The sequence below is a fragment of the Podarcis pityusensis genome (assembly GCF_964106645.2).
Source record: "Podarcis pityusensis genome assembly, chromosome: 16".
Lineage (NCBI taxonomy): Eukaryota > Metazoa > Chordata > Lepidosauria > Squamata > Lacertidae > Podarcis > Podarcis pityusensis.
Genome location: NC_138041.1, coordinates 10409920 through 10692665, shown reverse-complemented (window position 1 = coordinate 10692665; position 282746 = coordinate 10409920). Strand labels below are relative to the sequence as shown.

Below are 282746 nucleotides of genomic sequence, written 5' to 3'. Positions count from 1 at the left end.
TCCTTACTCTTCCGCCACACATGCCAGGTTGCAGCTGCAGCTTAAAACCTTCACCAGGAAATAAGGCAGCTCCATTTATAGTGTTTACAGGTCTTAACGTGATTTTTAATAAGGTCACACGATAGAGTGAGGGGTTGGGCTAATATTTTCCAGCACTGATTTATGGGGATTATTACAAGGAAGAACTTTAATTTCCACCGTCCATCACCCATATCTTCATGCTCCCAATGCCATACTCCTCCCAGCAGACGGGAAATGCCTGGAATCCAAAGTCCCCTACACTGCACTCCCGTGCATCGGTCTGATAGAAACAGAGACAAATATTCCAGGAAAATTTGTTGTCCAGTGTAGAATGACCCAGAAAGTGCAACGTCCAGCGCTGAAGGCCAGCCATTCCTGCTTCACAATGCCTTGCTATTGCTCAGTTCAGAAGGAAGGGGAAACAGCAAATGCCATGTGGTCAAGTTTTGTTGATAGAAGAGAGTGGGTGGTAGTTTTGCTAGCGTGACAGCACCAGCATCCATGACACAGGAAACTGTGGAGCTAGATTCCACAGCTGCCTTCTTCCCCTGGCCCTAAACTATTTTAGGGGGATTGGAGAGGGAAAGGGCAAAACTGGCAACAGCTGTTCTGTGCACAAATGACACAGCCCCAACCCGGCAAAACAGCTATGGAAAGTCAAAGAATTCTTAAGAGGCTGCTGTACATAGGCAGAGTAGAGACTGGGGAGGTTGGGTGGAGAAGAAGAGAAAAAATGGGGGAGAAGAAGTGCATAAGGGGGGGTTGGGACTTTGAAAAGGAACAGCGATTCCCTGAGGCCGAAACAAGAATGCAAAGCAAAGAGATGGGGAGAAGACCATAGCGGGAAAAGAAAAGAGAGACTTCACATGGCAAAGGGTAACTGTAGATGCCCTGGGAACTGCAATTCTTCCTCTTCTGGGGACAAACAAATCAAACTGAATTGTTAGGTAATTCAGCCCAGGCACAGTTCTCTCAGAGGTTTGCTACAGTAGGGCGTAGCATTGCTTATTTAGGAGCACTGTAAGAAGCCTCTCTCTGCCCACTCATATTTTTTTTTGGGGGGGGGGTTCTGAAAGACACAGATTCCTCCTCCCCACCAAAAGAGATACATTCTTAGCATTCACAGGAAGGGGGCACTTGAAAAAACATATAGTGCATACATTATATGCATGAGGAGTGCAGCCTAGGGGTTCCTTGGCGCAGGTGGGATCACCTTATCTTTTACAAGAAGCTAAACTGCTGGCAGAGGAGATGGACAGATGGCAGAGTTAAGAGCCACACTCACCCTAGCAAACTACAGTTTCTTTTCCAGTAGCAAAGTACAACAACGAGGGTGACAGCAGCATGCTGCAGTGGAGAGGAAGACATAGGCTGTGTGTGTGTGCATGCGTGAGTGCATGCACATGTGTGAGAAAGTGTGCGAGAAAGTGCACACTGCTCCACACAGGGCAAATTGTGACTGGACATCCCTGTAATAAGGGGGTGGGCGATTCTGCTGCTGCTAGACATGGGGGCAAGTGGTCACAGGCAGAGCAGCACAGAGAGAGAGAGAGAGAGAGAGAGAGAGAGAGAGAGAGAGAGAGAGAGAGAGAAGGCAGAAGGTCGGATGTGGCCCAGGTCTTCAACAATGCAACGTAGGTGCAGGCCAAGCTGATCCTCATGCCAGGAGAGAGTTCCGCCGAGAGAGGTCTACGTTGCTGGCGCTAAGGCCACGGCTGTCAGATAGACTACTGGATGCCTGGAAAAGAGAAAGGGAGACAATGGTCAACATGTCAGAGCAGGGGTGGGGGACCTTTTTCAGCCAGAGGGCTGCACTGCCTTGTGGGCAACCATTCATGGGGACAACAACACATGCCAGTGGGTGGAGCTATGGGTGCAAGGCATACTTTTGTAGAATAGGCCAGCCACTCAAAAGCCAGGGCTTTATAAACATCATCCCTGGCCCTTGGCTATGTTGACTGAGGCTGATGGGAGTTGTATTCCCACATCTGGAGAACACTGCATTGGCTACCTCTGCCTTGAAGGCTCCCAAAGATTTAAAACAGGGCTCAGCAAACTTTTTCAGCAGGGGGCCAGTCCACTGTCCCTCAGACCTTGTGGGGAAACGGACTATATTTTGAAGGGGGGGCGGAATGAACAAATTCCTATGCCCCACAAATAACCCAGAGATGCATTTTAAATAAAAGGGCACATTCTACTCATATAAAAACATACTGATTCCCGGACCGTCTGCAGGCTGGATTTAGAAGGCGACTGGGCCGGATCCAGCTCCTGGGCCTTAGTTTGCCTACCCATGATCTAAAGCACCCAGTTTTGGGTGGATGAGTCTGTTTGCTGTGCCTCTGCATGATCTTTTGATCTGAATGTGCCTTCTCCCAATCAGCCTCTGCTAGAGGTGGACAATTCTGTGGCGCATCTGCACTGGATTTCATTACAGAGATGCAACATAAATTACTATCCCTTGTATATGAGGTTGCCTGGTGTGCTTCTGGATGGGTCCCTGCTCTGCCCTTTCAATCAGGGCTTTGGAAGTGGTTGGGAAAGAACATCCTGTGATGTCTCAGTAACCACACTTCCTTCCCCTACCCAACAGAGAAACAACTCAGAAGGGAGAGAGAGGCGGGCTGTGATTTGCAGTCTGTGTGTATACCTGGCTTGCCTCCTCTTCCACGCTCTTGTTGAGGAAGTTGAGAGAACTGGCCCGCTTCATCCTGCAGGGAGACAAAATATAAGTGCCAAAGGAGTTAGGCCTTTTGGTCACTGATCTATGGCCTTCTCTAGGGTTTCAGGCATGTGATATTCCCAGGCCTGCCTGAAGATACCAGGGATTGAACCTGGGACCTTCTGCATGCAAGGCAGTTGACACACAGCCCCTTTTGATATTCACTAAGGGTGTTGCCTTCACACCCTGGTTGTGGGTTTCTCCAGAGAAAAGCAGCTAGCTATATACTGCTGAAACAATAATAAAAAATATTGGGCTGGCTAGACCTTGGGTCTGCAGCACATCCTGCCCACCCCAGGTCCCAAAGCAGAGCCACTAGATGGAAGACTTACCCTGGGTTCCGGGGCTCCTGCGGGCTGCTCCCCTGCAGCTTCTTCACCAGCATCTCGCTGCTTCGTCGCAGGGCGTCACGCAGCTTCCCAAAGGAGCCGCTGCGTCGCAAGGCTCCGGAGCCAGCCTGGGAAGGCAGGGAGAAAAGAAGACAAGGGATCAGCACCAAATGTCTAAATCAGCATCCTGTTCCCAGAGAGGCCAACCACATTCCTTGAAGGGAAGCCTAAACACAGGGCCCATGGGCCAAAGACTCCCCACACCTTGTTGGATAGGATTGCACTGAAGTGTCCTTCATTTTAGGATTAATTTGTAAAGTTTTGCTGCTTCTTACCCCGGACCACTCAGCCGCTCTGTCTTCTGGGTCAATCCCATTTTCACACTTGTTGGAGCTGAGGACCCCCTCGCAGTTTGATCGGTGCTCGGAGCGGTTCCCATCCTTCAGTAGTTCTACAACCTTGCTCTGGTTAATAGCGTCCATGCCCTAGTTGGAATACAGAAATTATCTACTGGGGCATCCAAGAGCTAGATGGCCTATTTAAGCCAGCATGGGGGAGCAGAATTTTTTTAATATCCCCCAGCACACATTTCCGTCCCACTGCTGGAACAACACTGCCTATCCTCAGGGGCAGTGTGTGTGAAACGGTAAGTGCTGTTTTGCCTTGCTTCTGCTGCCACTGCCTGCTCTGTCGCCACTGCACACCCTGCCGCATCAAAATAGCACCACCATCAGTGCTGATTTGGGGAGAGATCTCACCCAAAATCACTCGAGATCTTGCGGAGCACACAAGATCTTGAATGAGTTTGGGTGAGATCTCATTCCAAATGGCTGCGATCTTGCCCCAAATCAGTACTGATGGCGGCAGGACACCCGTGAGCGTTCCACCTGGGGGTTTTCTTCTGTCTGAGGCAGCGGCCTCACCCTGCCTAACACCTGGGCGAGCTCTGCCTATCCTTTTACCGCCAACCACCATGATGCACTTGCCTGCTTGCGGGTTTTCTGGGCACACTCCTCCAGCGTCTCTGCAGCCTCCAATTTTCCCTGGCGCCGGTAGAGAGCACCCAAGCTTTTCAGAGTCGTGTTGACTGTGGGGCTGTGGGTGGAAAGGAGAATGCGAAGACAGATAGGTCAAGAGCGTTCTTTGTACCCCTTGCACTTTTGCTGTCCTCTTAAGGAACTTTTCACATAATAAAGTTTCCATTAAATGGTCAACTTTGTGTCTTTGAAAAAAATTAATTTCAATCAATTGTCATTTATGCATCTTATAACTGTTCTAATATAATTACAGTTAAATTAGTTAAAGCTACTGTGTTAAGACAGACACACTGGGCTAAAATATGGTCTCAGTTTAAACCACTGGATTGCTTTGCCCAGCAATAGGTCACCAATGCTGTTCCTACACTTTGCTCCAGCCTTTTCTCTGCATTACTGTTGCCAATACTGTTGTACTTGCGTTGGTTCTTTTATGCAGAAACTATCTTAAATGATAAGTTGTAAAAGCCACCTGTTAGATCACACAGTTAAGTACCAGTTGCTGGAAACCACAGGAACAGCGAGGGCTCTTGTGCTTGGATCCTGCTTACGGGTTTCCCATGGGCATTTCATTGGCCACTGTGAAAGCAGAATACTGGACTAGATGGGCCACTGACCTAATCCAGCAGAGCTCCTCTTATGTACTTAAGTTCACTCGTCTTATCAAGACAGTCAATGAATCCTAACCATTGTGAAATAAGGAAACTACGTCAGCCTTAACTTGCAGCAGCAGCAATTTCACTCTTCTTCTTCTTCTTAAGCCTCTGGCTTCTCTTTCATTTCAAGCTCCTAGCCCCAACTCAAAGTCAGGAGCAACCTTTTTAAAACCTTTAAAAAAAGAAAAGGGGGGCTACCCCTTACCTGTCCACCTTGCAGGCTTTGTACCAGCTGCCATACTCCCCATAGGGAGCGCTGTCTTTCTCCTTGTGCTTCTCCTAAGCGGGAGGCAAGGTTAAAGGTTAAAGGGCAGGGAGTGTGTCAGATAGCTTGGATCCACCCCCAGGGGAAAGTCGGGTTCCCTTCTCCCTCCCAATGCAGAGGTACCTTGCTTTCCTCTCGCTCTTCTGCATGCATCCAGATCGGCTTATTCTCTCCTACAAAGAACGGTGGTTGGGGGAAGAACAGAAAAGAACTTACAGCAGTGAAGAACCTGCCTTGAACCAGGGCAGACCATCAGTCCACCTTGTGGGACTCCTCAGGACATTAAAAATATTTCTTGTACATTTGCATAATTATAAATAAAAGTTTGACATAAATTTGTTATAAATAAAACTCAGGGGGGGAGGGTTATGAAATATCCACATTTCAACGCACCAACCAATTTGCCAGTCACGCTCTCTCAGCCTAACCCACCTCACAGGGTTGCTGTGAGGAAAAAGGGGGAGAAAGGGGAGAACTGTGTCTGCCAGGTTGAGCTCCTTAGAGGAAAGATGGGATAGAAATGTAATAACAAAAAAAATCATTAAAACCACGTGGGCAAAGGCACAGTGATTTGCCAGCCCTGCCAATCAGCTGATGGTCAGTGCTAGCAAAGGGTATGCTTTTAGAGGTGCCCCTGATCAGTTGATTGATAGCAGCCACAACCCCCATTTTGTCCCAGCTGTGTCTTTTCCTGCCCCGCACCTGAAATGCATAAAATAAAAGGAAGCAACCCTTCTCTGTACACATGAGGTCCCACCACCTGTTTCTGCACTCACCATTGACTGAGCCGAACTCTCTCTCGTGTGCTCGGGTCAGGATCTCCTTGTAGAGGGCCTCAGCGTCCTTGTATTTGCCTTGTTTGAGGTAGCAGGAGGCCTGTGGGGGCATATTCTGAGGTCAGAGGAACAGGCTGTGGCAACAGGGATCAGGAAGCATCGATGCCTAGCAAAAGCTGGATGTTACATACACCAGGATTCTCTACTAGCAGCATAACTCTATGAAGTGCTGTCCTTTCTCTTGCAGAGAGAAGAGGCGGACTGCACAGACCATTATTCAACCCAGGTGGTCAGTCAGGGGATTAACCTGTCTTCCAGTGGCATGGCCAATGATTGCAAAGTAAAACAGCAGAAAGGCACCAATCAGGGGTAGGCAGGGGAGGAGGATGGAAGGGCTCCAGGGGCACCTGGAAGTTGCCTTCCTGCCTCCCTTCTTCCCCCCGGCACAAAGGCACTGATGTAACTGATGAGCACTGTGCAAATCAGGGGCTACAGAAGCTGCCATTGTCTAGAAGACATTGAACTAAAACTCCCATCACTCCCTGCTGGCTGGGATTGCTGGGAGTTGTAGTCCAACAACATCCGGAGGGCTGGTGTACCCCAAGCCCTACAGTAAACATCATACTGTTAAATGTCACAAAGTTAATACGGACTTTAAAGCATTTAATACAAACTTTATAGCATGCTATCCGTGTTCTTCAGCCTTGGGCCCCCTGTTGCTGGGACTAAAGCTCCCATCATCCCTAAACATTGGCTAAGGTGTCGGGGGATGATGGGAGTTGTAGTCCAACCAAAATCTGGCATGGAAGAAAACTGCTTAGAATAGATTCCACCCCCCGCTTAAACCATCCCCACACCCCCAAAGGTTTCTCTTGGACTTTTCCAATCAGCCCCTCTCACCAGGTTGTTTTTAGTTTTGGCCACATTGGGGTCGTCTGGCCCGAGGCGAGACTCGTAGATCTCCAGGGCGCGGCGGTAGTAGTACTGAACCTCCTCGTACTTGCCCTGGTTCTGGCAAAGGAGAGCCAAGTTGTTGAGCTGCTTGGCCACATCTGGGTGGTACTTCCCCAGCACCTGGGAGGTTGGGAAGAGGAGACACTGATCACTTAAAAAGAAAGAAAGCAAAGTTTGTCCATGCTACTGCCAAATCCCAGTTCCCAGTGCCGATCGCCCAAACCATCAATTTCACATAGGAAATTACTTTAAACCAGATCAGGCTATTCATCCCATCTGACTGGCAGCAGGGGTCATTCCCTGAAAATGCCACTGAGGATTGAACCTGGGACCTTCTGCATGCAAAGCAGATGCTCTGCCACTGAGATATGGCCACTCTTCCAAACAAGATTCTAGTCCTCAGTGTTCTGAATAAAGGAGGACAGCAGACAATGAAGAGCAGGGTGGGGGTGGGGAAACAGACAGCCTGGAAGAGACGGGGTTAAATAGAAGCAACTTGTTTAACAAGCGCAGTGCATGTATTGCAATTTTTGTCAAGGGAATATGACTTTGAGCAAAAGGGTGGGGATGAAGATCCCTGACAAGAGAACAGCAACAAAGGTGTGTGGAGTGGGGAGGGTGAAGCCATAGCCCACAGGCAATGGCTCTGCAGGCCAGGGACTTATCAGATCTTCCAGCATTTTGTTTTGTTTAATAGTATTGTTTTGTTTCATATTTTATTTGTTTATATCCTGAACATTTTCCCCACGCAGATCAGGGTAACTTGCATCAGAAAATTTTCAGTTTGCATTGGGAAACCATTATGATATCCTAGAAAGTGATCTAATTTACCATGTTAATTTCACTTGAACAAGCTAAAAACTTGATCACTGAGAAGCTTGCCTTATATTGTGTTCATAGTTAGCATCCATGCATTGTAACAGATGAACTTTGGAAACTGCAAATTTTCTGCAGAAAAAGAAAGAACGGGGGGCGGGGCGGGGATATGCCCCAAGTATTGCTGCCTGTAGCGGCCTTCTTTAAGTACCTTCTCTCGGATCTCCAGAGCCCTCTTGCACAGCGGTTCCGCCTCCTTATACTTGCCCCGCTTACCGTACAGCACGGCCAGATTGTTGAGGGTAGCAGCCACCTAAGGATGAAAAGGTACATTGTACAACTCAAAACTCTGGGATATGATTGCTGTGTGAACCTCAGAACTCTACTTCAAAACAGGTTATCACAGCAGGCTAGCAGATTCAGAATCAAAGGTGATCCATTAAAGAAAAAGGAGGCGAAGAGAAGATCTAAGGTGCTAGTCCTCATCGTTATCGAGGGGGAGGGGGAACCTCAAGCATCCAAATGGTTTCTGCTAGAGGCGCTGAAATGATTTATTTATTTAATAAAATTTATACACTGCTTGATTGTCTTAAAAAAAGACCTCAAAGTGGTTTGCAAAAAATCAGGGTGCTTACAGCAGGGTGGTCCTTTCCCAAGGTCTTCTCCCGGATGGCCAAGGCATCATTGAGAAGATGAGCAGCCTCCTTGTACTTATTTTGGTCCCTAGCAGGAAGAAAAATAAGTTATTATTTTGGCCAGAGAGAATTCCAAAGCAAGGAGTGCCTATTACCAGTTTAGGCTGGTGCACCAACTATGTCCTTTCCTGGACAGAGGTAGCTTAGCCACTGTGATTCAATGCGTTAGGAACCTCATGACTGGACTACTGTAATGAGCTCTATGCAGGGCGTCCCATGCGATTGGTCCGGAAGCTGCAGTTGGTGCAGAAGGTTGTGGCCAGGGAGCTGAGTGGCTTTCCCTGACCCATAAGACTGGGCCCATTTTTATGTAACTGAATGCTCTGAATTTTTGTTTCATTTGTTTTTAATATGCTTTTACAAGTCTTTAGACTGTTGTTTTATTGGTTTCAGGTTGTACATTTGTTCTGATTATATTTTTCATTTTTATACTGTACAAATTAAAAATATATACAGTATATGAAGCTATTTATAAATGCTATTAAGAACATAAAATAAATTATAAAAGCCCACATCTGAATGTACAGTACACAAAAGGCATGGGGTACAGTCCTTTCTAGACTGCACATTGTCAGGCTAGGGGGTGGCTTCTGATCACGTCTGAATACTGTTCTCCAAGGAACTTGGAAAGCTAGTCATCTTCCTGGCAAGCTAACTTTCCAAATACACGGAGCTTTTCTGAGTTTCTATTCTTTCAGCATAAGAGAGCCTGCAAATAAGCAATTCAGTAACGGCAGCCTAAAGTGATACAGTCTCAGCAGGGCAGCTCCACACGCTTTCTCTGCATGTCCAAGTTAGATCTAAGGTCAAAAAGCAGTCCCCTGGCCCAAGTCAGCCAAGCCTCACACCTGTAAACCAGAGCAAGAATATTCAGCATGGTAGCCACATCGGGGTGGTCATGTCCTGAGGTCTTCTCAAGATCCTCCAGTGCTTGCTTGCAGAGCGGTACAGCCACCTCGTAGCGCCCCTGGGAAGCATATTGGATCACCAGGTTGTGGAGTGTCCGCAGCCGTGCCGGAATCTCATAGCCACCATGTTGGGCTGCTGCGTCTCCACTACCATGCGTCTGCCCTGCAGAAATACATTGGCATCATCAAAGGGGGTGGGATCTGCTGCCCACACCCTCCACAAAGCAGTTCTTCAGTATGCTATACATACACACTCAAAGCAGGTGTATATACACCTGCAAACACAAACACCTACACACACTTAAAATGAATAGGCGGCAGGCTTAGGACAGAGAGCTAGCAGACTTCTCCACATAATGCACCATCATCCTATGGAATTTATATAATCACAGTGTTTCATGGCTGGAATTAAGAGCTATGTGAGGGAAGAGAAGTCAGCCTAAGAATTTGGTAAATGCACGGGACAAGGGGCCTGAGTTTGTATATTCTCCTCTCCTCTCCCTTCCCTCCCCCTTTTCACTTTGTGTTGGGTCTTTTAATGCTGTACACATGAGGCACAGGGATTGTCTTGTTTGCTACTGATACTGTTATGTAGTGTAGTTTCACCCTGGGCCAACAGGGGGATACTGTATATAGTTTTCACTCAGGTCTGTAGATAGTTTTCACTCAGGTCCGCGTCTGTTATTTTAGGCGGGAACTCTGGGCTGTTGTGGTTACAATGTTGACAGCCGGCTGCCTATAAATACAGGCCGGCTGAGCTGTTCGCAGTCAGTTCTATTCCAGCTTACCATAATAAAGAGCTACTTGAAGAAATCGCTGTGCCGGCTGCTATGTCAACCCACGACTTAACTGATACGTAAACTGCTCTAGCAGCCTTTTCAGACGAAGAGCAGGGCAAAACTGCTTTCAAATAAATAAATGATCATTCCTTTCTTCTGTCAGAGTATATTAACCAACCTATTTGTGGTTGAGATATTGAAAAGTATTTATGTTTGCTAGACATGGGGTGATGCCCAACTAAGTTTTACTCAGAGTAGACCCACTGGAATTAACAGGCCTAAGTTAGTCATGTCTATTAATTTCAATGGGTCTACCCCAAGGAGGACTAGCACTGCCTACAACCCTGAACATTTTTAGTTTCCTCAAATTTTGGTGGAATTCTAACAACTTTAGGGTTTGTCCATGTCTTGTACTTTTTACTCCTGTACCTGTGATCATCTAACTTGAGGGTGGGGGGACTCCTGACCTTCTAGATGTTCCCTCCCTTCTAGTCCTCATGCAGTTATTGACAGCTTAGACTAAAATGCTGCAATCTGAAGGCCACTATCTCTAGTATTCTGACTCCTTGCCGTACAAACTGACTTGCTGGATCAGAATGGTCTACTTAACCCAAGGTAGCTCACCTTGTCCCTGGTCATCATCGTTCGGGAACAGATCATCTAAGGAGTCTTTGCCCGTCTCCCCATTCTTCTCATCCTGGGCAGAAAGAAAAAAGACAATCAGGGATTGAAACTCTCCTACCATTTCGAAGGCAAAAGGAAATGGTAAGAATGCCCAGCACCATCCTAATCACCAAAGCTGACACCTCTGATTCAGTCCTTGGGGATTGCCAAACCTGCAGTGTTCCACTCCCAATTTGCTGACGTTCATGTATAGCAAGGATGGGGGAACCTTTGGCCCTCTAGATATTACCGGACTACAACTCCCATAATCCTTAATCATTGTCCATGCTGGCTGGGGCTGATGGGAGTCTGACAACATCCAGACAGCCACAGGTTCCTTGACCCCTGATTTAAGGTAGATGCTACTGTTGAGAGGGCTGGAGCGGGACTTCTCTTTACCCATTTTCTCCACTCCATGCCTAATTTTATATACTTCTATTATGTCTTCTCCTACTCGCCTTTTCTCTAAACTTAAAAAGCCCCGAACGTTGTAGCCTTTTCTCACAGGAGAGTTGCTCCAACCTGTTGATCATTTCTGTTGCCATTTTTCTGCACCTTTTCCAGCTCTACAATATTCTTGGTGAGGTGAGCAGAACTGTACACAGATACCAGGCTCTCTCAGGTACAAGGACAGTGGAGGAAGAACACAGCCACTGTGAGGTTTATTTTATTTATTAATTACATTTTTATACCACCCTTCATCCAAGGATCACAGGGTGGTTTACAATATAAAAACACAACAGCAGTACAGAACATAGTAAATAAAAGCAATACTCCCCCCCCCCCCCAGTTTAAAAGCCAAAGGCCTGGGAGAAGAGGTATGGTTTTGCCTGGTAACCTTATCGTTCACAAATCTGTCTGCCTGTGTTTGTTTCTCCATCCAATTCAAGGTGCTCATATTAATATTTAAAGCCCTACATGACTTAGGCCCCAAATACCTGTAATAATGTAATACTCCTGTAATACTCCTTCCCTACAGATCTCTCTCGGCTGCTGAGAATGGCAAAGGAGGCCACCTTGGCAATTCTTCTGCCCTCAGAGGTTTAGGGGCCTTTGACACTTGAGTTCTGTGCTTTTAAGACATACCTTATTTGTATAATGTTAAGTTGTTTTAAAGGGACACGGGTGGCGCTGTGGGTAAAACCTCAGTGCCTAGGTCTTGCCGATCGTATGGTCGGCGGTTCGAATCCCTGCGGCGGGGTGATCTCCCGTCGTTCAGTCCCAGCTCCTGCCCACCTAGCAGTTCGAAAGCACCCCTAAGTGCAAGTAGATAAATAGGTACCGCTTTATAGCGGGAAGGTAAACGGCATTTCCGTGTGCTGCGCTGGTGCTGGCTCGCCAGAGCAGCTTCGTCACGCTGGCCACGTGACTCGGAAGTGTCTCCGGACAGCGCTGGCTCCCGGCCTCTTAAGTTAGATGAGCGCACAACCCTAGAGTCGGGCACGACTGGCCCGTACGGGCAGCGGTACCTTTACCTTTACCTTTAAGTTGTTTTAAATTGCTCTTGTGTTTTAGTGCTGCAACCTGCCTTGGGACCTTCGGGCAAAGGGCAGGAAACAAGCAACCGATCACCTGCTTTTAAAGCCATCTAGGTTGGTGGACATCATAAGTGCAGCTCATTCTCTAAATATGGAGGGTCATGAGTAGGAGAGCGTAGGGTTGAGAGAAATCAGAAGAAGAAAAAGAGAAGGCTCACCGATGGCGAAACATCATCATCAAATTTCTTAATCTGGTTCATGAACTCCAGGTGCTTCTTCTCCTCCTCCAGCTGGGCCACGGACTGCTCGCTCCGCTGCAACTTCTGCTGGGTCCCAGCCAGCTCATCGCGCAGCCACTGGTTCTCCTGCACCAGGCGCCGCACCTGAGCCCGCAGCTTCTGCTTCTCCGACTCCACCGCGCTCAGGTGACTGGAGAGGGCAATGATCACCTGTAACCGGAGACTTAGTGTGAACACAGGCCTGTGAAATTCCAACTAGGAAAGGGAATACAGGTGTCAAAGCCCCAGGAACCCTTGCGTTAGCGACACTCTGGCCCTCCAGATACTGCTGGGACTCCCATCAACCCCAGTCAGCTCAGCAGGCACCGAGTGATCCAGTCAGTAAGTCACTCAGTTGAAAGTTGGCGTTAACTCTTTTTTAGTAAAAACATGATATCCGCAGACTTGGCTGAGTGCCAGGCCTAACGAGCGCAGCCATTCATTCCATCTAGGCCTTACTCCACAAAACTAAAGGTCTCCACTTCCCCACAGCCATCTAGATCTCATCCTCTCCAGGGCTTTTTCCAAACAATCGGAGACTGCTCCTGCATGCAGCCAACCTCTCCACGCTTTTCATGACTCTTCTGGTTCTGGGAGACAAGGGGGAAGGGGAGCTTGTCACAGCAGGTGGGAGGGAGAGACACCTGTGACTCTTCACCAGCCTGACTTATCTCTGCCTCTTGGCCTCCCTCATCCCACTCTCCTGCTTCAGCTTCTGTCTCTGATTCTGAGCTTTTCTCTGCCAGACTCTCCCAGCTCACTAAGCCCTGTTACCGCTTCAGCTCCTCTTCCCAGTCCTCTCCCTCTGGCCACTCATCGTTATGCCACCACCACTTCCCAGGCTCTCAGCCTTCTTCCCTTTGTGGTTCCCCAGCTGGTTCCTCCTACCATTTCTCTGCATCCAAATGGCCCACAGGGTTCCTCATCCCTGAACTAGTGGCTGTTACCTGAGCCTCCCCAAGGCCCAGCTCGATGGCCTCCAGAGATTTGCGCAAGAGGCTGGCCTTCTCCTGGGCAGCGCTTGTTTCGTGCTGCTGCTCCAGCCGGTTGACGGTGTCGAGAAGGGCGGACAGCAGCGAGTGGTGCTCAGTGCGCAGTGTCTCCAGGCCTTGCACCACTGCCTTGGTGCCCAACACAATCTCATCCTGGCTCATCTTCTCCAGCTTCTCCTCACGGGGGTACAACATGGTCGCCATCACTAAGCGAGAGAGAGAAAGAAAAGAATATGGTGGAGAGAGTTGGAATAGGTCCACTAAACCAGGCTTGTTTTATTTGTTTTAATAATGATGGCTCTATCACACTCTTCCCCAAAGTAGGTCAAGGTAGCACACATGGCCCCTCCTGACAACAATCCTGTGAGGTAGGTTAGACTGAAAAAGGAAGCACAGAAGCATCACACAAGTTGGTTTTTTTTGTCTTAGAGGAAATACATGACTTTTGCTGGTATACGAGTGCATGTGAACAAGTGATTTTTTATGGATTAAGTAATTATTATTATTATTAATTAAATTTACACCCCACCCTTCCACCCCAAGGAGCCCATGGTGGCAAACAGACAAGCAATAAAACAATGAGAACTTCTTAAAAACAGTTCTAATATAGATGGAAACAGGGTTCTTAATCTCTATTTAAAAGGCTTGTTGGAAGGTCATCCCTAGCTAGCAGGATGAGTGGTCAGTGATGATGATGATGGGAGTTGTAGTCCAAAAACAGCCAAGTTTGGGAAACCCTACTCTAAAGCGTAGGCACATGAGAAAGAACATTACTACCTGCTATTCCCACATGGGGGAGCCACTCGTACCCTTAGGCAGCAATCCTAAAACATACTCACAAGGGAGCAGCCCTACCATCAAACAACCACAGTGGGATTTGACTTCTGGAGTGCAAAAGACTGTGCTCTAAGTGACCCAGATGACACCTGAGCTTTGCATACCTGCGGCGAGGATGTGGCACAGGGTGAGGCCAGGCTGAGCACCAGAACCTGTTAGGTATGCTCGAGTTCAACTTTGGAATGGTTGTAGTTACAACACAGGGGCGATGAGTCACAGCCCCATCATGAATGAGGAAAAAGGTCTGGCAGAAGGTGCAGCTGGACACCCCCCCCCCAGCAATTCAGGAATCAAAGAACATCAGAGCCTGTTGGATCAGGACAACAGCCCATCTAGTCCAGAATCCTGTTCTCACTGTGGCTGCCCAGATGCCTATGGGAAACCTGCAAAGCAGGACCTGAGAACAAGAGCACTCTCTCCTGCAACTGGTATTAGGAAGAATCACCGCCTTTGACTCTAGCAGGGGTCAGCAAACTTTTTCAGCAGGGAGCCGGTCCACTGTCCCTCAGACCTTGTGGGGGACCGGACTATATTTTGAAGGGGGGGGGAAATGAATGAATTCCTATGCCCCACAAATAAGCCTGAGATGCATTTTAAATAAAAGGACACATTCTACTCATGTAAAACACGCTGATTCCCGGACCACCCGTGGGCTGGATTTAGAAGGCGATTGGGCCGGATCCAGCCCCCGGGCCTTAGTTTGCCTGCTCATGCTCTAGAGGCAGAGCATAGCCTCCATGGCTAGCAGCCACTGATAGCCCTCTCCTCCATGAAGTTATCCAATCTTCTTTCAAAGCGACCCAAGTTGGTTGCCATGCCTTCCTCCTGGGGGAGCGAGTACCAGTTCCACTATGCGCAGCGTGAAAGAGGACTTTCTTTTCCCCCAACTGAACATTCAGCATCATTGGATGTCCACGAATTCTAGCGTTATGAGAGAAGGAGAAAAACTTTTATCCGTCTACTTTCTCCACGCCAGGTATGATTTTTCTAAACTTCTATCGTGCCACCTCTTCCTCGGTTTTTTTCTCCAAGCTCAAAACGTCCCAAATGCTGCATTTTTCCTCATGGGGGAGTCACTTCACCCCCCCTTGATCTTCTCAGTTGGCCTTTTCCGAACCTTTTCTAATTCTACCATTTTTGAGATGAGGGAAAGGAAAAGTGGGAGGGGTGGGGAGAGAAGAGGGGCAGAGAAACCCGACCCCCCCTTTTTCCTCCTGTCCGGCTGTCATTGCATTTCCCGGCTCCCCCAGTAGGTGGCTGGCTCAGGCCCCAGCAATCGAGACGCAATGCGGCGTGGAGTCCCGTGCCCAGCAAACCAAACCGAAGCCGCAGCGCAATAGGGATCGCTTTAACCTCTCCCACGCAGGATAGAACCAGACACACTTCTTTTCCCTTTAAGTTACCAGACTGCCATTTCTAATAACTCACTTTGCCCGTCTCTACTTGATCTGAAAAAGAGCTGAAACTCAGAAGTCCTTGTATCCAAATGATGAGAACTGCACTGACCCCTGCCCAAATATGAATGAAGTGTGCTCTGTGTCCCCCCCCCCCCAGTCATATCTGTTTATAAAAGGATTTATCCCTCTCAGCCTACCCTTTTATTTTCAATCTCCTTTCCATTGCCCTTTTAACATTCTCTTTATCAAGAGGAGAGGGGAAAGGATGAATGATGGACTGGTGCAAGGTAACATCCCCGCCCCTTGAAATAAGGAAGGAAATGCTTTCAGCCAGAGGTTTCAGAATCTTTCAAGGAACTTTGGGCAGTATCTCCCATTTTATAGGATCTGCTATTTACCTAGGCCAGGTACAGAAGCAAAAAAAAGGAGGGGGGGCAACACAAGAAATATCCACCCATCCACTCCACATCACAAAGGGCAGGGAAGCTTTGCATATCTATTCTTTCACACAAACCCGCCCACCTCAGTTGTAAAGTATTCTGCAGATTTGATTTTCCACTCTGGGGCTTTTTTTAGGGCAAAAGTAGAGACCTCTGTACTCTTTTCATCTTTGATTTTCTTTAAAGGAAATCCCTCTTTACAAGCATGTCCGTCATTTCAAGAAACTGGATAGTCAGGATTTCTGATGAAGAACACAACAAAGAAAAAAAGGAAGAAACAAGACCTGAACTTCTGAACAGATGGCCCTTCCTTGCTGTATGATCACACAGGCTCAAGGTGCACATATATACATATACATACATACATACACACATTAGGCCCACACAACGGTAAAGAAGCACCTCCAAAATCAAGTGTAAGATGCAAGGGAGATATAGCCAAGCCCTCAAGAGCCTCCTATGTGCCTTTTCCAGAATTCTTGGCCTATTAAAACACCTCTTGTCCAGAAACTCTTCCTTTTAGCCTTGGATTATTTCTGGGAATTGGGGGACATGGGACTACTTTGTCGTTCCACCCTCTCAAATTTCTCCCCCTATACTTGAGTTCTTTCCAGAGCATTAAAATGGTACTGACTCTGAGGCCTTCACAGATTATTATTTTTTAAAGAGTTGGGGTTCCACTCCCCCTAACCCAGCTTGTTTCTGTCCTCTGATGTTCAAGGGATGATCCAAATTCATTCAATATTATCTGCTTCATCTTCTCCTCATCTCCAAACAGAGTGGGTTGTCTCCCTAGCCTGATCTTCAGTCTGGTAGTCTTCATGAATTATGGGGTTCACCCCTCTCACCTATTCCAACCACCCTTAAACCTTCAGGAGGATAATCTCATTGACTGAGTTACCTCCTCTATGCCTTTGAGGCATTGCAGAATCCCTCTACTTTATCTGGGGGGGGGGTTTCAATCTTCCTGCTTTTCACCCTTTCTTTTCCCAACTTCTTAACCAACCCACCATGCCTCCTTTTCTCTCAGCCGTCTTTGCCCAACCAGTTAGCAACATGCCTCCTTCCTCCTCTGCAGGCCTTGACTGTGCTCCTTCAAGGTACATGAAGTCTCTCCTCTCTTTGATCATACTGAAGGTAGGGTACTACCTTAACCTCTATTTTAACTTTGTGGAGATCCTAATGATGCCTCCCACCCTCTTATGGTAAGGCAGGAAGGAGGGTGATTCCCTTCTCCTTCATCACCTCCCTAGACACCTGTCTCACTTTTTGAAAAGGAACTCCTTGCTCTTTTATTTATTTTTATTTAGGAGTATTTATACCTGCCTACTAATCAAAGTTCCCAAGGTGGTTTCTATTATATATTCAAATTTTTTAAAAAATAGATGGCAATATAAGAGTCACTACAGCAGAGCAATGATGTATACAAGTCTTCATTCCTCTTCTCTGGTGGCCCAGCAAATGCCCTTCTGCAGGTGGATCTCCTGCTCTTCCAATATCTTCTCACTTTCAGACATCACCTGTATAAACCCCCCCTCTCCTGGGGGCCTCCATCTCTTCTTTCTGGGGTAAAAGTTTCTGAAACTCCACCATCTTAAAGGGGATTCTCTACTTCAACTCCAGAAGCATTTTCATCCATGATTACTTTGTGGCTGGGGGAGGGAGGGAGAAGCGTGCCACACTTTATGTCCATCACCCTTTCCTTGAAGGGGGGTTGTCTCAAATCAACACACAAGGTATCCTCACTCCCCCCCCCGAAGATACACACAATACATTAGGTCCCATATTTTGGACACTCTGCAGCCCCTTGCTACAATAGTGCCCCTCCACTCTTTTTTTATCGAGAGAACTCTAATAACTTCTCTCTCCCTCTACTCTATTCCTGCTAGCTGAAGATTTGCAAAAGCCTCTTCTGACATTTCAGTGTTTATGAGGGACTTAGGGGGTCCCCTCTTTTACCTAACCAACTACCTTCCTTTTGGGGAATAATTCTTTCCTTTTCTTGAGTACCTCTTGTCTTGAGAGGACTCACCTCTTGACCAACTCCTCATCCAGCTGGTGGAAGGAACCCCTTTTGGTTTAGATAGGCCCTCATCCTTTTAAAAGAGTGTCTAATTAGCTCCCCCCCCCCAACTTCTGAATACCCAACCCTGCCTTTTTTTTGTTGTGTGGAGGAATCCCTTACAAGGCTCCCCTCTAACCACATTCCTCATTCTCCTGGGTTCGGAAAACTCACCCCTCCATTTAAGGAGGTTTTGTCCTTGCCCACTCCATCCCACCCCCCACCCCATCTTTTTGGAAACGCAAAGGAACATCTTTCTCAGGTCCCTCTCTTTCGTCTGGGATAACTCATCCCCCCACTCATAATGTGTGTTTCTGTGGGCACCTTTATGAAATTGGTGGGGGTCTCCTCTGCCTGCCCCATTGGCTTCTTCTAGAGAAGCCCTTATAACAAGCCAAAGGAACTTGCCCACCCATCCTCCACCTGACCACCCTTGGAGGAAGCTTTGAGAAGGAAGGACCACAATTTACTTATTTGGGGGGGGGGGTACCAACACCATACATTCCTCTGCTGAGGGAATTCACTCACCCACCTGGCCGCCCCCTCATCTCCATCTTCCGCGAGGGGCAGTTTTTGCTCAAGTATCTCACCAGCCAGCCCGCATTTCATCCTGGGGGGGAGCTGTCTGAAAGGCCACTTCTCACTTATATCCTGGGCAGCCACCCTCCCTCCTTTTCACCCTAAGCGGTGGAGGGGGGGGTCATGCAGAGAGGCCCCCCCCCTATTTCCACCTTACTGACGTGGGGGGGGGGAGGCTTTTACATGGCAGAAGGGAGATTCCCTGCCCAACCAACCAGCCACTCGGGTACCTTTTTGCTTGGGGGGGGGGCACAAGATGACTCGACGAACGACCACCCACCCACCCACCCCTCATTCTCATCCTATAGGGGGATTTTACTTGGGGGGGGGAGGACGACTCCCCTCCCCTCACTCTCGGCGCGAACACCCACCCCCTCGTTTCCACCATATATGAGGGGCTCTGCCGACCGAGGAGGCCCACCGCCCACCGACTCAGCACCACCGCCGACACGACACGACGCAACGCACCTGCGCGCGCCTGCCTCCTCGTCGTCGCCGCCGCCGCCGCCGCTTCTGCTCTTTCTCCAGCCACCGGCGGCCTCACATCCTTCCCGGCAGGCACTGCGGCACCGGCAGCCGCGCGGCCCCGCCCCAAAACAACCGCCTTAAAGGGGAGGGGGCAACCTGGCCGGCCGGGGAAATAGTGCCGGAGGGCAAATAAGGAGGAGCGCTGCCGCCGGTCCTGCCTTCCCGCCTTAAAGGGGAGAGGAAGGATGCCTTGGGTTCTCTTTCCGAAGTTCTTACCGGTTTACTTGGTGCTTTCCCTTTTGCATCTTTAATAAGTAAGTCCTGGCACGTGTTTTTATATGTCAGTAAATGCGGCCGGGTGGGGCAACGGGCCCCTCCACCTGGAGAGGTTATTCCCCCCCCCCCGGCCACGCACACACTTGGTTAAATGAGCGGGAAACGGTGCGTGTTTACGAAGAAAAGTGCCGCTGTGTTTAAAGGGGGGGGGGCGGCTCTCGTTTTATTTATTCGCTACATTTTATGGTTATCGCCTCATGTCAGGAGTTCTCTGGAGCAACAACAACAAAACGCAAACAGAACACAATTCGCAAATTAATTCTTAAAACGGTGAGCCGCCCGGTCGCAGGGCGATCCTATCCTAGGCAAGTTTGCTCCGAAGCAAATCTTCGTGTGCGATGTGGTTTAGCGCTCTGCTAACGGTGCATAGATCGCCTCTTCCTCGGCGTGCGAAAATGTCTCCTCCCAAATCCCCTCTTTTTTAGGGGAATCCTTTTCTTCTCTTTGGCTGCGTTGCGGGGAGGCCTCTTACTCTGGCGTCCGGTTGACCCCAGCTTAGGAATTTGTTTCTTAAAAGGCGCGCGGGGGGGGGGGGGAGGGAATTGCATGATCCTAGCGCAGAGAGACCGATTCCGTAGGTCGGCTGATTTAGTTAATTGATTTTGGTTAAGAGTTCCCTATGAAGATCAAGTGATTGTCGTTCTGGGAGGGGAATAGGGGTCTCCTAACAATTTTCAGCACCCTTAAACTACAGCTCCCAGAAATGCTTGAGGGAACCCTTGGCTGCTTAAAGTGCCATCATAGTGCTTTACATGTATAGTGTGAATGTGGCTACGTATGCTGAGAGAAGTGGCTGGCCCAAGGTCACACAATGAATTTCATGAAGGGTTAGTGGGGATTTAAACCTCGGCACCCCCTGGTCCTAACCCAGTACTTTAACCAGGACACCACACTTGCTTCCATGTACCAGTTTTCCCCTGTCTTCACTCCCTCCATGTATAGCTGAATGAGTATAGCAACCATCCAACACATACTAGAACTGCGAGTAAGTTCCACTGAGCAGAGCCAGGTTTTTAAAAAATAAATAAATAAAATATCTTCTTGGTTCACAAAAAATGTGGTCTTTTTTTCTTTTCCCAAACCGTAAAGTCTTTTCTACATTTGATGTGAGACATTATACAGAATAAGGTGGGGGGAGAAGGAGGGGAGAGAGAATGGGGAGAAGGGATTGTGGTGGCAATATTTAGTATGTTTGCGGGTGAGCCTGCATACGTTTGGGCTAAACTTAAAGTAGGTAAGAACTTAGTGCTTTTCCTCCATTTCTTTTAGCTGCCTACTGCTGTTGCCCCCACCATTTCTTTTTATTTGCTCAGTGGCAGCTCCCCAGGATGGGATTTCTCTTTTTAGAGATACCAAAGACAATAATGCCAAACACACTAACGAGAGAATCAGTTTCGTTGAACTCTGGGAGGTTTGCTGCTTGCATAAACATTTGTGGGATTACAGTGGTACCTCAGGTTACATACACTTCAGGTTACAGACTCCGCTAACCCAAAAATAGTACCTCGGATTAAGAACTTTGCTTCAGGATGAGAACAGAAATCATGCTCTGGCGGTACAGCGGCAGCAGGCCCCTTTAGCTAAAGTGGTGCTTCAGGTTAAGAACAGTTTGAGGTTAAGAACGGACTTCTGGAACGAATTAAGTACTTAACCTGAGGTACCACTGTATACTGCAAGTTCCTCTCCTTATATGCTTATTATGTGGGAAGTTTAAATAAAATTTCTCTTCAAAGGAAGCTCCTAATACCTACACAGCAGGACCAGTTTGTTACTTGATTAGAAAACTTTCTTATAATCTGAAAATGTATTTTAGTAGACAGGTGTTTTAAATCTTTGTACTGAAATAATTATTCCAGAAACCACATAGGGCACCTGCAATTTTAAAAAAGGCAATTCCATTCTTTCATGGGTGTGAAGAGGAGTGTCAGGATAACGTATGTGTAAGTTGCTAAAGGAATTATCTAGCACTGTACACTCTTTCCTACAGTAGTTTTATTTGTGTGCCTTGTTAGCTAACCCAACGTGAGTTTTATAACATGCATTACTGCTGCTGATAAGTTCATATCCTAACACTTCTTCCAAAGGAGCCCAGAATGGCAAACAAACCAGCAATAAAAACAATATAAAATTCATTTAGATAATGGACCTAGCAACGTGGTTTAATATTGCATATCTTTTATGTATTTATCTAGATTGCTTTATGGCCATGTTTATGGCTTTCTGACCATATTAAAGATAAGGATAGTTTTTGACTGACGTGCCATGAAAACTAGTTAAGAAGCAGCTGAAGGAACATTTGTTTCTTGCGGAAGCATACAATCATGATGAGCTCTGCTCATCTGGGCTGAGGTTCTACAGCAAAGGGGAACTTTCCCTCCTGTGCGGGTTCCCAATTCTTTCTAGACTGGCACCAGTGCAGGCAAACACCTGTTGTATAAAGCTGTGGTTTTCAACCAGAGTGCCATGGTGCCCTAGGGTGCCTTGAATGATGCTCAGGGGTGCCATGGGCAACACTGGCCTCTGTCCCTTCCCTCCTCTGATGCCCTCTTGCATCTCTGCCTCCCAGAGGCTTGCACAGCTGTTTGGTGCAGCAGCCCTGGCTACAAGCTCCACAGGCAAATGGTGCCTCTGGGGCTGGCCAAGGGGTGCTTCCCAGACCCTTGTGGGACAGTGGGAGGAGGCACCTCTCTTTGGGGTGGGGGGAAAGCTCAGAGACCAGGGGCAGGAGATGTAACTACCCAGAGGACTCCCAAGGAGAGGGGAGAGGAGAGGAGGCTGAGGGAACACTCCACAAGGGAGGGTATTTGAAAAAGGGTGAGAGACTGCCAGCTCTGCAGGCTAGGGTGACATAATTGGGCTCCTAAGCCCCACAGGGGTGCAGCAGAAAAATGTAGTTTGTCAAGGGAGCAGTGGACTCAAAAAGGTTGGGAACCTCTGGTATAAGGTATAGGAGAGCTTTGAATTCCACACTGCTGTTACCCATGGCCAAAGTTCGGAATATTTTTGCTTCTGTGATTTATAAGCTTTTGTTTTCCCCCAGAGGACTGTTGTGCCAGTTGCAAAGTATTCACATTCTTTGTGCATTTCCTTAAAGCAAAGAAAAGCAAAACATAGCAAGTTGAAATGCAGTTTCTCTGTTTCAACTATGAGGCCTCCCGCCCCAGTTCTCTGCTTTTAGCTTTTGGAAAAGTGAAGTCAGTGGCTGGTTCTCTTGTATTGCCCCTTTGCTTTTCTCATGTGGACCGTATCCAGGGAGCTTTAAGGAGGAACTAAAGCATAAAGTGATCAAGCTTGAGATTTTAAAGTATTATTTTAAAAAACACAATTTATTTAATGAAAAACTCCAAAAATAGTGAGTGGGAGTGGGGAGACAACAGACCCCACCCGCCAAGGATAGAATGCATCAAATACCAACAAGGCTCCAAAATTTAAACAAGCAGAGATTCTTAATGTGGATTGTTTGGAGCCTGCAGTACAAACCAAGAGAATCAACACACTTACAAAAAGAAAGGAGAATAAAATGAGATTATATACAAAACTCATATTTATGTACAGTGGCTGGGATACATAACAGACACAAAAATCCAGATAATCTGAATTTATAGACAAAAGTTCCAGAATGTGCAAAATCCACACAGCAAAAACAGGAAACACAATGGTCCTCAGATGGACACACTTACTGTAACAGTCGAGACATGAGAAATTAGGCCTGAGGCAAGGCTGTACGGAAGCAATGAACAGAGACCTTGGAGAGCTCCCTGGAGCAGAGTGCCTCCCCACCGTGGCTCTTTCCTGGGACTGTCATTCCCTGGGGAAGAGTGTACTCTTTGGTAGGCTCTTTCGTGGGGCTGGCTCAGGAGTGGTAGGTGGGTATTGGGGTAAGGAGGAACCAAGTGAAATGATGCTCAGGGAATGAATATGATGTGTGTGGTTCTTGGAGTTGCTAGCCCATCTGCATGTCCCTGACGCAGGGTGATTTTCCTTCCATGTTAGGAGTCTGTGACTTTCACCTTTCGCTAGGCACAAAGGACAAAGTGCTTAATGTGGGAGCGACTCCTGCCCATCCATCCTTGGAGGCACATCCATTCAGCTTAGCCTCCTGAACCTGCATTCCTCAGGGAAGAGAAAGGGCCACCCACTTAAGAAGGGGAGATGGTAATCCAAGGGACTGGATAGGGTGTCAGGATCCTTCCTACAGTGCCAACAGTTTCCACTGGGAGGATGCTGCATGCACACCCATTCCAAAGCAAGCAGCTGCAGGACTTGGTTTCCAGAGCTATCTGGACAGCTGCTTCTTGGAATGAACTTTCCTTCCACTCCCTTGTGCATTATGGGTGCAGGAAGGTTAAACACTGGAGACCCTAAAGGGAAAAAGGAGGGGAGGGAACCAAGCCAGCTGTCTGCCCCAGTCCTGCAAGTGGTTTCACAAATCTAACAAGCCCAAGTTTAACAAGCCCTCTCTGTCCCAGACCACAGCTGTGAGAGCAAGAGTGTGTGTGCGCCTTTGCAAAGCATGAATCTGAACAGCCAGGCCACAAAGAATAATGCAACACGTGTGAGGCGGTCCTGCGCTGGTTTGATGGGCAGATGGGCACGTACGGTGTCAACACTGCACCAATCTGACTTGTGGAGTGGGCGGGGGCACTAGTGTGCACTTCTACAGAAGCCCAGGATGCAGCTACAGACACAGACTTCTGTCGCTACTTGCCCTTCTCCCACATCCATTTCCGATTGGCCAAAGGCAACCAAGAGGAGGTCATGAAAATTAAACCATGGTGAAGGCAGAGTTGATTGGCTGCTGAATGAATCCCATCCACTCGTAAGTTCCACCCTGTTCTTGACATGCACAGCTTGTTACCCTGCCCCCCACCACCACGGACTGTAGCCTGCCAGGTGCTCAACAATCTCTCCATTTTTAAAGTTTTGAACAACAATAGCAAGCTTACTGAGCTCCTGGTGGGCTACCATGTGCTGCTGGTGGACCCCACTCACGTTTAGGGAAGGTCGAAAGTTTCACAGGCCAAACCTAAAAAAACGGGATCTTAAAATGGAAGCCCATTAGGGTGGATGTTTCCATGGCAAAGTGTCAAAGAATCCTGGACGTTGGCTACTTGGAGCCAAACTGCTCCCTTGCCTTTGCAGGCTCTCTCAGACCCTCGGCCTGAAGCAACTGGACTGGAAGTGACATTTGCTTATGGAGGAAGGCAAATGAATATGAAAATGAGACAGAAAGCATTTCTACAGAGCAAGTAGGAAGAAAATGTTCAGAGTTGTGCTTATTTAAATACCCCATGTTCTGGGTGGCACCCCACTCCCTTTCATGCAGAGGAAGCAGCACCTGCCCCCAAAGCCCATGGGGTAAGTAACATATCGGTATGAACCTCCTTTCCCACATTTGAGCCAAGGAGTTTATTCAGTATTCAATGAGTGGGGAGGACACAAAGAGAGATCTACCTCAAAACGAAATATGTAGCATGCCAAGATATCTGTGACATCTCCTCCTTGAGGCAGGGGGCTGCAGTGTTTAGGACAGACACACAAGATCAAGTTCACTTTGTGGCTCAGAGCATTGCTTGGGACAGAGTAGTACAAAAGCCACATTTGTAACATAGCCACAGCAGCAGGAGCCAAGGGAAGGAAACGGAAAAAAGTGTACAGGTTTTTTTATCTGCCACCGAGACTCCACAATGAGGGGGATGCAATCCGATCCAGGGGCCCACTGCCAGTTAAGCCTCGAGGGGGACACCCCACCCAGGGGCATGAGGTGAACGAAGCTGCTGGTACTTATAGTCATTCTTCTTGGGATCTCTCTCTCAAGAAACAGCTGCAGTGGCTCAAGGACAAGCCTAAAAGAACTGGCCTTGGGGAAAAACTTTTTGAAGGCAAAGAGCTTGCCTGGGTCCTCCTCTTTCAATCTGGGAAGCAGAGCAGATTGCTCAAGAGTTATTTATAAAGCCAGCTCTCTCCCTGCCACCTCCACATTTCCCCTTCCACTGTAATAGCCTAGAAACCACTTCCAGCGAGACAAAATTTCACTCTACTTATACACACAGTTACTTCAAGCTGAATTTTGGGGCCTCTGAAAATATATGTGGATTCAAAAATCTAAAAGCCATCTAAAAGACTGAATGTGGATTGTACGCTTCCCTGTTTGACAGAGCCACACTGTATGCTACGAGCAGTTAAGTGCTTAAGCATTATGATGGCCCCAAAGCCATTTCAAACAGCCAATAAAGTGGGCTGATGATGTGCTGCCAAACCCCACAGTAGGGGTGGTTTGATTTATTGCTGGTCAGGAACAGATAAAAAGCAGCACAGCTCCCTGGAAGCATCTCGGAGCTGCTGACAAAGTGCTCTAGGAGAGGAGGCAAGGTGGCTCCCATCTGTCCTCTGCAATACCAGCTTCAGGGGCCCCTGTTTGTTTTCATGTTTTACTACCTTAGCAAAACAACAGAAAACAAAACAGGAGTGCCAATGCTTGGAGAAGGAAGGAGGGAAGGTCTTTGAGGGACAGAAGTGCATATCAAGCACACAAAAACTGCCCTATGAAGTGCAGGCTTACTACACAAAAGTAGCCTTTTCTCCAGCCTTCCTTAGGCATCACTATGTTGCAGTTGTTAAAGCTATTTTGCATCACTGTCAAGGAACCTCTGGTCTCAGCCATGCATCCAACCCCTGCAGCTATTCAACTTGCTCCCTTCAAGTCTCAGGGCAAAGGCTGATCTCTTGCCTGCCAAGGCGAGTGCTCAGAAGAGGAATGCTTGGCAAAGTCTGCTACTTCTCGTATGGCACATAGAGTTCCCAGAGGCTCTGCAACATGGGGCTACTTCAAATAAAAACCCCAAAACTGAAATGCCAAAAGGGAAGGAATGCTGCTGGGATCCCAACCATGCCTTATAAATGGCTGTGGCAAGTAGACTGCACAGATGGCTGAGCAGGTCCCCCCAAAGTATCTCCTTGTGCTGAGATGCATCACACCACAAGGCAGGCTCAGCAGCCAGAAAGAGGGCAGAGGAACAAGGTGTAGCTTCTCCTCTTGACTGTGGCATGTGGCTGGGAGTACACACCTCTCAGAACTGTTGCCAAACACAAATGAACAGGGTGAGTTTCAGGACAGGCTTTCTAATGAAGTTACCCAACTCTTCAGTATAGTGGACAACCTCCCCCACCCCTCACTGCACTGTGATGCCACACTAGCAAGTGGAGTCTTACAAAGAAATGGAAATGTATCTTAGGTGACCTAAGTTCTTTTAAAAAACACTTTGAAGGTGGGATGAGGGGAAGTGTAAGAAAAGAGCAGTACAAACATGAAAGAGTGAAGGGACACAGCCATGGGAGAGCAGTGGGTGTGCCTGTTCAAGAAAAGTGTCTGCTTCTAGCTCCCTACAACTGACTTTTCTGCTCCTCATCTCTGCAAGGAGCGGCAACCGCGCAAGATTGCTGAGGCTCCTTCCACCAACCTGGCATGTTTGACCTAGCAACGTGACACAGGATGGGTTGGCGGCAGGAGAAAGGGCCTTGCCTACTAATGGCAAGAACCAGATGGGGTTGAGTTTGGTTGCTAACACAACAGCCAATGTGGGCTTTGCAAGCTTTGTGCTTTTGGAAAGGCTGAGGTTGAAAAGGAGAACTTTGAGAGTGGGTGCTCAGTAAAGCTCTCGGTTGGCTCAGCAAAAGCTAAAATGTAAAAAAGAACAATATTGTTAAAGGCGAAGTTTTGTGGACCACAAGTTCTCAAACACATTCTTCAGGAAGACACAGGCATGCCAGCTCAGAGAAGGAGTGTGCGCCAGGAGTGATGGGAAACCAACAGAATCCAAATATTTTGGGATTCGTTCCCAAAATGCAATGGACTCAGCACAGATGGAGGCTGGACACCCACGACACGATGTGGCAGAAAAATATGAGAAAGCAATTGGCGGGCGGCTCCTTGGCTGGAGACAAAAATGTAGCATCTCTCTTGGCACCAGAGGCTGGTCCCTCCCTGGCGAGACCAGATCAACACACAGTAATGCAACATGGGTGAAGTTACCACAGGACAGCTCTGATTTGGCTGATGGTTTGGACAGAGGTGATGCCGCATTGCAGCAGAGTGATGAGGACACAGGAGGGACCACCGTGTTGTCATCATCAGGCCGGTTTCGAGCCAAAGAGTCCGACAGGGAAGTGTTTCACATGGGTTGGCCACTGGGCAGCTAGCTGGAAAAACTTGATGTCACTCCACTCCACACCATCAATGGAAACTAGAGAGAAGAGAGACGATTCCTATGAACATAGGAAGGTGTCTTATACCAAGTATTCTTCATTGGTACATTGGACTCAGGATAAACTGTCTAGCAGTGGCTTTCCAGGATGTTAGGGACAGGGACCTTTCCCATCCCCTACTGCTTGGTTCCAGTTATTGAATCTGGGACCTCTTAAATCCACTGAACTCTGTTCTGTTCCCCAACAGAACAGATGTGCTGAGAAATGAAGAGTTAGTCACTTCTGGATCTGGCTCTCTGGTTAGATCCAATTCCCTACCCCACTATAAATTATTATAAAGAAATAATATAATGAAATCCCTTCTAGTTTATCAGGTCCCTCACCATTTTGAAATCCTTCCCAGTCACCTTCAGTACCATCAGGCATCCCTGATCCCAGGGGCAAGCATTACCTTTCAGCATAGTTTGCTGCTGTTTTGCAGAGCAGATCAGCCGGCTGATTCCATCAATCATTTGGCTCTTGGAATCTACTTCTCTCTCTTTGGGTTTCTTGCTCAGAAAAATTGTGGGAACTAGAAAGCACAAGGACCCCCAGTTAGTGAAAACGAGTCTCTCTCTTAAAACACGAAGTAGAAGAGTTGGCACGCTTATGGCAAGACTTGCAGGGTAAGTCTTCAGCAGTGCTAAATGGTTCAAGGGGCAGGCTATCATGCAAAGGCCTCCAGGAAGGAGCACCCACAGTAAAGAGGAAGTGCCACTCTCCATAACTCACCTTTCTTGTTCTTCTCTTTGGTGACAACAGTCATGGCCATGGTCCCAGACAACTGGGTTTCCCCACTGTTTGGAAGCCGTGACACCTGCACCGAGCGGAAGACACTCTTGAGTGTATTTTTGGAGCTGGCGTCTTTTTTCTCCCCTTCCTTCTTTTTTTCCGTGGCCTGAACTAGCCAATAATCCACCTGCAGCCCAATGACATCGCCATAAGGGCTATTGGGGGACCTGTGATCAAGTGACAGGAAAAAGTGGAAAGAAACATGAGCAAGTTTTGCATTGTTGAAAAAGGGACTTTCGGGGGAAGAACATGGCGGATTGAATGTCTTTTGTTGGCAGGCTGCCAATGGAGATAATTATGTGGTGACTGATGATAGCCAGGCATAAATCTTGGCTACTGAATTCACTCTGGAGGTAAGAGTGAACAGGGGATTAAGCTCTGATGCCCTGATACTTCAGGAGACTGACTAGAATAGTTTTTTAATATATGATCACAGTAAAGAGACAGTGGTGTGTACACCGTCTGTGGCATTTACTTTGCTCTTAGGATCTTTCATAATTTATTTTCCCAGCAAATGTGTCCAGGGTTCTCAACATGATAAGGAGAAATAGCACAACCACCACCCACACAAAGTGTCTTCATACCCAGAGACTTACCCCATGACAGCCAGTCCACTAGTCATAGAGGGAGATGATGGAGGGGTGGCAGTGACATCTCTGGAAAGCCCAGAGGAAGAAGGGGGAGAAGTGGAGGGAACTGTGAGGCTGATGATGGGAGAATCATCTCCCTCTCCTGCAAAGGAAGGAAATCATGAGATGGAGAAGGAGAACACATTTTGCTTACCTGCTAAATAGAAGCAATGTTAATTCTCAGGTTCTCTTGCTGAGCCTTTCAGTTTTAGTTACAAGGCATTTATCATAAGTTAAAGTTTCTCTGGCACTAATACTTATGCCAGCATTTCCCAAACGGTCTCAGGAATGGGATTGGGGGTTTCTGAGCAATAGATATGCATGTGGGATTTATTCCACACTTTTCAGCTGAATAGCAGGCTGCATCCCAGGACATCTTTATCCCCACCCACCTCTTAAGATGCCCTTGCTCGGTGGCTGGCAGAGAGAGGTGGGATCAATGCTGCACGAGGACCTCCCCACTCTAGGCATAGAATTTTGGATGGATCCATCCTGGTAGCTTAAGTTTTTACAGGCACTTTTCAGACCCTTCCTAGCACTCCAGCTGGTGAAATCACTGCTGGCAGATACTGTACAGCCATAGCATACTATAAAAAGCATAGGTTTTTCATGCTTTGTCAAGCTCTGTCAGCTATTTCCTAGTCAATATTACTGAAGCAGATCACCCAATTTCATGCTTGTAATCACTTAATGGAGGAAGTAGAGTAACTAGGATAACCAGTCTTTGCTCTAAGCAGTACAGGGATCTTAGTGGGTGTGTCATACCTGTAGCCGCAGGCGAGTCTTCAATGAGGCCCACTTTAACCACCTGCAGGGGGCAGGGAGTGAGAAGGAGAGAGCAAACAATGAAGGCAAATCACTTCAAAAACAAAGCCTGACAAATAATTTAGCTACAGGTGGAAAAGAAACACATTTGACCTTCCTAAGGAAAGTCACTTTATCTCAAAGTTATAGAAGAGAAGCACAAGACAGTTAACCCTTCCAGAACTATAATGAAAACATGGCATTCACAGTATACGCCTAGGATTTTTCTTCCCACCTGCTCAGTATTTACTATCAGCTGCTTGAGGCCTGAAACTGGGACCTAGTTCAGGAAGCTGCTGGAGACTAAGCATGAAAATCTATCTCCCCCTCTTTCTTATTCTAAATAGTAGAAGTGTGGCCCTCTGCTCTTGGCCTGATCTGTTGTTGCTGGCATCCATCTGTCTTAGGAGACAAATGGAAGAGTGCGCCTTCAGAAATAAAGTCAAAGCATCGGAGAGTTACAGTGCCTACTGTGGCTGTAGAGACTGATACGGGAGAGACATGTTTTATCGATGGTGGGGCAGATGAAGATGTTCAGTTTGGCTGCTACAGGTGCTCTATGGCGTATCTTCTCTCTGTGCTCCTCCTAGTGGTCATTCCTCCTCTGGTCACTGCTGTGAATACAAAACCTGACTGTCTCCAGATACTGCAATCATCTACAATGGAAGGGTTAATGTTGTCGGCCTTCATGTCATGTTTGCAAACATCTTTGCAATGCATAGCTGGTCTACTGCCTGAAGCCAGCTCCCCATAGAGCATGCCCTTGGGGATCCTGTCATCTTCCATTTGTGTACATGACCAAACCAGCATAGATGATGCTGAAACGGAAGTGAGAACATGCTAGGAATGTGGGTTTAGGTCAAGCTGAAGGCATAGGAGAGCAACAGGGAGAAGAACAAGCCAAGGAGAGTTGGAGTGAGAACACAGCCCTGTTTCACACCACTCTTATGAAGGTGTCTGAGGATGAACTGTCATACTGTATGGTGCTGTGCATGTTCTCATGGAAGGACATGCTCATCTTGTGGAGCTTAGGTGGGCATCCTATCTTGTTGAGCAGTGTGGACAGTCCTTTTGGGCTGCCAAGGTCAAAGGCCTTTTTCGGGTCAATGAAGGCGATATACAAAGGTCGTTTCTGCTCTCAGCATTTCTCCTGCAGCTGGCACAGTGAGAAAATCATGTTGATTGTTCAACATGAGCTCTGAAGCATTGTGACTCAGGATAGACCCTGTCAGTGAGTAACACAGTACTCAGCAGGAAGATTCCACGGTAGTTGTTACAATCATGGTGGCCACTTTTGCTCTTATAGAGGGTCACAATCTGGGGTCACACATCTCTTGTGGCACAGATCCTTTTCCCCAACACTGCAAGAGAAGACCATGGAGGTGCAGAATGAGGGAGGAACTGAGACCTGCTTTCAGCACTTCTGTTGGGATTCTGCCCTGTCCTGGGGCTTTACCACATGCCTGAGAGTCGATGGCATTCTTCAGCTTGTCAAGGGAGGGAGAGACATCTAGCGCTTCCAAGACAGGAAGAGTCTGGATGCTGTCAATTGCTATGTCGGAGACCATGTTTTCCCATCAGGACAGTTCTTGATAGTGCTCTGCTCATTGCTTCATCTGCTTGCCACGGTTTGTGATGATATCTAAAGACAAGGTATTCAGTGGTACAGTCTTCCTGATTGTTGCTCCAAACTCCAAAGGCTGTCTTCATGCATTTGTACATTTTTAAAGTGTTGCCACTGTCAGCAGTGACAGTGTCAGCTCTGACACAGCTTTTAGCCAGTGGTCACTGGCACATCATCTGGCAATCTGCTTGGCACCACTCCTTGTCTTTCTCAGTGCAGCAAGTGCCTTGTCACAGGCTGCACACTTGCAGTTCACAAGAGCCTTGCTCTCTGCAGCAATAACAGGCTCCATGTCCTTAATGCCGGCCTCAAACCAGTTGGAGATCTGCTGCTCTCTTTTGCCAAAAGAGATCATAGCTGTGTTGTAGGTTGCATCTTTGGTGTAGATTCCACCTTGTTTCGACACTGTCTCTGGTGCAGTTTGATGGAATGAGAGAAGTGTTCACAAAGTTCAGGTTTGGTTGTTCTGGCAGTGTTGATTCAAGGCCACACTTTCTGCTTTGTGCCATGAGTCCTCTTTGGCTGGAGAAGGATTTTGCTTGCCACCAGGTGATCTGTGTTTCAGATGTGCCCCGCAACCAGGAGGTCTGCCTGATATACTTGCCAACATTTCTAAAAAAGCTAACAGCCTGAAATGTGAAACTCTCAGGCTCCCCACACTGTTCCATCAAATAATGCACACATTTTTACTTTCCTTCTGTAAATAGCACGGGGGCTTGAGAGCATTCTAAAAACTAATGCATCTGAGGTTTCGCCTTAATTGGTTGTCATCACATCAGCAGTTCCAGTGCACACTTGTGGGTCACAGTCTGCTGAGTCACTCCCTCCACCCCTGCCTGGTTCAGATTGACTCATATTTCCTCTGTGCTTTAAAAAGGAGAGCAAATAAGCTTTTTGCAGGGGTTTTTTTGGGGGGAGGGTATTGCCTTTCTTGCCAGGCCCACCAGTTCCTTTGCAGGGAAAGAATTGTCCTCAGTGGCCAGCATCCCTCATGTCTACCTAATGGTCACACTAGCAAACACAATGAGCTTTCTTTAACCTTTAAGATCCTCCTCTGTGTCAAAGCAGAGGTTAGTTTGTCAAACATAGCCCAATATGTTTGAGTGAGGGTGGGAAGAGAAAAGGGAGGGCAATTTTGTTAGCAGAACTTTGAGTGCCAGGCAGGGGCTTATGCACAAGAGAGGAAAGATAACTTTTTGCTTTGCAGGTGCCCTCCCTTGGGAGATCTGTGCTTTGAAACAGATTTAATTATTGAGGATGCAGCAGAAGCCTGCAAGTAACAAATCTCTAAAAGATTTATAACACCACAATTGCAAAAGCTGAGATAGAGTGCCTTGGCAAGAGAAAAGGTTTCTTCCAAATAATTATTTGTGACCATCTATGCCCCAAAATCATGAGCAATAAGAGAGTCAAGATAATCCTAGACCAGTGGTGATGTAGGTGAGGCAACAGTTTCCCCTCCAACCATTAAAATATAGTCAAGTACACCCCCGTGGTGTTTGCCTCCTAGGTGGATCATAAGGAAAGGGTTAAATGAGTGTGATGTGATTGGCCAGAGAGAAACTGATAGGAGGAGTTAGAGTTAGAGTCAGTGTGTGTGGAAGTCAGTTGAGAGTTGGGGGTTGGAGAAGGAAGAGGGAGGATAAGTCTGTGGGTTGGTTGAGTTGTGTTGAGAGAGTGTGAGAGGAACTGTTAGGTGGAGTCAGATAGTTAGTTGGGATAATCAGTTTGAAGTTGTTAGGAACGAATAGGTCAGTAAAGAAACTAAGATTAAGAAACTGACAAGAAAAATTAACTGAAACCTTAAACTTGTTCATGTTTATAACAATAAACTTGATTATTTGTTAATGTTAACAACTGTCTGGACTCTGTGTGTACCCGAGGGAAACGGGTTGGTGGCTGCGAAGCGGCAATCACAGTGGTGGCACCGGGATCAATAGACCATCAAACGTCCGGGGACCCTGTGTGATCGCCACAACCCCTCTTGGCCTTCCTCAGTCACTATCAAAAATCACAGACAGACAGTTGCTGCAAAAAGCCCCCACTTTATGCTTCATTAATTGTACAGGAGGTATTTTCATGTAACATTTCAATTTAAAGTGAGCTGCCTTGTATATTGCAATTGTATATTGCAAGGGCACAAAGTGGCCTAAGGAAACAAAAGGTGGGGCATTGATCTTAAATGTGCAAGCTTATTTATTTTATTTGAAATGTTTACATTCTGACTGAATTTCTGACTGACAACAGGCACTTTATAATAAAAACAGAAATGCAAACACAGTAAATGTTAAGAGCTTTTTAAAAAAGGCAGCGGTGACGACAATGCTACAAGCACTGCTCATTAAAGGTTGCACAGTGGCCACAAAGGAATAAAGCTATCTTTTCCCAACATGATTTCATCCTTGCTTGGAGCTAGAGCATCTCCTCATAGGCAGCTGCATAGTTTTTGACCTCTGGCATTTTCTTGGCAGCAGTAACCAGTGAAGTGTTGAAGGGATGGTGATGTTAACCAATATCTAGCAGATTGCAAGTGGATTGCAACAGTGCTGCTGTCATCATTTCCTTATTTTGCTTCTGACCGTCAGGGATGAAGTGAAGTTGGGTGTTTTTTTTTAAAAAGCTACTTTCACTTTACAGCGATCTGCAAACCGAATGCTTTGCCCCTGGTGCAAACATAGCTGTGGATAAGGATTACCCACAAACCAGGAGGTGAAACCATGGCTGGAACGTATGCAAATTAACTATGGCATTCATTATCCATGGTTGAGCATTAGATTTGCATTAAGGAAATCATGTTTCATGTATGCAGCCTCTCTATTTGCAAGGTGACAAACTGGCCAACTACCCCCAACATTCTGTTAGCTGCCTGAATTTAGGGACAGTGAAACTGGTATTTAAAAACCAAACAAACAAGCCTAATTTTATGAGATCTTCAACATGGGAAGCCTGCTTTCACTTATGACTTCACCACTCATCAGATGGGATCCAGTCAGGCTTACTGCCAAGTCCTCGACTCAGAAAGATAAATTTAGCCCAAGCTAAATTACACAATGTCATTTGATTAAATACCACCACATCTGAATTTTAACCACAACTTCCGTTCAGCATCAGCAGGGTAAGGAACACAGTAGGTGAAAATGATAGTTCTGCAAGTGAGGTGGCTTCCAAAGTTAAACTACAGCTACAGAAATGCGCACACATTTGTTTTCGTAAAGTAGCCTTTATCTAAGTAACCATAGCTATAAAAGAGTTCAGGTAAACTGGCCCTGAATAAAATAAGTTCATATTCAGAGATGAAAAATCCAAGAAATGTAAAACTCTTACCCCAATGAAAGGGATGAACTTCTGGTAAGAATCTTCATCTTGGCTGTGGGTAAAGAAACAGCCATTAAAAATCCAAATGACGGGAAAAGAGAGAACAAGCAATGCTGAAAGGCAAAGGCTTTCTCTACCTTCTTTTCTATTTTACGTATCTGACAAATGAAACAAACATAAACCTAGGGCTTCAAAACACAGCATTCTGCAGGTACACGACCAGACAAAAAAGAACATGAAGACTGGAAGGTCAGTCCCATCACATTACAGCCTCAGTATGGAGGATGCTTCCATTTGGCAACGGGTTTCACATTGGGACTCTTGACTCTTGAAAAAAGGGTACGACATGGGTCCAATAATTCCATATGTAAGAGAGTCCAAAAGAATTTATAGCTCTGATTGTTTTACAGCAGCTTCACATGGGGAGGGGCACACAGTTAACTTTCTCCCTAGCTAACCCCCCTCCTCAGCCACATACAATTAGGCTTGAAAGAAACCTTCTCCTGGCTCCAATAGAAGTTCTTTTTTCAAGCTTAATTGCTGTGTGTAAGGAAGTGACCTTCCTGGAAACTGCAGCTGAGGAGGGAAGAGTGACTTGTGCCTCCCTAGCAATACTCTCCAAGAAGATAATCTCTAGCTGCATTAGGCTTGGGGGTGGAGAAAGAAAGCCAACACACTTTTTTCAAACCTAATTGCCGTCAGGGAGGAAGTGAGTACGCATGTGTGTGATTGCAATGTGCCCACAACACTTTCACCAGTATATCGCAATGCACAGACTAGCCTTCCTTGAGAACCACCAGCAAGCCACCTTCCACTTTTTTACAGTGGTTTGTCTCAGTCTTGCTTTGCATACAAACAAAATGAAGACTGAGAAAGGGCATGCCAAAGGGGATTCTGAATGAACTTTCAATAAATACAGACACAGCAAAGATTATAGTTCACATTTAGGTTTCTTCTAGCTATGTGGGTGAGGCAATTTGAGGCCACTCACCCACCACGCTGAAATCCAAAGCCCATGGCAGAGGGGTGGATGGGGAAGGACTTACAATTTGTGTTTGCAGGTCAGCATGGCCTCGGCCACGGGCAGCTGGTGAGTCACATTTGCTCCACTGACATACTGCATGATCCGGCCAACCACATCAAAAGGCTCTGAGAAGGAAGATAACCCAAAGAGAGCGTCAAGCAGGAAAGGCACACCAAGTATTCATCATTACCCAAGCCAGCAAGTGGGAGAACCTTCAAGATGCTGGCTTTAAGATACACATGAGTTGTTATCTGCATTGAGGCACAAAGAGTGACAAGCCAGAGAAGTGGCTGATGGGGAGAGGCAGGCAGGAGAATTTGGATTAACAAAAAGATGCGCAAGCGTTAAGTATGGACCCCATCCTGGTGTGGTAAATATCAGTGCTAAATGCCATTATTCCGCCCCACCCAACTCTAGCTGCCCAAATTTGTCACCTAGTCCATAATCCTGCTGATCAATGTGTAGTTCACTGTTGTCCTCAAACTTGCAAGGGTCCTGGGAAAGGTGACTTTGCATCTTGGCTGGAATTGCTCGTTCTGTCAAATGACATTATGGCCTACCATTGACTGCCAATGACAACATTGTCTTATTAAACACTAGCTGGACACAGGGAGGGGTCCACATCTACCAAGCACTGGTTTGGTGTAATACCAAAGGCCCATACTAAATCTTTGGCTTCTCACCTGAGTTTGTTTCTAACTTACATAAAAGCAGCACATGTACAGATGAGTCCCCAGTCTGGCAAGACAGAATAAAGACCTTTCTGAAAGATGTTACTTCTGTCACTCACTGTGAACTGAAAACTTGCTCTTACCCGTCATAGGTGGCTCAGATTTGCTGAAGAGTTCTCGCCAGGTGGCATCAAGAAACATACCACTGTATCTGCTATCCACAGAGCCCATGTACTTGGCTACTGGGTGAGAACCTGGTGGAGAAATGAGAGGAAGGCCTATTTATTATTATTATTTAAATTTATATACTGCCCTACACCCGGAGGTCTCAGGGCAGTTCATAACATAAAATCACAATATAATAACACAAAAGACATAATAAAAACAAAAACAACCCAATAATCCCGCCTCTCCCTTTGTGTTGCTATGATTTTCCTTGGCAAGCTACACATATCTAGCACCGACAGATGGCTGCTGAGGCAACAGACCCTTTGGCATCAGAAAGCCATTGACTCTCCAAAAAATAGAAACTGCAACTGTCTTTACCACAACACTCCTTTTGTAGAGTGATTCTTATTATTCAGAGACAAAAATGGGTAATCTCTCTCTTTCTACCGAAAGAAAACTACCCCCAATGATTGGGAAACTCACTCTCCTTTAAGTAAACCATCACATATTTCACTACAAAAAAATTGAGGCTGTTCAGCAATTATTATTTTTGTAATTGATTACCAGCTTTAGCTTAAACCTAAGCATTTTCTTATTCCCAAATATTCAACAAAACTGACTTTAAAAAATACTTAGGTATGAGATAACAAAAGATGTCACTCATTATTAAAAGGAAACATCCTCCTCAACATTTTGCCTTTCATTCCCTACTTCATAATAAAAACACAGCCTCAAAAACTGAGGAAGCATGTTTTTAAAAGCTCAGACCCACCAATTAAATTTTGCCCTCAAAAACTGAAACTGAGTCCACTGGTTCTGAGGAAGGGTATCATGGGCTGTAAAAAAAAACCAGACAAAGAATGTTGCGTTGAGTGAGCTTTTGGCAAGTATTGGTGGCTTCGTTTTTTGAACTGAGTGGAGGAAGGTAGGTCAGTTCAGCTCATTCATTCTGTTTGTAAGAAGAGAGCTACTAAACCTGGTGGCTTTTGGGTCACTGAAATGTAGAACTATTGGGTTTCAGATGTGTAACTCAATAGCCACCTACCAAGCGAGCGAGCCACATGCACAGGCAGTATTACCTAGTGGGATGATGAGAAACTTCATATAGCTCAGCCAGTCTGATGTCTTGTTTGCCAATTGCTTCACAAAAAACCTCAAAATAGAGCTGAGATAACTCTGCCCCCCGATAGACACCACCTTCACAGGACGTGGCATGGAGGAATTACAGTTGCAGCTGATGGGTGGAAAGAAAGAAGAGGGCAGTTAAGATAGTTGTACGTCAGGCTCTGCATTTATAGTACTATCTACTTGTAGAAGGCAAAAAACAGAAATGGTGGAACTGGGAATTCTATCTTAGTGTTGAAAAGAAAACCATGCATATGATCTACCCTACACCCCACCTAAGTAGGGAGTTGCAAGGAACTGTTTCCTTAAAATAGGAGGTGCCACAGCAATACAACTCTGGCTTCTTCAGACTAAGGACTATATAACCACAGACCTTAATACATGCCAAGGCTTAATGAAAGCACAGTCAGATCTCTCAAAGGGACCTTTATTTCATTGATCTCCAACTTTTCCTTGTAGATAGCCCTAAAGGACTTGCAAGGTTCTCATTCAGGCACTGCTCAGGACCACAGTCACTTACTTCCCAACAATCCTATGGCTCCTAGGCCATTAATTTAAATGCACTGTAATTTACTAGCTTGTCAACACTCACACTCAGTTAGAAGGCTGCTTCATACTTTACGGGAAAATATGAGCTCTCATTTAGCCACCACAGGTTCCCATGGTGTCCACTAATGTGCATAGGCCAGGTATGTGTGATATCACATATGGTAAACATGCACTCAGAAGCTATGATCTGCACTGCCAAGCACATGTTAGGAGATATAAATATCTCCCTGTCACACATTACAAGCCACACAGTGGTGAAATGGAAGCTGCACCTTTCTTTTTACAATGTGCCGACAACCTTCTGCAGACCATATCCCAGCTCTTAGCAACCTTGCATGCTCCATACATCTGAAGGAGCAATTTAAATGTATTTTATGAGGGTGGGGTGGATTCACTTTTTGTGAACTCTAAGCTCCTTCACACTGAACAAGTGAGCACTTCTTCAAAGCTTCAAGCATCCGTCTTAACATGTAAATTAGCAGCATGACCAAAGGCCACTAGAGGGCACTGAAGAGCTGGAGAAAAATGCATTTAAACACCTCAATGATGCCTACAGCTTTACTGCTTCTAGACACAACACTGAGAACACGTAACACAGTATTTTTGTTTTAAGCAGGACCAGGAAAGCTTGCAAACTCTTTAAGAACCTGAACATTTACTTTTACCAGGGGTCAGCAAACTTTTTCAGCAGGGGGCCGGTTCACTGTTCCTCAGACCTTGTGGGGGGCCGGACTATATTTTGAAAAAATAAATAAAATGAACGAATTCTTATGCCCCACAAATACCCAGAGATGCATTTTAAATAAAAGGACACATTCTACTCATGTAAAAACACGCTGATTCCAGGACTTGTCCGTGGGCCAGATTTAGAAGGCGACTGGGCCGGATCCTGCTCCCGAGTCTTAGTTTGCCTACCCATGACTTTTACCCTCAGTGTGGAGTCTATGAGGAGCAGGAACTTCAGGGAGATATGAGGCAAGAGCCAAACCTAAACCTTGACCTCCAATCCCACAAGCACAGAAATCTCTCCTACCTTGAATTTCAGTAAGGTGTAGTCTCAAGCAGAGGACAAATACATAGGCATCTTTACTTCATAATGCAGAATTTGAAATTAACAACAGCTTAATTTCTAAGAGGTGCTTGGGGGCTCAATCCTGCATGGCATCTGCTTTTAAAGATCCGTTTCATGTTTGGTAGCTGACAGTGGGTACTCAAGCTCAGAAGGCACTCATTACTATTTTGTACGTATTGAGGCCTGTGCCCTGGCATCAGACAGTCTCCAGAGCTAAGTGATGACTCCACTTAACCTGACAAAACAGTATAGTGTGAATCATGTCCTGGGAGACTTGCACTTTGCCCTCTCCAACCACTGTCATATTGCAGTGACAAAGAATACAGTGAAGAAAGGTCCTTCTAATTATATGGGCATTGACTTCCCATCATGGATGTGAGAGAGGAAGATGCTGGAATTTGAGTGCCGAGCCTCTTTTGTAGGCAGCCAATCATGCTGGTAAAGCAGACCTGCATTTCAGCAGCTTCCAGGATGACTCTGGCATGAAAATAGCAAAGAAGCCCAGGGGAGCCAGGAGCACACAACTAAATCTTATTTCTTGGATTATGGTGCTGGATGGAAAGAAAAATTGACAGCTTGTCCTTATGTTACTGAAACAACGTAGTTGCTGTTCCTCTGGTGACTCAAGCCCACGTAACAATAGAATGTGCTAGAGAAAGGTTACATCTGCATTTAAGCTTAAGAACTCCAAGGCCCTTTCCTGAGCACTCTCATCTTATAAAGTCAGGCAGATGGCAACTGTGAAGCTGTGGTGTAGGAAGGGGGCGGTGGGCCGCCCAGGTTCCACCCTGACAGGGGTGACACCACCGCGGGCGGCACCCCCATTGGGACGCTTGTGCGTGGGTGGCATGCCACCCCACCCCCCGCTCCGGGTGGCAAAGCCCCTAGCTCCGCCACTGCTGTGAAGAGTGTATTTTTGGATGTTGAACCCACCCTGGAGGCTGACCTGACTCTCATCCTCACTGTCATGCTGGGTTAAAGCCTTTTGTTTTCCCAAGCCTTTCAAAAGCAACTGTGTATCTGAAGAAGTGTGTGTGCACACAAAAGCTTATACCCAGAACAAACTCAGTTGGTCTCTAAGGTGCTACTGGACAATTTTTTAATTTTTTTATTTCAAAAGCAATTTAATTATTCTAGTTAGCCCCACCAATGATGCTATTTGCTTCTGTAGTTTTTAATAGATGGTTGCTTTTTGTTAAAATATTTTCCAATAAGTTCCACAGTGGCTGTCCTGGAAGCTGCTTTTACTGAAGGTGCAAGTACTAATGATTAAACAAATAAAATATTTTTAGGAATGAGGGAGAACACTAGGGGGAGGCCGATGTATGTGTCTACTCCAGCTGCAGCAATGCCCTCAAGCTGCTTTGCTTTTCATGATACTAGAGCAATGTGCAGTGGAGCCACCAGAGATCTGTGACGATGCCAATCCTGTATGGTAGGAACTGGGTTGTCATCAATGAACTGTTGTTTGGCAAGGTGTCTTCTTTGATTGACCTGCAATGTGTCCTCTTTGAGTTGTGGTCATAAGAACCGTAACTTCAGAACACATATTCCCAATATTGAGTGTCCTGCAAGAGGCACTGGGAAGAATTTGAGACTTTTAAAATGTGGAGAAGGGGCACAGATGCGCCTCATCTGCAGCTCATCTATGTATAGGTTATTGACTACAAGGCATCAAACCCAGATGGGAGATTTGCGCGCTTACATTGAATTCTTCCTCCCTCCCCCTTTCTTACTCTGCATACAGGCAGCTTTCACTATAGGATTGTGCTCCCTTCCTATGGCTGAAGTCAAAGCATGCCTTGTACACAACCGTTATCTTCTCTCTGTGTGCCTGCCTTAGGAAGGAAGCAGGCACCTTTGTAAACACATTTGAGTACTGAAACCTTGCAGATATAAAGACCATCCTTCCCCCATCCTTCCTGCCAGAGAAGAGTCTTTAGTTCTAAGGATTAAGTGATGTTTCAGTTATTCAAGTGCAGACAAGGATGGACAGCCCTAATCAAAGTGGATTGGGGCATCCTTTTCAAGCAATTTGGAATCTGGTTTTCTTTCCCATTTTCTCAGGGCAAATTCCATAGTATAAAAATGGGGACACCACAGATATAGCTTTGTGCACTCACTATCGCTGGATCCTCGTGAGGATTGCAGAGAGGACAGCTTGCACTTCAATTGTGGAGCATGTGCAAACAACTGGCTTCTTCTGGTCCTGAAGGAGATCAGCTACATACTGGAAGTAAAACAAGTAGTAAGCAAGCAAGCAAGCAAGCAAGCAAGCAGTGGAAGGATTTGGTGCTCTGTTTACACAACTGCCACACAACACCCCTTCTTCCCTGATTAGCAATCACTGGCCACATGACCTCAGACAAAAGGTTTGGTAACAGAGCACCATTCAGCACCCTGGATACAAGCTTAACAAGACACAGTTACGACTCAGGTGATGGAAATCTGAAACTCATCTTATTGCTGCCCTAGTAGGTAAGAGTGGGGGAAAGCAATCAAGGTGCAATGGGTATGAAATATTGTGTGACAGACCCATTTGTTTTAAGATGATTCCCTCCTTTTCGAGGATCTTGTTCCAGTCACTTAAGGTCCTGGCTTATACAAAGGAGGGTTCAACGGGACAAAGCAGAATCCCAAGATAATCAACCCAGACATGGCCTCTCACTAGCACCAGTGAACCCTTCCCCTTTTACCATTGGCAGAAACATTCAGTTACTGCATGGCATTCAGTGAAGAATCTGGGTTAGCTGTCAAATTCTGAATATGCTAACTTTCATTCTAAATAAGACACCTGGCTTCTAACCAAACGGCCTCAATGATATAGTTAAGATAAATAGATTTTCTCTACATATTGACATGAGACAGGGCTTGGGATGAATTTTAATGGCCAGTTGAAGGGGCAAAATTTCTTCATGGCTCTTCATTCCTACTGCTTATCTTCTTGCCAATATTGCACAGTCCCCTTGGTGCTTAATTTTCCAAGTAGCTTAGCTTCAGTGATACAGATTAAGCACAACCACTTCTGATTGCCAATAATGCTAAATTGAGTTTACCTAATAAATCAAACAACAATGAAAAAACGTGCTTAAAGTGAATAATTTATTCTGCTGGGACTGAATTGCAGGATCTGGTTCTGATGGTTGGGGAAATTACCTTTATTAACTAGTAATAATAGGACATCCCCACCCATTATCTTAGTACTGTTAAACATTTGTATTGGAAGCTTCATGGGGTAGGGACCTACCTATTTTTTATGTTATTATGTAAATTGTTACATTTACCAATGGTGCATAAGAGTCTTACTATTGTTTTATTATTATTAAATTATAATAATGACAATACTTTGCATTCCTTAATATTTGGGGAGCAAGTCTAGGTTTCTACAGGCAAAGCTACATTCTGCACTCAGAAAATGGAACCAGTTAGGGACAACAGCACACATTCTTTTTTCCAATTTACTTAATTCTGTTGGCCAGAGATTGAGATGGTGCAAAGAACAGGACAGACACACGGACAGACACACGGACAGCAACAACCTCCTTACCTGGCCTTGCCAGTCAATAGTATTCACTAGGATGATGTTTTCTGGCAGGGCTGAGTCTGACACCAAGATTTGATTCAGCTGATCATAAACAATCTTGCGAGGAATCTGCTGGGGGAAGTTGCATGGTTTTTTAAGCATAGTTCATTGACATAACTCCTAACTCAAATATAAAGCGAAATAATCTTATCTCCAACATGGAGCAGGAAGGCATATGTCATGAGAGGGGATAGGGAGAGAAAAAGCAGCATTCCTCTTATTCTTGCTGTATGACAATACTTCTAAGATCACCTTTTAATACTATGGGAAATTACATTCTCCCCAACTTATTTACTCCTCAGCAGGTCACTATAATTTGAGAAATGCACATTCCTCTTGCCTATATTTATTGGGCAGGTGAAGGGGAAAATACTTGTAGCCCTTGTGGCTGTAAAAAAAAAAAAAAAAAGTTCAACATAAGTGGTTGGTATATGGAGAAAACTGAAAAAATAAAAAGAGGACTTTGGACAAGCTTCCAAGTCTGAGGGATAGTGGGGGGAAAGGTTTTGTGTATCTCGTAGCAAATGCTCCTTACCCTTTAGTAACCATATAGCTCCAATCTCCTTCCCTTCTTGGATTTAAGTTTAGAAGCAAAAATTCCAGTGTGGTAATTAGAATGCTAGACTAGGAGGTGGGAGACCAGGATTCAAATCATAAATCAGTCATGAAGCACCCTAACGTGACCTAGGACTAGTCACTGTCTCTCAACTTAACCTACCTCATAGGGTTTTTGTGAGGATCACATGCATGGGTGAGAACCATGTATGCCACCTTGGAGCTCCTTGGAGGAAAAACGGGATGTAAATGCAGCAAACAAACAAACAAACAAACAACTTTGCCTACTTGATTCAGGGTCTCTTTAGGGCTGACTACATACAACTGGAAAGATACTGCAGTACTTCAAATAAGCTTACAGCAACAAGCTACCCCAACAACAGTTGGCTTTTATCAAGTCTGTATTTAAGGAACGCCACCTCCACTCCTCCTCCAAAATTAGGGAAAGAGTGTTTAAGCCCCAGAGCTGCAATCTCGGAATGCTGGTTACCTGTGTACTATGACCCAGATCTGGCGACCTTTCACTGTCCGAACTGTTGGTTCTTTCACTGAGGGGTTTTGACAGCTGACGCTCTTTGAGTGGGGTGCTGCGTTTCTGCCGGGGCGTGTGTGCAGCACTGTCCATTTTGCTGTGAGTGGTAGAGAAACAATGATATTAATGCCTCATCTTCTCCAAACTTACTGAACATGGAAAGAAGAATGCAAACCATGTTATACCTGCAGGGGAACACAGAAACTTTGATCCAAGGTCATTGCAAAGAAACTAGCAGAGTCTCAGAACTCACTGATCCCATCTTACATTTAATACTTGTGAGGAAGCAAGCCAGTCAGCCAACAGAGCCTTGGATTTTTTTTTTCTAGCTCCACTAAGTTGAGACAATAAATTATTTGCAAGGTTGTGTTTGTGCCTGCAGGCTTACTACCATAGTGTGACATCTAATATCTAACATCTTACAACCCCCAAAAATAACACACACTGCCAAGTTTCTAGCCCTCATTACTGCAGAGAAAAATGAACACCCTTAAGGCTATATCAGCTACGTAAAGTGAATGTTAAGAAACATAAGGAACCTGGTGGCAATGGGGGAGAAAGAAGAATGCACACAACCTTGGGTATCAATTACTGCAAGTTCATGATATGGAGAAAGAGAGCAACTCTCAGAGGAATCACAATGCAAGCAGGTAGAAAAACAGCTGTAGATTCAGTCTTGGATTGGATGCTACAAGGAAACCCCCCTCCATCCAGTGACATTTCCCAGAATGGTAATGAGCCTGAGGGAGCCCGAAGGCACATCCAACCTTCTGCTGCCATCTGAGGCATTCAGCAAAAGGTGCAAACTGAAGGACAAAACCATGTGCTTCATTCTGAGAATTTGCTGCCCTCTGGATATAAGTGGATCATAGAGCTGTCGCCACCGCTGAACAAGGAAAAAAGGAAACAAAGAGAGGAGGAGCTGAGCAAACAAACATATCGTGCTGCCAAGCATGTCTGCTGCTAAGCGTCTGCTTTGCAAAGGGAGAAGCAGGAGGGGCCCTGGGAATGTATCACTTTTGCATTTAAGCAGTAGTCATCTGCTGCCTCCCCAAGCACCACACAGAAAGGCAAATGTGGTACATTTCAGGTAACAACCAAACAGCAAAGACTTCTAACAGAGCAGAGCACTTTGGGGTCAAATTCTTACCCAGGTGCCTGAGTCACAGGAATTTAGCTGAAGCCACAGCATTTGCTATCAGAAGCTGAGTGCTGAACTCTTGTGATTGAAGAGTCACTACTAGCCACAAGAAAACTGAACAACTGAGAAAGACATGAGGAGCAACGGGTGGTGAAGGCCCAGTTCTATTGCAACTAGCCCATGGTTTCCATTCCTTGGCCGCACTCCCACGGTGCAACATTTAGGCTCAGCACAAGTGAGGCCTTCCTTCTAAAGCATAACTGCCATGCTGGGAGGAAGGAGGTGGGAGAAGAGGAATGAAATAGGGACAGTGTGCAAGGGACAGTGTGAAATGAATGGAAGGCTGATGAATGGGGTGCATGGAGGGATGGGTATAAGTGTGTGGAAAGCTGCATGGGTTTGCCTTACCCACTAAGGGAAAGCAGCTCTTGGGAGAGGGAAAAGATTCTCCATGCATGACATATAGGCAGCTAGAGTCACCCTCCTCACCCCCCCCCCAAATATATACATTTCCATGAACATTCAGAATACACAACAGGGGCAAATTCTTGAGCAGCCACCAGCCCAGTGAATCTTTCCATGCTCACCCACCACCACTGCTCGGTAGCAAGCATTCACTGGAGAACACAGAATTAATCAATCTTGGGAAAGGCAGGTATGGTTACTCAGTGTCGATGGAAAGCATTCTGAAAATAAACTCTGCCCTTATGCCTTGTTATACCTCCCCTCACCTGTGACCTGCCCTGGGCTGAGAGTTTCTTCCTCATTTATACAACTCACCCCTTTCTTCCTTTTATGCCTTGACAAGGCTACGTAAGCCATGCCTCTTTCCAACCCTTCCTCAAAACCCTCCTTTTCTGCGCAGCCTTTGGTTTACACCCCCCCCCCAAGTCCTCAGCTCCTATTGAAATGAAGCCTAAATATGTGTGTTTGCAGTTTCTTTCAGTGCATCTTCCATTGTCCCTGGCTGTTGTGACTTAAAAGTTCATTGAGGTAAGGACACCCCCCCCCTTGTGTTACTCAAATCATGTATGCATGCAATCTAGGTAAATTACTCATGAACAATTTAGTAAAATCTCCTCTTTTCAAGATAGCTAAAGAATTTGATGCTAACCTCCCAAGAAAAGATGACAGATGCTCTTCAATTGTAGGGAGGAGGAAATGGCCTTTTTTACCCTCATCTTTAACCCTTTGGCAAAAATACAAGCTACTAGTTGCCCTGCCACAGGAATTTCAGATATACTGTTGCTAAAAGAAGGAAGGAATCTGTGGCCCTACAGATGTTGTTGGACTACAAACTCCCATCATCCCTGACCACAGGCCATGCTGACTGGAGTTTATGGGAGTCCAGCAACTTCTGCAGAGCCACAAGTTCCCCAACCTTGCTGTAGCTGACAGAGTGCTCTGACCAATTTTCAGAATAGCAATATGTAAGAAAGCAAAATGCATACTACCTAGGTGATGCCATGCTCTGAAGATCTCCCTTGCTGGTCTTCATAGGTGTCTTGACTTTTTCTGGGATGACCAAGGTGGTGGTTGAGTCTCCAAATGTATCCTGACCGTTTCCTTCCTAGAGAAGGGAAGAGGAAAAGCATTCAGAATTAATATTAGTCATAAAAGTAGGTGATTACTGCTGTTAGCAAATGTCCTCACCAATAGCATAAAGGACAAATGTACCTACCAGTGTGTCTCCTTCGTTGATACTGTCATCTGCATTTTTATTCCGGGTAGGTTTCAGTTTGTCCCCCATGGATGCTTCCATCTGGATAAAGAACAGCATTGGAGAGAAATAGGGAAAAAATGAAAAAAGCAAGCTGTGATTCAGAAGGATCATATTTAGAATCACTAGGTGATTCGTTGTTTATGCAGATTATAAAAATAGGACCTTTTTACTTCCTAGTTTTACTTCATTTTACTTCCTTTTTACTTCATTGGAAATGACAACAACAATTGATCTTTAGCATCAAAGGTAAATCACCCTTCAAATCCCTGAGAAACCCAGTTTCCAAACACAAGTTTCTAGTTCTTCAGGAAGGGAACTTGTGTTGGAGTCAGAAGGAGAGGAAAGGCAAAGAGTTTTGAGGTGTCATGTGGCCCTGCAGTAGTTGTTGAACTACAACACCCATCACCACTGATCACAAGCCCTGCTCTAGAGGGGAGTTTTCTATGAGAAGAGCCTTCAGTGCTGGGGCAAGTTTTCCCATTTTCTTTGTTACTAAGCTTTAATTGCAGGATTAACAGCACCTAAAGGAAGGGGAGAAGAGTTTAAAAGAACTGCTTCCAAATTCCCCTGCTGTCCCATCCCCTTTTAAATATTAAAAATAATAAATATGAATATAAATCACAGGAACTGTGACACCTGGCCAATTTGATCCCTTCTACACACTCCACCCTTCATTGGAATACAGGTGTGTGCATGCAAATGCACACACAGCTAGAGGCAGATTGGGGTTCATCTTAGCTTTGCAAGCAGCATGTAGACAGAAGACAGACCAATCTCATTCATTTGAGACAGGACACAGCAATCAGTTCACAACAGTGGTTCTGAAAAACATTGTTTCCACATGGACACAACCAGTAGAATATGGTAATACTTCTTGTAAAAGTCTGAGATTGGTTTCCTTCTAAATTAATTACAATTCACCATAATCATAAGGTTGGTAGAGTGAACAAGAACAATCTATGGCTCCCCCATCCCTGTGACTTACTGGGCTGGTGGCATCCTTGCCGAGGCTCCCTTTGCTGTTAAGGCTTCCAATTTCAGTCTGGGAGCTTGACTGTGACATTCCCTCAAAGAAAGGCCTAGTATAGAAGAAAGCAGTGAAATCAAGAGGGGAGTAGGGAGAGACATTCTTACGGGGGGCAGGGTAAAAAGGTTGACTGACATTCTTAAAAAACAATGTAGTTAGATCACAGCAGCTATTCTTCTCCGTTTAGAACTTCCACCTGCATTAATGGCGGAACAAACCATGGCTTTCTTTTATAGATGATCTACAACAGGGATGGGAAACCCTTTTTATACACACCTCTCTCTGGTCTCCATTCATGAAAGGAAGAAGCATTATCATAGTTCAAGAGCAAATTCCAACCAGGCAAACATGTTTGAAGAGGCTGTGGAGCAGGGACAGTGATAGATGTGGCACAGAGAGAGCCCCAAGTGACAGAGAGGCCTGGAGGGTTGCATTCAACCCTCAGGCTTGAGGTTCTCACTCCTGTTCTACAATATTGTTTACTCCCTCCGAAGGGCTGAAATTTGACTACTGCAGGGGAAATACTACTGCAGGAAGCCTCTGCCAAATTTCAACTCATCACCCTATTGTTTCATTTCTTTATAGCTGATGACAACTCCAAACTCTTGTTTCAGAGTTCCGATTCTCTCAGGGTGGCAAATAAACATAAAATGGGGAGCCAAGGCAGAGAAAATAAGCTATTTGGGACAAGCTACAGCTCTGATGCCTTAACACAGGCAAAGGAACCTTCAGGTAAATCAGGTCCACACTGTGCATGACAACTTTCACCTTGATCCTTCCCTGTTGGGCTGTTTGTTTGTTATAATCCAACTCAGGAAGACTCATCTACCAGGAACTAAGACTTCTGAAGAACAGGAGGGGGTTTCCTAAGGAAAAAACTTGGAGATGGGAGGGATCATGGCTTCAGGAAAAGGACAGAAGCTGTCTTGTTACTAGGGAGAAACTGAATCCTTTTCAGCTGTGAGATCATTTTCACCAGACAACCCATGAGAAAGTTGCTTTGGCTATTGCTGCTTTCTACTGTGACCAGGTGCAAGGCAAAAACAACAACAACCCAAACCTGCCCTAATCTACTTTTGAGTATCAAGCCTCATTTTCCTGTCTCCAACAGAAAGGAACTCTGCCAGCTAAACAAGTAGCTGTAACTGTACTTCTGCTGGTGCAGGTCCAGACTTCCTCCATAGTAACTTGCATGTGTTTTAACCTCTCCATTGGGAGCTCCTGTTCTGCTATATTGAAATTTGGCGGGGTGTTCATGGTAGGGGTTACCAAGGACCTTCTAAAGAGTGGCATGGGTGGTTTAGAAATGCCACTCCCTTTCAGATTCATTTTTCGCTATCCTATTCCACAAGACATTTGGGACTTTATTAGTTTGTAGGAATCAACTTTCCTGATCAAGTTTTATCTTTCTGCTAGGTGTTTGTTTTTTTAGTTTACTGTTGTTTAATTAAATAATAATAATCAACTTATCTGTATTACATTTGTGTCACATCATTATGTATTTTGCTTTTATTGCGCTTGCTGCTTAGTAAACAAAAACTGCTTTCTAACGTAACAAACCATCCTTGGTTGAAAAGGGGCAAGATACAAATAGCTAATACAAGTGTGCAGTAGATATGGTTGTGTTTCTTTTCAATTTTTGTTTTCTGCCTGGTCCACTAGCTACAATTAAATAGTGGCAATGTGGCCTCTAGACCCAAATGGCATGCCTTCCCAACCTAGTAAAAAGCAGCTGTTCCTTCTCTTTCATCATCCACATCCCAAAGAAAAATGTTCTGTAAGCCTGACTAACATTTAGCTGACTTTATTATACACACACACACACACACACACACACACGTGTGTGTGTGTATAATAACAAAAGGAAATTAAATATTTTAAAAAATCAGCTTTTTATTTTATTTAGCTGACTTCTTAAGCATTCAGTTCAAGTGGATAGGGGGTAGAGACATAGGGAGACTGGCTTCAATTATCTGGGTAGGAAAAACAGGAAATCAGAATGGTTCACAGGCAAGCCACACATGCTGAAGTTGGGATCAATTGTTTTCTGACAGAACTGTAACATAATCCAACCACAAAGATTAAGCTTCAGTTTAAAAGATAATCACTAATATGATTCTGTAAAAGGAAAGGAAACGGGAGAAATACAAATCCCAAAATCAGGGAGGGGTGCAAGGTCCACCCTTCAACACACACACACACACACAGAGAGAGAGAGAGAGAGAGAGAGAGAGAGAGAGAGAGAGAGTGTGTTATGGAACAGAATGACTGCACAGGGAACTGAGTGGGTTGGCAGCTACAGTGGAAGAATCCTGTTGGAAGAGAATGTGTTTCCTTAGAATGGAGGCCAGAGGAAGAACTCTCCCCCTCCCTGCCTCAATTATGCACAAACTTCACTTTTCTTTTTCCTACTGCATGCTTAGAACTACAGAACAAGGTTCTGCACATTTCATGCAGCCATCCAAATACGACAGGGAATGGAATTTTAAAAAGACTCAGAGTGCTTGAAAATAATCCACCCCTAAAAGTGGACAAGTCTGAATATATGTCATGCATGTCAACAAGCATATCACACAGCATGCACATATATTTTCCACATAATTCAGCTTTATGAAAATCTTGGGGCTTTGTATTTCAAAGTTGCTGGGTCTCAAGGTGGCAGAGGAAAGCTTTAACAACAGTGGCTATTATTGACAAAAGGTTCCAGAATCAAACCACAGAAGTCAGACAACACTTTCCCAAGGGCTGATACCTGGTTAAAGAGCCCTAAAATTTTAACAGCTGACAGCAACCCTGTATCATCTTTATGCATAGTGATGCATTCTGTCGCCTCATTCAGTCAAAAATAGAAATCTTTTTGATGTTGAAAGAAAACAAAACTTAAGCATAGTCACTCAGGCTTCAGAGTTTTGTGGAAAAACAGCGTATCAGCAATTTTATATCTCGCACAGGAATCTTGGTTCCCAACTGTGACACACACACACACACACACACACACACACACGTGTCCAACTTATCCAGTCACACTTACTTGAGTTTTGGCTTTGGTGTGCTGAGGATGCTCTCTGTATCTTCCATCTCAGGGCCACTGTCACTGGGGTTGTACATCTCCAAGCTATCATAGAGCTCATCCAGATCCTCTTCTACCTCCCGAATCTGCTCCCTGGAGACATGTTCCAGTCCAAAGCCGACCTGTTAAAAAAGACATAGTTACCAGGGTGCTCAAAGCTCCTATGTTCCAAATACACTGCTTCCTATTCTTTAAGACAGGCCCAGAATTATTTGCTTCTCAGAGGGGCAACTTTCTGTTAAGCTCTATGCTGTATCTTCTTTCTGCATATTGATGCAAATATGTGGTATTTGAAACTGGGGCAGTGCCAAGCAAGCATCAGTCAGCCAAACAGTTTCACCTGAAAACTATTAGCAAATCTTGTGTCTTCCTTCAGATCACACAAACAAAACTATATTGCTTTGTATTCTTAAACAGATAAGTGACAGACACATCTTATAATGAAAATACAAGACAAAAACAGTAAGGCAAATCATCTTCTGATTGTACCCACGCATGCAGACACCTGAACCATACTTTCCAGAGCTAAAAGGAGCTCCTGCTGCTGTGATGTAAGCAGGGTTCCTCCTGTTTTCTCCAGGCCATACCAATAATCCCAAAACTACCCTCATAAAACTGCTTAGGAACTTTGGAAGCTGCCTTATACTTCCAAAGTAAACCATCTAGCCAGTATTGTCTACACTGACTGGCTTCAGGGGTCTTTTCTCAGCCCTACCAGATGCCAAGGATTGAAACTGGGATCATTTCCATGCAAAGCATGTGCTCTACCACTGAATTTCAGCCCTTCTCTTTAGACCAAACATTGCCAGCTACATTTCATGTGGAAATTGTCATCATGGAATATCCACTTATTACCATGTTTTTTTGTAAAATAACCAGGAACCACACTTACAGGAATCTAGACCATAAATTTTGTCATACCTACCTCATCTGATACCTTGAACCGCTTCAGTAAAGCCACAAACTTCTGCTTAATATTTGGCTGCTGTGAAAAAGAGGTACCATTTACTTATTAGAAAGGCCACCTATCAATTGACTAGGACAGGCACAAGCAGAGTTCTTGAGACACAATGCATGATGAGTACTGAGGCTGGGAGAGTGAAACAAACACTGAAAATCCTAAGACAATTCTCCCCACAATTTAGCACCCCTACCACAGATCATGATGGTAGCAGATTTGTCAGAACACCACATCATATATAGCTGAACCCAAGTACCACAGTGTGTTCAACAAGTCCATAAACCTACACCAAATGGGAGGGGAAAATAGTAGCTCTGCAGCACAATGCCAGAAAAAAACACCTCTGCAGAACCTCTGCATTACTCAAACTCTTCTTCCAGTAACTGGTCCAGAGCAACACTGCTTAGCTTGCAAACCTGATAAGAATGCAGCTCTCAACAGTTCAGCTTTAAAGCGTACATATTTCATGAAGGTAGCTCAGAAAGTTAGTTCTCAAAGACTCATCTTCAAAGCTAAGCATTAAGGAGCAATGCACACAAAGGGGCGGGGGGGGGAAGATCTTAATTTATTAAAAAGCAGGTCAAGACTGCCTGGAAACTCTGCTTCTACCCCCTGAGGTGTGGGAATGTGGTGGTCAACTAATGGTTGTTCTCATTAAGCTCTGCTTGAAAAAAGCTCACAGATTCTTTTTGGTAGAGTATCGAAACTCAACATCGAAGGTCAGCTACTCATTCTGTATCTTGGTACTAAAACAAATCTGGCAACAGTCAATTAGGCAGGTATGGCTAAGTACCAGCATGGGAGACTCCTTTTTAATACAGCTTCTAATCACACGCAAACCAACAGAAGTTTAATATTTGGCACATTGTGGCCACACAATACAGGAGGTAAACATTTGCTCTTCTTGAGGCTATGAAGCATCTTCACCTCAGTGTGTTACAGCCACATAGTGGGTCTCACCTATGCCTGGTCTCTTGGGATTACCAAGCAGACAGATGCAGGATGGACTGGAAGATGTGGGGGGGGGGGGAGAAGAGGCAGGCCCCAAACTCCTCACCTGACAAGTCCGCTTGTGGTGCTACTCACCCGAGTAATTGCAGAAGCTGAGGTCAGTTTCCTCCTAGTCTTTTTCACCTTCCTAAGGTCCTCCTCTTCATAAAACAAATCCTAGGGGGTGCAGGGGAGAAACCACTTCAGAACACAAAGAACACCCAGCCACATAGTTATGAACAAGGCCCTCCAAAGCAGGACAAAATCTCATTCTTTGTCCATGAAATGTTAGGGATTCCAGACTTGGTATTTTGATCTGGCTTCGAATGACCTGTGTAGTTCTACCTCATGAACACAGCCAGACATGAAAATTCCAAGATGGCCAACACTGGCCAAAACTACTTAGGAAACCTATGTATTTTATTCTCAGCCATTCCTATTCAGGATATTAACTGGTAACAGGTTTGCTTCTTTTGTCATTTAGTTAACCTCCTCAGATCTATGACACTTTGAGTCGGCCTTCAGTATTAGAAATGCCATGGTCTTGTACCACTTTTGGGTTGATGTAGTAACAGAAAAATAAACTGTAACAAGCTGTTCTTTATCAGTGGATCCATTAATCCCTCCTGCTGGGTTATGTTAAAGATTCAACTTTAACAAACAACAAGAGATGGTTCTTCTTTTGCTGAATGCTCCTCATATAACATTTGCTTATAATTTGAAGAATTCCTGGCCTCCAATATTGGTTGGTTAAATAAAGCATGGGGCATGATTTGTATGGTCAACCAAACCATCAAGAGAGAAGGCAGACAGAATTATGATAAATTGGCTGAAAAATTAATCACTTTTGTTATCTATTAAGTGAATAAGGTTCAGGAATATATAATTTGATACTCATTGTTGGGAATGCATTAAAGCCACATTGAATTTTTTTATATTGCAAACAACGCAAAAGGAATCAAAATAACATATAGTTTTGTATTCTTTGTATACTGTATAAGTGAAACTACTTTGTTAGAGATTTGTAGTGCATGATACAGCAGTGGTTAACTGCTTGTTGTTGCTATTTTAATTATTTGTGTTATTATGCTAATCTGGTTTTTGTGTTCATACGGTATTTGTATAATTTTGGTTGGAAGACTCACTTTCTTTTTTTAAGTGCCATACAGCCTACTCCCATGAACTCTTTTCTGCTACACTTTGTTCTTTCTAATCAGCTTACATCAGGATTTGGTGAGCAACTATTTTTAGAGGGCTCACCTGGCTCCTCCTCGGGTTTCCAACTCAGCTTTAATAAACAACTAGAAAAGGTTAAAATGAATCTAATGCAATAGGGGATATTGGAGAGGGAAGTAGTACACAGGAACTATGATGTAATAATCTGTGAACAGGTGTCAGAGTTCCCAAGTTCCTTTAGGAGTCTGCTGAGCAATCCATTCTCAACATGCCCTCACAGAAGGGACTGACTAGGTGAAAAGAGAAGCTTACCTGTCCATGTAGGGGGTCATCACTCCCCTCCTGTTCAGAAGAGAAGCTCTCCTCTTCCTCCTCTGAATAGTTGTCAATGTCAGGAGAGCGATCTGGAGGATAGTTTGAGAGTTATGAAATGCCAACTTGCCAAACTTGCAGCTAAACTGAATACATTTTCATATGCAAACTGGAGTCAAGGCTGCCCCAGTGTGAAGGTTCACGGGACAAAGATCATGCAAATTCAGGAGAATGTAAAGCAAGAAGGCAGCTGGTTGTTGAGTGGCCAGCATGTTGTGCTCCATCAGAATATGTAACTTCTCCCCACTTTTCGTTGGTCGTCTTGTCTTAGTGATTATACATGTCATGAAAATCAGTTCTAGGAGTCTCATAGTGGATTAGTAAAGTGTTTCCTGCATACAGCACAATAAAGTGGTAGAGTCCCGAGGTGTACCACTTCAGGGTGCAGGTGAGACATATCCCTTTTTAAAAATTCTTCTCTATAAAAAAAATCCAGGTACTTAAAAAGTTTATTTCAATATGTGCATGCTGCCTTTCTGTGCAAAGTCCTTCCAAGGCACAAAGCATAAAACAAATAGAAAACTAACTAAACAGGGAGTGCTCTCTTTGATACAAGTTTTGTTTTTCCACTTGCAGGGAGGAGGGCACTGTTTGTTATCAACTCAGATAGCAGGTGAGAGAACCCCCCCTTTATGCTCTCCAAATTAAGCTAACAATCTACCCTTGTTACTTCAGGATCCTATCACCTCACTTGACTGCTTGTGCAGACTAGATTGGATCTTAATTTTTGAACTAACAGGAATGCCAACAATTTTAATATTCACAGAGTCCCAGAAATACAACAAACACATTAGGTGAGCCAGTAATAAATAAAATTGCCCCATTAGTACTTGACAGTAAGCCATAGTTAGGAACACCACAAACAAGCAGCTTCAACTCATGGTTTGTTTAGAGAAAATATGAACGATGAGGACTGGGCCACATGTAACACTAAGCCAGTTGCTCTATCATTTGTTTTTCAGCTCCAGGCGGGGCAGAGCAAAATGGGGATAACTGAGGAGTTTGCACTAGCATGCTGCTTGTTGACAGGAAGCCTTAGCTTGTTTCCTACTATGGCTTACTGTGTCCTTCAAATCAAGCCAATATGAGCCTTTTGAATCATAACTGAAGAACATGATATTTCTGTATCATATCAGGGAAATAAAGCAACCGGAGGGATCTGCATTTAAATATTCATCCAAAGGGTCAATTCAAGTCAGACCAGACAGCATAAGTAGCTATGAAAATCATTGCATCTGCATAGCCCCCCTGGGTGACCTCAAACTTGATATTTCTCATTCACACTGACAGCTCATCATTCATTCTTGAGGATGGGGCTTACCAGCAAAACAGCACAATTCAAGATTCACAACTGCCCTCTCCAATCAGCCAAATGCTCCATCAAGCCTAATACATAGTCACCAACAGCAAACATTGCCCAGCTATTTAGGGGAAGTAATTAAAGAGACTATAAATGTAGGCCAGAGCCATTATTTAGGCAGACATTTCACAAATGAAATCTGCATTTATGGTAAGCCTGACAAAAGCAGATCCCCCTCTCTTTTCAGTGTGCCCATGTGCCATTGAAGTGACTTCAGTTACCTGAATGAGCTTTACAATTTGAACTTGCTCGTCTGCTACATTCAGTAGGGATTAGGAAATGGAAGTATATTATGCTGGCCTTAGTGCGATACCATCTAACACATGGACTTAAAGCAGGACTTTGAATCTGCTTGACTGCTGCCCCTTCAACTCAGACCTAAGTCACCAAAGTCTATCCCCAAGTCTGGCAGTAGGGGTTGCTTTTAACCAAGCTTGAATCCTGATTAGTGAACAGTATTTGAATGACAGGCTTTAAGTCTCACAAACGCAGACTAAAAGGACAATTGTGCCCAAATCCAACCCCATCAGCATCATTCTCACTGAAGATGGCCTATATGGAATAGAAAGAATACTGGGCTGGGTTTGCAGAGATCTGGGTTCAAATCCTTACTCAGCCAAGTAGCCCACTGGGGAAACCTTGGGCCAATCACTTACTCATTCTCTAATTAGCCTAACTCACAAATTGGTTGCAAGGGTAAATATCATAATACCATATTGGCCCGAATATAAGTCACACCCAAATATAAGCCGCAGCTTTAAAATTGGAAGGGGGGGAAGGAAAAAATGCCTGAATATAAGCCGCTCCATTTCTTGCTGCTCCTGGCTGCATGCTGGGGGGGGCAGCATTGCCTTTCTCCTTCCTCGCTGTCTCCCTTCCCAGCCTTGGGGGAGAGGATGGGGGACTACGCGCGGGGCAGGCACCACTTCACCACGCTCCTGCCACTGTTTGCCCTGTGCTCCTGGCTGCATACCGTAAGGTCGCAAATAAAAGCCGCACTTTAACTTTTCATGTTCAGAATTTTGGGGGAACGTGCAGCTTATATTCAGGCCAATCTGGTACCTCACCACCACCAAAGATACACAGGCATGCCACCCTCAAGAACAATACATAAATGTAATTTTTAAAAAGCTGTCCCCATTTATTATATCCATTTAACAGTGGATATTAGTTTACTGTATCTTGCATCTTTCTCCACTATAAAAAGTATAAGATCATTTTTAGATTAAAATTCTGACACTATGCAACTAAGTGAACCCATTTCCATTATTCTCAGATAAAGGCACTAATAACACTGGAGCCTAGTGTAATGACTTCATCTCAGTTCCCAGCTTTCCCTTGCATCCGGTCACTCACAACATTGCTGGTAATAAACCCAAATATCAGAATAAATCCAGCACAGAGTCTACATCTCCATCAGTTTCCTTAGCAACCAGATTTATTGCCTAGGCAGCCATCCAGGAGGGAGTAGCATAAAGCAGAAAAATCCAAGACAGAAGGCTAAATATAGCAGTGTTTGAAGGAATTAGGTTGGATTGTCAAAACAAGACACAGCAAGAGTGGACATTACTGTACTAGATCCAAAAAGCATTGGGATTGCTCTCCTGAAAAATTGCATACTTTAAGACTAACAACTGAGCACACCACAGGCTGCCAAGCACCAGCTGTAAGCCTGCTGCTACAAGCACTTCTTTGCTTTCACTGTGCCTCAAGCATCCATATTATTGGCACTAGGACAATTTCAACCACAGCAGGGAATCCAACACAAGATCTCCTCTGCTTTGTATGGACTTTGCATAGATACATGTATGCACTGGAGAACATACAAAGTTGACTTATAACCAAGTCAGCCCAGTGCTGCTCACTCTGATTGGCAGCCCACTAACTGGCAGCAAATCACTAAGATCTCAGCCACAGGCTTTCCCTAGTCCTGCTACCAGATGTCTTTTCAACTGGCGATGCCACAGATTCAATCTAAGATTTTCTGCATGCAAGGGCAGCCCTTAGCCACTGAGCTATGGCTTAGCCAATCAGCACAAGACAAGACAGGAAAACCAACAGAGCAGAATGCAGCTTTGACTGGCATAGCAGCTATATAACACTGCACATGGGCAGAATAAGCCAACTGTATTTTGGAAAGTCACAGATTTAGAATTTCATTTGGGCTACATTTATCACTCCCAACCTAAAGTAGTTTAATAGGCATGGTCTCCCTCCCCACCACAAGGAACTGTGGGAATTGCAGCTGTTAGAGAATATTGTGAGTCCTCTCTGTAATAACAGATACTTTATGTGTCCCATCCCCTTCTCCTGCTCCACCACAAAAGGCACCCTAAACATTTGGGTGCTGTAGAAACCAAAGGTGCACACTCTGATGCAGGATACAACAAATTTCTTGTGGAAAAATGATGAATCAGATTTCAGTCCAAATACTGCAGGTATGTTTTGGTTTGCTTCTATTGAGAAAAGGTTGTTAAGATGGTCATGGAAAAACGGTTGCTCACTCTTGGTTCAATACAAATATCCAAGGGAAGCAGAGCAACTGCACCAGGAAATCAGAAGCAGAAAGCAAGATACAGGGGTAGAAGTCTGGGCAGAGAACCTTCCTGAATCTAAGACCTGGAGTTTCCCATGGTGTTTTTATATTGTAAACTGCTCCATGATCCTCGGATGAAGGGTGGTATAGAAATTAAATTATACAGAATGGTAGTATACAAATTAAAAGTGAAAGAAATGAAATGAAATTTTGACAACTGTTTGAGGACTGGGTCCTGCATTAGTACATGTCAACTACTGGGACTGCTCAAAATCCAGAAAGTAAAGTCTTACAAACATTCTTACCAGATAATTTTGATTTTAGTCCTTCATGGTCTATTGGTTGGCTGGACAGGGAATAGATTTTAATTTCAGCAACAGGGACAGAAACATCTTTCACGTTACTGTGGAGTCCCAGCACCAGGGCTCCTTCACTTGGATGCTGCATAACCTGGAGAAGAAAAACAGTACAATTTCAGGAACGCAGCCAGAAAGCTTAAATACAGAGAAAACAGCAATAGCAAAGTGGCTAGATGATCTGATTACGTTTCCTGAAAATTGCAAAATTAAAATGCACAGCAGGCAATTATGTAAGTCAATCTACTAAAGAAAATAAATTGTTACAGCAAGGAACGTGAAGCACACACCAATGTCAGCCTAAGACAAAAAACTCAACCAACTGGGAAAGCTCATTCTTGTAAAGGGGGCTAAACATACAAAATAGTGACAATGGAAGGGAGAAGGTAGGCAGTGCTATGGATGCAAATGTCTCCAACCTACATTTGGCACAGCATTGCTAGCGACTGAACTTAATTTGCTGAAAGCTTTTGCATTCCTGCCCAAACACCATGAAACAAATTTACCTCTCTTTGCTTCTCCAAATATCTGTTTATAGTGCCACAACTTTTGTGGAGGGAAATATATAAGAATATAGGAAGCTGCCTTCCACCAAGTCAGGCTACTTGGTCAGTTTAGCTCAGTACTGTCTACACTAATGAATAGTGATTTCAGACGGAAGTCCCTCCCAGCTCTACCCAGAGATGCTGAGGATTGAACCTGGGACCTTCCTGCATGCAAAACCTCACTGTCCAAGCTTGCACTTCCCCAAATCAATTCTCACATTGTAGTGGTGGCGGTGGTGCTCACTTTTTAAGTCCCCTTCAAAAAATGTAACACTTCACAATGTAGTGTGCTTTCCCTAGAAACATTATCCAACTAGGAGGTATAACCAACATCTATTATTTTTCTCAAGAAAACCAGTTCTCCCAACTTCCCTTACCTCAGCCATGTTAATAAGGCCAACAGCTAGAGTTTTGTAGCCCAAAATGGTCCTGTTTTTGTACCGTTTCCTTCGCTGCAACATGATCTGCAGCTTGTTGGCATCTCGCTTCAGGAAGTGGGGGTACTGCAAGAGGAACCCAAAGGAAATGGCATGTAAATAAGTTGCAGACCAAACTTGTACAACAGTAAGTCCCGATAGAAGGAGATTAGGCTGAGTGTAATGTTTTCTTGAATCAACTTTAGTACAAGAATTGCAAGTCTTCAGGTTATAGATCGCTTAATACTAATCTGTAGCTATTGACAGCATGTCTTTTTTAAAAAAATATATTAGGAATTTAAACAAAACATACTATCTTAAATCATATCATCCTTAATTTCCCCCCATTTCCCCTTCCCCCTCCCATAAAACAACCCCCCCAACTTCCCTCAGTTCCAATCTCTGGTTTCTCTATAAATATATTGACAGCATATCAAGATGGTCAACACAGTAAGCTTCAAAGCAGTACTATCAGCCAGCTGGCCCCACATATCTTTCCCAAAACTCATAATCTCTATTAGCTAAAATACTCTCCAGATGATTAGGAAACCGTTTCAAATGGCCCAATCAAAATATTCCATTCAATTCATGCCTTCAAAAGGATTTTAAAGTGTGAAGAAATGTCCCATTGTATAGTTGCTTGCCATTTCTTAGAGTCAGGAATGATGTTCCAAAAATGGTTGCCACTTCAGTATAAAGGACATGGTCTAAAAATGGATCCAACAACTGTGCAACTCAAAAGCTTACTTCCCCATGCAAGACAGCTGGTTCAGGAAGAGGTAATGTCTGAACTATTCTGGAAGAATTCTCGTTAAAACAAATTGCACATCACCATCCCCCAAACACCCAGATTCATCACCTCCTGGCTTTGTGATTGCACTGGATTTTTACTAGCAAGGAGAAGAGGATAACATATAAATCCTCTCTGTCCCATCTTAGATAAACACTTCAGATGCTTTAAGAATGTAATTCACCCCGTAAACAGCAGTGAAGCTGAACAGTTTAATACAGATTGCATACATTTTACAGTTCTCTACAGGTCCAATGCTTTTTAACACCATGTGCTGAGAAATGGCTATTTATGTAGCAAGAAAGGGAGAAAAAGAAGTTGAGCATTTTCCCTGAAGAAAAGGAGCACAGAAGAGAAATTCACTGGAAAGCTATCTTCGACACATTGCATAAGCCTCACATTCTCAATCTGAAAAGCTATCATGCTAGGCACACAGCAGGAAGAGTGTGGCATTGCTTCCTGGGAATATGAAAGTGTGGGTGTAACGAGATTTGAAATTTCACAGCAATCTCTCTTCAAATATCCCCAAACCACTGTACAGTTATTAAGCTTCTTGTTTAGAAAATCTGAAGCACACTAACACTATGCTACTTCCAAAGGAGTAGCCATGTTAAACCTATTACATTAAAAACAACAGAAGTTTTGTGGCACCTTAAAGACTAAGGATTAGATGCTAAGGTATGTTTTAAAAAGTTTTTTTTAATAAAGATTTTCTTGGTTCACAAACGTACATGCCTTCTCGCTTTTTTCAGGTTGTACAGTCTTTCTAACAAATCAGTTACATTTGTTGTGAGACATTAGTGTTGAGTACAGTATTAGAGAAAGATCCTAAGGTATGTTGATGAAGTTTATGGAGAAAGGGTCTTCTATCCCTTCCTTCCCCCAGCAACCCTCCCCTCTATGCACCCCCATTAATTTAGTTAAACTGTATTTACCTGCAAGGAGAAAGTCAACTGAAGCTCCGTTTCCACAAGTCCACTGACAGGTAAGACAATCTCGTTGGACCTCAGAATCCTCTTTGAACCCTGCAACTCGCACAGAACAAGAGGCGTGCATCATTGTTTTTAGTCTTCAACATGGGGATACTTGAGCCCCAAACAACATACTGAAGAAACTGGTACAAGAACACTAATACAGTATGTACTAATTTTTTAATCAATCCAGTGAATTGGTCTATTTTCAGAGCCATTTTCAGGCATTCCTCAGGGTGGGTGCTACTACCAAAGAAGCCCTCTGCTTGGTTCTCTGTGACTCCTTGCAGTGAGGGACCCGCCAGAAGGCCCTCCGAGCTAGATCTCAGTGTCTGAGCTGAATGATGGGGGTGGAGATGCTCCTTCAGGTATATAGGGCTAGGATGCTAGGCTAGACACAGTAGGTTAAATTTGAACATGAAGTTCCACATAATGAATTAGAGAGTCCAATGCTCCAAGCCAGACATTTTGCCCATTCCACAGGAAAATGGAAAAGCTTAACACTACTACCACTCCAACCCCAAGAACAGGAGAAAGGGAACTGGGTCTCTCCAGAGCTATACACAATTGGCAAGCCTTGCAATTGCTAAGGCCAATATAAAGGTAAAGGTAAAGGTAAAGGTAAAGGTACCCCTGCCCGTACGGGCCAGCCTTGACAGACTCTAGGGTTGTGCGCTCATCTCACTCTAGAGGCCGGGAGCCAGCGCTGTCCGCAGACACTTCCGGGTCACGTGGCCAGCGTGACGACGCTGCTCCGGCAAACCGGCACCAGAGCAGCACACAGAAACGCCGTTTACCTTCCCGCTATAAGGCGGTACCTATTTATCTACTTGCACTTAAGGGTACTTTCGAACTGCTAGGTGGGCAGGAGCTGGGACCGAACGACGGGAGCTCACCCCGCCGCGGGGATTCGAACTGCCGACCATGCGATCGGCAAGTCCTAGGCGCTGAGGTTTTACCCACAGCGCCACCCGCGTCCCTCAGATACAATATACAGCTTGAAAAATTCCTTGCTCCCTTATTACACGTACCTGCAGTTTCACTGCAATCACCACAGAATTTAGATCTTTGTCCATCTCTTTCAGCATAATTAGCTTTTTCAAGGTCAAGCTGAACAATCTGTCAAGTAAAATGAAATAAAAAACATAGATTATAGGTCAGGAACTCCTGAAACAAAAACTTTTACATAAATACATTTGCCCATTGTGAAAGGACACAAGGTTTACCCTTTCTTGAACTATAAAGCAGCTGGAACAGTCTCTCCTCTCCACTTCCAGCTCCCCAAACAAGGCAGTTGAAATCAGTATTTTACTGTATATTTCTACCAAGAAAATGATCAAGAACAGCACACTCTTCCAGCCTTCCAGAACACAAGGCAGCTTAGGAGGCAGGGCAATGCTACCAACTTTGTCCTTTACCTACCATGAATTCTCCATATGTAGGCAATCTGAATCCATTTGGCTCAGATTGAAACTTGAGTGAGACAGACTGTTATCTTCAAGTATGCCAAGAGGCACAGAAAACAGATTTCTGAGTGGCACTTGTCAGGAGGATGAGTCCTTTTCGTTTCATTTTTTCAACACATACATGCACATCTCTTTCTATGTGTACTAGAAAGCTTTCCATTTTGTCAAGATTATAAAGTTAATATAATAATGTAAGCAGAAGCTAAGAATTCATGCTGGAAATGTTATATAAAGGATAAGCTCTTGTTGCACTATTGACATTTCTACAATAATAAGCCTTTTATCTGTTTAGAACTTTCTCGCTTGCTTAACCCTAGAGGTTCTGAAATGGTAATACTAGGTTTAAAATATGATACAACATTTCGTTTGGATGTATTGTGCATGAAGTATTGATAATTAATCAAGTTATTTGTCTGTGGCTACTTCAGGACCCAGATGACTACAGGGAAAGTGGAGGTCAAATTTGAGTCTAAAATGCAACCTCACACAACACAGAAGGAGAGAACTCACGTGAACAGGAAGGAAACTGGGTTCTGAACATGTACACAAATGTCATCACAACATTTCAAAACTTCATGAGATTTAATTGCTCACCAGCAGGAAGCTTGTTTTCACAGGTTTATTTCCTGGATAAATTCATGTTTAAGTCATTTGGATATTGTGCAAAGGAACATTATTTATTCAATTTCTATTCTGCCCTTCCTCCTAAGGGAACCCAGAATCTCTGACCTTAAGACTAGAGGGGAAATTTCCCATGTCTGGATGCTAAAGTTATGGTTGCTCTTGTTTTCATTATTTTAATGCAGTCATTACTAAATCTGCAGGCATATACTCTCTCTCCTGGTGTTTTGAATTTGCCCCATTCTTCCTTGTCAACAAGCAGTCCTTGTCAACAGTACTGACAATGGTGCAGGAGAGTTTTCAGAACATAAAAACAAGTCTGTGGAAAAGATGCTATTAACAGGAATAGCTGTACAAATTTTGGTTGGAAATAGATCTTAATTCCTCCAGCTGCCAACCTAATTCTTCCTGGGTCCTGAACTCTTGATACTGTTTTGGGATTGAATTGTCTTGACAAACCCTAGCTTTGAAAAACCTGGATCCTTGAAATATAGTCTGAGTGGAAGCATATTTTCCTCATCGATGGACCACCACTGGAGCCAACAGATCAACACCTTCACCTTTGCAAAACTACCCTTTGGAACCTCAACACCACAGCACAGGTTTTTGCAGCCCTTTCTATTACTCTGCCCATTCACTGCCTGAGACAAAGTTCACAGTTCCCACTGGTATTGAATGGTCTTCCTTCAATGTTACATAGCTCAAGTCAATTCTTCCACACTTCTGGGGTGGGCTCATTGTGACCAAGGTTAAAAACTTATAGTCCAACATAAAAGCCCAGACATTTTTGCAGGAAGTGCAAAGAAAGAATGCAGCTATGACAGAAAATTCAAATATGTCTAGCTCAAATTGGTAAGATCCAGACAAGTGCCAGCAGGATTTGAACACAGGGTGGAAACTCAGTACAGGGTGGCTCCAACTCCACCCAGAAATTACTACTGTACTTTGGTCCCCAAAGCTTTCATCTAAATTAAGAGCAAGGTCAAGTGTAGGTTAGCCGACAACTAGCCTTTCCCTTGAGAGGATGCAGTTAATTACTGTAAGGCATCTTTTAGGAATGTACACTTTAATCTACTGATTAATCAACTGAAGCATTGATATCCAATTAAAAAATCCACCATTTATCAGTGGTAATGAGAGCAAAGCAGAAATTCAGGGCTACAAGATTCATGCAGGCCACAGATGTGCCGTTTTTCTCCTCCCTACACCCAATTTTATGCAAAAGGGAACTAAAGTATGACTTCTTTCCAGTCTGTATCCAAGGTGAGTTCAACTTTCAAGTGATGTTTCTATGGCTTCTCTTCTAAAAATAAGACCAGATAGCTAAAATCCATATTCATCTTAAAACCTCAAGTCTCCCATCACATTGAAGGGCCTTTAATTTACTTATTTGTTGAGTCAATATTAACTGTGTTATTTTCTTTTAGCAGGACATGCAATATATTCTGTTGTTAATCTATAAATAAGTTCTTACACTTAAAGAGGAAACACAGTTTCTTTCAGAATCCCCAACAGGTATTTTTCATTAAGGTTTTTTGATGCGTTTAAAATTAATAAAATTAGTTTAAAAGCCAAAGGGCTACAGAATAGTGTGTGTTACTCAACAGCAAAAGCTAACAAAAACAGAAAAGAGTGGGAAGTGCTGCAAGTGACTGAGTTTCAAACTATCCTGTTTTACTTTTAGCATTTTTAATTCCACCATTTTATAAACAATATATTCCAAGTAGTATACAATGGAACCTTGGTTCTTGAACACCTTGGTACTCGAACATTTCGACTCCCGAACACCGAAAACCCAGAAGTAAGTGTTCCAGTTTTCAAACACTTTTTGAAAGCCAAACATCTGATGCGACTGTCGGCTACTGTTTCCAGGGCGCCTGCACCAATCGGAAGCCGCACCTTGGTTTCCGAACATTTCAGAAGTCGAATGGACTTCCGGAACGGATTACGTTCGAGAACCAAGGTACCACTGTATAAGAATAACACAATGTATCAAAAATCAATTTTAAAACCATCACAGAAAACAAATCACTCTGCAACAGACAGTAGCAGTAAAACCTCTGCATTAAAACAGTATAGCAGACAATGTCTGCCAGAAAACATATTAATCATTTTTTAAAGGTTAGAGGCAATGAGGCCAGACAGGACACTCCACTGTCCCTGTGCCACCAAAGAATGGGCCATTCTCTCATATTTACCCACCGTTCTTCCACTGACAGGGAGAAGGCATAGCAAATTCTCACTAGATCTCAAGGGTTAGGTAGATTCGTATGGATGGAGGTGACTTTTGATGGTCCATTAGGACTTGGAAAGCTTAACACTTTATACACTGACAAATACACACTTCCTTTAGGAAAGAGGTTTTTGGATAGATGGCAAGTTGACAATAGCTAGCTTAAGCCTAAATCTAATGTGTGGACCACAGGAAGGCCTTGAGGAGCAAGGGAATTTTTTGTTGTTGTTAAGGGTTCTGTTATCCATCTTTGTCAGTGAAGAGGAAAAGGGGTGGGTAGGCTGAAAAGGAAAAGTTTTCTGACTGCACCATTTATGTACCAAAATCATACCTAAGCCTTTCATGGCCCATCTCTCATCTGCTCAAATTGATGAACCTATAACAGCAGCAAATTCTAAAGGGCAGACAGGGAAAGAGACTGATGAACACCAAGAAGCAGGGAGGCATGGAGCTGCATAGTGAGATTGAACTGCAGAACAGATGCTCTGCTAACCTACATCAAACGTAAGTCAGAAGCTGACTGCAGAAGCAGAACACTGCCTTCACTGTCCACTGTAGCTTGTCAAGCTGTGGATTGTGTACCACAAGATTCAGGATTATGTTTTCAGATCAACCACAATGATCTACATATGCATTTAATAATAATAATAATAATAATAATAATAATAATAATTTATTTATATCCCGCCCTCTCCAGCCGAAGCCGAGCTCAGGGCGGCTAACAACAATAAAACTGTACAACAGTACAACACAACAAAACACCCTAAAATCATTCATTATAAAATTCAAATCAAACAATGGCAAACACTGGGCCAGAGCTCCACGAGGATTGCCGAAGGAGGGAGTCAGGCTGTGCCCTGGCCAAAGGCCTGGTGGAACAGCTCTGTCTTGCAGGCCCTGCGGAAAGATGTCAAGTCCCTTTTCTAAGCTACCATTTTCTAAGGTATTTGTGCCTCATGTATGATTATTGTTTTATTTCTAATTTTATTGTTTTATCTTTTTTGAAAACCACTTAGAGGTTTTCTCACAATCAAGAGGTGTATAAATTTTAGGAAGCAGGCCTTCTCTGGAGTGGCCTATACCCTACAGAATTATCTGTCCTTTGTAGAGTAAGAGCCACCAAGCTATTTCCTGGGTTATATTTTGCTGTCGGAAATGTTTGTTTAATTTGTTTTCCACTTGGACAACAAAGTTAATGCCATTTTCTTGTTTTTACTATGTTATTTGGAATGCTATTGTTTGTATTTTAAAAATGTTGGTTGCTGTTTTTACTGTGATATCTGGGTTTTATTTTCAAAGTTATGTTTGACACAAAAGGAACTCATGAAATGTCATATAAGTGAAAGTACCAACACCAGCACAGGTTGATATAATAGACAAAGATTGGTATCCACCCACCGCACCCCGCCCAGCACTTTAGAAACACACACACAGAGCTTTACTCTGTGACAATTGGACTGGGCGTGTCCCAAGTAGCTTTTTGGATCCTTGCCAAATCACTCAAAGAAACCACAAGGTAGTTCTGTGAAAGTTAAAGGCTTTTATTCAGAATCACATAAATACTCAACCTGTAGTTCACAAAAATACTCAGCCTGACATCTTGAAGCAACTCTATATATGAATCTTATATTGTAACCCACCCTGAGTGTTTCTGTTGAAGAGCAGTATACAGTGGTACCTCAGGTTACATACGCTTCAGGTTACACACTCCGCTAACCCAGAAATAGTGCTTCAGGTTAAGAACTTTGCTTTAGGATAAGAACAGAAATCGGGCTCCAGCAGCGTGGCCATTAGCTAAAGTGGTGCTTCAGGTTAAGAACAGTTTCAGGTTAAGAACGGACCTCCGGAACGAATTAAGTACTTAACCTGAGGTATCACTGTAATGTTTATTAAATAAAAAAACAGGGTAAGAAACCTAATATTGGAAGGTTGGGGAATGCAACCCCAGTTATTCAAAATCAAGAAAAGAGCATTAGAAATACCTGATCTGATTGAATTGCTTAAGGGAAAGATGTCTTAATATCCACCTTTGTTATCCAGTCTAATAATATTGGAACAATGCTTTTCTATCACTTCGAGGGCATTTTCAATAAGAGAACACCACGGACTTACTTAACAGATGGAAAAACAGGACCATTCTGAGACATTGGGCTTACAGCTGTCCCAGCAGTCATAATTCCCTAAGGGCTGATCTTAAATATAACTTGATTTAATATAGAAAATGAATGCCTCTCTACTTGGAGCACAGCTTCCTCCGGTGTTCTTCAAACTTCAGATATTGTTGGGCTGCAACTCCCATCAGCCCCATGCAGTTTAGCCAATGGTCATGGATGATAGGAGTTGTAGTCTGGGGACCCAAGATTGAAAAACATTGCAGGTGGTGCCCTAATTGACTTAGTACATGCTACAAATTCCCAAAATCATGTTTTTTCAGGTCCTGGGTCTAGGACGACACAACACACCAAACCATGACAACCTTCCAAACATAAACATAAAGCCATAGTTAAGAGCGGCTTATCTGCTTTCATTTTTTACCAGGTCTGCTCTCCTGATTCTGTGGTGCAATTGATACTGTGGTGCAAAGATACTAACTATAGTTTCTCTATTCAAACATCACGCCAAACCGTACGTAACCCTCCTTAACCATGGTTTGTTGTGGTATCCAAAACTGAGCCAGCATGAGTATCATCAGCCAAAAAACCCCACAAAACATTGTTCTTACTGCAGTTACTATATTTCTTTTTATTGAATTGAAAGAGGGGGTTTTCTGCAAAAACTTAGAACCCCTGTTCTAGAGCAAGCTGAGCATTGGACCCAGGCTTCACTCATATCAAAATCTAGTAGGCCAATATATCTGCCTCTCTCAAGAGGACCTTGTCTGTGGCAGTTGCTGGTTGTTCAAAAACAGCAAAATCCAGACCTTATCAAACTCTTCGCTCACAAGGCTACGCTTATCCTTTCTTCTATTAAAAATGTAACGTAGAGCTTTCGGGGGGGGGCGGCGGCGGGAATTAACCAATGCTCTCTTCACACTTCATTAAACCTCAGGCTTGAGAGAATAGCCATTCTGGCAATTTTTCATTTTAAAAGGGGAAACTGGCTAAGTGGATTTTGAAGAGCTGGCATTCAGCCACCTATGTTTAAGGGCAAGTGAAAGTTAAATATAAAAGAAAGAAGGACTTGGGAAACAGCAGCACTTAAAAACAACACCATGCTAAATGCTAAAAAGAATAACCCACAGGCAGTGTCTGGGACAAAGATTTCACAGGGCAAATATCCCGACAAAGTGCATCCTCATCACATGCAGCACACAGGCAAATTTGCATTAAGCACTGGCTGAGAGGGACTTTGTACTAGTAGGCTATGTGTGAAGTGGTGGCTGACTGCCCAAGTCTACTATCTTGTATAGATAAAGGCTTTGGGGAGATTTCAAAATGCTTTCCCCCTCCCAGTCAGTTCAAAATTAATCACTTATGATGGCTCCCCCACTTCCAGCTCAAACCTCATGTTTTGTCTCTTGTGTTTTCCCTGCATAGGCCACATAGCCTTAGGAAAATATAGCTAAAGTTCTTAAATCATAGTACAGGCTTGCAAATGTTGTTCACCTGGTTCCCTGTGGTAAGTAAGAACTGCCTTCATGCATTCAGACAGAGAATCTTTAAAGTGACTTAGGATGTTTTAGGCCACAAAATGGCTAGCACATGTGCAGGCAGGTAGGCTAGTACACTTTTTTAAAAAGACGTCCACTGCAACACTCATATGCTAGCAATAAATTTGAACTGCAACGAATTTGTTCAAGGGTGCACAAACATTTACAGAGGCAGGTAGTTAACATTATATTATAACCTGAAGGGAGGACCATCCTCAGCCTAACCAGAGCTCTCTGGAACATTCTGTCTTGTGACCTGCTTTTTAAAAAAATCAGAGAAGACAAACTATGCGCAAATTGTTGCCTGTCCTGGGTGGTCTTCACTGACATATAACCAAATGTTATATGGTTGCGTGTTATGGATTATTCTTGTTTATCCATTTACTTCATCTTACTCCCAACCAGATTCATTATTCACTTCAATCTGACAACTGCAGCCACAGATGGTAACACATATCTCTTGTAGTAGGTGGAGAAAATTCATTATCTGTATACATACTTCACATGTAGTGGCTTAAGCAGCAGAGAAAGATTAAAGTCAAGTGCTTGTCTTCTATTTGCCAGCAAATGTTTAAGTAAATTTGTCATTGTCCAAGTTGCATGTTACAACTCCCAAATGTAGCAATTTGTGTTTGTATGTTGGTATATCCGCTGGTCATCTACTTCATATCAAAAGTGGACAGACTTGGCATTGCTTATAGTACAGTATATTAGGGTTGCCATATTTCAAAAAGTTGTTGAGCCTTTTTCAGTTTTGTATACTTGCGGCTGCAGTATTCTGAATATGTCTGGGAAATTCCGAATATATGGCAACCCTAACTATACATCTTCTGCTCTGGCTCCAGGATAGTAATAGCATAACAATGTCCCCCAGCTGAGAACCCTCATTTAAATGTACAAGTGCATGTTTTACTCCACTCAAAAATCAGTAGTTTTGTCAATAAGATGTGACAATGCATTCGTTGCCATTTTTTTTTTTTACCACCCTACTCCACATTTTGCATAGAAATATGAAGCTGCATTGTACAATCAGAACATGAAACCATCTAGCCCATGGATTGGGAACAGCTTGCTGGCAGGTTTAATTAGGTCAGGATGTGTCCCCCTGGGCAGGTAAAGACATGGCTTGAGCAACTGGGTTTGTAAACTGAGTGCCCAAGTGTTGATCTGCAAATGGTACTTTCAGACAGTGCTAACAAGCCCCAAAGGAAAACTCTCTAGTGCTACTGGGGAAGCACAGCGCTTTGCAACTGCTGACCATCATGGCATAGGGTTTTCCAAGGGCTGACAATCAGCTGATCACGAACACCTGCAACTAACACCATGTGCTTTTATCCACATCAGTTTTTATTTCAAACCATGCAGGAAAGGAAAACTTTCCCACTTGTCAAAGTTTGCCTGTTGCTGGGGGTAGAGTGAAGGAAATAAGGATTTGACCCACCACTGGCCAGATCCAGTTCCCCACCCCACTTTAAGATCATACATTTTTGATTAACACACTAAAAAAATAAACAATGTATATATCTGAATACTTATCAGGAATAACAGGAAAAACAAAAACAGTAATTCTACTACCTTGAGGAAGCACAACCAGATTTTTCCAAATACATCAACTTAATTCTGCCTATACATGGTCCTGTCATTTACCACACATCAACAACTGTTTCATTTTTGCACAACTAGCATTTAAAAGCTAGTTCTACCCACATTGTAGATTATGATTCCATTAGTATGAGATGTGATCTAGAATCAGAGCTCATAAAATCAGTTTAGAAGCTAGCATTAAGCTTAGGCAAGTCAAATTTACTAGTTCCTCCCAAAAATAGTGAAAGCAGAAGAAGGGGTATGTGGCGTAATAGGAAGGTAGCTGTTATCTTTCCAGGGTTAAAGAATATTCAAGGAGAATGGAAAAGTGCCATTTAAAAGTAAAGGAGGAGGAAAATTTTAAAACAAAACCAAAATAGACTTAAGAAAATAAATACCTTCCCTCCTTTGCAACATTCCAGCTGCGATAGACATGCAGAGTTTTTGTCTTGTGCTAACCATGCATTAGATTATAAGGAGAGCACAACAATTGGGAAAACTGTTGATTGAAATGCCTACAATTTTTTCAGACACTTACAGTCTAATTATCCTGTAAACTTCAAAATGCTTTTCATTTGAGTGTAGCAGCAGAAATGGGTTCCTGAAATGGAAGCTATTTTAATAGCTACATTAACTTTAGAGCTGGGGGGAAGGAGGTAGAAAAGCAAAATTTCTCTTGCAATCTATTTATTTATTTATTTATTTATTTATTTATTTAGTGCTTATAGCCTCCCCTTCCCAGAATGGGCTACAAAAATATCCCAATTAAAACTGCATTTACATTAAGGTAATCAATAAAAACTACAAAAAGTAACCAAAGACAAAATAAAGTAAACACCCACATAGACCAGTAACACAGAAACATCCACTCAACTGAAGGCCTTGGTGCACCTTGACTAATCATCAAAAGCCATACAATGATGTGCAAGGTACCCCTCTCACTCACCCCTACCCCTTAAAATACAAAAGGTGGTAGTGCTGCTATCAGGGCCTCACCTACTTATCTTAACACCCAGGCATGTCTATGTGGGAGGAGGCACTTCTTCAAATGGTTGGGCTCCAAATCGTTTAGGGTCTGTGTCAGTATTAACACCTTAAATTCATCTTGTTAGCGGACGGGAAACCAGTGCATAATTTTTCAGACTGGCATAATGTCTGCAGCCATAGATATCCACTAGGTGTTACATTCTGCACTAGTTGCTGCTTCTGAATAGTCTTCAATGGCAGTCCCACATGGAATGCATAGCAACAGTACAGTCTGGAAGTTACAAGAGCATGGATCACAGTAGCCAGGCTATTCTTGTGCGGGAACAGCTATAGCTGGTGAATCAGCTAGAAAAGGCACTCCTAGCCACCAAGGCTTCCTGGGCCTCAAATGACATAGATGGGTCAAATGTGAGCCTGTTTCTTCCACGGCAATGCAATCCCATCCAGAACCACCCATCTCCCTTCTTCCCAGATTCAATAATCTGCAACACACAGTACCTCCAAGTTACCTGGATTGTTTCAATTTCCTGGTCCACATACAGCCCATTACTGCCTGCACGCAATGGTCCAGCATCTGAACTGCCCCTCCTGATTCAGGTGGAATAGAAAGCTAGAGCTAGATGGCATTGGCATACTGATGGCACCTCACTCCAAAGCCCTTGACGATATATCCCAATGGCTTCATATAGATGTTAGAGCAAGAGGGAAAAGACTGACATGAGAACTCAAGGAACTAAGCAAGAGTCTCCCACTGTTACTCTCTGAAATAGGCCTTGGAGGTAGGAATGAAATCTCTAAAACACAGTGCCCCTAACTTCCAACCTTCAAAGGCTCTAGAGGAGGGTATCATGGTCAATGGTATCAAAAGTTCCTGAGGGATCAAGCAAAACAAACAAGGTTGCACTTCCCCATCCCTCTCCTGACAAACATAATGAATCAGGACAACCAAGGCAATTTTAGTGCCCTATCCAGGCCTAAAGCAAGATTGAGTCAGGAAAATCAGCTTCCTCCAAACATGTCTGCTGTTGAACCATCACTATCCTCTTGAACACCTTGCAAAAAAGGGGGATACTGGTTATTAGGCGATCACCTGTGAGTCCAGGAAGATCCTCTTGAGAAGGGGATGCACCACTGCTTCCTTAAGGGCCAATGGTACCTCCCCCTACCCATAGCAAGGCATTCACCGCACCCAGGACTTGCCTAGTCACATTCCTCCAGCTAGTTTTTATTAGTTATGATAAGCAAGGGAGGAGGTTGAAGGGCATGTTGTTGTCCAAAATCCTTCAAGTAGCTTGTCCACATGCTCATCAATAGATGGAACTGATCCAAAAGACCCTGACTAGAAGCTCTGGACATTTCCTCAGTACTCACTCTGTGATATCCAATGCCATGTGAATCTGAGCAATTGTATGCTTCTAGCGTTTTGCAAATTTGTCACAGTAGGCTCCAATGGTTGCCACATCATCGCCTTTTTCTATCCAGATGTTACAAACCCACTGATCACTCAAAAAGACACTGTTGAACAGATACTAGAAGTTGCAATGGTAGCAGAAAATTATATCTTCTTCACTGCTGCCACTGCCAGCAATAATGTGCTGTCATCTGTGTCCAGGCAGATTCACATCAGGATTTATGCCACTTGTACTCCAGTTGTCCACCTTCCTGTTTGTGTATTTTACTCTTCTCTTGTCATCATTCTAAAGAGAAACCAGAGCCTCAACCAAGTGTCAGTCATGTCAACTGGAAAATCTCCCAGAGCATTCAGAAAGCCTTTGTATTCCATTAAGTCTAGGCAGACCAAGTCAATGGGTCCCCCAGCTGTTACAGTGTGCCACTGTCAGCCTAAGTCTTATCAGAGAATGATCCATCCATGACAATTGGCTTACTAGAAGCCCCCCTCCCCCAATCCATCAATAGATTCACACCAGCCTGTTCCATGGCAAAATCTAGGTCAAGAGTATGTCCATTTGCATGTGTTTGGGCCATATTACTTCTTCTGAGCTTTCAAACATGAAAGGTCTCTCCCATAATTTAAAACCATAGGGTATTTTGGGGGGCAATTTTAAAAATACACACATTACAAGCATTTAAAATTCAGTATACTCAAGTTTGTCATCTAGCTGTACATGCTATTTACACATCTAAGCATTATTGATTTCTACAACTAATATTTGTAGAGTAACGCAACCAATTATGCAATAATTGTAACCACTTCCTCCAGACATCTTGCTTGCAGCTATGTTTCTAAGCCACTTTATGATAACCAGAATACTCCTATCTTTCACAGAGCATTTCAAACAAAGCTAAATAATAATAATAATAATAATAATAATAATAATAAATTTTATTTATATCCCGCCCTCCCCAGCCGAAGCCGGGCTCAGGGCGGCTAACAACACTAAAATAGTGCAACATTATAAAAACATCAAAGAATTAATTAAAATCAAAATTGATGGCAACCATAAACTAAAGTATTGTAAAGATTGCCAAAGGAGGGAGTCAGGCTGCGCCCTGACCAAAGGCCTGGTGGAACAGCTCTGTCTTGCAGGCCCTGCGGAAAGATGTCAAGTCCTGGAGGGCCCTTGTCTCTTGTGACAGAGCGTTCCACCAGGTTGGAGCCGCAGCCGAAAAAGCCCTGGCTCTAGTTGAGGCCAGCCTAACCTCTCTGAGGCCTGGGACCTTCAAGATGTTTTTATTTGAAGACCGTAAGTTCCTCTGTGGGGCATACCAGGAGAGGCGGTCCCGTAGATACGAGGGTCCTAGGCCGTATAGGGCTTTGAAGGTTAAAACCAGCACCTTAAACCTGATCCTGTACTCCACCGGGAGCCAGTGCAGCTGGTATAGCACCGGATGAATGTGATCCCGCAGCGAAGACCCCGTAAGGAGTCTCGCTGCGGCATTCTGCACCCGCTGGAGTTTCTGGGTCAGTCTCAGGGGCAGCCCCACGTAGAGCGAGTTACAATAATCCAGTCTGGAGGTGACCGTCGCGTGGATCACAGTGGCTAGGTCAGGGCGAGAGAGGTAAGGAGCCAACTGCTTAGCTTGGCGGAGATGAAAAAATGCCGCCTTTGTTATAGCTGCAATCTGCGCCTCCATGGAGAGGGAGGTATCGAAGATTACACCCAAACTCTTAACGGACGGTGCTGGCACTAATTGCACCCCCGCAAGAGATGGGAGTTGCCCCCTCAATCCCATATCGTCCCGTCCCAGCCAGAGGACCTCTGTCTTCGAAGGATTTAACTTCAACCGGCTCCCACGTAACCATCCAGCCACATACGCAAGGCTGCCAACAATCTAATGCTGAGTTGAGATTTTTTTCTAATAGTACAAAATTATAAATTTATCTAGTGACAACACTGTAAAAAGCTCTTTAAGAAAATATAAGCAAAATACAATTCCCCATCCCAAGGAGTTTACAATTTACATTAATTATAACAGAAGGGGAAAGAAAAAAAGGTTGCAAACTCCTAGATTGTAAACCTGATGCCTGCAACAGGCCTGTGTAGCTAAATTGAAGCCCTTTCAATGTCCTTTTTATGTAAATCAAAAGCAGAGAGAGTTGTGCATGTGCTTAACTCCACTACTAAAATCAATTCCATAATTTGCATTCCCATACAGAGAAATATCCTGAGTGCTATTAGCAATGCCAGTGCTGAAAGAATGCAACAAAGTCACTTTCTTCATAAAACTTCATAAAAACAAGTACAGTATCAAGTTCAATGGGGAGGGTTCTTCCTTGAATAATTACTTGAGAGGAAGTGCAACAGGACATGGCTTGAGGGATAAAAGTGACAGATTTTATGTTAAATAATATAAAATTATTCAAGTCATGCCCTGTTGCTCGTAAATGTAGACAAAAGACACATCATCAACACACCATCTTGTGCTATGAATATACATCCCAGTTAACTACATTGCTCTTTCTCAAACCATAAGGAGAGCAAACTGAATTCCATCTCCCCTAAAGTATTGTACTTTAAATTGATCATATGGGACAAAAAAGCATCTTGCCACTTTTGAGTAGCAGTGTACTCAAGATCTCTTCTATAATGAAGCTCTTGAGAATGTTATCCTAAAATTCAAAGAAGTTTGTTTGCAGAACGTACATCAAGCAGTGCAATATTCAGGATCTTTACTTAATTTTTTATTCCTATCCTTTAGCAAAAAATTTGCACCATCTTTCCACTAGGTGTTCCAAATATTGCTCACCCTGACCTAGGATTGCTCTACAGAGCAGAACACAAGCATCAGTAAATTAGGACACAATACTGGAAAGCAATGAGATACTAAGCATCAAACACAAGTTCCACTTTTCATCTCTGCTCAGGGATAAGACAAATTTGAAAAACCACCATCACAAAACAAACTCTGAAATGAAAGGCTTCCCCCTGTCCCTAACAACATGAAGAGTTGTAACACACAACTGGGCATTCATTTGTCCTTTTGAAATAGTTGGATTTAATTCTTACAAGAAGGTGATGCCTAACACAACAGGCTCAAAGAAACAAGTCAGAGGCCACTGGACAGCCTTTCTTCAAAAGCTTTGCTTTGTATGGCCTATACCAGGAGTCAGCAATCTTTTTCAGCCGTGGGCCAGTCCAGCGTCCCTCAGACCTTGTGGGGGACCAGACTATATTGGGGGGGATGGGGGGGAATGAATTCCTATGCCCCCACAAATAACCCAGAGATGCATTTTAAATAAAAGGACACATTCTATTCATGTAAAAACACGCTGATTCCTGGACTGTCCAAGGGTCGGATTGAGAAGGCGATAGGGCTGCCTCCAGCCCCCAGGTCTTAGGTTGCCTACCCCTGGCCTATATAGTGCATTCACCATGATGCATTCAACTTCTCTCCCGGCTCTCCTCTGCTCCAATATTAATCAGGACATCAAAAACTGGGAAATTTATGTATGGTATATTCCATGTGATTTTTGCTACCTCCTTCAAAAAGAGTTACTTTGGTATTTTAAATATTCAATTATCATACAAAATTAAGTTATGTTGCTCTGTTTTCTTCTCCTGGTTCCTCCCCACTCCATTAGTACTACTCTTTCACACTAGGCATGACATTTTAATTCCCAGTTCACAATGGGACACAACAGACAACTTACTTTCTCATGTTCTGAACCAACATTTCCAAAGTCAAACAGAACTTCCACATTAAACAGCTGCCAACAAGGTCATTTCAAGGACTTCTCTTCCCTTGCATTCCAAGCTATGACAAAGCCAATTAGCCACACTAAGCCAAGCCAAAACATGTCCTGAGTCGGCAACAAGGTAATTCACAGATCAGGATACTGAACAGAAGGTCTGTTCAGACTTGCATGTTTCTGCATCAGAAGAAAACCCTGTGTCTCAATATCTTTCGACTGCTGACAACCATGGAAAATAGAGGAGGCAGAGGAGAAGTTCAGAATACTCTGCTTTTCTGAAAGTGCAGATTTCCCACCACCACCCCATATACAAATAGTCAGTAGTGGTGACTGGTTTGATAACCTAACCTAACAAGCTTATTATTTTCAAAAGTCATGCTGTATATAAGAAGGCAAAGAAGTACAGCTTTTAAAGAGACTCTCACTCTTGGTACTACACATATGAAAGATCCTGAAGTCATCTCCATTGATCCTTAGATCTATTAATGTGGGTGTAGAAAACAACAACAGGAGTTAAGCTGCCACAAATTAAAGGTTAATAGTAACTATTATTTAAGTTAGTTCACAATTCTCATATTTAAATTATCTCAGTGCCTCACAGGCCTTCCCCCTAGTAGTATCCAAAAAACAATTTTAACATTGTGTACTGGCTTAAGTCACACGCTGTTAGACTTCAATCTGTCTCTTAATAAAATATTGTTCTAGATCCACATGAAGTATCTATAACAGTCCTCAAGATCTAGCTCACCTTTGCCCCAAAGTAGGGAACTTTCAAAACCACACATTAGCCACTCTGCTCCCAAGAACGAATTCTTACTATCTAAACTGCAATGTACCAAAAGGAGAGAACACAGGAGTCCCAGATATGTCTCTAAACCTCAAGAATTATACTAGATGGGCAGCTGGTTTCTTCATCACATGCTGAGGGGAAGGCACATACAGACTGTGGCTCTGTAGATGAGAGCCCAGTTTGCAGAGCTACCGTATTTTTCCATGTATTACACGAGGTTTTTTGACTCAAAAATCATGTCAAAAAACTGGGGTTGTCCAATACACTGATAGTGGCGTGAGGGGAGGGGGGAGCTGGTTGGCAGCCAGCTAGTTGGCAGGCACGCAACTCCCCCCATGCCGCTGCAGGAGGAGAGCATTTCCCACAGCGATGTGGGAGGGAAGCTATGCGCCCGCCAGCCAGCTGGTTTGCGGGCACGCAACTCTCCCCCATGTCGCTGAAGGAGGCGTGTGCTCTTGGGAGAGTTTCCTGCAGCGGCGTGGAGCGGAAGTTGCATGCAGCCAGCCAGCTGGTGCCTGCAGTGGCATGGGGGGAGCGGCTGCCCACATTGCCAATCACAAAAATATACACACAACTGGAGCCAAGGCAGACTCTCAGATGTGGCATTACATTGATGCAGGGGAGTTTAAGCAACTGAATTTAAGCTACCACCTGTTTCTTGTTTACATAAACTCTTCATTATTCTCCCTCTGCACAGGATCTGTACAGAGTCAAGTAACCTGCTCTTAATAATTAGAACTGATACAAGTCAGCAGGATTCCATTAGCATTGAAATAGCATGTGGCCATTTTAGAAAACAAATCACATTTCACTCAGCCAACAGTTGCTCTTTTTAAGTGTTGAGGGTAAATGGAAGAAAGCCAGAATCAAATACACACCAGCACAAAAATTATGACAATTGAAACCAATGTCTTAACAATGAACACAGAACCCTTTTCATACTAGTTCTTATTTGAAGAAATATTAAGTGTGGGTATGTATCAAAGGTGAGAAGAGAACTGCATCATTTTAGAAGGAAATTCAAGAGTCTTGGTCTCAGCAGCTGCATACAGAAGTTAAAACAACCATGTTATAACAGCTTGAATGACAGTGATTTAGTAGTTTGGCATGTATACCCCACCAGCTTTGACACCTAAAAGGCAGAGAGCCTGGTCAGTCCTTTTTGTACCCAGTATAGAGAACAATACACTTCATATGCACACTTGCCCTGTTCTCACCTCCATTCCAGGTAGAAATTCATGCTCCTTTCTATCCCGTTATCTATTTCTGTAGATAGCTGTATAAAAATTACTTTGTACCCAGGGAGAGGCAAGGACACACCAGAACAAAAGCCTCTCTTCATCTCTTACTAGAGTTTTAGAAAGTGACATTCAACCAAGTCCAAACCACACAGAGAGAGTTTACCCATTGTAGAAATGCAGATACTTCATCTGGGACATGGAAGCTCCCATTTTCAGCTGTTCAAGCCATATTCCCAAGGTCCCCATTTGCTTGATTAAGTTTCAGACCTGCCGAGCAACCATCCTCTTGTGAAGCTCTTGAGGAAAATGCTGCTTTGACTCTTTTGTACACCACTTCACACACCAATAGCAAAAGGCCAATGATAAAATGCATGATTAAGCATTAGCAGTTTCTGCATGATTACTACACACTTCATATGCTGACTACCAGGAAGCAACTGAATGGTCTATGACTTCAGCAACCTCAAGAGTTCACTGCTTCACTATAGCTGCACAAAATGTATGAGCTAACCAAGAACAGTGAAGCACTCTGCACTTAAAGATCTGTACTATGTTCACTGGGAAGGCCCAGAGGGACATTTAATAAGCAAATCCTTCCACTTCAGGAAAAATGAGCTATCTAATACATGTCACCTGTGTCAAATCTTTATACTGTGGTCACCACAGTGATAATTAATCTCATGTTAGCGATAGTTTGGGGTCTACTTCCAGGTAAGACTTAGTGCGGCAGAGAAAGTTTATGCATAATTATTTTTGTACTAATTTTGTTTCCTGTAGTCAAGCAGCTACTTTCAGTTACACAACATATCTTAAGAAATCTCTTGAGCACAGTCAAGGTTTCACCACTGAATCCTGAACCAACACATTACTGCCTAGGTTTAGCCTAACAATCTCCACTGGTCCCTATGATTTCCCAGACCAGTTTAATATTTTAATCTGAAGGAAACCAATGCATTTCAATTCTTGCTCTGCTCCATGCCACCATCCCTTGCCTAGGGGATCTCCTACGCTAGGCAGGATCTTCAATCATACCATTACTGTATAACAAAAAATACTTGCCCACACATGCTTATGCTTTTTATTTATGGCGTAAAGGAAAGAGCTAACCTTTGAAAAATGTTTGTTTGCATGGTTAACTGCAGAAGATTCCTACTTGTCATTGGGGGACTAAGGAATTTTTTTTACAAACCTACCACATTCTCACAGAAAGTAAAATATATGCTTTATTTCAATACCCTCACAGCTTTGAGGCCAGGTTCCACAGCACTCCCAAGAACAGATGCTGCATGATCACTTTTTGAAATTCTTATCTCATGACCCTACTGGGGAAACACACACAAAGTAGTAATCATTCCACTGTTGGAGAAACTTCTTTGACCATATACGTGCAGCTTAAGCAGTACCATAAATGATCCATCACACAATACCATTTCACCCATCAACCTATTGTGTTTGTGGATTTACAGAATCAACGCAACATATGTTGTGTTGACTCAGCTTATGATGCACAGAAAGACAGCAAAGCTCTGTAAGTAAACTCAGGTAGTATTGTTCATGCTGTTTCTTGTAAAGTAAACTACCTCAAAAATAGCTAATGGTTCCTTACCATTTCATCATCCAGGGTGAGTTGAGGCATGTTTTTAGGATCATTGGCAAACAGCAAGGATAAAAAATAACCACTAGGAAAAAATTAATTTAGAGCAGTGCTCACCAAACCACAGATCATTTTTTAAAAGACAAAATAAAGCAATTTTGAAAGCTAGGGTTTTTCCACATGCCTAAAATCTCAGGAGCCCATTTCTGCAGAGTCATTCTTGCCATCTAGTAATAAACTTCATAAAATGTTTTAGTAATTGCAGTTTCATAAGTAGTACATTAAGGTTGGCTGGAGAGCTGCTGCATCATTTATTCATTGCCAGATAGTTCTTCAATAGTGCATGGCCTCACCATTATACAAACAAGAAAATTTGCAAGGTGGAATCATGAAATATGACAGCCAAGAAATTGTAACAGGAAATGTTAGGTAGAACAGCACTCAGGAGGTTCTGCTTGGCCAAGAAGTGGATGAGCTCAGTACTGTTTTCATGCTTGCCAGGATAGCAAGTTGGAAACTGTTCCTTGTTCTAATTTGGTTGTATCTCACCACACTTCTAGCCTCACCATTAATGCTACATTGCTCTTTTGGTTTCTAGTGTGTTTAGGTCAAATATCTGAAGTGGGAAGCCTGCTTCAAGCTCTGCATGATAAAGGTTCCAAACCATGTGGGGAGCTGTACACAAGTACAGCTGACTTCCCACTACATATACTTGCCCTGGGAAGTCAGAAGAAGCTGCATGTTAAAATGGAGTCAGGGCAAAAGGCATGGCCCTACAATCCCTTTGTATACTCCTAGATCCTTTTCACTTTTAAAGAGAACTCATCTAATTTAGCCAGTTTAGTACAGAAAATCAAGTTTCTGAATTACTCATTTTTATTGTACTTCATTAAAAACTTACCCTGTAGACACCTATGCATGGACTAGACCCAAATGAAGTCAGTTGGGCTCTGCAATTTGGAAGAGGCCTGTGATCCACTGCCCTAAATCAAATAAAGAACATTATCTGATAGGTTATAAACAAGCTTGCATGACTGGAGTCCTTCATCTGAAATACCACAATAATAAAAACATCTCGAACGTGACAGAAATATTTGATGCCAGGCAGTGGGACAAATTGCCAAGGGCACTTCCAGATAACAGCTCTGCAGAGATCCAAAGCAGAGCGCTCTCTCTCGACACCCATCTATCAGTGATATTTAAGCATAATTAAATCAATTCTGCCCCAATGCACAAGCCAGATGAGTCACAGATGATCCCTCCCAACCCAAAGGGTTCTATTGGATGAAAATAAGCTGTTATAACAAGCACAGTGGACTGCAGATGCAGCAGAGTCAATATACCAGCTTGTAACTAAACAGCAGCAAATGTTGCAAAAAATCCAATAGACAATGCAACCCAATGTCTAAATTATCATACATGTACTTGAGCAGAGGTTGCTTGCCTACCAGCACCCTCATTTTTAATTTTAATAACTGCAGAGCTATATTTAAGTGTGGTATTTTCCAGTTTTATATTGGTCTCATGGCAGAAATGTATGTTTCAAGCAGCTTTCTTATCTTTAAAAATAAGGAAAGGACTCTCCATGCAAAATTTTATACGCAAAGCCCTGTAGGAATTCTGGGCTTCCCCAATAAGGAAAAAGGTACAGTGTTTTAAAATTATAACAAAGTCACTTCTGCTTTAGTGTCTCTTCAAGCAATATGAGAACGCTGTAACAGATTAAATTGTGCTTAATGTCATCATACAATCTAGTTCTGTAACACTGGTTAACTAAGAGCAAAATCCCAAACTCCACTGGATTGCTTTACAAAAAATCTACAATTCAGTCCTCCTGGTTTGAAAGGCAAGTTTAATCAAAAGGGTAGGAAATTACCATCTCCATTGCACTTTGAGCAACTGCACACTTCTTGTCTCTACATCAGGGGTCGGCAACATAGCACCTGAAGGTGCATTTGTGCTTACAGAGGTCTTCAATAGTACCCACAGGATTGCCTCTTCTGCCCCTCCTCCCACTGAAATTAGTACATTGAAAGCAGCATTCTGTTGAACCCAACACAATAGATTGCGATGGGAGCTTGGTTACATTACAATGGTACCTCAGGTTACAGATGCTTCAGGTTACAGACTCCGCTAACCCAGAAATAGTACCTTGGGTTAAGAACTTTACTTCAGAATGAGAACAGAAATTGTGCTCCGGCAGCGTGGTGGCAGCGGGAGGCCCCATTAGCTAAAGTGGTACCTCAGGTTAAGAACCGTTTCAGGTTAAGAACAGACCCCCAGAACGAATTCAGTTCTTAACCCCAAGTACCACTGTACATGTGTGGTGTACATAAAAGTTTCTCCAGTTTGCAAATGTGCCCATGGACCAAAAGGGGTAGTAAACCCTGCCATATATGATTAAAACATAGCTAAAAATGGCCAAAATCAAGTGCATCCCACTTACTCATATTAACTCCATGGGATATGTTTGTTTCTGGAAGTAACAAGTGGATACAAATGCACTTTCAATGATGAAAGCCAATACCACACCAGAGGCAAACTAAGTTGCAGCACTGTCATAGCCTTCATGTTGAAACTACCCACAGGAAGGATTAACAGTGAACTCTTGCTTTGTATGAAGGCAAAAAGTCCAGATTCAGAGATATAATTATAAAACACAATAAACTAAGCCACCAACATCAGAACAAAACAGCAACACAGAACAGTAGTGCACGGCAATGCACAGCAATACCTGCTACTCTCAATATATTAACTAAACACTATACTTATTTTAATTAAGTTTTTTTGTAATGTCTTGGAATTGGAACCATTTGATGAAGGGTGGACTATAAATACAAATAATAAAATAGCTGTAAAGCTCTTCGTGCTATGGTAATGAATAGAATCAGCTGAAATCTAGCAACAATTTTCCCTAGAAATGTGCATAGTGGGTGTACTCCTAAAGAATCTCAAATATATGCAAGAGCAGCAATCAACATAAAGCAGAACAGTTTCATTTTCAGTATCTGCCTCTTCAAAAATGGAATGGGGAAAGTCTGGCAAGCTAGGGTTACAATTTAAATAACCCTAATACAGCAATCTAGTTTCACTCTACATCACAACCAAAGAGGAATTTTGGAAATGCAAACCTTCAAATCAACTGCTGTTAATTATCATTTTCCTTCCACAACATCCATTTCATTATTATGTTTTTGTGGTGTCACTGGGCTAAGTAGTTCCGACCAGGTACTTCTGCCAGAGCAGCTTAAAGTCATTTGGGAGTATTTTGCCAGCCAAAACAAATCCCTGTTGGTTTTGGCCCTATCGGTGCTATGTCAACATGATGTTATTTGAGTCTTCTTTTGTTCACATTAACAGAAAATGTCAGAATAAGCACAATGTGATCCTAATCACAACATTTGCTAATATACCATATAATATATAGCTGACCATGTCAAAAAGTCTAAACTGGTGATGCCCAGAAAGCCAGTTCTTTTGAGAAGATGACTTATCTTAATATACAGAGTATTCAGACATGATGGGTCTGGTGAACTCACACTGCCTTATTCTCCAATATCTTTAAATTCTTTCCTTTCACATTTCTGAAGAGCCTTAAACACCACTATAGTTACTTGAGCTTGTTATCTTATTTAACTGTGGAATATTAATAATTGTTTTTAACTTCTGGGTGAAAATAAGTATTCTTTGACCTTTACTTTATTCCTACGTTGCTACTTCCTAATATAGGCTTTCAGGGAAACTACAAGAAGCACTTGAGTGAACCATAGAAATGTGAACTATTTTTTTAGCTCTGAAAAACTTCCATTATGTTTATAAAATAAATTATAACATGACATCTAAGACTGTGCACCTTAATCCTCACTGATAAATGATCTTAGATTCAGAAAGAGCAGCCTTTTAAAAAAATGTTTAGGCTGTAGTTCTAGCTTAAATAGATATTCAAATTAAACTGGATCAAATCTATTAAAATTCATTACCAGCTACCATTCATCTTCATATTTTAATTAATCCTGCATAGCATTTTTAAATACCTAGGCTAAACTGTAAGTTCAACTTACTTTGAGAAATTTATAATTTAGCAAACCCCAAAATAAGACCTGCTAATATAGAAGGCATTGATTACATTGATTATTTCAGTGGTAGCATGCAATGCTAGTCCGTGTGTGAGAGGAACAAATTTCCACCCATGCAACAGAAGTTCACCTTCCTCTCCTCCCTTCAGGTTCTCCATGTGTCCTCAAAAAAATGCTCCAGAGGTTTGATGAATGCACTGGAGCCAATTTGCAGGGCTTGCAAGGGGGAATATGAAGTCCTGCTTGATTCCTCCCCAGAAATTTAAATCTCAAGGTTTAGAAATTTTAACTCGCAATGTCTATCCGTGTTTGACAGACAAGGTATCTTTATCAATATCCAAATTCTTTTATAACAAATACTTAACCTGCTGGAAAAAAATTATACCCTTCCTTGCCCAAATATTTGTTTTGCCTAACACAGATCACATAATTACTTTTTGTGATAAAACAAGAGATTATTTCAGTTCATGTATTATATTTGCATTCAATACTACAGTTATGAATGTGAAGCTACAAAGTGAAGAAACCTCTCTAGAAGTCTTTCCAACATATCAGAAAAAAGGATGCACAATGGCTCTAATTACCTGTGCATTAATTTTGCCTTCCACAATTTAGAATGGAGATGAATAACTGTCTAGTGATCACTCTCCCAAAGACAATTTTTTTATTGGCAATGGTACTAAATTATAACAAAGGTTTCCAAAAGTTGTAAAAGAAAGAGAAAGATCAGTAAAGTAATTGTTTCTTCAGTTTTTCTAGGGATGGAGAATGGGCATGAAATAGAGGATGGCATGAAATAGAGATGGGGAGCCATTTACCTCAAGGGAGGTAAAGTTTTTGGGGAGGTCCTCTATTTTATTCTCGCAAGCACTGACCCAAGGTCACCAAGCCTGCAGGGCTAAAAGAAGCAGAAGTGGTGACATGGGATGCCATTTTACATCCCACAATGAAGCATCATAACAGCAGAGACGGATTTAGTGTGTCTGGTTCAGCCACACAGTGCATGTACCTCAGGGAAAGCACAGGGATTGCCACAACTATGATAAAAAATGGAAGGTGAGAGGCAAGGGTGCTGAATTCTGGTGTCACACAGGGCACTGCTGAAATCTGAGACCTCAAGATCCGCCTCTGGTAATAGTGTCGTTGTATTTTACTTTATAGTTCTGTGATATGACTGCTGCCCTGTGCTACCATTTTATGAGTGGTTCTGCCTCTGTTCCACCTTTCAGTGGTGAGGGGGGTAGAACTTCTGAGAAACCCTGTTATCACTGGTGGAGGGAGAGGAGTGCGGGGGGAGCGCACCGCCCCCGGCAGTGCTATCCTGGCAGGCTGCCATTGCGGCTGCCCCCCCCGCCCGTGCTGAGAGCCCCGCCCCCGCAGGTGGTGCCCCCAGGACACGTGCCGCCACTGCCTGTTATATCCACGTAACTAAGAAAATTCTTACTGCTAGATGGCTCCACCTCAGAACTTGATCTCTCATGTGGGATTCAAACATGAACGGCAGTAAACACTTCTGGGCCTAAGCAGGCATGTCCAACAGGTTGATCGCGGGGTGCTCCTGGTCGATCTTTGGGCCCTTAGTGATATTCACCCCCCAAAAAAGCTCAACAGCTCTGACTTCCTAAAAAAAGCTCAGCAACAACTCTGGTCCATCCTCCAATGACAATGGGTAGATCACTGCCTTTTTTATATACTGTGAGTAGATTGCTATCTCTTGGGAGTTGGACGTGCCTGTTCTAGAGCATTTTGATATTAAACATGAAGGTTTTGCTTTGTGTCTACTAATGCTACTGCAGTGCAAACGTGCCTGTAAACATAGCCTACTATTAGTTGGTGGAGAGAGCATCCAAAATGAATTTTCCAGCAAAAAGCCATTGCTTTCCCAAGATGTCTGTAGTTAGGTTAATTATGCATAGGGTAAAACTGCTCAAAGATTGAGAATGGCACAAGAGCTCTTTTCTTTTCATCTAAAATGAAAACAATTAATAGATCCCATTTACAATGTCAGGCCTATCCATGCCTATGTTTAACTTCAAACACTAATGTTCCCTGAACAGAGGTCAAATAAAAACTGAGTCACCAGAAAGCATTGTTGAGGATTAATTGTTCATTTTGAAGATTAGATACAATATCAGAAAAGCCACTGGCCTCAGTTGAATTAATTGTTATCCAGAAAGTCTATCCACAGCAAAGAATTCAGAAGAGATCCAAGGCAAATGAGACACAAAACGATAGGATGAAAACAGGATTCAAGGGATATAAATTTTTTTAGTAACAATAGCTTCTAAGGTCACATAAACACAGAATTTTGACAACAGTTGTGTATATATTTTATGGTATATTTATTGCTGGATCAGGAGTGGCTGACCTGCATTAAACCCACTTTTAGTTGCCACTAGAGTAAGATCTTAATTCACAAATCATGTGAACTCTGAAGAGCCCAACTCAAAACACTTAACATTCATATATTTCCATTTACCTCAGAGGGACCACACAAATGTAAATTGCCGGTCATTAACCTAAGCCTGAAAGGGACGCAGGTGGCGCTGTGGGTTAAACCACAGAGCCTAGGACTTGCTGATCAGAAGGTTGGCGGTTCGAATCCCTGCGATGGTGTGAGCTCCCGTTGCTCGGCCCCTGCTCCTGCCATCCTAGCAGTTCGAAAGCACATCAAAGTGCAAGTAGATAAATAGATACTGCTCTAGCGGAAAGGTAAACGGCATTTCCGTATACTGTTCTGGTTCGCCAGAAGCGGCTTAGTCATGACTCGGAAGCTGTACGCCGGCTCCCTCGGCTGATAAAGCGAGATGGGCACCGCAACCCCAGAGTCGGTCACGACTGGACCTAATGGTCAGGGGTCCCTTTACCTTTACCTTAAGCCTGAAGGCCTACATAACCTGTTTCAGAATAAGATTAACTGAACCCAATAGACCTTATTTTTAAAATAATTTTTATTAAAGACTTCTGAACTTACAAAAATATGTGCATTGTCTCTTTTTTCAACTTGTTTTTTTTCTACAGATCTGTTTCATTTTTGGGGAGACATTAGTGTTTAGGCTTGTCATACATCAGGAAAATTCCTGACATGTCCTGGCTTTGGGTTATAAAAATACCATTGGGGGGGGGGACCTGGATGCATGCCAATGCATTGGAAATAGCAGCAGAAAAATCTCCAAAAGCTGAAAATTACTATTTTAAGTTTTAAGCGGAGGTTTCCCCAAAAAAGCTCAACAATTTTGGTGGGTTTCTTAAAAAAACAAAAAACTCAGCAACATCCTGTTTGAAATATGGCAACCCTATTAGTATTCATGCAGTATAAGGTTGGGAAGGAAGGGGGGCAAAGAGGAGAAGGGTGGGGATGGTGCATAGGGTGGGGTGGGTGGCAATGCTTCTATTCTTTTACTTAGTGTATGTGTGGGGTTTTGTGTCAGGATCACTTGTGTGGGTTCTCTTTTTATTCGCTTCCTATATTTCTTTGGTGGCAATAGGCCTTAATCTGAGTAAACATGTGCAGGATTGAGGTGCCAAGAATAGGCCTTGTTTTTCCTTGATTCAAAACACTTCCAGAACAGATTAATTGGCTCAACAATGAAGTTCCTATCACTAAGCTAACAACAGACAAGGTCATTCAGGAGAGCAATAAGTTACTACAATAATATTGAAACACACTGTAGAAAAGAGTTACTGTTAGGAACTGAACATGTGAGAAAATTAAACTAATGGAACCAAACTTCTAAGCCAATTTGCTTATTTCTTAATGCAACTTTGAACTTTCACAACTCCTGCCAGAAAACATTTATGGAACAGGACTGCAAGCTTTAAAAATCAGCAAATTTGATACTTTAACAAGGTTAATTTTAATCAAAAAAAGAACAATTTAATTGTATTAATAAAAGCAATTGGTGAAACCAAAATATAAGGGCAAGTTTGTTTATTTTTTTGAAGCTATTTTAAGCCTTGTGTGCTTTTGTTGGGAGAATCAAAATATTAAATGGAGTAGCTTCCATTTACTAAATACTCATGTACTGTACTTCACTATTAAAGAAAAAAAGTTTTTCCTTAATACACATATTTAAAATTGGTTAAAATGTAGGTGATTAATCAACTAAAAATTAACTAGGCATCCATCTTACTATAAAAGCTTTCTAATATTCACATAATCAGCAACTGAAATAGCACCTGGCAAAAGATCTGACCTGCCCATATTTCTTATTCAACCCACTGATAACTTACAACTATTTTTATAGGTGATTGGTTAGATCATAGACAGCTAACATATGCTCCTCCAGGTGTTATTGCACTCCAGCTCCCATCAGCTCCATCCGGCATGGCCAATGGTCAGGAATGCTGAGAATTGGAGTCCAACAACATCTGGAGGGCCATAGGTTCCCCATCCTGGGGTAGATGGCCATATGTTATATGGCAAATACATGTAATGCTTAACATGCTGTGAAGTGCACTGGCCTTACTAAGAGTTTTCTTCATTCCGTGTAACAAAATCAAACCAACAAACTGTGTCACCTCCTTAACAAGAAAAATTGTTATGGAAGTAAAGTATTATATCAATACCTTTGGGGTGTTAGGAAAAACTCACTCTGATGAAAGTAAAAGCAACATTTAGTATCAGTATTAAATGTTATTTGTTCCACAAGGCACACAAAATGTGCCCTGTATATGCCAAAAGGTCTTGAAGAAAATTAATTAAATTCCAGGTGGTCCCAAGTCATGCCCCACATTCCACCCCAATAGTAAAGTTGGTAAGTAAATTACAAATCATGATCACTGAGGGAAGCCACCCAGCCACATACATAATGGACCAATTAACCATCAAAATTGCACATCATATCTGACACCCATTCTAGACAACATTTAATTAGTACAATGAGAAAACAGTGATCCCCACAGAATGGTGGACTGCCACATTTTGCTACCATAATTGCAACATGTCAAGGAGGAGAAAGGCTCCCCATATTATATGCAACAAACCAGGAATTTTTTCCAGGGAGAAAAACCCAATCGCAACCTGAAATGGCCTGATATTAAATCAGTATCAAGCATAACCATAACTAAAGACTGCAACAATGTTTGGTTAAAGCAACTAAGCTAAGTATCTAAATTAATAGGGCCTGATCAAATCTATATTCCCTGCTTTAGAAACCATCAAGCACTTTGTTACAACTTTCTGGAGTAGTGGGGAATTGCTAGTATCTTGTTTGTCAAAGACTTCATAACAATGTAGACTATACTAATACTAGACAGTGAAACCTTTCAAGAATCATAAAAGGTTTTAGATTTTAAAAGAAGATTAAGATAATAGTGTGATTCAAATGCATGCACACTCTGAAGAAATGTTATCTCCACAGAAAGTTTCTAATATTACTCTAATGCTCTTGCATGTAAAAGAAGAGTCACAAAAACATGCAACTTGGGTAAATTAAGCTGTTCAGACTCTGAGTTGTATTATCTACTATAAAAATATGTTGAAGTTCTATTTACAAGTCAATAAACTCAATGGAAATATTAAGAAGTTACTTTATACTGAAAGGGGAAAATGTAGCATTGGCAGAACTTGCCTTTCCACCTGCTACAGTTACTTTTGCACTAAGGAAATCAGCAGAGCCCTTCAGCTGGGAGGAAAGGATGAGCACAGCAAATACATATTTTATACCAAAAAGTGCAATAGGGAGAAGAAACAAAAACAAAAAAGGAAGTGTTGTCAAATTCTATTATCCTGGAACTACACAAAGAGGGGATTGGTATATTGAGCTCATGTTCCAAATGACCTAGACTGCAATTATCTACCCTTACCTGGGTGTACATCTGATATAACTCAATGAGAGTTATTTTTGAGTAGGCATGCACAAGATTTTACAAGGCCTATTATGCTCAGTAAGACTTGCTCCCAGGTGAGCATACAATATAATAATGACATGAGGTGTCAGACAAGTGGTTGGATTAATAACAACACAAATATATGTATTTGCCCTAGGCAAAGGATTTATTTCAGGCCATCTCAACTGTGTCAGATACTGCATGTCCAAATTCTTTTAACGTGATGTTAAAATATCCCTATAAAAATGGCAAAGTGTAAGAGTCAGTCACTACTGACACCTCTGGAATGGGAAAGACAGTAACTTCCTCTGTGGCAGGAACTAAATTCCTGTATTAGTAAAGCATGCAACATGCTTTCCGGTGTCATGTAATAGAGCTCAAGAGCCATGTGAAATAGGAGGAGCTTATCAACTACTTTTGGCTGTTTCATAGATACATCAACCAGAAGCAATACAGAACATAGGAGGACCAATTGCTAGTACACTGAGACACGGACAGTGATCACCCAAGAAAAAGAAAATAGCTCACACCTCTCCAGTAACCCTCAGTCTCAGAGCTATTGCTTTCAGACAGAGAATTGTGTTTTATTCAAAAAGTAAACATGGCAAGATATTGCACTGGAATGACTGTTATGACCCCTTGTGGCCTTAAACCAATTTCTTATTTAGAGCAGAAGCCTTTTTCTTTTCTTTTTTTTTACAAGAATACCATTTTACAGTACAGTGGTACCTCACAAGACGAATGCCTCACAAGACAAAAAACTCGCTAGACGAAAGGGTTTTTTGTTTTTTGAGCTGCTTCGCAATACGATTTTCCCTATGGGCTTGCTTCGCAAGACAGAAACGTCTTGCAAGTTTGTTTCCTTTTTCTTAACACCGTTAATACAGTTGCAACTTGACTTCGAGGAGCAACTCATAGAACGTGCTGTGGTAGCCTTTTTTGAGGTTTTTAAAGACTTTGGTGATTTTTGAAGCTTTTCCAAAACTTTCCCGACACGGTGCTTCGCAAGACGAAAAAAATCGCAAGACAACAAAACTCGCGGAATTTCGTCTTGCGAGGCACCACTGTAAGTGTACTTTTGATTACTGTAATCACAGGCAGATTCTTGAGTCATAACAAACACAGCTATCTCAGAAACAGGGTGAGGGAACTAAGCTGCATATGCAAAATAAGCCCAAATCATTAGTTAGTCCACCCCTTCATTATAAACAGACAATAGACATGGATCGCAAAGCCCATCTGGGGTACATTCAGTACTCTGGACACTAATAAATCATTTTGAATACAACATTAAAAATCAGGATACTGGAAGTTTTAAAATAACCCAAATTTCAGCAAAACAAATGATTCAGTTATATGACTACAACTGGTGTGTTTGTTTTAATATGGTGAGAAATAATTGTTAAAATATTGGACCTTTTGTTTTTGCATGCTGGATGAAAGGGGTTTGCTCTTTGCTGTATTTCAGTTCAAATCTGGCTAGGATTATTCCCTACAGCTTTCAAAAAGCTATTTGAACTATGTACTGTATTTTAAAGGTCCTCCCCCAAACGGTGACTGAGCAGAGAAACAAAACCATGAATTCAAACCAAGGGGATGTAAAAAACAACAAGAAAAAACTACAGCAAATTAACATTCAGCTTTTGAAGCAAATTATTCAGCTATTGAGACAAATCCTTCAATTAAGCTTTGTCTAAAGATTAGCAATAGACCCATTATTGTTTGATTCTTGTTTAAGAGGTGGGTAGGAAAAATACTGCCCTTGAGACAAGTCTCAGCTGTCACAAAATGCCACAACACAGCATCATAGATGTTAGAAACATGCTGATATTATGCTTGTTAGCAGAAAAAATATTGGCCAAGCCTCATGTAGGTTCTGAACAAGGGATTAGCATAATAATTCCTGTAACAAGCATGGTGTCTGTTTGAGAGAAGAATAATCAGCCACCTGGGCTCTTCAAGATCAAACAGGTATAGGCAGACTAAAAATAAACAGTAATCAATCAGTTTGAGATAGCGGCTCATCTCCCAGTAGACAAAAATTGCTGTTTCCTACTTATGCCAATTTTTTGCCACCCAAAGAGAACAGAGTGGCCAGCTTGTCTATCTTGGCTGTCTTCAGAACAGCAGCAGTTCAACACTAATAATAAATATCATTTAACGAAGAGAGACAGGAGAGGAGTATGTCTTTGCTTTAAGCACAAGGAGGAAAAGGAGGAAAGTTGATGTTATAGCTTAGCCGGTTTCACTTCATGCAACCAAAAGGGTATATATAGACAAAGTCATTACAAGGACATTAAACTATACAGGTCATTTAGGATAGAAGAAACTCATTTAGTGGAACAAGTGCTCATCAACACAGGTGAGGGAGACTGTCAGTAATTGCAGAAGGCATTTCATTGTTTTTTAGTTCATCAGGTTTTAAGTTCTGTGCACTACCCACAGTATATCCAGATGAAGAAAATCAAGCTACAAATGCTGTAATAAAAAGCAGCCATACTCATGCAAAATGTTCCATTTGGGGTTATGTTGAGCCTATAACCTGCAGACAGCAAACTCACTCTCACAGGCGATTGGTCTATAACCAACCAAGTCCTGTGTACAGGACTTGTTAGATACAAATGACAAGAATAAGGGAATGACCATAATGACAGCTCTGTTGGACAGCGAAGTTCTTAAGGTTCCCTTAAATTATAGAACATTATAAAATAATTATAAGACAACTCCACATACGGTAAGCTCTTACCTTGTTGCACAGTAAAAGTTCTGTTGTAGGACAGTGACATTTTTGGCTTTTGAAAGTGGTTTGATTTCTGGATGAAAATATAAGATTGAACAAGACTGCCTTGGGGAGGGGGACTGAAAGGTCTTTAAAACTAAGACAGCATTGGGTCATTTTACCTCTTCCACACTCCATAGATGGAAAGATCCAGGAAGAGAAGAAGAAGAGTTTGGATTTGATATCCCGCCTTTCACTCCCCTTCAGGAGTCTCAAAGCGGCTAACATTCTCCTTTCCCTTCCTCCCCCACAACAAACACTCTGTGAGGTGAGTGGGGCTGAGAGACTTCAAAGAAGTGTGACTGGCCCAAGGTCACCCAGCAGCTGCATGTGGAGGAGCGGAGATGCGAAGCCGGTTCCCCAGATTAGGAGTCTACCGCTCTTAACCACTACACCACACTGGCTCTCTAAAAGCCACTTTTACTAATCCCCCTGTCAATGAGGCAGTAAAGTGGCATGCAGAATGGTTTCTAGAGGAGCTACTGTTGCATATATTTCAACTGAGAAGCTCAATGGAGCCAGAAAAGTTTGTTTTAATGTCTTAGGTGGTTCTTTTCATATTCACCTGAGAAGCATTTATCGAGCAAAGAAGAGTATATGGAGAGTTACCATTGTATCAATAAAGCATCTTTATCAGTGGTTCTTTTAGGAACCTCACTGGAAAGTAGCTGCCTTTATAAGATTTGGCAGATTTCATCTGAGGGTTTCTGAAAGAATCATCACAGGGAAAGGGCAGAAGTCCCAATCTCCCCTAAGGGAAAGTTTAAGTGGTAAGCGTTCTTACTAACACCTAATGGAAAACCCCCACAGGAAGAACAGAGCTCTGTTTCACTTCAAAAGGCCAAGGTCACTTATTTGGAATAAATGAAGGTAAAGATGGGGTGGTGCAGCTTGCTTTCATAATAAGGAAATGATTTTGCTCATGCCTTGAAGCAGGGTGTGCATATGCAAATCAGAATATAGTATCTACTTGAGTGAAGACCTTACTCTCACCGGGGAAATCATGTCAACTTTACCAAGTGAGTGGGCTGTGGATAATTTCCTTTTATTAGGCAGAACATCTTCCTACTTAGTCAAATTATATTCTGGAAAAGGGAGAGATCCCCTTCTTTCCTAACAAATAGGGGTGGGGTGTTAATTCTCCCTTTGATGGGGTAAAATCTAAACCTTGAAGGGTAAAAGGCAAGTTCTCCATTATGTGAGGAAGGTTGACTTGTCCTCTATTATATGTGGTCAGGGACACATATGTTTTAAAATGAGCTGCTTCTTATGTGTATGGATGACTGTCGAAGAAGAAACAACTCCTCAACTTTGAAATTCCAACACCCACCCTCACTCATATATATTTTTCTGAAATATCATTTAAACAACCGTTCCACTTTGAAAAACCTACATCCCCAGCACACAGAGGGGTAAGCCCCTCCCACATAAGCTACTGACTTATAAAGGAGGAGAACATCCCACGTCCTTTACATTTGCTGGGGGAGGGTTCTGGTTAACAGAACCTCATTCACCTTTACATGGGTGGGGAGGGGACAGAAGTAGGTGTTCCAAGATGAAGGGGCTGGTTCTGTTTTACGTGTACACATGGGGTTAATTTATTCTGTTTTAGCCTTTTCCAGCTTTTCTTCCAAAATATGCACTCAAAGCAGGATACAAATGTTAAAAGTAATATCTACACCCACACACAGGATGACACCCCCTTCTTTATGCACAAGGAGGAAGATGGTAGCTAAAATATAGTAACTCATTCTCTTTGAAGGCATGCAGGCATAGATGCAAGGGGGTATTAGTTCTCCGCAAAGGTCGAGGACCCCAACATACACTCATGTAAGAAAACTTATAGGTGCAACTGCCCCCCACTGAGAGGAACAAGCGTCCTCTCACTATGTACAGCCTCCCTCGATTTCCCACTCCTGCTTAAACATCAACTCACAGCCCCACATAAAGGCAAACCACTCTCTAACATTCAAGTGTGTGTGATTAAAAGAAGCAATTTGCTATCATTCCCCTCCACACACACACACTTTGTAAATATGGGGAACAGATAAATGACGTCTAAGGGTTAGATTTCATCCTTTATTCCCCAAGGAGGAGGGACGTAAATACTTAAAATAGGGAGGCGCCTTTTCTCTCTGTGTGTTTTTTTTCTTTTCCCTTTTTGGCAGGCGATAGAGCAAGTAGGTCTTAGGGAGTGGGTGGGGTCGGGCTTGACTTCCACACCTGCGAAGGTAAACGGAGGGAGATAACGGGGTGAGACGGGGGGGGGGGAGACAGACGTGGAGAAGAAGATATGAGGTTGGAGGGAAAGAAACCTTGCAGCCCAACAAAAGCAGATAAACGTGCTAAACCTCCAGCTTGCCCACAAAGACGATTCCTCTTCCTCCTCTGGTGTGTTGCTGCTGCTGCGACACGGCTACTACTTACCCCTCAGGGAATCGGTTGATTAAATGCACATTTCTATGCCACTGAATTCATAAAATCTGTACGGTGGCGGTACCAAAGAATGTAAAAGGAAGGAAAGAGTCTCTCTCTCCCTCCTCCCCCCCCCCACTTCCTCACCTGGGCACGCAGCTGGGCGAGCTCCGGTCCACCTCCCAGGTGGCGTAAAGGTTCATCTGGACCGGGCGCCCCCCTGCCGTCGCCGCCGCCGCCGCGCCTGACCCGGGAGCCCCCGAGCCGCCTCCCCCCGGGGCCAGAGAGCCTCCTCCGGGGCCGAGAGCGGCCGGCTGAGACAACGAAGGCGCCGCCGCCGCCGGAGGAGCAGGAGGAGGCGCCAGCTGCTGCTGCTGTAGCACCGCCGTCGGCGGCGGAGGCTGCCCTGAAAGGCTCTGTGCAGCCGGGGACGCCGAAGAAGCTGAGGCGCTGGATACCGGCTGGTGCAGCGAAGGCGTGAGAGAGCCCCGCTGGCCGCCGAGCGCCCCTCTCTCCGCCATGGCTGAGGAGGAGGAGGAGGAGGACGACGACGACGAGAGTCTCCCTCAATCCCCGCTAGCGCCTCAGCCGCCGCCTTCTTTCCCCTTCAGCCGCGCGGCTGGGTTTGACTCCTGTTGCCCCTGCAGGCGCGCTCCCGAATAGGAGGAGGAGCGAGCGCGAGGCCGCTGGCGGAGGAGGAGCGCGTGCGCGAGAGGCAGCGAGTTTGAGGAACGGTTGCTTGGGAAAAGGGCGGGGAGATTTGGGGGGGAGGGCGGCAGCGGCGGCAGTGGCAGTTGCGGGGCTCAAGCCCAAATTAAAGGGGGCGCTCGCGCGCGCGGGAGGACGGCGATTGGACGCCTTGACTGCTCTGCGCGCGCTGATTGGGTGGAGCGACCTACCGCTCGCGCTCGCGCTTTTACGGTGTGTATTTCTCTCTCGCGCACGCCTTTTCCCCGCCCTCTTTTCTCTCTCTCTCTCTCTCTCTCTGTCGCAAATTCTTTTCTCCTCCAATCGACCCTCACTTCCTTCCCTTCACTCTTAACAGGGCGAGCACGACGCTCTCCTGGCTTAGGGGGAAAGCTCACGACACACGTCCCCGTATACACGTTAAATTAGAAACGGGTGGGGGTGGAGGGAATCCGTATTGTGAAGGGGGATAGGGTATATACTGTACTGTATTATTTTTTAAAATGTATTTATTTAAAAGGCATTTATATACTGCTTAGCATTACAAAATAACTTAAAGCAGTGTACAGTATAACAACAACAACACTGAACCAAAACACAGCCAAAAACCAGTAAAATACAATAACAAAAGAATAATACAAATTCGGAAGATTCAGGGAGGTAAAACAGGGTCCAGCCTTGCAGGTCAGGGAAAGCGGGGCAGAGAGAGAGAGAGAGAGAAGTATTCACAATATGTCTGAAACTACTTGATCTTTGCTGCTTCACCTATGGCTGACAGGGAATTATTATTATTTATGTATGCTGCCCATCTGACTGGGTTGCCCTAGCCACTCGGGGACTCCCAACAAAAAATAGTAGGGAACGGCATATTGTATATTTCCCACTTTCTGCAAGAGCCTTCAAAGGGATAGCAAGCGTGTTGGTTTTTGAATGTCTGATGTAGATTTTTTCAATTTCATTGTTCTGTATGGGACAATGACAATAAAGATTATTGTATTGTATCGTAAAGCCAATTATGACATTTATAAAGTACATAGACTATGGCGGTGCAAGAAGAAAATGGGGGGGACACAGAAGAGCCAAGTATATTTCTAGATGGACAGGTTGTGTTCCCATGTGTTAAGATCTCTGAGAGAAAAATAACAGTCTCTGCTGAGGTAGGAGCACCACAGTACAGTACTTAAGCCCACCACTTCCTAGTTTGGAAGATTGCTTGCCCTCTCTCCTCTCCTATGGTACCACCCAAGTGAAAGGAAAAGGGGCAACTTAAATGTAAATGCATAATTAGACATAAACACAGCGTATATTTGACACTGGAAGGGGGAACAATACAGTACTAATGGTGATTTTCCCCCTCACTCCAGTTAGTACTGTACCTGTCTTCAAGAGCGGGAAACAGTTAAAAACATCAACACACATTGCTATTATGCAGTGCCTATAGGACTAAGGAGGTTTCCAGCATCTTAAAGCCTCACAGATTTCTTATGGTGTAAGCCAGGGGTGGCGGACCTCAGTGCCAAATGTGGCCCTCTGAGCTTCTCTGCTTGGCCCTCAATACTCTCCCAAGGTAACCCTCCCACCGCCCTGCTCTACACACATTTGCATCACGGGGAGAGATAAATATGTGTGGCGGGTGTAGAAATTTATGGTTTTTGTGTGTCTGGGAATGTACCCTACTGTAAAAAGGGCAAAAGTCACACATGTTGCTGCATCTACTTTTGCCGCTTGGCCCAACCTACCCCTGGCATAAGGTCCTCAAGATGGCCATATGTGTCAAGAGCCTGTCCACCAAGGAGAGGATCCTGATTGGCCCAGGATCCCTCTTGCATGGTAGAACTATATATCCATGATGTATAGCCATGTATAGCACAGCTGGCACCAATGTGGCTGCCAGGTGTCACCTCACCCAAACCTAGTTATCTACATGCTGCCAGGTATAGTCATAAGGAGTTTTGCAGTGTATTGTCATCAGTCTACCACTGATACACATAACACTATTTTTCAATTTCTTCCCGTGCAGGTGAGGTGATAGATGTATTCACTGATCATGTGCCTAGTCACAATGATGGACTAAACGAGGACCAGTCAACTGAGGCTTAATCCAAACAAGATGTTGTTAATAGGAGGTTCCTCAGGTCGGATGAGTGGTGTACAGTCCTACCAGGTTCAACTGGTGGTCCAATTGCTCCTCTGTCGGGACAGTAATCTGTACTCTAGTAACCTCCCGATTAGATGACTGAGATGCATTATACATAGGGCTGCCTTTGGTGAAGAATGCAGCAGCAAGATTGCTGACAAAAATGAGGCGGTATTGAGCATATAATGCTAGTTCCGGCACAGCTGCAGTGGCTGCCTATACATTCCCGAACCCAATTCAAAGTCGAAATAAAAAAATTCCTTCCTGTAGCACCTTAAAGACCAACTAAGTTAGTTCATGGTATAAGCTTTCGTGTGCATGCACACTTCTTCAGATACACTGAAACAGAAGTTACCAGATCCTTCTATATATTGAGAAGGTGGGGAGGGGTATTACTTAGAAGGGTGGTGGGAATCTCTTAACGACTATCTCTTAACGACTGTATCTCTTAACGACTGTAATAGGTCTTACAGGAAAAGGCAAGGGGTGAGAAGGTGAGAAATGGCTTAGTCCTATTACAGTCGTTAAGAGTCGTCAACAGGCTCATCTCAGCTATCTGCCAATCTCGATTCCCACCACCCTTCTAAGTAATACCCCTCCCCACCTTCTCAATATATAGAAGGATCTGGTAACTTCTGTTTCAGTGTATCTGAAGAAGTGTGCATGCACACGAAAGCTTATACCAAGAACTAACTTAGTTGGTCTTTAAGGTGCTACAGGAAGGAATTTTTTTATTTCGACTATGGCAGACCAACACGGCTACCCATCTGTAACTGGAACCAATTCAAAGTGTTGGTTTTAACCTACGCAGGCCTGGAAGGCTCAGAAAATCAGTCTCAATTCAAAGCACCAGTGATTTACCTTTGAAGTCCTATATATGGTTCGCAGCCAAGATCTGTAAAGAACCACATGATCTTGCCTACCCAATTAGGCCACCAACATAAGCCTCACAGCTAAAAGAAGTGTGGTTATTTGGAACACAAGTGTTTTTTGGCCTCCTTACTTGGAGAGACCCATTCATCAGCATTCAGTTCTTCAGCATTCAGTGCAGAACATTCCGGCTTTGATACCTTTTCAGTTTGTTATTAAGTTGTATTCAGGACAGAAAGGAGGGAGATAAATATGCACCCATGAATAAAGTAATAAAAATTGCCCTTTTTAAATTTCATTTACCAAAAAGCAGAACAGAGATGAGGAACCCATAGCCCAGGGGCAAGGAGCCTTTTTCAGCCCACATATTCCCTTATGGAAGTCAGATACCAGTGGCAGGAGGGGCCAGACATAAAAATGGGTGGAGCAACAGATTTGATTTGATTTATTTCTGTTCCGCTTTTCCAACAACAAAGCTCAAAGCTTCAAATGTGAATCTTACCTTGGCACATTAGGTTAGATTCCACGCACATTTATACACCCTCCTCTATACTCCATCCAGGCATGCATTCCAGCAAGGTAAAAATACCCAAGGCGGGTGCCTAGTGAGTTACAGGACCTGGGAAGTCGGGGTGGCCTGGGGAGAGTTCCAAGGACTAGCTAGAGTTGCCTGGAGGGCCACATTCAGCCTCCAGGGCTGAGGTTCCTCATCCCTGCTGTAGCCCTCCAGATGTTGCAGGACTGCAATTTCCATCAGCCCTGACCACTGGCCATGCTTGCTGGGGCTGATGGGAGGCAGAATGCAACATCTGGAAGGCCCCACAGGTCCCCCATCCCTGGAACAGCTGAATACTAGAAAGTAGCAAAAACAGCCCCATGCCTGCATATTCAGTTTTTGGCAAAGCTTGAAGAATCACACTCACAAGTAGAACAGGAAGAGAGGTTTATTGAACCAGTGTTATTTTAAATATTTGCGTATTCATGTCAACAAGCTGAGGCCAAGAATAAATGCTGGCAACTGTTTTCTTTGTTATCTGTCAGATTATTCATCATTCTCATAGTCAGCTGGGTTCTTCCTTTTAAGACGTTCAAATTCTTCCGTTCCCCAGGAATAGATGACATAGGCCGCGACAAAGGCTTAGGAGGTTAAAAAAGAAACACAGTTAGCTTTACAACTACAATAAAAGCAACCAAGACTTCTGTTCTTCCAGTTCCACCGTTCTCAGTGGCCCCAAAGGTCTTCTTGCTCCCTTGCACATGACTCTGCCCTGTCTCCCTTGCTGTCCCTTATACCTGGAATTGCGTCCAAAATCACCTGAGTTGTATCTTTCTCTCTTACATCCTTCATAACCCTTATCAAAACCACTTATTTATCACCCTATTGGCACAGCCCTTAAGTTCCCATAGTCTACTGTAACAAAGGCTAAATACATGTTACTAAAATAATAACATGTTCTTCTGCTATGAAGTACCATTCCAGCAAATAGTTAGGAATGCAGTACCATCTTTTATAAAAGGGATGGAGAACCTGTGGCTCTCCAGGTGTTGGACACCAACTCCCATACACCCTGGAAAGCATGGCCAGTGGTCAGGAATTATGGGAATTGTAGTCCAGCAAGATCTGGAGTGCAAGAGGCTGCTCCACTCCTGCTTAATAACATGTACAAGTAGGAGTTTTATAATCATGACAGCCCAGGATATGGCAAGTGCTCTGACATTCCTCATTTCCTTAAAGATGCACTGTTAGCTCTCTATATATATTTGTGTGGCCTAGCCCCATCTGTCTTTTTATTTCTATCCCCCTCTTTCACTAAAGAGAAAGTCATTTCCAATAAAAAATTTTAAGAAAGAAGAATAGTGTTGTTTTTTAAGATGCCAGTTTGTTTGTTGCCATTTTCTTCTGCATTGATGAGTTTTTCAAGAAAAGTACTGCAATGGAAGCAAATAAACTTATGTATTAACACATGAGTAGCCAATGTGGTGTTCTCCAAATGTAGTTGGATTACAGCTCTTCATCCCTTACCACTAAACCCTAAAATGTTACTAACCTGCAATAAATAAATATATGTGTGTGTGTGTGTGTGTGTGTGTGTGTGCTGGGGGTTCGCAGAGTTTTTTCACTCTTGCAAGAACATGGTACATTTCTTTTTTAAAAGTGTTTTATTGATTTTCAGTTACAAATGAGTTAGATACAAAAAAGTAGAAAAGAAAAAAGAATAACAATAACAACAAGTTGGAGGAGCCTAGTAATTTTTTATGCTGCAAAGAGGAGGTTTCTCTTTTATGGCAGCCCACTTAGTTTCAATTCTGCGCACAGAGAAGGAATAGAATCTGTCCCCACTCTGCAAGCCCACTCTCTTGCCTGCACAGAATTACTTGTTGCCTATGGGTACCAGGCTAATACATAAACACAGGGGTGTGGAATCTTTTTCAGCTGAATTCCCTTCTGGGGGCCACACACCAGTGGTGGGTGGAATCAGAGGCAAAAGTGGGTGGAGCAATGAATGTAAACGTTTGCCTCTGTATACTAGATTAGTTTCTAAACGAGCGCACACACACCCTCTCTGTCCTCCATCCTGACATGCAAGAAGTGTTGTCAGAATTCAAGGATATAATCCAAGCCAGGGAGAACCAGTCAAGGAGGGTGCAAAGCAGAGCCAGGAGGAGAGCGGTCTGGAGAGTCCCAAAGGCCAGAGAGTGCTTGAAAGGCTTCATTTGCCTCTCAGCTCCAAGCTTTCCCACCCCTGCATAAACTACCAAGGCTGGATCCATCTTTTCACTGAATTGTTTGCTATAACCTGTAATCCAAAATACTGTACTTTTAAATAAGTCCACCATCATCGCCTCCTTCCATTGGTCCCTGCCAAACTGGCCTTCCCATAAAATTAGCTGCTTACGAGTAACATTTTGATATCAATATTTTTAGGGGAACGTTGAAGACTTTATTATTTTTTCTTTGTAGCTTTCAGTGGCTTGTGTAAATTGGGCTGCAGTGATGATGTTCTAAGCTGCCGACAGAATGCTGAGCTTGTGCCGTACTAGTTCTTTTTTTTTTTTGGTGCTGATTCTTTAAGGTCACCACAAAATGTGATTTTATCCAACTCACTTATAGCAGCCAAGTTCATTGATTTCCGTGGGTCTACTACTCCAAGTATGTGTTAGTTGGATGCAACCCAGTGTTTTAAAAATATAATGAAGTGTGGTTGTATCATATTTAATTCTTTTAAATGGTATTCAGACTGGTTGTCTTTGCTGTTGCATTCCACTTTGTGAATATATATATATATATACAGAGAAAGAGAGAGTAGTTTTTCTCTCTGTAGCATTTTTAGTGGTTGGTCATCATGCTGAGATGACAGTCCGAGCCACTAGACAATTTAAAAGATACACAGATGGAGCAGGGGCTTGGAAACTGGCCCTTACAGGGACCCACTTCAGAGCCTGAACAGGTCATCTCAGGATTGAAGAGAGTACAGCGGGAGAAGGTAACACTATGCAAGAGGCTGCTAGCACTAATATAAAACCCGAAGACCTCAGGACTTCATAAACTGCTGTCAATGGCTGCAACAGCATATGAATTCGTTGAACTATTGAAATGCACTACTTAAATGCTAACTATCATTGTCACTGAGGCTAAAGATGACTAATTGCTAACGAGATTTTGTAATTACACTAAGGAGATTATAATTCCGGAACACGTGGGAGAGTAGACTGTTATTGCCACTGTGTACTGACTAAAGGAGATTGTCACCTTGCTCTGCTCTCTTGCTCCATCTAGTGCTTCCAATGTAGAGCAAAGAGAACTGTCTTTTATAAATTGGCACAGGCTGCCCAATAGCCACCAGGCTAAGTTCAAGGTGTTGGCACAAAACCCTGTATGGCTCAGAACCAGGATACGTAAAAGAGTGGTTCATCCCCTATATACCCAGCCAGTCACTGTGTTCTACAGGAGAGGGCCTTCTGAAGATAACCATCTCATCAGCAGGTCTGCCTGCGCAATGCCAGAACTGGGAACTCCCCCCACCTACATGTAAGACAAGCATCATCTCTATTGTTTTTTCAGTGCCTGCTGAAAACTTCTCTATTTCAAGAAGTCTTATAAGGGGAATTTTTTACCCCAGTTGCTATCTGCATTTGATCTGAAATTCTGGGTTCTTTAAATTCTGGGTTTTTAATTTTATTAATTACCTGCTCTTCAACCCAAGATCCCAGGATGTGTTACAACAATTAAAACAATTTATAATCCAGCTGGATACTATCCTGGATTGAACACTTGACTATTTTGAAGAACTCTAATATATATAACCGACAGATGGATAGTTGGAAGTCCTTTTAACCTATTTCTTTACTTCCCTTATTAGTATACAGTATTAGTCCTTTAATATTCTTATCCCTTTGTTATGCTTTCTTTTTCTTTTCTACTTTCTTTTTGTTTCTGCTTTGCTCTGTTCTTTTGTGGCCCTCTACTCAGGGTTAAGAAGGGGTTAGCATGCAGATCCATCACTTTTCGTGATGGACAGTGGATGAAAAACCCTGTTTGGGAGGCAGGGAAGGGAAGAACTCTCATGGCGGGAGGCTGGGGAGAAGAAAATACCACAGTTTTAAAACAGGGCTATGTGAGATCTAAACAGTACTTCATCTGATAATCTGGCTGCTGCATTCTGGAACAACTTAAGTTTCCAAAGTAACTTCAAGTTAATTCATAGGAAGCTATTCATAAATGAAATAAATAATAACAATAATGAAGTTCATCTAATCTGCTCAACGCCCTCTTGGCAATATGATGGCAATGAAGAAACTGCTACCCCCCCCATGCCATATGTTGCTCCAGAGATTGCCTTCTTCTGAAACCAACATCCTAAGTACTTCCTTTGATCTTCACTTTGAACATCAATGCACTAATCCTGGAGAAAGAACCAGCCCTCAAGGGTAACACAGCGCACACAAGCAAGAAGCAGAAGGAGCAGCCTAAATAATTTTTAACTTACGAGGCACCACCCGGAAGACCTGTGTACTGAACCGCCTCCAGACATTAAGAATTCCTTTGGAGAAGAAGTGTGGGAAAGCTCTTTGTTCAAATGGAGACAAGCTGTAGGTGATCACATGCCTTACTCTCTCCAAGTTTCCAAAGTGAATACCCATCTTGGCAGGCTGTTCTGCAAAAGGAAACAGGAATGACAGAAAAGTATAGGATTAGCAAAATACTGCTGAAGTGGAGTGCATTCTCCCAACATTTTAACTTTGCATAGGGGGTTGTTTAAGGGAGTTTTCCAGTGACTCACTTTCAATACAGGGTGAAGCAAGACCAAGTATCAACCTTTGACTACATCTGCATGACAAAAAGAGGTTAGCATCTCAGAACCACATGGACCAGGAATGGGGAATCTCTTGCCCTCCAAATGTGGTTGTGCTACAACTCCCACCAGCAAAGCTAAGGGTCAAGGACAATGGGAGTTGCAGTTTTTATTATTATTCCTGCAATTGATTACCTATTCTTCACCCTAAGGTCCCAGGGCAGGTTACAATTCTTAAAACACACTAGTAACATTAAAAACACAACATTACATAACATTAAAAACAACTTTAAAATTCCAGAAATAGGGTGGGCCCTAAAAAAATATACACATCAAGTGTCAAAAGCCAGGGTAAAGAGGTGCATTTTTTCCAGCATTCACCAGAAGCTATATAATGAAGGCCCAGGATGCACCTTGGTGGGGGAAGTTGCCCTGCTTGTCCAGTAACATCTGTGTAGAACAGCCTTTCCCAATCTTGGGCCCCAAGGTGATGTTGGACTACAACTCCCAGTAGCCCCAATGGTCAGGGATGATGGGAACTGTAGTCCAACAACGTGTGGGGACCAAAAATTGGGTAAGGTTGGGGAAACAAGACTGAGCTAGACGGACTCATGGTTCCAGGAAGCTTCTAGTGCAGGCATCCGGCCCTCCAAATGTTTGGGACTACAATTCCCATCATCCCTAGCTGACAGGACCATTGGTCATGGATGATGAGAATTGTAGTCCCAAATATCTGGAGGGCCAGAGTTTGCCTATGTCTGTTCTAGTGGGTGCTGTTTACACCGGAGTAAAGAGAGACCGAGGACGCTTAACAGTGGACTTCTGAATCCTGAGAGTATAAAGGCCGGCGTGATAGAACCCTTTCCAACCACATTCCCTCTACTACGCACCCGCTCAGCTCCTTGCAGGAAAGGTCACCGCTTCTCACTCCAGCATCAGAAAAGGCAACAGGTCCTCCTTTCCCTTTTCCGGTCCCAGAAAGGTCACTTCCGGTTTAAACGACTCTATAGAATCGCTATCAGGTCAGCCAGCGCGTGACGTATTGCTGAGCATGCTCACTGGCAGCCGCTGAAGTTGACTCCCGGCCCTCACACGGCGGACGCGCAGAACGTCGGTTTACGGCAACTTCCTAGTGCTCTTACTACGCACGCGCAGCTCGCTCCGCGGCCAATGTGAAGTCGGCTGCCCTTCTCTCTCCTTGGCAGGAGAGGGGAAGGAGTTCCCCCTTTGCCCTTACCTACAATGGCCGCTCCGAAGCTCTGAAGTAAAGGGGAGCATGCGCGGGTTTGACGTCGGTGGGTTGCCGCAGCCCCGCAAGGAAGATGGCGGCGCTCAGGGCTTTGTGGAGATTGCGGGCACCTTCAGGGTCATGGAGACAGGGGATTGCGCTGGGGGCGGCGCCCAGCAGGTAATACCCCCCACCCTTTTCACACCACCCTGGAAATAGCTTTTCCCTCTTTTCGTTTTAATGACTGAGGGTCTACCGTTACGGCTACGCGGCTCCCTTCCCACCCCGGTGAATTTCTAGAGAAATGTCAAGGTCCTAGTCCTCATGGAAGCCGTGCTATGACGTGAGACCTCTGCCCTCCAATCGCCTTTGCAGAAGGACGCTTGTGAGGAAAGGCGCCCTCTGCATATGCCCAGAGGCAGCGTCTCTGTCCATCGCACCATGCGTTTCTGTTCAGAGGCCAAAGACTGAAACAGGTTTGGGGGAGAGAAGAGATGAACCTCAATTCAAATGACGTTCTGCGTTGCATGTAGGGCAACCCCTTTTGTCGCTGGGGGTGGGAGTGGGGAACCATATGTTGGACCATAGTACTTAACATAAATGCACACACACCCGTCCTGCATAGCTGTCAACGTTTCCCTTTTTTAAAGGGAAATTCCCTTATTCCGAATAGGATTTCTCACAAGAAAAGGGAAAAGTTGACAGCTATGCCGTCCTGACTGAGGCTGATGAGAGTTGGAGTCCAGCAGCATCAGTCCCCAGGCCTGGATTTATTTTATATATGCTCTTGCATGGTAAGGTAAATGTATAAAGGTAAAGGACCCCTGGATGGTTAAGTCTAGCCAAAGGTGACTATGGGGTTGCAGTGCTCATCTTGCTTTCAGGCCGAGGGAGCCGATGTTTGTGCCAGCCTGTCTAAATCGCTTCTGGTGCAACGGAACACTGTGATGGAAACCAGAGTGCACGGAAACGCTGTTTACCTTCCCGTCACCACGGTACCCAACGCTGTTTACCTTCCCACTTCTACCCATCCGCTCAGCTCCTTGGAGGGATAAAGGGGGGCCAATTCTCTCCCCATTTCCCAACTTCCTCTCTGAGATTAAATTCCAAAACAAAAAGTCCTTTCCCACCAAAGGAAGGTAATATTTTGGCTTTATCAGTACTTTGTCAAGGCCAATTCACTATGCTCAGTAAAGAAAACCAGTACTTCCAGCCTCTTCCCTCCCGCCCTTCCACTTTACTCACAAAAGCAGTTTTTAACAGTTATATATTCCCATATTTACACCCATTCACATCAAAATGATTTTTGATTACCAATATAAGTAAAACTATAATATTAATGTTATTTTAAAGTCTGATTTAGCCTAATATTAAGAATGAATATTATAGTTCTCTTTTTTTATCCTGATTTTTAACAAGCTAATATCTTTTAATAAAATAAGTCCACAATTATAATTCCATTAGGTTAGATGTCTTCAACTCTGAAAGATCAAAAATTTCTTTTCCAAAAGTACCGTAGATTCAGTCAGTCCAATCTTTCTTCCAGAGAGGAAATTTGTAGTATTCTTCCATTAAATAACATTGCAATCCTTCTCCGCTTTGTCCTCCATTTTAAGTCAAGTTCAATCACAGCATAGGAGAGATTCAAGTTCAAATTGAGTTCAAGTCAAGTTCGATGTTTTAAAAAATCTTGAGATTAGTATAAACGAAAGTTATGTGTAATCTTTTAATCCTTATTGTTCATTAGTTAACTTATCTCCCAAGGTAAACTTCATCAACACTTCACTTGTATGTATTTCATGCTCATAGCACCAGGAACGGGAGCAAACTTCCTTTTAACACTCCCGTTCTCCCTCTACCCCACCGAATCAATCAAATTAAACAGTCCTCACCTTTGCAGTCAGCTTTAATATACTGGAATGGTAACCACTTGTGGATGGATCACAGGCTTTGCTTCACGGAGCTGCAATGGTTCCTAGTTCACCGGCGCTTTCACTCGGCTTCACCCCCACCCTCTGCACCTCTCGGGATGGAGAACAGAGACCTGCAATGCCGAGGCGCCGTCTGTGAACAGCAGGACCCCGAGACACCCCAATGCTCCTCTTGGGTTTTGGGGGAGAAGCGCATCACCCTTTTGCTCTTCCCCGGAGGCTCCGTGAGGCCGAATCTGACAGAGCTGTCAGATCCGCCGTCCATCCGCCATGTTGCGGGAACCCAGAAGTGATGGTTTTTCATTCTTTTGCATAGTGCAGGCTTCCTCAACCTTGGCCCTTAAGATGTTTTGAGACTACAATTCCCATCATCCCTGACCACTGGTCCTGCTAGCTAGGGATCATGGGAGTTGTAGGCCAAAAACATCTGGAAGGCCAAGGTTGAGGAAGCCTGGCATAGTGTATGTGTGCCTTGTGGGTAGGTTCGTTATTTGTTTGTCTTTGTTGGCAGTGCGAGAGGTTGGAATCTATGTTTTAAATTTTGTGTATAGTGCGCTTTTATTTTCGCCCCTGTAAGCTGCTTTGAGATGTGGTATAAATTCCTTAAATACAAAAATAAACTTGTGTTGAGCTGCCAGTAAAATAAATAAATAAAAATACAATGGTACCTCGGGTTACAGACGCTTAAGAACTTGGCTTCAGGATGAGAACAGATATTGTGCTCTGGCGGCGCGGCAGCAGCAGGAGGCCCCATTAGCTAAAGTGGTATCTCAGGTTAAGAACAGTTTTAGGTTAAGAACGGACCTCCAGAACGAATTAAGTTCTTAACCTGAGGTACCACTGTACAGTGTTGGGCTGGTCTTACGGACAACTGACTCAAAGCCAGGAAAACAAATCTGGAGCCAGATCTGGTGGATGTCTCCCAAGGTCAGCATCTATCCTAGTGCCAAGGCTTGCCCTACAACACAAGCTAGTCAGCATCCTATTTTCAGGTTCATACTGAGTGTTGCTGCCTGAGCAGATCTTAACATTTCTTCTTCCCTTCCTTAGAGGAAAGCAGTGGCAGCCTGATGTGGAGTATGTCCAGCAGTATGGAGGCGCCGTCATGTATCCCACAAAAGAGATGGAAAAATGGGTCCCTCCTCCCTGGAACGGTGAGTTTCCTCCATAAAACTGAATGGAGTCTCCATCTCATGTGGAGTTTCTCAGTGGGAAGAAATATAATATTGTTCTGCTGTATTTATTGATGTAGCAGTGTTTCTCATACTTGGGTCCCCAGCTGTTTTTGGACTACAGCTCCCATAATCTCTGACCACTGGTTCTGCTTGCTAGGGATGAAGGGAGTTGTAGTCCAAAAACTAGCTTAAGTCAATTAATTTCATGGGGTCTGCTTTTGAGTAGGTTGGCTTCCATGCTGGATCAATTACAGAACATCCACACATAATCAAAATAAAACAATCTCATTAAAAAACAAACACAGTGTGTGAAGAAACTAGCTTTAGAAAGGTAAAATCCTCATTTGTTGCTATGCCCACTTTTGCCTCTGGCCTTTCTCACTACTGGGCAATTATGGGTAGCATAATTTTATTATTATTATTACAGTATTATTATTATTATTATTATTATTATTATTATTATTACTAGGTGGCGCCTGGAAGGTTCCCCCTTCTTTGCCCTTACCTTTGTACAGTAAGCTACCTTCAGCCACACAAAACCCGAGGTTTCTACACCCACCCACCCTTCTCTGTCTCCTGGTCAGCAAGGGGCATCATCACAGTTCAATGACACATTCTAGCCAGAAAAAAATGCTTGCAAAAGAGACACAGCAGGGCTGGTAAGCAGTGTGGCTCGGGAGGGTGTGTGGCCTGCAGAGAGCCCCGAGGCCCTCAAGCCTGAGTTTCCCCATCCCTGGGTAAAAGTAATATCCTTTGCTCCTCCCACTTTTGCTTCTTGCCCCACCCACAGATGTGTTTCCCCAGTTGCTGGCCTACGAGTAAGTGCAGCCGTTAGCTTGAGGAAGGTCTCCCTTCTCCTGCCTTACCAGCAAGATGTCTCACATGTGCTCTTCTGACCCCAACAGACAAGGACCCGCCCTTTGAGAAAAATGTCTCCAATCTGACCGTCAACTTTGGGCCTCAGCACCCTGCAGCTCACGGGGTCTTGCGTTTGGTCATGGAGCTGAGCGGGGAGTCTGTGAAGAAATGTGACCCCCACATCGGCTTGCTTCACCGGGGCACCGAGAAGCTGATAGAGTACAAGACCTATCTCCAGGTAATCGTGGCAGGAGCTGCTCTTGCACTCTGGTCCCGCTTGCAGGCTTCCCATCACGGGCCTCCAGTTGGCCACTGTGAGAACAGGACATCGGGCGAGAGGTACCACTGGCCTGATCCAGTCAAACTCTTAATATGTTCTGAAGATCCTTGAGCAAGTCTCTAGCTGCTTTCAAACTATCCTTTTCTGGCCCAGGCTCTGCCCTACTTTGACCGGCTTGACTACGTCTCTATGATGTGCAACGAGCAAGCCTACTCCTTGGCAGTGGAGAAGCTGCTCAACATCCGTCCGCCCTTGAGGGCTCAGTGGATCCGAGGTGAGTAAGCAAAGCAGGCAGCTTACGAGGGTGTGTCTCGCAGCTAGCAAATGAAGCAGTGCAACTGAACTGCAGCCCATGTTTCCTCCTTGGTTTGTGTACCTTTAAACAAGCCAACATCAGGGAAGGGGAACCTGTGTCCCTCCAGATGTTGTTGGACTCCGGCTCCCATCATCCCTGCCTGCCTGTTGGTTGTGTTGGCTGGGTGTCCGGGCAGGTATTGGGGTCAGGTCAGCAATAACTCATGTGTCAGTGAAGTTAACTCTTTATTCAAAGAAACAAACACAGCTCAGGCCAGTAAGCACAACAACTCTTCGCAGCAGAACTAGTCCCAATGAGGCAGTTGCGAGGGCAGATGCTCCCCACCTTCCCACCTCTCCTTAAGTGTCCCCCCACCAAGTTCTGAGGCTCCTTCATCTTCTGTCTCTTTCCTCCACCCTCTTCATGTCTTGGCAAAGTTCTGTGAGAGCGGGATGGGGAGTGGAGAGCTGCCCTTTGCCCTGGCTTCTTCAGCAGCCTGCCTGATCTCTGCCTCTTGGCCCCCCTCCTCCGCTTCTGCCTCTGATTCTGGACTGCTCTCTGACATAGACTCTTCCTGCTCCCTAAACCCTGTCACCTCTTCAGCTTCCAACACCTCCTGCTCCCAGTCCTCCCTTCTTCTCTCTCTGATCAATATCATCATCCCACCACCAGGGATCTCCTGGCTCTGGGTCTTCTTCCCTTGGGGGGGTTCCCCAGCTAGTGCCTCCCACCTCTCCTCTGCATCCAGCCAGCCCATCACATTGGGGATGTGAGTGGGTCACGGGTACCTCACCCCTTCACTGTGTCCTAGGCCTCAGTCCTAAAGAGTGACTAAGGAGTGAACCCCTTTGAGTTCCATGGGGCTGAGTAAACATGCTTAGGATCGTAGCATTTAATATGTGCCCTATCTCCCCTCCCCATCCATTTCCTTACATGCCCCCGGTTCTGCGTTCACAGTAGCTAACCTGAGTCTCTGCCTCCTTTCCAGTTCTCTTTGGCGAAATCACACGTCTCCTGAACCACATCATGGCCATCACAACCCACGCCCTGGACATTGGGGCCATGACTCCTTTCTTCTGGATGTTTGAGGAGAGGGAAAAGGCAAGTACTCTTGGATCCAGCGCTGTCATCGGAGACGCAAGTGGCCTTGGTGGCATGGAGTGCCATCTGCCAGCTTCAACACCGGCTGCCCATTTGTTCCCAGACAAGTTTCAGAGTTCTAGTTCTGAACTTTTAAATCCTCATGTATCAAAACTGCCTAGGTGATCATTAGGCAAGCCCTCTACCCTGCCATCTCCAGTAGAGGGATAAGACTACTGGCATACCTCCCTAGATGGTTGTTAGGGTGACATATAAGAAGGGACTTCCTGACTCTGCTCAAGGTATTCTCTGACTCCACACACATCCCTCAAAAACGGTGCCAGGTTCATTGTCCTGAGCATATTAACCTCTGTTTTTAAAAAGTAATTGACAAGGTTTCCAGTCCTGATTATTGTGGAAGCCTGCATTAGAACTCTGTGCACAAAGTCAGAACCCAAAAAAAGTTCTTGGAGGTGGTGGGACGAGGCATAAATGCCCTACTGCACCTTGCATCTCCTGCTAGTTTCTAAATGATGCCAAAGAAGCAAGCCCGGGCAGATTCCATAAAACCCACAACTCTTTCTGGTCCCTGTGGCACAGCGTACACGGAGAGTTAGAATCCTAGAATCGTTGAGTTGGAAGGGACCATGAGGGTCATCTAGTCCAACCCCCTGCAATGCAAGAATCTTTTGCCCAACCTGGGGCTCAAACCCACAACCTTGAGGTTACAAGTCTCCTGCTCTACTTACTGAGCCATGCACAGGGCTCTTGCTCAGCGGTGTAGGAATGTTATTCTCTCTTATCCCAGTGCTGCCTGCCGTGATGTGTGGCAGCATCCTGACACCTCAAGCACGAAGTTCGTAGCTGTGCGAACTTGAGATGTTGGGGATGAAACCAAGAAACCTACAGCCTTTGACAGTCTGGTGCCTTCTAGGTATTTGGGACTGTACCTCCTATCAGCCCCAGCCAGGCCTAGTCAAAAACACTGAGCGTTGCATAGCATCATAGAATTGTAGAGTCCTTGGAAGACACGCCAAGGGTCATCTAGTCCAACCCTGCTCTTGTCAGCCCCAGCCAGCCTTAGCCCAAAAGAAGGCATCAGGTGGGGAAGCCACTGGCCCATGGCAGAATGGGAGAGGCGAGTTGGGAGCTGTCCACAAGATTGCACCTGTAAAATGTTCCCCTTCCCTCCCTCTTTGTCTGCCTTCCAGATGTTTGAATTCTACGAGCGGGTGTCTGGAGCCCGGATGCACGCTGCTTACGTCCGACCAGGAGGGGTACACCAGGTGAGAAGGCTGCTTTGTGACCAGACAGGTGGACAGCCAGGTTGGATTGGGCAGGTCTGAAGACTTGTTTTTCACAGAGACGGGAAGACCACTAGTTCTCCAGGACCTCTCTCTCTCTCCATGGGTTGTATCCACTGTCGGTTCTAGTCTTAGTTGAACACAATCCCAAAATGTCTTTTCAGCATCTGCTCCTCTCTTCTTCTCCATCCCTGTCACTCAGGACATGCCTCTCGGGCTGATGGATGACATCTATGAGTTTGTGAAGAATTTCTCCATCCGGATAGACGAGGTGGAAGAGGTGAGGCGTTGTTGACAAACGGGGGGGGGGGCAGCCCTTACCATGAGGTTTCTCGGTGACCACCCAAGCTACTGTGGCAGGCTCCTGCTGTTTGGGTTTTTTAAAACCCCTCTTGAGGGTGCCAGTCAAACAAATGTGCTTTCTTTCAGCCATCCTATGCTCCTCCTCTAGTTTCCCCTCCAACAGGCAGGCAGTATTTCATGCCTACTGAGCACATTCAGTTTTCATGGGAGTTGGGGGGGCACTCCTTGAGATTGTTTGTTTTTCCCCCAAAGATCTTTTGTACTTGTAAAAGATGTATCTTTTCACTCAGATTCTCCCTGAGCCAAAAGATCAGACCCCATTTTCATCTGTATGAATTCCTGCTTTTGTTTCAAGGGTATTAATGTTGTATTTTTGTTTCAACAGTGCTGTTTTTATGTTGTACACCACCTAGAGGTTTCCTTTTTAAAGAAGTGGCTTTAACTGCTTGAAATAAAATAAATACTTCTGCAAACCAGAGTTAAAATTAACCACAGTTTCAGGCTCTAGCGCCCGTGCTAAAGAAGGAGCAGGGGAAGAAGAGTCCTAGGCTTGTGCTGGTCACAGTAAACCATAGTTTATTGCGTTTAAGCTATGGCTTATCATGCTTAAACTATGGTTTGTTGTGACATCCACACTTTCTGTTCTTCTCCATGGTTTCTTCCTTTTAAAACAAGGTTGGGGAGCCTGTGACCCTCTAGATCTTGTTGGGGTCCAGCTGCCTGTAATCAGGATAGCCCAATGGTTGGGGATGATGGGAGGTATAGTTCAATAGCACCAACCCTGTCCTAAGAGAAATATAAAACAGAACCTGATAATTGTGCCATGAGCACAACTGCCTAGTTGGAAATCAGTGATCTGAAGGGGGAAGAGCTGGTTGGGGTTCCCCACTCCTCCAATATAGATTCCACGGCTCAGTTAGTCGTATCTTTTCTTTCCCTCCATCCCTCCAGATGCTGACAAACAACCGAATCTGGAAAAACCGGACAGTTGATATTGGAGTGGTGACGTCGGAGGAAGCTCTCAATTATGGTTTTAGGTAACGGAGCAGTGAAATCACGTGGTGAAGCTGGTGTCCACCAGGATTAGGGCGTCCTGCATTGTGTGGGTGCTCACTTTAACCTTGGGCACAAAAGCTGCGTTTTCCCTCCTGCATCTCTCCTCTTCCTCTTTCCCCGCCAGCGGAGTGATGCTTCGTGGCTCAGGGATCCAGTGGGACCTTCGCAAAACCCAGCCGTACGACGTCTACGACCAGGTGGAGTTCGATGTCCCAATTGGGTCACGAGGCGACTGCTACGACAGGTGTGGTTCCGCTTTCTGGAGGGGGGTTTACCTGCACTTGGTGGTCTGCTCACCCCCAAGAGCTTGTCCAGCAACTTCTCAGTAATAGTATACAATGCCTCAAAAAGCACAATGTCTCTCTCGTCATAAGAGCAGTCAAAATGGTTCATCCAATGTCTTCCTCTGCTGCGATGGGTCGTGGATTCCTTCCAAAGCCTCCCACTTTTGAAATATTATCTCACCTGCCTACAGATTTTGACTTGACTTTCTAGCCAAGTCCATTATGAGCTGTCACTGCCGACCCCTCCTTCCCCCAATTCTTGTGGCAATTGCAGAGAGCTTGGATTGAAAAGAGCCATGCTTGTGTTGGCTTGGTTCGATGCAGGATCCCTGGGAGAAGGAGGCCCTGCCGGTCAAACATTTCAGGACCATGGAGAACTCCACATGAGCAACTTGGCTCCTTGGAAGGTTGGGAGAAGAATAAGCCTTTTTAAGCTCCTGCTCTCAGGCTCCACCTCTTTGTGATGAGCTCTAGATTCTTAAAGGGCCCACTCTCTGGCCTGAAGGTGGGCAGTCTGTTCCTTAGCTCCCTTCCTGGTGTGCTCTGTTAATGGGACCTTCCTGGGGTTTTTCTCTGTCTGGTTCTTCACTATCTAGCTCCCTGGCTTGTTGTTAATTTTAATATTAGCATTGGGTGGTACCCAGCCAAGTTCTGTATAGTATTTGATTATATCCAATGTTAGTCTAGTCAAAATGGACCCATTGAAATTAAACAGCATGTATAACTTAGACCCAGTGGGTCTGCTCTGGGTAGAATTTAGTTGGCCAAAACCGATTAGCCCTAAGTTATTCATGTTGATTTATTTAAGCAGGTCTGTTCTAAGTAGGACTAACATTGGGTACAAACCGATAAATTTATATCCCGCCTTTCCTTCAAGGAGCTCAAAGTGGCATGTGTGGTTCTCCCCTTTTCCTTTTCAAGGTTTTTCCCCTGCCCCCCCCACTTCATTCTCACAAAACAGCCCTGCGAGGTAGCTTAGACTGATGGTGAATTTGATGGCCAGGTGGGGATTTGAACCCTGGTCTCCCAGCTGCTAGTCCAACACTCTAACCACTATGCCACACCAGTTGCTCAAGACTAGTTGGGTCTACACCATTGTGTTTTTTTACTAGAAGGCCCAACATTTTATTGCATTTGTATCTCACCTTGCTGCCAAGGAACTGAATGTGGTATTTGCCCTTCTCCTCCAATTCTGTTTCATCTTCACAAGAACCCTGTGAGGTAGGATGGGCTGAGAGACCATGGCCACTGCCCCACCCCCACCCCCGGCAAGCTTCATGACTGAGATAGGGATTTGAATTGTCACCTTTAACCATTACCCCACACTCCCTCACAGGTACCTGTGCCGAGTGGAGGAGATGCGCCAATCACTCCGTATCATCTTGCAGGCCCTCAACAAGATGCCTGAGGGGGAGATCAAAGTGGACGATGCCAAAATCTCCCCTCCAAAGCGGGCAGAGATGAAGGTAACAAAACCACCCCTGAGCTGAGGTGGCACCTCCTGGTGGTGAAACGGGGAAGCTCTCTCCTTTGTCTGGGTTTTACAGTACAGTGGTACCTCGGGTTACATACACTTCAGGTTACAGACTCCACTAACCCAGAAATAATACCTCGGGTTAAAAACTTTGCTTCAGGATGCGAACAGAAATCGTGCTCCGGCGGTGTGGCAGCAGCAGGAGGCCCCGTTAGCGAAAGTGGTGCTTCAGGTTAAGAACAGTTTCAGGTTAAGAACAGACCACCGGAACGAATTAAGTACTTAACCCGAGGTACCACTGTATCTGAAGAAGTGTGCATGCACATGAAGACTCATACCAATAACAAACTTAGTTGCTCTCTAAGGTGCTACTGGAAGGAACTTTTTTATTGGGTTTTACAGTGTGCGTGTATCTTTTATTCCCCCTCGCCAGACTTCCATGGAGGCCCTGATCCACCACTTCAAGCTGTACACAGAGGGATACCAAGTGCCCCCTGGAGCTACGTACACAGCTATAGAGGCACCCAAGGTACCGTCCTGTGCTCTGAGCAGTTGGAGGGAACAGCGGACCGGCAACAAAATGGAGAGCTCCCATTCTGGGCTCCAGCCAGACATGCCCTTTCCCTGGATATTCCGCCACTCTGATCTCCCTCTTTCCCATTGCTTCTTCCTGCACCAAACCGATATTCAGCATTCTGTAGCTACTGAGCATGCTCAGTCCACGCTGGGCTGTGGTTGGGTTTCCTTGGTGCATTTTAAAGATATTGGTGCATTTTTAAGATATTCCCCCACCACCACCAAAAAAAGATTTGTCCCCTTACTTCTGGAAGCCCCAGGATGCTTGCAAGTATGCTGATTCCACTTTCTTCATCGTAGGCCCCATTTTTACTTCAATCTGGTCAGTGCCTGAGTTTGCTGTCAGCAGGGTCGCCAGCCAAATCTTGCCCTCTGGTATACCTCCTTCTTACCATGAGAGCATCTGTGGAGCTTAATTCTCAGCCTAGACTCACAGTTCCCAGGGTTCCCTGGGAAGAGAGAATGATTGTTAAACTACTCTGATAACTGTAGCTCTTTTAGGGGTGTCCTAACAACCCTCAGAAGGGACGCAGGTGGCGCTGTGGGTTAAACCACAGAGTCTAGGACTTGCTGATCAGAAGGTCAGCGGTTCGAATCCCCACAACGCGGTGAGCTCTCGTTGCTCAGTCCCTGCTCTTGCCAACCTAGCAGTTTAAAAGCACGTCAAAGTGCAAGTAGATAAATCGGTACCGCTCCGGCGGGAAGGTAAACGGCGTTTCCGTGCACTGCTCTGGTTCGCCAGAAGCGGCTTTGTCATGCTGGCCACATGACCCAGAAACTGTACGCCGGCTCCCTCGGCCAGTAAAGCGAGATGAGCGCCGCAACCCCAGAGTCGGCCACAACTGGACCTAATGGTCAGGGGCCCCTTTACCTTTAACAACCCTCAGCAGCCTCAACGAAGTGTAGCTCCCAGGACTCTTTGCAAGAAAACCGTGACTCTTTAAAGCAGTACGATACAGCTTTAAATGCATAGTGTGGACGTGTCGTTTTTTATGTTGCCTGCCTCTTCTCATTGGAGTCCCAGAATCCTTTGCAACTCTCTCATTGGGGAAGTTCTAAAGCCACGCTCTGCTTCAAGCTCTCTCCCCGCCCTCTCACACCCCATGTACCATGGTAACCCGGCTTCCCAATTTGGGTCATCTAAATCTCCTCTCCTCTGCTCCTCTTCATTCTCATCCTGCAGGGGGAGTTTGGTGTGTACCTGGTCTCTGATGGAAGCAGCCGGCCCTACCGCTGCAAGATAAAGGCTCCAGGATTCGCCCACCTGGTAAGAGGGACAAGGGAGGAAAGGGGAAATGGCCGGTGCCCATTGGGACTGGTGGGGTGGGAGGCAGGTAGGTGGCGCCAGAGCCAACCAAGGGCAGACCCAACTATCCCTATGTTCTACAAGGGCAACTCTGAGATTGAGAAGGAGGAGGAAGCTGATAGGCTGGGCCACCCTCTGGGCTGAATGTAAGAAAGAAGGCAGGCAGAGGGGCTGGGGGGGGGGGCTGGCTGAGGGTCGAGTGAGGCTGGGGCAGTGTACCCTTTGTCTGTCCCAAATGAGGCACCTGTAGAAAACCCAACAAAGGAAGCTGCAATGCGTTCTATGTGGGGCTACCTTTGAAGGTGACCCGGAAACTACAGCCAATCCAGAATGCGGCAGCTAGACTTTTGACTGGGGGCAGCCGCCGAGACCATATAACACCGGTCTTGAAAGACCAACACTGCCTCCCAGTACGTTTCCGAACACAATTCAAAGTATTGGTGCTGACCTTAAAGCCCTAAACGGCCTCGGTCCAGTATACCTGAAGGAGCGTCTCCACACCCATCGTTCTGCCCGGACACTGAGGTCCAGCGCCGAGGGCCTTCTGGCGGTTCCCTCGCTGCGAGAAGCCAAGTTACAGGGAACCAGGCAGAGGGCCTTCTCGGTAGTGGCACCTGCCCTGTGGAATGCCCTCCCACCAGATGTCAAAGAGAACAACAGTTACCAGACTTTTAGAAGACATCTGAAGGCAGCCCTGTTTAGGGAAGCTTTTAATGTTTAATAGGTTATTGTATTTTAGTGTTCTGTTGGAAGCCGCCCAGAGTGGCTGGGGAATCCCAGCCAGATGGGCGGGGTATAAATAATAAATTATTATTATATTGTTATTATATAAGCTTCTTGATATCAGTAAGCTAGGGTGGGGAGGGTCATGGCAAGCCCTGCCCCTCCTTCTTTGTCTTGGGAAAAGCAGATGGCAATACGTCATGGCCCTCAGATTTGGTTAGGTGTCCTTGCTGCATGTTTTAATAGAACGGCACTGGAAATACTTGCTCAGGGGGCTGGCAGGGGGAATTTCCCGGCTCTTCCTTGAACTATTTCTGGTAGTCATTCCTCCTTACAGGCTAGGAGAGTTCAGCATTGCAAAAAGAGGGACTGTATGCTTCTGCTCGTTTGTTTGACTGGCATGTTGTTGTTTTTTGTTTGTGTGTGTGCTTGTGTGTGTGTGTGTGTAGGGGATGTTTCCTTCCTCTATTGTGTTCCTCTTCTCGTCACCTAGAGTTGGGAAAACTCTGTGTTTCGGTTGTGGTTTCGGGTGCACATGCAGGGAGGGTAATGTGAGTTTTGCATGGTACAACAAAACTCATTCAAAACTTGTAGTGTTTCCAGAAAAATGCTGACCCCTCTGAATCTTGTCTCCGAGTTAAGCAAATTCCCGTGTTTCTTTTTACATGATTCCTTTTCAGTTGAACTTGCAAGAGAGGCAAATTGATCTCTCCAGATCACTGGGCCTCTCAACCGCGGAAAACCTAACTCACAGCACAAACTTACATGTTACATGTTTCTTCAGAAGTTGGTCCTGTTGAGTTCAGCGGGGCTAAGCCCTGAAACGTAGGTGCAAGTTTGGAGTCTTAGAACGGTCCTGGATTAATAGAATTATAGAGTTGGAAAAGGAACCCTGAGGATAATCTAGTCCAACCCCCTACAGTGCAGGAATATGCAGCTGTCCCATATGGGAATCAGACCTGCAACCTTGGCATTTCAGCACCACGCTCTAACAAACTGAGCTATCCAGGCTGGCTTCATATGATTTCAGCAGGAATTGTTTGCTTGGTGCATTTGTGTTTTTCTTTAAAAAAATAAACCCTCAAGTTTCTAGACCTTGTGAAATGCTTTTTAAAATCAAGGCTGAGATTCCTCAGCAAGTTAAATTTGGTTTCCAGTTCTGCTTTTTCCCTCCTGTCACATTTGTGGTGGGAGGCTGTTTAGGAGAACATGTTGAGCCAGGTGTGGTGAACCTTTGGCTCTCCCAGATGTTGCTGGACTACAATCCCCATCATCCCCGACCACTGGCCGTGCTTGCTGGGGCTTATGGGAATAGTCATTCAGCAACATCTAGAGGAGCAGCAGTTCCCCACATCTGGTGTAAGCCACCTGTGTGCTGTTTTTATTCCACTTTCTGACACTTCTAAACCTTGAATTAGGGATGGGGAAGGCATGATCCTCCTTGCACACACCCCTCTCCATCCAGGCAAGGAAAAGGAATGATCAGAGTTTAGGCAAAAGCACTGAAGGAAAGTACAAAGCAGGGCCCTTGGTGGGCTGGAGGTGCAGTGAGAGTCCTGAGGGCCAGATAGAGACTTTGGGGGCCGCATGTGGCCCCTGGCCCTGACATTCCTCACCCCTGTACTGCAGGGAGGATGGTCTGACCAGCTGTTTGCTTCTCCTGATCTTTTTATCTCTTTGCCCCATCCATCTAACATTTAATTCTACTGAAAACAAGCAAACAAACACCAAATCCATAGACATTCTTAAATGTTCGCCTCCCCTACCCATTTCTGCAGGCTGGGCTGGATAAGATGTCGCAAGGTCACATGCTTGCGGACGTGGTGGCCATCATCGGTAGGTCTGACTTCCATTCTTTTCGTTTGACTTTTTGGCTGGGGGAGGGGGAGGGGAGGGGGAGGGCAGGCAGGTGGGAAGCAGGTAACTGTAGCTCTGTGAGGTGCACCTGCCTGGAGATTTCCAGGACTGAACCTGGGACCGTCTACATGCCAAGCAGGTGCTTATAATCCATGCAGGCAGAATGACGCCCCTTTGGCAGAAGAGATAGCAGCCTGCCAGTAGCAAGATGGAGGATTCCGGTGGCGGAATTCCCAGGGACTCGGTCTGCAGTGCTCACTGTGCCCACTCAGAAGCAAGTCCCATTAAATTCAATGGGACATATGTTCAAGGAGGTGGGGTTAGGACTGCAGCCTCAGTCTCTCAGCTGCTGTACGAGGGTCAGGAAACCTGCAGCACTCTCCAAACGTTTCTGGACTTCAGCTCCCATTATCCCTGACCATTGGCTGCGCTGGCTGGGGTTACTGGGAGCTGGAGTCCAATAACAACTGGAGGGACATAGTTTTCCCCATCCTTAAATGCTTCCTTTCCGGGGCTAATTTACCGTATTTTTTGCTCTGTAGGACGCACTTTTTCCCCTCCAAAAATTAAGGGGAAATGTGTGTGCGTCCTATGGAGTGAATGCAGGCTCCTTGGCTTCAGCGATAGCAACACGAAGCCTCCGAAGTGCAGAGGGAGCGCTCTCTACGTGCTCCGGAGGCTTTGCGTTGCTTTCGCTGAAGCCTGGAGAGTGAGAGGGATCAGTGCGCACCGACCCCTCTCGCTCTCCAGGCTTCAGGGATAGCTGCCTGAAGCCTCCGGAGCACAGCACGAGTTCCCGCTGCGCTCCACAGGCTTCAGGTTCCTTTTGCTGAAGCCAGGAGAGCAAGACTCTCCCGGCTTCAGCAGAGACGGAGAGCTGCGCAGCGCCCCTTCAGCCAAGCAGGAGGAGAAATGGAAGGGGCTCTGTTTCTCCTGCCGCTTTGCTGAAGGGCCGCTGAGCAGAGAGGGGGAGAATATTTTTTTCTTGTTCTCCCCCTCTAAAACAAGGTGCGTCCTATAGAGCGAAAAATATGGTAATCCACAGCTGAGCCATCAGATCTGGGTCTACCTCCTCCATGGAGGATCTGATTGTCAGACAAGACCAGGGGTCCGTAAACTTTTTCAGCAGGGGGCCTGTCCACTGTCCCTCAAACCTGGGGGGGGGGCAGACTATATTTTGGAAAAAAAGAAAATGAACGAATTCCTATGCCCCACAAATAACCCAGAGATGCATTTTAAATAAAAGGACACATTCTACTCATGTAAGAACACGCTGATTCCTGGACCGTCCACAGTCCGAATTTAGAAGGTGATTGGGCCGGTTCTGGCCCCCGGGCCTTAGGTTGCCTACCCATGGACAAGACGACGTTTCCCTCTGAGCACATTCGGAAAGTGTTTCTCTCATCGTGGAACGAGCAGAGGGAGTTGACTCGTACCAAGTGTCAGAGCAGGTGTGGGGAACCTCTGGACCTCCAGATGTTGCCAATGGCCATGGATGATGGGAGCTGTCATTCAGGAACATCTGGAGAGCCCACACTTGGGAGAGTTTCCATAATGGAGTTTGTGGGGTGGGCCAAGTTGTCTGCTAACATTTGATGATGGGCATCCCGTTTTCCTAAAAAGCAAAGCACTGGGTTGCAGCAGAGCAGCCTGCTTCCTAGGCATGCTTCTTCCAGGAGCAAGTCCCATCACATTGTGAAGTGTGGCTAGGACTGCAACCCTTCAATGCCCTCCGCTGCCAAATGTCTAACATGAAGGCTGTAGGCACCATCCCTGGCAGCTTTCACGCCTCTCCTCCTCCTCTTCCTCAGGCACCCAGGACATCGTCTTTGGCGAAGTGGATAGATAAGCATTGAGCCCCCTGGAGTGAACCACAGCGTCTCCTCACAGAGGGGGATTTCCTCCTGAATTGGCACCTCCCAGCAAGGACCGTTGATGCACCGTCCTCCTCTCTTTTGTTGGTGTCTCTCTGTGTACAGTCTTGTGTGGCCCTCCTTGCACTGCAGGCAGGGCTTAGCTATAATTAAACAAAATGCTCTCAGCAAACTCAGGGTGTGTCTCTGTGTGTTTCTGATGAGGAATCTGCCAGCGGGGCCTCACCTCCGCCTCCCTCAGCTTCCTCTTCCTTTGCTTAAGGCTGAAGCTCTGAGTTCTCTTTTTCCCATTCTCTCTGTCAGTGCTGGGCCTTTTAAAAAAAAAGCAAACGCATACACACAGACATCATTTTGCTTTGCAGACGGAACAGGCTGCGTTCAACCCTCGGCAGCTCCAGAGAGAACAAACTGGTTGGGAGCCAGCCTGCAGCAGCTGGGCCTAATTTGGCCATGTTTATTTCTTCATTATTTCCATTTCTATGCGACTTGCTGTCTGAAAAATTAATATACAGTGGTACCTTGGTTTACGAACTCAATTTGTTCCAGAAGTCCATTCTTAAACCAAAGGTACGCTTTCCTATAGAAAGTAATACAAAATGGATTAATCCTTTCCAGACTTTTAAAAACAACCCCTAAATCAGCAATTTAACATGAATTTTACTACCTAACGAGACCATTGGTCCATAAAGGTAAAGGGACCCCTGACCATTAGGTCCAGTCGTGGCCGATTCTGGGGTTGTGGCGCTCATCTCGCTTTATTGGCTGAGGCTTCCGGGTCATGTGGCCAGCATGACTAAGCCACTTCTGGCGAACCAGAGCAGTGCACGGAAACGCCGTTTGCCTTCCCACTGGAGCAGTACCTATTTATCTACTTGCACTTTGACGTGCTTTCGAACTGCTAGGTTGGCAGGAGCAGGGACCGAGCAACTGGAGCTCACCCTGTCGCGGGGATTCGAACTGCGACCTTCTGATCGGCAAGTCCTAGGCTCTGTGGTTTAACCCACAGCGCCACCTGCGTCAGCAATAATCAGTGTACTGTACTATAAAATAAATGAAACATTATTGTAGATGATAAAATGAAAATCAAAAAAAATTCTTACCTGCACTGATGATAGTCATTGTTTGGATGGGGGGGGGCTTTTATTCATTTCTGCAGTCACACAATCAATCAATCAATCAATCAATCAATCAATCAATCAATAAGTAGCTGAACTGGGATCCATACAGATCCCCCCACGCTGCTGTGGGAAATGCTCCCTAGAGAGCATGCCTCCTGAGCAGCATGGGGGGAGGGAGTTACGTTCCTGCAAACCAGCTGGCTGGCGGGTGCTCAGCTTCCCTTCCGCACAGCTGCAGGAAACACCCCCCTTCTCCGCTGCCAGACAACAGAAGTGTGGCACTCAAAACAAGTGCATCCCCAAACAGTACATTCGGATTCCAAAAAAAGTTTGCTAACCGGAAGACCTTCTTCCGGTTTTGAAGTGTTCGTGTTCCAAATAGTTTGTGAACTAGACTGTTTGTAGGCCAAGGTACCACTGTATTTCTATCCCTCCTTTTTCTCAAGGTTGCATGCGTGGTTCTCCCCTTCCCCGTTTAATCCCCCACAACAACCTTGCATGGTAGGCTGTGCTGAGTTTCTTGGCTCAAGGTCACCCATTGAGTTTCATGGCAGAGTAAAGACTCAAAGCCTGGTCACCCAGCTCCTAGTCTAACATTATAACCGCTATGTCATACTGCCTTGAAACATCTTGAAGCAGTTTACAGTAGGCAAATACGCAAAATCAATATGTTAAGTTCAGTAAAATCGTGTCAAATGGTTCACATAGCAAAATACATAAATATCCATAAACATATAACCAGAGAGGACGACAAGGCAGTATAGTATAAAATTTCAATAATTTATCCAATCTCGCCATCCATTGCCTGCAACCTCTATGACCATTCATTGCTTGAAGTCGTGAGTCAACCATTCATACATAAATTGCTCACACTCAACAGTCTTGCAACCCACATGCAAAGGGTCACTCTCACGCATACACATACAGTGGTACCTCAGGTTAAGTACTTAATTCGTTCCGGAGGTCCGTACTTAACCTGAAACTGCTCTTAACCTGAAGCACCACTTTAGCCAATGGGGCCTCCTGCTGCTGCCGCACCTCCGGAGCACGATTTCTGTTCTCATCCTGAAGCAAAGTTCTTAACCTGAAGCACTATTTCTGGGTTAGCGGAGTCTGTAACCTGAAGTGTATGTAACCTGAAGCGTATGTAACCTGAGGTACCACTGTATAAGGTACAATCCTGACACATGAAGCAGTAATGGACTTGTGGTTTGCAACTCAGGTTGGAGAGCCTTGTTTCACAGCCTCTCAGAAATCGCCCCCCTGCCAAAGATAGCATAGATTCAGACATAATCCTATGACCATAATTATGTCTGAATGCAAAACGTAAAAAGAGTGCTTATGTTCATTCTACAGGCTTTACTCTCTGCCCCACCCCACTGCCCAGTTTTTGCCAAGTTCCGAATTTCATTTCTGTAGCAAAACTTACATAATGCTTGATTGCAATGAAACCTCCAGAAATAAAAATAATGTCAATAAAAGACTGTTAAAAGCAAGTACTTAAGAATGCTGAAAATACAATTCAAATCAGCAGTAAGATAAAAGAGAACAAAACACATGGCAGCAGTCTAACATCTCTGGATAGTCTTGCCCAAACAATGGTGTTTTAAGCATGTGCCGGAAAGAGTACAGCAGAGGCCCCTGCCTAACATCAAGAGTCAGGGAGTTCCAAAGTATAGCCAGAGCCACACTAAAAGGTTACTGTGGTTTTTTTAAAAAGAAGTGTGAAAGGAGCATTATTTGGCACCTGATACAGGAGCAGCATTAGGCATCAAGAGACCTTTGCCACCCTTAGTGTGCGGCACATCTTCCAAAAAGAAGAAGAAAAGTGTTTTGCTTTGGTTGGCTGAAGCCAGCTGAAGCGTGTGCCTATATTGGAGGATTTGTGGCTTCTGTGGGTACCATGAAATGAGTCTCTGAGCGTTCACACTGTGGGCCTAATTTGAAGGCAGGCAGGCAAGCGTCCAAAGGAAAGCAAGAGTAAACTGTTTTTTTTCCCCTCTGGTGGGGACAGAGCTCCTCCGCTGCCTGCCTTGGATGGAAACTCTCAAGAATAGGCGATTTCAAAATTTCCAGATGCTGAATGTGATAAATCAGATACCAATATCTGATTTCACTCCCCCCCCCACACACACATTGAGGCTGTTTTTATAGAGGAAGGGAAAGACCAGCAAGCAATAGAGAAGCACTTTTGCAACTGCTTTTTTCACTCTGTATCTTTCTGGGTTTAAAGCATCCATTTACTGGCGCCGCCTGTTATCCTTTTTTAAAAATGTAGGGAACTCTCAAGTAAATGAATTGCTCAGTTGAGATGTGAGCTGTTGCCATCTTCTTTGAACAGCCTGGAAAATGCATTAAAGCTATTAATTTTTTTTATGGAAACAAAGACAGTGAATAGACACAACGGAGCCTGTCCTCAAGAGTGTAATTTATTTGTTTTATACCCTCCAGATATGTTGGACCACAGCCAGCAGTGCTGATGGAGACTCATGGGAGCTGTAGTTCAAAACATCTTGAGGGCACCAGGTTCGGGAGAAGCTGGTATATAGAGCCTTCAGAGTAACGGATCTCTGCCCTGAGGAGCCTACAGTCTAAAATGCAGTTAACTGTCTATGAAATGTTTTGGTACAGTACTCAAAATATGGTCGCATACCCTGGAGGAGGGGGAATGCTCTCAGGTGCGAAGGCCTCAGTTCAAGGAGGGTAAAGGCTTTTACCAAAACACTTTCCCGAAATCAGAGTTCAAGGTGCAGTGTAGTCTCAACAAACCAAGCTAAAGCACCAAGACCTGTATTTTCAGCAATGGGAAAGCTGAAGAGGCGGAGCCTTATACACTGAAAGAGTGTCAGGGACGGCTTACTCAGAAGTAGGCCAGAAAATGCTGGGTCTGTAGAATTCACAGATTGGCTTAACATTCAATCCCTTTCCCCATGAAACACTGGGGAATTAGCTCTGTGAGAGAAATAGAGGTTCCTGTAGCAACTTTCAGCACATTTACGAATGTCAGCTCCCATGATTCTTTGTGGCAGATCCACTACTGTTTAAAGTGGTGTTATAGTGTTTTAAATGCAGACCCTGCAAGTGTTCCTATTTTCCAGGGATTTACAGAAGCCATCCCAGTTTCTGATTTGATCCCAAAATGTCCCACTTCTAGTTAGGACATCCCTATTTTCACCAGATAAATGTTGCAGGGTTGGAGTTATGCAACCTCCAAGCCAAGGGGATAAGTAACTATGCAACCTTTAGAAGACATCTGAAAGCAGCCTTGTATAGGGAAGTTATTTGATGTTTAATGCTTTATTATGTTTTTATATGGGACACGGGTGGTGCTGTGGTGTAAACCGCTGAGCCTTGGGCTTGCCGATCGGAAGGTCGGAAGTTTGAATCCTGCCAACCTAGCACTTCGAAAGCACGTCAGAATGCAAGTAGATAAATAGGTACCGCTCCAGCGGGAAGGTAAACGGCGTTTCAGTGCGCTGCTCTGGTTTCGCCAGAAGCGGTTTAGTCATGTTGGCCACATGACCAGAAAAACTGCAGACAAACGTCGGCTCCCTTGGCCAGTAAAGCAAGATGAGCGCCGCAACCCCAGAGTCATTCGCGACTGGACTTAACTGTCAGGGGTCCTTTACCTTTTTTTAAAGATGTTTTTATATAGGTTGGAAGCAGCCCAGAGTGGCTGGGGCAACCCGGTCAAAAGGACAGGGTATACAGTGGGACCTCGGGTTAAGTACTTAATTCGTTCCGGAGGTCCGTTCTTAACCTGAAACTGTTCTTAACCTGAGGTACCACTTTAGCTAATGGGGCCTTCCACTGCCGCTGAGCAATTTTTGTTCTCATCCTGAAGCAAAGTTCTTAACCCGAGGTACTATTTCTGGGTTAGCGGAGTCTGTAACCTGAAGCGTCTGTAACCCAAGGTACCACTGTATTATTAAATAGGATCTTGCACCAGAGTGACAGGCCAAAAAATGGGACATTCCGGGATCCAATAGAAGCAGGAATGGTTTCTGTAATTCTGGGATGTCCTGCTTAAAACAGGATGGTTGACCATTTGCAATTCCGTTATCAATATGGGTGCATTTGGGCTTAGCCGATTTTCCTTAGATTCTTGGGGAGTGGCAATTATGTTGTGAACCGTCCTGAGATCTACAGATGCTGGGTAGTATAATAATAATCCCTTCTTCTCCTCCTCCTCCCTGGACTGCATGCTTCTCAGTTCCTGAACTGGAGAAAGGGGAACTTCAGGCTGAGCCCGATGATCGGCTATCATGAAGCGAGAAGTTTACGGCCTCAAAAGCAGGAAAGCATGTGTTCTGTGGTTGGTGGGCAGTCCTGCTGAAGACTTGAGCACTGCAGAGAAGCTCAGCTCAGACGCTGGACACTCCTGTCTTGGGAGGAAGGCGTAGGCAAGCCGGATTCAGCCAGTCACTCTCGCCTTGCATCTCCCTTGACCTTGCCCGTTGGGGAGGGAAGCTCTGCCACTCGACTGGACCTGGTCCCTCTCCCCTCTCCAGGATGAAGGTGTATATTTGGACAGCCCTCCTGGTTCTCCTGGCAGCGGAGGAAGCAGGTAAAGTGGGTGGGCTGGGACAAATGGCCTTTTGCTCATCTGCAGCCTTTCCGCACGTATGCACGAAAAGAGAAGTGAACGGAGATTGTAGATTTGAGAAATCAGCACCTTCCCTCGGTCCTAGCGACATCAGAGGCCTGGGAGACAGTGGCAGGAAGGAGAGCCTTTTCTGTGGCTGCTCCCATATTGCAGAATTCCCTCCCAAGAGAGGTCAGACCGGATCCCTCCTTGTTATCCATCTGCCGGCAGGTTCAGAGCGCCCTGTTCGGACAGGCTTTTGAAAATGACGGGGCAGAGAGTGCTGATCGCTGGGTCTCTTTGTCAGGGCGAACTGGACTTTAATTGCCGGACCTCTAAAATACATCAGAATTGTGTTCTGATGTATTTTAATTATTGCTTTTAACTCATTTGTCTTTATTGCTTTGTATTCTACGTATATGTTTTTAAATGTTTATGTGTTTCTCCGGGAGAAAGGAGGGATATAAGTACATTAATTTGATGATGATAATAATAATAATAATAATAATAATAATAATAGTAGTAGTAAATTGCAACAACAATAGCAGCCACTAAGTAAGTTTACCTCACTTTAAACCCACTGTGTGTTTACAACTACTTCTATTTGATTACATTCCCCACCTCAGAAGTTCAGGGTGGCAGAAAAAATGGCCCTCCTCTGTTCTATTTTCACAACAACCCAGTTAGGTAGTTTAGGCTGAGAGAGAAAATGATTGATGGGGGTGGGGTGGGGTAGGATGTTTGAATATCTCCCCCCCCCCCAAACTGCTAGGCCGCCACTATAACCAGTACCCCCCCGCCAAAAATGCTGATTCTGCTTTACAGCTGGGTTGCAAACTTGACTTGGTAGATTAATCAACTAAAGTTTCATTTGATCAAGCAATAAGGTCAGTTTCATGTGGTGGGACTGTAAGACCACGCTTGGTTGTTGTTACCCCTCACATCCCCGCCCCCCCATCCCTGGTCAGGGAATGGGGGGGGTGGGAAATCCTTTAAATATGGCCTTTCTAAGTGGAAGTGCTAAATTTGTACCTTAAGTGGTATGTGGAAAGGCATTTGTATTGAATTTTTAGTAACATGCAACTGTTTATATTTTGACCAATTAAAAAAGGGGATACTGATCCACTTAAGAATTCTTTAATCTGTGAGGCTGCAATCCTGCATATCTACTTACATGAGTGTAAACCAGACCCTCCACGTGTCCCTATTTTCCAGGGACGTCCCTGATTTGATCCCAGAATGTCTCACTTTTCCTTAGGATGTCCCTATTTTCACTGAAGAAATGTTGGAGGGTATGGAGTTATCTGACCCCCAAGCCATCTGAAGGCAATCCTGTATAGGGAAGTTTTTAAAATGTTTAATGCCTTATTAAGTTTTTTATATATGTTGGAAGCTGCACAGAGTGGCTGGCGCAACCCAATAAGATGCAGGGAGCATAAATAGTAAAATTATCCTTATGGAATGGGACGTCCCTGTTTTCATCGGAGAAATGTCGGAGGGCATGGTAATCATGACTGAACTCAGTGGCACACACTTCTGAGTAAAATTAGATATACCCAACTCATTTCTTCTCAGGGTGGGCATATGGAAATTAATGAACCTAAGTTAGCCATGTCAATTAATCTCCATGGGTCTACTCTGAGTAGCTAGCATTGGCCAGAACCCCATGTATAGGATTGCAGAGATGACAGCACATGTTCACTAACACTACAAGTTAGGCCCTGCTTAATGAAAACTAATGTTGTGCCAGCCAGTTTACTCCTTTTGTAGTCTATCGAGTCAATTGCTAGATAGCATCATTGTGCTAAGATAAAGGATCTGTTTCTGCCATCCACAAAAAGAGGGAGGTTTATTTTGGGAGGGGTGCCAAGTTTTACAGTATGGTAAACTTTCTTGTATTAGAGGCCAGTTGCGGGCCGGATTGAGACGGCGACTGGGCCGCATCCTGTCCCCGGGCCTTAGGCTGCCTACCCCTGACGTACAGCCTCTAAACTTGAAAGGAGAACATGGGTCTCTTCTAGGAAAGCAAAACTGATTCCCTTAACAAGGGTCACCATTGGGCACAACCATCGTCTGCTCAAACCAGATGACGGGCAGGAGTTTCGATTCTTAAAAGGGGCATCTCACACCTTGTCTGTTCCTGCCTCTCTGCGGCTTTCGGATTTTGTTCCACTGTGCTCACGGCAGGATCAAGGGGATGTGGCCAAGTGGTAGAATATTTGTGTTGCAGGTGGAAGGTCTCAAATTTAATCCCCAACATTTCCAGCTAGGATAGGGGGAAACCCCTGTCTGGAAACCCCCGAGAGCTGCTGCCAGTCAGTGTAGACAATACTGAGTTTGGTGGGTCAGTGGTCTGGCTCTGTAGAAGATAGCTCCCTGTGCAGGCTAAGGCACAGTCTGTAATATTGTAGATCAGCCATAGGTCATGTGCTTTGTGTCCAAAAGGGCCCAGCATCAATCCCTGGCATCGTCTCCAGGTAGGAATAGGAAAAACAGGCCCCGGAGAACAGCTGCCAGACAGCACAGGTAGACAATGCTCAGCAAGAGCTCAGCAATAGAATAGAGCAGCTTCCACAACAGGGATGGGCAGTTGTGTCAATTTAGGTTTTGCTGAGTTTCTCCTTTTCCCAGTCTTTAGTTCTCCATCAGCTTGTGAATATATATTACATACGCTTCAGGTTACAGACTCCGCTAACCCAGAAATAGTACCTCGGGTTAAGAACTTTGCTTCAGGATGAGAACAGAAATTGTGCTCCGGCAGCGTGGTGGCAGCGGGAGGCCCCATTAGCTAAAGTGGTGCTTCAGGTTAAGAACAGTTTCAGGTTAAGAACAGACCTCCAGAACGAATTAAGTTCTTAACCCAAGGTACCACTGTATATTTAAGTGCATTGCCCTCATGTATGTATTTTTCTGTGCCGTTTTGCCTACATACACGTTTTTGCAAAGCCACTTCCCCATATGCAATGCATTTTTGTAAGTTGCTTTTAGTAACACATGCATTTTAGACACACAATTTCCCCTAGTAATAGAAACGTAGAATTATGGAGCTGGAAGGGACCTCAAGGGCCATCTAGACCTACCCTCTGCCATGCAGGAATCTCAACACACGGACCCCCATCTGTGCATTTTTTGTACATATCACTTGTCTGGAGAACTGCATTTCAAAAATTTGATGAATGCAAATTTCACATGGTGGTTGTGTTTTGACTTGTGTATTGTTTCAGAAGGAGCAAATCTGGTAAGTCTGAAATGCAAGCTGAAGTCAATTCCCACCCCCACCCCTTGTCCGAAGTAATGCAATTATTTATTTTTAAATGTATTTTTATTTAATTTTATGTAACCAATAAGAACCGAGAACAGAACCACATAAACAGAACAGAAAATACAAGTATGGAATCCAAAATATCCCAAAGATTTTCAAAGAATGTAAATAACACAAGGCAAAAACTGTGAGGGCCAAATACTGAAATTATCATCTCTCCAGAGCTGGCCATGTGCGTGAAGTGGTTTCCTTGCTTTATTAGAACTATTAATATATTGAATAAAAGGTAAGCAATCAGTACGGAAAGGATGCTTGTCTGACCTTCCCTGAACCATTTTAGCCACATCAGTTCATTTTTCTGACAATGAAATTGTCCAAATTCTGCTGTACCCATAATTCAATGAGATACCGTTCAGCTTTCACCATTTATAGGCTTAATACAGTGCTGCAAAAGCAGACTAAGCAAGTGCTTAGGGCACCAGCAAGCAGGGGCATGAACAAAGAGATTTTTTTTTTAAATAAAGAATTTGACATTTGATTAAGGGGGGCAAAACGCTGAATTTTGCAATTGGAAAATCTAGAAACAATCTATTTTATTTTCAGCATGCATGTAAGTAAAGTATCATTTCCAAAAATAAAATTAGTTTCCGTATTGTTTTTATTTTGAATTACGTATAGGAGGCCCATCATAATATTTTCAGTGCTTTGGGTCTTAATCCAGCCTTGTCTTAATACAGTTATTTCTGAAGCTTCTAAAAATCACCATCTTGTGTGCTGTCCAAAACCTGTTCCGGAAAAGACAGGGCGGCTTGCCCACATCTCTAGCAGAGGCGCCCAAAACAGATATCCCGTGCGTACAAATTGCCCTGTAAAGTGTTGGTGGTCTCAGATCACAGGAGCTGCGTAGCCTCTCTGCTCTCCCCCCCCCCCGCCCCACCCTCCAAACTTTACATTTGTGTCCTATCAGTGGTATGAGATCTGCTGCTACTGCTACCTGTGGTTTAGCGAAGTGCTAATCTGATGCTTTTTCATCACCACAAAAAGGCGATAGCAGCTAATTTATGTGCTCAGCTATTTATCCCTTATTTGGGTCCCTGGAACAAATACTCACAGAAACAGGCTTAGCATCCACATACACATTATACTAATAGACTTTAAAAACTTGGTCCTGTGTACAAGTACAGGGGTGCCTTGGTTCTCAAACTTACCGTAATCTGTTCCGGAAGTCCGTTCCAAAACCAAAGCGTTCAAAAACCAAGGCGCGCTTTCCCATAGAAAGTAATGCAAAATGGGTTAATCCGTTCCAGACGTTTAAAAACAACCCCTAAAGCAGCAATTTAACATGAATTTTACTATCTAATGAGACCACTGATCCATAAAATGAAAGCAATAAACAATGTACCACAGTCACACAATCAATCAATCAATCAATCAATCAGTGGCTGAACTGGGTCCCACACAGTTACAGAAACAAAACCAAAAAGCCGCAAAAACAAAAATGCAAAATAAATAGCAAAAACAGACAGACCTCAGTGTAACACTCAAAACGGAAGTGTGGCACTCAAATTGGAAACACTCAAAACGGAGCACGTCTAGCTTCTGAAAAAAGTTTGCAAACCGGAACACTTACTTCCGGGTTTGCAGTGTTTGGGTTCCAAGTTGTTTGAGTACCAAGGCGTTTGAGAACCAAGGTAACACTGTACTCACCTAGTCAAAAAACTGCGTTTTGAATGCCTTATAAACATGTAACACTAGATAACGCTGGAGAACAAAAAGAATTTTGTTCAATTTTCCGTAGCGTTTTTCTTTTCTTGTAACGATTTAATTTCTGACTTATTTATAGCATTTCCCCCCCCTGTGTGTAGATGCAGCCCAAGTCACACAGACCATGTCATGAAAGAAAAAAGTTAGGGGGGGAAATGCTGCTAACAAGTATAGTTACAAATTTACCAGGCTTGTGACGATATGGTTTTGTCAGGGCTTTGGTTTCCAGCTTGAACTCCCAGGAACTCAGTTCCGGCCCCTCTCAATATAAGCCATTGCCATTATAAGAGAACAAGGGAGGTGCTAGTGGTGAGTTCTGGCATCTCCTTTTCTATAAAAATAGTACTGTTGTCCTGAAAATGCAAGCTCTGTAGTATAATGTAATAAAGGAATACCAAATCATATAAAAAGCGTCTGGAGGTTCTAGTCCTTGTTGAAATCTCAAATTTGATTTTCTCCATTATAGCTTATATCCCAGAGTGAGGGGCACCAAGTGTCCAGTGTAAGATTTGGGGCTGTTTTCCCGTGAGTTTCATCAAGGGCAGCCTTTAGCTCAGTTGGTTTGGAGCATGGTGCTGGTAACGCAAAGCTCGCGGGTTTGATGCCCTGATGTGCCACCTGCGTAGTCATCTATCGCAAGGGTGACCCTCGAGGGTGACCTTTCTATAGATCTAGGAATCTATAATTCTACTATTCATGCTACCAGAGAAATGTTGTTGTTTAGTCGTTTAGTCGTGTCCGACTCTTCGTGACCCCATGGACCAGAGCACGCCAGGCACTCCTGTCTTCCCCTGCCTCCCGCAGTTTGGTCAAACTCATGCTGGTAGCTTCGAGAACACTGTCCATCAATCTCGTCCTCTGTCGTCCCCTTCTCCTTGTGCCCTCCATCTTTCCCAACATCAGGGTCTTTTCCAGGGAGTCTTCTCTTCTCATGAGGTGGCCAAAATATTGGAGCTTCAGCTTCACGATCTGTCCTTCCAGTGAGCACTCAGGGCTGATTTCCTTCAGAATGGATCGGTTTGATCTTCTTGCAGTCCATGGGACTCTCAATAGGACATCCCTATTTTCATCAGAGAAACTTTGGAGCATATGGAATAGGACGTCCCTTTTTTCAAAGGAGAAATGTATGAGAGCTGTGAGGGGGAAAGGGGCTTCTTATTATTGTTATCAGTGCTTTTTTTCTGGGGGGACGCAGGGGTATGCATACTCCTAAACATTTTGTGACTCTAAATTTGGCCTCATTGAGGGGCAGTATTTCAATATGAGTAGGAAAATGAGAGTACCTCTCAACATTTTTTAAAGAAAAAAAGCACTAATAATAATAATAATTTTATTTTATACCTCACTCAACTGGCTGAGTTGCCCCAGCCACTCTGGACGGCTTCCAACACACACAAAATTAATCATAATAAAACATCAAACATTAATAGTAACAGTCAGATCCTATATAAAAAGTTACAATAACTTTAAAATAAACAACTTATACCAAATAAAGCAATATGCAATGATGCATTAGAATCCAACAGTAAACACTAAAATTAAACAACAGCAAATAATAATTAGACAGTTTACACTTATTACAATAAAGAATTACTCATCTATAATCGATAAAAATAGCAACAAATCACAATACATAAAATGCCACAAATCATACAAAACGATGTAAAAGGATTAAATTAAGAAACAAATGCATACAAATTATAACATTATTTAAAACAAAACAAAACAAAACAACTCTCAGCACCCATAACAAACCATAGCGCCCAGAATCCTTTGAGGAAAACCATGACTTTTTAAAGGGGTATGATTCTGCTTTAAATGTAAGGTGTGAATGGGGCCTAGATGGGCCTTTGGCCTGATCCAGAAGGGAGCTCTCCTGATGTTCCAACATTAAGAACAAATCCAGTATGCGCAGGCTGGTGGCGCAGTTTTGAAGACCTTGAAAGACCTGCATTGGCTCCCAGTACGTTTCCGAGCACAATTCAAAGTGTTTGGTTCTCAGCTTTAAAGCCCTAAACGGCCTCGGCCCAGTATACCTGAAGGAGCGTCTCCACCCCATCGTTCTGCCCGGACGCTGAGGTCCAGCACCAAGGGCCTTCTGGCGAATCCCTCACTGCGAGAAGCCAGGTTACAGGGAACCAGGCAGAGGGCCTTCTCGGTAGTGGCACCTGCCCTGTGGAATGCCCTCCCACCAGATGTCAAAGAGAACAACAACTACCATTCTTTTAGAAGACATCTGAAGGCAGCCCTGCTTAGGGAAGCTTTTTAATGTTTGATGTATTGCAGTGTTTTAGTATTTTTTTGGAAGCCGCCCAGAGTGGCTGGGGAATCCCAGCCAGATGGGCGGGGTATAAATAAATTATTATTATTATTATTATTATTATTATTATTATTATTATTGAAGAAGTAACAAAATGCACCTTTTTCCCTGCAGAGGCGCTGAGGGAACCTCAGTTGTGCTATGTCTTGGATGGGATCCTGTTTGTCTACGGTATAATCCTCACATTCCTGTACTGCCGGCTGAAGGTGAGTCTTTGTTTGTTTGTTTGTTTTGTTTGTTTGTTTAAATGGCTCTCTGAGATTTAAGATTTAAGATTAAGATTTAAGATTTAAGATAAATTTATTGTCATTGTCTGTATATACACAGTATACACAACAACGAAAATCAAACACCCACCCAAAGACCGGGTTCACATACACATTTGCACGTATCTCCAACACTCTCATCCTATTCAGACATAATCTATAAAAACATATCATACTCCAGAATGTAACATAACCTATTAAAGGCATAACATAACCTAAAAACCTGTCTCATTCCTTCCTACTCCCTGCTTGCTATTTCTTGCAACTGGCCCTGAGATCATTATTTAGTGCAATCAGAGCTCTTGGATAGAAACTATTCAGAAGGCGTGTGGTTCGTGTTTTCATTGTCCTATATCTTCTGCCCGAAGGCAACAGTTCAAAGAAGTTGTGAGCAGGAATGGGTGGGATCTCTCAGGATATTGTGTGACTTCTTCAAAGTGCGAGACGTGAAGATCTCATCCAGGGTTGGTAGTTGGAGCCCAATAACATTCTGGGCAATTTTAATTATTCTCTGTAAAGCTTTTTTATCCGTTTCAGAGCTGCTCCCATACCACGATAATATACTATAGGTTAAGACACTCTCGATGGTACTGTGATAATAGGACAGAAGTAGGTGCTGAGATAGATTCAGTCCCCTGAGCATTCTCAGGAAATACAACCTCCCCTGCACCTTCCTCACAACCATATTAATATTTGCAGTCCATGAGAGGTCCTCAGAGATGTAAATGCCCAGGTATTTAAAACTACCAACCCTCTCCACCTCCTCGCCATTTATGTGCAATGGTAAAAATACACTTTTCTTTCTCCTAAAGTCAATTATGAGTTCTTTGGTTTTTTTGGTGTTAAGCATAAGATTGTTTTCTTTACACCATTGAATTAACCCCTGTACTTCTTTCCTATAAGCAGTCTCATCGTTCTCACTAATGAGCCCCACCACTGCTGTATCATCCGCAAATTTGATGATTGTGTTGGACTTATACAGTGGGGTGCAATCAAATGTGTACAGGGAATAGAGAAAGGGACTTAGCACACATCCCTGAGGGGCTCCTGTGCTTAATACTAGAGTAGAAGAATAGTAAGGGCCCATTCTCACTGTCTGCGGCCTATCAGTCAGGAAATTCCTTACCCACAGACAGATCTTCTGATGTATACCCAAATTGGTCATTTTAAGAAAAATGCATATGTCTTGATCTTAATGCAAGGGACAGGTGATCTAAAAGTTAAATGACGTACGCATCAGTTGACTGAAGGAAATTTGTCACAGAAGTAGTTTTTTCCCCCATGGAGAAGTTCATTTATGTATTTCTTCACAAACAAATGTATGAATCTGCCACAAAACATCCTCTCCTGTGCATCACTGAAAAAGAAGGCAGCGATTTCCATTCAATTTGTATATGCTAACTTATAGGCATAATGCAATTAAACATAATAATACTGTAATTTAAATGGGGGGGGGGGAGACACCATACCATTGGGAGTTGTGCTTTGTGCCTGCTTAGTCTGCTATCCAACTGCTGACTTGTTGCTGGGCCTCTTCAAGGCCCCATCCTGCTCTCCCCTCTTAGGGTTCTGTGATGGGACGATGAGCTGCTTGTGTGTAAAATCCTAGTCCCTCAGAGTTTGGTCAAGTTTGCAAACCTCTGTCTGTAACGGAGCCCCTTAAACATGGCTCCGTCAGTCGCTGGCAGATTCCGACAGTGGTTGCTTTCGGAATCGCTTCCAACATAAAAGCTCCTTAACGGAAACACGTCTTCTGGACTCTCTGCGTGACAGTTTCCGGCGAGGAGTGGGTGTCCCTACAGGAGGTCCTGAAACCTCCCCACTGTTTTCGCTGGAAGTGTCTCTGAGCCATCCCTCCAGCTCCCTTTCCCTCAGCTCAGCTCCTCTCCCCCTACTGGTTCCCTCTTCAGCTGCTGAGTCTCTCCCAACCTGTGTGAGCCCTTTCACTTCCCTTCCTTCCGATGGCAGTTCCCTGACATCCACCTCCCCTCCAGGGCCCCTTTCATCCCCTCTCGCCCCCTCCTCTACGGGCGGTGAGGAGGCAAAACCCCGGAATGAACTTCCTTCATCTTCCGATGTCCCGAACACTTCTCTCCACCTGTTGCGGTTCCTGGTCTCGAAGTACTCCTCCTCCTCAGAGTCCATCTCCCCTTCCCCTTCCGATTCCGAGAATCCTTCCAACTCCTCCTCCTCATCGGTGGTCCCAAAGTATTCCCTCCGGAACCTCTCCACAGGCTGAGGTTTCCTTGGGAACCTTTGATGGAACGTTTCTATCAATACCTCGTCATTGATATCTTCTGCCATTACCCAAGTGTTTTCTGACTCCGGTTCTCCTTCCCACGCTACCAAATACTCCACCTGATCCCCCTTCCATCTGGCGTCGAGGATTTCTGCCACATGGCTGCTGCATTCCCTTTCTTCTATGACCGGTCCCCGAGTGGCCATCCCTTCTCGTCCCCCCTCATACGGTGACAGTAACGACCTGTGAAATACTGGGTGCAGTTTCATGTGGTTGGGTAACCGGAGCCTGAAAGCCACTGGGTTGACCTGTTGAATGACCTCAAAGGGACCCAATCTCCTGGGTCTTAATTTCTTACAACCTCCTTTGAACGGCAACCCTTGGGTTGACAGCCACACCCTATCTCCCACCCTTATGGTTTCACCTTCCCTTCGGTTCTTGTCTGCCTGCCTCTTGTATTCTTCCTTCGCCCTTTCTAAGTTGAGTTGGAGCTGACGATGGATTGCTTCCATTTCTTCTACAAAATGCTCGGCTGCCGGGACACCCCATCTCTCCCCTTCTCCCCCTGGGAAAGCCCTGGGATGACACCCATAATTAGCCAAGAAGGGGCTCATCCCTGTGGACACATTCTCGGCATTGTTGTAGGCAAATTCCGCCAGCGCCAACTTTTCTACCCAGTCATTCTCTCTGTCATTGACATAACACCTCAGGTATTGCTGGAGGACCCCGTTTGCTCTTTCCGCCTGCCCGTTGGTTTCAGGGTGCCGGGCAGTCGAAAAGTTGACCTCCACCTGCAGTAAGCTCATGAGCTTCCTCCAGAACCTGGAAGTAAATTGTTTTCCTCGGTCTGAGACCACCCTCAATGGCACTCCGTGCAACCTAAAAATGTGTTCTACAAATAACTTCGCTGTCTCTTCCGCCGTGACTGCATGCGAGCAGGCTACAAAGTGGCACATCTTTGTTAGTAGGTCTACCACCACCATGATGGCTGTTTTCCCCTTGGACTTCGGCAGATCAGTCATAAAATCTATCGACACTGCCTCCCAAGGTCGTTCTGGGGTTGGTAAGGGTTCTAATAGCCCCGCCGGTGCCCGCCTCTCCCCTTTGGCTCGCTGGCATTGCTCACACCCTCTTACATACTCCCGTACATCTTCCCTCACCTTAGGCCACCAAAATTCCCTGGTGACCAACCACATGGTTTTGTGTTGTCCAAAATGCCCCGCCGTGGGGCTGTCGTGCAACTGCTTGAGTACCCTCCCCCTTAAGTCTCCTTCAGGGATATACAGTGCCCCTTTGTAATACAAAGCTCCATTTCTTTCCTCGAAACCCCCTGGTTCCTCTCCCTCACCCCTAAGACCTCTGAGCTTATTCTGGGCGTATTCATCATTCTCTGTTTCCTCTACCAGTTCTCTTTGTCCCACCAATGCCGCCCCACACACCCAGCGGTCCTCTGGAATGACATGTCTCTCTTCGGGTGCTCCCTCCCCCTCCAAATATTCAGGTTTGCGTGAGAGAGCGTCCGCCCTAATGTTCTCTGGGCCTGGCACGTAACAAATCTCAAAGTTAAATTTGGAGAACTCCTGGGCCCATCTCACTTGCCGTTGGTTGAGCACTCGTGCCGTCCTCCAATACTCTAGGTTCTTGTGGTCAGTGCACACTTGCACCTTATGTTGTGCGCCAATTAGCAGGTGCCTCCATCTCCGGAACGCCTCATGAATGGCTAGTAGTTCTCGGTCATACACCGTGTAGTTCCTCTCGGATTTGTTCAGCTTTCGCGAAAAAAAGGCACACGGTCTCCACTCTGACTCCTCCTTCCCTGGCTGCAGAAGCACCGCCCCAATCGCTCTGTCTGATGCGTCAGTTTCCACTCTCATCGGTTTTTGTAAATCCACATGCAGGAGTTGTTGTTCCGAGGCGAAGGCCCTTTTTAGTTCCTCAAATGCTCGCTCCGCCTCCTCAGTCCAAACGAACTTCTTCTTACTGCTGAGACAGTCCGTAATGGGCGCCGTCAGGTGGGCAAAGTTTCGGATGAACTTACGATAGAAGTTCCCAAATCCTAGGAACCTCTGCACATCCTTCCTTGTTTTGGGTGTTTTCCATTCCAGCACCGCCTGGACCTTGCCGGGATCCATGGCCAATCCCTTGTCTGACAGGCGATACCCCAGGAATTCCACCTCCTTGGTATGAAACTGACACTTCTCCAGTTTCACCCACAGCTGGTTGGCTTGCAGCCTGCTCAACACTTCTCTGACGTCTCTCACATGCTGCTCCTCATTCTCAGAATACACCAACACGTCGTCTAAGAAGGCCACACAATTCTTGTAAAGCAAAGGCCCCAGGACGTGGTTCATAAACGATTGAAAGCACGCGGAGCCTCCTTGTAGGCCGAAGGGCATAACTAAATATTCAAATGCCCCCAAAGGGGTGAACATGGTGGTTTTCCATTCATCCCCCTTCCTTATTCGTATCAGGTTGTACGCCCCCCTTAGGTCCAGTTTAGTAAAAATCTTTCCCTTCCTGACCCTTGTCAAAATGTCGTCAATCCTGGGCATAGGGAAAGCCACTGGTTCTGACACTGCATTTAAGGCCCTGAAGTCACACACAAGCCTCGGCTTGTTCGTGTTTTTTTTATCCACAAAAAACACTGGGCTGCCCCCCACCGCCCTGGACTCTCTGATGAACCCTCTCTTCAGGTTCTTGTCAATGAACTCTCTTAGCTCCTGCATCTCTCTGTCTGACATGGCGTACAGCTTGCCTACAGGGAGCTGTGCCCCAGGGAGTAAATTGATTTGACAGTCAAAGGGCCTATGCGGGGGTAGTTGGTCAGCTTCCCTTTCGCTGAAGACGTCGCGGAGATCTGCGTATTGTCGTGGTACCTTCACGTTCTCCGTTACTTCAGTCCCTGCTAGGGTGGCTTGGGCCCCTGCCAAACCCTTTCCCTCTTTGCAGTGTTCTAAGCAATGTGCTGAACCAAAAGAAACCACTCTCTGATGCCAGCCCACCAGCGGATCATGTAACGCTAGCCAGCTCATCCCCAATATAATGGGAGCTCCTCCCAAGGTGGCCACATTAAACGCTATCAGTTCGGTGTGCCTTGCCACCTTCATTATCATTGGGACGGTCTGCAAGCTGACTTCTCCTCCCAACAGCTCCCTGCCATCGATCGTGGTCACCTGCAGGGGGTTGCTTAAAGGGATCGTCTGTATCTGGTGTTCAGCTGCAAACTCTTTGCTCATGAAATTGCAGGAGCTGCCTGAGTCCAACAGCGCCTTTATCTTTAGAGGGTGTCCGTTTGGCAGCTCTAGCGCCACTTCTATCACTAGGGCGGGTTTAGGAGGTTCTGGCGTGGGCACTTTCACTGCTCTTTGGCCTGGCTGCTGTGCCCCGACGGTGGCAGCCAGGCGTTGGCTTTTACTTGCTTCGGTATTTCTTCCTCTCTTCCCTCCACAGCTCCTACCATCCCTTGCCATTCCTTCCTCTGGGGGCAGACTCTGGCAAAGTGACCTGGCTGTTGGCAGAGATAGCATTTCCGGGCGCCCTTTCCCTCCTTCTTTCCCCCCTCACTGGGCTTTGAAACTGCGCGCGCGCGCGCTGTTCCGATTTCCATCGGCTCTGCCGGCGGGAAAGTTGGCTCTGGAATGTCTGGAATGCGGAACTCCTTCCAACGTTCCCCCTTCCCTTCCCGCCTCTCCAATGCTCTCGCCTCCTGGCGCGCTCCTATGGTCAGCGCTGATTTGGTCAGCTGGTCCATAGACTCCGCCCTGGGCGCCCGGGAAAGTTCGTCTTTCACAGCCGAAGAAAGCCCTTCTTCAAAGAGCATTTGAATGGGTTCCGCCGATAGATCCCACCCCAATTTATGGATCAACATGGTGAACTCAGTCCAGTACTCACGGACAGATCGGCTCCCCTGTTTGCAAGCCATTAACTGTCTGCGGACCACTCCCTGTTCAATATCGCTGGAAAACATCAGATCCATGGCGCGAAAGAACTTCATCGTGTCCTTTAGGACGTCACTATTCGCTGCCATCAGGGGTCTAACCCAGTCTCTCGCCCCCTTTTCAAGATGCCCAATCACGAAAGCCACTCGTGATTCCTCGTCAGGGAATTCATCAAACTGCAGATTGAGGGCATATTGCATCTCTGTCCGAAAGCCATGATAGTCTTTGGGCTCCCCCCCAAACTTCTGCACCAATCCTGGTACCTTTCTGACGAGCTGGGTGTCTTTCCCCTTTTTGTCTGCATCCTGAGCCCTCCTCTCCTCAAGCCTCGCCGTCTGCAGCGCTAGCTGGACCTCCAACACCCGGTACCTTTCTTCCAGGCTTGGACCCGCTCCAGCTCCTGCTTCTCCGGTTCCGGCTGGGTTGCTCATGATGCCTTCTCCTGCACAAGCTGCTCACGAAGACTGTCGGAATGCTGTAATGGGACGATGAGCTGCTTGTGTGTAAAATCCTAGTCCCTCAGAGTTTGGTCAAGTTTGCAAACCTCTGTCTGTAACGGAGCCCCTTAAACATGGCTCCGTCAGTCGCTGGCAGATTCCGACAGTGGTTGCTTTCGGAATCGCTTCCAACATAAAAGCTCCTTAACGGAAACACGTCTTCTGGACTCTCTGCGTGACAGTTTCCGGCGAGGAGTGGGTGTCCCTACAGGAGGTCCTGAAACCTCCCCACTGTTTTCGCTGGAAGTGTCTCTGAGCCATCCCTCCAGCTCCCTTTCCCTCAGCTCAGCTCCTCTCCCCCTACTGGTTCCCTCTTCAGCTGCTGAGTCTCTCCCAACCTGTGTGAGCCCTTTCACTTCCCTTCCTTCCGATGGCAGTTCCCTGACAGGTTCTCTGGCCCCTATCTGTACTATACATTTAAAACAGTACCATACCACTTTAATCAGAGTGGTTTAAATTGGTATGATACTACTTTAACTGTGCTGTGCGGATGCAGCCTCGGTCTCTTCCCACTGGCAAAAAAAATGTGGATTGTAAGCTCCTGGAAGGCAGGGACCTTATGTGCAGAATATCTAAGTAAATGAATACTGCTTCATGAAAACATAATTTAAAGAGTTGCAATAATAATAATAATAATAATAATAATAATAATAATAATAAATCCCACCCTTCCTTGGTGGAGCTAGAGCAGCATACAGTGGTACCTCAGGTTAAGTACTTAATTCGCTCCAGAGGTCTGTTCTTAACCTGAATCTGTTCTTAACCTGAAGCACCACTTTAGCTAATGGGGCTTCCTGCTGTCGCCGTGCCGCCGGAGCACGATTTCTGTTCTCATCCTGAAGCAAAGTTCTTAACCTGAAGCACTATTTCTGGGTTAGCGGAGTCTGTTACCTGAAGCGTATGTAACCTGAAGCGTATGTAACCTGAGGTACAGCTGTACATTGTTTTTCCTTCCTTCCCGTTTTATTCTTACTAGAACCCTGTGAGATACACCATACTGTGGCCACATCTGCACCAGACATTGAAAGAAGCCCTTTAAACTGTCATGGCTTTGTCCAAAGAATCCTGGGGAAATGGTGTTTGCTAAGGGAGCTTATAGTTGTTACAATACACCCACCCATCCACCCTACATTCCCCCACAGAGCTACAATTCTCAGAATTCCCTGTGAGGAGGGATTGATTGCTAAACCGCTTTAGGAATTATAGCTCTGTGAGTGGAATAGAGGTTGTCCTAACAACCCTCAAGAGCCTTGATAAACTATAGTTCCCAGGATTCTCTGGGGGAAGCAACAACTGTTTAAAGTGATCGGATACTGACTTTAAATGAACAATGCAGATGAGGCATGAGTGCGCATGTGTGTGTGAGAATTAGTGAATGAGAATGAGCCCAGGGTCACCCTCAAACTTCATGGCTTGAGTGGGAATTTGAAGTTGGGCCTCTGCAGCTTAAATCTGCCACTCAAACCACTGCAATCGACACAAGATAATATCACCAAGGCAACTATTTGTGAACAAACAATAAACGTCCCTAAATATGGACGCCCCTAAAAATGGCAAGAGTAGTTTCTTTCCCAAATAGGTTTTATCTCACACAACGGCAAACGCAGGAAATAAAGAGTCCACCTGTGATATATCAGTTGGTTCAGTGCTCAGACGTCGTTCCGGTTATCAGACGTTTCGTCACGAAAGAGCTTAGTCGTCGAGCTTTGAAGTAAATAATATACCGGTACATGAGAAGACAGTATGCAAACGACTTAAAGCAGGGGTATATCTGTCCCCATGTGCATGTTTCCATCAGAAGGAGCATAGAAAGAGGACGGTGTCCTTCAGTTTGTTAATCTGCAGGCTGTCTCTCCACAAGTTGCTCCATAGTTAGTGAATGGCCTTTCTGTGACACTCAGAGGGATTAAAAAGAAACGAGGGAGACGTTTGCTGTGTGGAATTAATGTCTGTTGTTACTTTAAGTTTATAAATGATTTATTTGACTCTGTTTATATTTTTTAACTCTTTAGATCCAATATCGAAGGAAATCGAAGCTTCCCCCTGCTTCCGACTACGAGGTGCCTCTTTGCTCCTTTCACTTAAATAATATTTAGCATTTATATGGCATTTGCAGCGTGTCAGGCTAAGGATGGGCTGATAGGCTGGAAGCAGACAGACTTGGTCTCCTAACCATTCTCAGCACCTGTACCAAACTCCAGTTCCTGGTGTTTATTAAAGAGGGCCTAAGACCTGTTAATGAAACTGTAGGCAGAAATTCAACTGGAGGTGTTTTTCTTAGCACAGGAATGGAGCAATGGCGACAATAGCACCTGTTGTGTCGCTGTCTGCTAAAGACATAAGAGTCGTTCCCGTGCACCATAGAAAAATGAGGGGGGTAGACAAATAAGACTGTGATTTGTTTAAAGAAGTTATTGTGGCTTTTGCACCCTCTCTGCTTCAAACAGAGATTTAACGCATTCATGGCCTGGACCTTGCTTTTGTCTTTTTTTCTGCTTTTATCTCATACCTTCTGAAATAAAGAGCAGGGTGGGTGGGTGGCCATTCTCCCTTTAAAGAACATTCAAGGGATATTCCCTCCCTCAAAGAATTCTGGGCACTGTAGTTTGCTAAGAGTTTCTGGGAATTGTAACTCTGTGAGGGGTAAAGTACAGCACCCAGAATTCTTTGAGGGAAAGAATGAGCTTTAAAGGTTTGGTGTTTACACTGGTGAAGATGCAGAGAAGGGAAAGGGAAAGGGAAGGGGTTGCATTATATTGTTTTGCTTTCTGTTCCTCGGAAATCTCATGCCATTCTCTGTCTTCCTCTTTTGCAGAAAGTGGAAGGAATCTATACCGTAAGTGTCTGCCAACGATTTTCTGGGACAGGGCTGGGATAAGAACACAGGAAGCTGCCTTCAATCTTAGCCAGACCTCTGCTCCATCTAGCTCATTATTGCCAACACTGACTGGCAGAGGCTGTCCAGGGTTTCAGGCATAAGAACAAAGCAAAAGCCTGGCCACAGGATCAGACCAATGGCCCATCTAGTGCAATGTCCTGTTCTCACAGTGGCCAACCAGATGCCCGAGGGAACCCCTATACCCAGCAAGTGTCCCGGAAAAACCGGAACATCCCATTTTCCCCCAGCGAGAGCATGGTGGCTATTTTGAGATCTCACCCTTGTAATAAACAAAAATCTGCACTTATTCCCTTATGGGGGACACAAGAGCCCTTATAGAGTCTTTTGTAGGTTCTCCGTCAGTCGGAGAGAATAACAGAGGCCAACCAGAGAAGCCTGAGACGCAAAGCAGCTAGTAAGCCTGAACTTTATTGAACTGTTGCAACAGGGGGCTCCCTTCACACGCAGGAGAAGGAGGAGGACCCAGAACCAAGGTGTGCCTGCCCTTATATAGACATTTTAAATTGCCTTCCCTGGAGCTCAAGACCACCCTCCATAAATCATACATACATCACAGAAGGGGTGTAACCCAAGACCACCCCCCACAAACATCATACATACATCACAGAAAAGGTGGTCTACAACAGAAATTAGACTGCTGTTGTTTTTCCTGTCTGCCACGATATCTGATAATGCCTTATCTGATTGCCTTTCCTGGTAGTCTGGCCATTCCTTTGAGATGGTGATTTCTTAATTCCTGAGACAATGGGAAGGGTTCCTCACCCCCTCCCTGCTTGCAGAGAAACACTTGGTTAGCTTGGGAATCAAAATGGTTTCAGGACGGTTTTCCTGTACTACTTCAGACATGTGGTTTATATATTTATGTACGTGTTTGCTTTGTACATTTATGAACATTTATTATATATCTAAGACCTTAACTTTTTTTATTTCACCCTGAAAAAATAGCTTTTGGGGTGGGCCAGGATCTTGCATGGTGCTGTTGTGTGAGAGCACAGTTCCCCCCAAAAGCACGTATTTTCAGCTCCATAATCTTGCGCAGGTCACGTGACTCATGTGGGAAGACAGCCAGAAAGACGCACATCCCAGTTTTGGGACTCAGCATGTTGGAGGGTTTGGGGTCCTGAGCTCAACAGCAACTCTCACCCCTTGTGATTCCCAGAAACTGGTATTCAGAGGCATTCCTACCCTTCAGTATTGGATGAAGTCCATAGCCATTGATAAGTCTAGGTAAAGGTAAAGGGACCCCTGACCATTAGGTCCAGTCGTGGCCGACTCTGGGGTTGTGGCGCTCATCTCGCTTTATTGGCCGAGGGAGCCGGCGTACAGCTTCCGGGTCATGTGGCCAGCATGACTAAGCCGCTTCTGGCGAACCAGAGCAGCGCACAGAAACACCATTTACCTTCCTGCCAGAGCAGTACCTATTTATCTACTTGCACTTTGACGTGCTTTTAAACTGCTAGGTTGGCAGGAGCAGGGACCGAGCAACGGGAGCTCACCCCGTCGTGGGGATTTGAACTGCTGACCTTATGATTGGCAAGTCACAGCCTCTGTGGTTTAACCCACAGCGCCACCTGCGTCCCTTGATAAGTCTAATCACCCATAAATTTGCCTAATCCTGTAAAGACATAAGCAGAACCTGCTGGATCAAGCTAAAGCCCCTTTAGTCCAGCATCCTGTTCTCACAGGCCCAGTTGGCTATCCCTGTGTTGTTGTTTTTAATGCTTAAAGTGGTGAACAAGCTTCAAAAGCGGATCAAATCAAGTATAAATGGCAGCTGGTTATAAATATAGCCGTGTTTTTTCACTATAGTTGGAAGACTTGTGATCTATTTATCATGCTATCAATCTTGTTGCCAACCAGAGGGGTGTGTGTATGTGTTTTAAATCAGTTAATAAGTCTGTTTTACTGAACAACAGAATGACCACAGGGAAGATGCAATATGCTTTTTGTACTGTGGAGAAAGTTTTCAGTTCACATCCGCCTGGACAGGGTGTTGGGGGCTTTGAATGCCAAAAGTTAGGGGATGGCATAATTGTGCCTCTCGTGGCGCTGTGGGTTAAACCACAGAGCCTAGGACCTGCCTATCAGAAGGTCGGCGGTTCAAATCCCCGCCACGGGGTGAGCTCCCGTTGCTCGGTCCCAGCTCCTGCCAACCTAGCAGTTCAAAAGCACGTCAAAGTGCAAGTAGATAAATAGGTACCACTCCAGCAGGAAGGTAAACGGCGCTTCCGTGCGCTGCTCTGGTTCACCAGAAGCGGCTTAGTCATGCTGGCCACATGACCCGGAAGCTGTACGCCGGCTCCCTCGGCCAATAAAGCGAGATGAGCGCCGCAACCCCAGAGTCGGCCACGACTGGACCTAATGGTCAGGGGTCCCTTTACCTTTACCTTTAAAAGTAGGGGTGCTGGTGGTGGGAAGGCTGGCTCCGCTCAGGCGGTATCCACACCGTACATTTAAAGCACCACAATAGCCCATCCTTGTGAAATTTCATATGCGTTTTAGTGTGAGTTTCGCCTAACTTAGGCATGTTTGCTTTCCCCAACCCATCTCTCTTTCTCTTCATTTACAGGGCCTTGGCCCTCATGAGTCCGCAACTTATCAAACTCTTACGCGCCCCAAAACTGACCCGAAGGAGCAGCCCCCTGCAGAAGCAGAAACCTTGGTGGGATAGGAACACTGTCTTGTGGAGTACCCCTCCTCAACACCTGAAATTACGCAACTATATTTTGACGTCAGAAGAAGGACTGTCTCTGCACCCTTTGCTGTACCTTCATGGAATATGCCGGCACATCGCCTAGTGATTTTGATGGCACAGTAGACCAGGAAGGGACTGGCAGATGTTGCTGGACTACAACTCCCATCATCCCTGACCGTTGGCCATGCTGGCTGGGGCTGATGGGAGATGGAGTCCTACTGCTCATGGCAGACCACAGATTCCCCAGCCTACCACAGACCTTGCCTGTTGTATTAGCAACCCTTATGTTTGCCGATTTGACGTCTTCCACAGTGGGACAGCTTGAGGGTGGGCAAGAAAGAAGTGCCAGCTTTTATTAATCTTTATTTAAAAATAATACTACTTATGGCTCTGTTCTGCTGTTTTTAAATATCATGTCCATAGCTTGTTTGGAAAATCATGTCAAAATGTCAATAGCTTAGCAATGTAAGTGCAATCAGGATTCCTGGCTGGGAGTTAGAGATGAACAAATTTGTCCATTTTGGTTCTCCAAGTTCCTCATCTTCCCAGTCTTCATTTCTCCACATTTCCACAACAGTGGGGAAGAGCCTCCTGTATTAAATCCTGAACAGCTGTGGCTAGATGGACCAATGGTCTGACTTGGTATATTTCCTTTGTTCCTAATTTGTTCCTAATTTGCAGATTATTATTTTTTAAATCATCAGCACCTGAGTACAGAATTCTCCTAACATATTTTTGTATGCAGCTTTGACTAATATAGATATTTTTGCAACAAATTTTTCCTAACATTATGCATTTTTGTATGTTATTTTCACTAAATAAATATTTTTTTTACGAATACTTTGCCCTACTGTATGCCTTTTTGGCGGAAAGGGTGAAAAGACTTTTCAGTGCATAAAATGCTCTCATTTCACCCTGACTGGGCAACTCCTGGACTCTTCTTGGACCTTGCTGCAGATATAGTAGCAGGGTCTCCAACCCCGTGACCCCAGACCACACCACCTCTGGTTTGCAGGAAGGCTATATGACAAAGTGCACTCTTCCTGGTTTGCTTGTGTTTACTTATCTTCCCATTAGCCATTTGTTCATCACACACTTTTAAATGTACTTTCCGATCACTTTCCATGTCATAAAAAGTCTTTCTCTGTGGGTGGGGTTGTTGTTTTTTAAAGTAGTTTATTTGCACTTCAATTAAACCTACCTACCTGTCCAGTTTGTGCCTGAATCCTTCTCACAAAATATTGACAGTCTGCAGATGACCTAAGGATCAGTACAACCAAGAAAATCCTCCTTCTAAGCCTGTTTTAAAAGTTGCTGATTTGATTATGTTGGAGACAACTATCTCTGCCCTCGTCTGTTTCACTAGATTGCTCTGTATATATATATGATTTTATTATTTGTAGCAAGCAGCCCTGAAAATGCTAAATAAATAAATGTAATGAAAAGTCAATGTGTTCACTGCCTCTCTCTGTTTCTTTATTACATAGCTGTCCAACACCTTCTGCCCCAACACAAAATATTGAAGGAATAGTAATCATAAATTGTGCAACGTGCTTATTTGTGGGTTTCAGTTGGAGTTTGTTCATTTATTTATTTTTATTGCATTTATATCCCACCTTTTCCTCCAAGGAGCTCAAAGTGGCATGCATGTTTCTTTCCCTCTCCCTTTTACCTTCACAACCTACCTGTGAGGTAGGTTAGTCTGTGAGACAGTGACTGGCCCAAGGTCACCTAGTGAGCTTCATGGCTGAGCAGGAATTCGAACCCTGGTCTCCTAGGTCTTAATCCAGCACTCTAACCACTACACCACACTGGTAGAATGCCTGGTGCAAACAGTTTGCCATGTAGTATTATTTATGCAGAAACGAATTGAATTCTGGCAGTGCCTTCCTGATCGGTCCACAATAACCATCGTGTTAATTTAGGTTTCCTAGAACTTGTTCGTATGTTACTTCCTAGCCATTAAGGCCGAGTATTGTTTTATTTATAGGTAGTGATGGTCACCAACTTGGATGGCTTTAAAAGAAGATTAGACAATTTAATGGAGGAAAAGGCTAGCATTGGCTACTAGCTGCAATAACTATGTAATGCTGCTGAATGCAAGTTGCTGGAACTAGTGTTCTTCAACTCTAGGTCCCTAGATAGTGTTGAATTACAACTCTCATCATAGCCAGACTTGCTTAGCCAATGTTAGGAATGATTGGAGTTGTAGCCGAAGGTTGAAGAACACTGTTAACTAAATGATAATTTGCTTGCAGCCGTGTGTTGAAGGGCCTGCGCCGAGCAATCATTTCTATGACCCAACGGCTGCTAAGCCTGTGGTTCATTTATGGCAGGTTGCATTTGTCAAGTTTCACAGAATTTGACCACAGGCATTGGTAGTCTGCAGGTAGTGGTTTGCTTTCAAAAGCCCCGAAACAACAGCAAAGAACATTGAGGTAATGCTGGCTCTCTAAACGGGTCGGAATTGGTAGCTTACTGAATGCTGCCATCTCCTTTTCGTTGAATTTTCCATCTGGAGGAGACCCCAACGCATTGAGAGCCAGTGTGGTGTAGGTGTTAAGACTGTTGGACTAGGTCCTGGGAGGCAAAATTTCAAATCACCACACAGTTAATTGGGTGGCCTTGGGCCAGTCGCACACATTCCCGGCCTTAACCTGCTCAACAGGATTATTGTGAGGATAAGATGGAGAGGGTAGGAAAGGTGGGGTATAAATGCAGTAATAAACGGTAAAACATGTCCTTATCTCCTGACAAGAACTAGTACAAGCAGTCATCTCAGATGCCAGAGAGGAAGAAGGGAAAAGCCGTCCCAGTTTCTGATTTGATCCCAGAATGCCCCGCTATTCCTTAGAACGCCCCTATTTTCATCAGAGAAATGTTGGAGGGTATGGATTTATGCAATTCCAGAGCCAAGGAAATAAGTAGCTCTGCAACCTTTAGAAGGCAGCCCCGTGTAGGGAAGTTTTTAAAATGTTTAACGTTTTTATATAGTGGTACCTCGGTTTAAGAACTTAATTCGTTCCGGAGGACTGTTCTTAACCTAAAACCGTTATTAACCTGAAGCACCACTTTAGCTAATGGGGCCTCCCACTGCCGTGCGATTTCTGTTCTCATCCTGCAATTTCTGTTCTCATCCTGAAGCAAAGTTCTTAATCCGAGGTACTATTTCTGGGTTAGCGGAGTCTGTAACCTGAAGCGTATGTAACCTGAAGCGTCTGTAACCCGAGGTACCACTGTATGTCGGAAGCCGCCCAGACTGGCTGGGGCAACCCATAATGTATGCTGCAGAGGGGGCCCTTTCAGGCGAAGGCATGAAAGAAGATTTAAAAAGGTGAGGTTCATTTCATCTTGAATTTTTCAGACATAAAAGTTCCGCACAATCTGTGGCTTATACACACTCTCCCTGGCCTGGTCACAATAAAGAACATGGACAGGAAGAGCAGAAGCGAGGGGTTTGTGTGTCTGTGTGAGGAGATGTGACTGAATGTGAGTCATTTCCTTGGCTTCATGTAGCTCAAGTTTATTTTAGTGCTGCTTCCTAACCGACAACAAAACAAGCGACAGACAGGCGAGCATTTTAAAAGAGATTTGGAAATGAATACAGAAGCATCCCTTCCCCCGATGGACATATTTATTTATTCATTTATTATTATTTTTTGCCCATCCTTCTTTCGACATTGATCGAACAACTTTTGTGGGCCCGCATGCAGGAGTAAATATTATTATATCTCAGATATCTTCAAAGGAGGTGGCACACATGGTTCTGCCTCTCCCCCTTTTTATCCATATGACAACCCTGTGAGCAGTGTTAGAAACTGAGATATGAAAGCTAGGAGCTAAATGGCACCTTAAATCTAGGTTATGGGCACAGCAACTGTGTGCTTTTTTGTTAACAAGAATACAAAATGAATGAACTGCAGCTAAAATATTATGTTCGTTTTTCACATGGTCTAGTCCTTCCCCTGCCCACCCCAGTAATATTCTTAATAGGGTCTCTTCTCCAGTCTTCAGAGAGTAGCTAGAAGTGGGGAGGCAGAAAAAGCTCCTCCTTTCCTTCCACTCTGCAGTTTTAATCTGAAATCTTAGGCGCAGTACTGTGCCCAGTGCTCAGAAACTGCTTGCACTAATGAAATTCCCCCATCGCAAAATGCGCCTAGAACAATGGGAGTTTTGAATGCTGGCTGTGAGGTAGGTTTAGGCTGAAAGAATATGACTGGGTCAAGCTCAAACAGTGAGCTTCATGAGGGTAAATGGAGATGGTTGTTTCAAGAAAAAAATGGGTGTTGTCAGGGGTTCAGGAGCAGAGGCAAGGGCAAGGGAGGAAACAGAGAGCGAGGGGGAGGAGGCAGAAGAAAAGATGAGTGATGACGACGACCCGAGATCTCCGAGTCTTTCCAGTGAATCAGAAGATTCACAGAAAGGAGCACCAGTGGCCAGGGCAAGGGGGGAGCCTAGGGGGACACCCCAGGAAGATAGAGCCAGAGGGGACTCAGAGGGGAGCAGTTGGAAATCGGGACCAGCGTCACCGCCAGAGAGCAGGGAAGAGGAAGGGCGCCAGGGATCAAGCGCTGGCAGCTCACAACAGGGGGGAGGGCACGAGTCAGGAGTGGCCACACCTCCATCGGGGAGCGAAGAAACGGTCAGACGGAAGGTGGAAGGTTGGGCGCGCGCGACAAGTTCAAATGCACAGGAAGGTGGCGCAGTAGGCAGCCCGGAAAGGGAGCCAGGTCCTAAAGCCCGCCGAAAGGAGGGAGAAGAGTCAGGGGGGTCAGCGTCAGCGTCAGAGGAATCCCGGAAAGAAGAGACCCCGGGGGGCAGAGGGACCCAGAGAAGAACAGTCAGGCGGAAAAGGTGGAGCAAGGCTAGGATATTAAGTTGGTGTACAAGGGGCGGAGACTCAGATGGAGCTTCGCCGATCTAACCATTAGACGTAGGGTTGCACGCAGCAGCTTGAGAATGGAAACTGTAACTCAATAAAGACTTTTATTTAATGATCGCTGGCTAGCGTGATCCTCTGTGAGCTAGGATCTGGAAGCAACTCTGACAGTAAGCTCCATCTCATGAATTGTGGGCATCTACAGCCTCGCGGAGAGGAGAGAAAGCGGGTGCCTACTAGCGAGCTCACGAACGGCAGACAACATGACGGCCGAACAGCAGATAGTGGAACTCAGAGAAGCAGTGTCGCGCCTGAATGCCGAGGCTCTTGCATCCAGGAAGAGAGAGGAGGACGCAGCTGCCGCCTACAGGGATCTCCAGGTCAGGTTGGAAGTGCTTACGAAGCAAGGGCAACTGACACCCAAACCGGAGGGGATTGGGTTGGGGAGACGAACAGGCGGTTTGGTCTCTCACTTCGATGGGAATTTGCAACAGTACCCCAACTTTAGAGCAGATGTAATGTGTGCACTGCAACTGCTGAACAAAGACTTTAGAGATGAGCAAGAGAAGGTGGGATTCATCATGTCCCATTTGCATGGAGATGCTAAAGCATGGCTGCGCAATTTGTGGAGAGATAAGGATCTGGCGCTCCAAAACGCGGATGCCTTTATTAAAGCGATGGATGGGTGCTTTTTGTCAAGCATTGACGTGGATCTTGCTCGGCAGCAGATACATGGACTGAAGCAAGGGAGGGCCAGCGTAAGGCAGTACCATGCCCGCTTTTTCGCTTTGGTCAGTGCTCTGGAATGGGACAGAGATTCGGCTCCTGTAAGAGACCTGTTTTGGGAGGGATTGCACGGCTCGGTTAAAGATGAAATTGCGAGGGGGGAGAGACCCCGGACCACGCAGGAGATCGTTCAGAGGGCGCTGGCGGTGGGGGTGCGGCTGGAAGGACGTCCGTGGAGCAGTGGCGAAGGGCGTGGAGGGCGCGAACCAGCCAGGGGCTCCTCCTTCCTTCCCAGAGAAGCAGCGCGTGCGCAATCCACGCCTCCGCCAGGAGGAGGAGCGGAACCTATGGAGGTTGGAGGTGCAAGGGCTCAGTCAGCAGCCAGAGCCCTAGCACCGGCAGCAGTGAAAGCGAAGCCTCCTAGAGGGAACAGGAAGTGTTACATCTGCGATGATCCACAGCATATGGCGAAAGAGTGTCCCCAGAGGCTCCACAAGCACACTGCAGCCTCAGCAATGGTAACTGCAGCAACGCAGCAAGGACAACCACAGCAGGGAAACGACGGAGTCTGGTTGGAAGAGGCACTGGGGCCCAGCCAGACGTGTCAGTGAAGCAGTCCCCAGAGATTTTACAGCCCATGGACCCCCTCCTGCCCAAACCGGTAGTGAGGCTCACCGCGTCGCTCCAGCTGCCCAATGGAATCACCATGGACGTGCCAATCACCATTGACTCCGGAAGCAATGCGGACTTTATAGGGCAGGACTTTGTCGACCGGCACGCTATACAGTTGCTGCCTGCCACGCTGCCCCTGCAGGTTGTCACGGTGGATGGCAGGGAGCTGCTAGGGGGGCAAGTGGTGAAGCAGACGCCACCAATGGTGATGCGACTTGGGAATCACAGGGAAATCATCAGCTTCAATGTCACTCAACTATCGGACACGCCCATTGTATTGGGCATGAGTTGGCTGGACAAGCACAGCCCGACGCTGGCTTGGTACCAGAGGCAGCTGACCTTCGGCTCTTCCTTTTGCGCTGAACACTGCATCGTGCCCAGGCAGGAAGGAGAGGAAGAGGAGTCACAGCTGCAGCTAGGCACGCTGCAAGCGGTTCCCCACAAGTACGCAGAATTTTTGGAGGTTTTCTGCGAAAAGGAGGCAGACAGGCTACCCCCCCACAGACCATATGACTGCAAAATTGACCTGCTGCCGGGGGCGGCGCTGCCCAAAGGGAAGCTGTATTCCATGTCTGAGGACGAACTGCAGGAACTCAAAGAGTTCATAGATCATAATTTGGAGCGCGGTTTCATCCGGGAGTCCACGGCAGCGGGGGGCAGTCCGGTATTCTTTGTTAAGAAGAGGGACACGCCCCAAAAAAGACTTGTAGTGGACTTTCGCATCTTGAACAGTGTGACCAAGCCATCGGACTTCCCCATGCCCCGAATCGACGACCTCCTCGCAAAGGTACGGAAGGGCAGAGTGTTCACCAAGTTGGACCTGCGAGGGGCATACAACCTCATTCGCATGCGGGAAGGAGATGAGTGGAAGACAGCCATGTTCACGCCCCTGGGCACCTACGAATATAGAGTTATGCCTTTTGGATTGCAAAATGGCTCCCACGTTTTTCAAGCTTTCATGCATCACGTGTTGGCGGGGCTCCTCTACAAGACGTGCGTCTGTTTCTTGGATGACATCCTGATCTTTTCGGAATCGCAGCAGGAGCATGACAGACACGTCAAGGAAGTGCTGAGCAGGCTACAGCAACATAGGCTTTACGCCAAGCTGGAGAAGTGCCAATTCGACGTGACCGAGGTGGATTTCCTGGGCTACAAGTTGTCTGATAAAGGGCTCGCCATGGACAGCGCCAAGGTCCGAGCAGTGTTGGATTGGAAAAGCCCACGCAACCGGAAGGAGGTCCAACGGTTTGTCGGCTTCGCGAACTTCTATCGCAAGTTTATCAAAGGCTTTGCGATGCAGACAGCGGCCATCACGGACACGCTCAGCTCCAAGAAAAAGAAGTTCATCTGGACAGAGCAGGCGGAGCAGTCCTTTCAGGCACTCAAGCGTCTCTTCGCGTCGGAAGAGCAGCTGCTTCATGTCAACCCCAGCAGGCCGATGAGGGTGGAGACAGACGCTTCAGACAGAGCCGTGGGAGCAGTCCTGCTGCAGAAAGACCCGCAGGGGGTTTGGAGGCCGGGAGCGTTTTACTCAAGGAAGCTCAGCAAGTCCGAACAGAACTACACCATCTGGGACAGGGAGTTGCTGGCCATTCATGCAGCGTTCAAAGCGTGGAGGCACTTCCTGATCGGCGCCAAGCACACGGTGCAGGTCTGCACGGACCACAAGAATCTAGAGCACTGGCGCACGGCACAGTTCCTGAACCAGAGGCAGATACGTTGGGCTGAGTTCTTTGCGAATTTCGACTTCCGAATAGAATATGTCCCGGGGGACACCAACATCATGGCGGATGCTCTCTCCCGTAAGCCACAGTATCTGGAGGAGGCAACGCCAGCGGCCGCCATGCACATCTTCGCACCGACAGTGTGGGCGTGCGCGGCGGCAACAGTTGACCTGGATGCGGTGCGACGAGCGTTGCAGGATGACTCCTTCGCGCAAGCAAAGATGGCAGAGGTGCACAGGGGCACGGCAGCGACCGACGAGTTCCAGCTGCAAGATGGTTTGCTCATCCGTAAAGGGGCCATCTACGTGCCGGGAGACGAACTTCGCGCCAAGGTACTGCAGCAGCTGCACGACGCGCCCACTGCCGGGCACTTTGGCAAGGAGAAGACGGTGGAATTAGTAGCCAGAGACTTCTGGTGGCCCGGAATGAGAGGGGAAGTCGCGGACTACGTGGCGAGGTGTGACACCTGCCAGAGGGCCAAACCAGTGCACAGACCGCCGGCCGGACTGCTGGAACCGCTGCAAACTCCGTTCGAACCATGGGAGAGAGTGGCCCTGGACTTTGTCACGGATCTGCCCAGCTCGAGGGGCAAGACGGCTGTGCTGGTGGTGGTGGACTTGTTCTCCAAGATGGCACATTTCATTCCGTGTGCGAAGGTGGCCACGGCGGAACAAACCGCCAAACTGTTCATAGACCACGTGTTCAAGGTTCACGGTCTGCCGCGGTCTATTCTGTCCGACCGAGGGCGACAGTTCATCTCGAACTTCTGGCAGAGGCTGATGGGCTTCCTGAACGTCAAGATCAACCTGGCGTCGGCTAGACACCCGCAGACCAACGGGCAAGCGGAGCGGGTCAATGCCATCATGCAGCAGTACCTGAGATGTTATGCGAATCAACAGCCTGCGACGTGGGTGGATTACCTGCCTCTCGCCGAGTTCGCCTACAACAACACGAAGCACGTGTCCACGGGGGTCACGCCGTTCTTCGCCAACAACGGGAGGCACCCCAGAACCTTCCCGGGACTGGAAAGAATGGGGGAGGGGGAGCCGCAGACAGCAGATGCGTTCGCGTCGGAGTTGCAGGAGGTCCACGATCAGCTGCGGCGGCACCTGGAGCTGGCTAAACACGCATACAAGGTACAAGCGGACAAACACAGAAGGGTTGGCGAAGAGATCCATGTGGGAGACTGGGTCTGGTTAGCAGCCCACGCAGTGCCGGCCAGGTCGTTGGCGAAGAAGAAACTAGGGCATAAACAACTGGGGCCCTACCAAGTCGAAGAACAGGTCAACCCGGTGGCTTTCAGGCTGGCTCTTCCGGAGGGTTCCAGAATGCATCCGGTGTTCCACAGATCGGTGCTCACTCCCTACAAGGCACCTCACAGGTTTCAGGAACCAGGAACGGCACCGGGTCCGCTCCGAGAGAGAACCGGGCAAGGGGGAGTGGCACAGGAGGAGCGCATCAACGAAGTCACGGAGATTTTGGACTCCAGATGGGGGGAAGAGGGGGTAGAATACCTTCTCGCCAAGGAGGGCACCCCGGCCAGTGCCAACAGCTGGGTGCCGGGCTACGCTTTAGACGAACCTCTGCTCAAAGAAGAGTTTCATGCCCTCTTCCCACACAGGCCAATGCCAGCAGACTTTTTCGACGACTGGCTTTTCACGCCCACGCTTTCAGCCAGCACGTTCCGGGGGTTCGACTCGGACGAGGAACCGACACGAGACGCCCGTTCCCCGGAGGGGTCACCCTCGGGATCTGCTTCAGAACCCTCGTATTGGTGGGATGATCGACCAGAGGAGCAGTTCCGCAGAAGGTGGCTGGAGGGTCCAGGACGAGCAACGTCTCCAGAAGGCAACGAGGGAGAGATGGACATGGACGTTTTCGGGGACGACCCGGGTTTCGAGCACGGCGGCACAGAGATGGAAGCGGAGGTGACCGTCGTCAACGAGAGCAGGGAGGAAGAACCGGAAGACTTCGGATGGCGGCCCGCCACGGGAAGCGAACTGTATCCGACATTCGTCCCCCTGACACAGCAGCACCCAGATCCCGCACCGGAAGGAGGGGAGGGGGGAAGAGGGGGCTTCGAGGGGGGGATGGATGTCAGGGGTTCAGGAGCAGAGGCAAGGGCAAGGGAGGAAACAGAGAGCGAGGGGGAGGAGGCAGAAGAAAAGATGAGTGATGACGACGACCCGAGATCTCCGAGTCTTTCCAGTGAATCAGAAGATTCACAGAAAGGAGCACCAGTGGCCAGGGCAAGGGGGGAGCCTAGGGGGACACCCCAGGAAGATAGAGCCAGAGGGGACTCAGAGGGGAGCAGTTGGAAATCGGGACCAGCGTCACCGCCAGAGAGCAGGGAAGAGGAAGGGCGCCAGGGATCAAGCGCTGGCAGCTCACAACAGGGGGGAGGGCACGAGTCAGGAGTGGCCACACCTCCATCGGGGAGCGAAGAAACGGTCAGACGGAAGGTGGAAGGTTGGGCGCGCGCGACAAGTTCAAATGCACAGGAAGGTGGCGCAGTAGGCAGCCCGGAAAGGGAGCCAGGTCCTAAAGCCCGCCGAAAGGAGGGAGAAGAGTCAGGGGGGTCAGCGTCAGCGTCAGAGGAATCCCGGAAAGAAGAGACCCCGGGGGGCAGAGGGACCCAGAGAAGAACAGTCAGGCGGAAAAGGTGGAGCAAGGCTAGGATATTAAGTTGGTGTACAAGGGGCGGAGACTCAGATGGAGCTTCGCCGATCTAACCATTAGACGTAGGGTTGCACGCAGCAGCTTGAGAATGGAAACTGTAACTCAATAAAGACTTTTATTTAATGATCGCTGGCTAGCGTGATCCTCTGTGAGCTAGGATCTGGAAGCAACTCTGACAGGTGTGTATAAGGAGAATTCCCCAGATGCCAAGCAGTTGGAAACTGTTCTCGAAATCTGGTGGAATGGCTTCTGCTAGGTGACCGTGAAGGAAGATCAGCTGGAATTGCCCTGCTTTGTTTTAGCCTGCAATATTGCCCACTGTATACTGTTTCTGGAAGTGGTTTACGACAGCCCGGCAAAGTAGGTTAGTGCCAATGTTGTTGTTAAAGGTAAAGGGTCCCCTGACCATTAGGTCCAGTCGTGGCCGGCTCTGGGGTTGTGGCGCTCATCTCGCTTTACTGGCCGAGGGAGCCGGCGTTTGTCCGCAGACAGCTTCTGGGTCATGTGGCCAGCATGACTAAGCCGCTTCTGGCGAGCGCACGGAAACACCGTTTACCTTCCCGCCTGAGTGGTACCTATTTATCTACTTGCACTTTGATGTGCTTTCAAACTGCTAGGTTGGCAGGAGCAGGGACCGAGCAACGGGAGCTCACCCCGTCACGGGGATTCGAACCGCCGACCTTCTGATCGGCAAGCCCTAGGCTCTGTGGTTTAACCCACAGTGCCACCCGCGTCCCTAATGTTGTTCTTATCAGGTTAAATCAGGCCTCCTCTCCCTCAACTGTCACCTGGGGCAGTCAAACTGCCTTCGTGGAGGAGATGGGAAGCAGGGCTCACCCGATCAGCTCTGCTGAAAAAGCATCTCCATCAGGCGCTTCCTATCCTTTAAATGTGACAGCTGATCATTATAAGAACAGCTGTTTAAGAATTGGTGCCTATCTTTGATTTTTCCCTCTTCCCTCCCTGTCCCTTTCTGCTTGTGTATCTTCTTCTTCATCATCATCATCACCTGTAGGCAGGGATTGTCTTGTTTTAATTGATTGTATGGATGCCACTTTCTCATCCTTTTCGACCAAAGTAAAAAACACTGAAGTCTTTGTGGTCCCAAAGCAGCGCTCAGTTACATGCGAAAGCCTTATGCTGTGTTTGCAAACACCCGCCCACTCACCCCAAATCATAGTGAGCAATAAAACACTCTAATTAGAAAGAACATAAACCCTGAATAATGACTGGCAATAATTAGCTGCCTCATATCTCTTGGAGCTCACGGTAGGAAAGGTCAAAAGGAAACATTTCCACCGGAATTCCCTTCTTACAAATTAAGTTCTATAGACAAGTTCCCACTTCCATAATTTATTAACTGCGTTTTCGTTTCAATGGATTTTGGGTTTATGTATCTATTGTTTAAGAGTTTTCTTTTCTTTTAAATATATATTATCGTTTAGAAATGCCTGCAAATAAATAAAACGATAAATACAAAAACAACATCGTAAAACAGTAAGCAAATAAATGTAACAATAAATATTAAATAAGCAAAAAAAATAACAGAGTAAGCAAATAAGTGAAATAATAAAATAGCAAGAATATAATCAAAATATTAAATCAATAAGCTCTACATGTATACGGCCGGAACCTGAGCACACGTGCGCCCCTCTACCTTTTTTTACTATCGCTATGGTGCCAGGCATTCTCTCTCCCGAGCATCCTTTCACCGTCGCTACGACAACGAGCGGAAGTGACGTTTTCGGCGGCGGCGGCGGCGGCGGAGCGGAAGTGACGCGAGGGAGGGGAAGTTTCTCAGCAGAGCGGAGAAGGCGGCGGCGGCGGCGGCCTGGAGAGGGTCGTCTGAGCCATGTCAACGGGGAGCTCGGGGCAGCGAGAGCATGGGGCCCCTGGAGGGTGAGGAGGCCGCGGCTGCGAGGCCGGGCGAGAGGGGAGGCCGGGAAGGGAAAGTTGAGGGAGAGGGGGAGGGAGAGGCCTGGCGGAGGAGGAGGAAGAGGAGCCCATTTATGGGTTTCGCCCGTGCCGGGGTCCCCTTGAGGCCCTCCAGACGTCGCTGGACTACCAACCCCCGCCAGCCCCCAGCCAGCATGGTCGCGGGGATGGGAGTTGTGGTCCAGCAACACCTCGTGGGCCGCAGGTCCCCCACCCCAGCCTTATGAGATCAGAGAGGCTGTAAATCTACCTTAAACAAATACAGTGGTACCTCGGGTTACATACGCTTCAGCTTACAGACTCCGCCAACCCAGAAATAGTACCTCGGGTTAAGAACTTTACCTCAGGATGAGAACAAAAATCGTGTGGTGGCAGCACAGCAGCAGTGGGAGGCCCCATTAGCTAAAGTGGTGCTTCAGTTTAAGAACAGTTTCAGGTTAAGAACGGACCTCCGGAACGAATTAAGTACTTAATCCAAGGTACCACTGTATTGTCTTATCTTCTAAGGCTGCTGTTGCTGGGATTATTGAGAGGGCACTCGCGGCTGTGTTTTTGAGCCATCGAGATGTGTTACAAGTGCTAAGCCTTATGGAGTGAGGAGATCAAGGAACAGGCACCAGCCCCAGAGGGAATCTGAATGTTTAATTTGATTTTTCCCCCCAGGCGACGCAGCAAATGGGACCAGCCTGGCCCGTCTCCGGCTCTCTTCCTCCTTCCTGCAACCACGCCTGTGGCTGGCCGGCCTGTCCAGGGCAGCGGAGATAGCGTATCTGGGATGTCAGGGTCTGAGGGCTCAGCGGCCCCGCTGGGAGCTCTGGATGCAGCCGCTGCCGTGGCAGCCAAAATCAATGCCATGTTAATGGCCAAAGGGAAGCTGAAACCAACGGCGAATTCAACGGACAAGGTCAGTGGCTGGCAGGGTGAAGGCATCAGATTTCGAAAGCAAGAAGCCATTTAACTTTCATGACGGTTGAGAAAAGAAAGCTGTATACACACCATATATTTAAAGCACACCTCCATAATCCTGGGAATTGTAGGTTGTTACGGGTGCTGCGCTTTGTAGCTTTGAAGGTTAAATTTAAGTTCCCAGGATTCTTTGCAGGCAGCCATGTTCTCTGATGTGTACACAGCTGAAGTCTCAAATTTAGGATTTGGATTTGTTTACTCATGCTATTAACTATTTGCCCATTGTTTCCTGACGTCTGGCCAAATGTGTATTGGGGCATATCAAACCCATTGAAATTAATTGCAGTGGGTCAACATGGTTGGATATAACTCCTTGTGTTGGCTATCAGTGGGTTGTAATGAAGGTTTGTTCTGCAATCAGCGTACCCTTTTTTCATTTGTCCGCTTACCCTTTAATATGTATTGTGGGTAAAGTGATTTGCCTTAAGAACAAAACAAAATAGCAATTGTGAGATAGGCAGATCTGTAGCGACATATCACAAGCCACAAACAATGATATGAAAACAGTTCAAAATGAGCACATGACATCCAGCAGTACTGAAAGTAGACAGTGTTGACATGAAACTGATCAAAAATTAATTCATCAAGCCCAGCATTGCCATCAGATTTGTCCAGGCACCTTCCCTAAGAAGTCCCCAACACCTCCCTTAGGCCCCATTAAGATAAATACTTCTAAAAACTTTATTTTACTTGTGCCGCAGCTGTGGTCTTGAATTCATTCTGGACTCCGTATATGTTGCAGCGGGAGGTGGCTGCTGCCACAGACATATACCCCCACACCCCCATGAGACAACACCTAAGGCTATGGGCGGTCAGCCCAAGATAGCTAAGCTCTGGGGAAAGTTATATGGATTAAATTTAAAGGGGGTGTCTGGGACAAGATGGCACTTTGCTGTGAGTCTCCTTGAGCCTAGATTTAGCCCTGCAAAGGGACAATGAATATACAGTCATACCTCGGGTTACAAATGCTGTGAGTTGCGCATTTTCGGGTTGCGGACTGCGCCGAACCAGGAAGTACTGGAATGGGTTACTTCCGGGTTTCGGCACTTGCACATGCGCAGAAGCACACAATGATGTCATGCACAAAAACGCTGAATCGCGTCACGCGCGTGCGCAGACACGGCGCTGTGGGTTGCGAACATGCCTCCCGCACGGATCACGTTTGCAACCCGAGGTGTGACTGTACACAATGTATGAACTGCACAGCAAAATTAAGACTATAAAGGGTGAATGGGCCAGCCAGGTTTGTTTTAACTCTGTCATCCTTCCAAAGAAAATAATTTGGTTTCCCCTTCTTGTCGGTAGTGAACATTTTGGAGCAATCTGGACTGGTTGCATGAAATCTATCCCTTGGTTCAGTCGTATCTGCTTTCAAAACAAGTTGGCGAGGGTGGGGGAGGGATTTTAATGTACCAGTGGCTTCCCCTTTTCTCTTTGGATGCCAGAAAGTCTGGCTTAATAAGCGAGACTCTATTTTCTTAGCCTGTGACAGGGTTGGGGAGCCTCAGGCCCAGGGGTCAAATACAATGCTTCAGTTACAGCCATGAAACATCTCTAGTTATTTCTTATCGTAAGAAGACTTCCCAGCCTATCTGGGAATAGATGATTATCATTGTATAAGATGTTGTATTAGTGAAAGAAATGAATGTCTGTAACTGGAAATGCAAAAAGAAAAACCAAACCAAACCAAACAAATGCAACTCTTCAGACCTCTCTGTAGGCCCTTGGGACTCTCCCCAGGCCACACCTCTTGCCAGCCCTGCTTCACACCCTCATGGAGTATTTCTGTCTGGCTTGAATGTACCCTTGAACTCTGATCATGCCTCCTCCTTGCCCGGATGGAGAGGGGCAGGTGAGTGTGCAAAGGGTGGGGCTTATGTGTCTTGATGCCCATTGTCTGATCTGTTAACAGCTACAAGCTCCTGGAAAAGGACCGGCTGCGAGCAAAAGCAAAGATGATCTTGTCGTCGCAGAAGTGGAGATAAACGACGTGCCTCTCACGTGCCGAAACCTCCTGACGAGAGGGCAGACGCAGGACGAGGTCTGTGCTGCTTGTGGCTAATTGGTCCTATGGGTTTCCAGATGGCTCTGGGGTACTTTCCAGCTGATGTGCCTGGTGCTCCGGTTGAAACCCTGTCCGACCTTTGGAACAACCAGGTGTCAATAGCTGTTAAGCAAGTCTTGGGGGAGGCAGCATTAGTCCAGCTATTGGTCCATCTAGCTCAGCAATGTCAAGGTTGACTTGCAGCGGTTCTTCAGGGTTTCAGATGGGAGTTCTCTTCCAGCCTTATTTGATGCCAGGGGCTGAACTTGGGACCTTCTGCATGCAAGCAGACGCCTTGCCACTTTGCTTTGGTTCATTAAATATTGGCAATCCTAGCTAAATGGAAGCTCCAGAATCAGTGTATATCTGAGGTCCTTGTTGCATCATACATTTAAAGCAGCATTATATCACTTTGAACAGTCATGATTCATTAAAGATGGTGAGAGCTATTGGGAGTCAAAGCTACAGTTCCCAAAGTAGTTTAGCATTCAGTCCCTCTTTCCAGGGAACTCTAGAATTTGTTTCTCCGTACTGGAAATAGGAGGTCTTCTAACAGCTCTCCGTATCCTTATGTCATGACACATAACACAGTATCTTTATGTTGTGCAGATGGGGCCTGCTTAACAGTTGCTGAGGACAAATAGGTGGTGTATGAATGGGTAAAGGAAGGCTATTGCCTACAGGCCCGACTTGTGAGCTCCCCCTTGAGGCTTTCCAAGGGCTGCTGTAGGAAATTGGGGCTGCTGGACTACGTGAGCCTTTCTCTTGATTCAGCAGGGATTTTACTGCATTTCCCAATCTGAGCAATGCTTTGTCCCTTTGTATCTGCAGATAAGTAGGCTGAGCGGAGCCGCAGTCTCAACCCGGGGGAGGTACATGACTGCAGAAGAGAAAGCAAAAGTTGGACCTGGGTTTGTATCTTCATCAATTTCCTCCTCTGGTTCTCTCCAGAATTAAAAAATCTGTAGAAGAATGAGTTCTTATGGATTAGATATTGGACCTGAACGAGCAGACCAGCTACGTTTGTGTATTGATGTAATTTTGTAAGCTATGTGACTTGGCTGCTCACTTGATCGAGATGTGCAAAGTTAAAACTGCACAAGTCAAATGTTACTGGGTGAAGGAAGCAACAAGCAATCCTCTGTTCTTCCACCATTACTATACTTCAGTTTGCAAAACCAGGAGGACTCCCCCCACCACCACCACCACCAAACAGCTACCTTCCTGCAAATCCCTTTTAATGGGAGCAAACACACACACTGCCCAATGTCAAGGACAGAGAGTGCCCCCAAGTGCAGCATTTTATCCCCTATGAGGCTGACTACAGTTTATTCCCAGAGTCCCAGTAACATTGACTGCCTCCAGTGGAGGCCTTTGTTTCAGTTTAAAATATATAAAAAATATTACAATTTGTGTTTTGCAGAGATCGTCCATTGTACTTGCACGTCCAGGGGCAAACGCGAGAACTGGTGGATAGTAAGTAAGCTCTGATTCAACACCCTGGGTAGAGAATGGTTGTGTCTGTGCTGTATCTATAAAGCACATTATTTCCGTCAAAAGAATTCTGGGCACTGTAGCTTCTTCAGGGTAGCTGTGAATTGCAACTGAGGGATAAACCACAATGCAGCTCTTTAAGGAGAAGAATGTGTTTTAAATGTGCTTTTACGGTGTAGCGTGTACACAGCCGAGGTTAGTTACCGTATTTTTCGCTCTATAAGACACACCCAACCATAAGACGCACCTAGTTTTAGAGGAGGAGAACAAGAAAAAAAAAAATCTCTCCCTCTCTGTGCAGCGCCTCTCCAGCAAAGCAGGAGGAGAAATGGAAGGGGCTCCGTTTCATCTCCCACTTTGCTGAAGGGGCGCTGCGCAGCGAATACAGCGATCCCTCTTGCTGTTCTGGCTTCTGGGATAGCGTGCCAAGCCTCTTCAGGGCAGGAGGAGTGCTCCGGCTGTGCTCAAGAGGCTTTGCGTGGCTATCCCTGAAGCCAGGAGAGCAAGAGGGATCGGTGTGCACCGATCCCTCTTGCTCTCCTGGCTTCAGCGATAGCCGCGCAGCCTGCATTCGCTCCATAAGACGCACACACACTTCCCCTTACTTTTTAGGAGGGGAAAAGTGCGTATTATAGAGTGAAAAATACGGTAGTTCACTTGACTTAGTCACAGTTGGCCTAACAAGCACAGAGTTGTTATTAAATATGAAGTTGTGTTGTTGCTTAATTTTTTCGCTCGGCAGCCATCTGTTGGGGTTGCTGTGGTTGCTTCCAACATTATAAACCTTGCATTAAGCAAAGGGTTGTACTACATGACCATCAAGGCCATTCCCAGCTCTGTAACTGCATGATTGGAGTATAGGCAGCTGCCTTATGCTTCGGTCAGACCACTAGCCCATGCAGCTCAATATTGTCTACCCTGACTGGCAGCAGCTCTCCAAGCTTTCAGACAGGGAGTCTCTCCCAGCCCTGCCTGGAGATGCTGGTGGATTGGACCTTGGACCTTCTGCTTGCAAGATAGATGCTCTACCTCCAGGCCGCAGACCTTCCTCTGAAAGAGCCTGTCCTTGGGAAAATAAGGAGTTGTCTTATGCTGGGTCAGGCCCACTGGGTCAATGTAGCTCAGTACCGTCTACACTGTCTGGCAGCAGCTCTCCAGGGCTTCATGCAGTGTCCTTCACACAATCTTATAAAGCAGCAACAGCACCTACATGAAAACAGTTCAAATCCAACACAGATAACAGTTCTATATCCTTAATGAATAATGATTGTGAAATTACCCTAAATGTTTTTTTCTTCTTCTGTGGTAACCACAATGTCCCTTCTTTTCATAGGGCTAAAGTTGTTTATTTCTTTTTGCCTTACAGGAGCAGTAAACCGAATCAAGGAAATCATTACAAACGGCGTCGTGAAAGCTGCCACTGGATCCAGCCCAACTTTCAACGGAGCTACAGTTACCGTCTACCACCAACCTGCCCCCATCACTCAGCTGCCTCCCGCTGTTGGCCAGAAGCCCTCCTTCCAGTCAGGAGGAGTACGTATTGGCCAAGTCCTTGTGTCTTTACCCTTGCATCAGTGTTAGAAACTGAGATATGGAAGCTAGGAGCTAAATGGCACCTTAAACCTAGGCTATGGGTGCAACAATGGAATGTCTAGGCATTCTTTTTTTAATAACAAGAATACAAAGCTGAAAATGAATGAACTGCACTTAAAATCTTATGTTCATTTTTCACACGGTCTATTCCTCATACGAAGACTGCAAAAAACTGTAATAAAAACAATAAGACATGCTTCCCCTGCCTGCCCCGCTAAGAGGGTCTCTTCTCCAGTCTTCAGAGACTAGCTGGAGGCAGAAAAAAGGTCCTCCTTCCCTTCCACTGTGCAGTTTTAATCTGAAATCTTAGGCTCAGTACTGCACCCAGAGCTCAGAAACTGCTCACGTTAATGAAATTCTCTGTCACAAAACATACCTAGAACAATGGGAGTTTTGAACACTGCCTTACATTTTGCTTTACACCTGTTTGCCTGTTGAACTGTCCATGTCTGCTTCGTTTGATTCCCTTACCTAGAGGATTAAGAAGGCAGAGCCTGTACAGCTGGGCTCTGTCGATACCATCCTCTTAGAGAAACACGATGGAGAGAGGGGTTCAGCTTGCAGAAAGAGTGGAGACCTCACTGTGCCATCGGACAAACATGTAGCCAGTGTGGTGCCTGCCAGGTGATGTTGGACTACAGTTCCCATCGGCCTCAGGATGGTCAAGGATGATGGGAGTTGTAGTCCAGCAACATTTTGACAGCACCACACTGGCTAACCCTGTCTATACACACCTTATACTGAGTTAGACCACTCGTCCATCTATCTCTGTGTTGTTTACCCTGATTGGGAATGGCTCTCTAGGGTGTCAGAAAAGGTTCTCTCTCCCAGCCCTATGCGGAGATGGCAGGGATTGAACCCGGGACCATCTGCATGCAAAGCAAATGTTCTGCTACTGAGCTATGGCCTTCCACTGAAACAAGAACTAGGATGGGGGATTGCAGCCATAGCAGGTCATCTGGGAAGAGGGGACCTCTAACCCATTCCCACCCTTTCCTGATTCTAGTGTCAAATGCAACACCTAAGGGTGTGTCTCTCTCTGTGTGTACAGATGCACTATGTCCAGGACAAATTGTTTGTTGGCTTGGAACACGCTGTACCTACCTTTAACGTAAAGGAGAAAGTCGAAGGCCCAGGCTGCTCCTACTTGCAACATATCCAGATTGAGACCGGCGCCAAGGTGTTCCTCCGGGGGAAGGGCTCTGGGTGCATCGAACCCGCCTCTGGCCGAGAAGCCTTTGAGCCGATGTACATTTACATCAGGTAGGGAGCTGGGAGCCCGTTGGGCTTTGTCACCGGGAAGGAATTGGCTTTTTGAGTGCCATCCCAAGTGTAAAGGTGGGATGTCAAGTTTGGTAAGCTGGCTTAGTTTAATTACGAAGCCTTTCTGATCAGCTGAATGTGGGATGGGTAGCAAGCAGGTTGGGATTTACTAGCGGATCCCTGGGTGATTTGAAGCAGGTGAGCAAGGACTTCTGACTCCTAACACTGGAATAGCAGGGTTGGAAGTGAGCCCTGGGGGACATCTAGTCCAGTGTCCCAAACTTGATCTCCAGCTGTTTTTTGAACTACAGTTCCCATCATCCCTGACCACTGATCCTGGTAGCTAGGGATGATGGAAGATGTAGTCCAAAAACAGCTGGAGACCCAAGTTTGGGAAGCGCTGATCTAGTCCCACCCCCTGCTATGTAGGAACCTTTTGCCCATCTTCGCGAATGTCTGGAGTCTGACAGGAACGTGTGTGTCTGTGTGTTGTATTTCCTCTCCTCCAGCCATCCAAAACCAGAAGGCCTTGCAGCTGCCAAAAAGCTTTGTGAGAACCTGTTACAAACAGTAAGTAGGCCCTTCTTTTTACCGTTGCACTCTCTCGCCAAAGTCACGTGAAGTGCCCATCTCTTTCTGCACTTTATATACAGCTTTCCTGGCAGTGGTGGCTGGGGCCTGATGGGAATCTGAGTCCAGCATCCTTTGGTTGTGGCAGCCCCTGATGTCCCAGCAACGTGGTGACCCTCCTAGTGAAAAGGATTATTGTTGGGAACAAAGCAGCATGTCTTCCATTTTTTGCTAATTTGAAACCCTCCCAAACTGGCCAGCTGTCGTAGAATCATAGAATTTAGAGTTGGAAGGGACCACGAAAGCCAACCTGGCCCAGCTCTCTGCAACTTGGGGCTCAAACCCACGACCCTAAGATTAAGTGTCTCATGATCAACTGAGCTGTCCCAGCTGTCGTTATGGTGCAGTTGCTTAGCTTAGTAAAACGTCTCATACTTGGGAATCAGAGCTGATGGTTGAAACTGACTATTTGTGATTGTGCTGTTGTTTTAATGCAGTCTCCCCCAACCTGGTGCCCTCCAAACATTTTGGACTGCTTCTCCCATCATCCCCTTCCCATTGGCCCTGCTTGCTAGGGGTTGTTGGGAGTTGTAGTACTACAGCAGCATCTGGAGAACCACAGGTTCCCCATGCCCGATACTGAAGAAGCCCCTTCCCTGCCCCCAGACTGACTCCCACTTGTAGCATTGGGCAGTAGAACCAATCCAGACAGGAGGAGCTTAACAGTTTGCATACAACTAGGCTCACCTAACCAGGGCTATACGGTCTCCCACTAGAGCAGTCGGTTTGCATAAGTGTCCTTTATTGAAACCGAAGCAATCTGATCCCGCTTTATCTCTTCCAAGGTTCATGCTGAATACTCGCGATTTGTGAACCAGATAACCACGGCAGTCCCCATAACAGGTATGTATTGACAGCGTGCAACACTTAGTTCGGTGGTGGAGTGAGGATGAGAGATGGAAACCAGAGACTTTGGGGTTAAATTTGCCATTATGAAAGCCCACAGGTGGAGAAATGGCCTTTCCATTCCCTGCGGGGGGGGGGGGGCTGCATCACAATGGTGGGTGACGCAGTTCTCTGTTGCCACCTGGTTGCTCCCTGTTGTGCTTGCAAGGACAGGGTGGGGAACCTCCAGCTGGGGCGGGGGATTATAGACCTGGAAATAGCTAGGCCTGGAGGGCCGCATCTGTTTTTCTTGTGTTACCCAAGCCACACACCCTCTGCCCAGACCACACCTCTGCACGGGCCTTGCTTCATATACCCCTTGAGTGCTTTTGCCTGGCTGGAATGTGTCCTTGAAGTCTGGTAATGCCTCTTGTTTGCCCGAATGGAGGAGCGAGAGGGCTCTGTGTGTCTGCGTGTAGAAACTAGCCTGTTGTTGTTTAACAACCCTCCCTTCACTCTTACGGTCTCGGAGCAGGTTACAACAATTAAAATACAATTTTAAAGACAGTTTGAACAGTTTACTGTGTAAAATTTGGATTCTTTGCTCCACCTGCTTTTCTTTCTGTCCCCGCCCACATGCCCACCAGCATGTTAATTTTAAATTTAGTTTAATTTATTATTTATACACCGCCCATCTGGCTGGTTTTCCCCAGCCACTCTGGGCGGCTTCCACCAGAACACTAAAATACAATAACCTATTAAACATTAAAAGCTTCCCTAAACAGGGCTGCCTTCAGATGTCTTCTAAAAGTTTGGTAGTTGTTTTTCTCTTTGACATCTGGTGGGAGGGCGTTCCACAGGGCGGGTGCCACCACCGAGAAGGCCCTCTGCCTGGTTCCCTGTAACATGGCTTCTCACAGCGAGCGAACCACCAGAAGGACCTCAGTGTCTGGGCAGATGTTAATTTGGAACACCTTCCTATTTCGTATCAGACAGTCACCATCACTTTTCAGCATCCATTGAAGGCTTTCCTTTTTCAGCAGGCCGTCTAAGAGATATTTTTATTTCTGCCCCAGGTCACACACTGTATTGGGTTTGAAACTTTTTATGTGTGTTTATGTAAGAATTTCAACTCTTTATATATATGCAGTGGTTTTCTGTATTTTTACTGTTTTGTGAAATTGCCTTGACATGCTTCAATAGGAAGTAATTCATGTATAAAATAAATAATAATTATTACTTTCTTTGTCTCCCAACCCCCATAGGGTTTGCACAGCCCGCAGCTTTAACGACTGTCCCTCCTCAGCCACCGTATTACCCCCCCAGCGGCTTTCAGGCAGGCTACCCTGTGGTTCCGCCCCCTCAGCAGCCGGTACAGCCTCCTTATGGGGTGCCAGGCATTGTGCCTCCTGCGGTTCCGTTGGCGCCAGGAGTGTTAGCACTACCCACTGGAGTCCCACCTGTGCCCACCCAGTACCCGATTACGCAAGTGCAGTCTCCCGCTAGCACTGGCCAGGTAAGGCAGGGAATGTTGCCGGAAGACTGGTGAGGGGGCACCCAGTAGTGTCTAGGGCAGTGTCCTTGAATCCCCAGAGATTGTTGGACTGCTACTCCCATCATCTCTGACTGTTGGTGAAGCCGGCTGGGGATGATGGGATTTGTAGTCCAGCAACATCTGGAGACGCAAGGTTGAAGAACACTGCTGTAGGGGTGGCTATTGTTATTTTTTAGACTGTTTCATAGACGCTTTAAATTGTTTTTCAGAAGTTTTTAAACCTTTTTTTTAAAAAAAGTTTTAATTGTAGTCTGCTTTATGGGTGAGATTGCCACCCTCTCATCTTTTAGGAGGTGGCTTCTAAGCAGTTTACAAGCGGTAATAAAAAAAGGTTTTTAACCGAAACCACACATAAATGAAACATACAGTAAAACAACTTCATCAGAATGTGAAAATAAACATTGGCAATTAAAATGCACAATGAAATGAGCCTGTTAAAGCAGCACAGTGATTAAAATGGCAATTAAAGCAGGACATTCAAACCCGGAGATCAAAGGAATGCAGGTGTGCCTTCAGGAGCTGGCAGAATCCTAACACAGCTTAGTGGGGGGGGGGCCTCTTGTATTTTAGCAGGGGAGGGGAGATTTGATAACATTAACATGTGGAGTATATCTCTTGGAGTCTGAATGAGAGGTTATCAGATTTCACATCTTTTTCTCTCTTTTTAAAAATCAAGGTCATGCTGAGACTCTTAATCTCCGGTTCATAGGTTTGAGCTCCACATTGGGCAGAAAGTCGCTGCATTGCAGAGGGTTGGACTGGATGACCCTTGTGGTCCCTTCCAAATCTGTGATTCTGTGATGTGTTGCAGGCGTGATGCATTACTCCATTCTGGGGTGGGGGACTCACCTGCCGTGGGTGGGGGTAGTGCAAGCTGCCTGTTCGTGGTAAGCCATGGTGAGCCAGTAAATCTGGGTTCTTGTTTATGTGAGAAGTGCACACAGCATCAGGGAGAGCATTCGGTTTTGCGGGGTGTGAGCCTTCCATTGCTCCAATTACAGGGGAAAGGTAAGGAGGAGCCTCGTAAGGAATCCAGACGTTCTCATTGGTCTCTAAAAACATGAGCTGGGGCCCAGCACAAAAATCCCTGCCCTTCTAATTTGAGCACTGATTGGTGGAGAGAGAGAAGGACGCATGTAGCTAAAAAGAGAGCTTGGCTTGGGAGCCTTAGCAAGGGCAGATCTGACCAAATAGAGCAGTGCAGAGCTGAGGCCTCGACTTGCCTTTCACAGCCACAAATGTAGCCCCATGGAAGCAGATTTAGTTAGTGGTTGGTTGTGGGAAGGGGGCTCTGAATCTGGGCTGAATTGTGACCCCCTGTAAACAGTAGCTAAAGGTGCCCATCACAATTGGATTTGACATTCTTTTCATATATTGCGTTGTTTTACCTTTTCGTTTGTTGGTTTGGAGTTTACTGGATATAGAAAGAACAAAACACAGACAATATAAGTACAATAAATACATGTTACTGTTTCAGTTGTTGGTGCTTAAGAAATTGCTTTTCTAACGGGCGATTTTATTGTCTCAGATTGCTCCCGCGTTTCACAGGAAGCGATTTCTAAATGCAATGAGATTGTGTGCGTGTTTCTAAGATACATTTTCGTTTTGTTGTTACTTGTATTTTTTAACCGCTTTGGTGTTTGTCCGCAAAGGGCAGCAAAGGTGGGCTACAAATGTGATCGGTATCGAAATAACAGAAATAACCCCTCTCTTCTTTTGCCTGCGTGGTTTGTAGACGCCGCTGAGCGCCCCTTTCCTCCCGGCCGCCCCCGTGAAGACGACCTTGCCGGCCACCACGCAGCCGCCAGGTCAGCCGCAACCCCAGCCGGGCCAGAAAAGGCGTTTCACCGAAGAGCTGCCGGATGAGCGGGAATCTGGGCTGCTGGGATACCAGGTGGAGTGACTCCCTGCCATTTTACTGCCTCCCCTGCCCCTCTTTCCTTTGGTCACAGAGCTGGGTTTTTTCCTCAAGCCTCTATGGGTCAGATACGGTAGAAGCTAGTGTTCCTCAACTGCCCTGCCATCAGGTGGGCCCTGGAGGGTCAGGGCCAACATGCTGCCAGTTACTGGAAGCCGCAGGATGGGAGAGATGCTCTTTTTCTCGGCTCCTGCTTGCGCATTCCCGACTGCAGCGTCTGAAAACGGGGTGCTGAACTACATGGACCACTGACATGATTCATCAGGGTCATCTTAAGTTCCCCATCACCTTGGCCAAAGAAGGTGCTGCGTTCTTTGGGATAGGCAGTTATCCCTAGGCAGGCTTTGCGTTCTCAAGCGAGGTGCCCAGCAAATGTTGCTGGACTACAGCTCCCATCGTCACTGGCCGTTGGCCATGCTGGCTGAGGCTGATGGGAGCTGTAGTCCCAACATCACGTGGACCCTTTTCCAGGAGTCCCAAGCAATTGCTGGGAGAGGTGGTTTGCCAGCCAAGAGGTAGGACCCTGATTTCTCATGGTTGTTACAAAAAGGAACCTTGTGACACTTTAAAGCGGTGGTGAGAGAACATATAGATTCCTGATGTTGTTGGACTCAACTCCCAGAAGCCACGGCCTAGTAGTCAGGGCTGATGAGAGTTGAAGTCCAGCACTATCTAGAATGCCACAGGTTCTCCACCCTGCAGTAAAAGCAGAGAGAGTATTCATCACAGCCCATTCCTGATCTCGTATCTGTCTGAGCTCTGACCAGGAAGCTCGGAAGCCGTACCACATGAATTCCTTAGCAGTTTGACCCCCTGTTGTTTACATTGTCCCCTATCCCAGTGACCTTCGAAATATATTTTGCCTTGCTACCTGCACCATTGAGGGACCCCACTAGCTGTCCCAGTTTGCACCTTACTCTCCACTGGGTTTTGAGGCTTTGTGGTGATCGAGGATGGAGTGTTTTTTCCTTCCAATTTCAAACTTTATAATAGATGCCACTATTTCCTCTTTGTTTGTGTTCCATCTCTAAACTAGGCTTGTAAGTAAGTCAACACAAGTGACTAGCCTGCCTGCCCACATGTGGGATGGGCCATAATTGAAATAAAAAGGCGCATTCGTTTGAACTGAGAAGGTTCCAGGTTAATAATAATAAAAATATAAATTTTATTATTTATACGCCACCCATCTGACTGGGTTGCCCCAGCCACTCTGTGGCATCTCCAGTTTAAAAGTCACATTGGGAGAAGAACTTTCTCTGTCTGAGATCATGGAAATCTGCCAGTCAGAGCGGGCTGTGCTGGCTAGATGGTTTGGCCTGGTCTAAGGAACCTTCCTTTGTTCTCATAATAAAAGGCAGTGGCTAAGATATAAAGAGCCACTGAAAATTAGTGCTGAGTTTACAGTGAGCAAAAATACTGACAAAGAAGAATGTTCATAGAAGATCTTGATTTAAACTAAAGTGAATGGTTAGTTAACAGAAACAGACACAGGTGATGATGCTATATTTCATTTCAAGAGTTGGAACGGAAGGGCCTGTTGGTTTTAGCAGGCACCTTCCTCTGTTCTGACCTGGTGTAAGGCAACTTCCTCGTTCCATACTTAGGTGAGTCATTTGTGACATTTGGACAGCTCGAAAGGAGAAGAAGAAAAGGGAACCAGCTCTGTTTTCTCAACCTCCCTGGCAGCTGTTCTTACTTGCCGCAGGTGGCACAGGCTGCTACAGTCTCAGTTATGAAGCTGGTCTGAAAAAGCTGTTGAGTCTTAACAGCCCTTTAAAACAAAAAACTGATCCCTGTTACCTTTTCCTATGGAAGAGAAGTAAATATTCCACACACCTGAGTTCAAATCCTGGAGTGGCACAGAACCTGAGCTGTGTGTTGAGAAATCCCCCCGTTCAAACCTCACCTTGGCTTTGAATGACACCAGCCTCCTTAGCGATTTGCTCAGCCTCAGCCTTCCCATCTGCAATATGGAAATAACGAAGCCTGGCCTACCTTTCAAGGGCTCTTGAAAGGATTGCACAGAGTATCTTAAGCCACGATACACTATGCTCATGCTCCCAGGTGGTTTGGGCATTGTTGTGCAGCAAGCTTTCCAGTTTACCATGTGCAAAATGCACAGCGTTTTAAGAGGCCCAGAAAAAGAATGGAAGCATGGCCTGTAATGGTGTGTAGAGAGCAAAGAGACTGGGCCTGCTGCAAGTTTTCATTAAGGAGCTGATAGCTTGTGTCATAGTTTTAGATTTGCTAATGCCGCTGTGTTTTTCTGCTCATAGCATGGACCCATTCATATGACTAATTTAGGTACAGGCTTCTCCAGTCAGACCGAGATGGATGGAACGGGTTCGAAGCCAGCAAGTTCCTCAGGAAAGGAGAGAGAGAGGGACAGGTAGGTTGTGGCCGTGGCGCCCGGCTTTGCTCTGGTACAGTTTTGAGTGGGAACTGCAATGAAATGTGTTTCAGTGTGGAAGTGCTCCTCAGGCCCTATCACTAGGGGAAGTGAGGTTGCTGAGTTTTGGGGTATTGTGAAAAGACAAATATATATATAGTTGTAGACCATGTAGTTAAATTTATTACCCACCCTTCAACTGCAGCTTACTACAAAATTTAAAAACAGGACATATTGCACATGACAGTACTAAGCTAGATGGGATCAATGAGCCAACTTGTTATAAGGCAGGTTCCTACAGGTTTTATCCAGCTAAGAGTAGACCCATTGAAATGAATGGACCCGGGTTAGTCACGGTCCTTCATTTCAGCAGGCTCCTCTGAGCCTAACCATGGGAGAAGATGGTCTTTTAAGCAACCTGGTCCCAAGCCAGTGAGTCCCAATTGGGAAGAGTTCTTCTTGCGCTCAGGTCCTACATACAGGCTTCCCAGAGCCTTCAGGTTGGCTGCTGTGAGAACAGGATGCTGGACTAGATGGGCCTCTGGCCTGATCCAGCTGCCAGGCTCTTCTTATGTTCTTAAACCATTTATTTATTCCACAGGATTTATATATTGCTTAATCCTCAAAACCTCTTAGCGGTTTGCAAACAAATACACATTAAGAATACAGTGGTACCTTGGTAGTTGAATGCCTTAGTTGTCGAACAAATTGGCTCCTGAATGTCACAAACCCAGGAAGTGAGTGTTCTGGTTTGCGAACATTTTTTGGAAGCCAAATGTCCAACACAGCTTACGCGGCTTCTGACTGTGTGCAGGAAGCTCCTGCAGCCAATTGGAAGCTGCGCCTTGGTTTTTGAACTGTTTTGGGACTCCCAGATTAAATTCGAGAACCAAGGTATGACTGTACTGATAAAATAGTATGAAAACAAATTGAGCCACAGAATTTCAAAATAAAAATTTAATCTGCAGTCTTAATACACTTTAGTTTTGGAAATATGCATTTGGACACCGCTTGAGATGCCGTGGACAAATTTTCATGATGATGGAGGAGCAGGTTTCTGTCAACGTTTGTATACAGCTGGACACCATTTGGAAGGAAGATGGCGGGCTGAACCTTTCAAAACTACACTGATACTAACCACTGATTTAAGAACTGCCCTGAGAATCTGCACTTAGAATCCCCTTGCAGGGCCAGATGCGATACTGCTGGGTATAAAATAGAAATTCCATATGTGGCTAAGTTTGCCCATGCAAAACAGTTTTCAGCAGGGGCCAAAAATAATATAAAGAAGGCACCTGCCTGATATAAATATTTAGGGCTTTAAAACCAGGATTTTTAATGGGTTGAATAAGCTTGAAATGCTCTTTGTTTCCGAACAGGCAGCTGATGCCTCCACCGGCCTTACCAGTGACCGGGATGAAGGTGGAGCCTGACGACCGGAACGGGTCCTTAGTGGGCAGCAATGGTGAGCGTGGGCGGCCGGGAGCCGTGACTTGTACTTGCATTCCATCAGCCGGCCTAGCTAACTTTAGGCTGTTCTTCCCAGTGTCACCTCCAGGTGCTAAACTCTTATGTGCACAACTTACTTTCAGTTCCCTGTCTTCTGAGTTCTGTTAGTAGCTAGGAAAACTAAAACTAAGAGTAAATCAAACCTTTATTCTTACATGAACTCCAAAGAGTAAAATTACAGAGTGGTAAAGCTAAGGGTACAATTTGTCTCTGAAAATGCACACACCCTTAAAGACCTGGAGTTCCCAGGAGCTCCGAGTGTGAATGTCCTTCCTGTTCCCACAATGCACAGCTCTGCAGGGAGAAGCTTCCAAATACCACCAATCTCTCTCCCATGGATGCCATGTGGAGGCCCTTGGTATGAACACCGCCACATACGAAAGAGCAAGCATTTAAAACATGGCACCCGGGCTTGTGTAATCCGCAAAGGTGCCTGGGCAGGAGGGCAGAAAAGGGGTGAGAGCGGACAGAAGAGGAGACCCCTGCTTTGCACACACAAAGGCCTCTAATTCAATCTCCAGGTTAGACTAGGAAAAAGACTCCCTGTCTGAAATCCTGGAAGAGGCTCTGCCTAGGTTGATGATACTGAGCCAAATGGACCATTGTTCTGACTCAAGGGAGCTTCCTCTGTTCTTCTTTAAATCAGCCCTTTGTTTTGAGCCAGGAGGACTGGAACCTTACTTTATTTTTAGGGGAGGGGCTGCGGTTCAGTGGTAGAGCTTTGCATGCAGAAGGTCCCAGGTTCAGTCCAAAAAGGCATCTCCAGGTAGGGCTGGGTGATGTCCCTTGCCTAGTTTCTATGTTCCTAAGAAGGATGAGGAAGCTGTAAGTCATCCTTCACCAACCTAGTTCCCTCCAAATGTTTTGGATGAAAGCTCCCATCAGCCCCAGCCAGCCAGATATGAGTTTTACATCTGGAGGCACCAGACTGGTGACAGATGATGCAAGCCATCCATTTCCAGTTCTGATCAGGAGAGTGGGCAGAACAATAGAACTTTTTCCCTTCTGCACTTGGATCTGCTGTTCTTGGAGCTAATGCTTTTCTTTGCTCAGACACCGCAGGGAAAAGAACAGTGTCTCCTTCTCAGGGCTCAGGGCTGTTGCTTTGGTCTGATTTGTGTACCCAGCATCCTAGCCCTCCTTCCCAGTTACTGCTGCTTTCCCTCTTTTTCTCTCTCTTCCTTACATCCTCCTCCACCAAGCAATACATCATACTCCTTCCTCCTCAATACCCAGAAAAGCAAAATTCTGCATTTCAAGCAGGGAACCTTAGCTTTTCCTGTGATGCCAAGTGAAATTGACATATAGTCAGTTGATTTCCGCTCCTGTGCTTAGGTGCTCAGCGTGGCTTTTCTGCTGGTAGGACATCCAGCTTGAATTGGAGACTTCTAACCGGGAGACATAACATAACACTTCTCTCCCCCCCCACACCCTTTCTTAAAAGTTTCCCTTTTTAAAAAAGATAGTTGGACACTTTCAACCAGCTCCTGTTTTTTTTTTTTAACATGTTGTTCTTTAACGGTGAACTTGCAAACCCTGTTGCCTCATTTTTGCTAACTTGACTTTTCTTTGTCTTTTTGTGTTTTTCTTTTTTTTCTCTCTCTCTCTTCTGTGTTCTCTTACATGGCTCTGACGGATCACACATGTGCTGTTTGCCGGTCCTGTATCGCCTGACCTCCCACCCGGGGTGACCGTTGTTGGCTCTGTGACCTCAAAATGGTGTCCGACTAACTTTTTTTTTGGAAAAAAAAAATACATTAATGCCTCTCATTTGAATTAACATGTTTTTGGGGGATATTTTTTACCTTTCTCTTTTATTTTTTCCTGGGGCGGGATGTCTCTCTCTTTTTTTTCTCTCTCTGTTCATCATCATTAGATCACCCAGCTAAGAAGATGAAAACCGGAGAAAAGGGATTCGGCCTGGTGGCTTATGCTGGCGACTCCTCGGATGAAGAAGAAGACCACGGGGTTCACAAAACCGCAAGTAGCTACTCGCAGACATGGAGCTTAGGATACCAGTACCCCTCGTCGCAGCAACGGGCAAAGCAACAGATGCCATTCTGGATGGCACCTTAGCTGCTGCAGCTGCAGTTGCCTCCGCCACCTTCCACCTGTTGTCTCTCTCAAGCAATAACACGTGTATATTATCAAAGAATCTCTGCAAAATGTACATCGGCCCTGACCTCTTTGCACAAGCTTCTGAGATGCAGTATGGCCCTTTCTGTGCCAGGGGCTCTGTTTTTGTGTTTTCGTTTTATTTCTTTAAAAAACAAACAGACAAAAAGAACTTGCTATTATATCAGCAGTGGACTCCTCCATCAAAGGCAATTTGAAAGCTGCAGGCTTAACGGAATACAACTGCAGATAAACAGTGTCAGCATTACACTCGCAGGGAATGTCTCCATTATCTCTCCCTTTCTCTCTTTTAATGCCCCCCCCCCCCCAGCTTATCATGCACCTGTTCTTGGCTTTGGAAAAGAAGCCAGCCAACCAGCGAAGTTCAATAACTTAAGCCTGCTGCTGTTCTGCTTGTATTTCTGTTTTATAACTGGATTTTACTTTTGTGTGTGTGTGTGTGTGTGTAATGCTTGGTCTTCTAAATAGGATTGGGGTGGGTGGGGGAAACCTTTGCCTGAAAAACCTGTTTCCTGAAAATCACCTTCTTTAAAATCTCTTTCTGTTGGTCTCTTTTAAAAAAAAAAAATCCGTAATGCAGTTTTCCAAAACAACTTCAGAATTATTTTGGCAAGCGGGTGGTTTGTTTTCTTCTTTGTCTCTCTAATTTCATTTGGCCAAGTCACATTTGTCAGGGAAGACAATGTATTACTTTTTCTCCCCTTGCTGTGGGGTGGGGGTGGTTTTAGTAGTAGGTGTTAAAATCTCGAACCGGTCCTCCTGAGGTCATTTTTCTTCACCCCGTTGTGCTTGGATCTTCGACCGGCCAGCGTGTCGTTACTTCTGCAGCAATGGCATCGTTGCAATCTCGTTCCGTTCCGAAAAACCACCTCCAACCAGACTTCTTTGCTTTGTGGCTGTCTTGCTGATAAGAGATGCATTGAGCTTGGGACATCTTTGGGTGTTGGTGACCTGCAGCCACGGCCGAAGAGGAAAACACAAAACTTGTGGGATTGTTTTATAGCGACTCAAAACTGTAGCGGGCTCTTTCCTGGGCCTGTTAGGCTGCTATCAACCAAAACACTTGCAGTCCAGGGCAGAGACGGAGGGGGCACCACTGGACCTGAAATTTTGCTGTCTTGTGTTCAAAGGGCAAGTAAAATTTTGAAGTATTGGAATAAGTGTTGGAGGTGTTTCCCCGCCCCACAGAAAATGATCTGGTGGAGCTTGCTTTCACTTTAAAAAAACAAACCAACAACCACACTATTCTCTGATTTTGTTTTTCTATATGTTGTAAATAAATTCAAACCATAATTTCATTATAAATGTACAAATAATTCTACTTGCTTCTCCAGGTTCTTGTTTTTGTTTGGAAAGTCAGCCTTGGGTGTATGTGAGCAAAACGCCAGCCCACACTATCAGCCCTGAAAAGTTATTTGTGGCTTAAGAAAGGACCATTTCTTTTTCATGGAGCATAAAGCCTTCAGTGGCTACTGACCAGGCTCCTCCGCTGTTGGAGGCAGTCTGTCTCTTAATACCAGGTGATGGGAATCGCAGGTAGGGATAGCCCTTCTTGGGGGCTTCACATTCAGGCATCTTATTGGCCACTTGAGAGCACAGGATGTTGGTCTAGATCAGGGGTCAGCAACCTTGTTTCAGCCGTGGGACAATCTACCGTCCCTCAGACCATGTGGTGGGCCGGGTTATATTTTTTTGGGGGGGGATGAACGAATTCCTATACCCCACAAATAACCCAGAGATGCATTTTAAATAAAAGCACACATTCTACTCATGTAAAAACACGCTGATTCCCAGACCGTCCGTGGGACGGATTTAGAAGGCAATTGGGCCGCATCTGGCCCACGGGCCTTAGGTTGCCTACCCCTGGTCTAGACGGGCCATTGGCCTGATCCACCTGGGCTCTTTCGTGCATTGTTTTGTAACGCTTTTCAGCTTTGGCCCTCATAATAGACTGACCTGCTGGCAATTGGTCTAATGCTTTTTATGCAAACCTCCTTTCAAATGATTGAAGAGAGGTGATTTGGCAGAAAATGCAGAAGTCCCTGCTATGAAGACCTTCAATCACAGATGGGGATCTAGCTGTCCCAACTGCCCATCATCCTTGACCCACTGCCTGGGTTGGCTGAGGCTGATTAGAGTTGGAGTCCAGGGACATCTAGAGGACAGCAGGTTTCTCCACCCCCACCCCCTTTTCTGGAATATCTCAAGCCTTTACCTGCCCCTGTGTGGTTTTCAAGTTACAATCACTAAATATGGGTTAGGGTACTTGTGTCACCTGTTAAGCAAGCATTGAAAGGGTGAAGTTGGGAGCGTGGAGGTGAAAAACATTTAAATTTAGCAAAACCTGTTAAAATGATCTTGAAAAGGCACCGCTATAGTGCAAAAAGACGCGGTGGCGCTGTGGGTTAAACCACAGAGCCTAGGACTTGCCGATCAGAAGGTTGGCGGTTCGAATCCCCATGATGGGGTGAATTCCCGTTGCTCAGTCCCAGCTCCTGCCAACCTAGCAGTTCGAAAGCACGTCAGAGTGCAAGTAGATAAATAGGTACTGCTCTGGCAGGAAGGTAAACAGCGTTTCCGTGCGCTGCTCTGGTTCTCCAGAAGCGGCTTAGTCATGCTGGCCACATGACCTGGAAGCTGTATGCCGGCTCCCTCAGCCAATAAAGCGAGATGAGCGCCGCAACCCCAGAGTCGCTCACAACTGGAGCTAATGGTCAGGGGTCCCTTTACCTTTACCTTATAGTGCAAAAAGGATAGCCTTTCTCCTTGAGTGAAGGACTCCATGAAACACGTCATCTTGGGGGGTGGGGGAAGGGTTTGTTCCACCACCCTGTACAATTTCCCATCAGTGATAATTGTGTGTTGCTTTATACCTTGCCGTTATGAACACTCCCTTGCTCATTCAAATAGTAGTTTATTGCACTGGGGGCATAAAACGCAGTTACAGTCTCATTGCTTTTTCCTAGGCCAGGCATGGGGAACATGACCCCCAAATGGAAGTACTGTTAAATGGCTTCAATCTAGTGTCTCTGCCTAGAACTTTGTCATGGTTCTTTTTACCGCTGTGACAACAGCGTCCTGTCCGTAAATCCAAGGCCGTTTAATTCCAAGTAAATATGAGATGTTTGCAGACACGCAGAGCAACCTTATAAATGTCTACCCGGAAGCAAGCCCTAAAGGCTAGCTTAGCTTTTGTTCCTCAGGGAGGTTTTGCATATCTTGCGTATGCATCAGGAAGGACGCGTTGGTAATACAGGCATGCGGACAACCGAAGAATGCAAATCCGCAGAGACAAAAATCCTCCCCTTTGCAATGCTGTGTCTTGACCGGCCAGCTGGACTTTCAGCAGCTGCTGCGCCTGCGCAGAAGGAACGCCGAGTACTAAGTTCGCACAGCTCTCCCGGCCAGAGCTCTATCCAGCGCATAGAGTCACGCACAGCCGAAACTTCCGGGATTCAATCGACATCGCTCACTGATCGTGATTCATTATCTATGGATGTGGAATGACCTCTTGCCTAATTAGGATGTTTTCCATTGTCTTCTGCTGTGCTCACCGCTTTGGGAATGTTTTTTTGTTGTAAGCAATCCTGTGCATGGTTGCCCCAAGTTCAGTTGAGCTCAATAGACGGACTTCCCTCTGAATTGACACATTCAGGATTTCACTGTGTACATAAACATATCCTCTCCATTTAGTATTGTGTTTATATCCCACTTTTCCTCCAAGGAGCTCAAAGTTCTGCAACTGGTTCTCCCACCCACCTACCCGTTGTCCTCACAACAACCGTGTGAGGTAGGTGAGGCTGAACAGAGAACTTTGTAGCTGAGTGGGGATTTGAACCCTGGTCTCTTCCGAGCCCTAGCCCAGGGCTGGATTTAGGTTTGATGAGGCCCTAAGCTACTGAAGGTAATGGGGCCCTTTATATGTCCAGCTGTGCTTTGTCAACAACAAATTGTCACTGTTTTTTGTGTTGAACCTATATAGTAATTTATGGACCTGATAGGTATCTAAAGTCATTTGCACATAACAAAATATGTCGTGCTGCAAATCTGTTCCTCTTCAAGCAGGAATGGGGAAAAGGTGCCCTTGAATACTGGGTCTCCCCCCCACCCCAGATGTTGGAGGTGTTGGACTACAACTCCCATCACCACAAGCCAGAAGAGTCAGTGGCCAGGAATGTTGGGAGTTGTAGTTTAACATCTGGGGAGCCAAGGTTGAGAAAGGCTGTTCTAGCCGATTCACTTTTTAAAAATAACAATCAAACAAAACGCTTCCCCCGGGTTTCTTTGGGGTATATAAATTGAACTGGAGAAATGATCAAACAAATGTGATCTCCCTCAACCTTTTTGCTCGCCTAATGTAATGTTGAACTACAGCTCCCACAATCCTTGACTGTTGGCCGTGCTTTCTGGGGGTGAGTGGAGTTGGAGTCCCAACGATATTTCCAAAATGGGGGCGGGGGGATAAAATTGATGTTGTTGGACTCCATCAGGCAACAGTCACGAATGAGGGGAACTGGAGCCCAACAACATCTGGAGGGCCCCAGGTTGGGGTAAGGCTGGACCTACAGGTTCAGGAAGGCTAAAATAAAGAAAAGGAGGCTGTTTACAAAAATCAACAACAAAAACCTACAGCTATGGGCACGGGTTTTGCTTATGGATTTATTAGCAAAAGAAGAATGCAATTGCGAGCCGGAAATAATTGAGGCTTTGATGACGTTCCACCCTCTTTGGGCACCCCCCTCCCACTCCGGGAGGAAGGGAGGCTACGACAGGGGCGCTGCCCTCCCCTTGCGACGCGTAGGGGGCGTGGCCACGAACGGCCCCTCCCATTCCCTCTGAGGCGGCGGTTGGAATTCAGCCGAGCCGGCGCCATTTTGTTCCGAGGTGGGCGGGAAGGTGAGGAAGCGGCGGCAGCGGCGGCGAGGGCGGGGGATGCCTCTGCTGCCGCCGCTCTTGTCCACCGGAGAGGGCGTCTGAGGGGAGCCGTCCTCGGGCGGCTATCCGTACCATGGACCCGACTGGGCCGCGGGGACCGCCTGGCGGGGTCGGGGGGGCGCCGCCGCCTCCTCCGTTGCAGCCTCGGGAGTACAAGCTGGTGATGTTGGGCGCCGGGGGCGTCGGCAAAAGCGGTACGTTGAGGGGAGGCTTGAAAAGACTCACGTATGTACGCCATTGAGGGACGGGGTGGGGCGCGGCAATGATACGAAGGACGTGGGTTGTTTTTTTAGGGGGGTGGGGGTGGAAATAGGAGGAAGGGGCACCTTCGGAACTCCCTGCCTCATGATATGGGGACGAAAGATACCTTCGCTGCTTGCTTAGGCCCCGGGCCCAATACTCTCTCGCTCACTAAGGTCTTTGGTAACTGGCTAGCCTCTTCCTTTCTTATTTATTTATTTACTTTCTCAGGCATGTATTGATTTATTCATGAAGTCTTTTTATATACCGCTGCAATCCTATCGATATCAAAAGTATAAAACCAAATCGTAAAATCATTAAAAGTTAGAAGCAAGAATATAAACTGAAAACGGACACCAGCATACCATTGTGGAAGGATGTGCTCTTCATAGGCCTGGCGGCACAGAAAAGTTTAGAAGTTGGCACAGAAATCGGCCGCTGATGGTGATGCTTGCTCCTTTGTTGGTGGTGTGGGTAGGGCTCACCCTTATTGTTGTTGTAATCAGCTTGTTAAGCTGTTCTTAAATAGTGTGTTTTAGTGTTTTAATGTTGTAACGCGCCCTGGGATTACAACATCAAGGGTGGGAAATGAAAGTAAATTAAAGAAAGAACCCTTCTAAACCACTTCTCAAGGTGATTTACACACAAAACAGTTAAAACAACAAGTACACTTAAAACAAGACTAAACCCCTAACAGGTTTATTATGTTACTGGATCTATACAGTGTTATATTTTTTTCTGGTTTTGTTCTTAACTGGTATGTTACCTTGTTAAATTGCTTTGAAATGTGTCAAATAATTAACAATAAAAGCATTATCTGGTAGGAAGGTTGCTGAAATGTTTTTATTAGCTTTTAAAATGTTATTTATAATGTGATTACCAAAATGAATGTAGGGGCAGCTGTGTTAGGTTCCTTACAGTCAAAACAAAAAGGAGTGTGAAGCAGGGAACTGAACTGGCATAGTTTCATCAGTGCAGTTCTTCTGTATGTATGTCTATTCAGAAGTAAGTTCATTGAGTTCAGTGGAACTTTCCATTGAATTCACTTACTCAATTCACTTAGGTTGCAAACTCATATTCAGGAAACTGAATATTCAGGAAACTATATTCAGGAAACTGAATATAGGTGTGCAGCCTAAGAGACTGACCTATGAATTGGGAAGTCCCCCTCCTGAATCTTTCTTCTGCTGGATCAAGCATCAGTGGCCCATTTAGTCTAGCACCTTGTTCTCACAGTGCCCAGTCAGATGGCACTAGGAAGCCCATAATCAGGAAGTACAGAAGCCACTCTCTCTGTTGGTGGTTCCCAGCAACTGGGATTCAGAGGCTTTTTGCCTCTCAAGTGGCAACAGGAAGAACATAACCATCCTGGCTAGAAGCTATTGACAGCTTTGGCCTTTATGAATTTGTCTTATCCCCTTTCAAAGCAATTTTTGATGTTGCAGCTTACCCTGAGGCCTCCACACAGATGTGGAGTTTTCCTCACTTCAATTCTGTAAAGGGCAACCTCCCTCTTGTCTATTATGACTGGAGTGATTCTCATGTGGGACTCTCTGCCACAAGATGAGGGGACAAATATTCTCATGCTCATATTAGCGTGTAATACGAAAGTAGCTGTAATGATTCAATTGGTTTTTATCTACTACTACTGTTTTATGTTATTACTGCTATTATCTATAAATCTGTTTAAGGACGCTACACTCTGTTAGACAAATTTAAAAGGAATCAAGGTTGGCTCACAGACTTTCATCCTAGAACTTGCTTTATTTTAGCGGTATTTGTTAGTTTTTTGAAAGCAACCTTGAAGTGTTTTCTGTAAGCAGGAAAATATTTTCCCCAAACCAACATGAAGGTACATTACGCAGTTAGAATATTGGTGCATCTTGCGCAATACTGTTTGCTCCTAACTGGGAGCGCCTCTCCAAGGCCCCTGATGGGACGATTTTTATAATGTATTTTTCTTACAGCATTTGCATACTCCTAAGTCTTATAGAGCTTTAAAGGTCAAGGCCAGCCTTTTGAATGGTGCCTGGAAATGGATTGGGAGCTGTTGTAATGTTTCTCCCCTTAAAAAACCATGACAAATTATATTTAAAATGGCATGTCTGGTCACATTTGTGGCATGTCCTTTTTGAAAGAAACTTAAGGCTTTGTGCAGAGTTATCCCAGTAGCACGTGCTACATCTTGTGATGATAGCCATTTCTGCCTTTTGTTCATTTTAATATATTTGTGCCTTCCTTTCAGCCATGACCATGCAGTTCATTAGTCATCGTTTCCCAGAAGACCATGACCCTACCATCGGTGAGTGTGTTCTTCTGCTTCCTCTTCCCACCAGTGGTGTGCTGACTGAAAAGGAAAGAAAAAAATCTGGGGCTGGTAGGAACCCCAAACCTGCAAAATGGGGAAGCCTTTCTAGTGTTGAGATTAAAAGTGTCTTTTAATTTCTGAACCTTTTCCCCCAGACAATATTAATGATAGTCACCTGTCTGTGATACTAGCTTTGATTGGTAGAAATGTTATCTCTCTTTTTTCTTTTCTTTTCTTTTCTTTTCTTTTCTTTTCTTTTCTTTGTTTGTTTGTTTGATTTATATGCCACCCTATACCTGCAGGTCTCAGGGTGGTTTCCATTCCCCGCTCCCTTCAAAAAATAATGCTGCTAGGTGCATGAAACTTCCATTGGTCTTTGGCAACAGCACTTTGGTACCTGAGATTAATCTTTTAAGTGGAGAAGTTGAGAGTTGAACTTGGGTCTTTCTGCTTTACAAAGGCCAGGGCTCTGAAACGTGAGGAGCTTCCATGAGTACAGGAGGCTCTCTGCATCAGCAGTTTACTCTCCCAACACGGAGGAGCTCTGGGCATTCCTATTCTGAAGGCAGCAAGGGCAGCCTACTAGCTGGTAAATGGGCTATGGGCCCAAATGGTACACTGCAAAGTCGTGGGTGTGTAATTGAAAGCAGAATTTCATCGTAACTATTAATATATTAAGTATTTTTTCAAGAGGTACTTGTGAGCCACAGGTGGAAGTTCCCAGGTATTGTCAGTCATTCACATCAGTGCCTGTATCAACTGGCAAAAAAAAAAATTCATGTTTGTGAGAGTTGTTTTTTAAAATAAAAAAGCACAATAACATTTGAGGCAAACCATGAGCGTAACAATCACTTAAGCAGTAACTATGGGTCTCTGTTGTGAACACGTCTGAAGTTGTCCTTTGCTCATGAAGACATTGATATCTAGACCGTACTGAATGTTTGTTTGTATTTCTTTTTCTTTCTCTTTCTCTAGAGGATGCTTACAAAATGCGAATAAGGATTGATGATGAACCTGCTAATCTGGACATTTTAGACACAGCAGGCCAGGTATATAATAACCACTGTACATTTTATATTTTGCTTTTACTCATTCAAAGCAGTTTACATACATTTACCTTACTGTGATCCTTAAAACAGTCCTCTATGGTGGGTCAGTATTATCCCCACATGGGTGGCTGAAAGTGCTATCTGGCATCTTGTTCTATAAGTATTTTCATATACTGAAGACACACTACTTTACCCTTGCACTGCCAGCAGGGAACATTGATTTTATAGCACCTGTGTTGTAGGCACAGGACAGAAGCTGGTTTGCCCAATCCATTGTAACCCTGGGCATTTATTTATAAAATTACTTACAACAGTGCATACAATAAAACACCATAACCCAGTACAAAATGGTAAAGAGTTGCATAGGCCCCTGTTTACATAAGGTCTTCAGATGGTGATAGAAAACCATCTATTTGCCTGCATGTTGATAGTGAAGCATGCTTACAGACCTTTTGCTGAATGGGCAGGCTTATGGTATTCCATAAAAATCCTGGAGCTGGAATATACTCTTGTTGTTTTACTTCCTAGGCAGAATTTACCGCCATGAGGGACCAATACATGAGGGCAGGCGAAGGGTTCATTATCTGTTACTCAATCACAGACCGCCGAAGCTTCCATGAAGTGCGTGAGTTCAAGCAGCTTATCTACCGTGTTCGGCGAACAGATGAGACTCCCGTGGTTCTCGTGGGGAACAAGTCTGATCTAGCTCGTCTCAGGCAGGTAAAGAATGCTTCAGAATTAATTATTTGCTCAGTTCCATTTCTTGTATGTTGGTGATTTGCAAATAGAGGATGATAGAAATTGAACTGAATCTTTGGATTTGCTCATATCGAAAGGGAGGCAAATAACCTTCCCTAGAAGGTGAGGTTGTTGGTTAAAGAATTTCTAGCCGGTCTTTCAGGGCACTTAGCTCTCACAATTTTGTTTTCAAATAGACATGGTAGTTGCATTCCCACAAGCCCCAGGGATACCTTCAGATATACTGTCTTGGTCCCTTCCCCCTTGTTCTTGCTGCTGAGTAAGTAGGATGCTGCAAGAGGCAGGGAGCATGTTGAAAAACAAACATTGGGAACAATTGGGACTTCTCTCAAGATTGAAATAGGGTTGGGAAAATGCATGCAGATACCAAATGTGTAAGTAAGAAAGCAGAGCAGAAAATGCACATGCCAGGTGAGCATTGAAAGATGCAGAAAACAATAAAGCCATGCCACACAACAGGTATGGAAGAAGTGTGCTAAAATAAAAAAGTGTATGTAATAGAATGTGATATGTAGCTTGCTACTTTGTTGAGGCTTACTATAATAATAATAATAATACATTTTATTTTTATCCCGCCCTCCCCAGCCGAAGCCGGGCTCAGGGCGGCTAACAACAATAAAACAGTACAAAAGTACAGCATAAACAACACTCTAAAATCATTCATTATAAAATTAATTAATTCAAGCCACTGGCAACCATTGGGCCAGAGCTCCGCGAAGATTGCCGAGGGAGGGAGTCAGGCTGTGCCCTGGCCGAAGGTCTGGTGGAACAGCTCTGTCTTGCAGGCCCTGCGGAAAGATGTCAAGTCCCGCAGGGCCCTGGTCTCTTGTGACAGAGTGTTCCACCAGATCGGAGCCACAGCCGAAAAAGCCCTGGCTCTAGTTGAGGCCAGCCTAACTTCTCTGTGGCCTGGGACCTTCAAGATGTTTTTATTTGAAGACCGTAAGTTTCTCTGTGGGGCATACCAGGAGAGGCGGTCCCGTAGGTATGAGGGTCCTAGGCCGTATAGGGCTTTAAAGGTTAAAACCAGCACCTTAAACCTGATCCTGTACTCCACCGGGAGCCAGTGCAGCTGGTATAGCACCGGGTGAATGTGATCTCGCAGCGAAGACCTCGTAAGGAGTCTCGCTGCAGCATTCTGCACCCGCTGGAGTTTCTGGGTCAGTCTCAAGGGCAGCCCCACGTAGAGCGAGTTACAATAATCCAGTCTGGAGGTGACCATCGCGTGGATCACAGTGGCTAGGTCAGGGCGAGAGAGGTAAGGAGCCAACTGCTTAGCTTGGCGGAGATGGAAAAATGCCGCCTTTGTTATAGCTGCAATCTGCGCCTCCATCGAAAGGGAGGTGTCGAAGATTACACCCAAACTCTTAACGGACGGTGCTGGCACTAATTGCGCCCCCGCAAGAGATGGGAGTGCCCAAGAAAAGTGGAGTGCCCAAGAAAATTGCACATAAAGCCTTCCTTCCTTCCTTTATAATATTAGTTATTTGGAAATGGACATTCACATACTTTGAAGGACATGGCAGAAGTTCAGGTGCTGGGAATGCCACCAAGAACAGACAGTGACCGTGTTGAGATTCATAGAGGGGAGAAAAGAGAACTTTTATAGCTATATATTCCCAATAACGTTTCATTGCGCCAAAATCCAGTGCTTTCTGAGAGCTGCATGATTCCTACTGTAAAAACCTTTAACATAAAAGCATGGCATTTCCTTTCAAATGTTTGAAAGATCAGGAAGAGCCTCAGCATAAAGCAGGAATGTCAGAAATATATAGCAAAAGATGGATGTTGACGATGAGTACAGAGAGTGAGGCATGAAAGGACAGTATTACAGGAATTTTCAGGCTGTGTGAAGGAGTCTGTAAAAAGCAAAAGTGGGCTTGGCTAAAAGAAATGGCCGCCTCTCCTGTTGCTGACCAGCATGTGCTTTTCTTGTTATAAGGTCTCCAAGGAAGAAGGTTCAGCCTTGGCACGCGAGTTTGGCTGCCCTTTCTTTGAAACTTCAGCTGCCTTTCGCTACTATATCGATGATGTGTTTCACACTCTGGTTCGAGAAATCCGGAGGAAGGAGAAAGAAGCGGTCATGGCGCTGGGGAAGAAATCCAGGCCTCGGACGAGTGTGTGGAAGAGGTTGAAATCTCCCTTCCGGAAGAAGAAGAAGAATTCTGTGACATGAATCAAATATGTCTGTCAGCCAAATAACTGTGTGGCTTGCAGGAGAACCAAAGCAGTCCAGCAGCCCTTTGGAGCCTTGTGCTTGTTTCTGCTGACCGTGCCAATTGAGATACTTTTGTGTGTTCCAAACTGGATGGAGTGATTTGGCCCCGCCATCAAGAGTGTCGCGCTACATTGCGTGCTTCGAAAGTTTGTTTAATCTGTTTCTTCCTGGAGAAGACTTGGCAAAGAAAAGTAACAATTGATCCAGATGTCCATAAATCAGTTTTGCAAATAAGTGCAAAATGCATAGCCAACTAGTCTGCCCGCATGTATTTTGTGCCTTGCAAGGTTGGCTTGTGCCAGTTGGTCTGATACTTTAAACAAGGTTGGCTTGTGCCAGTTGGTCCGATATTTTAAACAGTTGCCAACATTATGATACCTTCTGGATTTGGGTGTTGGTGTCTCAACAGCATTTCAGAGGGTTATAGTTCAGAAGCCTTGTTGCATAAGCTATTTTTTTTACCCCTAGGAAGGTAGCAGAATGTACATGAATTTGATGAAGTTGATCTGTTGGGATTCCCGGGCCACTCGTGTAGCAGGTTTGCTACAATTGGTTGCTTCAAGCGTGGGGGAGGAATGCTACAAGATTTGTGCCAAATCTTTATCCTTGTGTATTTTTCCACTAACTTGATTCGGGGTGGGGATGAGCAGATCAGTGTCTGTCAGCGAAGTTGTTGAAAACTTCAAAGCACAGGAGACGCCAAGAGCCCGTCCAGTATGCACGACTGTTGCACAAGTTTATTCACACGTGCAATTTTGACTGTTTCAGTAATAATTAACACTCCAGATGCATTGGTAGTCTCTCTTTTAAAAACTTTCCCCAGTGCCATATTCTTTTAGATTTTGCAGGAAATGTTACTGTTTTTTCCCCTTCCATGGGGAGTGGGGAGTACTGGATTGTGCAGTATTAACTGCAGATAAACTTACACCACTTTTCTGGGATTCTTGTGCCAGTCTCTGAAATTCATAGGAAACTGCAGGCGAGAGCTTTCTTGTTAGGAAGTTTCCCTGTCTCCTTCTGAGGGGTGGTGATGATATGTGACCAGTAAAAAATAGAGAGGCGTTGCAGGAAGGGGTTGAAATGGGAATAGTGGTTGTTACTGGGAAGTCGGAGAGTGGTGGTGTCAAGTGGCTCTTGTGAAAGGGTGATTGTCGACGGACTGTTGGTTGGAAGCTGACCCGCTGACCCATGGCACAGTCGGGTGGGTGGACACAGCAACTGTCTTCGCTGTGAAAAATCCAAGGTCAGTCCAGTTCAGAAAGGATCTTTGGTAGCAAGGCTGGGAAAGACCCCCTCTGCTACCTCCACTGATGGTAGCAGTGTGCTTCAGAATACGGTTGCTGGAAAACACAGGAGAAGAGAGTGCCGTCGCTCCCAGGTCCTTCTTGGCCACTGTGAGAACGTGATGCTGGACTAGCTGGGCCACTGACCTGATCCAGCAGGCTTTTTTATGTCCTTATACTTGGAGCCATTGCTACTCAAGAGTGGACAATTCTGGGCTAGGTAAAGGGATGGTCTGATTCGGTATAAGGCAGCTAACACATGCTTGTATCTCAGGCCTTTGTTCTAATCTAAAGCATCTGGGTCAATGGATCATAGTGTTGACATCCTAGTAGGAAAGCGTTGTACGCGCACAGAGTTCTATTGGTGCTGATCGTAAAGTGAAAGATTTTGTACTGTGATTTTGGTGCAGGGGGAACACTTTGGAAGGAGCACAGAGAGGGTTTATTCAGGACTCAAGCCTGTACTTGAAAATGTAGCAATTCCCATGGGGAGAGCCACACAATTTCTTGCCACTTCCTTGCATATTTTTTTTTCTATACACCAGAAGAGCCACGTGCCTTGGAGAGTTTAAACATTACCTGGTTTTTGACAAATACATGGTTTTTAAAAACCACCAAGCCAATATCTAATGTTCATATCATTCGAGTGTCAAGAATAAGCAAATCCATCTTGAATTAAATTCCCAAGTGCCTTCAGGAAGTCATAGAGTAGGTCCTCTTTTAGCTGGTATCAAACCTGAATTTCTATCCCCGGGTTTCAGTTACTATACCACAAATGTGATCATTTTGCAAAAGATTTTTAAGGGGGGGGTACATCAGCCTTTTCTCAAACCTCCTGCCAAGTTTCTTTGTTTGATCTCCCTGGTCAGAGAATGACGGGAGAAAGAGTTAAAATCTTTCTGTTACTTTTTAGGAAATTAATCAAGCAATAATAAAATAGAGGCACTTCTTGGGTTCTTGAAGTATATTTTGTATTGCTCTTGAATTACCAAGTTGTACCAGTTGTAGTATTTTTAATATATAAATCTTATTTGCATTATGAATTCTACTGAGCAATTGGGTGTGTGTTTTTTGGAGGTGGGTGGAGTCACACATTCCATTTAGCAAGGAAGATTTCAAATGTATTTTATTGAGTATAACAATATATGGTGTATTTATATTAGTAAATTAACTTAATGATCAATTCTGGATACTTTCCATAGCTACTAATTTAGAAACAGATCACAACCTATATAATTTAATAAATTTTATTTAGTGTTGAATCAGATTCTTTTGGCACATGGTGGATATATCACAGATTTTCTTAAAGGAAATTTTAATGTTCTCTTTAATACTCAAGTCAAAGTGACTTAAATGAGGTGGTTATAATTCAAAACCTGCAGTTTACTGTGGGAAGCAAAATTAAGAACAAATGGAGCTAAGAGACTTGCCTTTTGGGGAGAGTGAAAAACTTTGTGCCTTAAATTTGTGGTTTTTCAGAATTCATTGTTACATTTTGTGCTAACTTGTGAACGCGCCTGCTCCCCATTTTCCTTATCATAATTACATCTGAATAATAAGCACTTGGGGGGGGCACAATTCATGATTTTTATGTTCCACATACACTTTTGTACCTACAAGCTGAGAATTGCATTTGACACTATAAAGAATTTGTTTTTGTTTCTAGTCTCTGCCTTGCTTTTTTAAAAACTGAATAACGAAGAAGTCTTTTGTTGGTGCCTGGAAATAAATGGTGCAGACAGGATGGGAAATGTATGCTATAAAGTGTAAGTTGGGCTTGTTATTAAGGACATTTATTCAAAATCAACAGCAGCAAATTTGAGATTTAAGCTCCGCCAAGGCTGCAATCCTGTACCTACCATGTGGGAGTAATCTCAGTTAAACACAAAGGGACTTACTTTTGAGTAGACTTGTACAGCAGGGTTGGGAAACCTCAGACCCAGAGGCCAAATACGGCCTTCCAGGCGTCTCTGTTTTGCCCTTGGAATGATCAGGTCATGCCCCTCAGCAGCCTTGCATCACACCCTGACTTTTTCTGCCTGGCTGCAATGTGTCCTTGAACTCTGATCATCCAGCTCTTGCTTGTCTGGATGGAAGATAGAGATGGGGTGTGTAAGCCTTCTGTATAACTTGCTGTACAAGAGGTAACAATTTACATTCGTTGCTCTGGCCCTGCCTATAACTGAAGGGAAAAAGTTCCTCACTTCTGATGTATATGATTGCATTTTAGGGTTTAAATGGTATAATGCTTGAAAATCCTCACTTGTTTGCCACCCTTGTGTGCACAGTATGGACATTCCAAATTTGTGAGGCGCTGGCAATTAGATAAGCAGGGCCTTTGGTCTTGACGTTAAGCATCTTTTTATGTCTCAAAATACATTTCTCTGCTGGTTGATCATGTATTCAGGGCACCCAAACTGATGTGTCTTGGGTGTCTTGAAATCCCTGAAAGGAAGCAAAATTTTGACGTTTATACTGAAACATAGCAGCGCATACTGACCCTCTTGCTTACCGAATCCACTGATGGAATCATTTTGTGACTCAGACCAGATCTGAAAGAACACACTATGTTTTAGGCTGTGTGGCGCTTGGTATCTCCTCATCTAAAAGATTTGTTTGAATCACCTTTGAAACTTCTGCTCCCAGTTTTATTTCTCCCTGTGTGCCTCGATCCAAGAGGCAGAGCGTTTTGAAAGAATGGGCTGTATCCAAGTAAATTTCTACTCAGAGTAAACCCATTGAAATTTATGGACTAAATTATCCATGTATATTGATCTCATTGAGTCTGAATTGGACTAGGGTCAGATACAACCCAATTGCTCTGTTTTCTGTTACGGATTACACGTTTTAGGAGCTTGTTAACATTTCCCCTGCTGCAACGTTCTGTAGGCAGTGAACTGGATTTTGGCTAAGAGATATTGGGGAGGGTGGCTCTGAATGTGACGGCTTTAGGTTTTGACCTGTATCAATTTGATTTCGTGGTGATGGGCAAACCCATAAGAATAATTTTAAATAGCAAACGCAGCCATTAAAACTGCATTTATTTTTCATTGGAAGAATCGAATCGAATTGAACACCGCAAATGTCAAAGAAATGGCTTTTTCCATGCTAGGCATCTTGCTAGTCTTCTCCTCCTGCTGGGTTTGAAAAGTTTCCTATTCATTTCACCAACAAGGGGAGGCAGGAGAGAGAAGGGAATCTGTGTTCCTTCCCTTGGGGGAGTTCGATGCCCCTTGTCACGGCAGACAAATAGAACTGAAAATGGATGAGGTAATGCTTTCCCAGTGAGGCTGCGCAGCCGATGTTTGTGTGTGTTTTGTGTGCGTGAGTGTGCACCCGGGATGCGCAGCTGCATGTGACAACGAGCTGAACCGCTAGATGGCTTCCCCTTGAGGTGAATGGCAAAAGGGTTCATTGATTTTAAAAAACCATGCAAAGTCTGCTAGGAGAGAGAGAAACAGAAAAAAAGGATGAGCAGAAGTCTTGAGCAGGCAGTGAGCAAGCACTCTTATTGTTTTGACTTCCAATTAGACATGCAGACCATTTTTGCACCAGGTTTGAAGCCAGAATGTGTGACCCCATTCTTGACCCTAAATGATGAGCTAGCTTGTGCAACAGAATGCAGTGATAGAATGGCTTGTGCTCAGTGCTTTTTTTCTGGGGGGACGCAGGGGTATGCATACACCTAAACATTTTATGAATCTCAAGTTTGGCCTCATTGAGGGGCAGTACTTCAATATGGGGACGCGGGTGGCGCTGTGGGTAAAACCTCAGCGGCTAGGACTTGCCAATCGCATGGTCGGCGGTTCAAATCCCCGCGGCGGGGTGCGCTCCTGTCGTTCGGTCCCAGTGCCTGCCAACCTAGCAGTTCGAAAGCACCCCCGGGTGCAAGTAGATAAATAGGGACCGCTTACCAGCAGGAAGGTAAATGGCGTTCCGTGTGCTGCGCTGGCTCGCCAGATGCAGCTTGTCACGCTGGCCACGTGACCTGGAAGTGTCTGCGGACAGCGCTGGCTCCCGGCGTATAGAGATGAGCGCACAACCCTAGAGTCTGTCAAGACTGGCCCGTACGGGCAGGGGTACCTTTACCTTTACCTTTTTACTTCAATATGAGTAGGAAAATTGAGAGTACCCCTAAACATTTTTGTAGAAAAAAGCACTGCTTGTACAACCTCAAAGTGCAGGTGGATTCCCCCCCCCCCATTTTTGAATATTCTCCCTTTTTAAAAGTGCCTCCAAAGATAAAACGTGTGTTGCATGAGAGGGTCTGCCCCAGCCTGCTCTCTTAGAATGAAAGTGTGTGTGCTTTTTTGGGGGGGCTTGCAGACTTAACTAGTCCGTACCCCTGATGGACGCAGGAAATCCAGAGCTGCTTGAAGATCACGGGGGGAGGGACCCATCACCCTTCCAGGTAATATGTAGGTTCCATTATTGAGCTGTTCTTCCTGTTAACAGGATTTGCCTAATAGTTTGCTGAAATCTATTTCACGGGTGGCACTGTGGGTTAAACCACAGAGCCTAGGACTTGCCGATCAGAAGGTTGGCGGTTCAAATCCCCGCGACGGGGTGAGCTCCTGTTGCTCGGTCCCTGCTCCTACCAACCTAGCAGTTCGAAAGCACATCAAAGTGCAAGTAGATAAATAGGTACCACTCAGGCGGGAAGGTAAACGGTGTTTCCGTGCGCTCGCCAGAAGCGGCTTAGTCATGCTGGCCACATGACCCGGAAGCTGTCTGCGGACAAACGCCGGCTCCCTCGGCCAGTAAAGCGAGATGAGCGCCACAACCCCAGAGCCGGCCACAACTGGACCTAATGGTCAGGGGACCCTTTACCTTTACCCACCTTTACCTCGAGACCATTAGGGCCACATTTGAACCATACATCTAAAGCACTGCAGTGCTATTTCAAACAAGTTAGGACGTCTTCTGAGAAATCCTGGGAGCTGTAGTTTGTTAAGGGCCGATAAAAGGAAGTCCTCCTTCGTGCTTTTCTTAACACGCTTTATGTTCTTAAGGGTGCTGAGAATTGTTCTCACAGCGACAATTGCCAGAGCTCCTTGTGAAGAGGGATCACAAGAGCCTCTGTTTGCATGTGTTGTGCAGGAGACAGAACAGCGGTCCTGAACAGGAGCGTGCTGTGCAGCAACACTTTGTTACAGACCCAACCGAGTCTTCCGCAAACAGGAAGGGAACTTCTACTCAGTCTATCCTGTTCATGTCTGCTTTAATGGGCAGTAGTAGCTCTCCAGCCACGTTCTTCCCCCTCCTTGCCCTCACTTCCTCTCTGACATGTGGGATCCTTTCTAAAGGAGATCGCTCTACCGCTGAGCAGTGGGACCCTCTGTTGATGAAAGTGTGTGGCTCCAGCAACCTCAAAATAATTATTTTGCGATCAGTAAGTAAAGTTAAAGTGACTCCATCTTTATTTGAACGCTCAATGTGCGTTAAAACAATTTTGACATTACAGGTAGCATTACATATTTGTTAGGTTAGCATTACAGCATTATGCAGTTGTACAACGGTTCAAGTTATTTTTTTTTCTTACTTTTTTTGTTTTGTTTTGACACCAAGTTGTAACTTGTCCAAGTTATTTTTTTTTTCTTTTTAATTTTACAATAGACACAAGGTGAAAAGGAAAAAAAACAAAATCCCAACCGAAAATGACCCACATTTGGGAGATATTACAGTGAGGCAGCTGTCAATACATTTTTTAATAAAAACAAACAAACCCAAAACCCGACTGTTATCTGACCCTCTTTATTTCCCCATTATTCCTGAGGAGTAATGGATCTCTTCACATCTGCCCAATAAGCCTAAATCTATTTTAACCCTGAGCACATTTCCTTGACGACAACTTCATTTCCCCCCCTCTTTACAGCTGGAGGAAGGAGAGATGATTTAGGCTTAAGAAAGATGGGTTTTATTTGCATTGAAAAGTTTTTTTAAAAAATGCGGGGATAATTAAGATTGATAATTCAAGATGAGCCCTAATCTATCAGTAATTGGGGTCAAAATTGGGTTGAGGAGGAAGGGGATGATGTAAGGATTAAGCGTCAAGATCATCAGTTTGAATTCCAAATTCGGCACCAACCTGGCCTTTGCAGAGAAGAGGTCCTAATTCTCCCCGTTCTGAAATGGTTCTGAGTGTCTGTCTCAATAAATCTTACTCCTGGGCTGGGGGAAACCCTCTTAAGTGTTGCTGTACTACAATTCCCATCACCCCTGGTCACTGAGCCATGGCACTTGGGACAGACGGGACTTGCAGGTATTGAGGCCACCCACCTATTTTACAGCAGTGCTTCATAGCTTACCTTGCAACACATCCTTTAGGGCAGGAGTTGGTAGGCTTCGGGCTTGTAGGATCAGCATTCTTCACTACTGTGTTCCGCATCCCTAACCAATGGCAAAGCTGGCTGGGCATGATGGGAGTTGTAGTCCAGCAACACTCTCCTGCAGCCTTCCTCAACCTGGTGCCCTCTGGATGTTTCGGACTGCAGCTCCCATCAACCCCAGCCAGCATGAGCAAGGCTGATCTACTGGAACCCTGATAACCACCCCCCCAAAATAGTTGCCAAGGCTGGCAGGCGTACCCCCCCCCCAAATTAAACAATAAGGTGCTCAAGTCTTTGAATTTGTGGTCAGTACTGGACCCAGGGCCCACTGACAGAAAAAATGCTAGAGCAGACTCATTAAAGTAGGTTCATTAATTTCAGTGGGTCTACTTTGAGTAGCACTTAGTTGGAGACAACAGCTCCTCCTCCAGGGCTCTATTTTTGAGGGGTGAAGTTTTTGCTATTAGCTAAGTGAGAAGCTCCTGCCAACCAACTGCGAATCGACAAGAGATCTACCTGGTTTGACGGGAGGTGGAAATGGGGGTGAGCTGGTGCGTTCTGGGAATTGATCCCTCTAGCTCTCCTGGACGGGGGTGGAGGTTTGTATGTGACTCCGTTTCCGGACTCAGAAACTAGAGCAGGCATAGGCAAACTCAGCCCTCCAGCTATTTTGGGACTACAACTCCCATCATCCCTGACCGCTGGTCCTGTTAGCTAGGGATGATGGGAGTTGTAGTTCCACAACAGCTGGCGGGCCAGAATTTGGGGGTGCCTCAACTAGAGCAAGCATGGAAGGAAACTGAACCCCCAAGGGCTTTTAGGGAGGGAAGGGCTGGGTTTCCAGTAGTCTTCCTTCTCCCCCAAACACAAAGTTGCATCCAATGTTAGACTTCCATGGAGCGGACCCATTGAAACTGATGGACACAACTCCCTTAGGCCCCTGAATTTCAATGGGTCTGCTCTGAGTGAAATAGAGCTACCTCCCATGGGGCTGTGCCAAAGACAATTCACCTCTCTGCAGCCAAGGTGCCTCCCCACCCCTGAAACGATTTCTCCTAGTTTTTGTTTTAAAGTATGATACACTATTTACAGCATACAGGGCACAGGATGAGTTAAGTGCATGGATGTGACTTGGTGAATACTGAAACACCCATTTCCCACAAGCCTTCCCCCTTAACGTGGATCTGCCTAACTTCGCAAATGGCTTACGGGTTGGTCCTGGGAAAGGAGGCTGGGTAGGGGAGATTGACTTTTCTTTCAGCCCTATCTGTTGATGTGGAAGCTGCAGGCTTCTGGATGACGCAGAGCTCTTCAGCAGACGATCTTGCCCTGTCTGGGGTTGGCTTCCGTGTCAGCTTGAAAGCTTGCGCACTCCGTCACCAATAAATGTTGGTGAGGCATTTCAGGTGCCCAGAATGTTGCAAGGGGAGGTTGTGGAGCTGGAAAACTCTTGCCTAGATATAGATCTCCAGTGGCTATTTATTTCTATCGGCTGATCTAGCTGTGAAGCATGCACTGGAAGCCGACCAGGCTCTAATTAATGACAACAGTAATAGTAAATAAACTTTGGTGGTGGGTTCTTTGTGAGAGTTACCTGCTTGCCACCCTTGTAGGCATTAGGATCAATGCACATGCAACCCTGTCTAGTCGCCTATTGGCAGGGCCGGGTCTGCTACATCAGTAGCCTGCACCACTGCTTCAGGCGGCACAGCTCAAGGGGCACTTTCCTGCTTGAGATGAGCAACACCTAAGAGGCCCACTTTCCAATGATGGTAGAGGCAGGACAAAGACTTGGCTTGAAAGATTAAGAGGGAGATAGATGCCTCCTGGTCCAACTCCAAATGAAGTCTTTCTTTGAAAGAGACTGCTTCGGACGTGGATGGAGTAGAGAGCATCTTGCAATGTTCTGGACAACAAGGACAAAGGAATTATTCCAGGACCCTGTTTTACAGGGAGGGAATTGCTTTCAGCAGCAGTTCTAATTCACAGGAACCATTTGAGATCTCTCTGATCAAAGACAGATGCCCCAAAACCATTGCATGTACACCAGCAGCATTAGATCACCCAAGTCACAAAGAATTGCAAAGAATCAACAGGAAGTGGGTGGGCAGACGATGTCAACAAAGAACCAGCGATTCAACACCAGAATCCAATATTATTATTATTTTTTAAAAAAGAATAAGTTGGGAGAGAAGCTGAATAGGCCAATTGAGGTGAATTACCAACAAATACAGTTCAGCACAAAACACGACTTTCATAGTGACAGATAAATCGTATTAAAAACTGTACTTTTGATATTGGTAAAGTTATATTATAATTTTTTTGTGATTTTTTTTTAACTTTTGTATTCGGCATGCAACAGTGCGGTTACACCTTTTTATTTTATTTTATATATATATATATATATATGTTTTGTGGTATTTATTAAAATTAATGCTCTTTTTTTGTTAGGTTTTATTGTTTAACTTTTTGTAAGTTCCTTTTTTCCCCTTTTTCTTTATTTTAGAACTTTTAGTGTGCCCTGCAAAAGTTAAACATCACTAGAGAGAACCGATCAGCTGCTTCGTACGGAAACCTTTAAGTTTCTACGACTAAGACGGAAGGCGGGAGGAAGAGGAGGAGGAGGAGGAGGAAATGAAAGGCCAAGTGTCTGTTTGCGCAGGGGCGTCTGGTGCAAGCGCCCGGTGCCCCCCCGCTCACCCTGCTAGTATTCGCTCAAGCTGTGCCATTTGGCGATCTGCTTCCTGGGGCTCTCGCACACTTCCCGCCAGTGTTCCACGCCGCCCGCCGTGACGCTGTGTGCTCCCAGGATCAGCCGGCCCACCACTTCGTTTTTCGTGGTGCGGTCGAAGTCGATGACCAGGAATTCGATGCTGACGTCCGGGAGGAGATCCACGGGGATGTCGTATATGAAGGATTCGTTGAAGACGGGGTTCAAAGTGCACTTCTTGACGTGAGTTTTCTTTTTGGCTATGCGCTTTCTGCCGTAGTACACGTTCACCTTGACGTAGGGGTCTGCCGGAAAGAAGGAACAGGAGCGAGCCAATAACACAGGCCGATAACTGGCAGTATCACCCAAGCGGGATTTTGGGGGGACAGAACTCTGGGAACCTCCCCCCCTCAGCAGAATGAGCAGGGACCCCCCTCACCCTAATTGGAGTGAGATTGGCTCACCATGTTTATGAAGAAAGTAAAGGAATAATGATGATGATAATAAATTTTTTATTATTTATATCCTGCCCAGAGTGGCTGGGTTGTCCCTGGCTTCCAACATATATAAAACATAATAAAACGCTAACCATTAAAAAAAAAATCCCAATACAGGGCTGCCTTTAGGTGTCTTCTAAAAGTTGTAGGGTCTCAGCCGGCATACCAGATGGAGCTGGTAAACAGCTGCCCTGAACACATCAGAATAATAGAATTGTAGAGTTGGAAGGGACCCCAGGGGTCATTCAATATACCTGTATACCTGAAGGAGCGTCTCCACCCCCATCGTTCTGCCTGGATGCTGAGGTCCAGCGCCAAGGGCCTTCTGACAGTTCCCTCACTGCAAGAAGCAAAGCTACAGGGAACCAGGCAGAGGGCCTTCTCGGTAGTGGCACCCACTCTGTGGAACGCCCTCCCACCAGATGTCAAAGAGATAAACAACTACCTGACATTTAGAAGATATCTGAAGGGAAGTTTTTAATGTGTGACATTTTGATGTATTTTTAATCTTTGTTGGAAGCCGCCCAGAGTGGCTGGGGAAACCCAGCCAGATGGGCGGGGTACAAATAATAAATTATTATTATTAAAATTATTATTATTTGAGTCTAAACCCTTGCAAACCCAGGTAGGGATGAGAAAGACCTGGAGAGAGCTGCCTGAGACTCTGCAGAGAACTCCTGCCAATCACTGGAGGTTTTTAAGTAGAGGTTGGATGGCCGTCTGCCATGGATGCTCCCTTCCAACTCTATGCTTCTATGAATCAATGCTTCTATGATTGTAGACAATGCTTAGAGCTAAGCCAGACCAAGAGTCTGATTCAATATAAGGCAGATTCCTGGAAGAACATGTGTCCCTCCAGACGTTGCTGGACTCCAACTCCCATCATCCTTGACCTTTGGCCATGCTGGCTAGGGTCTGATGGGAGTTGTAGTCCACCATCAATCAGGAAAGCCACAGGCTCCCCCATCTCTAGCTTCTCTGCTTCTCTCATATGTTCCCGAGTCCTGGAACAAGGCTGAAGGTAAAAACATAAGCAGACAGACCAAAGGTCCATTAGTCTGGCCAGATGTCTCCAGGAAGCTCAGAACCTGGGCCTGAAGGGCAACAGAATCTCTCCCATGATGTGCCCCTAACAACTAGTATTCAGAGATAATACTGCCAATCCACATGGATGTTCTGTTTAGCCCTTGGCTAAGACCTCTCCTCTTCTAGGAATTTGTATGATGGCAGAGTTTCTGGGGCATGGGTGGGGACCCTGAAAAGCAAGCAGCTCAAGATGAGGCAAGCCAAACTATAACCCCAATCTCCTAAACACAAGGTCGCTAACTCAAGAGACCGAGGAGAACATTCTGTTAGGGGTTCATGAACCAGAGCTCGCGTTGAGGGAGGTAACTGAAAAATAAAGCAAAGCCACTGAACCTTGTGATCCTGGTCTGTGCAAGTCAGGGATGGAGAAATGCCAACTATGTCATGCTATCCAGCCCTCTGGAGTCTCTTCAGGCCCCACCCCCTCTTCCCAGGCCACCCCCCTCACCAGCCCTGCTCCGCGCCTTCCTCGAGTGCTCTTTGTCTAGCTGGAATTTGTCCTCAAAAGATATGAACATCAAATGAAGGATCAAGTTGTGTCTTTGGGGCTTTACATTTCAAACACCCTGGAGATGTTGGGGTGTTGTTGTTTTTAATGCTTAGGGCACTTCACAGTGCCATCTTTTTGGGCTGCCACATAGAAGAGGGCAAAGAGATGTTCTTTGCTGCTGTCCTGGCCAGGACTAGAACTAGTGGGCTTCAGCTGCAGGAGAGTAGATTTGGGGATAACATTAGGAGAAAGGGATGGTTGCCTTCTGATCTTTCCAAGGATGCACAGGATTCATAAGTTGGCTCACTGGTTACAAATGGGAGGGAGGGAGAAACTCAGTTCAGGTGGCATTTAAAGGTGGACCTACAAAATCCGCGTTCTCTGAAACTACGTGAATTGAAGCACCGCCATCCTTTGCACCTCTCCAAATTTTGCAGCACTGTGTGTTCTCCAACAATGTGTACGAAAATGCATGTACCAAGTGTGCATAAAATTGCATACAAAAGTGGGGAAATTGCTTTGCAAAATGCGTCTATTAGGCAAAACTGCAAACAAAACTGGACTTATGGGGGGGGGGTTGCAGTAAAATGCTGACAGGCTTTCACTTTTAAAAAAAAGCAAATCGCTGCAGAAATGCAGGGAACTGAATTTAAGGTGGGGGGGGGAATGAGAAACCGAGAGGAACCGAAATGAACAGATCCACCCCTCATTAAAAAGTAACACGAGCAAAAGAGCGTTCAAAGGGGCACACAAGGAAAATATGGAGATGAGGTGGAGTAAATAGCTTCTACCTGAGAGGCCGGTGATGTCCATCTTGGGCAGATGTCTCGCCTTCAAAACCACCACAGTCATTCTCTGGGCGACAGGATGGTAAGACAAGGAAACCTGCAGCTCCCCTCTGCTGACGCATTTCTGGAAAGAGATAAGGTCACACATCCTCAGAACAACAGACCCCAAGCAGCCCTGGCCACCCTCAAGTCCACCTATCAGTTTCTGCAAATGGGGGGGGGGGGGGATGCATCATCTAGAGAGCCAGTGTGGTGTAGTGGTTAAGAGCGGTAGTCTCGTAATCTGGGGAACCGGGTTCGCGTCTCCGCTCCTCCACATGCAGCTGCTGGGTGACCTTGGGCCAGTCACACTTCTTTGAAGTCTCTCAGCCCCACTCACCTCACAGAGTGTTTGTTGTGGGGGAGGAATGGAAAGGAGAATGTTAGCCGCTTTGAGACTCCTGAAGGGGAGTGAAAGGCAGGATATCAAATCCAAACTCTTCTTCTAGAAAAGGTCAGCTGAAGGAAGCCAGTGGGGAAGGAGAACATAAGAAGGCCCATCTAGTCCAACAACCTGTTTGTACAGCTGTCAATATTATTATTATTATTATTATTATTATTATTATTATTATTATACGGAACAATGGTCTGACACAGTACAAGATAGCTTCCGGTCAATATAGGTAACGCCGAGCTAGGTGGACCCATGACCTGACTTGATATACAGTGGTACCTCAGGTTACAGACGCTTCAGGTTTTCCGCTAACCCAGAAATAGTACCTCGGGTTAAGAACTTTGCTTCAGGATGAGAACAGAAATCGTGTGGCGGCAGCGGGAGGCCCCATTAGCTAAAGTGGTACCTCAGGTTAAGAACAGTTTCAGGTTGAGAACAGACCTCCAGAACGAATTAAGTTCTTAACCCTAGGTACCACTGTATAAGACAGCTTCCCATGTTCCTATTTAAAATCAGCTCTTTGTGCAGAACAATGAGGACTAGAATCTTGTATTTCTAGAGGAAGGGCTGTAGGTCGGTGGGAGAGCACCTGCTTGAAGCGAAGAACTTCCTAGGTTCACTCCTTTAGGTAGGGCTGGGAGAGACCTGTCACCTGCAGCCGTGGAGACCCGCTGCTGCCAGTCAGTGTGGGTAACCCCCCGCGGGGTCTAGATGGACTCTGTATAAGGCAGCTTCCTATGGCCCACCTTTGAAGGGGACCAGAATCCTGACCTCCTAGGAAAGAGCCACCACCACCACCTTAAAAAGCAGGTTCGAAATCACCAGCGAACTCTACAATCGGGGAGGGTGTGGCGTTTCATTGTTTACATCCTCCGTGCTTCCGCTGTGGCCTTAAATGCTTTTCGGTGGTAGATGACTTGTCCGTAGTGAGTAGGTCATTTCTCCTTCTTTTTTAAAGGAAAAACATGGCTGTGTTGAAAGGGAGTTAATACAGTGGAAATAAAACAGAGCCTTGCCAAGTGTTTTAAAAAAGCCGTTGTCAAGGCTGTGAATAGCAGGCCGGGTTGCCATGGCCGTCGTGTCCTAGATTCGGCATTTTGGGAACTGCCCGGGACTCTTGAGTTAACGTTTGTCTAAAGCCAGTCCTCCTCCTTTCCCTTCCTCCCGGAATCACAAGTGGAAAGTGCCCAGTTTGGGCCAAACGACTCTTCGTCATCTGCACCATACAGTAGTACCTCGGTTTAAGAACTTAATTCGTTCTGGAGGTCCGTTCTTAACCTGAGGTACCACTTTAGCTAATGGGGCCTCCCGCTGCTGCTGTGCCGCCGCCGTGCGATTTCTGTTCTTATCCTGAGGTAAAGTTCTTAACCCGAGGTACTAATTCTGGGTTAGCAGAGTCTGTAACCTGAAGCGTCTGTAACCTGAGGTACCGCTGTATATTTAAAGCACTCTTCTGCTTATTTAAGCAGTCGTGGCTTCTTCCCCCAAAGAACCCTGGGAATTGTAGTTTGTTATGGGCATTGAGATTTGTTAGGAAATGCCCCTACTCCCCTCACAGAGCTACTGTTCCTATTATGGTTTAGCAACCAATCCCTTTTCCTGGGGAATTGTAGCTCTGTGAGGTGAATGGGGGAGTCTCATAACGACTCTCAGTGCCCTTAACAAACTACAGCTCCCAGGATTCATTGGGGGTGGGAGAGCCATGACTGTGATCACGGCTAGTGGGTGTTGGAGTCCAGCAATGTCTGTAAGGCATCGTGCTGGCTGACCCTGCTCCATTTCACTGTAGGGGCGCTGTCAGGAAACATGCATGAGGCTGGTTCGGATGTCGCACCAGACGTGAGACGGACCCTCTCTCCTCCCCTCATCCACCGTGATTCCCCCTGCCCAGCCTTTCCTGCTTTGAGGCATCTGAACCAGCAAAGTCTGGTTTGCACATTGGGATTGGAAACTAGGGCCCCATCTGCACTATACAGTGGTACCTAGGGTTAAGTGCTTAATTCATTCTGGAGGTCCGTTCTTAACCTGAAACTGTTCTTAACCTGAAGCACCACTTTAGCTAATGGGGCCTCCCACTGCTGCCGTTCTCATCCTTTCTGTTCTCATCCTGAAGCAAAGTTCTTAACCCGAGGTACTATTTCTGGGTTAGCAGAGTCTGTAACCTGAAGCACCTGTAGCCTCAAGTGTATGTAACCCGAGGTACCATTGTACGTTTAAAGAGCTCTTACACCATCTTTACAGTTATGACTCCCTCCCTGCAAAAAAAAAAAAAAAAAAAAGGAATCCTGGGAACTGTAGTTTATTATGGGCACTGAGATTTCATATGAAACTCCCTATTCCCCTTACAGAGCTACATTATTTTTATTTTTTTTTGCGGGAGGGGGGCGAGCAAAGTTGATTTTGAGCTATTTCTTTAGGAAAACTGGCAAAAACGACACTGCCGACATGGGTTGTAATACGTCCGGATTTCCCTGGACATTTTGCATATTTCTGCCCAGACACTGCTTCTGACTACAGTATTCTGGGTATATACAGACGTATGGCAACCTTAGGAGGGGGCCTTGAAGTTGCTATAGCATAAGCATCTAAAGCTGCATACATATCATACATGGCTGGTATTTAGTGGTGCCAGAGCTGGAAATGAATGGGGCCATTGCTTTTCCCTCTCCTTCCGTCACCCCCTTCTCTCTCTCTCTCTCTCTCTCTCTCTCTCTCTCTCTCTCTCTCTCTGTCACACTTTCTCCTTCTGTCTTCACAAGTGTCTGAACTGACCATTGCCACAGGCTGTACTCCCCTCCTCCTTCCATTACCAGTTTTAATTTTCCTTGCCATATTTTCCTCTCCCTCCTCTTCTCCCATTGAACTCTCTTCCTACACACGCACATGTCCTAAGGTCAAGGGCCTTCCAAGCTTCTCTGCCCAGCTTTTGGGACTCTTGGAAACATAGGAAGCTGCCTTTGACTGAGTCAGACCATGGGGTCCACCCAGCTCAGCACTGTCCACACTGATTGGCAGCAGCTCTCCAGAGTTTCAGGCAGGGGGGCATTCCCAGCCCTACCTGGAGATGCTGGGGACAGAGCTTGGGACCTTGTGACAGTTGTTAAACCTCTGAGCTATGGACCCATGCTGGCTAGGGGCTGGTGAGAGACATAGCCCAACAATATCTGGAAGGCTATGAGCTCCTCATCCCTGCTTTACATCTCTGTTGTAAGTGCATTTAATGTGTGATCCCTGATTGGCTGGGACATGTGCCTAGGAGAGGAGTGTGGAGGCTGTGGCTCTCCAGGTGTTGCTGGACTCCAGTCCCCACGATCTCTGAACAGTTGGCTGTGGTGGCTGAGGCTGATGGGACATGGAGAGCCACACAGATTTCCCACCCCCACCTCTTTTTACTCTGATAGTGAAAACCTTCCCCGCCACCCCGAACAGCAAAGTACAGTGGACGCTCGGGTTGCGAACGTGATCCGTGCGGGATGCACGTTCGCAACCTGCAGTGTTCACAACCTGCAGCGGCACGTATGCGCATGCTCGGGTTGCAACCCAGAGCTTCTGTGCATGCGCAAAGCGCAATTTGGTGATTCTGTGCATGTGCCACCGCCGAAAACCGGAAGTAACCTATTCCGGTAATTCCGTAACCCAAAAAAATGCAACCTGAAGCGTCTGTAACCCAAGGTATGACTGTAGTTTACAAAGGCAGCAGGTAGTTTACAAAGGGGCTGATGGGAACTATTGTCCAAAGACATCGGAAAGGGGAAGGCAGAAAAAGGGAGTCTTCATTGGATTGGCTTCCTGTTGTCTCAAGGAGCTCTCCCTGGTCCTGAAAGATGCGACTCCTAACAGCTTGCCTGTAACTCACTTTCTCATCCCTCTCTGCATCATAAGAACGGCCCGCTGGCCCATCTCTAATCCAGCATCATGTTTTCCCAGTGGCGAATCAGATACGCATTATGGGAAGCCCACAAGCAAGACGTGCCAACATTTCCAGTTCTCAGCCGCAGGAAGAACTGCAAGCCAGTAGCTTTCTGTTCCAGTGTCAATTGCTTTCTGACTTTGCTCAAGGGGAGGGGGACCCCCTCCCCATCACAGATCCTCAGACCAGCTACAATGGGGCAATAGTTGCAGCTTGGAAGGCAGACAGAAGCAAGGGAAGCTTAACTGCTTAGAAAGCCCGACAGCAAGACACAACAGCTGGTTTACGAGCCCAAAGATTTTATTTCTCCCCCTCTAATTGTGCAGAGAGGTGTGTCATCCCATTGAAGCGGGATTTATGTATTTATTTGAAAGCCACCCATCCTGCCTAATTAAAGAAATGTCTAGACAACTTAAAGCGGAAGCCTAAGATCTGCCAGAGGAGCTTTCTTTTGTGCCAAAGATGGAGAATCTCTGGTGTGGCCCTCCAGACCTCTCCAACTGGTCCTTGGGTCTCTCCACATGTGTTCCTTATGTACGTTCCTTATCAGCCCTGCTCCCACGGTGCATCTGCCTTGCTGGAATGAGTCCTTGAACTCTGCTATTCCTTTTTGTTTGCCTGGATGGAGCATAGAGAGGGGGGTGAGTGTAGAGAAGCAGCCTACTGTACAAAGGAAACCTTCGTTGCTTTGCCCATTCTGCCTCTGGCTCCGCCTGCCCTTGGGATGTGGCTCCTGGAAGGATGCTGCTGGACTGCAGCTCATCCCTGACCATTGGCCCCTCTTGCAAGGGCTGCTGGGAGTTGGAGTCCAACAGCAGCGTGGAGCCAGCGTGGTGTAGTGGTTAAGAGCGGTAGTCTCGTAATCTGGGGAACCGGGTTTGCTTCCCCGTTCCTCCACATGCAGCTGCTGGGTGACCTTGGGCCAGTCACACTTCTCTGAAGTCTCTCAGCCCCACTCACCTCACAGAGTGTTTGTTGTGGGGGAGGAAGGGAAAGGAGAATGTTAGCCGCTTTGAGACTCCTGAAGGGGAGTGATAAAGCGGGCCACAATGTCACACACAGCATCTAAAGGGCCACAGGCTTCCCATCCCTGAAGCAGATCACAGAAGCAGAGGAAACTACCTTTTGCAGAGTCAGAACATTAGCCCATCTAGTTCAGTATCATCTGCACTGACCTGCAAGAACTGTCCAGGATTTCAAATGCAGAATCTCTCCCAGCTCTATCTGCAGGAGCTGGGATTGAACCCGGGACAGATTCCCTGCCACCGCGCTATTCCCTTCCCCCCAAATCTGCCTGTTACATTTGTTTGGGAGCTAAGCACACGCACAGAGAAAAAAAACATTAGATTGTGTATTGCCTGAGCAAAAATCCACATCCTGTTTGTCGTAATGTAGCCCAGTTTCCCAAAGCGCCCTCCTCCATAGTGCTGATCTGGCTGCTTTCCAGCTACCACTTTGAAGGCGGCTGACCCCAATCCTTGGTCTGATTATTGTCCTTGCCAGCTCTGCGCTTGTTTGCATTACTGCTCGCGCTCCCAGGGAGTCTGCCGCTTCCGCTGGCTGGAACAATGCCTTGCAAAATCCCAGGTTACAGAACAGATGTTCCTCCTCCTCTTTAGAGGAGGAGGAGGAGGAAGAGACATGCCCAGAAAACTGGAATCATGCCGTTCTGAGCTTGAGATGCATCCTTTCATGCAGAACCCAGGAGTTTCAGCGGAATGCAAGGACTCTGCAGTTAGGAAAATATGAAACAGTCCTTCTGGACCAGGCAGAAAAGGCCTGTGCTCGGACAACAGCTCTCTTTGGATCTCCTGAGAACAGCCCCAGTTGCTGCTGTGGTGAACCTTTGCCTTGTCTCCAATTCCCAGAGGTGCACAGTTACCGTATTTTTTGCTCTATAAGACTCACTTTTTCCCTCCTAAAAAGTAAGGGGAAATGTGTGTGCGTCTTATGGAGCAAATGCAGGCTGCGCAGCTATCCCAGAAGCCAGAACAGCAAGAGGGATCGCTGCTTTCGCTGCACAGCAATCCCTCTTGTTGTTCTGGCTTCTGAGATTCAGAATATTTTTTTCTCTTGTTTTCCTCCTCCAAAAACTAGGTGCGTCTTATGGTCCGGTGCGTCTTATGGAGTGAAAAATACGGTGATACTTGTTCCCCAACAGCACAAAATGACACAATGGAATTCATGTCCACACGAGGCAGCGATGGCCACCAACTTGGAGGGCTTTCAGAGAGGATGAGACAAGTCTGTGGAATGCTTTCCCCAGGGAGACATGCCTGGCGCCATCCCTGTCAGCCCCTGGGAGCCAGGCTGATACCTTTTGTTTACTCCGACCTTTGGTTATTTAATGTTGCCTCATGCACTGGTGCTCATCTTTCAGTTGGGGGTGGCTAGGACTTCTCCTTATTCATATGTTACTGGGTGACCATCTTATGCATTTTGTATCGTTCCTGGTTTTATTCTTTTATTTTTTTTCTGGTTTCAGGTCGTTTTTACGTGTTGCATTTTATCCTATCAAGTGTCACTCTGACGCTTTTGTATAAAGCGGCTGGTGGGTATAATAACCAGCGCTGTTGAAGCTGCCACATATTACTTGGTCTGCATTTGTAAGAAAATCCATCTTTTTTAATGGGGCTACATCCATACTTTGGAAGTCCCTGCCTGTTGAGAGGCGCCTTTGCTGCACTCATTTCAGCACCTGCTAAAAACATTCTTTTGTTTAGGCAAAGCCTATCGGCACATAAAATGTCAACACGTGTTTTAAATCTGCTTTTTAGCTTATTGTTGGTTTTAATTATTATTGAATACTTTAAATTGTATTTTACTGTATAACTATGCTGTGTAAATATGACTGTATTTTACTAGTAATTTCATTGTTGTATTCGTTTTGTGAACCACTTTGAGGTTGCTGGGTGTTTGTTTTTTTACAATCAAGCAGTATATAAATTTTGTGAAATAAAATAAATGAAAGATTCACTACGGATCAGGCTATCACTGGTTCATAGCCATGATGGCTGGCTTCTCCCTGCACTGTTGGTGGCAGTCTACTACTTAATAGTCCCAGGTAGGGAGAGTCGCTGCTGCGCTCAGACCCTGCTTTTGGCTTTCCTTCCCTTTAGGGTAGTGTTTCTTGAACCTGGGCTTCCTGCTGCTGTTGGACTATGTAATTCCCACCATCCCTGACCACTGGTCCTGCTGGCTAGAGATGATGGGAGTTGTAGTCCAACAACGTTGCATTAAGGTATCTGGTTTTTTGCTGCTAGAACAGGGTGCTGGACTTGAGAGGGGCAGTCCTGGTCCATGTCACAGACCAGCTTCCCTTGGCTCTTGCATCAGCACACCTGTCTTGTGGGTCCTACCAGCAGGTACAATCCCTACTGATGGTTCACAGCCCCCTCACCCCCATCCCACTCGCTTGGACACCAGTGGCGAGGACAGGGCATGGAGCAACATAAGCGCATGCTTAAGGCATCAAGGGAAGGAGGGCACTATATAAATGTTCCATTGCCAGATTTGCTACGGTGCAGCTGAACCAGGTTCCACGAAAAAGGCTCCCGCAATAAATGAAGAAATTATATACAAATATTACAGACGATTCGGCTGGGCGTCCATTTTCTCAGTTGATGTATATTTAAGAAACCCCAACAGAACAACTGTGCAACAAGGCAGGCAAGATGCCTTATCTCTACTAAGTGTAGAAGCGGATGCGTTACGTAAGGATCTGATCAAAGACTTTGCAATTAGAAAAACGAAAAATTCCCCCCCCCCAAATATAAATAAGGTGAAAGCATGCAAAAATAAACATTATTTTCCATCTTACTGTAGGTTTCTATTCAAAAAATCATTTTCTACTTTGTTATTGTTTATATTTTGAATTTGATATATATATGGGGGTGCCAAAATCATTTAAGTGCCTATGATCTCTAAAGGTCTTGTAGAAGGAAAAGGAACTTGGACAGTCCCCCTAGTGAAACCCCCGGGTCCCAACTCCCCTACCTGTATATTCCTTTTGATGATCTCCCTGGTGAGCTGGACCTTCCCTGTGCTTGGGTCCACCCCGGCGAGCGGCACCATCACCTCCCCGATGACGTCGTCTCGAGAGAAGCGGTCGAAGCTCAGCACCAGGAAGTGAAGGACCAGGTCCTGGAGTTGGCTGTAGGGGATCCCGTAGAAAGTGAAGGTCTCGTCGAAGACGGGGTCCAGCGTCTTGCGGAGGACGCGCGTCTTCACCCGGTGCCTCTTGTCGGGAAGGATTGTCATCTTGATGTAGGGGTCGGAGCCTTGGTTTTGCTCGTCCATGACCGGCAACCCGCGGGCTTCTTGGATGGTCACAACTAGAGCTTTCTTGGGGAAGTTGTAGTCCACGGAGAAGGTCAGCGTCCCCAGAGTCACCTCTTCTTCTGGGGAAGAGGGAGAGGAAGGCTTGCTGCCTGCCGGAGTCAAGCTCTGGTCCGGGCTCAACTCATCCCCGTAATCGACTTTGATTGGGAGCTGGTTGACACAGGGAGCCGCGCTGGAGATCCTGTCGGAGCCCACCAGGCCAGCTTCTGCCGCGTCCACCAGAAGGTTGCCTCTTCCATCTTTCATGGCAGCTCCCGTCTTGTCTCGTCGGATCCGTATGATTTTCTTCTTGTTAGTCAGGGTCTCTGGGTAGATGCTGATGCCTTTCAGCATGTGGATGAACTTGTAAGGCGGGGTCTTGTGCTTCTTTTCCGCGTGCTGGTGGCAGCATGTCCACACGAAGACCGTCATGGAGACGGACACCACTAAGACGGTGGCGCCAATCAGGCCCGCCACGATCGGGGAGACATCTGTGAGTGGGGAAGGGTGAGGTGGAGAGGAATGGGGAAGGGAGAGGGGATATATCAGTGGTTTCCGAACTTTTTTGAGCCATCGGCTCCTTGGTTTCCATAAACTCATCCCCACTAGGGCTGGGTGACGTCTGGTTTTCAACACTGCAATATCTCACCAGCTAACCATCGTGATATACGGATATATCACAATGCCTGAAATAAGGACTTAGCTATGTAAAGGCATTGGCTGGCTTCACAGTTTCCCCCACATTGTGGTTTTTTGCATAGCACCCTTCCCCACCCACACCCTGATTTGCGATATATTGTCAAGCCTAAAATTACAAAACCATCATCATGACATAGATTTGAAACTGGATTTGGACGATATATCAAAAAAGCATTATTCAGAACACCAGTTTGCATGACTTGCTAAGGTTGATAATAGCACCATAACATTGAGAACAGTAACAATTAATTGCACATTTATTTGAAATCCAATTAAAACTATTTAGGTTAATTAATTCAACAAAACTGAAGAACTTGATCCACAGATACCGGCTTTTCAAAGTCTGGTAGTCATTCACACCTTCAGCACCCCCTTGCTGCCCATTTGCCTCTTAGGGCTGCCCTAGGTAATCCCAGCGCCCCCTTTGGGGACCACTGGGATGGATAATCTATTCAGCCAGCTGCTCTTTATTTATGAGGAAAGTCTCCCTGGGGCAGCTCACAAATAATAGTGATGAGACAGTCCTTTCCCCCAGGTTTTAAAGGCTACGTACACCCCTTACATTTAAATCACATGCCTTCCCCCAAAGAATCCTGGGACTTGTAGTTTAGCCTTCACAGATTGACAGTACCCAGCATCCATAACGGACTACAGTTCCCAGGATTCTTTCAGGAGAGCCGTGCGCTCTAAATGTATTCAGCCTTCAAAGACATGGCACATTCTTTCCCTCAAAGAATTCTGGGCGCTGCAGTTAGTTAAGGGTTGCTGGGAATTATAACTGTGAGGGGTAAACAACAGTGCCCAAAATTCTTTGAGGGGCAAAATGAGCTTTAAAAAGCATGATGTGGGTGAGCCTGCAGGCTCGTGCAGTGGGCAAAAATACAGACCCTCCAAGTGTCCCTATTTTCCAGGGACAGACCCAGATTTGCTGAAGATGTCCTGGTTTCTGATTTTATCCCGGAATGTCCCACTTTACCTTAGGACATCCCCGTTTTCACTGGAGAAATGTCGGAGGGTATGGAGTTATCTGACCCCCGAGCCATCTGAAGGCAGCTCTGTATAGGGAAGTTCTTAAATGTTTAATGTTTTAGTATTTTTTTAATATATGTTTAAAGCTACCCAGAGTAGCTGGGGCAACCCAGTCAAATGAGGGGGGAGGAGGAGTATAAATAGTAAAATGATTATTTTGATGATGATGGAATAGGATGTCCCTATTTTCATTGGAGAAATGTTGGAGGGTATGCAGCCAGGTACACTTGCCCTAGGCCTCAGACAAGCTCTGCAGGGGCCTGTGTAAGCCTTTCAAGTACCACAAGACTCTTCATATATCTTTTAAAGCTATGTACACACTTATGAATTATGAATTATTTTTGAATTATGGTGCTGGAGGAGACTCTTGAGAGTCCCATGGACTGCAAGAAGAACAGACCTATCCATTCTGAAGGAAATCAGCCCTGAGTGCTCACTGGAAGGACAGATCGTGAAGCTGAGTCTCCAAGACTTTGGCCACCTCATGAGAAGAGAAGACTCCCTGGAAAAGACCCTGATGTTGGGAAAGATGGCGGGCACAAGGAGAAGGGGACGACAGAGGATGAGATGGTTGGACAGTGTTCTCGAAGCTACCAGCATGAGTTTGACCAAACTGCGGGAGGCAGTGAAAGACAGAAGTGCCTGGCGTGCTCTGGTCCAGGGGGTCACGAAGAGTCGGACACGACTAAACGACTAAACAACAACAACACACTTATGCCTTCAAAGCCTATTCAAAGCATGCTTTACTTCCGCCAAGCATTTTGCACACTATGTGTAGTTTGATAAGGGTTTCTGGGAATTGTAGTAAACCGCAGTGCCCAGAATTCTTTGAGGGAAATAATGTCCCCGGGATAGCTCAATCAGTAGAGCATGAGATTCTTAATCTCTGGGTTGTGGGTTCAAGCCCCACGTTGGGCAAAAGATTCCTGCCTTGCAGGGGTCGGACTGGATGCACGTATTTTAAGAACACTTAATTAGCATATTGATTGTTAAACCCCATATCAACCGTTTTTATTATGTAGAGAATTATGCAGAAATTATGCTGCCTCTTTGCCTTAAATAAACATGGACTGACTGATGGGCTAGATAACTTTCGGGGTCTCTTCCAACTCTGCGATTCTATGATTCTAATGTGCTTTAAAGAACAGTGTGTACAGAGGCTTATTATGAGTGCAGAATACACACACACACATACACACACAAAAAATATGCACTGGTGGGATTTAGTATGTGTGAGTAGGGGGTGTCATACCGCTCTCCATGCCTCTAGCTATGAGAAGGTAACCATGGAATTTAATGTTCAAGTCATAACACACAAAAGGGTGACCTCAGCTGTGCTGATGACATCACCCAGATTAACTCAGTGCCTCTTGTTTGTTGGAGAGAACAGAAAGGCCCGGTTATTGCAAGGCCCGGCAAAGCAAGCCTGGAACTGATGCAGGGTGTGATTTATTTATTTTTCCTGTGGAAATGATTTGGTATTCTTTTCCCCAGTGCTTTCATTTCCCTCCGATTCCTGCCCACCCCCTCGCCCCAGGCATTTAATAAATTCATCAGTAACAACGAACAGGAGCCAGCTGTGAATATATTAGGCAAGCTTAGCAGTTTCCAAGCCTTCCCCCCCCCCCAACTATTTACTAAAGTATGGTGAATATGCTAAATTAGTTCACTCTCTAAGGCGTTCAAAAAATTTCCTGTGCGAATTACCCTAGTTTGCAAGGGGTGGGGGTAGAAATTCCAGAAAATACACCCTGGTGCAAGAGGACACCCCCCTCTAAAACAAAGCCAAAATCATTCAGAGTAGACAGCAGGCAGCTGAAAAATAATTAGGGGACACTTTATCCCCCTAGATAAATGGAAGGGCTGTAGCTCAGTGGCAGAACATAAGCTGTGTATGCAGAAGGGTCCCGGGATTGATTCTGGCACCTCTAGGCTGGGTTGGGACATTCCCTCACCTGAAACCTTGAATCGCTAAATTTCAGGCTTTGCATAATCATTTTTTTTTTAAAATAAAGGAAACATGGAAAACAGATTCCGAAACAAACACTGTTGTTCCAAAGTGGCAAAAATATACTTAATGGCTGCTGCACAGTTATTAGTCATACTGTGTTTGTAAATCTGTGCAGAAATCAGTATATAGTTTTTCATATATGCTAAAAACTCATATTTCATTTAGAAGGCATTTCATATGCAAATAGACATATTGCTACATGCTTTCCTTAAGACTGTTAGATTTAGTTGCAGCATTGCCTATGTACTGGCATATAATGCAGATGTGGGAGTTTAATATTTCTACTTCCATTTTCCTTATTGCATAAAGACAGAGTATTAAACTAATGTGAATAAATTATAAGGAGGTATTTCATCTCTTACTTTGTCATTCCAGAATTGAATGAATAAGGCCCATTTCTCAATGAACTTGTTTCTGTAATGATTATATGCCACGTTCCTTTCGTATGCTAGTTTTATAATCCATGTGCTTTCCTCAGCCGGTTTATCGGTATTGGGGGATTTTTATTTTTCCATTGTTGAGCTATGCGTAGTTTCACCATTGTTACTAATTGTAAATTGCGATTTATAACTATTTACGGGGTGTGAGGGGAGGGGTAGAGCCTCTGGTGGGGGACTTGCTGTGCTCTTTCTGGGCTAGTTTGTCCACCTTTGGTCAGCTCTCACCTGTGGCTCCCAGAAGAAGAGTTTTGGATTTGATATCCCGCTTTATCACTACCCGAAGGAGTCTCAAAGGGGCTAACATTCTCCTTTCCCTTCCCCCTCCACAACAAACACTCTGTGAGGTGAGTGGGGCTGAGAGACTTCAGAGAAGTGTGACTAGCCCAAGGTCACCTAGCAACTGCATGTGGAGGAGCGGAGACGCGAACCCGGTTCCCCAGATTACGAGTCTACCGCTCTTAACTACACCACACTGGCTCTCAGAAGCTATCAGCATGTGACAGCAGCCACACCCTGGAAAGGGCTTCAACCGGCCAGCTAAACCAGGTGAAGGTAGCCAATGGGTCACAAGACCTCGGTGAGTTAGGGACTTTCCCTGCATGTGAAGACAGTCTCTTGTGGATTGAGAGGACAAGACCAAGTGTGGGTCCAATGGTCAGGAAGGCAGTTTCTGCAGGAGCTATAGAGGAAAGTGAGGGGCAAATGGGGCTCATCCACCTGGGAAGGTAGCCCATCTAGGACTGGGGTCAGCAAACTTTTTCAGCAGGGGGCCAATCCACTGTCCCTCAGACCTTGTGGGGGGCCAGACTATATTTTGGAAGGAGAAAAAAAAAGAACAAATTCCTATGCCCCACAAAATAACCCAGAGATGCATTTTAAATAAAAGGACACATTCTACTCATGTAAAAACACACTGATTCCCGGACCGTCTGCGGGTCAGATTTAGAAGGCGATTGGGCTGGATCCGGCCCCCGGGCCTTAGTTTGCCTACCCATGACCTAGGAGAAGGAAACCTCTGTTTCTAAACCTCCACTTTCTGTTGGGATATCTTCGGGCAGAGAAAAGGCTAGGGAGTAAATCCTACACAAATTGGGACTGAAGTCCCTAAGATGGTTGGATGGCGCCTTGTTCGCCTCCTTCTGGCAACTCCTGCACCCAAGCTGCTGCCAAACGTCTTGCTCTGCTTTCCTTTGGACCACATCAGCAAGGCGGGGGGGGGGGGTTGTTGTCTGGGCAGCCCAGGACCTCCATACACACTGCCCAGGTTTGCACCCCAGGGAGATCACTTTGGTACTGCTAATGCAGAAGTTTGACTTCACCCCTGGAGGCACACTCCATTATATCTCAAGACAGATGGATGCAGGCAACCGTATTTATAATGTCAGATCAAAGCATGCGTAACAGGAAATTTTTCGGTTTCCTCAATAGTTCATAACCCTCAAGACTGAACTTTTGCAGACCTTGAGATGTAGATACTGCTCTCTTTTGCATGGGTAGTGCCATTTTGGCTACATAAAGAATAGGCACTCACAGCCTGGATACTGGCAATAGAGGGAATGATGATAAATAATGTGTATGCAAGTGCATATGTGTATATATACCGTATTTTTTGCTCTACAAGACTCACTTTTCCCCTCCTAAAAAGTAAGGGGGAATGTGTGTGCGTCTTATGGAGCGAATGCAGGCTGCGCAGCTATCCCAGAAGCCAGAACAGCAAGAGGGATTGCTGCTTTCATTGTGCAGCGATCCCTCTTGCTGTTCTGGCTTCTGAGATTCAGAATATTTTTTTTCCTTGTTTTCCTCCTCCAAAAACTAGGTGCGTCTTGTGGTCTGGTGCGTCTTATATAGCAAAAAATACGGTATATGGCTTGGGCCCAGGTTACCCAAGGGACAGTATCTCCCTTTATGAACCTGCCTGGGTGCTAAGGTTCTCTGGTGAACACCTCTCAGTTCCCATCAACATCACAGTTGGTGGTGACACGAGACAGAGCCTTTTCTGTGTCTGCACCCATATTGTAGAATTCCCTCCCAAGAAAGGATAGACTGGCTCCCTCCTTGTTATCTTTCTGCTGGCAAGCTAAGACCTCCCTGTTCTGACAACCCAAGTGCAAATGATGATGGGCAATCGGCGTTTTAACATTGGCTCTAAATGTGTTTTATATTGCATTTTAATTTATTGTTTCTAACTAATTTTCATTGCTTTGTATTTTATAATGATGTTTTCGAGATTTTGTAAATCTTCTTGAATCCCAGCTTGGGAGAAAGGCGGGATATAATTACATTAAGCAATCAAGCAAGCAAATAAACAGACAAACAAGCACACTCACTCACACAAATCTGCATTCAAGAACGGTGCTCACAAAAACCCAGAAACTCCCTAATATCACATTCACTTGCACAAACCCATGCAGCCCTTATGGCAACACGTCGCAGATGGAAACATGAATGATCTTGTGTGCATTCTATGATTCTAAGTGATTCTGTTATCACCCCCCTATTCTCAGCGTATCTCTCGCTCCCTGACACCGCTCCCCCCCCGCATACACCCTCCCAAACTGCATCTTCTTCAAGTCTCTTCGCTGCTTTTATCATAACAATTTGCATTTTGTTTCCATACACACACACACACACAAACCCCCCAACCCAACCCGGCACACTTAAGAAAGCTTAAACGGAATACTTAGCTTCACAATGGGTCTGGTTGTACTTTGCACAGAACAGCTGCAATTGCAACACATTCAGCAGCCTTCACTCTCTGGGTGGGCAGCTACAGTTGCTGACATTTTGTCTCCATGCATTCACATTAGAATTAAAACACATCTGTGCCTCACCATCCTGGACAATCAGAGATAAAACTTCTAGAAACCCAGTATTTTCCCCAAAATGCAAAATAAGGACAGCATTATTATTATTATTATTTAAAGACAGTTACCAGAAATTATGGGCTGCCCCTGATATATAAGGCCTGTTGGAATGCATTCTACCAATATTGTCAGACTATTGGTCCATCTTGGCTCTGAGCTGTCTAGTGCTAACTGGCAGCAGCTCTTCAGAATTTTCATTAGCGGACAATTCCCAGCCCTAACTGGAAATGTTGAGGAATGAGTCTGGAACCTTCAAAGCAGGTGCTCTGCCACTGACCTATGCAGTTCCCTTCTTTTGAAAACTGGCCAAAGCCTGAGCATCTTTTCAGAACTGCTATTGGGGATAGATTTTGGGGGCTGAGTAGGATTGGGCAGCAGCTTTTGTATGCACCTTCTGTATATGTAATCGAACCATGCACATGGCCCTTTGTAAATTTTGGTGTTTTTTTTAAGGCCTCCTGGCTGTAAGGCAAACATATTAGCCTGTGGAACAAGGAGCCTCTACAACTGCAGACCCTCCAGGTGTCTCTATTTTCCAGGAACAGTCCTGGATTTACAGAAGCTGTCCTGGTTTCTGATATGATCCTGGAATGTTTCGCTTTTCCTTAGGATGTCCCTGTTTTCATTGGAAAAATGTTGGAGGGTGTGAACTTATGTTACCCCCCCCCCGAGCCAAGAAGATAAGTAACTACAGTGGTACCTTGGGTTACAGAAACTTCAGGTTACAGACGCTTTAGGTTACAGACTCCGCTAACCCAGAAATAGTTAACCTTGGGTTAAGAACTTTGCTTTGGGATGAGAACGGAAATCGTGCAGCGGCAGTGGGAGGCCCCATTAGCTAAAGTGGTACCTCAGGTTAAGAAAGTTTCAGGTTAAGAACAGACCGCCAGAGGTACCACTGTATACAACCTTTAGAAGACATCTGAAGGCAGCCTTGTATAGGGAAATTTTTAAATGTCTAATGGTTTATTATGTTTTAATATATGTTGGAAGCCACCCAGAGTGGCTGGGGAAAGATGGGCAGAGTATAATAATAATAATAATAATAAGAAGAAGAAGAAGAAGAAGACAACCCTATTTTTATCAGAGAAATGTTGGAAGTATGCAATTGACTAGTGTTGTAATTCCACCATAACAGACACCAGTCTTCCCCTGGGACGCTCCAGATGTTGCTGGACTCCAGCTTCCATCATCCCTGACCACTGGGCCATGCTGGCTGGAGCTGATGGGAACTGAAGTCCAACAATATCTGAAGGGCCCCGGGGTGGAGAAGGCTGTCAGAAGCAATACTGATTTTCTGTGATTCAGTGGCTATGTGCAATCTTGCACATGCCTACTCAGAAGAACTTCCTGCTGAGTTCAGTGGGACATACTCCCAGCTAATAAGAAATATGAGTGAAGCCTATATTTCCTTAGGAGGTGTGTGCATGTATGTGCATGTGCCTGATTGTGTATGTGTTTGCAAGCTGTATGAATAGGGAAAGGACCATAGGTCAGGGGTAGAGCACCTGCATGCAAGCAGAAGGTCTTAGGTTTCATCCTCAGCATCTCCAGGTTGGCCTGAGAATTGTCCCTGTGCCTGAAACCTTGGAGAGCTGCTGCCAGTCAGTGTTGACAGCACTGAGATCGATGGACAAATGGTGTGACTCTGTACAAGTTAGCTTCCTATGTTCCTGTGAGACAATATTGCAGGGCGCCTGTCACTCCTGCAGCAATCAATTAAAATGATGGGGTGTAAAACAGAAATCTTGAATATACCTGCACTGTAAACATCTGCAAAAAAAAGGAGGCTGGATACTAAACTGCCAACCTCCAAAGCCATCCGCATTTCACAACTCCCATAATAACAATAATAATCCCCCATATGCGTTTTTAAACTCCTCAAACAATATCCTCAGTGACGTATGCACACTCTAATTGGGGACACATACTAACATCTGTCTAATCCAGCTTGCTTCTCTTTCAATCCACTTCAGCCATTCTGTTATTAACAACTGGGGTTGCCTCTCTGCTATCACAATGCACACTTGTACAAGAGGTGGAGACCATGTTCTACATTAGTAACTGCAAGTAACCAGAGCCAAGTGCTTATATTTATTCTGGAAGAATTAAATCCAGAATTTTAGACCCTGTGATTTTTGTTGTTGTCGTCGTCGTTCACGTGACTTAACCGGGCAGAGAGGATGCTATCACTTCTGCATCCTTAGTTAGCTTTGGGGCCGTAGCACAACACAGCCTTCCACCCCAGAGGACAATAAAAGGCTGCACTTTTGGTGATAAAAACGTAAATAAACCAGAAGGCTTTAATTAACATAAAACATTCCACACTGGCCTAACAAACGCAGGCAACCTTGATCCTCTCTCTCGGAAATGCCATTGTGTGACAGCAGATGTGTTCAGCATTACATGTGTGCACACTAGAATTAGAACATGAAATAAGCTGAGACTTTTCACTGAATGGCACACAGGTAAATTTTTAATACAAATCAAAGGTCCGCAAATACGCCTGAGGATCCTATTCTATTTACATTTCAGTATATTTTTGGGGGGGGGGAATGAATAGCTTTATTTCCCTCCCCCTTCTTGCTTTTATATTCATGCTCCTGCCAGAAACTTTGCTGCAACCTGGCAAAGAGGAGCTGCCTAGAGGCCACTCTGATAGTCCCTGTGGCTCGTTACTGCATGGATTGGAGCAGACAGATGCCGAGAGGCAGTTTAAAAAGCCACTATTGGATGAATGAGAAGACATCATGATCCCTGGCATATATGAGAGGCCTCAAACTTCTCCCAGAGGGAACACCCCAGGGAGTCTCAACAATGGAGGTGGGGGCAGCTGCTAGGGTTAGGAAGTGATTTGGTGTCTCTGAGCAAACCCTCAATGGATGGGGTGCAATTATATGGGATGGCTGGGCCAGGTTACAGGCCATCAGGCTAGGGTCTGTGTGGTTTGCAAGCAACGACTTGAATGAATTTGGGGGGTGGGGGTGAGGAAACTCCATATTTTGCTTGCTCCACAACCTCTGCAAAAAAGGGGTGCATTGAACAAAGGCTGTTTTCTTGCCCACCCTCCCCTCCAAGCTATCTGGGGGCTGGGGCGCTGCCTGGCCCGGAATAGACATCACGTCATCCTGCCCTCCTCCTAGCCACCACAATGTGCACCTGCTCCCTCCTTCCCTTCCACCCACCTCCAGCCCCCCACAGGAGGAGATCAGGCCAGAGGGCAACGCCTTGCCGCCTCCCCACCCACCCACCCCACATGTGTCCCTCTTCAAAGGGCTCGGATCTGCCCCTGGCACTGACCCAGTCGGCTCCCAAGGCCAGGCACGCCCGTGCAAGGAGAGAGTGGGGGCGGGGAAATGGGAGAGACGGGAAGGGAGAGACGGGGAAGAGCACGCGAAGACGAATGGTGATGGCATTGGGGATTGGAAAGCCCGGAGGAGACCTGGCCCCGGATTTGGGAGCTGTCATGTGCTCCCACCTCCTCACAGGGTGGCTGATGCGAAGATTTCCACACTGCCCAAATGCTGATGGGGATATTGTGTGTGTGTGTGTGTGTGTGTGTGTGTGTGTATGTGTGTGTGTGTGTTGAAGGGAAGTGGAATACTGAGTGATGCTGGGCATTGCTGGCCGCGCGCGCGGCCGCGTGCGCGTGTTGGCCAATGCTGTCAAAACCTAGACAGAGAAGTGTAGCCTGGAGGATTATTATTTTTTAAATGAAATTAATGGGAACAAGGGAACCAAAGAGGCGTGGGATGCAAGCTGGCAATCTGGCCTTCGAGGCTACAATCCTCTAGCCCTCCTCCCTTAGGAGCAATGAACTCAGCGGGACTTCCATGGATCGGATCGCGCAGTCCAAGAGGGTTTCCGTCCCAACATTGGGGGGGGGGGGATCTTTCCCAAACTGCGTGTGGGCTTCTTTGAACGCATTCTTTCTCAGCCACACACAGTCCGAATACCCTAATGTTGCAGCGGGCTAGTGGGGGAGGAGGAGAGAGAGATTTCCCCTGTGGATCAGCGTTGGCGGTCGGTTCGTGAGCGTGCGCCCTGCTAATGCCGCGCGTTATTTGCACGACTGAATGGTGTGCGTGCCAGTAAGGATGTAGAGAAGCTGTCAACCACCCCAGAGATGGAGGCCAGGTGGTCGTGTGACGGTGGTGATGGTGCCTCTTCGACGGCGCAAACAAGGCCCTCTCTGGCTGCTTAGCGCGCTGGTGTTTGTAGATGTGCCAGTTGCCACAAGCAAGAATAGAAGGGGAGGCCGGGGTAGAGGGATGGGACGCTTGCCAAGGCAGAATTATGGTGGCGGGCACGGCCTGAGCGGGTTCCGGCGAGGGTGGCCGTGGCGGAGAGATCAGGATGCCCAGGAAGGCCCGGTGTTTTGCGCTGGGGAGCGGGTGGAGGAGGGGACGGCCAAGGCAAAGAGAAACGGGGCGGGGGCGGGAGAGGGAATTGCGCAGCAGCCTCCCACGGGCCCCACTCACCGAAGCTGGGGCGGACGCTGGCGATCTCTGCCATGGCGGCGCGCGAATGGAGCGGCGGCGACGGCCCGGTGCGCGCAGGGAGGCCCCTTCAGCGGATGCAGCGGCGGCGCTTCTGCCGCGGCCCTGAGGATGCTCCCGACTCCGAGGGATGCAGAAGCTGGCGACTGGTCCTGATGCAGCGCTAGCTCCGCCCACTTCGAACGATCCCCGGGCGAGGCCACGCCTTCTCCTTCTCCGAGCGGCGGCCGAAGCGAGCGAGCCCGAGGAAGCCACGCCCCCCGCCGCCTGGCCGAACCCGCCCGGCGGTGACTCGGCAGAGCGGCTCGGCTGCTGTCTAGCGGGGAGGGCGGGTCGCTTGCGGGGCTTGTTTGTATCCCGCCGGCAGCCCCGCTTCGCCCCTCGACCCCCGCCCGAGGTTTCTGAGCGGTGTGTAGCGGGGGAGATGCAACCGATGGTTATTTACAGCATAAATGCGGAGAGAGAGCCCTTTGCAAAACGTTGGTCTAAAATAGTAACGATTATGATGTATTTTCAGGATTTAGACATACGTTTCTGTATTGTGCATTCATGTTGTGGATTGATGACGTTGTACAGGCGGGTCCTCGTCCTGGGATTCCTTTTAGTAGTTGTTAACAGAATATATTAAATGATTTTAAATTCCCATTTACTGCCCGAGTTGTATCCATAAATTCCTTCTCATTGCTCCTCAAATCCACCTGTTCCACAAGGCCCTTTTCTGATCTACTTATAAGGCAATCCTAGGCATATTTATTCAGAGTAAGCCCCATTGAGTTGAATGGGTTTTGCTCTCAGGTAAGTGTGCATAGGATTGGCAGCCTCGCTCGCTGCACAGTCCTATGCATGCTTATTCAGCAGTAAATCCCACTGTGTTGAGCTAATCTGTGAACTGCCCTGAGATCTAATGATGAAGGGTCATAGCTGTCAACATTTCCCTTTTTAAAAGGGAAATTCCCGTATTCCAAATAGGATTCCTGGCAAGAAAAGGGAAAAGTTGACAGCTATGTGAAGGGTGGTATATAACCTAAACAAACAAATTTTACCCCAAACTGTGTCTACTCAGAAGTAACTCCCGCTGAGTTCAATGAGGCTTATTCCCAGGTAAATGGGGTTAGAAACCCAACATTTGTGTGCACAGAATTGAAACTAGCAGGCATGTTTACTCAGAAGTATGAGTGCATAGGACTTCAGCCTTAATTTTAATTTCCAGATATAACCAAACTATATGTATAATAGCGCTTGCTCAGTCTTCTCTTCCTCACTAGCTCTTCTGTTTCTCAGTGTCTGTATTTTAGATTTTAAGCTGGGGGGGGGGGACTTGTCATCTGCCCTGCCCTTGATTTCCTCCTCATCCACCAACAGTATTCAGTAGCTGGATATATTTACGTGGCTATGGGCATGGAGAAGGACTGTACCTCAGTGGGTAGAGCACCTGCTTTAAATGCAGAAGGCCCCACGTTCAATATCGGCAACTCCACTTTTGGCTGGTAAACACTCCCGCCTAAAACCCTGTAGACTAAAGCTAGATGGAACAATTGTCTTGTGTTCCGTAATATGAAGGCAGAGACATCACCTTGCCGACAAAGGTCCGTATAGTTAAGGCTATGGTTTTCCCAGTAGTGATGTATGGAAGTGAGAGCTGGAGCATAAAGAAGGCTGATTGCCGTAGAATGGATGCTTTTGAATTATGGTGCTGGAGGATACTCTTGAGAGTCCCATGGACTGCAAGAAGATCAAACCTATCCATTCTTAAGGAAATCAGCCCTGAGTGCTCACTGGAAGGACAGATCGTGAAGCTGAGGCTCCAATACTTTGGCCACCTCATGAGAAGAGAAGACTCTCTGGAAAAGACCCTGATGTTGGGAAAGATTGAGGGCCCAAGGAGAAGGGGACGACAGAGCATGAGATGGTTGGACAGTGTTCTTGAAGCTACCAGCATGAGTCTGACCAAACTGCGGGAGGCAGTGGAAGACAGGAGTGCCTGGCGTGCTCTGGTCCAGGGGGTCACGAAGAGCTGGACACGACTAAACGACTAAACAACAACAATATGAAGGCAGCTTCCTATGTTCCTAGAAGCTGCACTGCTGCCACTCTGCCTGGCCAGCTGCCCTCACTGAGCCTCGGAACAAGTTTTCCTTGATCATCTAGAAAGACATTATTTCACATTGATACTATATACAAATTATATAATAATAAAGAATGTTGTGTGTGGTTCTCCAGTTCCACTTTGGATGCACCCACCACTGGAATATGACCCTCAGAGGACTGGCCGACAGCAAATGAAGCCATCAGGCCAAAACAAGTTAGCCTCCTTTCCTATAATAATTACTGTAATAATGTATAAAACATTGTGTTTTATGCCCCGACCACATTGCTTCTGTCAACGGCCCCTAAACATAACCACTGCACAAGTAATTTTATGAAAAATTATTTCACTGACAGCAGTGTTGGTTTTAAGCAACTCTTTAACCTGCATATGGAAACTAGATTAGCTTTTACAAACAATGTCATCCCTTCATTGTGCTGGATCTAGTTCAGGCTGTGGTTTGATATATATATAATCCACCTAAAGCACAATAGTTCCTTCAAAGAATGCTGGGAACTATAGAATCCCTGGCATCTGCAGGCAGTGTTGGGAAAGATTGCCATTGGAGACTCTTGAGAGGCGATTATCATTTTACAAAGTACTGAGTTATATAGTCTAAAATGGTCTGACTCAGTATAAGTGTGGGATATAGATGCAATTAATCATAATTGTAATACTGTATTAAGTGCAGTTTGCCTTGCATTACAGCGGTGCTTGAAACATAGCAAAATTCTCTGTGTTCTCCCCACCTGCTCCAAAATTCAATATGCTACAGTTGTCGTATGTTCTTTTGGGGGATGCATAATAATTAAAGTGTATCCTGAGTCATCCTTTTGCCTTAGGCTCGTTTATTGGGCCTTATTGTCATTGCAGATCATAGTGTTCAGCTGCAGTTTGGAAGCTCCTCTGAATTTCTGACCGCTTGTGAGGGGAGAGCATGCAAAATACACATTTTCTAGTTGTAGTAAATCAAGGGGGGGGGGTCAAATTCCAGGAGGTGGTAAATATGGCCCTCAGGACTTTCGCCAGGCCACCCCAGCCACCTGCTTCAGCAGCCCTGCTTTGCATGCCCAAATGTTTTTGCCTGGGTGGAATGTGCCCTTTAGGGTTGCCATATGTCTGGACACAGCTAGAATACTGCAGTTGGCAGCAGTGTCCAGGTGGAAATTGCAAAATGTCTGGGAAAATCCGGATGCATGGCAACCCATGTCGGCAGTGTCGTTTTGGGCGATTGACCTTCGAAATAGCTCAAAAAGTAGCTTCATTTCTTTTTAGCAACTATGGCCCATAAAAAAGCTCAACAACTTTTATGTCTGGATTTTCACTTTTTGAAATATGGCAACCCTAGTCTGATCTCTAAAAATGCCTCATGCATGTCTCTATGGAGGATAGGGAAACATGAATGATTGCATAAGCTAACCTATTATACAAAGGGAAAATATACAAGCTTCCTGCTGCCACATGCCAGTGGTGGGTGGTTCCAGAGACAAAAGTGGCTGGAGTTGTTAATGTAAATTTTCCCTTTTGTACAGTACACTAGTTTCTACCCACAACCCTCTCTTCTATACAGGGAAGAGACCTGATCAGAGTTTGAGGACACATTCTAACCAGGCAAAAACGCTCAAGGAGAGTATGAAACAGGACAGGTGAGGAGAACAGATAGGTGCACTTGGCCTGGGGAATGAGGTAATGTTGCAACAGCTGCTGCTCTTTAATTATACTTTTAATGTGCGTCATTAAAATGAGCTGGGTTGAGCTTCTTTTAAAATAGTATCTGAAATAAAATCATAAAACCTTTTAAAAATTCTCTTTTTAAATTTCTGTTCTGTTGGTTGTTGTGTTTTTTTTAATGCTGTCTTACTCTGCCTTCAGCTATGAATTATTTTTGTTGCTGAAAACAAGCCTGGATTTTTTTATTTTTATCTTTACTGAAGAGCAGTATAGAAATGTCTTAAACAGAAAACCAACAGATTTCCCCAAGGCTAAATGTCACCTTCTGTTTACTGGATTCTGGAAAATAAATAATGGTTAAAAATATTAACAGTAAAAACAATGACACCATTGTGATGTCACGCAATATTAAATCAGTCGAGTGTGACATCACAGGGCCAGCGGACCGCCAGGTTCTCCTTTACGCTGGTTATGCGTTCTCCCGCCCCCTGAAAGTCACGTGCCGGCAACTTCGCGCTCGAGACGAGCAAACATGGCGATTCCTCGGGCGCCGTGGCCTCAACAAAGATGGCGGCGTTAGCCTCCCCCCCTCCAGTCTGTTTATTTCATTCACATTTCTCCCCCTACTCCCACATATCAGGGGCGCTCCTTCCCTCGCACCCCCTTTCGCTATTTCAAACAAGCGCGGCTCTACTTTCTGAACCTCAAACCAGTTTCCTCGCGGGGGGGGGGGGGCCAGGAAGAAACATGGCGGCGCAGGACTCCGCTGAGTCTGGGCATGCGCTGGGATGGTCCTTTCCGGTTGCGCCACTTCCTCTTCCGTTTTGAGGAAGCGGGGATCTGGATTGGAAAATGGCAAAGCGGCGGCTGCCCTGCGGGGCGGAGGACGCGGCGGAGGGAGAGCGCGGTCAGTCTGCGCGCTGGGCTGGAGGGGCGGGGAGGGAAGGGGCAGGCGGGGGGCCGGTGCTGAGGGGGCAGGAGAGGCCCAGTGGGCGGTGGAGGCAGAAGCCGCTGCCCCTCCCCGCCCACCTTCCCCTCCGGAGCCCCGGCTGGGCTTCCCTGGGGCGCCTCTCCGCCTCCCCTGCGGAGCTCTGCCCGTCCCCACACAGGGAGGCTGAGGCGCGGCCGCTTCTCCTGCAGGAGGGAAGGGGGCTGGAGAAAGGGCGGTGGGGGCCGGCGGGGGAAGGGGGCTTGTCCTGTGGCTGGGACTCCCGTATAAGCGAAACAAGCTGTAACTTAGGGCTCCACTCTCTTGGGGGGCCCCAAAAAAATTTGAAGGGAAAAAAACAACGATGTACATTTCCAAAATATAAGATAAAATACATAAAATAAAACCGACATGCAGCAACAGTAGCAAGTGGCTTTAGATACCTATTAGGTCCATAAATTACTATATAGCATATATTCAACACAAAAAACAGCGACAATTTGTTGTTGACAAAGGACAGCTGGACACATGAAGGGCCCCATTATCTTCAGTAGTTTCGGGCCTCATCAAACCTAAATCCGGCCCTGGCTGGGAACTAGCATGAAGCAAGCAGCAGTCTCGCTCGGGTGCCTCAGAAACAAAGTTTTCAGGCGCTTTGGGTCTCCAAGGAATGTGTCTGGGTCTCTAAGGAATGCGTCCGGAAAGGGAAGGGTGTCTGTGCACAGAAGGTCCCTGGTTCCATCCCCAGTGGCATCTTGCAGGAAACTCACGGGAGAGCTTCTGCTGCCAGTCAGGCTAGACAGTGCTGCTGAGCTCCTGGACCAAGGCATAAGGCAGCTTCCTAATAGAGTCTTTGAAATATCTGCTTGATGCAGAGTTAGCTCAGCTGGAGAGCATATGGTGGATTTTTAAAATGCACTTTCGTAGGATGTGTTTCAGTAGGAGATACAGAATGATATAGAGGCACACCTTGGAGTTATGGCGGGTTCAGTTGCGGGCCACTGCAGTCAGTGTTGGAAACACCTGTGGGGTTCTGGCGCATTTTGCGACAGGGAATCTCATTAGTACAAGGAATTTTTGAGCTGTGCCTAAGGTTTCAGATTAAAACTGCAGAGTGGAAGGAAAGGAGGACCTTTTTGCACCTCCCCACTTGTAGCTACTCTCTGAAGCCTGCAGAAGAGACCCTCTTAAGAATGTTAGGGGAGTGGGCAGGGGAAGGACAGGACCATGTGAAAAATGAACATAATATTTTAGCTGCAGTTCATTTTCAGCTTTGTATTCTTGTTATAAAAAAGCACACCTACACAGTTCATCACTGCGCCCATAACCTGGGTTTAAGGTGCCATTTAGCTCCTAGCTTTTGTATCTCAGTTTCGAACCCTGACTGCAATAAGTCATACACTTTTTTTTTGTTTCCCAGTGTATATAAAAGTTATATTTACACGTGAGTATAGTCTATTAAGCCAGACCCCTCTGGCTGCAGGGGCAGGAGGGGTAAAAACCTGACTCCAGCAGCTCTACTCCTGTGGCCAGAAGGGGGGGGGGGGGCAGTGGCTTTCTTCCCCTGGAAGCTGCTAGGTCTCCGGGAGGGGGGGTTACTTCCCATGCTGACCCTGCCATGAACTCGCTGGTAGGTGGCAGAGGTTTAGGTTGGCAACCATTTCAGGCTTAAACACTCCCTACCCATCTAGGGTAAATTATTGAGCTACTGTAGATTGTTGTACAAGTTACAGTGGACGCTCGGGTTGCGAACATGATCCGTGCAGGAGGCACATTCGCAATCTACAGTGCCGCGATTTGGCGCTTCTGCGCAAAGTGCAGTTTAGTGTTTCTGCGCATGCATGAATGCCAAAACCCGGAAGTAACCCGTTCTGGTACTTCTGGGTTCGGTGTGGTGCACAACCCAAAAATGCGCAACCTGAAATGTCTGTAACCCGAGGTATGACTGTATTGGGTTGTATGCAACCTTAGTCCTCAGAATCGCCTGAATGAAATTGATAGGCATGTCTAACTTAGGTCCATTAATTTCAGTAGGTCCATTTGGAGTTGGGCTAACATTGGATACAGCCTGCTGAGATAACATGTGAAAAACTCTGAATACATAAGAAGATCCTGTTGCATCAGGCCACTTGCCTATCTCGTTCAGCATCCTGTTCTCAAAGAGGCTGACTAGATGACTATGGGAAACCTGCAGGCTGGACATAAGCACAATAGTAGTCTGCCCACCTGCAATTCCCATAAACTGGCATTCAAAGGCATACTGCCTCTGACAGTGGAGGTAGCGCTTAGCTGCTGTGGCTACTAGCTGCTGATAGCCTTGAATTTATCTACTCCTTTTTTAAAGCCATCCAGCTTGGTCGCTATCACTGCCTCCTCTGGGAGAGAGCTCCATCGTTCTATCTGGTTGGCCACTGTGAGAACAGGATTCTCTGGTGGGTGCCTCTGATGTTGCTATGGTTAACAGCTAGCCTATCTGGCCAAAGTCACGGGAAGCCAGGGGGACTGTTGCTCAGGAAGCAGCCCACCCTGACCTGGAAGTAAGTTGTCAGTTCTGGATTTAAAATGAGCCTTGAAGACCCATTTGTTTTAAAGTGCTTTTAGTTGATAACCTATGTACCTTGTGGTCTAGCTGGTTTTAAATTGCGTTATTAGTGGCTTCATTAATTTTGGGGATTACTTGGCTTTCCAGATGGGGAATGTTTTGAACCAGAGAGATTTCCAAGCAGTCTTCAAGGGCAGCCTTGCATACAGTGCATTTCAGTAATCTAACCAATGAGTTCACACCTCTGTCTTTGCAGAGTGACAACAGGAGAGCTGTAGCTCGGATGTCTCTCTCGCCGAAGATGCTGCCGTGCAAGAAGAGAAGAGCCGTCACGGCAGATTCTGAGGAGGTGGTGGAGGAGGAGGATGTGCAGCCTGTTCCAATGGAGACCCCTGCCTCAGGTGGGATCAACCAGCTCTGTGGCCTGGTGCCGCAGGGGCAGGACAATGCTGCTTTGACTGAAGGGAGAGGTCCCTACAGCCTGCCTGCCAACACGCCTGCCTGTTCATCTCCCCCTGCTTTGCCCATGCCTCTGTCTTTTTTGGGAGACACTGGCGGTGAAGCAGCGAAGAGCATTGTGCTTCCATCTAGAGACGCCATGCAGAAAGGCTGGCTGGAATTGTCTGAGGCCTCTTTGAGGGCTGGGAATGTCCTGGCTAAGGCAGAGCTGGATCTCTGCCCAGAGCGAGCCAGAGAGCTCCAAGACGCAAAGACCTCTCCATCACTTGAGCTACTTGTGGATAAGGAGCAGAAGCCCAAGTCAGAAGGTAAGCTAGTGGTGTGTGCTGAAGGGGAGAAAAACATGATGGGAATAATGCTGCGAGGTAGGTTAGGCTGCTGGGACGTGGGTGGCGCTGTGGGTTAAACCACAGAACCTAGGACTTGCCGATCAGAAGGTCGGCGGTTCGATTCCCCGCGACAGGGTGAGCTCCCGTTGCTGGGTCCCTGCTCCTGCCAACCTAGCAGTTCGAAAGCACATTGAAGTGCAAGTAGATAAATAGGTACCGCTCCGGCGGGAAGGTAAACGGCGTTTCCGTGTGCTGCTCTGGTTGGCCAGAAGCGGCTTAGTCATGCTGGCCACATGACCCGGAAGCTGTACGCCGGCTTCCTTGGCCAATAAAGTGAGATGAGCACTGCAACCCCAGAGTCGGCCACCACTGGACCTAATGGTCAGGGGCCCCTTTACCTTTAGGTTAGGCTGAGGTCACCCAGCAAGCTTCATGGCCAAGTGGGGATTTGAACCCTTGTCTCCCAGGCCCTGGTTTGAAACGCTTTAATTGCTACACCATCAGTGGCTCAGTTAGGCATTAGTTCAGGCTTCCTCAAACTTGGCCCTCCAGATGTTTTCGGCCTACAACTCCCATGATCCCTAGCTAGCAGGATCAGTGGCCAGGGATAATGGGAATTGTAGTCTCAAAACATCTGGAGGGCCGAGTTTGAAGAAGCCTGTGATTAGTTTATGCCCCCAAAGGTTCGTTGAGGCTGAATTAAGCTTGCCCTGTTAGAAATACAATGCGATTTCACCTGTTGTTGATAGCTAGGATAAGGACTGCAAAATCTTAGAGAAGCAGGGGTTTTGCTGTTACGGATGATCGGTGGCTAAGAAAAGCATCTGAGCAAAATTAAATGTTATAAAAGTAGAAGTGGAAAGGAAGAGCCCGAGTCATTCAGAGGTTTCTGGCAAAATTGGTGACTTCGTTTTGTAACGGAACAAAAACACAGTTGATGAGACAGCGACAATGAATGTTCCTGGTGCGATAGAAACAGATGGTATTCATTTAAAACAGGATACTTAATATAGTATGTGATCAGACCTTACATGGTTTGAAGATGCTTTGTAATTAAAGTTTTTTATGTGAATGCACATATGCACAAGCAGTAGGTTTTCATGGCATCGTAGATCTCTTGTTTCCAGCTGCTACCATTTCTCTGAAGCCAGAGCCTGAATGGGACGTGGGGTATCCTCCCCTGAAAGCCCCAAAGGCCGCACAGGGAGCCGAATTGCTCCAGGAAGTCAAGGAAGAAGCTGAGGAGACGGGGCTGTTCATCCCAGTGGGTGAGTGTTGCATGTCCATAAAGTGGATAACAGAACAAAGGCATCTTCTTTGAAGTTCTGCCCTGTTTCAGGCACAGCAAGCAGATACTGAAGGCTGGGGGATCTGTAACCCCTGATGAATAGCAGGGATGGGTGAACCTCTTCCCCCACCCCCCACAAAATACTGCTGGCCCCATCAACCCCAGTCAGCATAGCCAGTGGTCAGGGATGATGGGAGTCATAGCTGAGCATCAAATGGAAGGCCAGAGGTTCCCCAGCCCTGGCAGGCAGCTTCAGGCATCTGTTGTTGAACAGATGATTTATACATTTCTAGGCAAGTGCTGCTATTAAGTCATTCTTTCATAGTGATCATTTGCAGAAGTGACTCAGAACTGGGCTGCTTGATCATACCAAAAGCCCACCTGGTCCAGCATCCTGTTGTCACAGTGGCCAACAAACTGCCCCAACAGGGAGCGTGCAACAAGCCCCTTGTGTGGAATAGTTAGCATGGAGCTTTGCTCCTCTCGGATTATCAAACTACAGTGGTACCTCGGGTTACAGATGCTTCAGGTTACATACGCTTCAGGTTACAGACTCTGCTAACCCAGAAATAGTACCTCGGGTTAAGAACTTTGCTTCAGGGTGAGAACAGAAATCGTGCTCCGGCAGCGCGGCGGCAGCAGGAGGCCCCATTAGTTAAAGTGGTGCTTCAGGTTAAGAACAGTTTCAGGTTAAGAACAGACCTCCGGAACAAATTAAGGACTTAACCTGAGGTACCACTGTACATTCCCTCCTCTAATTTTTGTCCTGGGTAAATTTGCAGGAACCATTATTAAAGCTAGTATTTTTAAGCACATGGAAGAACAAGCCATGTTGAGGAAGAATCAGCATGGTTTCTGCAATGAGAGGTCCTGCCTCACTACAGTATAGCCTTTTATAATTCTTGTGTGTGTCTCAATAAACACATGGACAGGGGTGATCTGATAGACATGAGAGCTTGCATCCAATGCTAGTATACTCAGACGCATTGAAATTAATGGGCATGACTAACTTACATCTGTTAATTCCAAAGGAGCTGAGGTTCTGACCTCCAGTTTATCCTTGCAACCTCCCTGCAAGATAGGGTGGACCTTATTTGATTTATTATATTTTTATCCCGCTTTCTTTCACATGAAATCCCAAAATGGCTTGCAAAAAATAAATAACAATAACACAATGGAACATAATAGAACATCACAAATACAGCATAAGTCATGTAGAATAATTAACAAATCACCAGCGAAACAATTTCAGTCTGCAAAACACTGTTAAGGTCGCCTGGTGAACTTCCTGGCTGAGCCTGGATTCAGAGACAGCTGCTTATTGAATGCTGTGGTTTGATACTCTGCCTGTTTTTCCTGTCCAGAAGAGCGAGAAGGAGGGAAGAGAAAGCGGAGGAAAGCGACTAAACGGAAGCGGGAAGGGAAATGCCAGGAGGAGGAGGAAGGGCCCTTGGCTTGCGACCTCAAGCTGGATGACACGCTCGACCGGACTTTGGAAGACGGGGCGAAACAGCACAACCTGACAGCTGTCAACGTGCGAAACATCCTCCATGTGAGTGTGAAGACAGCGATGGCGGCAGTGTGGATGGGGTTGCAAACAAACACCTTGTGATGGCACCGCTGATCTTGCTGATCACAGCCTTGAAAATGAGGCAGGGCCTTGCAAGAGGTGGTTTCCCTTTGTCCCTCGGAAATCGCCTATGGTCGCTGTGGCGTTTGCCCTCCTAGGTGACATCATGCTGGGTCATAAGGAAAGGGTTAAATGAATGTGAAGTGATTGGCAAGTGGGAACCCAAGGGGAGGAGTTAGAGTTGTTAAGGGTCAGTCGGGTGTTAGAGAAGAGAGAGGGAGGATAAGTTTGTGGGTTGGGATAGTTTGATGTGAGAGAGTGAGAGAATCCGTTAAGAGGAATCAGATAGACAGCTGGGATAATCAGTTAGAAGTTATTAGGAAGGTATAGGCCGGTAAAGAAACTAAGATTAAGAAACTGACAAGAAAAATTATTTGAAACCTTAAGCTTGTCAATGCTTATAAAATAAACTTGTTTATTTGGTTTAATGTTAACAACTGTCTGGACTCCGTGTGTACCCGAGAGAAACGGGTTGGTGGCAGCGGGGAAGCAATCACAGTGGTGGCACAGGGATCAATCGACCGTCAAACGTCCGGGGACCCTGTGTCATCGCCACAGTCGCCTCCAGCATTAGTACTGGACCATGAGCTGCTTGGAGGGGCTTTGTGGACATTACTTCTGTGCCCACTGCATTGGGGACCCATTGCTTTACAGTGGTACCTCGGGTTACAGATGCTTCAGGTTACATACGCTTCAGGTTACAGACTCCGCCAACCCAGAAATAATACCTCAGTTTAAGAACTTTGCTTCAGGATGAGAACAGAAATTGTGCTCTGACGGCGCGGCAGCAGCGGAAGGCCCCATTAGCTGAAGTGGTGCTTCAGGTTAAGAACAGTTTCAGGTTAAGAACGGACCTCCGGAACGAATTAAGTATGTAACCAGAGGTACCACTGTATTGCCATGTTTGACTCATCCCAGGTTATTCCGTCGATAAAACTACGCCGTGGGTGGAGCAAACTGGAAAACGGTTTTTGTCTTTTCCACTCCAGGAAGTGATAACGAATGAGCATGTTGTCGCCATGATGAAAGCAGCCATCAGTGAGACGGAGGACATCCCCATGTTCGTAAGTTCCTCCCTCAGTAGGGAAGCTGGAGATCTGCTTCTCCCCTGGCCAAGAAGGGAAGTGTGCACTAGAAAGAAAAAGCCTGGTCAAATTTTGTACAATTTCTAATGGAACAATGGAAATTCTCTTTTTCTCTCTCCCTCCCTTTAGGAGCCAAAGATGACTCGCTCCAAGCTGAAGGAGGTGGTGGAGAAAGGAGTGGTGAGTTGGTATTCGGAAGCACTGCTGCCTCTGACCATGGAAGCTTGTACATTGTTGCTCGTAGCCATTAATAGATGCCCTTATCCTCCATAACTTTGCCAAGTTCTCTTTTAAAGCCTTCCCCGTTGGTGGCCGCCCCTGCCTCCTCTGAGAGTGGGTTTCGTAGTTTAACCATATGCAGTGTGAAGAAACCCTTTATTTTATCTCTCCTAAATATGATATATACGATATGATACGATATCTTTATTGTCATTGTCCCATATAGAACAATGAAATTGAAAAACTACATAAAACATTCAAAACCCCCTAAAAACTCTGAAACCCCATTTTAAAATACACTAAACTATACTATAAAAACCCCTAAAAACCCTGAAACCCCATTTTAAAATACACTAAACTATACTATAAAATACACTATACTAAAAAATGCACTATACTGTAGAGACCCCCTCATGCTGCGTTTAGAACCAGAATTGCATTTGCGTAGAAACTCTTTCTCAGGCGGCTAGTCCTGACCTTTATAACTCTATACCTTCTTCCAGAAGGCAGAAGCTGAAAGAGATCATTTCCGGGGTGCGTACTATCCTGCGCTATCTCTGCCACTTTCTTATGGCACCTGGCAGCATAGATTTGATCTAAGAGTGGGAAGAGTGCACCCAATTATTCTCTTTGCAGTCTTTACAACCCTGGATAGCATTGTTTTTTCCCTGGCCGTGCAGCTCCCAAACCACACACACAGACCATAAATCTTCCAACATTCAGCTTCGTCGGAGTTCAAGTGTTAAGAGAGAGGGTGAGAAACTTGCAGATTATCCCATCCCTGACTTCCATACCAGGTTCATGATAGTTGGAAGAGAATTGAGGGATTCTTGTCCCTTCGCCAGCAACTTCCCATGCCGCTGGGATGCTTCCCCTCCACCCCCCCCCAATATTACCTTGCCATGAAGTCCCATTTCTGCAGCTCACTTGAGTTGCGGGGTGTTTCTAGTTGTTGACCCCCTTAATCTCGACTGGCCCTAAGAGAGGCTATTGATTATTGGGAGGATATTGTAGCTGCATATCTTAATATTCTGTCCTCTCGTTCCTCGAACCTTTATTTATTCTAATGCATTTGATAAAAGTGGAGCCTCCAGAGAGGAGTGCAAGTTAGATGGATAGATGAAACGGGAAGTGGGGCAACGAGTAAATAAACTCATACATTTTCTTCCATTGGTGTTTTATGACAGAGGTGCTGTTAAATGGTTTTGTTTCCTCAGGTTATTCCAACGTGGAATATTTCTCCAATCAAAAAGGCGAATGAAATCAAGGTACTCTGTGGGTGCTTCTAATTAAATAAATTGGTGGCATTTTGTTTTCATGCTTCAGTTTCATGTTTTATTTTTTTTAAAGACCTTACCGGCAGATTTGTTACTCATTGTTGGAAGCAGGGAGTGGGGGGGAAGGATTGGGACTTGGGGCTCTAGCCAGCTAAGTCCCCCTTAGAGTGCACACATTGAAATCAGTGGACTTAATCATACTGTTGAGTGCAATGGATTTACTCTTAAGTAGGGCTTAGCAGGACACAGCCCTTGATGAACAGGTAGAATGGTCTCTAGGACCGTTCTTTTATTTCTTAACTCCTCTGTCCTACAAGTCATGAGGTCTAGAAGCTCCCTTTGTTTGTTTGTTTTAAAAATCTGATTTTAAAAAGTTCTTAGGATTTTGGTGGAGCTTCCTGGTTTCCAGGTCTGAGGCCATGCGTGCTCTGATGGCAGCATGGTTTTGAGCATAGCTAACTGTGAGGGAGAAACAGAGTCACAGCGCTGTTGATGTGTTGTTGTAAGACTATTGTGTGAACACACCCAAAGGTATAAGGGCCCATTTTCATCCTTATCAGTAACCATGAGCCTGCCCTGTGCTCAGCCTTCCTAGCTTTTCATTTTTGAAAATCTCCTGGCACCCCTAATTTGTTCCCTAAAACTTCCCTTTGTGGGTCTTGTTTCCTCCCCCTCCTCTTTGTATAACTTCAGTCTCCCTTTTGCAGCCCCCTCAGTTTGTGGATATTCCCCTCGAGGAAGATGATTCCTCTGATGAAGAGTACCAGCCGGAGGAGGAAGAGGAGGATGAGACAGCAGAGGAGGTATGAATAATAATAATAATAATAATAATAATAATAATATCCCCCTTCCATCTGACTGGGTTGCCACAGCCACTCTGGGCGGCTTCCAATACACTATAAAAACACAACCGTATACAGTCATACCTCTTGTTATGTTTGCTTCATGATACGTTTCTTCAGGTTGCGTCCCGCGGCGACCCAGAAGTACTGGAAAGGGTTACTTCTGGGTTTCGCCACTCGTGCATGCGCAGACATGCAAAATGACGTCATGCGCAGAAGTGGTGAATCGCAACCTGCACGTGCACAGACATGGGTTGCGTTCCTTTCAGGTTGCGAACAGGGCTCCGGAACGGATCCTGTTTGCAACCAGAGGTACCACTGTATAGGTATATTTATATATGTCTGTATGTGTATAGTCCACAATGTATGCACATTTAACTTGTGTGCATTCAGCTTTATGCGTGTGGCGAAATAAAAATTAAAAGGGGGCAGGTTTCCAGGAAAAATAACTGGCAGTCCCACCCACCATTGAACCCAAAGCATTTTGACCACACTCAGTTTTGGCTTTCGGCGTGATCCCTAGAATGTAACCTCCACGTTAGTTGTGGACTTGCTGTATCTGTGTATTGGCAAATTGGACTGCAGTGCTGTTGGCTGTTACAGTCTGTTTACACTGCTAGGCTTTCAGCTGGTTGGCTGGGCCAGTGTTGCTCAGCTTAAAGAGTCCTTCATGTCACTCATACACTTTTGTGGCCCATCCTAAAGCAGAAGCACTATGATAACACTTTAAACGGCCATGGCTTCCCACAAAGAATTTTGGGAGCTGCAGCTTGTTAAGGATGCTGAGAGTCGTTAGGAGACCCCCCTATTCCCCTCACAGACCTACAGTTCCCAGAGTGGTTTAACAATCAATCCCTCTTCCCAGGGAACTTTGGGCCCTAGTTATGACTGTACAAACCCGAATTGCAGGGGATACTTACATGATGGAATGCTCCGGCCCAATGCCACGCAATAGAACATTCCTGTAATCAGAATGCTGGTATGTCAGAGAGAAGGCTAGACCCTTCTCCTGGTCATATGACATCAGAGGATCGGCGTGTGAATGCTTGCTCAATTGTCAAAGTGACCCACAGAGGACTGGCTGCTTCTGGATCTCTCCCCACCCCCATTGGAAATAATTCCCTACCCCTGCCCTAGTTTTTTTGTTTTTTTTAAAATGTGCAGAGTGGGAGCCACCCCCAAGAAAGCACTGCTGCCAGTCCTTGTTAGCGATATGTGCAGAGACTGAGGAGTGGAGCTTTGTCTGATGATGCAAGCCGCCTTGAAGGGGAATAATACGAACCTCATCTGTCACCTTTGGTGTCTGTTCAGTCTTTGGTGTGGTTTCCCAGTGCTAAAGGTGAACTGCAGAGAAGAGATTTGATCACTCCTTTCTCGTTTACTTTATGCTCCTCACTTTTGCACAGAGCTTGATGGAGAGTGATGTGGAAAGCACATCGTCATCGCCACGGGGAGCCAAACGGTCTCGTTCAAGGCGATCCTCCGATATGATAGAGACTGACGAGGAGGCAGCTATGCCAGCGGAAGTAAGAAGGGCGCTATCTCTCTCTCTCCTAGGCTGCCATTGGGGCTAGTCCAGGGGTCAGCAACCCGCGGCTCCGGAGCCGCATGTGGCTCTTTTACACCTTTGACGCGGCTCCAGGGCGGATACTAGCAAGGGGAGGAGGCGCATTGTGTGCCCCGACACTCCCCACTGTGGCGGGCGCTGTACTGGCTGTGACGTCGCATGGGGGCGGTGCGTGCGTTAGTCACGCACCGTCCCGATGTCGCCCGCCCGCTACATTGTAAGGGGCATGTACGCTGGTCACTGCATTGAAAGGGGGCATGTACGCTGGTCACTGTTATGAAGGGGAGTGAAGAACACACACACACACAAAAAGGTAACTTGTTAATTTAACGTTTATTTCTATGAGGAGGAGTAATTCTGAGGGGTCAAATAAAGAAATAATAAAAAAGTGACAAAAAAGTTATTTTTATACAGTGGTGCCTCGCAAGACGAAATTAATCCGTTCCGCGAGTCTCTTCGTCTTGCGATTTTTTTGTCTTGCGAAGCACGGCTATTAGCGGCTATTAACGGCTTAGCGGCTTTAAGAAAAAGGAAACAAACTTGCAAGAACTCGCAAGACGTTTTGTCTTGCGAAGTAAGCCCATAGGGAAATTCGTCTTGCGGAACGACTCAAAAAACGCAAAACCCTTTCGTCTAGCGAGTTTTTCATCTTGCGAGGCATTCGTCTTGCGGGGCACCACTGTAATGACGAGTTTTGCGGCTCCCAGTTTTTTTTTCTTCGGAAACGGGTCCAAGTGGCTCTTTTTGTCTTAAAGGTTGCAGACCCCTGAGCTAGTCAATTATCTGCAAGCATCGCATCTGTTGGAAGCCAGGACTTTAGCTACCTTATTTATGTTATAAAAATATTTAGGTCTTGCTGTTCATTGGTTTACAGCAGTCATATGTCATAACTGTAGTCCATGTGCTGATAAACTCTGAGGCTGGATCACTGCAATGTGCTGCTCGTGGGACTGCCCTTGGGCTTGGTTCAGAAGCTCCAGCAGGTGCAAAATGCAGTGGCCAGATTTCCAACTACACGTGGCACCATTGTTAAAGCATCTGCACTGGCTGCCCATCTACTACTGAGCCAGGTGCAAGGTCCTTGTATAATAATAATACTAATAACAGTAATAACACTATTAATAATTTATTAGTTGTACCCCGCCCATTTGGCTGGGTTTCCCCAGCCACTCTGGGCAGCTTCCAATAGAATATTAAAATACAATAGTCTATTAAACATTAAAAGCTTCCCTAAACAGGGCTGCCTTTAGATGTCTTCTAAAAGTCTGGTAGTTGTTTTTCCTCTTTGACATCTGATGGGAGGGCGTTCCACAGGGCGGGCGCCACTACCAAGAAGACCCTCTGCCTGGTTCCCTGTAACTTGGCTTCTCGTAGCGAGGGAACCACCAGAAGGCCCTCGGCACTGGACCTCAGTGTCCGGGCAGAACGATGGGGGTGGAGATGCTCCTTCAGGTATACTGGACCAAGGCTGTTTAGGGCTTTAAAGGTCAGCACCAACACTTTGAATTGTGCTCGGAAACTTATTCATTTACATCTTAGCAGTGCTATTTTTCTAGAAAAAGAGGTGCCGGAACTCTTCCTGAACACCTCCCTTGTTCCCTTATGATGACAATGGCGCCCTCATTTTCCAGCTGAAAAAAGCCTTGGGTCTAGGGTGCCTGAGGGACCCCTGGTACCCTTGTATATCCCATCTCGACTGCTGAAGTCATCTGAGCGATGGTGAGGCTCATTTGACATCACCAAGTGCCATCAGCCCAGTGTTGCAGCCAGCCTGTTTTCTCCTACGTTCTTAGGGCTTTGTTTTGTCTGTCCTTAATGCCCCACCAGAGGGGAGGGATGGCATGAAAGCTGTAGAAATCGAATGGGATTAAACATGGCCCTCTTCCTTTGCTCTCTCTAACCAGGCGGAAAAAGCCTCCGCTGCCCCACTTCAGCGGCACATCAGTGCTGAAGTCGTCCCGATGGGCCCCCCGCCACCCCCCAAACCCAAGCAGAGTAAGGACAGCACCTTCATGGAGAAGCTCCACGCGGTGGATGAGGAGCTGGCCTCCAGCCCAGTGTGTATGGACGCCTTCCAGGTAATCTCAGGGGCTCTCAGGTTACTCCAAAGAGTTCGCTTCCTTTCTGCAACACCTTGCTTGCTTTGGTTCTTGCGGGGAGAGTAAGAGTAAGAGCGAGTTGATCTAGTCAAAGTCCATCCCACCCCATCCATTTATGTTTCTTATATTCACGTGTTTGGGGTCTCTGTGGACTGGATTGGAACACCAGGGAAAGTTTCGGGCTAGGAAAACACCATAGTTCAGATGCCCTGATCAGCTGTGAAGCTCAACTGGGTGGTGAGGTCTCTTGGCTTAGCCTGCCTCGCAGGGGCATTGTGAAGATGGAATAGGTTAGAGCCTCCGATTCTGAGTTCTCCCCATTTTCATTTTTCCTTTTCTTTTTTAATCTACCATATTGGCCCAAATATAAGCCGCCCCTTTAAAATTCAAGGGAGAAAGAAAAAAAAAAAAAGACAATGTCTGAATATAAGCCGCTCCCTTAAAATTCCGCAGGTGCTCACACCCGTAAATGGCAGATGTAGACGAAAATCCTTCAGCGATATCTTAAAAGCCAATTTTTGTAAGATTGCAAATTTAAGCCTCACTTTTCACTCGGAATTTGGAAAAAACAAGTGTGGCTTATATTCGGGCCAATGCGGTATTTTCTTTTAATTTTTATGTTAAAAAAAGCTTGATATTTGATGTTTATGTCTGTATGCTGTCTTTTCTTTATTCTTTCAAGCTTTAATATATATATATTTTAAAAGGAATAGGGCGGAACCTCCATATATGCCTTCCCTTATTCCTTGGAGGAAGGTGCAGAGTGTTTGTGCAATATATTGATAATTGAATGTGGATTGATGATGTCCTAGTAGTTCCTCTTTCCTACCCAGTCAGTCTTCCTATTTATTCTATTGAATTTATCTTCTGTGTCCCCTCTAAGGAGTTCAAGATGCTCCTTTAGTTCTCGTAACAACCCCGCAAGGTAGGTTTATGCCGAGACCATGACGGGCCTTAGTGGGCTTGCATGGCTGTGGGGAGGATTTGAACCTGAGTCTTTCCCCCTCCTGTCACCTGAGATTCTGGCCTCTTCACCGCAAAGGCTCTTCTCTGCCTCCCATGATGCTGTAGAATCTGCCAGAGCCGCTCAGAGCCCTTCCTCCTTTCCTCCATTTCCTCTCCAGCCTCTGGAGGACAGCTTGATCGCCTTGCGCACCCGGTCGAAGAGGCCCCTGAAGGACGTGCCCCTCGGCCAGTTGGAAGCTGAGCTCCGTGCCCCAGACATCACCCCGGACATGTACGACCCCAACACGGCAGACGACGAGGAGTGGAAGAGGTGGCTGGGTGGCCTCATGAACGACGATGTGGGAAATGAAGGCATGTCTCATTTACTTGGGGTGTGAGTGGGTGGGTCACTAGATTTGACCTGTGTTTTTGTGGGAGGAGCAGTATCTTGAAAATACCGTATTTTCCCGTGTATAAGACTAGGTTTTCCCCCTTAAAAATAATGTCAAAGATTAGGGGGCGTCTTATACACAGATACATCTCCCCCTCCCATTTTCTTAAATCTGAGTCCTCAGAAATAGTGGGTGTCTTATACATGGGGGCAAGGGACGTGGGTGGCGCTGTGGGTTAAACCACAGAGCCTAGGACTTGCTGATCAGAAGATCAGCGGTTTGAATCCCCGCGACGGGGTGAGCTCCCGTTGCTTGGTCCCTGCTCCTGCCAACCTAGCAGTTCAAAAGCACGTCAAAGTGCAAGTAGATAAATAGGTACCGCTCCAGCGGGAAGGTAAACGGTGTTTCTGTGCACTACTCTGGTTCACCAGAAGTGGCTTATTCATGCTGGTCACATGACCCGGAAAAACTGTTTGCAGACAAACGTCAGCTCCCTCGGCCAGTAAAGCGAGATGAGCACCACAACCTGAGTCGGCCACGACTGGACCTAATGGTCAGGGGTCCCTTTACCTTTTATACATGGGGGCGTCTTATAGATGCAAAAATTTGGTATTTCACAGAATCGTAGGGTTGGAAGGGACCCCAAGGGTGATCTCCTCCATCCCCCTGCAATGCAGTCATGGTCGTTCTGTTTCCTGGAAGCAAAGGCTCCTCCTCCTCTTGGCTAAGAAGCATTTTCTCTTCCAGATGAGGCTGACGACGACGACGACCCCGAGTACAACTTCCTGGAGGATCTTGACGAGCCAGACACGGAGGACTTCAGGAACGACCGTGCCGTGAGGATCACGAGTACGTTCTCTGCCTACTTTGGTCTGGCTGTTTCATCGCTGCCTGTGTTCGAATTCGTTGGGGAAGGGGCCATAGAGCATCTGCTTTGCACGCAGAAGGTCCCAGGTTCAGTCCCCAGAATGTCCAGATAGGGCTGGGAAGAGAAGCCCGTCTGAAATCCTGGAGAGCAGCTGCCCATCTCTGTGGAGTCAGTACAGAGCTAGATGGTCTCGCTCAGTATAAGGCAGCATTCCTGTGTTGAGTCCATCATACTGGAGACCCAGGTGGTGGTTGTTATTGGTGCACCTTTTCTCCAGAAGCTTGAGGCATGCCGTATTTGAAAAGCCATCCAATTTCTTCGTAACGAGGTGGTGGCTTCCTGCGCTTTGCTAATTGTGTTAAGGTGTTTAAGAAATAGTAGGGTATGGTGCTGATTCGCAGGCTGAATCCCTCTTGTTTTGTATCTTGCAGAGAAAGAAGTTAATGAGCTGATGGAGGAGCTGTTTGAGACGGTAAGGCTCTCAGCTGCCCTTGTATAAAAATTCCTAGCCCTTCGAGAAACTTGCTAACGCAAAAATTAAAAAAAGAGGAAGTACAGTCGACTCACAACTTAATTCGCTCGATGGCAGTTTTTTGCGCCCGGCGGCTGCACAAATTAAAACACATGCAAAGCAGAGCGTTCAAAAGCTGCTTCTGTGCTTTCCTTGCTGTGGAAAGAGATTTTAAGCTCTCCTCCTCTGCTTACTGAGCTCTGGGAAGGTGTGTGAGAACCTCCCAGAGCCCAGTAAGCAAAGCAAAGAGCTTAACAGCTCTCCACCTTGCATTGAGGGCAAGGCCTGCTAGGTGTGCTGGCTTTGGAAAGGTAGGGATGGTTGTGCGTGGACAATTCTGGGGTTGTTCTGATTATATGCAATTGATGTGCAACTCTAGAAAACATAACTGCTGCGCAAGCTGCAAGTCATTACCTCTTAAATCTAAGGAAGATGGGCTGAATTTTCAGTGGCGCCCTGGCGGTGGGTGCCCTTCTGTGCCAGCTGAGGCTGTTAATCCTGAGTCTTGGTTGATTGCTCCAAGCCCTTTCTGCCCCTGGCTGTGCCACTGACTTGGGCTGTGTGTTTCTGCTTCAGTTTCAGGATGAGATGGGCTTCTCCAACGTAGAGGATGAAGGGCCAGAGGACGAGGACAGTGCTGCGGAGGCCCGGCCAAATTTTAACACTCCGCAGGTGCTCAGGTAGGATGGGCCGTTCTCGCCCTGCCCCAAGCCATTTTGTTCCCCCTCTGTTGGGGGGAAGGCCATAGCTGAGGGAGAGAGAGCCTTCACTTTGCATGCGGAAGGTCCCAGGTTCACTCCCAGGCATCTCCAGGTAGGAGAGGGGAGGCCCCCTTCCTGAACCGCTGGAGAGCTGCTGCCAGTCAGTGTTGACAGTAGGAAGATGGACCAGGGGGCTGGGAAGATTTCTGAGAACCAGACAGAGCCACTTTCAGCACCCCAGGCCTGAGGTTCTCCATCCCTGACTTAGCTGGACACATCCTGAAAAACAGGGAGGAAGTGTGAGATAAAAATCAGTTGGCCGATAATTGACTTGCATGAACTTTTCAGGAACAGGAGAAGTGGCTGGCTATGTGTGGTGGTTTGCGGGAAGGCGGTGGAGGGCTGGTAAGGATTCTGCCACGCAGTTCACCTTCTTGGTTGCTTCTCAGCCCAGGGAGAGGAGTGGAAAGGAGCTGCTGCAGCTGGCCACTTCTCCCCCTTCATCTTGCAAATGGGGCCTGGTGTTCATCTTGACCAAGGTGGCCGTGGGCAAGCCTCTTTGTCTATGGGGCAGGTTGGCTCAAAGGAAAGCTGACTCTGTTTGGGAAGGGAGGCAAAGGAACCGCTGGGCCTCCGCCATCCTTTCTAGGTTGAGCAGTACTGGAAGGGGGCGGCAAGACCAGCTCTGCCCAGCTACAGTCTGATAACCAGAGCTGGAACGTGTGTGTGGAAGAAAAAGAAAGAAAGAAAGGAAGGAAGGAAGGAAGGAAGGAAGGGAGGAAGGAAAGAGGCTCCTTGCTTCTGCTGCATCAGACATTATCCTGATTTGGGGAAAGGTCATCTCCCCATGCTGTCAGTCAGTGTGGACTGACTTGGTGCATCTCCTCATGGGCTTGTCCTTTGAACTTCCTAAGCTGCCTCTTGCTCCTGTGTGGCTCATAGAGCACATGAGAGGCACATGGTGGCTTGCAGGTCCCTGTTTCATGTTGCCTTTGGCAAGCATCTCTCTCTCAGCCTCACCCCCCTCCAGCTTTCATCTGCAACGTGGAGAAGATGAGAGTGACCTACTGCACAAGGGCACTGTGCCAGGTCCCACTATGTCTTCTTCCCCATGGCCTGTGCTGCGTCCCTTAAAAGCAAGCTTTGATGGTTCTTGTTTGGTTCTTCCGGGGACTTGGGACTGTCTGGGGAACCTGAGTGCTGGATGATTTAGGACAGACGAAATGAAGGACCTCTTAACACTGTGAATAGCTATGGAGTCCCCCCCCCCTCAGGAGGCAGCAGCAGCCACCAACTTGAATGGCGTGAAAAGAGGATAAAGCTATCAGTGACTACTAGCCACAGTGGCTGTGTTCTACCTCAGAGGCTGTACACCTCTGAACACCAGTTGCTGGGACTCAAAAGTGGAGAGAGTGATGGGCTTGGTTTGTGCTTGTGGGCGTTTCTTTCTTTCTTAGAGTGCTGGACTAGATGGGCCTTTTGCCCAAGTGGTGTGCGGTCAGTAGACTAGGGGGACTAGGCTAGGCCCCTAAATGTTCCCCTGGCGTCTCTTTCCCAAACCTAGGAAGCTTCTGCCCAGCTTAGGGAGGTGTGATGCTCATGTGCGCAATGTCCCCCCCCCCCCCAATTGCTCTCACCAGCTGGCGCCTCTGGCCCTAAATGTTCCCCTACAGAAAATAATTCACTGCATGCCCCTGCTTTTTGGGCTGATCCAACAGGGTTCCTCTGATGAGTAAGAGTGAGGGAGGGTTCTTGCATTCATGCCATTCTGCTGGGCTCCCTGGAGGAATCTGATTGGCCAGTGTGAGAAGCAGGATGCTGGACTAGGCGGGTCATTGGCCTGAGCCAGCAGCCAGGCTCTTCTGATTTTTGTGAGCAAACGTGACCTTGATTTGGACAAGAACGGCCTAGTCCAGCCAAGTCCACAAACAGGGATCTCCTTTCCTGCAGTTTCCAGCAACCCATGTTCAGAAGCATGATTGCCTCTGACAGTGGATGCTGAGCCACCACAGCTCGGTGACCGAAGCTGAGATTGGTAGAATACTTACCTGGGTCTTCAGAGCCATCCTGTGACCCTGTGCAGGTTTGAGGAGCCCCTGGCCAACTTGCTGAACGAGCAGCACCGGACGGTCAAGGAGCAGCTGGAGCAGCTGCGCATGAAGAAGTCGGCCGCCAAGCTGCCCCAGGAAGCAGAGAGGCTGAAGCTCCGTGAGAAGCCGGTCCAAACCCTGGTGCTGGACGCCGGGCAGAAGAAGAGGCTGCAGCAGCAGATGCAACAGGTATTGTTTGGAAGCAAAAACAGCACCACGCCAGACGAGGAAGGGCTTTCTCTGCTGTCTCATATTTGCTTTCTGCTTTTGTGCTGATTTCTCTCCCTTCTCTCTTTTTTATTTATTTTACATTCATATCCCGTCCTTGGAGTGGCTTGCTAAAATCAGTTCCTGTTCTGCCACAGCCCTTGACCTCGCAGTCTGAAAAAAAACCCAGCGTTTCCCAAACTTGGGTCTCCAGCTGTTTTTGGACTTCGACTCCCATCATCCCTAGCTAGCAGGACTAACATTCAGGGATGATGGGAACTGTAGTCCAAAAGCAGCCGGAGACCCATGTTTTGGGAAGCACTGGTCTAAAAAGTCATGGCCCATGAAGAAAAAGGGTTGGGGAGGGAAAGTCCACCTCCTGTCCCCCACTGTCCCCTTGGTCATGAGATGGTGAGGAGGTTCCATCCTTTCCAAAAGGGTCATAGAGCTGAAGGTGGAAGTGCGAAGGAGCGGCAGCCTTTCACGCTTCCTCCTTCAGCTCAGTGTGCTTTCCAAGGCTCAGATTCTGACCTTTACCCGGATCCTTTGGGAAAGCGGAGCTTGTGTCTGCATGCGCTACTTCTGTTGTGGGAACAGGGTGGGGTGGGGTGTCTGCAGTGCTTGCCCCAAAATCCAGATGGGGTGTGTGTGTCTGCAGAGGTCGCCGGCCTCCTGACCTGTGGCTATAGCAGCCATTTCTGGTGGGCAGCAACTCGGATTCCTGCATTGCAGTGGGTTGGATTCTCGGGGCCCCTTCCAACTCTTCAACTCTGATTCTTTTCCCTTTGCTCGCAGCATGTGCAGCTCTTGACCCAGGCCTACCTTCTCAGCAGCTGCAACCCCAGCCTGAGCTCGGAGGCCAGCACCACACGGCTCTTTCTGGTAAGGAGTTTGGCTCAGCTTCACCCCGGCAGTCCTTTCTGCTGCCGCACGTAGGACTGAGGCCGTGCCTTCTCTCATCTGTGCGTTGTTCTGGTTGGGTTTGGGGCTTGTGTTGCAGAATAGCCAGAGTGTTACTAAATCAGAGGTGCCTTTCGCACTTCAATGGGGCTGGGTTTCCACAGCTTAGGGGCTTCCACAGAGAATGCCCTCTCCCAGACTGCTGCTCTCCCCCATCCACCACCAGAGTTGGCCATAAGGACTAGCAGCTTAGGTTTTAATTTTGTTTCTTTTAAACCTGAAGGCTAACTGGTGGTCTAGTATCCCACTGGGCTTTGGATGAATCTAAAGTACTTTGCAGCATGCAGCTCAGATGTAATAAAAGGCAATCTGACTGAGACGGTATTTTGAAGTGTTTTGGGTTTGTGGGGCAACTGCAGCCGCAAAGGTTTTCCCTACCTCATTTCGTTCGTCTCAGCTTTGATTCCCTGGCATCTCCACCATGCAAGCACTAATAAGGTTTAGGGTGAGAGAAAGCCGGCCTTACAATGAAGCAGCCAGGCAGCAGAAGCTGAGCTGTGTGTGGTGGGGAGCGAACAGCTATGGGTGCCCTACACTAGCCCCTTGAGCGCAGTGAAAGAAGCAGTCCTTTCACCTGTATTGAAGTAACATTCAGCTACCAGTCTAGCTGGCTTCTGTCTAGGCCTCATGGGAGGAGGGTGCCGCCTTGTCCTTCGTCTCAGGCAGCAAAATGTCTAGAGCTGGCCCTGCGCCCTGTCCATCCCTGCAGCTTGGAAGCAGCCTCAGTGAAGGCAAATAATAATAATAATAATAATTTTTTATTTTTACCCCGCCCTCTCCGGCCAGAGCCGGGCACAGGGTGGCTAACACCAGTAAAATTACAATAAAAACATAATGGGGGGGGGGGAAGAGGGGGAAAAAACAATTTAAAATACGGGTTAAAAAAAAACAGTTTAAAATGCAGCCTCATTTTAATAGTAGCCCATAGATCAAAACCATAAGGGGAGGGAAATATAAAGGTCAGACTGAGTCCAAACCAAAGGCCAGGCAGAATAGCTCTGTCTTGCAGGCCCTGCGGAAAGATGTCAAGTCCCGCGGGGCCCTAGTCTCTTGTGACAGAGCGTTCCACCAAGTCGGGGCCAGTACTGAAAAGGCCCTGGCCCTAGTTGAGACCAATCTAACCACCTTGCGACTTGTCACCTCCAAAGTGTTGTCATTTGTGGACCTTAAGGTCCTCTGCGGGGCATAAAACCCTCTGTAGGAGTAAGGCATGGCAGGCAGGGGGCGTCATTTTCTGGTTTGCCTCAGGCGGCAAAACGTCTTGGTCTGGCCCTGGGCTGAGAAGCCATTGTGCCCCTTCACCCCCGGTTGCCTGCCGTTTCTTCCCTCTTCTCTTCTCGTTCCATAGACCGAGCTGGATACTTTCGCTCAGAGCTCCGCCATCCTCCGCCAGCCCTTGGGGCCCAAATTCCAGACCACGTTTCAGCCGTGCAATTTGAAGGATGCCTTGCAGCTCATCAAGGACTTCGACTCGCATGTTAAGATTGAATGGAGCCCCCGCAAAGCAGTTAAGAAGAATGGTGTGTAACAGGGACCCTTGCGCAGAGCTTCTGGAGTCAACATTTAATTGTCTATTTGAGGCATTTAGGTCTCGCCTTTCCTCTAAGGAGCTCATGGTGTTTTACCCTCACAACAACCCTGTGAGGGGGGTTAGGCCGAGAGATGGCGCTCGGCCCAAGGTCCCCCAGCGAGCTTCATGACTGAGTGGGGATTTGAACCCTGGTCTCACGGGTTCATACTTTGGAACTCCCTGCCGATTGACATAAAGGCATGCGCCTTCACTATTTCCGGTGCCTGCTAAGAAACACGTTTGTTTAGGCAATCCAGACATACAGAAGCTGATAGGTGTTTTAATCGGTTTTTAGATTAACTTTATTTTAATTGCATTTTGATTTTTTTTAAAGAATACCTGTTTCTAACAGATGTTTAACTGGTTTTCAAGCACATTCAGTGCATCATTTGAAAAATGAGACTTTAGAGCTGTCTTGTCTCAAGGTGGCAACTAGACATTCTCTTTTGGCGTCTGTGACCTTGGTTTAAGGAGACATTCGGCACCTTGCTTTTATATTTGAGTTTCTAACACTGCAGATGGTCCCTTGGGTGGGGCTTGACTTCAGCAAGTGGCACTGTGTATCTTCAGCTCATCCTTCTGATTGCTGCCTCTCCTCTCCTCTCCTCTTCCCTCTTGCTCCTTCCTTCCTGACGCTTCTTCCTACAGTGAGCGACTTTGTTTGCCTGCCAAAGCAGGTTGCATGGATTTTGGCCACACGGAGGGTCTTCATGTACCCAGAGTTGCTGCCCACCTGCTCCTTAAAGGCCAAGTTGCCCCGGGACAAGATTATCTTCACGAAAGGGGAAGACAAGTAGGTGCTTAGATCCATGTATGCAACCCTTGGGGCGAGTGGTTGTGGCAGCTTGGAGGGAGGGAAGACCTCCTAGGAATCGGAAGATCCGCCTTTATTCCAGGCTCTGCCACCAGCGTGGTCTTCGTATGTTCTTGGGACTCCTGAAACTCCCAGCCAGCATGGCCAATGATCAGGGGTGGTGGGAGCTGCAACCCCCATCTAGAGTCGGGTGGTTCAACACACGGCCTGACTAGCTTTCCCCTCTGTCTTCTCCCCCCCATCTCCGCCAGTTTGTTAGCCTTGGGACTGAAGCATTTCGAAGGGACGGAGTTCCCCAAACCTCTGATCAGCAGGTACCTCCTAATGACCAAGACAGCCCGCCAGCTGACAGTGCGGATCAAGAACCTCAATATGAACCGGGTCCCCGACAACATCCTCAAAGTGAGTGGGGCGCCAGGTGGCTTACTCTCTCAGCTTAAGCTGAAAGGGTTGGGGTGCGGGTATGAGTGCTCGGCCCCAACCTTACTTGGGCTATGAAGGAGTAGGCGTAGCTGGAGCCAGGGGGGCAGGGAAGGAAGGCTAGCCCAGGGTTTTCCCAAACTTGGGTCTCTACAGCTGTTTTTGGACTACAACTCCCATCACCCCTAGCTAGCAGGATCAGTGGTCAGGGATGATGGGAATTGTAGTCCTAAAACAGGTGTAGTTTGGGAAAATACATTATTGTATTTTAATATTTTGTTGGAAGCCGCCCAGAGTGGCCGGGGAAACCCAGCCAGATGGGCAGGGAATGAATGAATGAATGAATGAATGAATGAATGAATAATTATTGTTAGAGCTGAACTCCTTCCTTTCCTTTGCACCCTGCCCCAGTGGAAGTAAAGGCTGCGGCCCTCCAGATGTTGCTGGACTACAACTCCCATCATCTCTGACCGTTGACTAGGACTGATGGAGTCCAGCAACACCTGGAGAGCCACGGACTCCCCATCCTTGCTTCACAGCTCTGTAGGTGCATTGAATATGTGATCCCTGATAGGTTGGAATATGATTGGCGTAAGACAGCGGTGGGGAGCCTGCAGCCCTCCAGGTGTTGCTGGACTTCCATGGTCCCTGACCCTTTGGCTATGTTGGCTGGGGCTGATGGGAGCTGGAGTCCAGCACCATCTGGAGAGCCTAACAGGTTCTTCACCCCAGGATCAGAGAGAGCCATACTGGTGCAGGGAGTCCAGAACTTGCCTTTTTTCTCTCTCTCTTCGATTCTCAGCACTATAAGACGACGAAGCAATTGCCTAGCCTGCCGAAGCTTTGTGACGAGATCCAGCCTGGGGAATGGAAACCCCCCGTGGAGCAAGAGGAGCATCGTTTGCCCTTCTGGTTGAAGGTATTTCCTCCTTTGAGGTCGGGGACGAAGCTCAGTGGCAGAGCATCAGGAAGTTGTTAGGTGTTTTGGATGCTTTTGCTGAGATTCCTGCATTGCAGGGGGTTGGACTAGATGACCATTGGGTTCCTTCCAACTCTTAAGATTCTATTATTCTAAGTCCTAGGTTCAGCCCCTCTCTGAGTATGGGCTGGGAAAGACAATCAGTGTCAACCAAAGATGGGGAAGCTGTGGCCCTCTAGAGGTTGCTGGGCTCTACCTCCCATCATCCCTGACTACAGTGGTACCTCGGATTACATACGCTTCAGGTTACATGTGCTTCAGGTTACAGACTCCGCTAACCCAGAAATAGTGCTTCAGGTTAAGAACTTTGCTTCAGGATGAGAACGGAAATCGTGCTCCGGTAGCGCGGCAGCAGCAGGAGGCCCCATTAGCTAAAGTGGTGCTTCAGGTTAAGAACAGTTTCAGGTTAGGTACGGACCTCTGGAACGAATTAAGTACTTAACCCGAGGTACCACTGTATTGGCCACACTGGCTGGGACGGATGGGAGTTGAAGTCCCCTAGCATTTGGAAGGAAACAGCTTCCCCATCCCTGAGCAATGGTGAAGACAGTACTGAACAAGACACAGTATAAGGCGGCTTCTGAAGGGATTGAACAACGTAACTTTCGGTCCTGACCCCTTTCTTAGCCCAGACCCTCCATATTCACTGCCGATCCACGTAAGGACAGTTCCACGCCAAATGGAGCAATGGTTTGATTTGGTGTAAGGCATTTTCGTTATGTTCCTGTTCAATCCAGCCTTTTATGCAGCACCATGAGGACTGGAAGCTTACTTTATTTCCAGGGGAAGGACCGTAGCTCAGTGGCCAAGCACATGCATTGCATATATAGAATCACAGAACTGTAGAGTTGAAAGGGACCCGAGTGTCATCTACTTTAATGCAGGAATCTCATCTAGATAATACAAGACAGATGGCCATCCAACCTCTGCTTAAAAACCTCCAAGGAAGGAAGCTAAACACACCCAGCTCCCTCAACCGTTCCTCCTAAGGCCTGGTTTCCAGACCCCTGATCATCTTGCAGACAGTCTGAGATTCAATCCCCGGCGTCTCCACGTAAGGCTGGGAAACGTGTCCGTGCCAAAAGTCCCGGAGAGCCACTGCTAATCAGGGTAGAAATATACTTCCCTGTATATATTAATAGGCTGGGCTCAGGATGAGACCTGGGGCCCCACGATGCATAATTCACTCCTTGGAACTCACTGCCACAAGAAGTGGTGAAGACCACAGTAATAGAGCTGAGCTACGTGGGCCCAGTGGTCTGACTTGGTGTAAGGCAGCTTCTTGTAATCCCTCACCTGCTCTTGAGGTTCAGAAAAGCCCTCCTCCATCACCTCGCTAATCTCTCTGCTTTAGGCATACTGTATTTTTCGCTCCAAAAATGAAGGGGAAATGTGTGTGCGTCCTATGGAGCGAATGCAGGCTCCTTGGCTTCAGCGATAGCAACGCGAAGCCTCCGAAGCGCAGAGGGAGAGCTCCCCCCACGCTCTGGAGGCTTCGCGTTGCTTTCGCTGAAGCCGCCTGAAGCCCCCGGAGCGCAGCGCGAACTCCCACTGCGCTCCGGGGGCTTCAGGCAGCTATCCGCGAACCTTCGGAGCACAAGTTCCCGCTGTGCTTCACGCAGAAGTTCCCGCTGCGCTCCGAAGGCTTGCGGATAGCCGCCTGGAGAGCGAGAGGGGTCAGTGCACACCGATCCCTCTTGCTCTCTAGGCTTTGCTTCACTGGAGAGGCGCTGCACAGTTTTCCCTCTCTGTGCAGCGCCCCTTCAGCGAAGTGGGAGGAGAAATGGAAGGGGCTCCGTTTCTCCTGCCGCTTCACTGAAGGGGTGCTGAGCAGAGAGGGGGAGAACTTTATTTTCCTGTTCTCCCCCTCCTGTGGTCCGGTCTGTCCTATAGAGCGAAAAATACGGTAATTTTGTTTTGGCTCTTTCCCCTTCCCTGCCCCTTTCATGTTGTTTCTTCCTCCAGGCCAGCTTGCCATCCATCCAGGAGGCACTGGAGCAAAGCACTGGAGCTGTGTCCAGCTTCCCTGGCTCCGATCATGACCTGGGTAAAGCGGGGAGGGATCCTGCGGAGACAGCGAGGGATGAGAAATACCCCCTGCGCATGCCCGAGGGTTTGCAGCTGATCCTGAGGCCCCTCACCAGCCGCATCTGCCGGAAGGCCTGGAGGCGGCAGAGACAGGCCGCCGCCAAGCCCCTCCCTGTCCGGCCGGGCCTTTGCCTGCTCCCCGCCGGCACCAACCACTACCTGAAGGTGGGCGCCCGGCAGCCTCAGCCAGAAGCCCCTCCCAGCAAACCTCCCGGGCGCGTCCCCCGCCTGATTCAGCCTGCCCCGCTGGTGCAGCCCTTGCCAGGGGGGATTCAACACTTGAGCCTTCTGCCGGCCACAGGGAGCAGTGCCAGCTTTGACCTCCAGGGGGTGCTCTCCGCTCCGCCCCAGTCCGGCTCCAGGGCCTGCTTGGCTGCCGCTCTGCCCCAGAACTTGGTCTCCTCCCTGCCGGTCGCCTTCCAGACCAAGATGATCCCGCCGGCGCTGCCTGCGACGAAGGTCCGAAAGCCTAGCACCCCCAGGGGCTACCAGAAGAAGAAGAGCCCCAAAGCCACTCCCCTGTTCAAGCCCTCTCCCCTCTTGCACCCGGCCCCGGTCATCTTCACCGTCCCGGCCGGTGCCGTGAAAGTGGTCGGCATCGCCAACGGCTGCAATGTCCTGCACCCGTTGGCCTCGAGCGCCGCAGGCAGCGCTGCTCAGCCCATCCCCATCACCACCTTGCTGGTCAACCCCAACCCTTTCCCGTGCCCGCTAAGCCAGCCGCTAGCAACCCCTCCCGCACCGTCGCTGGTGGTGACGACAAATGCCACCGGCTCCCCTGTCCCCACGTCCGCCAAGGATTCCGTGTTCGTGAGCCCGCCTGCCGGCGGAATCGCATCCCCGGAGCCGCAAGAGACGTCACCGTTGGTCTCCGCCAGTGAAGACAGCGGCCAGTGGTCGTCCGATCCTGACCTTGGGGTCCAAGGAGAGACTCCCGTCGAAGGGTTCGGGGAACCGAGTGAAGGGAAGTCTGCTGATCTGGGGACCCCAGGGCCCTTTTCTTTGCCCGAGATGGGGGAGACCGTGAAGGTTGAAACAGAGAAACCCAGAGACCTCCCTCCAGTAGCTTCCCCCTTTCCGGAGGAGCTGAGCTCCGCTGGCAGCCCGGTCAGAGAGGTGCTGGTATTGGAACTGGGGCAGGAGCTGGATGTGGAGCCGACACCGGAGGGCACTGCTGAGCAGAAGGAAGCTCACAGCAAGCCGGGCTCCGGCCAGAACGAGGAGAGAGGCCAAGGCGACGGCCTGCAGAGCGCAGCTGGCGTGGCGGAAAACAGCAGCAGCGGTTCTCCCGAAAAAGCCTGCAGCTCTGCTGCCGGAGGGTCTGATTCTGGTGCAGCCTTGGAGAAGGATCTGTCCACCGCAGGCAGCCGTGCCGTTGGGGGGATTCCCGCCAGACAGGAGGCACCAGCAGGCGAGAAAGAGGGGCCGGAGGAGGAGGAGGAAGAGGACTTTGATGATTTCACTCAGGATGAGGAAGATGAGGAAATGTCGTCCGCCTCGGAGGAGTCGGTCCTCTCCGTACCAGAGCTGCAGGTAGAGCTGTTTTGTCCAAGGGGGGCGGGGGGACAAAACAAAAAAAAATGTGGTGGGGAAAGACATGTTTTCTGTGGAGGCACCAAGGCCCAAGAGAAGAGGAAATGGCCCCAGGCCTGCTTTCCTTTCCATGGGGCTCCCTGTGAAGAGAGAGTGGATGGGGTATGGCCTCTGCTCGGATGCCCTATTCCACCTATGGAGAAGCATAGAATCTGCTGTGTGATGTGGATTTCAGTGTATCTGGAGTCTAGATTTTCATTTTTCTAGTATTTGTGTGAAATAAGCAGAGGTACACATGAATGTCCCAACCTTCTAGTTCTTATGGTTGTGGGATATACATTTCACTGTTCCTTTCCCTTCCTTTCTCTTTCCCCAAACCATCAGAACAGGGGTAGGGAACCCTTTTCAGCTCGCGGGCTGCATTCTCTTCTGGGCAGCCTTTTGAGGGCCGCAGGTCATTGGTGGGTGGGGCACATGCAAAAGCAGAAAGGGCAGTGAATGTAGAATTTGAAATTATTTCTCTATGTGTTGTTTTATTGTCAAATGGATTTGGGGTGTTCTGCGGGAAGCAATTAGGAAATGATAGAAAATAAAATGAAGATACATTTGCCATCCTATTCTTGCATGGGTTTCACAGAGTGGTCTGAGTGGTGAGTCTCACACATTGGGCTGGCAGGGCAGAAGGAAGGGAGCCCAACAGTAGGTGGCGCCAGAGGCAATCGGAGACAGAGCAGGGCCAATGGATGGGTGGAGGTATCCTCTAGTGGTGGCTGGTGCCAGCTGGGGCTAGTGGGGTGGAAGGCAGGGAGCCCAACAGTAGGTGGCGCCAGCGACAGGCGGAGCTGACTGATACTAGTTTTGTTCCTCCTAGCTGAATTCTACAAGGGCAGTGCTATGGGGAGGAGGCTGACAGCCAGTGCCTCCCCCTAGATTGGCTGTAAGTAAGGAGGTAGGGGCTGGCTAAGAGCAGGTTGAACCTGGTGGGCAGTAAGGAGCTGCCTCTAGCCGCCTGGCAAGCTTCTTCTTCGCTAGGAGTCACTGCCTGCCCCAGCTGAGTTCCAGCTTCATAGGTAGAATGGACTGTGATAGGAATTTTATGGTCTTAGACATATGGTAATGTTCATAAGTGTACCAACCAAGCACATACATGGATCAGCACAGGAAGACCGACCTGGAACCATTTTGATTCCCAAACTGTCCCAAACTGACCAAATGTTTTCTCTGCAAGGTCAAAGGAAAATGGAAAAGCCTCCCCATTGTCTTTTCCTTCACAAATTCTGTCTTAATGGTATGTCTGTGTTTGAATAGGGTGTGAGCCTGTGACCTGGTCCAGGAACTAAGTATTTATCATTTCAAAAGACTGGCCAGGCTACCCAGGAAATCCAATCAAGTAACCTGCCAGACAGGAGATAAACAAGGACAGGAGAAAAACAACATTCAAATTTCTGTTTAGACCGCAGTTTCTGTGATGTAGGTATGATGTATCTGAGGGGTGGTCTTAGGTTACACCCCTTCTGTGATGTATGTATGATGTTTCTGGGGGGTGGTCTTGATCTACAGGATGGGAATTTCAAAAGTCTTTATAAGGCCTTGCACGCCATTTTTCTAGGTTCCTCCTCTCTCCTGCGGGTGAGGGGAGCACCCTGTTGCAACAGATCAATAAAGATCAAGCTTACTAGCTGCTTTGCTTCTCAATATTCTCTGGTTGGCCTCTGTTATTCTCTCCTACCAATAGGGAACCTATGTAAGGACTCTATATGGGCTCTTGGATACCCTATAAGGGAAAAGGGCAATTTTTTGTTTACAACAGGACCATGCTGCTTCTTCCACAGGGTGGGGCAGATGAGGCGGGAATTATGAGAGCTGACAAGATGCTTTGGTCCTTGTGCGCTACAGGAGACGATGGAGAAGTTGACGTGGCTGGCCTCTGAGAGGCGCCTGAGCCAGGAGGGCGAATCCGAGGAGGAGAATTCGCAGGAGGAGAACTCTGAGCCGGAGGAGGAGGAGGAAGAAGAGGAAGAGGAAGGCGAAGGCGAAGGCGAAGGCGAAGGGGAGAACTTGGAAAACTTGCAGAAAGAGGACGAAATGGCCGACGAGGTTGCAGACCCCAGAGATGGGCCGGCAGAGTCTCTCGCCCTCACTTGCGCTGCCCCGGAGGTGGAGCCCAGCAGGGATGCCCCAGGTGAGTCGCAGGTGGCAGAATTGGGGAGAGGACCTGGCCCCGTCTCCTTGGGACACCTAGGAGCAGAGCAGGTTGGCTTCTGCCAAGGCAAACCATTGGTCCATCTAGCTCAGTGTTGTCTACACTGACTGGCAGTGGCTCTCCAGGGTTTCAGGCAGAGAGTCTCTCCCAGCCCTACCTGGAGATGCCATTGGGGACCGATCCTGGGAATGTTCTGCATGCAAAGCAGATACTCTACAGTTGAGCTATGGCCCTGTCCCAATACAAGTTGAAAAGTGTGTGTGTGTGTGTGTGAGAGAGAGAGAGAGAGAAAGAAAGAAAGAAAGAAAGAAAGAAAGAAAGAAAGAAAGAAAGAAAGATAGATAGATAGATAGATAGAAAGAAAGAAAGAGTCATAAATAAATCCCCCTTGGCCTGGATCTCTTAGAGGGAATCAGGACTGAGGGATTTTAATAATAATAATAATAATAATAATAATAATAATAATAATACAATAGTAATAATACAGTGGTACCTCGAGTTAAGTACTTAATTCGTTCTGGAGGTCTGTTCTTAACCTGAAACTGTTCTTAACCTGAAGCACCACTTTAGCTAATGGGGCCTCGTGCTGCCGCCGCGCCGCCGGAGCACGATTTCTGTTCTCATCCTGAAGCAAAGTTCTTAACCTGAAGCACTATTTCTGGGTTAGCGGAGTCTGTAACCTGAAGCGTATGTAACCTGAAGCGTATGTAACCCGAAGTACCACTGTAATAGTTGTTATTATCAGTATCATTATTTTGCCTTGCATCCTAAGGTCTCAGAGCAGGTTACAGCATTAAAGCACAATATTAAAATCAAAATCTCACAAGACAGTATGACCCAGGTTTTGCTCCCGTTCATTCACTTCGCACATTAAGATGTATTTGCTCCTTTTTGTTCTGCTTCTTCCTGCCATGGGAGGGGGCTGTAGCCTGGAGGGTCACCTGGTCTCTCCCCGCACCCATGTGCTTGAATCGAGATCTGCCACGCAGAAGGTGGCAACCCTGGAAAAGCTCTGGCAACCCTGGAAAAGTGGGACACGCAGCCTCTTCCACTTACTGCGGTCGGATCGCTTTCTGTGTTTTTTCCAGGAGAGAGCACCAAAGCACCGGGCAAAAGCCGCGGCTCCCACCGAGCGCGAGCAAAGAGAGGCCGGGCTCGTGCCAGCAAAGACACTTCCAAGCTGCTGCTCCTCTACGACGAAGACATTCTGGAGAGGGACCCCTTGCGGGAGCAGAAGGACTTGGCCTTTGCCCAGGCTTACCTGAGCAGGGTAAGGAGGGGCCTCCTCACCAACTGCAAAGTCGGGATGTAGAGTTGCAAGCAACCTTAAATTGGGAGAGAGTTCCAGATGTTCACCAAACCAGAGAACGCCTAGGTCCTGTAGACCGGGGAGCCTCAGGCCTGGGGACCAGATGTGGCCCCCGATAGCTCTCTTATCTGGCCCTCGGGACTCTTCCCAGGCCACACCTCTTCAAAGCCCACTGTCCCTTCCTTCAAGTGCTTTCTCCTGGCTGGACCACATCCTTGATGGTGCCTCTTGCTTCTCCGAATGTCGGATTCCCAGCGAGAGACACATACTGCCTCTGGCAGTGGAGGAAAACCATAGCCATCAGGGCTGGCATCCATTGGTATTCCTCTTCTAAAGCCATTCCTCTTCTAAAGCCATCCATTCGGCGGCCTTCGCTGCCTCCTTTGGGAGCGGCGGATGCCTAGCTCTGCAATGAAGCCTGTAGGCTTGTGTAGTTGCTTTGGGATTTGGGGTTTGCTCTGCGCACGAGCGACGTTTTCCCCCCGCGCTCCGTCTGAGCTAAGGCCGGCGTCTTCCTCCACAGGTGCGCGAGGCCTTGCGGAACGTCCCCGGCAAGTACGAGGAGTTCCTGCACATCATCTACGAATTCGAGAGCAACGCCCAGAAGCAGACGGCCGTCGACCTCTACGCGGGGCTGCGGAACCTGCTAAGGGAGTGGCCGCAGTTGCTCACTGACTTTGCTGCTTTCCTCTTGCCCGAGCAAGCCCTGGAGTGCGGGCTGGTATGTAGATATGCCGGGGCAGCTGGGAATTGGGAGTTCAAGGATGGCTCACTCGGTGCTGCTGACTTGAATCGGCACCCCACCTTACGACTTGACCTTTAAAGCCCTAAACGGCCTTAGCCCTGTATATCTGAAGGAGCGTTTCCCTCCCATTGTTCAGCCCGGACACTGAGGGCCAGCTCTGAGGGCCTTCTGGCGGTTCCCTCACTGCGAGAAGTGAAGTTACAGGAAACCAGGCAGAGGGCCTTCTTGGTGGTGGCACCCTCCCTGTGGAACACCCTCCCATCAGATGTCAAGGATCCTCTTATTCCTTGATCCTCTATTCCCTTTCTTCCTTTCCTCTTCTATGAAGAAACACTTTCTGGGACCCCACATTTAAATTCTTCCCTGGTCTCCTTGCTGGCCTTAGTAGGACCTAGTAGGACCAACTTGGCGAGTTAGCCCTGGTGATCATTTGATGTCTACTGACTGGGGTTTGTATGTCCCCCCCTCCCCCATGACCCCTGAATTTTTGAATTTTATTGATGCTGTTTTATGCTGTTTTTAAGTCGTATTTTAATCAATTTTTATATTTGCTGTTAGCCGCCCTGAGCCCGGTTTTTAAACTGAGAAGGGCGGGGTATAAATAATGTTATTATTATTATTATTATTATTATTATTAAGATAACTATACAGCTTTTAGAAGACATCTAAACAATGGTGGGACTTCAGGTAGTAGATATGTGAAGTGGGCCTCCACACTTAGGGAGTTCCCATCAAAGGCAGTATTGTATATGAATCAACAATACGTTCTTCCAACTATATCAAAGGGAAGGCAGCAAATAATATTTTTTTTCAAACTTCCTGTATATGGAAAGTTTTAATGTTTGATGTTTTATTATGCTTTTGTTGGAAGCTGCTTGGAGTGGCTGGGACAACCCAGTCATGTGGGTGGGGTACAAATAATAAAATTATTACTACTGCAAAGTTACTGGGGCCGCAAGTGGTCTTTAAAAAGGTGTGTGATTGCCCTTCGCATGCTACCCCAGCCTCACTTGGGAGCTGCTTCTCCCTGATGCCTTCTCACATGACCAAGGGCTGCACTGAAGGGGGCAGATTTCCCACCTGAATTCTGTGCCCTGTTATAAATTAGTTTTTGTATGTGAGGTTATGATGTCTAGCTTATTGGGGGTCAGGGGCAACACTGGGCACCTGCTGATCGCTTGGAAATCTTCCCCACCCCTCTGGCTTCTGACATTCCCCTCCACCCCCAGTATTTGCCCACAAAACTAGAAGTACAGTGCATCTTTTCAGCCACAGGGACTAGAAACTTTGCTTGTTAACAAAAGCTGAGATTCTGAAGGCTCTGACTTCTTCTGAGCAAGCAGACCAGGGCATCTGTTGCTTTCATTGTTGTCTGGGTTTGAGCGAGAGGGCAGGTAAGCAAGCAGGTGGCAATTCTGAAGAGGAGGGGCAGGACCAGTGGGCTCTTTGCTGGGGTGAGGGGCATCAGCAGGTACCTGATTCTGCTGGCATCAGCTCTCCTCTCTGTGTGGTACAGCTTCACTGATCTGCACCTGGGTTTGTTGCTTGCCACCTGCTGGCCAGGTAGGGAATTTCACTTTTGGAGCTCCCCCCCCCCCCGCAAAAAAAGAACCCAGGTGGTGATTGGACAGTGCCAGTGATGTCAGGATGGCGCATGAACAGTGAAGATTGTTTCTCTTCCTTGGGGCAGTTTGAGGAGCAACAAGCTTTTGAGAAGAGCAGGAAGTTCCTTAGGCAACTGGAGATCTGCTTTGCGGAAAACCCTTCCCACCACCAGAAGATCATCAAAGTGCTGCAGGGCTGTGCAGAGTGCCTGCCCCAGGAGATAATCGAGGTAAGCAGACTTACGGGGGCTCATGGGAAATATGCTTGTCCTCTCTGTGTCCTGTCCCCTCAGCAAATTCTGGCTTTGGTGAAATCTGGGAATTGCAGGCTTTTTCTTGTGGCTGAAATACAACATTGCTGCAAATTTTGGTTTCTTGGCTTGTATGTAACATTCATATACAGGTAACTCTCCTCTTATGCTTAATTTATGTGATTATGTGATTGCAGCTTTGCGAGGCTGGGGGGGAGAAAATGAATAAATGGGAGAGCTGAGGAAACCCATTCTCCATTCATTTATTCCTCTCCACCCATGCAAAGCTGCGATCGAAGGCTTACCTAGCTTTGGGAAGGTGGCGCAGGGGCTCTGGCAGGGTCCTAGAGCCCTCCTGCCTCCTCAAAGCTGGGCAAGCAGTCCTCCACCTCGCAGGGTGGCTGGTTCCAGGGGTCCCTAGCTTTACAAGTTTTTGCATATGCGCATGGACCCCCAGAACCGAACCCTTGCGTGGAGCAAGTTACTCGTATTAACCTACTGGCATATATTTCACTTTGGAAACTCTCCTCACCAGGTCCTGAAGGAATTGTGTAGGATTCTCACAACCCCAGGACTGACTTAGTGGGAAGCAGAGCTCAAGGCATCAGCTCTGCTGCGAGAGGAGAGCTCCACTGGGCCTCCTTTCTCCTCAATTGTCAGCTGGGGGTAGCCAGTCCATTAGACATTTTAAACTGGAGTAGTAGGTAGCAGGGCTCATTTCATCATATTCGCTGGAGGCCCATCTCCACCAAGCTCCTCCTGCCCCTGAACCGTGCTAGCTGGTTAACCGCGAAGGAAAAACCTACCATATTATTCGCTCGTGAAGCTGAGGCTTTGGCCACCTCATGAGAAGAGAAGACTCCCTGGAAAAGACCCTGATGTTGGGAAAGATTGAGGGGACAAGGAGAAGGGAATGACAGAGGACGAGATGGTTGGATAGTGTTCTCGAAGCTACAAACATGAGTCTGACCAAACTGCGGGAGGCAGTGGATGACAGGAATGCCTGGCGTGCTCTGGTCCAGGGGGTCACGAAGAGTAGGACACGACTAAATGACTAAACAACAATTTTTCTCTCTGTAAGACGCACAAGACCATAAGACGCACCTAGTTTTTAGAGGAGGAAAACAAGCAACAAGAAAGCAATGCAAAGCTTCTTGAGCGAAGAGGCAGGAGTGCTCTGGCTGCGCTCAAGAGGCTTTGCGTGGTTATCCCTGAAGCCAGAAGAGGGATAGAAGAGGCTTCTGGGACAGCTGCACAGCCTCTTCAGGGCAGCGGGATGAAGGCTCCCCATGCCCTGAAGAGGCTGCGCGCAGCTAAGCCAGAAGCTAGAACAGCGAGAGGGAGCGCTGTGCAGCGATCCCTTTCGCTGTTCTGGCTTCTGGGATAGCTGCGCAGCCTGCATTCGCTCCATAAGGCGCACACACATTTCCCCTCCCTTTTTAGGAGGGAAAAGTACGTCTTATAGAGCGAAAAATACGGTACATTGAAATTACGGTAGTGCCTTGGTTGGATGTTGATTTTCCTCTGCCCTCCTTTTCCCTTTTCCCTTGTGTGTCTTTTTTTTTTAATGTATTGTAAGCCTGCAGGTATGGGCTGCCTTGTTTCGATTGTGTGTAAGCTGTTCTGGGAGCCCTTTAGGCTGAAGAGTGGGGTACAAATGCTCTAAACCAATAAATAAGAAGGGATTGAAGAAAAAAGACATTGGACAAATGCTGCAAATGTTCCACAGAGGGGTGGGCAAACAGAGTTTGGCCAGTAAGCTGGATCCTAAGCTTCCCCCCACCCTGGTGGGCCATTTTGATATGGAGGGAGGCACCTATAATTCAGGTACCAATCACCCCTCTCCTTATTTTGCTTACTTGGAATGTCTCTGTGCAGCTGAAGACCCAGATGTGGCAGTTGCTGAAGGGGCACGACCACCTCCAGGATGAGTTCTCAGTCTTCTTCGACCACTTGCGCCCGTCGGCCAACCGCCTGGGAGATTTTGAGGAAATCAACTGGACGGAAGAGAAAGAGTATGAGGTGGAGTTATCCCTTGATCTTCCTGGGCAGGTTGGGAGAGGGGGCACCTGCTTTTTGCACGGCTTTCCAGTGTGGTGTAGTAGTTAAGATTCGTAATCTGGGGAACCGGGTTCGCTTCCCTGCTCCTCCACATGCAGCTGCTGGGTGACCTTGGGCTAGTCACACTTCTCTGAAGTCTCTCAGCCCCACTCACCTCACAGAGTGTTTGTTGTGGGGGAGGAAGGGAAAGGAGAATGTTAGCCGCCTTGGGACTCCTTAGGGTAGTGATAAAGCGGGATATCAAATCCAAACTCCTCTCCTTCTTCTTCTTTCCGGAGTTGCGGGGAGAAGCAGCTCTGAGCTCCGATAGCAACGGTGGGGTGTGTGGAATTTTAAGCTTCGGGGATTCCCTGCATCCCAACCACGCTACCTGACAATGGCTCCTGTGCTTCTTTTCTTAGTTCGATGGATTTGAAGAGGTGTCCTTGCCAGATGTGGAGGAGGAGGAGGACCCCCCCAAAATCCACGCATCTGCGAAAAATAAGAAGAGGAAGGAACTTGGGGGGCAGAATATTGACAAGGTGAGGCTGGGGGAGCCCTTGGCGCGAAGCACTGCTTTCGAGAGCTCCTTCTCCCTGCTGCCTGTCCTGCTGAGGGTTGCTCCTCTTCTCCTCTTGTGTGTGATTTCAGGAGTCTGAGTGGGCCGAGGGGGCCAAGGAGTGCTGCTGCTCCTGCCACGAGGGGAGCGGCGACCTCAGGCTGAAGAGGAGCAAGCGAAGGACCTGCAGCCACTGCAGCAGCAGCAGCAGCAGCAACAACAAGGTCAGTCCACAGCAATGGCAGAGGGAGTGGGAGACTCCGGGGTTTCAGCTCAGCGCACTGGGCCATAGATCAGTGGTAGAGCTTTACATGCAGAAGGTGACATGTTCAGTCCATCGTCTCCAGGTAGATTCACATTGGAAACCCTGCAGAGCCCCTGCCAGTCAGTGTGGACAATACTGAGCTTGATGGACCAATGGCCTGATTCAGTATAAGGCAGCTCTCTTGGTTCCTATGTGTGTGAGTTCATCTGTGTGTCTCTCCCTTGAAGCCTTGAAAAGGCTTCAAGTGCTGATTCTGTTCAGCTTACACAACAACAACCCTGTATCGGGAAATTTTTGACGTCTAACGTTTTACTGTTTTTTTAAAATGTGCTGTAAGCTACCGAGAGTGGCTGGGGAAACCAGCGTACAAATAATAATAAAATTATTATTATTACTTTATTTAACTGAATTTGCATACCCCTTAGCTGTAAATAAAACCTCCAAGAGGATTACGAAGATAAAAAGTGCACTGAAATTGCCGGTGAAAATAAAGGTCAAACACTAGTTTGTAAAAAAGCAAAGTGAACAAAATCAGCCGTTACATTCCGGATTAAATTGCACGTCAACTTTAGGCGTCCGGGTTGCCTAAGCAGAAAGGATTTTAGGAGGTGCTGAAAAGAATACAGGGAAGGTACCATCCTAATGTCAACAGGCAGAGTTCCAGAATGAAGACTGGATCCTTACAGATGCGTAATGAAGTTTTCTGGATGGAAGTGGTTGAGGGGGCATCTGTGGGTTAAGCCAACCCTCCAGATAAGTTGCTCCCAAACTGTTAAAAGCTCTGTATACTAATGGTAACATCTCATGATGAAGGGTTAAGGTTTCTGCCTTAGACATGGAGTTCATCTATATTTATTCATTTTATCCCACCTTTCCTCCAAGGAGTTCAAGGTGGTATTCAAGGTGGCTCTCTTCCTCCCCATTTTATCTTCACAACAACCCTGTGAAGTAGGTTAAGCTGAGAGACTGTGACTGGGCCCATGGACACCCAGTGAGTTTCATGACTGAGCGGCAATTTGAACCCTGGGTCTCTGGGGTCCTGGCCAAACTATAGAGTCTCATGGCTTTTTAGGGGTGGGTGGCGAAGGGAAGCATACAAGTTTCATGAGTTTGGAGCAGGAGGTGTTCTGAGATGCTCTTGGACTTCCCTTGGTCCACAGGCAGGAGATGGCAAGGCCTACAGGAACAAAGATCCCCAGGAGCTCACCGACAGCCTTGTCCAGCGCGAACCGAGCCCTCGCCCCGAAGGGAAGGAGCCTGCAGAAGAGAGTCTGGAGCAGAGAGAGGACGGGGAGCCTCCCCAGAGCAGGATGAGGACAGGCGCCAGGAGAGCAGACTCCACAGCAGGAGGTAGGTTGGGAGTGAAAGGGGTGGGAAGCATGGACCCATGAACTTTCCCATGCAGCCCTGGGATCTTGTGCCAAGCAACCTCCTAACTGGCTCCGTGGGCAGGAGGGAGGGGATCCTGGCAGGGGCTGTGTAAGATTTCATACTTTGTCCCTTCTGAGGACAAGGGCATCCTCTCTGGTCCTAATTCTGCTCTGTGCTTTGGAAACTTTTTCAGAAGCCACCAAGGCTGACTGTTAAACCTGATATGTCACGCTAGAAATGGCGCCTTTTAAATATGAAACAGATTTGTGGCTGTATATAATGCTTTGTGAAGTAGAGCCTTTTTGATGAAGAGGGTTTTAGTCTGCAGGGTTATCTCCCACAATAAGCCTCGTTAGTCTTTTACGATATCACAAGACTCCTTCAGGAGTGTCTGGAAGGAGGGCTTGGGGTGGCTATAAACCGAGGCTGAATCCAGTTAAAGATGGAGATTCCGTGGCCATTTAAAAAAAGTTTTTATTTTGTTAAGATTGCATTGTTTTTTGCCACGCTTGGGCCCCTTTAGAGGGGGAGCGCGAGAGAAATTTATGAAATGAATTTGGTCTTCCTCTCTTGTAGGTGAAGCTGAGGGGCCTGTGTGCAGTGCTTGAAGGAAGCACCCCCCGTTTGCTAGCTGTGGCTATTTTCACGCAGGCTGGAAGGCGCACTGGCACCTAATGCTAGTTTTTAAGCTTAGCGTATCTCAGCAGTGCCATCTGCATAACCTTGTGCTGTATTTCATTTCCACAGCTTCTAATAATGCTGTGCAACGAGCAAGCGAGTGTGAACAATCCTTTCCCTATTGTTTTTCTTCTTTCCCAGCTTCTCGCGTGGAAGGAAAACTGCCTTTGCCCAAGGAGACCCCTACGGAAGGGGGTGCGCTGCCAGGACCTCCCTGTCTCTCCAAAGCCAGCGATCCTGCCAAGCTGCTCCCTCCTAGTACTGCTGCCTCTTCCACGCTGCAGGTGCAGAGGGGCCCCCCACCGAAACCCCACCGACCCAAAAGTGGCTCTTGCCATATAGGAGGCGAGAGTGACGCAGGACTCTGCACGAGGAGCGGGGAAGCTTCTTCAGGCGTTTCAGGGGGTGAGACTCTTGCAGGAGCAGCGGGTGGTGCAGCTAGCCCAGGTGTCACCCCTCCTCTAGCCAAGAGTTGGCCACAAAAGCCTGCCGTTCAGTCCAGTCCCTCGCGGGGGACAGCTTCTGCTGCTCCTCGAGTGTGTCTCAAGGACAAGGAATTGGACAGGTTGCCATCGTCTCTGGATACAAAGCCCAAAGGAAGGGATCTTTGCGGGTCACACTCCAAGGACCTCACGCCGCCGAAAGCAGGAGCGGCAAACTGTGGCTCTCAGACTCCAGCAGTGGCCTCTGGAGTTTGCAGCCCTCTGGCTACGGAGAAGAAAGGAAATGCCACGGAGAGACTGTGTGCTAGTGACCGCTCAGAGCTGCCAGCTGCAGGCAGTGGGGAGCGGGCTGCCTCACTGCGGGGAGATGAGCTGCACCAAAGGGCGGTCGAAGCGACTGTGTGCGCTAAGAACATCAAGGTCAGCTCCACCGGGGAGAAGGTTGTATTGTGGACCAGGTACTTTTTTTTGCTTCCTTGTTCAAAAGCCAGTACTAGGGGAGAACCAGGGTGGGTGCGTGTATAAGTGGTTTTGCTTTAGAATCCCTTTGTCCCCAGAGGTATAAGGCGTTCCCTGACCCCAACACTTTGATGCACTGAGGAAAAGCCCAGTCTTACATCAGGACGTACAGATAAGATTGAAAAAGCCATATGGGGTGTAAAACAGGGAGGCTGTGAGAAAATAGCAGTTAATCGGTGGGGTGTTGCAAAACAAGGAAGCCTGATAGTGCCTTTGCCAACATGTCCCTATTGCTCCATTTCTGATCGGAAGCTGCCTTATACTGATTCAGACCATTAGGTCCATGCAGCTGAGTATTGTCCACACTGACTGGCAGCAGCTCCCTCCTGGGTTACAGGCAAGGAGTATTTACTGTCCCTACCTGCAGGCCGTTTCACTGAGTTTAAAGCCGTTCCCCTGTGGATGGTGTGCTTCTGTTAAAGGCTAACAAAGAGGACTTTCTTAAACACAAGCCTCCATCTGACAACAAGCCTTGTGGGATTCATGAAGTCTGGTCCAAGGAGCAGCCCACTCCAATTCCCTTTTTCCAGTGTCAGGTGTTTCTTTTACAGAGAGGCTGACCGGGTCATTCTGACCACCTGCCAGGAGCGAGGAGCTCACCCAGACACATTCAGTGCCATCTCGCAGCAGCTGTGCAACAAAACGGCAGAGGAGGTGAGTCCTGGGGGAGACAAATCTCTCGGAAGCATTGAGTTCTTCTGTAAAGCTTAGGAATGCCTGGGTCCATAGATATGACTGGTGACACTTTACCCATGCAGTAGGATTGCATGGATGTCTAATTCCACAAAAGAAATAGGATCCACGGCGAGCTGCTCTGCAAATTGTGTGCTGTGGTCCCTTTAAAAATCTGCACTGAGTGACAGGATGAAATGCAATTTACAGATACGGACACTTTCAAAGAAGAAAGTTTAACTGAGCAGGGAAAGCCCTGTGTTTCAATCTTAGCCAGACAGTTGGCAATATTCAGAGATCCCTCTATGCCCATGGCCAATCATTGGGAGCACATTATCCTGTATTTGAATACTGTACAGTGTTTATTCTATGAGCCAGGAAATACAGATTTCTTGTTCGGTGGTGGATTCAGAGTAGAAGGTAGGTGCGCCATTGCTTATCTTTCCTACCTTCATCTAAAAAAATTGAAATAGTATCAGTTGTCAGAGTAGATTAGCTTCAGAGGCAATTTGCTTGTCTCTCCTTCTCTCCCTCCATTACAACCCTGTTCTGCTCTCAGGTCGCCCATCGGTTCAGGGAACTGATGACTTTATTTCACACGGCTTGTGATGTCAGCTCAGAGGACGAAGAAGATGGAATGAGCACCAGCAACACTGACCAGCTTTCTGACAAAGACCCAGTCCTCTCTGAGGAAGAGCAGGAGGAGCAAGGCTTTTGAAAGCGTGAGCCAGTACTACTGAAGGGGAATGGAGATGGCTGGGAAATCTTGTTTGCATTTGGCTCCAGAGAACGCCATCTGACCCCCACCTCCCGCATCAAACTTGAAGTCACCTCGAAAGATTCCCCCTTCCATAAAAAAGTGGGGTCTGCTGTGTGATGGAAGTCATGTAGGCTGCACTCGTTCTTGGATAATGGCTGGTGTAAATATTTTAAATAGTAGGAAAAATATGTACATTCTCTCTTTGTGCTGCTTCTGAGTGACTATTTATTGTGGCAGTTGTATTTTAAGGAATAAAAAGTATTCCTGTTGTAGAAGATGAAGAGCACCTTCTTACCTCTGTGCACAGAATCTGTCAGGTTACTGCAGGCCTGAAGGTCAGGCTGATGACTTTTTAGAAAATACCTTTAGCTTAACAGCCTTAGTAGCACAAGACATGATGCATAATGGAGGAGACTGTATTAGGGGATTTATTGTTTTTATAAATGTGTGCAAGGGCTAGTAGATGTTTTCCTGTTCAAAGGCACTGCAGAAAATACGCACACATTCAGTCCGTCTCATCCTCCGAATCTGCTGCTGAGCCCCCACTCTCTTTGTAACAGTGAGACAGTGTCCTCAGCTGCTCCAGAGCTTCCTCAAAGTCATCCATTTCAACTCCTACCGAGAAAAAGCTTGCCCATCGCCGGACGTCAACTTGGCGCAGCTCTTCGTAGAAACTGCCAAGGGTTTTACGCAGGATAGCCAAGGACTGGAGGGCTCCGAAGACAGGGATACTTTCAACAGCTGTGTAGGAGAGAATGAAAGGATTTGAGAAAACCCATTCTGACTGCAGCAGTGCCAGAGCACCTTTGTGTCTACTGCCCCCGTAGCCTTGTTAATGGTGCAGCATAACCCATCTTCCAAATGAGGCTGGTGCCCCCCCCCAACTCTTGCCTTGTGCTAGTGCAAAAGGGAGGGAGAGATAATACCAGCAAGCCTTGCTTCACTGGGACAACACTGGCCTATTGAGAATCAATGTTTCTGCAACACAGTGGAGGGAAAGTGACGGAAAACATTAAACGGGAAGTACTTGGCTAGTCGCTGAATTAGCTTCTTGCCAAACTTTCTGCACATATGATCTATGCAAGCCCTTCCCAGCCTCATGCCCTCCAGACTAACCCCAAGGGGTGAGGGGGAGCTGTCGTCCAACACATGGAAGGCCACACTCATGTCCTATGCACATGCTCCAACCAATCAGGGATCAATCACACATTAAATGCACAAGGGTATAAAGAAGGGTTGAATAACTTGTTGGGCTCTAACCCCCATCAGCCCCAGGCAGTAGGGCAAGTGGTCAAGGATGAGGGGAGCTGCAGTTCAGCAACAGGAAGGCCACAGGCTCCTGAGCTATGCCAACTGGCAGTGATGGGCCATGGTCCCTTTTTAAACTGGAACTGCTGGGAATTGAAAGTGGGAGCTGCTGTCTGTAAAACTCTTCTACTGAACTGGGAGGAGAGGACAAATACTTAGGCTCCTACCCATCATCCAGGAGCTTCCACAGTGCAGCCCTAACCCAGTTTATGTAGAAGCAAGTCTTTCAGAGTACAGTGGAGCTGACTTCTGCAGTAAGTGGGGGTCAGGAGTGCAGCCACAGTAAAAGTGCCAAGGTAGTTTCTAGTGGGTTTCTAACACGTTACCTTGCAGAACTCCACATTCCCACTTTTCCTTACCCCTCACCACAAAAGTTATAATGGGCCAAACACAAACCTGAGACTTCACATTCTCAGCTGAGTGACCACCTTCTACTGCATTATCCAGAGCCCAGGCTTCTTACCTGCTGAAGCGCTTGAAGGTTTCTCCAAGAGGAATCCATGCTTGTTGAGGAGAGGAGAGAAGAACTGGGGGTAGGGAGCCAGCAGCTTGCAAGGGCCTCGAAGTAAGTGTGATGTGCTGTTCCGCAAGCACAAAACAAGCATTAGGAACAGAAGCCTGGTCACCACCTTTCCTATACCCTTCACCTTTCCTGTTAGTTTTACTAACCTCAAGGTTCTGGGGGAGACGGTGTACAAGTAGCGGGCCAGCACCTCCTGTCCAGTCTCACACATGTGGAGGACAGACTTCGGTTCAGTGCCTGGAGGGGAATTGCTACAAGAGACGCAAAATGGGGAATGGGTCAAGGCCGCAAGGATGTGTATGTGTGTTTGTATTAAAGTCATCTGCATAGCTCTGCCTTCAGAAAAAGTGAGAGGAGTAACCCACTCTAGGCCACTCCCCTGCCACCACTGAAGGAAGAACCCCCCCCCCAAACCTCTTACCTGACTTGGTGCTCCTTGCTGATTCCTCTCAGCACAACAGACTGAGCGAAGCAGTGGCTCTCTCTTTGCTCGCCACATGAAGACAGTGGGCTCCAGGGCATGGCAGGCTGCTGGTTGCACAGAGCATCGGGAAGGGACTGCTCCTGTGCCACAGGAAATGGTACAGCTGCTACTGCAGCTGCTACCTGGAGGAGGAAGCATACATTGAGCACCAGTAGGACTAGAAGGGACTGACTTCTCCAAAGCCCTGACAGGTTACCCCAAAGTGCTGTGTACCAGAACAAGTAAAAATGCCGGAAGCAACCAAGGTGCGCCACAAGAGTGGGACTCCAGCAAGTGGGCCAGATGATGCTTGGAAGGGAAAGAAAAACCCAACTTGGAGAAAATTGTGAGTTTTAAAAGCCATTAAGCTTTTTTGCACACAGAGCAAAAAAAGAAATAAACTGGTTTCATTGCCTTCAGTGCACTGATTGGTCAAAATTGGGGCCTAATTATGAAGCAAAACGGTGATCTGGCAGATTTCCCCAAAAGGATGTTCTGATGGGGGTGAAATTTCATCCCTGCCGGTATCTGATGGCCCACAGGGAGGATTCTCTTTCCAAATATGCCACTATTGATGCATTTAAACTCCTATTTTAAAAGACTTTGCATGCAGAAGGTGCCAGGTTTCATCCCTGGCATCTCCAGGTAGGGCTGGAGAAAGACTCCCTGCCTGAAACCCTGGAGAGCTGCTGCCAATCAGGGTTGACAACACCAAGTGAGCCAGAAAGTCCAATAGTCCAAATTGGTATAAGCTATAAAAGCTAATCCAGACAAACTAGTGCTAGAACGTTTAAGGCACTTAGTAACTGAGTGCACATTCCTGGTCCTGATGGAAGCTGTTCTCATTTTACATTAGAAATCCTGCAACTTCCAATCATGCTTTTGAGCGATTGAAGGGGTGGCTAGGGAAATGGCAGGAGTTCAAAGAGAATCACGTAGTACCTTCCGCCCAGAGAAATTCAGGGCCTCAGCAAGATGTGACATGGAGATGGCTGAGGTCTGGAGCCGGTAGGGAACAGTGACCGTGTCCAGGGCTGTGGCGAGGATGGCACTCGTGTGATAGTCCAGTGCTGCCTGCAGAGGGTTATAAAATCAAGGCACAGTCATATCAAGGAATATCTCCTCCCCAAAGTTCAGATTTCTGCTCCCAACATGCTATTTGGGTCTAGTGAACTCTGCATTGCAGGAAGACTATTCTGGTGGCTGAAATTCCAGTTTGATACTAAGGAAAAGAAGTTATGAGGATTCTTAGAAGCAGGACCAGGGGAAATGAGGGAAGGTGATACAGGATGTACAAACTTCACACACAGCTCAAAGGAGTTCTTATTCCTCCATCCTCTGTGTGTGTGCGCAGGCATACCCAGGTATCCACCTGCAGGAATACTGACCTCATAGTGCACGTATGGGAGTGTGATGGGGGGCGCTGGTCTGAGCCCCAGGCTTCCGTATAGTGACAAGGGGCAGAAGAGCGAACTGTGGCTGGAAAGACGGACCATCGCCAAGACTGTGTTCATGAGCCTGTAAAAATTCCTTTGTGGAATCTGCAAGGTGGTAGAAAAGCAGTCACACCAGAAGGGTAGTGTTGCACAAAAACTCTCAGTGCATACTTGGAGCAAGTGGGAGCAGTGAGTATGTCTTCATGCAGTTTCTTTTTTTTGGGGGGGGGGGTATTGACATTGAGATTATTTCTTTTCAACAGGACAAATTACAGAACATGGGACAGGCAGTCCAACAAAACAGTTCGGGAGGTGCAGGATATGGAAGGGAGAAACAGTTTGAATTGGGGACTGGGAAGTCAGACAAAGAGAGCCCATTCTAATGAAAGTTTGCTCTGGATCCAAGTGCAGGTATTTCCAGACTAACTATGTGCTAACTCTTACACTTAGTGCTTCTAAAGGATTTGTTTCAGCATTCATCAAATGGGGTTGCATCCAATGTCATTCAGAATAAACCCATTGAAATTACAGATAGGTAGCCGTGTTGGTCTGCCATAGTCAAAATAAAAAAAATCCTTCAGTGTATCTGAAGAAGTGTGCTTGCACACGAAAGCTCATACCAAGAACTAACTTAGTTGGTCTTAAAGGTGCTACTGGAACCATTGAAATTAATGGGCATTACTAAGTTAGGGCCATTAGTTTCAATAGGTCTACTCTGAGAACAAATTAGTAGGCTATAACCCATAGTGAACTAGGAAATAAGAGTCCTAAGGCTACCACTTATGCATCTCTCTCTCCTGCCTTCAAATATCTAATAAGTAGGTCTTTGAGTAACTAATTAACTTTTACCTAAATATCTTATTAATGAACTGACTACACAATCTTGAAGAAGAGCTAATAGATTAATCTAAGATCTTTCTAGACACCAACTAATTAAGAATTCTGCTTGTTGTCAAAACTAAGTTACTTAATTATCATTTCCTTTCATCCTGTTTCTGATGTTTTAACTAAGTTCTTCAATAAATATTTTTGAACTGTTTCCCCACTAGATGCATTGATGTGTTTACTGAATGACATGAAAAGGAAAATCAAATCTATATATTGGTCTTGGGGTATTGTACTTTATAACGATGGCTAGAATCTTCTATGCTAGACCATGGAAAAATGCCCGTAAGCCAAGCTAAAAGTGATTTGATCAGGAAACTTTGGGAGCAATTCAGTATAATAAAGCTAAGAGCATTACGGAAAGTTAAGGAGAGAAACATGGAGACTGAATAAATGGAATTTAGTACAGTATCCCAATATGTTAAGCAGGAATGAGGGATATCAGGACGTGGGATAGTTTATATGATTTTATAGAGTTTTATTGTGAGAGGAATATAATATTAACTAGCTAATAAATGCTTAGGATGATCCCTGGAATGTATTTAATCATATTTATTATATTCTGTTATAAACAATTATATTCAATCAGGTCTGATTATATTTAGTCAGGTGTAAGTATATGTCCAGCTACATTTATCTTCCCATCTTAAGCCCAGCCCTCCATCCTCTACACAACACTCGTTCTTAGTGAGAAGATCTCTGAACTGCGTTCATTCCTAACCAATAACATTTTTCAGCAGGGGAGGGAAGAGCAAAGAGGTGGCACAGAGGGGGGCATACTTACGGCTGTGTTAAGCACTGGCGTCAGCCCCCATGTCAGGACTCCCTTCCCTGCATACTCATCCTGAAGCAGCTCCGTGACCTTTGCCCCAACCCCCGAAAATCCGTTGTGCAGGTCACAGAGAACCTGGAATCCCTGTGCAAGGAGGGAAGTGTGCAGATATGTTGTGATCAGCAGCCGGAATTGGGGTGGCCTGACAACTCAAGAGTTGGTGCCTGCACACTGCTGCAAGCCCAGGCTGTGCCACACATCATCTCAGCTGCTTCACAGCCTTCCCCATGCTGAAGGGACAAATGCCCCATGAGCCTGGGTGCTGCTGACATTCGGCATGTTAAACCTGGGTGGTGCCACATCCTGGCCAAGACACAGACACAGCTTGCCTAAGAATTACGCAGTGCTATTGAAATGGGCTGCTCTATTGCTTTTCCAGTGAGCTTGCCTCATCCCAGGGGTGGAAGGCAGGCTGGTGAGCTGGAGCACGAGACAAAGAGAGTAGACAAAGGGAACTCTGCTCCTAACTGACCAGCACTACTCAGTGCTGAACGGCAGGATGCACCAGAGGTTTCTGGCACAGCCTCTCATCTAAGCACCAGATGTTTCAGCCTGCAGGCCTCTCCCTGGCTGGTGGGGGGGGGGGGCGGAAAAAGAGAGAAGGGGATGAGCAGTTCCTTCAGGAGGATCTGCTCCCCACCCCCTGGCTCAAGTTTCAGGCTGAAGGAGGAAACTGTTATTTGCCAAGAAGTTGCCCAATATCTAAAATGCAATAACCACCTGCAAAACCCCGGAAACCGGGCCAGCGTGCAGCCTCTATGGCACAGCTGTGGAAACCATGGCATTCCAAATGCTGGACTCCAACTCCCATCAGCCCCCAGCCAGCAAGGGATGATGGGAGTTGTAGTCCAGCAACAGAAGGCCACAGATTATCCACCCCTGCTCTGGGACTAGACATCAGGGCCTGCTTTACTGCTGTTTCTCAAGCGAGCTGGACCTCACCCCATGGCACCACCCACCCTTCTGGGCAGAACAAGAGACTATAGCAAATGCTCACCTGCAGGTAGTCACACTCTTCCACATAGAAGTGGAGCCTGTCTTCGAGCTCCTCAAGGTATGTGCCCTCTTGTAGCAGCTTCTCCCCTTGTCCAAAAGTCTCCAGCCGGCTGGAATCCCTGGAAGAAAAGTGGCAGCATCATTCCAAAGGCGCCTTCCGGAGCAGGGCAGACAATATTCTAGCCAGCATCTTCTGGCCCGCCCAGGGAAAAGGTAGCCCAGAATGCTGAGAAAGATTCCTTACCCATCGTGATTGTACTGGTAGATGGTTACTATGCTACGAGGGTGCAGGTGTGTGCGGAGGAAATCCGACCAGAAGCATGTCCTGCTCTCTGAGCAAGGCATCTTTGAAGTCTCATCCTGCCTCTCACGGAGCGGAGGTCTGTCTGGAAGCAGAATGGTTATCACCACCATCTATTAATTTATATACTGCTTATGTACCAAGTGTACACAGGCATTGGCTGGGTGAAAATGGCTTTATCAATTTATCAGCCTGCTCACCAGTGGCAAGTGCTTCTCTGGTATCGGGTGAGCACACCAGCACTTCCAGAAGAAGTTCTGCCCATGGGGGAGAAACCTCTCTTTTCTCCAACCCCCAACATAGAGAAAAGGAACCACAATTTATTTCACTTACTATTCAGGCTTTTGTAGGCGGTGATAGCCGTCTAGGCATGACTTACTGCAGCAGCCCAGCAAAAGGGATTAACACCCCTTCATAACCTATGTTTTCTGCAATTGCCAGAGGCACTCAGGGCAACCACAAATAATGGATTTGGTTAGCAAATGAAGCCAAAACTTGGGATACCTTGTGAACGGATCAGAAGCCTTCCTTAAAATACCCTTTGAAAACATATCTGCCCATTCTACCCCTGCAGGAAGCCATGCATGCAGAGCACACACACATCTTTACCACCAGGAAGGGTCCTTGGAGCAAAACTGCCATTGGGTGGTCTGTTATCCTGAAAAGAGAGAGAGACATTCTGACCTGAGGCTGTGATTTAGCCATAAAGGAATCAAGAGATCCATATAGCTGCTGGTAACTCAGGAGAAGCGAACCTGTAGCCCTCCAGATGCTGGTGGACAGCTTACAAACCTGGAGCTTACTATGCACCCCTCAAACCAACAGCTGTCATTAGACTTCCCTGTGAATTGGTCTAACTCTTTTAAAACCATCTAAGCTAGGGGCTATTTCTCCAGCTGCCCTTGGCATTTAACAGACAGTGGAAAGACGGGTGTTAGCAACTAATTCCAAGAAGGATTGCCAGCCACACAGGAATTTCCACCAAAGCAAAAGCTCCAGGCTTAACAACGCTGGTTCAAGGGCAGAAAAGGAACAGGGAAGCTCCAGGGGTAGAGGATATCTTACCTCCAGCCTGTTGAGGTCTGGCAGGAAAGGGTTCGCAGGGGATGGGTCTTCTTGGTGCGTCGTCAGATTTCCCTTCCTGAAAAATTGAGCCTCTTAACCACATGGTTCTGCACAAATTGCAGCAGAGATTGAAGGGGAATATGTGTAGTGCAGAATACTGCCCTCCCTTGCTGCCTTTAAAGCACACAGGATCTAGAGTGCGACACCACTGCTGCCCCAAATCTAGCAACTGTAATTAAGCAGATTAAAACTTCCAAGACTTGGTGTCTGAGTTTGCTAGCTTTCTTCTTCCATTCCCACCACTTTTTTCTTTTCTGTCACAGCATCTAGTCATTATGCATGTGGGCAGGGAGAATGAGACTTTTTATCTGTCTATGGTGCTTAGTAAAGTTTCGGTTCTTTATACATGATGAATAACAAGATTTTCTGCTAATTTTAACTTGTTGAATAATGTTTCCCTCACAGAAACATCGGGTTGTTAGTTTTTCTTTCCCATCAATATTGTAGAAAATGTCTCAGTGTTCATGAAGTGTTGGGGAACATAGCGAACTGTTGTGAAAAGAATACCATGCCCAGCCTGACATCTCCTAGCCTCCAAAATTGTAGCAGTAACCCGTCTACAACCATAGGGACTTGAAACATTTTTTAAAAGTTGAAATCAGAAACAGCAGGAGTCCATTTTGTATACAGTGGTACCTCAGGTTACATAGGCTTCAGGTTACATACGCTTCAGGTTACAGACTCCGCTAACCCAGAAATAGTACCTCAGGTTAAGAACTTTGCTTCAGGATGAGAACAGAAATCGTGCTCTGGTGGCACGGTGGCAGCAGGAGGCCCCATTAGCTAAAGTGGTGCATCAGGTTAAGAACAGTTTCAGGTTAAGAACGGACCTCCGGAACGAATTAAGTACTTAACCCGAGGTGCCACTGTACTAGACTATGCTCACCTCTGTGCATCAATAATGCATTGACAGCTGTGTTATTAGGTTTTCCCTACAAACATTAGTAAGCCATCCTATAGATCTGATTATGCTGTGCACAGGGTAGTTGTTTATACGTGGTTTTTTCCAGGGGTGGGGAGGAACTCACCATGTCAAAGGGGTATTTGTTTTTGCATCTGCATACAGGCATCCCTCCTGCTTCAAAGAACTCAGGCTCCCTGCAGAGAAACAGAAAGCGCTGTCACTGTGAAAGCTGCTTGTCAAGATAATAACCATGAACGCCAAGTATCCCAGATCAGAAGAGAGGCCACAGGAATTGAGGCATTTCCTTTTACTTTATGCCAGGGGAGCTCTAAGGGACAACACTTAGCCTACGTAACATAATGTCTTAAGAATTTGTGCTTGAGCTCATTTCCTTTTTCTTCTTCCCTTCCCCATCCATTTTTCCCCCTTGTGTGTCATATCATTTATCTGTTGTAACCCCGAGGGCAGGACTTCTTTTATTGATTTGTAAGCCACTTCACCAGAAGGTAAAGGTAAAGGGACCCCTGATCATTAGGTCCAGTTGTGACCGACTTTGGGGTTGTGGTGCTCATCTTGCTTTACTGGCCAAGGGAGCCGGCATACAGCTTCCGGGTTATGTGGCTAGCATGACTAGGCCGCTTCTGGAGAACCAGAGTGGACGGAAACACCGTTTACCTTCCCGCCGGAGCGGTACCTATTTGTCTACTTGCACTTTGATGTGCTTTCAAACTGCTAGGTTGGAAGGAGCTGGGACCGAATGACGGGAGCTCACCCCGTTGCAGAGATTCGAACTGCCGACCTTTTGATCGGCAAGTCCTAGGCTCTGTGGTTTAACCCACAGCGCCACCAGAAGAGCAGGGTCTAAATGCTTTGAATAAAAACAAATGCACGCACATCGAAGGAAAGTGGCCTGTCTGTGTTTTCCTGCTTCCAAAATGTGGCTTCCATGATGCAGAAAATGACATGAAGAAGAGGAGGGTTTGGGCTAAACTCTCCCATAAACCATACTACACACTTCTCTCTATCACCCACCTTTGAGGTCCATGAGGATGAGGCGGGGTGTGTATGTCTCTCGCCCCTGGAGAGTTCTTCCTGCTCGGAAGAGGACGTCATGGCAAATCCCTTCATCTGATTGTGCAGTTGCAGGATCCAAGCAGAACGAAGCTTCCTGGGAAGGGGGAACAAAATAATTTTAAAAATACACGAGAAAAGAGTTCTAAACCAGCAAGTACTCTATGGAGACCCCTTTGGTATATTTATTCCACTTATTTTGTAAGAGATGCTTCAAACTGGTGAAAGTAGAGGTGTAAGTCTCAGGCGGGAAGCCTGTGGTCCTCCAGATATTGTTGGACATCATTATTTGGGGCTTTTAATTTAGAGCAAAGGTAAGAGGAGACATGTATACAATTCTGCATGACACGGAGAAAGTGGTTAGAGAAAAGCTTTCCTCCCTCTCTCCAAAATGCTTGGGGACATCCAATGTTGGGAGACTCAGGACAGGCAAAAAATGAGGTATGCTAGCCTCCAAACCCCTCCTATTTTATTCTCACAATAAGCTCAACAGAGAGAGAAACCAGCCCCAATCTTCTACTTTACTCACAACCTCCACATGAGGTACGGACCCCTGACCATTAATTAGGTCCAGTCGTGACCGACTCTAGGGTTGCAGCGCTCATCTCGCTTTATTGGCCAAGGAAGCCGGCGTACAGCTTCCGGGTCATGTGGCCAGCATGACTAAGCCGCTTCTGGCGAACCAGAGCAGCGCACGGAAACGGCGTTTACCTTCCCGCCGGAGCGGTACCTATTTATCTACTTGCACTTTGACATGCTTTTGGCTCCACGTCATGGGGATTTGAACCACCGACCTTCTGATCGGCAAGCCCTAGGCTCTGTGGTTTAACCCACAGCGCCACCCGCATCCCATCCACGTGAGGCAGGCTTCCCCCAAACCTCCTTTTTTTTCGCTCATGCAACTATCTTGTGATGTAGCCTAACCACAAACCTCCTATTTGGGACATGTTGTACCTATGAGGTCACTTTGCCCCACACCGGTCCACTCTACCTTTCTGCCGGCGGAACCAGCACTGCCAGAGCCACACAATACCCACCCCACATTTGTAAGATGGCGGCGGCTCCCCTTTGGAACTCCCTGCCTATTGAGATCAAGCAGGTGCCTTCGAACAGGACCAAAAAAAAAAAAAATCCTGTTGAGACAGGCTTACGCAGATGCTTAGAAAGCTGAGGTGATTTTAACCTGTTTTAGTATTTTAATTTTGTTATGTTTTATCAGTACGGTTGTGGTTTTTTCTTGACTTTTATCGTTTTATCGCTTGGAGGTGGCTTATCTTTTTCTTTTTTTACGGTCAAGCGGTGTATAAATTGTGTGATATAAACAAATATTTTTTCCCCTCACAGCAACTGCCCTCGGAGAAGCTGCGTAAACACGCTCGCCCCGCCCCTTCCCCGCCTGCGCGCGCACAGCCTGCCCAATCACAAGCTTCCTCCTCTGACATTACCTGAAGCCCCCACCAGTGGGCTCCGACGCTCCCCGCGTAGTGGCCCAACTGGAGCGTCACCACCTCGCGGGCCCCCGACATCCCCCAACTGCCAATGGGAACGGAGGGGGGAGGGGGCGGAGGACACGCAGAGCGGCCGTTAGGGAGCAGCGGCGGGCGGATGGGAAAGTGCGCACGCGCCGGAGCGAGCCGCGAGGCGGTTTACAAGTCGGCGACGGCACCGCGGGCGTTGAGCGCGTCTCCGCGGGGAACCCCACCCCCTCCGCTCTCCTATTGGCTAAGGCGGGCCACCCAATTGCCTGGCGGCTTGCGGTCGGCGCGCGAGCAGAGAAGGGTTCGTTGCGTCGCCTTTGTCTCTCCCCCCATTGGCTTGGAGAACTAGGAAAGGGGGCGGAGCTGCATCGGGAGAGCCGCTCTAGGCATACCTTCGCCTGCGCAGCACGGGAGGCGGTAGGAATGAAGAAATGAGACAGACACGACTTCCGGCGGAAATTTGGAATCCGCCATATTGGCCACGGTTTTCTATGGAGGCTGGGTGACGCCGCTCTACCGCTTAGCTGGCATCTCTATGCTCCTGTAATAGTTGACGGGGAACCAGTTTGGGGACAGCGCCACATAGATGCATTTTCACGCTGGAGGTGCCCAGAGGCGCAAATGGTGACAGCAGGATGGAAGGAATAAGAAAATATTTTAAAAACTCTGATCCTAACGGAGCCTGCCACCCGCTGATCTCAATGACTGAGCTATTCCTCCATCTCTTTAGCTGATTTACAGCTTGCAAATGAAAAGATATGGCACAAAAGGAAAACAAGGAGAGGAAGGAAGAGGAAAACATACAAAATACAGGGACAAATTATTTTTATTTAGATGATTTACATACCACTATTTGCATAAGCCACACAGCCAGACTGAATGGACACAATTCACTCTACTTTCAGCAGAGGCAATGGAGCAGCTTCTCATCTAGCTGCTGCAGCCTCATGGAATGGCAGCTAAAACATGACTGTTGCAACAAGGGAGGGAGCTTGTCTCTCAGCAAAGCAGGTGGCATGGTCCAGCTTACCATCCTACCCTCTGTAGTAGCTGGTTGGAAAGACACTGTAATAATGAGAACACTGGCCAACAGCCGGTCTCCATTTTTACAGTACACCCCAAAAAACCCAGTGATGCCCCTCTTATTTTTTCTGTCTCTACAATTTTACAAAGTTAGGGCAAAATGTGATAATTTAAACACCTGGAAATTGCTTTTTTGTTTGTTTTTTCTCTTTTGAGCCTGAGACCAGAAGACCTCCTATTAGAAAGCAACAGAAATCCAGGATTTTTGGAAGCTGTGATTGGACAGCAAGGCTATCAGAGTCCATGCTCTTCCTAACTCAGGTTGAAAAACAATGCTAAGTTATGTTTATAAAAAATAGTCTGAATCTCTTACCGCCATCCTTTGTCTTGTGGGCCTGTGGCTGAGTGAGGTTCTTATGAGAACCCTCAATGTAGCATACACAGTGGATAGTGCAGGTAAAAGATGGCAATGTTGGCTTGGATTTCCTGACCAAAAACGCTTCTAAAACACCCCACAGGTTGCAGCGAAGTTGAGTCCAGGGCTGTATACAGTGGTGCCTCGCAAGACGAAATTAATTCATTCCGCGAGTTTTGTCGTCTTGCGAAGCATGGTGTCGGGAAAGTTTTGGGAAAGCTTCAAAAATCACCAAAGTCTTTAAAAACCTCAAAAAAGGCTACCACACCGCGTTCTATGAGTTGCTCCTCGAAGTCAAGTCGCAACTGTATTAACGGTGTTAAGAAAAAGGAAACAAACTTGCAAGACTTTTCCGTCTTGCGAAGCAAGCCCATAGGGAAAATCGTCTTGCGAAGCAACTCAAAAAACAAAAAACCCTTTCGTCTAGCGA

At 46.4% G+C, this 282746-nt stretch overlaps 10 protein-coding genes and 2 long non-coding RNA genes across 22 annotated transcripts in view; 7 read left to right on the top strand and 5 right to left on the bottom strand.

Annotated features, from left to right (window-relative positions):
* KLC2 (kinesin light chain 2) overlaps nucleotides 1–13575 on the bottom strand; it is a 14269-nt gene extending 694 nt beyond the window's left edge. The window contains exons 1-15 of the mRNA XM_080984646.1: nucleotides 13322–13575; nucleotides 12315–12545; nucleotides 10580–10652; nucleotides 9117–9339; nucleotides 8209–8296; nucleotides 7785–7886; nucleotides 6704–6877; nucleotides 5804–5903; nucleotides 5151–5200; nucleotides 4968–5041; nucleotides 4059–4167; nucleotides 3408–3557; nucleotides 3076–3200; nucleotides 2672–2732; nucleotides 1–1759 (exon numbers count right to left, since the gene is read on the bottom strand). The exon at nucleotides 1–1759 is cut by the window's left edge and continues 694 nt beyond it. Coding sequence (XP_080840772.1) covers nucleotides 1679–1759; nucleotides 2672–2732; nucleotides 3076–3200; nucleotides 3408–3557; nucleotides 4059–4167; nucleotides 4968–5041; nucleotides 5151–5200; nucleotides 5804–5903; nucleotides 6704–6877; nucleotides 7785–7886; nucleotides 8209–8296; nucleotides 9117–9339; nucleotides 10580–10652; nucleotides 12315–12545; nucleotides 13322–13570 — 1890 coding nt within the window. The 5' untranslated portion in view covers nucleotides 13571–13575 and the 3' untranslated portion in view covers nucleotides 1–1678. The remainder of the gene's footprint in view (nucleotides 1760–2671; nucleotides 2733–3075; nucleotides 3201–3407; nucleotides 3558–4058; nucleotides 4168–4967; nucleotides 5042–5150; nucleotides 5201–5803; nucleotides 5904–6703; nucleotides 6878–7784; nucleotides 7887–8208; nucleotides 8297–9116; nucleotides 9340–10579; nucleotides 10653–12314; nucleotides 12546–13321) is intronic.
* A 9215-nt stretch (nucleotides 13576–22790) lies between these two features.
* On the bottom strand, nucleotides 22791–96762 carry PACS1 (phosphofurin acidic cluster sorting protein 1). Of its 3 annotated transcripts, none has more exons than XM_080984562.1 (24): nucleotides 96176–96762; nucleotides 62638–62725; nucleotides 61571–61660; nucleotides 59807–59932; nucleotides 58834–58978; nucleotides 54573–54664; nucleotides 53181–53261; nucleotides 52059–52115; nucleotides 51095–51255; nucleotides 48022–48115; nucleotides 46995–47075; nucleotides 46768–46883; nucleotides 44131–44269; nucleotides 43050–43157; nucleotides 41626–41732; nucleotides 37836–37990; nucleotides 36732–36842; nucleotides 35940–36042; nucleotides 34903–34945; nucleotides 29916–29958; nucleotides 29118–29253; nucleotides 28462–28688; nucleotides 28142–28261; nucleotides 22791–27728 (listed from the first exon to the last, which is right to left on the bottom strand). In XM_080984562.1, the coding sequence occupies exons 1-24, from the start codon at nucleotides 96547–96549 to the stop codon at nucleotides 27616–27618; spliced, it is 2910 nt and encodes a 969-aa protein (XP_080840688.1). In that variant the 5' UTR covers nucleotides 96550–96762; the 3' UTR covers nucleotides 22791–27615. The 3 variants fall into 3 exon arrangements, with proteins under 3 accessions (XP_080840688.1, XP_080840686.1, XP_080840687.1); XM_080984560.1 differs by having other exon boundaries at nucleotides 52059–52118; nucleotides 96176–96760; XM_080984561.1 differs by having other exon boundaries at nucleotides 43050–43154; nucleotides 52059–52118; nucleotides 96176–96760.
* LOC308465223 lies at nucleotides 29968–34188 on the top strand. The gene is made up of 2 exons (XR_013980368.1): nucleotides 29968–31800; nucleotides 31838–34188. It is a non-coding gene; the product is annotated as an uncharacterized lncRNA (long non-coding RNA).
* Nucleotides 96763–100648: 3886 nt separating the features above from the next.
* UQCRQ (ubiquinol-cytochrome c reductase complex III subunit VII) lies at nucleotides 100649–106065 on the bottom strand. Of its 2 annotated transcripts, none has more exons than XM_080984956.1 (3): nucleotides 105907–106065; nucleotides 104711–104878; nucleotides 100649–100859 (listed from the first exon to the last, which is right to left on the bottom strand). In XM_080984956.1, the coding sequence occupies exons 2-3, from the start codon at nucleotides 104862–104864 to the stop codon at nucleotides 100765–100767; spliced, it is 249 nt and encodes an 82-aa protein (XP_080841082.1). In that variant the 5' UTR covers nucleotides 104865–104878; nucleotides 105907–106065; the 3' UTR covers nucleotides 100649–100764. The 2 variants fall into 2 exon arrangements, with proteins under 2 accessions (XP_080841082.1, XP_080841083.1); XM_080984957.1 differs by having other exon boundaries at nucleotides 104711–104873; nucleotides 105907–106061.
* Nucleotides 106066–106242: 177 nt separating this feature from the next.
* Nucleotides 106243–122792, top strand: NDUFS2 (NADH:ubiquinone oxidoreductase core subunit S2). Its single transcript, XM_080984714.1, has 14 exons — nucleotides 106243–106424; nucleotides 109226–109329; nucleotides 110256–110446; nucleotides 110642–110762; nucleotides 111772–111884; nucleotides 113075–113149; nucleotides 113370–113447; nucleotides 114422–114507; nucleotides 114651–114770; nucleotides 116147–116276; nucleotides 116718–116813; nucleotides 118044–118127; nucleotides 120668–120725; nucleotides 122558–122792. Exons 1-14 carry the CDS (start codon nucleotides 106339–106341, stop codon nucleotides 122593–122595), a joined length of 1380 nt encoding a protein of 459 aa, XP_080840840.1. The 5' UTR covers nucleotides 106243–106338; the 3' UTR covers nucleotides 122596–122792.
* Nucleotides 122793–128067: 5275 nt separating this feature from the next.
* Nucleotides 128068–149653, top strand: FCER1G (Fc epsilon receptor Ig). The gene is made up of 5 exons (XM_080984935.1): nucleotides 128068–128305; nucleotides 135784–135875; nucleotides 144622–144669; nucleotides 145425–145445; nucleotides 148078–149653. The coding sequence occupies exons 1-5, from the start codon at nucleotides 128251–128253 to the stop codon at nucleotides 148177–148179; spliced, it is 318 nt and encodes a 105-aa protein (XP_080841061.1). The 5' UTR covers nucleotides 128068–128250; the 3' UTR covers nucleotides 148180–149653.
* Nucleotides 149654–160642: 10989 nt separating this feature from the next.
* On the top strand, nucleotides 160643–180461 carry KHDC4 (KH domain containing 4, pre-mRNA splicing factor). 4 transcript variants are annotated; one of them, XR_013980193.1, is made up of 14 exons: nucleotides 160643–160782; nucleotides 161482–161722; nucleotides 163697–163825; nucleotides 164660–164739; nucleotides 165252–165304; nucleotides 166689–166855; nucleotides 167967–168178; nucleotides 168688–168748; nucleotides 169594–169651; nucleotides 170899–171149; nucleotides 172924–173082; nucleotides 175411–175495; nucleotides 176875–176960; nucleotides 178881–178944. XR_013980193.1 is itself a non-coding variant. In XM_080984653.1 (14 exons), exons 1-14 carry the CDS (start codon nucleotides 160736–160738, stop codon nucleotides 179078–179080), a joined length of 1848 nt encoding a protein of 615 aa, XP_080840779.1. In that variant the 5' UTR covers nucleotides 160643–160735; the 3' UTR covers nucleotides 179081–180461. The 4 variants fall into 4 exon arrangements, 2 of the variants coding, with proteins under 2 accessions (XP_080840779.1, XP_080840778.1); XR_013980194.1 differs by having other exon boundaries at nucleotides 178890–178931; XM_080984653.1 differs by having other exon boundaries at nucleotides 175383–175495; nucleotides 178890–180461.
* A 768-nt stretch (nucleotides 180462–181229) lies between these two features.
* RIT1 (Ras like without CAAX 1) lies at nucleotides 181230–193597 on the top strand. 3 transcript variants are annotated; one of them, XR_013980238.1, is made up of 6 exons: nucleotides 184000–184269; nucleotides 186561–186617; nucleotides 187599–187672; nucleotides 188201–188392; nucleotides 190374–190936; nucleotides 190974–193597. XR_013980238.1 is itself a non-coding variant. In XM_080984870.1 (5 exons), the coding sequence occupies exons 2-5, from the start codon at nucleotides 186563–186565 to the stop codon at nucleotides 190605–190607; spliced, it is 555 nt and encodes a 184-aa protein (XP_080840996.1). In that variant the 5' UTR covers nucleotides 181230–181309; nucleotides 186561–186562; the 3' UTR covers nucleotides 190608–193597. The 3 variants fall into 3 exon arrangements, 2 of the variants coding, with proteins under 2 accessions (XP_080840996.1, XP_080840995.1); XM_080984870.1 differs by lacking the exon at nucleotides 184000–184269 and adding an exon at nucleotides 181230–181309 and having other exon boundaries at nucleotides 190374–193597; XM_080984869.1 differs by having other exon boundaries at nucleotides 190374–193597.
* A 2481-nt stretch (nucleotides 193598–196078) lies between these two features.
* Nucleotides 196079–200798, top strand: LOC308465177. The gene is made up of 2 exons (XR_013980321.1): nucleotides 196079–197324; nucleotides 200768–200798. It is a non-coding gene; the product is annotated as an uncharacterized lncRNA (long non-coding RNA).
* On the bottom strand, nucleotides 197330–224220 carry SYT11 (synaptotagmin 11). The gene is made up of 4 exons (XM_080984726.1): nucleotides 224020–224220; nucleotides 212172–212986; nucleotides 203833–203956; nucleotides 197330–201276 (listed from the first exon to the last, which is right to left on the bottom strand). The coding sequence occupies exons 1-4, from the start codon at nucleotides 224051–224053 to the stop codon at nucleotides 200966–200968; spliced, it is 1284 nt and encodes a 427-aa protein (XP_080840852.1). The 5' UTR covers nucleotides 224054–224220; the 3' UTR covers nucleotides 197330–200965.
* Nucleotides 224221–228311: 4091 nt separating this feature from the next.
* GON4L (gon-4 like) lies at nucleotides 228312–269831 on the top strand. 2 transcript variants are annotated; one of them, XM_080984483.1, is made up of 32 exons: nucleotides 228312–228701; nucleotides 231521–232031; nucleotides 233180–233320; nucleotides 234705–234892; nucleotides 235960–236034; nucleotides 236185–236235; nucleotides 237492–237542; nucleotides 238259–238354; nucleotides 239800–239919; nucleotides 241865–242038; nucleotides 243184–243376; nucleotides 244144–244245; nucleotides 244696–244736; nucleotides 245352–245455; nucleotides 247560–247755; nucleotides 248569–248655; nucleotides 250082–250253; nucleotides 250952–251096; nucleotides 251369–251519; nucleotides 252340–252456; nucleotides 254482–256137; nucleotides 258034–258319; nucleotides 259429–259610; nucleotides 260173–260370; nucleotides 262085–262228; nucleotides 264128–264271; nucleotides 264712–264831; nucleotides 264941–265076; nucleotides 266281–266463; nucleotides 267304–268063; nucleotides 268676–268778; nucleotides 269356–269831. In XM_080984483.1, exons 1-32 carry the CDS (start codon nucleotides 228573–228575, stop codon nucleotides 269512–269514), a joined length of 6915 nt encoding a protein of 2304 aa, XP_080840609.1. In that variant the 5' UTR covers nucleotides 228312–228572; the 3' UTR covers nucleotides 269515–269831. The 2 variants fall into 2 exon arrangements, with proteins under 2 accessions (XP_080840609.1, XP_080840608.1); XM_080984482.1 differs by having other exon boundaries at nucleotides 228313–228701; nucleotides 264941–265072; nucleotides 266274–266463.
* Nucleotides 269832–269968: 137 nt separating this feature from the next.
* On the bottom strand, nucleotides 269969–281108 carry MSTO1 (misato mitochondrial distribution and morphology regulator 1). Of its 2 annotated transcripts, none has more exons than XM_080984670.1 (14): nucleotides 280846–281108; nucleotides 279362–279497; nucleotides 278454–278523; nucleotides 277366–277441; nucleotides 276910–276958; nucleotides 276244–276385; nucleotides 276001–276118; nucleotides 274956–275087; nucleotides 273239–273391; nucleotides 272793–272924; nucleotides 271809–271993; nucleotides 271534–271638; nucleotides 271328–271443; nucleotides 269969–270297 (listed from the first exon to the last, which is right to left on the bottom strand). In XM_080984670.1, exons 1-14 carry the CDS (start codon nucleotides 280924–280926, stop codon nucleotides 270062–270064), a joined length of 1731 nt encoding a protein of 576 aa, XP_080840796.1. In that variant the 5' UTR covers nucleotides 280927–281108; the 3' UTR covers nucleotides 269969–270061. The 2 variants fall into 2 exon arrangements, with proteins under 2 accessions (XP_080840796.1, XP_080840797.1); XM_080984671.1 differs by lacking the exon at nucleotides 280846–281108 and adding an exon at nucleotides 280438–280614.
* Between the last annotated feature and the right edge of the window lie 1638 nt (nucleotides 281109–282746).

Coding starts and splice junctions, on each gene's coding strand:
- PACS1 (XM_080984560.1), bottom strand. CDS start 96,549: ATGGCGGAGAGAGGGGCGCTCGGCGGCCAGCGGGGCTCTCTCACGCCT. Junction 44,270..46,767: donor CAGAGCATGGCATCACCTAG/GTAGTATGCATT, acceptor TACCACTCACAG/CAAAATGGACAGTGCTGCAC. Junction 27,729..28,141: donor GCAGCAAACTATGCTGAAAG/GTAATGCTTGCC, acceptor TCTTCTCTCTAG/TTTCCATTGATGGTGTGGAG.
- UQCRQ (XM_080984956.1), bottom strand. CDS start 104,864: ATGGGTATTCACTTTGGAAACTTGGAGAGAGTAAGGCATGTGATCACC. Junction 100,860..104,710: donor GGTCTTCCGGGTGGTGCCTC/GTAAGTTAAAAA, acceptor TAACCTCCTAAG/CCTTTGTCGCGGCCTATGTC.
- NDUFS2 (XM_080984714.1), top strand. CDS start 106,339: ATGGCGGCGCTCAGGGCTTTGTGGAGATTGCGGGCACCTTCAGGGTCA. Junction 111,885..113,074: donor TGTTTGAGGAGAGGGAAAAG/GCAAGTACTCTT, acceptor TCTGCCTTCCAG/ATGTTTGAATTCTACGAGCG. Junction 116,814..118,043: donor CAGCTATAGAGGCACCCAAG/GTACCGTCCTGT, acceptor CTCATCCTGCAG/GGGGAGTTTGGTGTGTACCT.
- FCER1G (XM_080984935.1), top strand. CDS start 128,251: ATGAAGGTGTATATTTGGACAGCCCTCCTGGTTCTCCTGGCAGCGGAG. Junction 128,306..135,783: donor CCTGGCAGCGGAGGAAGCAG/GTAAAGTGGGTG, acceptor TTTTCCCTGCAG/AGGCGCTGAGGGAACCTCAG. Junction 135,876..144,621: donor TCCTGTACTGCCGGCTGAAG/GTGAGTCTTTGT, acceptor TTAACTCTTTAG/ATCCAATATCGAAGGAAATC.
- KHDC4 (XM_080984652.1), top strand. CDS start 160,736: ATGTCAACGGGGAGCTCGGGGCAGCGAGAGCATGGGGCCCCTGGAGG. Junction 161,723..163,696: donor CGGCGAATTCAACGGACAAG/GTCAGTGGCTGG, acceptor ATCTGTTAACAG/CTACAAGCTCCTGGAAAAGG. Junction 176,961..178,880: donor GTCCTTAGTGGGCAGCAATG/GTGAGCGTGGGC, acceptor CATCATCATTAG/ATCACCCAGCTAAGAAGATG.
- RIT1 (XM_080984869.1), top strand. CDS start 184,149: ATGGACCCGACTGGGCCGCGGGGACCGCCTGGCGGGGTCGGGGGGGCG. Junction 186,618..187,598: donor AGACCATGACCCTACCATCG/GTGAGTGTGTTC, acceptor CTCTTTCTCTAG/AGGATGCTTACAAAATGCGA. Junction 188,393..190,373: donor ATCTAGCTCGTCTCAGGCAG/GTAAAGAATGCT, acceptor TCTTGTTATAAG/GTCTCCAAGGAAGAAGGTTC.
- SYT11 (XM_080984726.1), bottom strand. CDS start 224,053: ATGGCAGAGATCGCCAGCGTCCGCCCCAGCTTCG. Junction 203,957..212,171: donor TCATCAAAAGGAATATACAG/GTAGGGGAGTTG, acceptor ATCTCTTTCCAG/AAATGCGTCAGCAGAGGGGA. Junction 201,277..203,832: donor CATCACCGGCCTCTCAGGTA/GAAGCTATTTAC, acceptor TCTTTCCGGCAG/ACCCCTACGTCAAGGTGAAC.
- GON4L (XM_080984482.1), top strand. CDS start 228,573: ATGCGCTGGGATGGTCCTTTCCGGTTGCGCCACTTCCTCTTCCGTTTT. Junction 232,032..233,179: donor GCAGAAGCCCAAGTCAGAAG/GTAAGCTAGTGG, acceptor TCTTGTTTCCAG/CTGCTACCATTTCTCTGAAG. Junction 251,097..251,368: donor TTCACGAAAGGGGAAGACAA/GTAGGTGCTTAG, acceptor CATCTCCGCCAG/TTTGTTAGCCTTGGGACTGA.
- MSTO1 (XM_080984670.1), bottom strand. CDS start 280,926: ATGTCGGGGGCCCGCGAGGTGGTGACGCTCCAGTTGGGCCACTACGCG. Junction 278,524..279,361: donor CATCCTCATGGACCTCAAAG/GTGGGTGATAGA, acceptor GTTTCTCTGCAG/GGAGCCTGAGTTCTTTGAAG. Junction 276,959..277,365: donor CAGACCTCAACAGGCTGGAG/GTAAGATATCCT, acceptor CTCTCTTTTCAG/GATAACAGACCACCCAATGG.